Source organism: Cucurbita pepo, chromosome LG14 (genome assembly GCF_002806865.2).
Source record: "Cucurbita pepo subsp. pepo cultivar mu-cu-16 chromosome LG14, ASM280686v2, whole genome shotgun sequence".
NCBI lineage: Eukaryota > Viridiplantae > Streptophyta > Magnoliopsida > Cucurbitales > Cucurbitaceae > Cucurbita > Cucurbita pepo.
The window spans coordinates 7,426,384-7,677,999 of NC_036651.1; the positions used below are offsets into that span (position 1 = coordinate 7,426,384).

The 251,616-nt window shown below is 36.0% G+C and overlaps 23 protein-coding genes, 1 long non-coding RNA gene, 20 other non-coding genes and 1 pseudogene across 58 annotated transcripts; 25 read left to right on the top strand and 20 right to left on the bottom strand.

The window, feature by feature from the left end:
- Positions 1 to 2,625: 2,625 nt before the first annotated feature.
- LOC111810500 lies at positions 2,626 to 11,741 on the bottom strand (annotated as a pseudogene).
- A 19,139-nt stretch (positions 11,742 to 30,880) lies between these two features.
- Positions 30,881 to 35,566, top strand: LOC111810745 (protein NRT1/ PTR FAMILY 7.3-like). The gene is made up of 5 exons (XM_023697514.1): positions 30,881 to 30,971; positions 31,107 to 31,230; positions 32,554 to 32,771; positions 32,863 to 33,425; positions 34,422 to 35,566. The coding sequence occupies exons 1-5, from the start codon at positions 30,942 to 30,944 to the stop codon at positions 35,290 to 35,292; spliced, it is 1,806 nt and encodes a 601-aa protein (XP_023553282.1). The 5' UTR covers positions 30,881 to 30,941; the 3' UTR covers positions 35,293 to 35,566.
- A 1,403-nt stretch (positions 35,567 to 36,969) lies between these two features.
- LOC111810501 lies at positions 36,970 to 38,166 on the top strand. The gene has a single exon (XM_023697208.1). It carries the CDS (start codon positions 36,970 to 36,972, stop codon positions 38,164 to 38,166), a length of 1,197 nt encoding a protein of 398 aa, XP_023552976.1.
- Positions 38,167 to 41,223: 3,057 nt separating this feature from the next.
- Positions 41,224 to 46,365, top strand: LOC111810583 (ribose-phosphate pyrophosphokinase 1-like). The gene is made up of 8 exons (XM_023697312.1): positions 41,224 to 41,545; positions 41,813 to 41,986; positions 42,592 to 42,840; positions 43,150 to 43,293; positions 43,371 to 43,538; positions 43,909 to 43,978; positions 44,901 to 44,982; positions 45,959 to 46,365. Exons 1-8 carry the CDS (start codon positions 41,408 to 41,410, stop codon positions 46,137 to 46,139), a joined length of 1,206 nt encoding a protein of 401 aa, XP_023553080.1. The 5' UTR covers positions 41,224 to 41,407; the 3' UTR covers positions 46,140 to 46,365.
- Positions 46,366 to 47,494: 1,129 nt separating this feature from the next.
- LOC111810963 lies at positions 47,495 to 47,585 on the top strand. Its single transcript, XR_002817478.1, has one exon. It is a non-coding gene; the product is annotated as a small nucleolar RNA U61 (small nucleolar RNA).
- Positions 47,586 to 47,682: 97 nt separating this feature from the next.
- Positions 47,683 to 47,769, top strand: LOC111810964. The gene has a single exon (XR_002817479.1). It is a non-coding gene; the product is annotated as a small nucleolar RNA snoR14 (small nucleolar RNA).
- Positions 47,770 to 47,897: 128 nt separating this feature from the next.
- On the top strand, positions 47,898 to 47,991 carry LOC111810961. The gene has a single exon (XR_002817476.1). It is a non-coding gene; the product is annotated as a small nucleolar RNA Z101 (small nucleolar RNA).
- Positions 47,992 to 49,491: 1,500 nt separating this feature from the next.
- On the bottom strand, positions 49,492 to 55,024 carry LOC111810199 (type I inositol polyphosphate 5-phosphatase 2). 2 transcript variants are annotated; one of them, XM_023696811.1, is made up of 12 exons: positions 54,713 to 55,024; positions 54,509 to 54,596; positions 53,039 to 53,170; positions 52,843 to 52,948; positions 52,663 to 52,755; positions 52,081 to 52,165; positions 51,885 to 51,989; positions 50,966 to 51,800; positions 50,611 to 50,795; positions 50,256 to 50,364; positions 49,970 to 50,118; positions 49,492 to 49,891 (listed from the first exon to the last, which is right to left on the bottom strand). In XM_023696811.1, exons 3-12 carry the CDS (start codon positions 53,066 to 53,068, stop codon positions 49,669 to 49,671), a joined length of 1,920 nt encoding a protein of 639 aa, XP_023552579.1. In that variant the 5' UTR covers positions 53,069 to 53,170; positions 54,509 to 54,596; positions 54,713 to 55,024; the 3' UTR covers positions 49,492 to 49,668. The 2 variants fall into 2 exon arrangements, with proteins under 2 accessions (XP_023552579.1, XP_023552580.1); XM_023696812.1 differs by lacking the exons at positions 54,509 to 54,596; positions 54,713 to 55,024 and having other exon boundaries at positions 53,039 to 53,411.
- Positions 55,025 to 62,679: 7,655 nt separating this feature from the next.
- LOC111810552 (phenylalanine--tRNA ligase alpha subunit, cytoplasmic-like) lies at positions 62,680 to 72,994 on the top strand. The gene is made up of 18 exons (XM_023697269.1): positions 62,680 to 62,963; positions 63,486 to 63,608; positions 63,830 to 63,922; positions 64,146 to 64,202; positions 65,095 to 65,150; positions 65,722 to 65,814; positions 66,205 to 66,295; positions 66,894 to 66,931; positions 67,036 to 67,074; positions 67,753 to 67,829; positions 67,909 to 67,993; positions 68,101 to 68,197; positions 70,257 to 70,353; positions 71,345 to 71,416; positions 71,504 to 71,570; positions 71,655 to 71,780; positions 72,471 to 72,525; positions 72,631 to 72,994. The coding sequence occupies exons 1-18, from the start codon at positions 62,817 to 62,819 to the stop codon at positions 72,688 to 72,690; spliced, it is 1,473 nt and encodes a 490-aa protein (XP_023553037.1). The 5' UTR covers positions 62,680 to 62,816; the 3' UTR covers positions 72,691 to 72,994.
- Positions 72,995 to 81,846: 8,852 nt separating this feature from the next.
- On the top strand, positions 81,847 to 86,935 carry LOC111810523 (two-component response regulator-like APRR2). Of its 3 annotated transcripts, none has more exons than XR_002817403.1 (12): positions 81,847 to 82,068; positions 82,512 to 82,704; positions 83,474 to 83,553; positions 83,709 to 83,775; positions 83,877 to 83,923; positions 84,011 to 84,088; positions 84,175 to 84,720; positions 84,813 to 84,953; positions 85,386 to 85,658; positions 85,758 to 85,833; positions 85,928 to 86,008; positions 86,218 to 86,935. XR_002817403.1 is itself a non-coding variant. In XM_023697228.1 (12 exons), exons 2-12 carry the CDS (start codon positions 82,575 to 82,577, stop codon positions 86,383 to 86,385), a joined length of 1,683 nt encoding a protein of 560 aa, XP_023552996.1. In that variant the 5' UTR covers positions 81,849 to 82,068; positions 82,512 to 82,574; the 3' UTR covers positions 86,386 to 86,935. The 3 variants fall into 3 exon arrangements, 2 of the variants coding, with proteins under 2 accessions (XP_023552996.1, XP_023552997.1); XM_023697228.1 differs by having other exon boundaries at positions 81,849 to 82,068; positions 85,758 to 85,829; XM_023697229.1 differs by having other exon boundaries at positions 81,849 to 82,068; positions 85,758 to 85,829; positions 85,931 to 86,008.
- A 1,288-nt stretch (positions 86,936 to 88,223) lies between these two features.
- Positions 88,224 to 94,036, bottom strand: LOC111809982 (probable methyltransferase PMT14). 3 transcript variants are annotated; one of them, XM_023696491.1, is made up of 7 exons: positions 93,767 to 94,036; positions 91,984 to 92,649; positions 91,520 to 91,730; positions 90,964 to 91,249; positions 90,109 to 90,495; positions 89,933 to 90,010; positions 88,224 to 88,744 (listed from the first exon to the last, which is right to left on the bottom strand). In XM_023696491.1, exons 2-7 carry the CDS (start codon positions 92,620 to 92,622, stop codon positions 88,504 to 88,506), a joined length of 1,842 nt encoding a protein of 613 aa, XP_023552259.1. In that variant the 5' UTR covers positions 92,623 to 92,649; positions 93,767 to 94,036; the 3' UTR covers positions 88,224 to 88,503. The 3 variants fall into 3 exon arrangements, with proteins under 3 accessions (XP_023552259.1, XP_023552261.1, XP_023552262.1); XM_023696493.1 differs by having other exon boundaries at positions 93,754 to 94,010; XM_023696494.1 differs by lacking the exon at positions 93,767 to 94,036 and adding an exon at positions 93,314 to 93,380.
- A 2,067-nt stretch (positions 94,037 to 96,103) lies between these two features.
- LOC111810637 (vacuolar protein sorting-associated protein 55 homolog) lies at positions 96,104 to 99,164 on the top strand. 3 transcript variants are annotated; one of them, XM_023697373.1, is made up of 5 exons: positions 96,104 to 96,299; positions 97,345 to 97,473; positions 97,580 to 97,619; positions 98,370 to 98,454; positions 98,611 to 99,164. In XM_023697373.1, exons 2-5 carry the CDS (start codon positions 97,375 to 97,377, stop codon positions 98,801 to 98,803), a joined length of 417 nt encoding a protein of 138 aa, XP_023553141.1. In that variant the 5' UTR covers positions 96,104 to 96,299; positions 97,345 to 97,374; the 3' UTR covers positions 98,804 to 99,164. The 3 variants fall into 3 exon arrangements, with proteins under 3 accessions (XP_023553141.1, XP_023553142.1, XP_023553143.1); XM_023697374.1 differs by lacking the exon at positions 96,104 to 96,299 and adding an exon at positions 97,192 to 97,203; XM_023697375.1 differs by lacking the exon at positions 96,104 to 96,299 and adding an exon at positions 97,192 to 97,203 and having other exon boundaries at positions 97,362 to 97,473.
- A 594-nt stretch (positions 99,165 to 99,758) lies between these two features.
- Positions 99,759 to 103,178, top strand: LOC111810635 (haloacid dehalogenase-like hydrolase domain-containing protein Sgpp). Of its 2 annotated transcripts, XM_023697370.1 has the most exons (6): positions 99,759 to 99,977; positions 100,177 to 100,303; positions 101,459 to 101,573; positions 102,253 to 102,404; positions 102,483 to 102,744; positions 102,832 to 103,178. In XM_023697370.1, the coding sequence occupies exons 3-6, from the start codon at positions 101,475 to 101,477 to the stop codon at positions 103,018 to 103,020; spliced, it is 702 nt and encodes a 233-aa protein (XP_023553138.1). In that variant the 5' UTR covers positions 99,759 to 99,977; positions 100,177 to 100,303; positions 101,459 to 101,474; the 3' UTR covers positions 103,021 to 103,178. The 2 variants fall into 2 exon arrangements, with proteins under 2 accessions (XP_023553138.1, XP_023553137.1); XM_023697369.1 differs by lacking the exon at positions 100,177 to 100,303.
- Positions 103,179 to 104,582: 1,404 nt separating this feature from the next.
- LOC111810634 (regulator of nonsense transcripts 1 homolog) lies at positions 104,583 to 118,558 on the top strand. Its single transcript, XM_023697368.1, has 29 exons — positions 104,583 to 105,284; positions 107,891 to 108,142; positions 108,231 to 108,401; positions 108,509 to 108,559; positions 108,765 to 108,857; positions 108,945 to 109,040; positions 109,513 to 109,563; positions 109,644 to 109,762; positions 109,958 to 110,066; positions 110,781 to 110,903; positions 110,994 to 111,065; positions 111,246 to 111,317; positions 111,416 to 111,482; positions 112,358 to 112,500; positions 112,582 to 112,653; positions 112,733 to 112,861; positions 114,182 to 114,337; positions 114,763 to 114,876; positions 114,962 to 115,060; positions 115,133 to 115,210; positions 115,464 to 115,598; positions 115,818 to 115,892; positions 115,969 to 116,086; positions 116,262 to 116,632; positions 116,712 to 116,774; positions 116,859 to 116,930; positions 117,154 to 117,285; positions 117,364 to 117,483; positions 117,712 to 118,558. Exons 1-29 carry the CDS (start codon positions 104,766 to 104,768, stop codon positions 117,847 to 117,849), a joined length of 3,810 nt encoding a protein of 1,269 aa, XP_023553136.1. The 5' UTR covers positions 104,583 to 104,765; the 3' UTR covers positions 117,850 to 118,558.
- Positions 118,559 to 118,618: 60 nt separating this feature from the next.
- Positions 118,619 to 119,574, bottom strand: LOC111810636 (protein N-lysine methyltransferase METTL21A-like). Its single transcript, XM_023697372.1, has one exon. The coding sequence runs from the start codon at positions 119,419 to 119,421 to the stop codon at positions 118,678 to 118,680; it is 744 nt and encodes a 247-aa protein (XP_023553140.1). The 5' UTR covers positions 119,422 to 119,574; the 3' UTR covers positions 118,619 to 118,677.
- A 984-nt stretch (positions 119,575 to 120,558) lies between these two features.
- On the bottom strand, positions 120,559 to 130,214 carry LOC111809969 (lon protease homolog 2, peroxisomal-like). Of its 3 annotated transcripts, XR_002817342.1 has the most exons (18): positions 129,945 to 130,214; positions 129,257 to 129,369; positions 128,867 to 128,975; positions 128,467 to 128,636; positions 128,205 to 128,296; positions 127,103 to 127,282; positions 126,927 to 127,010; positions 126,099 to 126,223; positions 125,362 to 125,563; positions 125,064 to 125,270; positions 124,546 to 124,676; positions 123,774 to 123,987; positions 122,567 to 122,866; positions 121,984 to 122,178; positions 121,640 to 121,885; positions 121,230 to 121,331; positions 120,872 to 121,147; positions 120,559 to 120,698 (listed from the first exon to the last, which is right to left on the bottom strand). XR_002817342.1 is itself a non-coding variant. In XM_023696473.1 (17 exons), exons 1-17 carry the CDS (start codon positions 130,049 to 130,051, stop codon positions 121,064 to 121,066), a joined length of 2,661 nt encoding a protein of 886 aa, XP_023552241.1. In that variant the 5' UTR covers positions 130,052 to 130,214; the 3' UTR covers positions 120,559 to 121,063. The 3 variants fall into 3 exon arrangements, 2 of the variants coding, with proteins under 2 accessions (XP_023552241.1, XP_023552242.1); XM_023696473.1 differs by having other exon boundaries at positions 120,559 to 121,147; XM_023696474.1 differs by having other exon boundaries at positions 120,559 to 121,147; positions 129,257 to 129,422.
- Positions 130,215 to 136,309: 6,095 nt separating this feature from the next.
- Positions 136,310 to 136,416, bottom strand: LOC111810952. The gene has a single exon (XR_002817468.1). It is a non-coding gene; the product is annotated as a U6 spliceosomal RNA (small nuclear RNA).
- A 2,724-nt stretch (positions 136,417 to 139,140) lies between these two features.
- On the bottom strand, positions 139,141 to 139,247 carry LOC111810953. The gene has a single exon (XR_002817469.1). It is a non-coding gene; the product is annotated as a U6 spliceosomal RNA (small nuclear RNA).
- Positions 139,248 to 141,139: 1,892 nt separating this feature from the next.
- LOC111809642 lies at positions 141,140 to 150,735 on the top strand. 2 transcript variants are annotated; one of them, XM_023696017.1, is made up of 5 exons: positions 141,140 to 141,562; positions 144,782 to 144,843; positions 149,046 to 149,136; positions 149,695 to 149,797; positions 149,884 to 150,735. In XM_023696017.1, the coding sequence occupies exons 1-5, from the start codon at positions 141,375 to 141,377 to the stop codon at positions 150,589 to 150,591; spliced, it is 1,152 nt and encodes a 383-aa protein (XP_023551785.1). In that variant the 5' UTR covers positions 141,140 to 141,374; the 3' UTR covers positions 150,592 to 150,735. The 2 variants fall into 2 exon arrangements, with proteins under 2 accessions (XP_023551785.1, XP_023551784.1); XM_023696016.1 differs by lacking the exon at positions 141,140 to 141,562 and adding an exon at positions 144,034 to 144,456.
- LOC111810954 lies at positions 142,035 to 142,141 on the bottom strand. The gene has a single exon (XR_002817470.1). It is a non-coding gene; the product is annotated as a U6 spliceosomal RNA (small nuclear RNA).
- Positions 150,736 to 169,112: 18,377 nt separating the features above from the next.
- Positions 169,113 to 170,770, top strand: LOC111810299 (BOI-related E3 ubiquitin-protein ligase 1-like). 2 transcript variants are annotated; one of them, XM_023696992.1, is made up of 4 exons: positions 169,113 to 169,545; positions 169,628 to 169,749; positions 169,838 to 170,155; positions 170,242 to 170,770. In XM_023696992.1, the coding sequence occupies exons 1-4, from the start codon at positions 169,527 to 169,529 to the stop codon at positions 170,740 to 170,742; spliced, it is 960 nt and encodes a 319-aa protein (XP_023552760.1). In that variant the 5' UTR covers positions 169,113 to 169,526; the 3' UTR covers positions 170,743 to 170,770. The 2 variants fall into 2 exon arrangements, with proteins under 2 accessions (XP_023552760.1, XP_023552759.1); XM_023696991.1 differs by having other exon boundaries at positions 169,114 to 169,545; positions 169,842 to 170,155.
- Positions 170,771 to 180,029: 9,259 nt separating this feature from the next.
- LOC111810300 lies at positions 180,030 to 181,161 on the top strand. The gene is made up of 2 exons (XM_023696993.1): positions 180,030 to 180,411; positions 180,657 to 181,161. Exons 1-2 carry the CDS (start codon positions 180,143 to 180,145, stop codon positions 180,862 to 180,864), a joined length of 477 nt encoding a protein of 158 aa, XP_023552761.1. The 5' UTR covers positions 180,030 to 180,142; the 3' UTR covers positions 180,865 to 181,161.
- A 4,673-nt stretch (positions 181,162 to 185,834) lies between these two features.
- LOC111810557 (beta-amylase 3, chloroplastic-like) lies at positions 185,835 to 189,502 on the top strand. Its single transcript, XM_023697274.1, has 4 exons — positions 185,835 to 186,876; positions 186,954 to 187,164; positions 187,850 to 187,960; positions 188,096 to 189,502. Exons 1-4 carry the CDS (start codon positions 186,371 to 186,373, stop codon positions 188,879 to 188,881), a joined length of 1,614 nt encoding a protein of 537 aa, XP_023553042.1. The 5' UTR covers positions 185,835 to 186,370; the 3' UTR covers positions 188,882 to 189,502.
- On the bottom strand, positions 186,427 to 193,262 carry LOC111810558 (probable serine/threonine-protein kinase PBL19). 2 transcript variants are annotated; one of them, XM_023697276.1, is made up of 6 exons: positions 193,065 to 193,262; positions 192,391 to 192,741; positions 191,255 to 191,515; positions 190,192 to 190,314; positions 189,624 to 190,082; positions 186,427 to 186,514 (listed from the first exon to the last, which is right to left on the bottom strand). In XM_023697276.1, exons 1-6 carry the CDS (start codon positions 193,101 to 193,103, stop codon positions 186,485 to 186,487), a joined length of 1,263 nt encoding a protein of 420 aa, XP_023553044.1. In that variant the 5' UTR covers positions 193,104 to 193,262; the 3' UTR covers positions 186,427 to 186,484. The 2 variants fall into 2 exon arrangements, with proteins under 2 accessions (XP_023553044.1, XP_023553045.1); XM_023697277.1 differs by having other exon boundaries at positions 192,391 to 192,717; positions 193,065 to 193,261.
- Positions 193,263 to 196,234: 2,972 nt separating this feature from the next.
- Positions 196,235 to 201,722, bottom strand: LOC111810706 (novel plant SNARE 11-like). Its single transcript, XM_023697462.1, has 8 exons — positions 200,981 to 201,722; positions 200,795 to 200,887; positions 198,979 to 199,072; positions 198,844 to 198,881; positions 198,344 to 198,432; positions 197,995 to 198,074; positions 196,780 to 197,004; positions 196,235 to 196,700 (listed from the first exon to the last, which is right to left on the bottom strand). The coding sequence occupies exons 1-8, from the start codon at positions 201,055 to 201,057 to the stop codon at positions 196,611 to 196,613; spliced, it is 786 nt and encodes a 261-aa protein (XP_023553230.1). The 5' UTR covers positions 201,058 to 201,722; the 3' UTR covers positions 196,235 to 196,610.
- Positions 201,723 to 203,081: 1,359 nt separating this feature from the next.
- TRNAG-GCC lies at positions 203,082 to 203,152 on the top strand. The gene has a single exon. It is a non-coding gene; the product is annotated as a tRNA-Gly (tRNA).
- Positions 203,153 to 203,161: 9 nt separating this feature from the next.
- LOC111810965 lies at positions 203,162 to 203,248 on the top strand. The gene has a single exon (XR_002817480.1). It is a non-coding gene; the product is annotated as a small nucleolar RNA snoR114 (small nucleolar RNA).
- A 1,486-nt stretch (positions 203,249 to 204,734) lies between these two features.
- On the top strand, positions 204,735 to 204,805 carry TRNAG-GCC. The gene has a single exon. It is a non-coding gene; the product is annotated as a tRNA-Gly (tRNA).
- Positions 204,806 to 204,815: 10 nt separating this feature from the next.
- Positions 204,816 to 204,902, top strand: LOC111810967. Its single transcript, XR_002817482.1, has one exon. It is a non-coding gene; the product is annotated as a small nucleolar RNA snoR114 (small nucleolar RNA).
- Positions 204,903 to 205,564: 662 nt separating this feature from the next.
- TRNAG-GCC lies at positions 205,565 to 205,635 on the top strand. The gene has a single exon. It is a non-coding gene; the product is annotated as a tRNA-Gly (tRNA).
- Positions 205,636 to 207,001: 1,366 nt separating this feature from the next.
- On the top strand, positions 207,002 to 207,072 carry TRNAG-GCC. The gene has a single exon. It is a non-coding gene; the product is annotated as a tRNA-Gly (tRNA).
- An 11-nt stretch (positions 207,073 to 207,083) lies between these two features.
- LOC111810966 lies at positions 207,084 to 207,171 on the top strand. The gene has a single exon (XR_002817481.1). It is a non-coding gene; the product is annotated as a small nucleolar RNA snoR114 (small nucleolar RNA).
- Positions 207,172 to 207,607: 436 nt separating this feature from the next.
- LOC111810264 lies at positions 207,608 to 211,602 on the bottom strand. Its single transcript, XM_023696921.1, has 3 exons — positions 210,594 to 211,602; positions 209,029 to 209,287; positions 207,608 to 208,203 (listed from the first exon to the last, which is right to left on the bottom strand). The coding sequence occupies exons 1-3, from the start codon at positions 211,400 to 211,402 to the stop codon at positions 208,027 to 208,029; spliced, it is 1,245 nt and encodes a 414-aa protein (XP_023552689.1). The 5' UTR covers positions 211,403 to 211,602; the 3' UTR covers positions 207,608 to 208,026.
- Positions 211,603 to 218,114: 6,512 nt separating this feature from the next.
- LOC111809856 lies at positions 218,115 to 218,952 on the bottom strand. The gene is made up of 2 exons (XR_002817322.1): positions 218,556 to 218,952; positions 218,115 to 218,365 (listed from the first exon to the last, which is right to left on the bottom strand). It is a non-coding gene; the product is annotated as an uncharacterized LOC111809856 (long non-coding RNA).
- A 3,076-nt stretch (positions 218,953 to 222,028) lies between these two features.
- LOC111810845 (calcineurin B-like protein 1) lies at positions 222,029 to 225,437 on the bottom strand. Its single transcript, XM_023697645.1, has 9 exons — positions 225,159 to 225,437; positions 224,605 to 224,719; positions 224,448 to 224,530; positions 224,268 to 224,327; positions 223,384 to 223,492; positions 223,244 to 223,296; positions 222,837 to 222,917; positions 222,394 to 222,506; positions 222,029 to 222,299 (listed from the first exon to the last, which is right to left on the bottom strand). The coding sequence occupies exons 2-9, from the start codon at positions 224,681 to 224,683 to the stop codon at positions 222,236 to 222,238; spliced, it is 642 nt and encodes a 213-aa protein (XP_023553413.1). The 5' UTR covers positions 224,684 to 224,719; positions 225,159 to 225,437; the 3' UTR covers positions 222,029 to 222,235.
- A 10,160-nt stretch (positions 225,438 to 235,597) lies between these two features.
- On the top strand, positions 235,598 to 240,531 carry LOC111809630 (serine/threonine-protein kinase SAPK2-like). Of its 2 annotated transcripts, XM_023695996.1 has the most exons (9): positions 235,600 to 235,969; positions 236,430 to 236,504; positions 239,050 to 239,151; positions 239,251 to 239,304; positions 239,405 to 239,497; positions 239,582 to 239,674; positions 239,743 to 239,847; positions 239,917 to 240,015; positions 240,123 to 240,531. In XM_023695996.1, the coding sequence occupies exons 1-9, from the start codon at positions 235,847 to 235,849 to the stop codon at positions 240,399 to 240,401; spliced, it is 1,023 nt and encodes a 340-aa protein (XP_023551764.1). In that variant the 5' UTR covers positions 235,600 to 235,846; the 3' UTR covers positions 240,402 to 240,531. The 2 variants fall into 2 exon arrangements, with proteins under 2 accessions (XP_023551762.1, XP_023551764.1); XM_023695994.1 differs by having other exon boundaries at positions 235,598 to 235,969; positions 239,405 to 239,674.
- Positions 240,532 to 241,259: 728 nt separating this feature from the next.
- TRNAW-CCA lies at positions 241,260 to 241,331 on the bottom strand. The gene has a single exon. It is a non-coding gene; the product is annotated as a tRNA-Trp (tRNA).
- Positions 241,332 to 241,425: 94 nt separating this feature from the next.
- TRNAW-CCA lies at positions 241,426 to 241,497 on the bottom strand. The gene has a single exon. It is a non-coding gene; the product is annotated as a tRNA-Trp (tRNA).
- A 1,729-nt stretch (positions 241,498 to 243,226) lies between these two features.
- On the top strand, positions 243,227 to 244,307 carry LOC111810675. The gene is made up of 2 exons (XM_023697418.1): positions 243,227 to 243,754; positions 244,195 to 244,307. The coding sequence occupies exons 1-2, from the start codon at positions 243,430 to 243,432 to the stop codon at positions 244,209 to 244,211; spliced, it is 342 nt and encodes a 113-aa protein (XP_023553186.1). The 5' UTR covers positions 243,227 to 243,429; the 3' UTR covers positions 244,212 to 244,307.
- A 2,581-nt stretch (positions 244,308 to 246,888) lies between these two features.
- Positions 246,889 to 246,960, bottom strand: TRNAW-CCA. The gene has a single exon. It is a non-coding gene; the product is annotated as a tRNA-Trp (tRNA).
- Positions 246,961 to 247,058: 98 nt separating this feature from the next.
- TRNAW-CCA lies at positions 247,059 to 247,130 on the bottom strand. Its single transcript has one exon. It is a non-coding gene; the product is annotated as a tRNA-Trp (tRNA).
- Positions 247,131 to 247,228: 98 nt separating this feature from the next.
- TRNAW-CCA lies at positions 247,229 to 247,300 on the bottom strand. The gene has a single exon. It is a non-coding gene; the product is annotated as a tRNA-Trp (tRNA).
- Positions 247,301 to 247,398: 98 nt separating this feature from the next.
- TRNAW-CCA lies at positions 247,399 to 247,470 on the bottom strand. The gene has a single exon. It is a non-coding gene; the product is annotated as a tRNA-Trp (tRNA).
- Positions 247,471 to 248,934: 1,464 nt separating this feature from the next.
- TRNAW-CCA lies at positions 248,935 to 249,006 on the bottom strand. Its single transcript has one exon. It is a non-coding gene; the product is annotated as a tRNA-Trp (tRNA).
- Positions 249,007 to 250,693: 1,687 nt separating this feature from the next.
- LOC111810619 lies at positions 250,694 to 251,557 on the top strand. Its single transcript, XM_023697350.1, has 2 exons — positions 250,694 to 251,134; positions 251,469 to 251,557. The coding sequence occupies exons 1-2, from the start codon at positions 250,810 to 250,812 to the stop codon at positions 251,483 to 251,485; spliced, it is 342 nt and encodes a 113-aa protein (XP_023553118.1). The 5' UTR covers positions 250,694 to 250,809; the 3' UTR covers positions 251,486 to 251,557.
- The last annotated feature ends 59 nt before the right edge of the window (positions 251,558 to 251,616 follow it).

Consider the following 251,616-nt stretch of genomic DNA (forward strand, 5'->3'; position numbering starts at 1 on the left):
CTCGAAGAAAGAGTTGCTCCTACGAGCAGCTCAAGACCTTCTGGTAGCCTCGATAGCTCTGTCGCACACAAGGAGGGACTAATATTTCGAGTGGCCTCGCTCGAAGAAAGAGTTGCTCCTACGAGCAGCTCAAGACCTTCTGGTAGCCTCGATAGCTCTGTCGCACACAAGGAGGGACTAATATTTCGAGTGGCCTCGCTCGAAGAAAGAGTTGCTCCTACGAGCAGCTCAAGACCTTCTGGTAGCCTCGATAGCTCTGTCGCACACAAGGAGGGACGTGGCGAAGAGTTCGATGTGCTACAAAATACAATGATGAGTTTGTTCAATGGATTAGCTGACGAATTCAGAACAATGATCGATGCCATCCAAGAAAAGATGGTCGACGACACCCAAATTGGGGTGACAATGAAAGCCATGGAGAACGTCACGACTGGACAAACTAATACAGGATCCAACAAACTGAAGTTCCTAGACCCCAGACCTTTCAAAGGGAACTGGGACGGCAAAGAGTTGGAGAACTTCATCTTTGATGTCGAACAGTACTTCAAAGTCACAACGGCTTGTACCGACGGCATAAAAGTGACAGTAGCCTCAATGCATCTCATAGACGATGCAAAACTTTGGTGGCGTACAAAGGTGCAAGACATCGAGAATGAATTGTGTACCATCGACTCGTGGGAAGCCCTCAAGAGAGAGTTGAGGGACCAATTCTTCCCCGAGAACGTAGAACACATGGCAATGGAAAAACTAATAGCTCTGAAGCAAACTGGAAGCATAAGGGACTATGTTAGACAATTCTCGACCCTGATGCTAGATATTAGGGGCACATGAGAGAAAGATGAGGTATTTTTCTTTATAAATGGGTTACAACGTGGGCCAAAACAAAAATACATGAAAAAAAGGTTCAAGATCTAGCTACTGCAATTGCCAGCGCCGAGAAACTCCTAGACTTTGGGAACGAATCGAGTTTCCAAAGAAAAACGACACAGGCCCCAAACACCGAGGGCAAAACATATAGACCGCCAGGTCATCGAAATGAAGGCCCCAATAGACTAAATGGAAGTAATGACAGACCAAGTGGGTGGACAGATAGACCTCCTCAGAATAACCAAGCAAGGACGTCTCGAGGACCTTAGCCTCAAAAGAACTACCCGACGACACCTTTACAATGCATGTTGTGTAAAGGCCCCCATAGACTGTCCTACTGTCCTCATCGGGCCTCTCTCAGTGCACTCCAAGTGTCCATTCAAGAGAGCAATGACATAGGAGTCAAGACTAGCCAGACAGGAGGGAAGATCAGGACAACTCCCGAATGGGTGCGCTTCAATTCTTGTCAGCCCTCCAACAGAAAGTCGACCCAAAGGAGATAATAGAGAAAGGACTCATGTTCGTAGATGCAACAATAAACTCCCGACCAAGTAAGAGCACCTTGGTTGACTCAGGGGCGACCCACAACTTCATCGCCGACCAAGAAGCACAAAGATTGGGACTCACCAAAGAACCCCAGAAAAATGAAAGCTGTCAACTCCGAGGCCTTGCCTACTGTGGAGTTTCTAAAAGAGTCCCCTTCAAATTAGGGACTGGACAGGAGAAATAGACCTTATCGTGGTTCGCATGGATGACTTCGACGTGGTACTTGGGATGGACTTCCTCCTAGAACAAAAAGTTATCCCAATGCCACTGGCGAAATGCTTGGTGATCACCGACCACAACCCCACAGTAATACCTACAAGCATCAAGCAACCATGTAATCTTAGAATAATCTCGGTCATACAATTGAAAAGAGAACTCGCACGAGAGAAACCTACATTTATGGCTATACCCTTGATGGAAGAAATAACCACTGAGGAAACTGTTCAAAGCGAAATCAAGGATGTACTACACAGTTATGCTGATATAATGCCAGAGAGCTTACCACAAACACTACCACCCCATCGAGGCATTGATCACGAAATTGAACTACTCCTCGAGGTTAAACCCCCAGCAAAGAACGCATACCGAATAGATTGAAGTCTCGTGGGGAAGGATGTATCTCTTCATCCATGTAAAGCTCTCGAAGCCAAAGTAAAACTTTCCATCCTTTTTGGTATAAGTTTACCTAAAAATGAAAATGCAAGCTTATTACAAATCCTTAATATAAGCCCAAAATTTCACTTCTTTAGCACAAGGAGATTGAGATCAATCAAATTTGTAAACTGATCGTGTTGCAAGAAATGTTGAGGGCATCGAGTGTTGAATATGTATTTAAAATTCTAATATAAATTTTAGGCATGAGAAGTTATAGATGGTATTAGAGCGGAATCTCTCTCAATAGGATGTGATTTAGAAACCAACCATAAACATCATGACACTTAGAATGTTCAAAAGACATACAATATTAGTAGATGAAGCAAAAATAACTAATTCTTACCTTAAAAAATAACCACATCTACAAAAATAAAACATCGATAATATTACATATGATTTCATGATAATAATAATTATAATAAAGTATTAATTATTAAATTTTGATGAGTACATGAGTACACGTATACACACAAACATATACCATATTTTAAAAGCTTAATATAATCATAAAGTTCATTTGTTGGGCCAAACAAGATTGTGAAGCACTTGTACTCATTGTCATGCAGCTTTCAGCACTCTTGCCAAGCATTTGTCTTTGGGATGAGGAATTGGTAGATAAGTCAATTGGCATTGTGGATTACATCGCTCGATCCTACGTTCACCAAAAACATATATATTAATGATACATTGTGAAAAAATTAAGGTAGGTTCGATAATATTCCTATTTCTCGAATTTTGAACTCAGAATCATTTAGTTATTATTCATAGTTCTTGTTTTTTATTTTTGTTCAAAACACTTTTTTCTATTAAAAATGGAACGAGGAACATAAAAACGTCACCAAACAAGTCCTTAAAAGCTTATATTTAATTGTATTAGAAGTGTATAGAAGAAAAGTTGGAGCAAACTCACTTGTAATTGAGGAGAAAATGGTGAAGGAAAATTGAGATCTCGAGCTTGGCAAGATCACGTCCAGGGCACATCCTGACCCCTAATCCAAACGGGGTAAAAGCACCTGGATTGCCTATAAAATTCTGTTCAACATATATAATCAAATGGTAAGAATAACATTAATAATTAGAAATAACATTAATAATTATAAATAATCACTCACGGGTAAAACAACCTGCAACAAAAATGAGTTTTGAGTATAGTTTCCATTTAGTTTATACATTTCAAAATGTAACTTTTTTATCATTGAGTTTTGAGTTTAGTTTCAATTTCGTCTATCTTAAAAAATTTCAATCATGTTGAGAATTATGAAAAGTAGAGTCTCACAATAGTTAATTAAGAGGAATATCATGGGTTTATAAGCAATGAACACTATCTTTGTTGGTATGAGATTTTTTGGAGAATCTAAAAGCAAGACCACGAGAGTTTATACTCAAACTGGACAATATCATACCATTGTGGGGGTCATTGTACCTAACATGAAATCAGAGTCACGCCCTTAACTTAGTCATGCCAATAAAATCGTTAAATGTCAAACAAAAAAGTTGTGAGTCTCAAAAGTGTGGTCAAAGGTGACTCATATGTCAAACAAAAGATGTACTTTACTCGAGAGAATGATTCTTGAGAGTATTAGTCCACACTAGCTGATTAAGAAGGAGATCATGAGTTTATAAGAAACACTATTTCCATTGGTACGAGACCTTTTGGATAAACTAAAAGCAAAGTCGTAAAAACTTGTACTCAAAGTTGACAATATCATATTATTTTGCAGGTTCGTGATTCCTAACCTACGAAATGAAAACTAAAGTAAAAAATTAGAGTGAATGATATTCTTCCCCTTTTTTGTTTAGTCCATTTATATTTTATGTATTTATTGCATGTAGAATATGATTTTAAGTAGAACAAAATCAATAATAAAGGATAGCAAATATGGAAAATGATTGCATACATCCCATCTCGATGGATTGAAGTCTTGTGGGGAAGGATGTAGCTCTTCATCCATGTACAGCCCTCGTAACTAACCATTGATATTAATATCAGTTGTTGCCTCACGAAAAGTAGCAAATGCAAGACCACTAAGATGAAGCGTCTCATCTATTACCTGGATATTACAATTATACCGAATTTTGTTATTAACAATATCTTAGATATGTTGTTTATTTAAACATCTTAGCCAAAATCAAAAATAAAAATACATATCTGAGAAAGAAATTTCATTTTTTTAAACTCGGTGATATTTATTCCCTTTTGAGTTGAAGGTCTTCGTCTAATGATATCTTCTTGTTCTTCCTAAAACAAAAATCAACACCAATATGATAAAATGAATGATGTTATGTAATATCTTAAATTTCACTTTGCTTTTTGAAGGGTTTTAAGATTTATATGAACATAAATCCATGTACATGAACCAATTCTAGGTGCTAGGGGCGGGCTTGAGCTGTTACATTCTAGGTCAAACACGTTTAACGAAATTTTTATGATTTAGTCACAGAAAAGAAATGTGTCTTATTAGTATATGTAGTGAGTATCAATTGTGTTTTTAGCATTTATTAATCATTATATCCTTACGATTACTCTCATTTAGATATGGTCTCAGTTCATTCATATACCATTTTTTTACTCCAACATCACATGCATATCGTCATTAACCCCATAACTTTGGATAAACAAGTAGATTTCCTAACCTTAGACTACACAACTCTAACCTACGAGCTAAATATTCTCGTATCACAGAATTAAAGAAACCACGAACGCATTTGAGATAAAATTAATACGCAATAACTAAGAAAAATAAAGGCATCATAAGATTTAGACAAATGAATGCAATTAACAAGTTAGAAAATTAAAGAACTCTAACCTTGGCCTTTTGGAATATATGTGGATGATCAGTGAGAAACAAAACTGCCCACATTGTTGTGAAAGCTGAAGACTCATGGCCTGCAAATAACATACCAAAAATCAAATCTGTAATGGTCTCATTGTCCATCCCTTCACCATCTTCATCTTCCACTTCTATCATCAAATCCATCATATCTTTTGCTTCCCAACTTTCCCCTTTGCTTTTCTTCATCAACCTCTTCTCATTCACAGTAGATAGAAGTATTTTATACAATCTTTTTTGAGCCTGTATCATACATTTATGTTCGTTAATCGATCATATGCGAGATTGATAGAAAATTTATACATGAGATCCCACATCAGATGAAGAGAAGAACAAAACATTCCTTATAAGGGTGTGGAAACCTCTCCCTAGCTGACACGTTTTAAAATCATAAGGTTGACGATGATACGTAACAAGCTAAAGCAGGCAATATCTAGTCGTGGGCTTGAGATCTTACAAATGGTATCAAAGCCCAACAAGAACGTTGGCCTCCAAGGGAGTGGATTATGAGATTCCACCCTAGTTGGGAGAGGGGAACGAAACATTCCTTATAAAGGTGTGGAAACCTCTCCCTAGTAGACGTCGTGTTTTAAAACCGTGGGTTATATGTTGCCTGATAAAAAATTTGCTTAACAAATACTTAAATTTTTTCAAAAGTTGCCATTCATAGACGAAACACCTAAATATCATAGGTTAGAAGGTATTTTTTGGGTTAAGACCTGTACGATTGAGATTTGAATCTATAACCTTTTACTAGATAGTATAATGTTTTAGCTGATTGAACCGTGATTCGCTCGTCTAATGTACATATTTAGAAGGAAAAGAAGTGGTTACCTTGAGAGATTTATGGAAGTTGAAGCCAGGAAAGTTGATGGGGAAACAGAATAAGCCAAGTGCAACATCATCATACAAAGCCTCCATTTCTTTTGTGGTATAGTCTATGGAAGTTGAACCCATAAAAATGTTCCAAATAAGTTTGAAGGTAAGCTCTTTTATCTCTGTCAACAGCTTCAATGGCTTCTCCATGCTTGACCATTCCTCCAACCCACTGATCACTGTGTGTTCAATATGATCGATGTACATCTCCAGCGCAGCATGCCCGCTGATCGGCGACATTGTCATCCGTCGGAGCTTCCGGTGGTCCGCCCTCGAGACTCGGATCAGCGACCTTCTACCAAATAACCTTTTTATGCAGGCGGGATAACTAGGAACAAATATGGTTTCATCGCTTAGTACTTGGCGACAGATTTCAGGTTTGCAGACAAGTATGCTTGCTCTCCCAAATATGTGAGTCTTGTACATGTCAACTTTCCCATACCTACCTCAATAAAGATTAACAAAGTAGCGGTGATTACCCGTTTAGTCCTTAAACTTCGTATCAAGCATTTGTAGTTTTAAAATTATAATGATATCAACTAGACCTGGTTCAATTTTGTATTTTATAGATTTAATCTGTGAACTAATAAGCTTGACTTATAAAAAAAAAAAGTTATTAACCTTGAACGATAGGAGATTGATTATGCAATGTCCACCATAAGTACTCCTATGATTTATGTTATTTAAAAACAACACCAAAAAAAAGAATGAATAAAGCATAAGTGCTTAATGTTCCTCTCTTCAAAAGCTTCCTCCCCTCAAGTTGTTCTTCTGCTTCCGTTATTTGTTTCGACATACTTTGATCGTGAGCAGTTCTAAATATATATTATATGCTTCCATCAAAATAGCTAGAGTTTGATTTCGTTTTTATCGTACTTTAAGTGTATAGTTGGTTAATTTTACATGTTAAATTAAAAAGTTGAGGTCCAAATAATACAATAAAGAGTCTTATTCATTTGTAACTACGAAAGGAATACTCGTCTAGATTGGTTTCATTATTATTTCAATCATTGCTCCAATAAAAAAAAAAAAAAATTGAGTAGCACAATATTTAAAGTCAACTCTCTCGAACGTACCATTTTAAAAATTATGTTACTTCATTGGTAAAAAACAAACAAACATAATATGAGTAACATAATATTTTAAGTCAACTATCTACAATACCTATACGTAAGTACAAAATAAGACATGTTTGGATTGGTTCAACTCCTATCAAATTTATGTGTACGATTATTCTCCTAGGTTAAAATTAAAATATGTTCAAAACGCCTCACTTTAAAAATATAATAATAATAATGCTTGAAGTCAACCCTTTCCAACACTTTATTTGTTTATAACTAAGAAATCAATAATTTGCTTGAACTGACTTTTAAGTCTTTAAAAAATCTTTCTTAGACATTTAGAAAGTCATTCCAAAAGATCAACGGGAGACACTGTATCAACAATTTCCAGAAAGTTAGAGGCGGTAGAATGACAAAAAATTTCATTGAATTATGATCCAATAGACACGAACAAGAACATATATCTTATGGAAAAGATTTAAAAGAAGTTTTCAAATAATACGAGAGAGAGAGAGAGAGAAAGACCTGATGGTAAAGGCACGAAAAAAGCTTTCGGGTGGACCAACCGTGAAAGATTTGAGGAAGGATAAAGTAGAACCAAGAAGTGGCCAAGAGAGATCACCTTTGCTTTGGATATCTTGCCTTATGAACACACTTTTGTATTGCCCCGTGGTGTTGAATCTCTCATCCTAGTTGCATTAAATTAAGTAAGCTCTTCGTTTTCCTTAAAAATAAAGCCTAATCGATGATATTTTTTTGATTGCCAACCAATAATTCAAACTTGTTGGATGGTGATATGGGTTGAATTGTGAGTTATAATTGATTTTCCATAGAAAAAACACAGACCAAGGGTCGTTTTCTTCCTATATTTTTAGCATTCACCAACATATATATTCAATAAAATGACCTTGTACATGTTGGTAAATATTTATTTATTTATTTCCTAGAACTATTTGAGTCCGAACGGGACCTATCTCAACGTAGAGGGCCGGCTCTAGCCATTGATATAATTACCATGCTTACCAACTCTAATCATTGTTGAGACACGGTCAATTTGAAGTGTGAGACCTACCGAAGCAAAGGAGATAAGAAAAAGATGGGAAACTTTGACCCACTTTCTCTCTCGCCTCGATTCTAGTTCAAAAAGGAGCGAACCTATAAGAAAAGATAGACGGAGCAAAAGAAAAAAATTGTTTAGTTGAATTAAGATTTGTAACACGATTTCAATATATACTTTGAGAACGTTTACTTGCAATACTAAACACAGTGTATGACTCTAAGTATCATATTCCCTTCTCTTGCAACATCAAACACACTTATCTGATTATCAAATAAGTTATATTAATGTGATATAGATCTTAATATTAACCATTTATTTTTATGAGGTGCAAGGGTAAAGTCTCTTAGACTTCCCATTGATACCATTTAAAAAATAGGCTAATTGTCCATTCGCCTAGAGGAAGAGATAATAAAAAGTTTATACCGTCCCACAAACCTTATAAGGAATGTTTGTTTCCTTTCTAGATCTCACAATCCACTTTTTTGGGGGGTCCAACGCCCTCATTGGTACACTGTCCGGTGTCTGGTTTTGATACTATTTGTTCACAATCCACCCCTTTAAGAGGCCCAACGTTCTCACTGGCACACTCCCTAGTATTTGGCTCTTGTACCATTTGTAACAGCCTAAAGCCCACCTCTAGTAGATACTGTCGTCTTCGAACTTTCCCCTTGTAACAGCCCAAAGCCTACCTCTAGTAGATATTCTCGTCTTTAGACTTTCCTTTAAGTAACCAATTTGGAACTCCAACAATCCTCTCCTCGAACCAAACACACAATTCAGTCTCTCCTTAGACAGTTATTTATCCGTCTAAAACTATCTAGACGACTTTTTTTTTTTTTTTTTTTTTTTTTNAACTTTTACCTGTGGAGAAAATTGGAGCCCAAAACAATAAAGATCGAATTCCATTAATTGGCCCAATTTTTTCTCACTTGAGAGTCCATTTATAGGCATCGTGACGCTCCAAATAGTGTCTCGACGCTAGCCTCTTTAGAATTTAGATAGCAAATTATGCTTCTAATTCGTTGTATTTGGTCTTTATATGCACAAATATGGTTTGAAATAGCCTTAAACGTGTCAATGTAAATGCTAACATAAGCATATAATGTTCAAATTATAATGCTTCCTACGTAATAGGATATCGAATCTGGATTCGACATATGATAGCTCCGACATTTCTCTACATTCCTACAACATAGTCAGGTTATTTATTTATCTTAATTGTTTCTGAGAGTGAAAACTATTCTCACAAACCAACTCATGTTCTTTTAACATATTTTGTTCTCAATGACAGTTTTTCAAAAAATTCTCAGGAGGTAGTCTAATATAAAATTGTTTCAAGACAAAAACGTTTAAGTTTTGTGTTTTTATGTTTGAGTCACCAAAAAGAAATGCACACTTTATTAGTATAGGTAGTAACTATCAAGTTCATTTGGTAAGGTGATCGCGTTACAGGAAATGTTGAGGTCATCAAGTGTTGGTAAACGAACCCGCATTGGTAAAGTGATCGTGTTGTAGGAAATGTTGAGGTCATCAAGTGTTGAATATGGATTTCAAATCCTAGTATGAATCCTAGGCATGAGAAGTAATAGATAGTATCAGAGCCGAATCTTTCTCATTAAGATGCAATTTGGAGACGAACCAAGGTGGAAGCTATGGGCATGCGAAGCTCGAGCAAAGGAACGATAAATAAATAAACTGAAACCATATTCAAATTAGAAGAGTGATTCTACGAAACAATCAACCTATTGATATTGGAAGAGCCAAAAGATTCTTCGAATGTATCATTTCTGGGTCCAATAAAATTCATAGGTATAGGAAGAAACCCTGTCAAATAGAGATTTTTTCTTTCGATTGTTAATACGAGACCGCTACTACACCCTTGATCGTGAAATATCGATTGCATGATGAACCTTGTGAATTGATGTGATGAAGACAGAGCATCTGAAAAGAACTCATTTGATAATGTGATCATGTCGCAAGGGAATGTCGAAGTCATCGAATCCAAATTCTAAATCTCATTGTCAAACTTGAACGTGAGACATTTAATAAACATCATCCTTTGTCATATGATTTTCTCTCTTAATAATGTGACTTTGAAAGGACTAATGATGGTATAGGAGTATACAGGGCAAACACATTATCACATACACATGAGCTCTTACAACTTTAGAAACAAATTAAATATCATCTTTTGTGGGGATGACCCAACTCAACAGTTCATCCTCCTCCTATCACACCAAATATCAAGAATTTCTAAAACAATTATATAGAGGCTAAGGTCTAGAGAATATCACTATTGTGTTTTAATAATGCCTTCAAACTTTAAAAAAAAAATATTTGAATGTAAATTATGAATAATTTATTTCAAAAATATACTTATACTTTCAAAATTTTCATAAACACGGTTAAGTTTTAAAAAATAAATTCCAAAAAATTCAACGACCCAAAAAACCTGATCGATCGAACTCATCTCGAATGGTTTGAGTTGAATTATAAACTTATTTGAGTTGGGTTGAGTTCAAATAAATAAATAAATAATTTGTGTATTTGATTAGTTCATTCGTTGCCCTAAAGATCGTGTTTGTATTTATGGTTGGGTTCATTATTTAACCACGGTTGTTTGTATTGAAAATTTTACAACGAACAATTGATTTGGATTTAAAAAATGCCTCAATCCAACCCTATCCAATCCAAAAAAAAAAAAAAAACCTAAAAGTATACTTATCGCTGATGTTTGAAGAAAACTGATAGTACGTCACAAATACCCGAACATATATCGTTAATACCTCATTATATAATAAAAGAAAACTAGGTCCTTCTACTACTTTTGATGCATCATTCATAATTCAACTTAGAGCAAGCATCCGTCTTTTTCTATGTTTTTTAATCCAATGGTAAGGAATTTGTAACCAAATACCATTTATATTATGCTTTGAATGCTTTGTCACAATCATATAATAAAATTTTCTTCGATTAAAGATTTGACATTGATATATGGGTAGCCAATATTTCTTCTCGAAATTTCATATAATAATGTCAAAAACTATGGACAATTATAGGATTATAAACAATCATAGTAGTGTTAGTTTTGTAACCTAATTGAGAATAATGAGTATGTTGATTTCAATGAAGATTTTTTTCTTCTTGGATATCAAATTTCAATAGATGTTTTCGTAAGTGCAAGAGTTAAAAGAAAAAAAAAAACTCTTTCAAAATCAATATTAAGCTCTCGATTACATTTTCGATTTGATATAATATTTAGGTTGTTCTCAATGTTCATTTAAATTTAAAGATGATAAAAGATCGTGTGAAAATGTAGATAGAAATAGTAGATATTGTCCGCTTTGATCTGTTATGTATCGCCGTTAATCTAACAGCTTTAAACGCGTCTACTAGAGAGAGGATTCCACACCCTTATAAGGAATGTTTCGTTCCTTTCTCCAACCGATGTGGGATCTCATAATCTGCCCCCTTGGGAGCCCAATGTCACGGTCCTACATTTTAGACCGTGTGACATCGTGATCTTGACACGCTCACGACTAGCCTTAAGGGGAATTAAGCCCCATATATATTTTTCGCCCCGGCTTTGTGGTTTTGTCGGACCTTAGGCGAGGTTTGTCTTCGCCAATCGAGCATCGCTTGTGTGGAATCCAAGCTTGTTCAACCACACACGCCGCCTGTGCGTGCATGTTCAACCGTCTGCGACACATCCGACTTGCCGCTACACTAGGCCAAATCATTCGGTTCAACCTTGCCTCCACTCGGGCCAAGATCTCTCAATGCAACGCCGCATCTCATCTTGTCATCTCGATCCCCATCAACAGGGTCCATATGTCTTGACGCCATCCCGAGTCTCGGGATGTCGTCGGCCATCATAACTCGCTCGGTCATGCCATCGAGAATGGGCTCGCGTGTCGTTCATCTCATCGGGACTTCTCGAACATCCATCCATCCAGGTTCTATCAAGGCATTGGCCCTCCCATGCCCATTCTCGATGGCATGACCGAGCGAGTTATGATGGCCGACGACATCCCGAGACTCAGGATGGTGTCAAGACATATGGACCCCATCGATGGTTATCGAGATGACAAGATGAGATGCGACATTGCATTGAGAGATCTTGGCTCGAGCAAAGGCAAGGTCAAGCCGAATGACTTCGCCTAGTGTAGAGGCAAGTCGGATGTGCTGCAGACAATTGAACATGCACGTGCAGGCGGCTGTGTGGTTGAACAAGCTTGGATTCCGCACAAACGATGTTCGATTAACAAAGACAAACCTCGTCTAAGGTTCAACGAAGCCACAAAGCCGGGGTGAAAAATATATATGGGGCTTAATTCCCCTTAAGGTTAGTCGTGAGCGTGTCAAGATCACGACACTACACGGTCTAAAATGTAGGACCGTGACACCCAGCATCTTCACGGACACATTGCCTGATGTCTATCTCTGATATTATTTGTAACAGCTCAAGCCCACTGTTAGCAAATGTGGTCTGTTTTGGCTCATTACGTTTTGTCGTCAATCTCACAGTTTTAAAACGCGTCTAATAGGGAGAGGCTTCCACACTCTTATAAGGAATGCTTTGTTTCCCTCTCCAACTTTTGTAGGATATCACAAAAATAAAAACGATTTTCACCTTGCATATAATGTGTACACATATTTTTGTCGGTATAGTCTTAAAAATAGATGGTGAAGCATAGATTATGGAAAAAAGATATGAAGATAGAGAAAAGGCATATAGTCAAGAGTACCAATCATATGTTTGCAAACCAAGTAGGGTCATAAATTGTGGAATGACCTAATTGAAAAGAAATATATAACCCAATGGGGACAAGCATGTATGATGCTTGTTTCCTCCAACTAGGAGGAATAGAAAGGTCTATGTCTACCATAACAAAAGTTACATCATTCGTGATTGTACTTTTTATTTTTATTTTTTTTATAAGCTAACAATCAAGATCTTTATTTATTTATTTATTTATTTATATATAGTTAGTAGGGGATTGAATTTTCAATTTTATAACCAATAGTTTTATTTAGGTAATCACAATTTTTAAAATGAATTGATATATTACATATAAATTTGAAATTTTTGTATAATAAGTTTGAAGTTTTCAATTTTGTGTTTAATAAATTTATGCATTAAAAAATATTGACTCATTGATGGGGTATTTGTGGCTATATTGGGTCTGGTAAAGACATTTGGTAGAATAACGTTAATGGTTGGAGTTATAAATTTTTCAACACAAATAACTCTTATTAAATAATGAATTCCAACCTTACTCAACTATAAAAAAAATTTAGTTGAGTTGATTCTCGTTGTTAGGGTCATTTATTTAAATTTTTTTGTTTGAGTGTCCTAAAATGTTAGTTTGAAAAACATATGTATACTCATTTTCAAACATTTAATTAAAATTTACCACTCAATTTCAATATATATTTACCTTCCCATATATATATACTTATATGTATATATAATTGTTTCAGTTCAATTCAACCTAATATAGTTTTCGGAGAATAAGAAATCAGAGTCAGAAATGTCAAATGTCAAATGTGCACAATGCAAGTCCATAGGGATGGACGACATCATTGCAAGAGATGCAGTTAAGTTAAGTGGGGGAGAGCTCGAGAGAATGGGTTGCTCACTCCGAAGAAGTGCTCCAAGAAGCGAGCACACGTGTGTTCCTTAAGCCATCACCTAGTGTGTAATTGCCCAAGCCCACCACCGGCAGATATTGTCCTCTTTGAGCTTTCTCTTCCAGGCTTCCCCTCAAGGCTTTAAAACTCGTCTGATGGGGAAAGGTTTCCACAAAGGGTGTTTCATTCTCCTCCCCAACCAATGTGAGATATCACAATCCACCCCTCCCCCCCACCTTCAGAGCCCAGCGTCTTCGCTGGCCCTCGTTCCTTTCTCCAATCGATGTGGGACTCCCACCAAATCCACCCCCTTTGGAATCCAACATCCTTACTAGCACATCACCTCGTGTCTACCCCCTTTGAGGAACAGCCTCCTCATTGGCACATAGTCCGGTGTCTGGCTCTTATACCATTTGTAATGGCCCAGGCCCACCGCTAGCAAATATTGTCCTCTTTGGACTTCCCCTCAAGGATTTAAAACGCGTCCGTTTGGTAAAGGTTTCCACACCCTTATAAAGGGTGTTTCATTCTCCTCATCAACAAATGTGGGATATCACATATGCCTGAGGTGGATGACTTCACAAGAGCGTATAGACCAACATCCGTTTGAGAAGACAGCATAAGCTGGACTTGGGCGACATTTTGAACAAAACTGCAAGAAGACCAGAGAATTGTCAATGCAATGTTTGCACCATGATGGTGGATAGTTAAGAAATTGGATGAAGTGTAGTGCCAACACAGGTTGAGTTACAAGCTTCAAAACCATGCGTTTGAAAAGGGTTGTGGTCATGATGAGGGACAAAGGAATGTAGCCAGGATGAGAGAATGAAGTGATACACATCTATGTGCGACTCAGAGAATATGACTGTTTGGACCGTTTGGACCATGATGGCCACATTTGGGGTGCGCTCCCTTTAGTTGAAGAGAGGAATGTCGATGATAGCTGTTACCATGGTTTGTCTGGTGAATCCCAGCCCGAGTTCGAAAAGTAGCAAAGTTAGGTCTCTAAAGGGATAACCTACAACCATTGGGCAAGTTGTGTTCTTTCGTACTTATGCTATGAGTTTTGAAGACCGAAAGAAGGTCCGATTGTGAGATAGTCCGTAAGTAGTGCGCAAGTTTCTGTATTCATTCTGAAAACACGAATAAGTCAGTGGGTCAAGTGAGCAGCCAATATAATATTTGGATCGTCATCAGGATGATGTCGAGATTAAGTGGGGAAGATTGTCACAATCGACTATATGATTGTAACCTCGAAAAAATTATCGATGTTAAGTGGGGGAGAGTATCACAACCTCACTAAGAGAAAGTAGGTTGTGACTCCTGCATGTAAGATAGACAAGGGGAGACTCTCAAGTGGCGCCCATCAAGCCACATAAGGGCCAAGAAGCAGCATAATGCGACCAAAGAGAATGGTGTATCATCCAACACACCAAGAGTGTGCATTCAAGAAAAGATGAGGCATATCCAAGGTTCAAGAGAACGAAGTGACATGAGTATCGAAAACAAGCTTAAAGAGGGCCGAATAGGGCCTCGAGCCATAACCTCAGAAGTCGGGATTTCAGTATGATTTTTGACATGAGGGTCTAGAGTTAAGTCCGTCTATATGAAAGAGGAAAGCTCGCCGAATTTGGAGTCAATCGGATACTCAGTGGACGCTGCATGGGGCCATATGAGAGCTCACCAAAATGACGTCTACTCGAGAAAGATTGGCAATGCCTCAAAATGTACTGTAGATGGAGACATAGTGTCAACTCTCCACCACCCTTGGGTCCTGTGGCCTAAGTAGGTTACCTTGTGGCACATACGTGTATCGCAGTGAAGGAAAGTTTTGCAAGACTAGTGTCTCAAGTGTCTTCCTTTGAAATGAGCTTTTCAAGGACAATATTAGATGATACGAGTGTGTCGGTATTGCGCCCTAGCCCATGTGTCGAAGGTTGGATCATACACCCGCTATCTAGTACGGAGTCCATAAGTGACATCATGAACACAGGAGGATCCAGTGCCTTGACAGAACCTGGATGGATAGATGTTTGGGATGTCCCGATATTATGAACGATGTATGGACTCATTCTCAATAGCATGACTAAGTGAATTGTGATGGCCGACGACACCTCGCGACTTAGGATGGCGTCAAGATATGTTGGCTATGATAATTGGGAACCTAGATGATGCGGGATGCAACGTTGGACATGAGAGATCTGAGCCGAATGACTTGACTTAGTGTTGAGGTAAGTCGGTTGTATCACAAAGGATTGAACATGCATGCACAGACAGCGTGTGTATCTGAACAAGCTTGGATTCCACACAAGTTATGTTCGATGGACTAAAACAAACCTCGTCTTAGGTCCAACGAAGCTATAAAGCTAGACAAAAAAAAAATGAATATGTGGCTTGGATCTCCCTCAAAGTTGGTCAAGAGCGTGTCAAGATCACGACGTCGCGAGGTCAAAAAAATTACGATCGTGACAACCTATAACCAACCCAATTTATAAAATTTTCATTTCTTTTAACCCAACCTAATCAATATTAACGACACAATCAAATTGATACAAAATAAAAAGTTTAAAAATTTATTAAACATCTTTTTCAATTGTAAAGAGGCTTATTTTTACACAAAATAAAAATTTAGATACTTCACTTTTCAACATTTTCATAGATAAGATACAAATCTAAAAGAATCTTGTTTTAAATTTTGAGGCTCTAGCTATGCGTGTTGGAACTCAAATTCTTTACGTGCAAGGCTTTGTTTGACGTTCTTTTGACCATTAAAGTTTGATATAAAATAATGTACAAACAATGGTGACTCAAATTCATTAGGGATTGATATCAAAAGGTCCTTATGATGCAATTTGAAAGAGACCATTTTATAGGGTCAATTGCTAGTGGTGGCTATTTAAGGATCACAAGTGGACAAACTCTCCTACCTCTAATTCATTTCTTACCCATAAAAGGGTTTTCATAAGAATAAAAATAAAAATGAAACCGAATTTAAGGGTTATGCTTTCGAGTTGTTGATGGTTCGATATTCACTGGATCACCATCGACTAATCTCCAATCCCCTTTTTTTATGCTTGGACAGTTAGTGTCTTTGTCGTTATCTGAATGCTTGAGTCTTTTTGTTGGTTTGTTTTGGGATCCCTCGATTCGAGAAATCAAAATAAGAGGATCGAACCATTAATTTTGTATTTCCAAAATTTTCATTTTAATATTTGTATTTTGAAAAATTGACCCGTTTATCCCTATTTGGAAAAGCTTATCACTTCCAAAACGCCACTAGTAGAGGTGAACAATGCATATCATGATTGATTGAAACATTAGGCAACATTATTAGACTCTACTAGCTAGTTTCTACAACTTTTTCTATAATGAACTTAAAGCTTTTCTCATTTTAAATGTCACGTCGAGTCTTAGAAATTTATTTTAGATATATTAGCTTGACGTCTCACTTCAGCTACAATAACTTTAGTTTTTCTCAGTTTAAATGTCACACCGTTAATTTTGGAGGTCAATTTTAAAAGACTCGACGTTGGACAATAGTTATAGACCTACTATCTCGACCTTCTCAACTTTAGACACAACAAATTAAGTTAATTTTAGAGGTCAATCTTATAAATATCGACGCTGCTACCTCGACCCCTTCAACTTTAGTCCCAAAAATGAGTTTTTTATCATTTCAAATATTGCACCACCTCAAGAACTAAGATGTAAAGGACTTGGATAATCCATTATTTAGCATCATAATTTGTTCAAACACTTTATAATTTATTCGTGTTACGGTAACATTTCATTTCCAAGATTTAGATTAGGAATCGAAATTTGGATTCGACATCTGATAATCCTAATATTTCCCTACATCTCTTGCGACATGGTTACTTTATCTACTTGTCAGTTCTAAAATTGAAGACTATCCACACAAACCAACACGAGTTCTTTCAACATGTTTCATCCTCACTCACATGCTTCCCATAAAAATTTTCAAGGGATCATCCAACATTGAATTTCTCTAACATCCTGATTTCACACTGTGTTGTGGGCTAGGGTCGTTCTAGTGGCAAAGAAACCACATAGTGAAGGTGGGTAAGCATCACTTACACCGTTGCAACAACATGATATGTTTTCTCCCTCATTGCTAGTAGGTTGAGCCACCAAAAAAAATAAAAAATTCAATTCTTTTAAGTTTTTTTTAGTTATTTTATCCTCAGAATCGCTCTTATTCAGGTGAGACCCAGGTTAATTTATATATTCCTCTCATACTCGAATATCACACTTTCTTTCGAACATTCAACGCTCGTTCAAATAATGGGTCGAAAAAGGTAATTTTGTGAAAGGGTTTTTGGAATAACCTTTGAAAGAAGTGATAAGTGAGATAGAAGATGGAAAACAACATCTTTGTCTTCTTTTTTGCACATTATTCAAAAAAAACCCAATTGAAATTGAGCAAGTGTATATATGCTCAAAGGTTGAACAGAACAAATATGTCAATTCATTTTTATCTATAATGTAAAATTCTTATTCATGATGATTCTACTAAGTTCGGTCACGACACTGACATTTCTTCTTTTCTTTCCTTTTCAATTTTTTTGTTTTCTTTTGAATCCAAAAGAACTTAATGGAATCTGACTCGTATAACCAAACATATGCAATAATAGGTAAATGAGAAGGGAAAGAAAGCAAAGTGATTATTAACCTAAAATATGCATTAAAATATATATATATATATATATATATATATTATTCATTCACGGGATCAAATGCGTGTCAAATATCGTTGAGCTATACTTATTCGGCTTATTATTATTATTATCATTGCAACAACTCATGCCTAAGATTCGGATCAGGATTTAGAATCTATGTTTGGTATTTGATGCCCGAAAGGTAAAGCCTAAAAAGGGCAATATCTGTTAGTGGTGGGCTTGGACAGTTACAAATGGTATTAGAGTCATACATCGAGCAATGTACCAGCGAGGAGACTGTTCCCTGAAAGGGGTAGACACGAGGCGGTGTGCCAGTAAGGACGTTGGGTCCCAAATGGGGTGGATTTGGTGAGGGTTCTACATCGATTGGAGAAGGAATCGAGTGCCAGCTAAGATGCTAGGTCCTGAAAGGGGTGGATTGTGAGATCCCACATCGGTTGGGGAGGAGAACGAAACACTCTTTATAAGGGTATAGAAAGCTCTCCCTAGCAGACGCGTTTTAAAAACTTTAAGGGGAAACTCAAAAGACAATATCTACTAACGGTGGGTTTGGGCCGTTACACGTTCTCCTCTCTAATTGATGTGAGATCTCACACAGACGTTGTCTCGATTCATTAAGACGATATTCTTCCGTCACTCGACCATTACAATTATCATCATTATGAATATTATAAAGATTTTGTGGGAGAAAAAATTGGCCATGATGGTGCATGCATGCGTAATAAAATCCACAAATGCAATTGAGAGTGAGGTGGGTTGTGGGCTACACTGCGCTTTGATAAGGCAGTGTTTGGACAAGAAATACGTGCAATTACTTTTCACCATAAAACAAAAAGTTAGGTTTTTGTTTTCTTACTAACCCACAATAACTTAAAAGTAATCATTTTTCGAACGTCGGAATAAACGAGGGATACATAAGTGAATTGAGACCATATACGACTGAGAATAATCGTGAGACCATGATAGTTAAGAAATACTTAAAAGAACCAATAATTTATTGTCTATACCGACAAAAACTTCATAACTAAACATACTTTACGTGAAGTAATCTTACCTGACCGTCTAGAAATTTTTCATAGAAGCATGAGTGAAGAAAAACATGTTAAAATGACTCATAATGATCTGTGAGGATAATTGTGACACTCGAGTAAAGGAGTAGCACATGAATGAATTGTGACTACGTCTGAATGAAAGTGATCCTAAGGGTAGGATGACTAAGAAAGACTTACGAGAATTGAAAGTTACTACTTAAGTATGCTTTCCTTAGAGCAAATCTATATTGGTGACATGTTACGAATTTTCGTACGATGCATGTGAGTGAAAACAAAATATGCTGGAATGAGTCAGGTTGGTCTGTCACACCGGTGCTATTGACTCGATGACACACGTCTTTATCAATTGAATTATGTTTAGATTAATATCGTAAACAATTTTTTTAAATTTCTTATAAATTTTTCCATCTACAATATTGAATTGATTACTAATCTTATAAGGTTATAATTTTTTTTTTTTTTTTTATAATTAAAACAAAGTGTTGGTAAGGAAAAATTATTAATTAAGCTAAATAAGATTCTCAAGAATAAAGTAAAATACTTTAATGATTTGGTGTGAAAAGTTATTACACTTTAAATGAAAAAACAAAAAAAGTTTATTTTTATTGGTAAATAATAAATTAAAATATTGATTGGATTCTTTTCTTTATAATTATAATTATTATTATTATTATTTTGTTCTTTATTTTAGATAATTCTTTTGTTCATTCTTCTTCCTTTACATCGAGTTTCCTTTCACTCTAAAAAATATTTTGTTTTATTTGTTTTATTATTTAAATTTTAAAATTAAAAAAAAAACTTAGGTTAAAAGTAAAAAATAAATGTAAAAATTAGTTAAAAACCAAAGGTTTATCTGAAAATAATTGTGAAAAACAGTTATACGTAACGGACCAAAGTGGACAATATTTGCTAGAGGTGAGCTTTGGCTACTACAAATGACATCAAAGTCAGTCATCGAGCAGTGTGCTAGCGAAGACACTAGCCCTCAAGGGAGTGGATTGTGAGATCTCACATAGATTGGAGAGGGAAACGAATCATTTCTTATAAGGGTGTGAAAACTTCTTTCTCGTAGATGCGTTTTAAAAACCATGAGGCTGACAGTGATATGTAACGAGTCAAAGCAGACAATATTTGTTAACGGTCGAAGAATATGAGTACAAGTTGAGAGTGTCAAACTCAAACACCTAAAAAGCTATCGTGTTGAAGCAAATAGGCAAAATTCCATTGGGTTCTATTATATAAATGTGTGGAAGTAATGATTATGACACTATTGGATTAGACCAATTAGCATCCATATTATGATCTTAATATTGTTGATTTTGTTAGGTTTTTGTCAACTTTTTTGGATTAAATAATGTTAAACCTAATACATAGTTATATAAGACAAATCTAAGTGCCTTTTGGAAAATATGGGTAATGCCTCAACATGTCTTAATAATCCAAGATTGCTTACTCATAATGTGCACTTAAATAGTTTATAATGTATCATTTTGATCTCTTCGATAAAAGGGTCGGTAAATATTTGAATGTTTCGACCTTTTAGAACATTTTCTTCGATTTAAAATGTTCGAGTTGTGCTCAAGTTGGTTGAAAAGGAAATATGTACGTTGGTATTGTTTTCGAAGAAGAATTGTAATTGTAATCAAATTAAAGCTACCACGTAAACTTTGAATTATGTGACACTCGAGTAAATAAGGGAAAAATGAATAAAACGAAGACCAGGTTTGAATGAGAACGTTCTGAAGATAGGATGGATGATGCATGTGAGTGAGGACACAAGCATGCTAGAAGTAACATGACTGTGCGATAATTACTATTCATGTAACAGACTAAACCCATAGATAGTAGATATTGTCCTCTTTCGGACTTTCCCTTTCGAGCTTCCTTTCAAGCTCTTCGCTCTCCTCTCCAACCGATGTGGAATCTCACAATTCATCCCCCTTCAGGGCCCAGCGTCCTCGATGGCACTTATTCCCTTCTCCAATCAATGTGGGAGCCCTCAATCCACACAGCTTCCTCTCAAGAATTTTTTAATAAAATAGTTAAAAGTGAAAACTATACTATACTTCTACATAGGGGATGTACGGGAATGTTGAGACCATTAGGTGTCAAATCTAGATTTCAAATCCTAGGTGCGGGTTGTTACAAATAGTATTACAACGATACCTCTCTTAATAAGATATGGTTTGGAGACGAATCAAGGTGGAAGCTTGCAGGCACACCCAAATAAAGAAAGAGTACATGAATAAATCGAAAACCACATCCGAATAAGAATGATACTAAGGATAGGATAGCTAATAAATGTTTAAAAGAATTGAACGTTACTAACTTTACCAACAACAAGGTATATATTTCTCTTAAGTAACTCAATCTATAGGAATAGATTTCACTCTTAGAAACGAAGAGTAAGTAACATGGCATGTCTTATGGGATGCAGACGAATGTTTGGGCTATCAAGTACAAAATCCAAAATTTCGAATCCTAATTTGAATTCTCGACACATGTCATTAAATTCGAATTCTCGGGTTCCCTCACCCGCACCATCAACTCTCCCTCCCTCACTCTCCCTTTGATAGCTTTCTCTTATGAATTTGACTAGAAGGAGTCATTCTAACGACGAACATACCCCATCGATTGTGCCTTGTTGATCATCTCTACGCGATCATACGGTTGCAATGTTTGTTGCCAAAATTCCTATCATCCACTTGCAACATTGTATGTTTGATATTGTTCGTCTCATCGTGTTGTTGTCATGTTGCAATCCTCGTCGATACATTTTCAATGAGAAGTCGTTATCTTCTTATGCAACGAGTTGTGTGTAATAACCCAAAATTAAAAAAGAATAAATATAATAAAATTTGTCCAATATTTATTAAGTTGAAAAAGTGGGGGCTTGGAATTCATTACAAAAGGGAGGTGGTTCGGTTTACTAAATTACAACAATTATTCCCTTTCATCTTACTTGANTAATTCTTTTGTTCATTCTTCTTCCTTTACATCGAGTTTCCTTTCACTCTAAAAAATATTTTGTTTTATTTGTTTTATTATTTAAATTTTAAAATTAAAAAAAAAACTTAGGTTAAAAGTAAAAAATAAATGTAAAAATTAGTTAAAAACCAAAGGTTTATCTGAAAATAATTGTGAAAAACAGTTATACGTAACGGACCAAAGTGGACAATATTTGCTAGAGGTGAGCTTTGGCTACTACAAATGACATCAAAGTCAGTCATCGAGCAGTGTGCTAGCGAAGACACTAGCCCTCAAGGGAGTGGATTGTGAGATCTCACATAGATTGGAGAGGGAAACGAATCATTTCTTATAAGGGTGTGAAAACTTCTTTCTCGTAGATGCGTTTTAAAAACCATGAGGCTGACAGTGATATGTAACGAGTCAAAGCAGACAATATTTGTTAACGGTCGAAGAATATGAGTACAAGTTGAGAGTGTCAAACTCAAACACCTAAAAAGCTATCGTGTTGAAGCAAATAGGCAAAATTCCATTGGGTTCTATTATATAAATGTGTGGAAGTAATGATTATGACACTATTGGATTAGACCAATTAGCATCCATATTATGATCTTAATATTGTTGATTTTGTTAGGTTTTTGTCAACTTTTTTGGATTAAATAATGTTAAACCTAATACATAGTTATATAAGACAAATCTAAGTGCCTTTTGGAAAATATGGGTAATGCCTCAACATGTCTTAATAATCCAAGATTGCTTACTCATAATGTGCACTTAAATAGTTTATAATGTATCATTTTGATCTCTTCGATAAAAGGGTCGGTAAATATTTGAATGTTTCGACCTTTTAGAACATTTTCTTCGATTTAAAATGTTCGAGTTGTGCTCAAGTTGGTTGAAAAGGAAATATGTACGTTGGTATTGTTTTCGAAGAAGAATTGTAATTGTAATCAAATTAAAGCTACCACGTAAACTTTGAATTATGTGACACTCGAGTAAATAAGGGAAAAATGAATAAAACGAAGACCAGGTTTGAATGAGAACGTTCTGAAGATAGGATGGATGATGCATGTGAGTGAGGACACAAGCATGCTAGAAGTAACATGACTGTGCGATAATTACTATTCATGTAACAGACTAAACCCATAGATAGTAGATATTGTCCTCTTTCGGACTTTCCCTTTCGAGCTTCCTTTCAAGCTCTTCGCTCTCCTCTCCAACCGATGTGGAATCTCACAATTCATCCCCCTTCAGGGCCCAGCGTCCTCGATGGCACTTATTCCCTTCTCCAATCAATGTGGGAGCCCTCAATCCACACAGCTTCCTCTCAAGAATTTTTTAATAAAATAGTTAAAAGTGAAAACTATACTATACTTCTACATAGGGGATGTACGGGAATGTTGAGACCATTAGGTGTCAAATCTAGATTTCAAATCCTAGGTGCGGGTTGTTACAAATAGTATTACAACGATACCTCTCTTAATAAGATATGGTTTGGAGACGAATCAAGGTGGAAGCTTGCAGGCACACCCAAATAAAGAAAGAGTACATGAATAAATCGAAAACCACATCCGAATAAGAATGATACTAAGGATAGGATAGCTAATAAATGTTTAAAAGAATTGAACGTTACTAACTTTACCAACAACAAGGTATATATTTCTCTTAAGTAACTCAATCTATAGGAATAGATTTCACTCTTAGAAACGAAGAGTAAGTAACATGGCATGTCTTATGGGATGCAGACGAATGTTTGGGCTATCAAGTACAAAATCCAAAATTTCGAATCCTAATTTGAATTCTCGACACATGTCATTAAATTCGAATTCTCGGGTTCCCTCACCCGCACCATCAACTCTCCCTCCCTCACTCTCCCTTTGATAGCTTTCTCTTATGAATTTGACTAGAAGGAGTCATTCTAACGACGAACATACCCCATCGATTGTGCCTTGTTGATCATCTCTACGCGATCATACGGTTGCAATGTTTGTTGCCAAAATTCCTATCATCCACTTGCAACATTGTATGTTTGATATTGTTCGTCTCATCGTGTTGTTGTCATGTTGCAATCCTCGTCGATACATTTTCAATGAGAAGTCGTTATCTTCTTATGCAACGAGTTGTGTGTAATAACCCAAAATTAAAAAAGAATAAATATAATAAAATTTGTCCAATATTTATTAAGTTGAAAAAGTGGGGGCTTGGAATTCATTACAAAAGGGAGGTGGTTCGGTTTACTAAATTACAACAATTATTCCCTTTCATCTTACTTGAGTGGTACGTGACTAGTCAGAGAATATATTTTCTAATAGCTCCAAGTCGGCTTCTCGAATGATCTACCTCAAAACTGACACACTTGAATCCTTCCCAAAGTTGTTCATGTTATGTTATACTATGCCCTGTTGTGCTATATTATGTCATGTTGTGTCATGTTATGTCCGGTTGTGCAATGTTATACCATGTTGTGTCATGTCATACTATGATAAGTTATGCCATGTAATAAAGCTATACTATTTCGTGATCATGTTATAAAATTGTTCTAAAATCGATAATCTATGATACATAAACCTCCATAGACATCATGAAAGTTATGCTATGTATTACAAAATGTACAGGAAGTAAGCATAATTTGCAGATTTATTATGTTATAGTTAAATTGAGGTTTGTCTTGCATCATACATTATATCATGATTATAAGCTATGGGGACCTCATGCATATTTGTGTGTCATGTGTATCGAGATACTTTTTCAATATAATGAGTACGGACGCATACGTTACGACTTATGATTTTTTGACATTTATGTTCGTCATGATGTTAGTAGGCTCTTTCCCTTTGTGGTATTCAACAAAAGCTCGTTAGCAAGTGCTAGCCCGATGAACCAGGCCTAGAGAGTGTGTGAGCTTGCTTGGTGGGTCCATGCTCGCACGTATGGGGTCAGGTGTAGAAAACTACTACATATCCAACCTTCTTCGAACTAGAAAGCTGCCAAAGGCCATGCTATGATACATTAAAATGATAGATCCCACCATGTTGAATGTGTTTGCATTTTTCGACTCCAACAGTGGGGTTACTGCGTATTTCTTAAAATACTCATATCATGTGTTGTTACATTTGAGGTAAAGATAAGACACCCTTGTATCTTGTATGGATGATGGTGTCCGACCAAGACCATGAGACTAATGTTAGGTTAGGACATTATGTCTTTTATAGCCCTTACGTTAGATTAGGGTATTGTTTTATTCATTTCTTTATTTTATTTAAATTTCACGTTCTTTTTTCTCTCTCTATAGTGCAATCTCGTGCACCTCCGTCATCGAACGATGTCATTTTAAGTCATTGTCACGTCTTCATTCTCGATATGATGTTGATGGTGCAAGGAGAAACACACGACTCACAACGAGGGGTGAGATGATTTCTCCTTGGTGTCGGTAGTGTATGGCGGTGGCCGATTTACCTATAGATACTTGGAAAATTTGGAACATTGTAAGTTCTTTAATATCCATTTGATAAAACCATTATAAGTTCTTTAACATATTAAGAGGTAGGGTCTATCCGAGTAATGATTTTCATTTATTATTGTATTAACTTTGTAATTAGTTTTCATTCCTTATAGTGAGGCTTAGTCAAATTATTTTTGAACTAATGAAATATAAAGAATTTGCACCAATTTGAGATAAATAAATAAATAAATAAAGCTTAATTAAAGAAAGTTTTAGCCGATCTAAACAATGGTTCTAGGAGGGAACGAAACATTCTTATTAGGGTGTGGAAACCTCTCCCTAATAGACGTGTTTTAAAATCGTGAGGCTGACGGCAATACGTAACGAGTCAAAGCAGACAATGTCTACTAGCGGTGAGTTTTGCTTGTTACAAATGGTATTAGAGCCAAACACTGGACAATGCGCCAACGAGGACGATGGGCCACTTAGGGGAGTAGATTGTGAGGTCTCACATTGGTTGGAGAGGGAAACGAAGCATTCCTTATGAGGGTGTGGAAATCTCTCCCTAGTAAACGTGTTTTAAAATCGTGAGGCTGACGGCGATACGGAACAAGTCAAAAGGGACAATGTCTACTGGCTATGAGTTTTGCCTGTTACAAATGGTATCAGAGTCAAACACTGGATAATGTGCCAACAAGGATGCTAGGTCACTGAGGGAGTGGTTGTGAGATCTCACATTGGTTCGAGAGGGAAACAAAACATTCCTTATGAGGGTATGGAAATCTCTCCCTGGTAGACGTGTTTTAAAATCGTGAGGCTGACGGCGATACGTAACAAGTCAAAAGGGACAATGTCTACTGGCTGTGAGTTTCGCCTGTTATAAATGGTATCAGAGTCAAACACCGAACAATTTGCCAACAAGGATGCTGGGTCCCTGAGGGAGAGGTTGTGAGGTCTCACATTGGTTGGAGAGAGAAACGAAACATTCGTTACCAAGGTGTGGAAATCTCTCCCTAGTAGATGCGTTTTAAAACCGTGAGGCTGACGGTGATACGTAACCGGACATAACTAATAATATCTACTAGTGGTGGGTTTGGGTTGTTACAATTATGCACGTCGAATTATTGAAATTACAAGACGTTTTTTTTTTTTTTTTTTTTTTTTTTTTTTTTTTTTTTTTTTTNAAATCTTGATGCACGATCTTTTATTTATTTTATTGTTTTAAGTTCAGTGTGTAGGAAGGAAGATTCGAACTTCAAAATTCTTGATCAACGATATATCGATCTAACAATTCGTGCTTCGAATTTAGATCATAATTTGGAATTCAAGTTCAGCCACCTGATGGCACTAACCGTCATTCCTCTCTTTCTCACTCGTACGTCTCCTAAGAAAATTCTCAAGAGGTCGCCCAACATAAGATTGTTTCGGACAAAAAATGCTTAACTTTTTAGTTCCTATGATTGAGCCGAAAACGAATGTACATCTTATTAGTATATATAGTAATTTTCAGTTGTTTTAAATTTTTCTTAATCATCGTATCATCAAGATCACTCTCATTCGAATGTGATTACCATTCATTCATGGATTCCTCTTTTTACTCGGATGCCATAATTGAACTATATTTGAGTTGATTTTTGAGTCTTTTACTTAAACAAGTAACTAAACAACATTCAATGAATGACTATCGAAAGATAGATAGTATGACCGAACGAGCACGTTAATTCTTGACCTAAACATTGAAGCTTTATTAATGATCTATTAAATGTTTGACTTAGTTCTTATGTTTTTTTTATGTGGCTTTTAGATTTCATAGCTACAACTTTTAAGTGATTAATTAATTTCTTCGTATTTGTCAAGTTGGCTAGTTGATCTGATTTCACTTGAGTTTTTATCCTAGATTTTTTTTGTTCGTTACGTTAACTGATATTATCTGCTTTAGTTCATTATGTATCGTTATCGCTTCACGATTTTAAAACATGTCTACTAGAGAGAGGTTTCCACGTCTATATAATGAATGTTTTGTTCCTCTCACCAATCGATGTGAGATCTCACAAAAAAAAAATCTTTAACTCGTTCTCATTAATTGTAATAATTCTGTGTTGGTCCATAAGTAGGAGTCTGAAAGAATTTACCTCAACTTATAAAAATTGGCACCCAGTCTGGGAGGTCGAGTTTCACCAATCATAACGCCTCGTTATCACGATATAAAATAATTAATCATCACCATACTTATTATGATAATACATGCATGGAGATCCCATAATTAACTTTTATGTATACATAACGATACGTGCACTAACATCATATTCACTACATAACGAAATTTGTTTCATGATAAGCTACTCGGTCCACTTCTCTCTCTCTCTTGTCATTTTAACTGTTCGAGGAAGAATATGTCATTGCTCACATGTTGGTCATGTGTTTCATCGTGCAAGGGTATCGTCACCAATGGTTTGAGGAGTCGTCGATGTCGTGGTCAGGGTAGACAACCACAGTTGCATGTAAGATAGGGAGGAAGAGAGAAGAGAAAAGCTTGAGACTTAACGATCCAATGAATGCTTAAATTTTTAAATTATGAATTGGAAACGTAACCAAAAAATCTCGTAAAAGTTTATCTTCATAACAATATGCAGAGTGAGAGATTTGAATCTCGAACCTCTTGATCAATGGTATATACTATGTCAATTGAGTTATATTCGTATCACTAAATTCACTCAAACCTCTTAACCAAGGGTAAGATTTTATTTTAGTTGAGTTAGTCTCGTATCAGCAATATTCACTCGAACCTCTTAATCAATGGCATATATTTTATGTCAATTGAACTGTAATCATATCAGCTAATTCACTCGAACATCTTAACCAATGGAATAGATTGTATTTCAATTGGGCTAGACCCATATGAGCGAAATTCACTCGAACCTCTTAACAAATGGTACAAGTTTTTATTTTAATTGAACTGTACTCATATCAGCTAATTCACTCGAACATCTTAACCAATGGAATAGATTCTATTTCAATTGGGCTAGACCCATATGAACGAAATTCACTCGAACCTCTTAACAAAAGTTTTTATTTTAATTGAACTATACTCATATCAGCTAATTCACTCGAACATCTTAACCAACGGAATAGATTTTTTTTCAATTGGGCTTAGACCCATCTGAGCAAAATTACACTCGAACCTCTTAACCAATAGTACAAGTTTTATTTCAATTGAACGAGACTCATATCCATGAAATTCACTCGAACCACTTAATCAACGGTACACATTTTATATCAGTTAAACTATACTCATATATCAGTGAAATTCATATGAAAGGTTTAATCCGTTTAGAATTTTTACGATGGAAAATATCAACGAGTTAGGTATGGACTCATCCGTCAATATTTTAACAAAAAATATATATATAAATTAATTAATTATGACGTTAAAGACCACTTCAATATATTACCACTTTATAACTAAATTTAAAAAAATAAAATAAAAAGCAATAACCAATCACAATATTATAATTTTTTTTTTTTTCTTTTTTGCAATAATTTATGGATATTTTTTAATTTATAATTAGTGGATTATTTGCGTAGCTGGAATGGGAGGGATGGCCCTTTAGACTTCTTAATAGTGAACCCAACATTCTTTTTTTTTTTTTTTTTTTTTTTTTAAAGAATAGTAAACCCAACTTTATACGCCAAATAAAATACCTAATTAAATTTCATTAATATTATTTATAGATGGAATTAAAATTAATAAAGAGAGTGGAAAAAGTTTTCTCGAGTTTTAACTTTGTCTAACCTAATCATGTCATTAAAGCTCGTAACGAAAGTACAGACACTCTAATCTACTAAACGGATGTTAATTCAATTAAAATATGTACTTTCAATCGAGCCGTAACTAAAATCTATAATTTCGATTAAGAGGTCAGAGATTCAAATCTGCTAGAAATAAATATTAATCAGACTAAAATATGTAGTTTTAATCCAGAGGTGAAAGATTTAGATCATAATCGGACTAAAATCAGTATTTCGATTAAGAGGTCAGAGATTCGAATTTCTGATCTCGGCTGGGAAATTTTTTTAAAATATTTTTTTTGGTATATACTTAAAAATATTCAAAATTATTAATTTAATCATTTTAAATGTGGAAAATAACTTCTAAAATTAATGTTATTTACCCTCTAGTGGATTTTGAGGGACCCAATAGAAAATTTTGAATAGTAACCCAACTAAAAATGTAACGAGGACGGTGGGCTTGTGAAGGTTGTGATTATATTGTGGCAGTCTCTTCTAATAATTTCGAAGAATAAATTATTAAAAATATTATTATAATACTAACATAATTTCTTCACCACGGAGAGGGTTCCCGGAAGATCAAGTTGGTGAGAGGTGACAAGATTCCTATGGCCCTCGGCTCTTCCGGCTTTACAATATGCTTCAGTTAGGAAACCGCATGGATCAATCACGCGGTTCTGCAGGGTCCTCCAACTTGTTGCCCACTCCCCCCTTCACTTTATTTATTGTACACGAAAATGCGAATAACAAAGGTCTTCCTACCGAGCGAAGTTCAAACCTCACCGGAGAGAGAAGCAAATTGAAAATTGGTTTGAAATCCCTTCACAATCGAAGGTGAAAGTGGGAAAAAGACGACGAAACCCTTTTTCCTTGCTCGTCTCTAGTAACCGATCGAGTTTCCTCGTCCGTCTCCCACGTATTGATTAGGGAGAGGAATGAGTGCTAAAGGACTCAAGGGACGAAGAAACTCGATCGACTACTAGAAACGAGCAAGAGGTGAGCTACTCAAGATATATAGCAGAAGGCCGGAATAGAAAAACAACTTAGCTTATGGCACGAGGTGAGCAGCCCCTTTCCTTCCTGGGCTCACCGTGGTACAACAACTCTTTATTTTGGCTCGTTTTATAGTTAATCTTGATCTGTTTTCTTAAAGTCGAAAGGTTGATAGGAACCTCCGATAGGGGTTAATTTAAAATTTATTAAAAATAGAGGGACTAAACAGCAATTTTTATAGAAAGAGAGAGGGACAAATATTCATATAATTGTTTAATCCAAACATGTATTAGATGATGATTTAGGCCAAGTGGGTTGTCCCACCTTTTATTACCCACAAAATCTCCACCGTTGGATCAATCCTTCTTGTGCTTATTTATACTCTCTTCTCCCTCTCCTTCTCCTCTCAAACACTTCCTCCCCTCCACTTTTTTGGTGATTTCCAACATCATTTTGCATTATACTTCCATCCATGGCTTCCCTTCCATCGTTCGAGGATCAGGTGCGTTCGATCTCGTCCATCGTTACCCAAATCCCGTCTCTTCGTCCTCTTTCCTAAGCTTCCTTCTTGTTTTTTGTGAACGTGACGAACTTTCGTGAAACAAAATGAATAACAGTTTCGTTTTGTAATTGTTAGGGTAAGTTGAAGGAAGAGATTGCTGCAGTAGAAGAGTTCACTCTAGACGGAACGGTCGATTATCATGGTCGTCCTGCAGTTCGATCAAAATCCGGCTCGTGGGTTGCAGGAATTATAATTCTTCGTGAGTTACCTCTTATCATTTGATACTTTTTTTCGTTTAGTATAATGATAGTAGGAGGTGGGAATCGAGAATCAACGACTTTAGGAATGATTTTTTAAATTATACTTAAAAAGATGTGACAAGATACGAAGATATAACCAATAGAAAGAATCAATAATGTCCCGAACCTTAGGTTAGATCGATGTATTTAATTTACGTGTTTATGTTTACGTGTGAAAAAGGTCACGTAATGAAATTGAAGGCTGAAATTTGGCGACAAGATTGATTGAATATTTTTTAAATAAATAAATAAATAAATAAATAAATAAATAAAAAAAAAAAACATTTATGATATTGAAAAGAGACTCAACAAACAAAGTCTTGTCTTGAAAGTGTGTTTTTTTGAGAGTGATTCATTCTCTTTTGGACAAAGCCATAAATGCCAATTATTATATTAAATATTAAATATTTTTTATTTTTTAATTAAAAAATAAAATTTAAATTTTGGGCTAAATTTATTCTTTTTTTTTTTTTTTCATTTTTAATGCTATATAATATTTGAAAATATATTATTAAATAAGATAATTATATAAATAATTATAAGGTTTAAATTAAATAAATTTATTTTTGTCCTATTGTACGGACGGAGGGCGAAGGGCTAAATTTTTCTCTTGGTCCAAAACGCTGCCACGTGGCAGCATTGGATGGTGGGGAAAAGACTTGAGCCCTAAATTTTGGGCCTAAAGGGAAATGGGCCCCAGCCCACATTATTTGACGTTGAGTTTCGGATGAAAAGGGTATTTAGGTGGCAGCTTGTGAGTGGTGGGTGACGGCTTTTTAATGACAGCCTGATCAAGTTGTTAAATACAAGAAAAATTAAATAAAAATTTAAAAAAATATTGATAAACTGTACCATCCATTTTGAACCACAGTGCACTTGCCTGTCCTAGCTTGGAATCTCAACTTGGGCAATGGAAAATAGACTTTTCGATACGTTCACGTTCACGTTCACGTCTACATCCATGTTTTTTTTAAACCGAACACAGTTGTCTGGTGCTACGATAAGACGTTTCGTGTTTACGACGTCTTTGCTTTTCCTTTTTCTTGAGTGATCTAAGTATTCAGAGAACTGATAAAAGTCGTATAAAATTTAAGGCTTTCTTGTTGTTCGAATATCTGACTTTGTTTAAACCATTTGAAATACGTCCACGTTTTTTTTTTTATCTGGGTTGGGCTTAGTTGACTTTATCTCGTGGGCCAATGATACTTCAATTGTTTATCTTGTGCATAAATTACGATTATATGATTATATAAAGTTTTCTAACTATGGTTCGTTCATGCCAGTGAACCAAGGGTTGGCAACGTTGGCATTTTTTGGAGTCGGAGTAAACTTGGTACTATTTCTAACTAGGGTTTTGCAACAAAGTAACGTTGATGCGGCCAATAACGTCAGCAAATGGACTGGAACTGTTTATATCTTCTCTCTCGTTGGAGCATTCCTCAGTGATTCTTATTGGGGCAGATACAAAACCTGTGCCATCTTTCAAATCATTTTCGTCATCGTAAGTTTTTTTTAAAACCAATTTGAGCATAATTCAATCGACAATGTTCGTTTTTTCAAATTTTTGTGCTAACTTGGTCCGAAAATGGCAGGGCCTAGTGTCGTTATCGCTCTCCTCCTACCTCTTCTTGATCAGACCCAACGGCTGTGGCGATGAACATACGCCCTGTGGAAGTCATTCCAAGACCGAAATTTCCCTCTTCTACCTTTCCATATACCTCACAGCTCTTGGCAATGGCGGCTATCAGCCCAACATCGCCACTTTTGGCGCCGATCAGTTCGACGAAGAGGATCAGAAAGAGGGCCACTATAAGGTCGCTTTCTTCAGCTACTTCTACCTTGCTCTAAACCTTGGATCGCTCTTCTCCAACACAATTTTAGGGTTTTTTGAAGATGAGGGCATGTGGGCTCTTGGGTTCTGGGTCTCCGCCGGATCCGCCATTGCTGCTCTGCTCTTGTTTCTTGCCGGAACTCCACGGTACAGGCATTTCAAACCCTCTGGAAACCCTCTTACGAGGGTTTGTCAAGTCGTTGTCTCCGCCGCGAAGAAATGGCGGGTTAGGGTTCCGTCTGGAGGAGAGGGGTTGTTTGAGGATAATGAGAAGCAAAACCCTAACAATGGCTGCCGGAAGATTCTACACACTAATGGATTCAAGTAAGTGAGAGATTTTTCCATTGCTGAAGTGAAATTTGTGTTTCTGTCCAATTCATATCAGATTTTTAATAAGCATTCCATTAAAAATGTGAATATAATATGAAATCTATCTAAACATAGGTTGGGGATAGTATAGCTTAACTTGGCTTTAGCTGAACTTTGGATCCTGAGTTTTAAGCACTCTGTTTTGTGTTCTTGTTCTGTTGTTTTGCAAAAGCTTTTCTGAAGATAACAAAACAGAACAATCTCTTAAGAATTGTATTTCCTTAGTTTGTTGTCATAGCATTCTGGGGACGTAAATTGTAACCGTCTAAGCCACCGCTAGTAGATATTGTCCTCTTTAGGTTCTCCTTCAAGGTTGTAAAAACGCATATACGAGGGAGAGATTTTCATACCCTTATAAACAATGTTTCGTTCTCCCTCCCAACCAGATCCCACCCCCACTCGTTCCATTCTCGAATTAATGTGGGACACCCCAATCCACCCTCTTTTGGAGGTCAGTGTTTTTGCTGGCACACTGCCCCATGTCCACCCCCTTCAAGATTGAGCCTCCTCGCTGGCACATCGCTCGGTGTCTGGCTTTGATACCATTTGTAGCCGTCCAAGCCCACCGCTAGCAAATATTGTCACCCCCTTTGGGGCTAGTGTCCCCACTGGCACTCGTTCCTTTCTCCAACTAATGTGGGACACCCTAATCCACCCTCCGGAGACCAGTGTCCTTGCTGGCACACTACCCCATGTCCACCCCCTTCGAGATTGAGCCTCCTCGTTGGCACATCGAACCGGTGTCTGGCTTTGATACCATTTGTAACCGTCCAGGCCCACCGCTAGCAAATATTGTCCTCTTTGGGTTTCCCTTCAAAGTTTTTAAAACGCGTCTGCTAGGGAGAGGTTTCCACACCCTTATAAAGAATGTTTTGTTCTCCTACCCAACCGAGTTGGGATTTCACATAAATAGTTCTTTCTCCTTGTTCTTAACTACTGCAAAAATCACAGGTTCTTGGATAAAGCAGCCTACATTTCCTCAAGGGATTCAAGTGATAAAGAGCAAGGAATGATCAACCCATGGCGCCTCTGCCCAATCACACAAGTAGAAGAAGTAAAATGCATTCTAAAACTGATGCCAATCTGGCTCTGCACCATCATCTACTCAGTTGTCTTCACCCAAATGGCCTCTCTCTTCGTCGAGCAAGGAGCAGCCATGAAAACCACCATCTCGAACTTCCACATCCCACCTGCAAGCATGTCAAGCTTCGACATTCTCAGTGTCGCCCTCTTCATCTTCCTCTACCGTCGCGTCCTCGACCCATTTGTTGGAAAACTGAAAAAATCCAGCTCCAAAGGCCTGACCGAGCTGCAAAGAATGGGGGTCGGACTAATCATAGCTGTAATGGCAATGGTCTCAGCAGGCATCGTCGAGTGCTATAGACTCAAATATGCCCAAGCTGACTGCACACACTGTGAAGGATCAAGCTCCTTGAGCATCTTTTGGCAAGTTCCACAATATGCACTGATTGGAGCCTCTGAAGTTTTCATGTATGTGGGTCAGCTTGAATTCTTCAATGCACAAGCTCCTGATGGCCTCAAGAGCTTTGGGAGTGCGCTATGCATGACATCAATCTCTTTAGGGAACTATGTGAGCAGCTTGTTGGTAACAATGGTGATGAAGATTTCAACAGAGGATGACATGCCTGGTTGGATCCCTGGCAACCTCAACAAGGGTCATTTGGACAGGTTCTACTTTCTTCTTGCTGCCTTGACTGTCATTGATTTTGTGATTTACGTTGCCTGTGCTAAATGGTATAAATGCATCAAATTGGAAGACAAATATGAACAAAATGAAGAACTAGAAAGCTTCAAAGTCTGAATATGAACTTTTAAAGGGGGGGGGCTTCACTGCTTCCATTTTGGCTTGTTCTTCTGCTATAGCTCTGTTAAAATGCCTTGATGGAGAATTGATTGGCTTGTGAAAAGTGTTGGGGCTTTCCTTACTGTTCATTAACTAATTCTTGTATAGGGTTTCCTTCTTTTCTTGATTGAAAAGGCTATTTCTATACGATAATCTCATATGTTGTGCGATCTGAAGTGTATGGTGTTTATTTTGTTGTTATTGCTTATGAGAATATGTGAGATTGGCATTGTATGGGGTTTGAACGCCATGTCTTAATCTTTTTTTCTTTCGGTTCAACGAGAGATGCGAATCTTTGATTTCTTGGTCGATGATGTGTATGTGACACCCTGAATTTTAGAAAAGTATGTGTAACGCCCTCCTAGGGGTGAGATCCCACCGGTTAGAGAAGGGACCGAAGCATTGTTTATAAGGGTGTGGAAACTTCTTTTTAGTGAACGCGTTTTAAAAACTTTGAAGGGTAGCCCGAAAGGGAAAGTCCAAAGTGGACAATATCTGCTAGTAGTAGGCTTGGACTATTACAAATAGTATCAGAGCCAGACATCGGGTGGTGTGTCAGCAAGAACGTTGGGCCCTAAAGGGGGGTGGATTGTGAGATCCTACATCGATTAGAGAGGGGAACGAATGTCAGCGAGGACACTAGGCCCAGAAGGGAGATGGGTTGTGAGATCCCACATCGATTGGAGAGAAGAACACACATTCTTTATAAGGGTGTGGAAACTTCCCCCATACGCGTTTTAAAAACCATGAGGGGAAGCCCGAAAGGGAAAGCTCAAAAAAGATCATATCTACTATCAGTGAGCTTGAGCTGTTACGGTATGTCTTAACAATAAAGCTAGGCTCAAGTTGCTAGTGAATAGAACGAGCATGAATATTTGAAGACTACTTATAGCATTTAGATCTACTGTTCAAACATTAAAATTTTATCGTCATGCTTAGCTATGATAATTAAAATAAAGAAAAAAATGACGAAGAGTCTCACTTTCTCTACGTGCATTCTTCTCTCAAATTGATTTTTTTTCTCGTGAGAAATATATATTTAAGGTTCACGTTTGCGAAGTTTTAAGATCAAATCATCTTATTTTGATTAATAGTAAATAAAGATGTTCATTTAACCTGTGGAAACGCATCGTAAACAGAAACAGTATCAGTATCGAGAGAGGGGGGTGAGGGACCCATCTTAAACAAGGTGAGGAATCCTCATTTAAATGGGAACGAGTGAGTCAGTGAAAAATGATTTCTCTCTTCTAATTAAACGGGGATGAAGACAGATTATATCTCCGCCCCTCCCACCTTAAAATTTGAATTTTTAAAAATTATGTTTAATATTATATTATATTTTTGTTTTTGAATAAAAATGGAAATAAAAATTGAAATAAAACCCTAATAGTAAATGTGAAGGAAAAGGAATAGGCTTGCATTCAACGGTCCAATTGAAACGGATAAAGAAGGGGAAAAAATAAATATAAATAGCAGACAAAAAAAGCACTCACAAATTCTGCACCATTCCTTCACTTCCTTTCAATGGCTTCCCTATTTCTCAACACGAGCCCAGAAATTCATCATCCCCTTTGATCATATCTTCTTCAAATTCCCCGATTCTTCTTCATCTTCTTCCTTTTCTGGTCATCAATCATGAAATTCTCTCTGAAACTCCCCGATAATCAAGACCACAAATCCCCAATCGTGAAGGGGAAACTCCCCATCACCATGTTCAATCAACCCTTCACTTCCTCCTTCACTTCCGCCATTAATTCCTCTTCCGACCTCTCCTTTTCCCTTTCCACTAATTTCCCTTCCGGCCCTTGTTTCAAGCTCACTTACTCTCCTCTACCGCCCTCTCCTTCCGCCGCCGCCGCCTCCACGACTGCTCCGTTTACTCTCTCTCTCAAATCTGGGTTAGGGCTTTTTGGCTCACCGGAGGATTCTCCTCTTGTGTTTTCGTCTCGATTTTCTCTTTCCCTTACGAAACCCTTTGTTCCCACTTTCTCTCTTCTCTTCAAACCCCAATTTGGACATTTTTGTCTCAAGAAGAGTACTGTTTCGAGCGTTAATGATCGGTTTTCTGTGTTGCAACCCAACGATGGGGTTCGATTGGATTCTGGGTCGGATTCGAATCCGAAATTTGGTAATGGGTTTGCTGTAGATGAATCGATGGGATGGCAGGAGCTGAAGCTTGAGAGTAGTAGTAGTAGCCATGGTTCTCAGGAGGAGTTTGGAGGAATTCAGAAACGTTTGGCTGAGACGAAAAGCATTAGTGATAGTGTTTTGTCTGGTGTTGCTGTAATGGCAAGAACGGCCATTCCTGTTACTAACCGGATAGCTGTGAATTTCCGGTGGGGGATGAATTTTCCGACGAATCCGGTGCTGAAAATGCCATTTCTGACTGTGAATAAGATATCAGTGGAGAGAGTGGAGGAGGAGAAGGAAGAGAAGAAGAAGAAGAAAACAGGGGAGGACCAAGGGGGAGATGTGGAATTGTTGAAGGGTATGTTGTTTTGGATGAAAAATGATGTGGAAAGTTTGGAGAAAGAGAATAGAGAGATGAAGCAACTTCTAGAGGAGATAAAGCTTGGAAGTGTGGCTAATAGGGCTGCAACATCTTCTGGTTCGAGCTACGGCGAGGTCGTCGAGCCATGGAGGAGGGAAGAAAACAAGTCCAAGAACAGTAGGAATGGTGGACAGGAAAATGATTGGAGGAAAAAGAAGAGTTCTGAAGAAGAGAATGAGGGTAAGAACAGCAGGAAAGGCCATCGTTCCACGAATCGAGTGAACGAAGTTGAATCGGAATTGGAGAGAGCTATCAAGGCTGCTTCCCAAGCCAAGGCTTGAAGTAGTGTTTGCAGTATATGATGTTCTTGGAATGTATATAGTTCCATTTCTTTTAACGATGGACCCTCTGGTGTTCGAGGACGATAACACGGAAGGTTAGCAAGAATATTGCAGTTTCTTTACATTCTCCATTGTTTCTCGATGGTAAACTGTTTGAAAATGTGGATATGAATTGCTTTTTTACATGCTTAATATACCTATGCAGTTTTACTTTGAAGTATGAGTGTGCATTTGATTAGATATGCATTTGGATTCATGAACTGTACTAGAGTTTAGCGAATTGTAGAATACATACTTCGTCGAGTCTCGTGTATACGGGACTTTGCTGGATAGGAAACTATTTCATTGATGGTATGAAGTATATACGAGAAGGGAAGGAGAAGACGACCTCGTCTTCGACTAAGGATGTTACATAAGAGAACACTTTATCATTTCTCTTTAGGTGAAAGGGTAGAAGGAAAGCTACGGTAATTTAACTTAACGAGTCTTGTTCGGGAGAAGAATGGTTAGGGAGAAGCCAACGTCCTCTAGGTGTATACCATTGTTGTAACAGCCCAAGCCGCCCGCTAGCAGATATTGTCCTCTTTAGGTTTTCCCTCGAGATTGTAAAATGTGTAAGGGAGAGGTTTCCACACCCGTATAAAGAATGTTTCATTATCCTCTCCAACTGATCTGGGATCTCACAATCCACCCCCTTTAGGGCCCAGCGTCCTTGCTAGCACACCTGGCCGGTGTCTTGCTCTGATACCATTTGTAACAGCCCAAGCCCACCGCTTGCAAATATTGTCCTCTTTCGGCTTTCCCTCAAGGTTTTAAAACATGTATGATAGGGAGAGGTTTTCACACCCTTATAAAGAATACTTTGTTCTCCTCTCCAACCGATGTGGGATCTCACAATTCACCCCCCTTAGTGGCCCAGTGTCCTTGTTGACATACCACCCGGTGTCCACCCCCCTTCGGGCTCAGTGTCCTCGTTGGCACACCGCCCGGTGTCTTGCTCTGATACCATTTGTAACAACCCAAGTCCACCGCTTGCAGATATTGTCCTCTTTGGACTTTTCCTTCCAAGCTTCTCCTCAAGGTTTTAAAACGTGTATGCTAGGAAGAGGTTTCCACACTCTTATAAAGAATGTTTCGTTCTCCTCTCCAACCGATACGGGATCTCACAATTGTGTCTTATAGAAGTAGGGACCTAACCCGAGACGTATTTATTGGATTTGGCATACACCAATGCATGCCAAAAGAACAATGGAAAACTCATCCTGTCCCACTGTCCTTTGATTTTAGTTTATGAATACTTGGAATAGAAGTTTGTATTCAATTTGAAGCTACACTGCATCTGATAGACAAGTTCTCTAATATTATGCTGGTTTCCCATTATAAGCAGCAGAGGTTATTAAAAAATTTGTACTGAAGAACAACCTCGTAAATTTGGTTCGTATCACTTTTCTGAAATTGGAACGAGCTAGACCCTCCACCTCAACCGAGACATCCACCAATTATGATAAGGAAATGTCGTTGGTTAACTAGGTTCCCCTAACTTTCTCGGACCTGAAAGCAACTCCCCCAACGTACCGATGAGAAGGGGTAATATAAGTGGTGTCGAAAAAGATATCCAAAAGGCTAAAGGAAGAACCAGTCGCTTTATGGAGAAATAGGATAGGAAGATCTCGACATAAAGCTGGCACAATTCCGTGAAACTCGAGTAAGATAGATTCACTCTCACCATCCTTTTGTACTGGCTTGATTCTTCCGTTCGTCTAGTGTACGCCCGAGCTGTAGTAAAAGAGAGGCGTGATAAATGGAATTGTCGGAATGGATGTGGATTGGGTTCAGTATTTCCAAGGCTCTATGTTTTACAATTTGGCTCTCGGTTGTTATAAACATGGGTCGATATATGGCGACATTATATTAACTTTTCGCCATCTCCAAAACTGAGCCTCCCCTCACTATTATTAGCCTTTGGTTTTCGTCTTCCATTTGCCACGACTCGGCCAAACCAACCTTTAGGATTGCTTCAACGCCCCCTGTCATGACGCTAAGTCCAACCGTCACTCAGGCCAGCAACTTTGCTTTGCATCTTCTGTTTAGTGTCGACTTGTTTAGTTAACCTCGGAGAATTCCGAACACCGAGCATAGCATGTTTGTTCTTGTCGGAGTCGACAGGTCGACTCCATTGATTAAGAAGAAGCTTGTGACTGCATCAGTGAATTTGTGGTTCCTGCTTTTCTTGTTTTATCTTGTTCATGATTTCTGGAGTAACCTTGTATTGTTGGCGGCTGATTTTTGGTTCAAAGTAGAATGTATGATATCTGCAGTTCGATATTGTCAACGTCGAACGAGGAAAATATTTATTATGCTCGGTTACCTGTTTCCTCTCGGACCGAGCATAATTCATCTCCAATCGACCATCATAAAACACACGAATCGATTGTTAGCAGCGAGACGAATCCAAGGGGAGGTAATATACATCCAATGAACTACGACATTCAGGGTAATATACATCAAGTTAGATGGGGTCGGGTTTAGGTTAGTTGGATTGTCGGTTTATTTTTTTTAATGATTTAAAAAATTTTACCGGACATTTATATCAATAACTAGAATCTTATAGAACTCAAATATCAAATATTCACAAATCACAACGGATCTTTAATACATCAGTTACAAACTTCACATAAGGGTATAGTTGTCAACTCGATTTGAATTTTTTATTTTTTAAAAATTTAACCCGACCCAAACTGAGGAAAAAAAAATCTAACCGAACCCAACACTCGTAGTTTGGGTTGGATAAATCTAGATCGGTGAAATTCTCGAATCATATGAACACTCTTATTTTTCAAAACCTCTTAAAATCCGACCGCAAATTTAAATAGAATTTAATGAAAATTAAAATAAGAAATACAATGTTGTGCCCTAAGCACTGTCCTATCGAACCGACCTAAAATTAAAATTAAAATTATTATTCTTTTAAAGCTGCATTATTAAATATATATATATATATATATATATATAATTTATTTTTATTTTTATTTTTTTAATTTGGTAATATAGTCACCATTTTTACCCTCAAATATTTATCATCGACTTCGAACTCTCAATCAGAGGTGTGTTAATGGCGGAGGATCATCGCCATAGATAATCACCTCGAGCTCGATCTCAAACTCCATCAACTCCGTACTCACTCCCTTCTCTTCCATCTCATCTGCCAATTCCTTTGCCCTACCTCCCTTTGCCGGTGGACATGGCCGCCTACCTCGTTATTCCTTCCTGTCCCTCCTCTTCTTACTCCTCCATGTCCTCGCGCCGCACCTCCTTCCTCACCCGCAGAGATTCTTTCTCCGACTACTCTCGCTCTAGAAATTGCATTCGTTACAGCTTCGTACGTCTCTCTTTCTCTCTACCTCTCATTGCATTCATTTCTCACTGGGGTTTATTTCGAACTACAATTTGTGCAACGTTTTGATTCTGGATGTTTGAGAATTCCGACATGCGTGGTGGATGGATCGAATTTCTAATTTCTTCGATTAGCTGTTTTTTGCAATTAATTTGTGCTGCTTTTATCTGATTTTTTTTAATGAAATTCTGCTGCGACTTCCTTGTTGTGATTGGGCTAATTGTGTTTATGTGCGGTTTTCATGTTGTGTAGAAGAGTAGTCTGCCTGAACCGAGCAGATTTGGTAATGGGAAACCAATTGTTCCTATTCTTAATGAGCGCAGTCTGCCGGAGTTCTTGGAATCCGCTAGAATGGGGAAACCAGTCAACAGAAGCAGTAACCGTTTGAAGTTGTTTTCTGGGACGGCGAATCTTGCACTGTCTCAGGTAAGTAGAACTATATCCCGGCTCGCTTCTAAGTATTGTATTCAAACGATTTATGGTTTTATTTTTGGCTAGCATGCAGACATACGTTTATATCATCAATGATGCTCAAAATTCACACCTCTAAACTTCCTTTTGAAGAAAATCATGAGCACAAAGAACTTGTTCTAATTAACACATGTTATGCGCATGCCATGATCTTTTCACTCTCCTAGATTGCTTATGCTTTTGCTTGTATAGGATCCCATCTACCCGTTCATTGAATTTTGGCAGCCATTTTCTAAAGGAAGCCGTTCTATTGGAACAATAATCTATGGTGTACGAGTTTCGATTTCTATGGCACGTAAAAGAAATCCTCTTCAGAATTTCAATACATGATATAGGAAAATATATTTGTGGATAAATTACTTAGTCTTGATTTTCTGTCAACTTGTTTTGGATTGTTGGTCTTATTTTGTTGCACTTCGGTATTTGAAACTTGATTAATCCTCTTTGAAGTTTTCAATTTCCTCGATTATTTGTTTCTGTTCTTCCATTCCCCTATACTTCTCTTGGAAGTTTGAATTATGTATGCCTGTGCTTTCTAATCTCTTGGTTTTTATTTTTAGGAAATTTCTAGGTATATGGGCTTGGAACTTTCAAAGATTAACATCAAGCGATTTGCTGATGGAGAAATATATGTCCAGTTGAAAGAGAGTGTGAGAGGATGTGATGTTTACCTAATACAGCCCACTTGTCCCCCTGCAAATGAGAATCTCATGGAGCTTCTTGTTATGGTAGATGCATGTCGGAGAGCGTCTGCCAAAAATATCACTGCAGTTATCCCATATTTTGGATACGCCAGAGCCGATAGAAAGGCAAGTTCAATCTTCAGAATAGTTAGTTGAACCTATTAATTAAATTACATGGCTTGGATATGCCTACTAGAGAATTTTGATGATACAAAGTGACATGCTGAAATCTCAACATCGTCTAGTGATGTTCTTGATTGAATTTCAACTTAAATGCGAACCATGAAAATGTAGAGTACAATGTAAGATTTTATTGAATATTGAAACTGAACTTTTTTGTCTTTTTTTTTTTTATTCTGATCTGGGAGCATATAATTCAAGGTGTAGTTTATCTGGTTGTAAAATTATCTCTCTTGGAACTGTTTTGCCTTCCAGACTCAAGGTCGTGAGTCAATTGCAGCCAAACTTGTCGCTAATCTTATAACAGAGGCAGGTGCCAATCGTGTTCTTGCTTGTGACCTCCATTCTGGACAGTCAATGGGCTACTTTGATATACCAGTTGATCACGTGTACTGTGAGGTATTTAATACTTAACTCGCTTCTTCCATTCGTTACGCTGGGTTTTTAATAGCATTAATTTTGTATATGGACACCAGCCTGTGATTCTAGATTATCTTGCCAGCAAGACAATTTCTTACAATGATCTGGTTGTGGTCTCTCCTGATGTTGGTGGTGTGGCAAGAGCTCGTGCTTTTGCCAAAAAGTTATCTGATGCTCCTTTAGCAATCGTGGACAAAAGGCGCCAAGCTCACAACGTTGCTGAGGTAAACACCCACAGAATCCCTCTCCCGTCCTCATAATCTTGGTGGTCTATTCGAAATTTGGATAAGAATGTAGTTGTTTACATTTGAATCACTAATAATAATCTTAAGAAGCTTTAGAAGGCTGTCATTTTTTAGATGCTTATAATGCAGAACAGAAAATAATCAAGATATAGTTTTTAGATTGGCAAATCGGCACAATGGATTCTTTCTTCTAAAATTGGATGTGGCGGTTTTCGGGTCCTTGGTGATTGATATCCAGACCAAGTATTAAATATGCTTTCAAAGTTCTATAAGGGCATTCTCAGATTTAAAGACTCTGCGTATTACTTCTATGACATCCCAATACCAATGATTGTCATTTACCTTGCAGGTGATGAACCTTATTGGTGACGTTAAAGGAAAAGTTGCTGTCATGGTAGATGACATGATTGACACTGCCGGTAAGAAGTCATGGATACATTTGGATGTTATGTTGTTTAATAGTTTCTTTTAGTATGCAATGTTTGAAAATGTTTAAAACATAACTAGAAAGAACACAGATCGAAACTAGGCATTGAAGTTTCATGAAGAATGAAGTAAAAAAAAAAAAAAAAAAAAAGTTTTTCTTGACCCAGAATGAGAGTGGCCCAAATCCACCGCTAACAGATATTGTCCTTTTTGGGCTTTCCCTTCCGGGTTTCCCCTCAAGGTTTTAAAACGCGTCTACTAGAGAAAGGTTTCCACACCCTTATAAAGAATGTTTCCTTCTCCTCCCCAACCGATGTTGGATCTCACAATCCACCCCCCTTCGGGGCCCAGCGTCCTCGCTAGCACTCGTTCCTTTCTCTAATCGATGTGAGACCCCTCAATCCACCCCCTTTGAGGCTGAGCCCGAAGGGGGTGGACACGAGCCTCAAAAGGGGTGGACACGAGGCGGTGTGCCAGTAAGGATGCTGGACCTCCTAATCCACCCCCTTCGAGGTCCAACGTCCTTGCTGGCACATCGCCTCGAATCCCCCCTTCGGGGTCAACCTCCTCATTGGCACATCTTTCGATGTTTGGCTCTGATACCATTTGTAATGTCTCAAGCCTACCGTTAGCAGATATTGTCCTCTTTAGGCTTTTCCTTTCGGGCTTCCCCTCAAGGTTTTTAAAACGTGTCTACTAGGGAGAGGTTTCCACAGTTTTATAAAGAATGTTCCGTTCCTCCCCAACCGTCGTGGGATCTCACATAAAACTTCCATGTTCCATGAAAAATGCTTGGTCCCCATGAATCTTTCTATCTGGTTGAAGTTTGAAGTTCTCTCTTGTTTTACACTCTGATTCAGAAAAGTTGTGTATACCTTGTATATATCTTTTGCATTTTTGGTTTTCTGGGTGCAGGGACTATTTCAAAAGGTGCAGCTCTTCTACATCAAGAGGGTGCCAGAGAAGTTTATGCTTGCTGCACTCATGCTGTATTTAGGTAATAGTCTCTATGCTTTGGCTTTCTATAAAGTTTTGTGCTTCATATTTTTAATTATAACAACTTAGTCCTACTCTTAGAAATGTAATGGTTAAAGCTTGAGGAAAAATGTTAAAAACAATACAACCTAGGCATTAAATATGGGCAAGTCAATGAAGCTAACAGAAGTTAATACAGTCCAAAATTAAAGGTGGTTCAATTATTCGTCCATTCAAATGACTCGATTACAATAAATTTCTTAACATTGGGAACTTTAGGTTATCATTACATTTTTTCTAACACAGACTAAATCATTACAAAAAGCATGTACAAGTTCAAACATGTTACAGAAGCAAAAGTACAAAGATTAAAAATATGTTTTAACCTTAAAACTTCGATATAAAGTTCTTTTCTGTCTAGAATTTGGATGATCAGGATCATGGAAAACTTTCTTCTTAACCTAAGTCCACCGCTATCAGATATTGTCCTCTTTAGGTTTTTCTTTTTAGACTTTCCCTCAACGTTTTTAAAATGCATCTGCTAGGGAGAGCTTTTCACACCCTTATAAAGAATGTTATGTTCTCCTCCCCAACCGATGTGAGATCTCACAATCCACCCCCTTCGGGGCCCAGCATCCTCGCTGACACTCATTCCCTTCTCCAATCGATGTAGGACCACCCCATTCCACCCCCTTTGCGGCTCAGCCTCCTTGCTGGCACATCGCCCGGTGTTTGGCTTTGACCATTTGTAATAGTCCAAGCTCACCGCTAGTAGATATTGTGCTATTTGGGCTTTTCCTTTCAAGCTTCCCTTCAAAGTTTTTAAAACGCGTTTGCTAGGGAGAGGTTTCTACGCTTTTATAAAGAAGGATGCTACGTTTTTCTCCCCAACCGATGTGGGATCTCACATATAATTGGGTCATTTCACTTTTTTGAAATGTAAGTTAGTTTCGAAACTGTTTGATTTTTCCACTTCTTTTATGTTCATCACCCTGCAGCCCCCCGGCGATCGAGAGGTTATCGAGCGGCCTGTTTCAAGAGGTGATAGTTACAAACACGATCCCAGCAATAACAGAGAACTACTTCCCTCAGTTGACTGTTCTTTCAGTAGCAAATCTGTTGGGGGAAACCATTTGGCGAGTTCACGACGATTGCTCTGTAAGTAGCATTTTTAAATAACTCCAAATTGAAGTAATCCTTAGAACACAGCCTTCTGAAACAATTCTAAAGGATTCTTACTGCTTTTGTTTTGTTAGTTTGATATTCTTAGATCATCCATTCTTAATTATTCCTCCTAGTTCACTATTAGAATAATTTCTTTCGGTAATTCCCACTGGGAGTTTCACTCTGACTTTATAAAATTTTGTAATTTTACATTTATACAATCTCATATCTTCATAGAATATAGTATAATGTTTCATTGTTTTGGTACATCATATGTGATGTATTATTTTGGGTTCTTTCCAAAAAATTAAGGGAAAGCAGTAATACACCTGCTTCTATTGATCCTTGTGCACATAACTTGAATGATTTCATGTCATATAAATATGGCTGACACGACCTCTTTAATAACTCAATTCTAGGACGTATGGACCTTGTCAATCAAGACAATTCACTACTAGGAATTGGCTCTCTCGTAAACCCATATAATTATAATCACGTGGGTGCCGATGCCTGCTAACTATCTTCATATTGTGTGGACTCCTGTCCCTCGAAATATGTTTATTACTAGAGAATAACATGATGACACCAATAATGAAACAAACTATACTAATTAGGGAGCAACCTACAATACAATATAACACTTAGGGTTCAACCCAACAATACGATACAACAAGTAGGGTCACGACCCTATTATATGATATAATAATTAGGGCACGACCTTACAATACAACATAACAATTAGATTACAAACCTACAATTCGATATAACAACTAGGTTTCAATCTTACAATATGATATAACAATTAGGGCTCGGCCATACAATACGATATAACAGTTAGGCTGCAAACCTACAATTCGATATAACAATTAGGACTCGACCCCACAATATGATATAACAATTCGGGTACAAATCTACCCTTCGAAATAACAATTAGGCGCTACCCTATTAGAATCCGCAAATACCGGGAGTGACCCTATATTAAAAAAAAAAAAAATGTAGAATAAGAAAAGTGAGATTTGAAACATAAATAGAAACTAAATTCAAAATTAAAGAAATTTAGTAAAAATGTTTTTTTTTTTTTTTCCTAAATTAAACTATTTATTTGGAATTAAAAGGTGAAGGACCGAGATGCAATAAGTACAGAAGTTAGGGGCAAAAGAGTAATATTATTGAAATATTTTAAATTTCAAAACTAATTAGGGTTTTGTATTGGGAGTCTATAAAAACCCCTCTTTCTCTCATTCATTCATCGCTTCAAATTCCCCTTAGGGTTTCCGCTTTGCACTGCATCGTTCTTCTGCCGCGCATTATCAATTTGTTTTTCGTTTCAAGAAATTGTTTCTTCAATCGTCTTCTTTTCTTTGATACTGAAGCTGTGATGAAAATCTTCTGTGCTATAGCCGGCCTCTCACGAGTGGTCGTCGGTGATGGCTACACAACCCTCTAAGAAGTTCTGAGCTTTGTTTATTTTACATTTGATTTCGCTAATGAATGTTTCTTCTGCGATTTCTGTGGCTGTTTTTGTTTGAATTTGTTTTGGTTTTCTGATACGGGAAATGCGAGGTGACGATAGAAATTCATGTCTGTCAATCCACTGACTAATTACAGTGTGATGTTAATGTGAATCCCGACAGGTTCCGATCGCTTTTGAATCTTCTAATCTGTTTTCCTTTCTACATATTTTTCTTAACTCTTTTTCGTTGGATTTCTTATGAACTATGGTTTAGAAAACGATTACACTTGAATTGGTTTTTTGGATTGGGATGACTGATTTTTGGGCATATGATGAATCTCTTATAATCAAATGGGTAATTTGCGTCTGAAGCATTCATTGATGCTATATCACCTTGGAGAACTGATGCCTCTTTCATGTTTGTTCCGAATTTATGTAATTTCAAATGGGATTTTGACCATATTTGCTTTCATTGTTCTAAAATTCTATTCTTGAATTTGAATTGGAATTTTAGTATATTTAGCCTGAAAACCTTTTAAAAAATAATTTGGTGTTCATCTTTGATATTTATGTATTTTGATAGTTTGTTTTTTATCGAAACTTGTTAAATTTAAAATATAATGCAATGTTTGTAGTATAATTAAAAAGCTTGATATCAAATATCTTCTATTCAATGGTGTTCATAACATCTCCTATTCAAGTATTTAATGATACATTTGAAGCATTTAAAAGAACTTCGAATGAAATCGAAGTTGTTTTGGTAGGAAATGGAGCTGTTTTGGGTTGAAGAAATTCTATGCCAACTTAATGGATCTGTAATGAATATACACTTATCTGATATTGGTTTAGGTTTAGAGATTCATTCTCATGGATCATGATTTCAGAGTTTAATATATGATGATTACAAAGCATATTTAGAGCTTGTTTGGCTAAACATCTTTATAGAGCATTTTAGAACATTTAATCTTTTTTATCTTTTAGAGCATTTTATAACATTTAATCTTTGTAATCTCTACGAATATTTACACCTTTGTAGTCATTGTTATGTGATATGTGAACTTTGTACAAAACTCTTCTCCCTATCAATAGTTATATACTGAGTGGTGTTTGTACCTCTTGAGGTGTTGTTACTCTCTTGCTTTCAAATATAACGTTTCTTTTATAATCTCTTTTTAAAAAATCTCTCTATCCTCTTCTAAAACCTTAAATTGAGGTCCAAAATTTGAGAAGACGTTGTTTGGCTGTTGTAAGAATGTATTGGGAGGTACTCGGTTTCCAATAATAAATGAACTAAGTCAATTCGTTCTTACGTTGCCTATGGCCAATTCGTTCTTACGTTGCCTATGGCCAATTCGTTCTTACGTTGCCTATGGCCAATTCGTTCTTACGTTGCCTATGGCCAATTCGTTCTTACGTTGCCTATGGCCAATTCGTTCTTACGTTGCCTATGGCCAATTCGTTCTTACGTTGCCTATGGCCAATTCGTTCTTACGTTGCCTATGGCCAATTCGTTCTTACGTTGCCTATGGCCAATTCGTTCTTACGTTGCCTATGGCCAATTCGTTCTTACGTTGCCTATGGCCAATTCGTTCTTACGTTGCCTATGGCCAATTCGTTCTTACGTTGCCTATGGCCAATTCGTTCTTACGTTGCCTATGGCCAATTCGTTCTTACGTTGCCTATGGCCAATTCGTTCTTACGTCGCCTATGGCCAATTCGTTCTTACGTCGCCTATGGCCAATTCGTTCTTACGTCGCCTATGGCCAATTCGTTCTTACCTCGCCTATGGCCAATTCGTTCTTAATTCGTTCTTACCTCGCCTACGGCCAATTCGTTCTTACCTCGCCTACGGCCAATTCGTTCTTACCTCGCCTACGGCCAATTCGTTCTTATTTATATCTTAGTACAAAAGAGTTGAGATAAAATAGTTGGACTCTTATTATGTATGTAAATTTTGTTACAAAATGGTTAATAATTGTAGAAAAACACCACCAATGAAGTTTGAACAATATATATTACCTTGATGAGGACATTATTTCAAGGGAACAAACCAACCAGTGGAAATTTTGGTTGTTGTTGTTGTTGTTGCTGCTAGAAGTCTAAGTCATACTCCCCATTTTCATCAGCAAAAATCTCAGGATGAATAGCAGCAGTGTTGGTGTAATTCAGAGCTCTCTGCAGTTTCCTATGGTCCAAAACTTCAACTTCTACTTGGAACACAGAGCTCACAGGCCTATGATCCGACATCCTTATATCCGCGTTCTTATAACACATTTGCTTTATCCCTTTTCCCATCCATAATATCCGATCACACCTGTTCATGTTAATTCAGTCAATAACTCTACAATCTCCTTCTCTACACCTTAATGGTGGATTCTATCTAACAACTTACCATGCTGGAGACCTTTTCTTCTCTCCTTCTTTCGGGGTTTCGCCGATGTATCTATCCGAGTTGAATTCGTATTTATACGTTGGCGGGAAGTCTAATACCCCTTCTCTCCATCCATCAAATACGTGCCCCGTGTGCAGCTCTCTCGTAAGCTGTCACAATACATCCATCCATTCATTACTTGATCTTAAGTCATTCATTCATCTTAAAACATATAGAACTCGATATCTATCAGTTGTTCGTGTTCTAGACAGACGAGCTTTTTAAAAATTTTGGTCAAATTAGTCACCTGATCATAGTTGCTGAGTTCCTCCCACTTTTTTTGAGCTACAAGCCTCCTTACAACCGACTCCGACGTATTCAGACGATAATTCAAATCGCCAAACCAGAATACTTGACTGCTCGTAAAAACATTTCGTCACAATCATACTCCAAATGATATCAGACTAACAAAATTAAGACAGAGCGAGCAAAAATAGTCTCTTGATCCTTGAAATGCTCGGTTAGTATGAACAAAAATAGCAAACAGATTACTCGACAGCTCTCCGATTCGATATGAATTTTTTCCAGTTTCCAAAATCAATGGTTAAATGCACATGTTATGAATGGTCAAGCAAAGCATGTTTAAAGATCAGAGTGCTTACTCATGCGAAGGTATTGTCTGTGGCTGTCCTGAATCAAACACGGACGAAAAACGTGTTCGTCGTATGATTTCGTTCACGTCTGCATTGCGCTTGTGTTCTTTTCCATCCTTCTGACCCGAGGTCAAATGAGAACAAACGAAACATAACCGCGACTGATAAAGAGTCATGCTGACAGAAACAGACCCCTGCATTCAAATTGGTAAACAACATGAGCCTACTAACAGACCCCTGCATTCAAATTGGTAAACAACATGAGCCTACTAACAGCAACACTGTAAGCGTATGAACAAGAAAAGACTTCCAAAATCTGTTCATGGTTTGATATTCTGGTGTCCTAGATGTATAAAAGTATTACCTTGTTTCCCATGTAGCCCATAAGACCAACACCAACCGGAGACACTTTCAAATTGTTAACGTGTCTCCGTAATCTCTTACGAACCCAAATCGACACATATATTCCTACCATCTGCTTGCTGACAATTCTCACGTATTTCGGATAAGATTTCGTGCTCTCCATTGGATCCCCGTCGACTTCTTGTTCTATAAGTTCTTCTGGGAAACCATCTTCTTCTTCTTCTTCAACAGAAATGTCAGATACATCAGAAAGGTTGTCCAGGACTTCTGAAGTTTCCTGTGTCGCTTTCCAGGCCGAGATCAGATTCCCAGAACTACAGAATGTCCTCTTCAACCCGTTTCCGTTTATCGAAAAACTCTGCGGAGGGAATATTAGAGGATTCTCCAAGCACCGGAAGCCAATTCGAGCAGAACTGCTAACTACTCGACGCAACTTCGTATTAGAAGAAACAACTTGAGGAGTTGCATCCAATGAATGTTCAGGCCAGTCTAGTCTATGGTCACAGTCAATGCCATAGATTCTACTTAACTGAAAATTCGAGTTCACTCGGTTTAACTTGTTGAGGGGATGTTGATCCAATTCAAACCCGACATTCCCAGAAAATTCATTGTCTATCAGTTCTAACTGTTCATCATTAACCTCACTTGCAAGTACATCAGCTAAGGACGAAGTCCTCAATACTGGGGACGGCGGGGCGCTATAGCTTTTATGTTTGTTCTCGGGTTCGGAAGACTTGTTCAGCGTTCTTCGAATGATTGCCTCCCATTTCGGAATTGGTTTGTTATCCTCTGCTCCCAGCACATTCCCAGCATTCAAAGGGACTACTTCTTGGAAACTGCAAGGATCAAATTTGACAAGCTTTTATCAACATCACAAGATATGTACTAATGGAACTATGAGCATAAGGACCTTCACTCACCCTATAATATAGATATCTCCTGGGTCTTCTGTACATAGCCAGTCATCTATCTCAAGGCTTTCATCTGGAACTCTTCCCGCAACGTTCCATGTAGCTATCGTCACCCTACAGATATCATATTTCCAAAAATCAGTGTGAATGAAAGTAATGTCTCCGGGATCATGATTCAAATAGTCGTCGTAGTTCACAGCCGAACCTCAGATCTTTCGTGTTTATGTACTGAACTCTAAGAGTTTCCGATTTCCCTCGTCGGTGTCTTAACTGGTTGCTACTAGGAATGTCTGGATCATTAAAATAAGTAATCATAAACTTTTAACCAGCTCAACAGATAAATGCAGGTTGAAACAATTCCTTGAAAAACAAGCCCATATTCAGCATTCCATTCGTAAGGAACCTTTGGCCTATATAATCCTAGCTAAGATGTCCTCTAGAACAGAATGAGCATTGGCAATACTTGATCCACGGTCAAGAGTTCGGAACATTTTAGTCCAATTCCAGCTTAATTAGAACACGATCCTCCCGGCAAAACTTTAATAGTTCGGGTGAGATAGGATTATTATCAAATACTAAACTTGTAACAGCCTAAGCCCACCGCTAGCAGATATTGTTCTCTTTGGGTTTTCCCTTTCGAGCTTCCTCTCGAGGTTTTTAAAACGCATTTGCTAGGGAGAGGTTTCTACACCCTTATAAAGAATGTTTTGTTCTCCTCCCCAACTACTTATAGACGAGGAAGTGGGTGATTTCTAAAAACATCAGAATACTGACATGGAGGTAGTACCTGAAATTCGATTTGAACATGTCGATAAATTCCTTTGTGCTCTACTAGCACGATCCTCTTGTTTATGCGTTCTTTCGTTCTTGAGAGAGCAAACTGAAAGGAAATCGTATAAAAAAAAGGTGAAATCGAAGAAAACGAAATGAAAATAGACAATTTTAGCAGTAACCCAATGACACATACCATCATCTTCACTCTCAGTTTCAGTATCAACTTCATCCTCACTAAAATCATACACCTTTGGCTTGATATTCAACCATTTCTTCATCACAATGGAAGGCCAAAAAGCCTGGAAAGAATTGCAAGATTAAGTTGGAATCCATCCTTGATGAACACAACAAGCTGTTCAAAAACTGTACACGAATTCGTTAAAACATACCTCGGAGCGTTTTTCTCTCCTTGTCCGCATAGCCTTTGCTTGAAACTATTCAACAGAAGATTGATGAGTTCAACGTCGATTTCTGGGAGGCGGGCAATTGTTTAATATGTGGCTTGTCAGAAATCAGGAGAACTACAAAACCAGGTTTGTGTTAGAAATCTATGTCGCCATTTATATGGAAGAAGAGCCAAATTGGGACCAAATAGGAAAGGACAGAATGTGTAGAAGCCATCCACAAACCCAACTTGTACAAAGAATGATCAATGGTCCATCTCCACACGTTCATATTGTTCAATATATTTTTATATTGGAAAAGTAAACAAGCTGAAAGCGAGATCCATTAAAATAAAATACAATCATTTTCATCATAAGAAATTTGCAGCACTATGAAGTAATTTATGCTACACTTAAAGATAAACCACCGTCGAAGCCCGTCTATTAGAGGTTTTCACACCCTTATAAGGAATGTTTCGTTTCCCTCTCTAACCGATGTGGGAGGGGGTAGACCCAGCATCCTCGCTGACACACCGTCCGGTGTCTGCCTTTGATACCATTTGTAACAGCCCAAGCCCACCGCTAGCAAATATTATCCTCTTTGGGCTTTCCCTTTCGAGCTTCCCCTCAAGATTTTTAAACTACGTCTACTAGGAAAGGTTTCCATACCCTTATAAGGAATATTTTGTTCTCCTCTCCAACCGATGTGGGATCTCACAATCCACCCCCCCTTGGAGACCCATCGTCCTGACTGACCCACTGACCCATCGCTAGCAAATATTATCCTCTTTGAGCTTTCCCCTTTGAGCTTCCCCTCAAGATTTTTAAACTACGTCTACTAGGAAAGCTTTCCACACCCTTGAAAGGAATATTTCATTCTCCTCTCCAACCGATGTGGGATCTCACAATCCACCTTCCCTGGAGACCCAGCGTCCTCGCTGACCCACCGCTCGGTGTCTACCTCTAATACCATCTGTAAGAGCTCAAGCCCACCACTAGCAAATACCTCTACCTCTTTGGGCTTTCCCTCAAGATCTTTAAAACGAGAATGTTTCGTTCCCCTCTCTAACCGATGTGGGATCTAACCCTTCAAAAAATTACAAAATCACCACAACAAAGTGATCAGATCCAAATCAAACTGTTCATATCACAAAAAAACAAATCAACTCAGTTAATCATGAAGAATGTTGAACAGGGTATTCTTTCACTAATCAAAATCTTCCAAAATTTCATCCATAAAAGAAGAATCAAGAACACTGAACTGGGAATGCCCTGTAAACCAAATTCCCCCACCAGCCTGCATTTTCTTTTTCCTCAAATCCAAAGCTCCATATGATAGAAACCCAACAATAGCAGACTTACCCCACCACAAACCAAACACCCAAATAGATCAGATCACATTAACCCAAACTCCAGACGCAAACACAGATTAAGACCTAGCCATTACCATATAAAGAATAAATTAAATTAGCATACCCATCAACGCCAAGATTTCCAGTGAGCCCACCTCAGGCAAAGTCGGCAGTGACATGAAAACAGACAAATCGTCAAAGGATGCTCCAGCCTAGAGTTGACATCATAATATAAAATCAAGTCAAACAAAGCGAACTAATCGGTTAAGTTAATATCCTTTTACAGCCAAATCCAAGACTCCCAGATCAAGTTCGAAGCATCGCTTACCGTAATCAAATAGTTAGGCGGATATGTAGGGCTACGAAGAACATCAATGGCGGATAAGAAATTGAAGGCCCCACGGCAATGGGACTCAGATCGCACTATGTGTGACTGTGAGAACCCCAAAACTTTCTCCGATTTTGGGCGTTGAATTCAAGAGGAGAGAATCTTGGCCATGCAATTAAAATAAACGAAATTAATTAAGAACAATAAAAGAGATGGATTAGATACAGTAATGACCATGATCGTCGTCATTGGAAGTGGGCCAATTTGCGAGGGTCGGTGGATTGGGGCATCGTTCACCACTGGAGAAACCCCATTTTTGTTCTAGTGGTCCGTGGAGGACAATCTTTTTAACTGATGGTTGACTCGAGCTCCGAAAATTTGAATTTAGTTTCTATTGACGTAATTGCTTATGGTTTGAATTAATTATCGAACTCAAATATAATTTAGTGGATAAGATAACAATTAAAGTAAAAAAAAAATAGGGATGACTTACGAGAATTGGAGCTCCTCCGAGTCAAAGAGATGGACAATTTCGTCCTTGTTCCACGTTTAATGTCACTCCTGATTTTAGCATACAGATATCTATTTTATCTGCACGGTTAGGACCAACCCTCGAACTAGGAGGAGATTTTCTGTTTAAACGGAGAATGAGGGAGGGAGTGGAAAACATTTTTTCTTTTTAGATAAATGAGGTCGGGGACCGAGACAATGAATATTATCCTCATCCTTTGTCCCATTTTATATAATATGGAGAAATCTCTCTCCGATCGAGGATAGAGACTGAGAATATAATTCTCATCCCCTGTCTCATTTTATCTATTAGGGAGAAATCTCTGTCTACTCACGAATAGACATAAGGACTGTCCCGTTTTATCTATTATGGGAAAATCTCTCTCTGCTTGGGGATAGACAGGGAATATAATCTTTCATCCCCTGTCCCGTTTTATCTACTAGGGAAAAATCTCTCTCCGCTTGGGGACAGTCAGGGAATATAATCTTCATCCCCTGTCCCGTTTTATCTACTGGAAAATCTCTCTCCACTTGGGGACAGACAGGGAATATAATCCTCATCCCCTGTCCCGTTTTATCTATTAGGAAAAATCTCTCTCCGCTTGGGGACAGACAGGGGATATAATCTTTATCCCTGTCCCGTTTTATCTATTAGGGAAAAATCTCTCTCTACTTGGGAACAGACAGGGAATATAATCCTCATCCCATGTCTCGTTTTATCTATTAGGAAATAATCTCTCTGCTCCCTCGTTCATTGTTTAAACAGAGGTTTCTTCCCCATTTGATGTGGGTCATCATGGACCTCGACTCTATGGAGTAAACAGATATCTCCACATGCACAATTGAGAGAAACGAACCATTAATATCTTGATCGAGTATACAAGCCTTGCCCATTTAATATATACATAGATCGACTGTTAAACCCGACTTTCCACGTTATTTCATATCGATCAAAACCCTAAACCTTAAGAGCACGATTGAAATTACGGTTCGGTGCATTGACCCCATGCATCATAGCAAGTCAAAGGGGTGAATGATTCTAAATACAAAAGGAGGATTAGGGTTTGGCTTGTGTTCCAAGATGGATGAAATATCCCAATGTTTTCCTATGATTCATCATGATTTTTTTTTTTTTGGTGACATTATTTAAATTTTTTTAATGCACAATAATGTCACATATTCCTTTTTTTAATCATATGTTAAAATTTAATATTCTTTGAAGCAATAATTGTGCATGTCATATTAATTGATTTAATATATTTCCCTAAAAAATTAAATATTTAACAAATAAAGAATTCTTATTTATTTAATATTGCCTGTTAAAAAAAATTATTTTTCCAATATATAATTTAATTTTTAATTCTTATGCTTACAGCTAATTAAATTTAAATTAATCATAAGATTATAATTAATCACTATCATATAAGACAAATTTGTATCAATTACTATCATTAATCAAAATTGATTTATTTACTGAGGTTAAACTTATAATTTAACCTCTTTTAACCCAAAGAAGCTTTTTTTGCTCTAATTTAAGTGGTCCTCTTATCTTGAAAGCACGCCGCATATTTGACAAATCTCGACCATATATTACATTATAATGAACCTCGACCACTCTCTTTCTGTTATTATTCTTTATTATTATAGTTATGGTCTTTCTAGCTCTTAATTGACGTGAGATTCTCGATTGAAACCCTAACGATCGTTTTGAAAAGACCCAATTGGCTATGATAAAGAAACTACGTGAAAATTGGTGAAAACGTCCCAATTTAGGTGAGGCCAACTAGTACTCGAGCTTGAGTATTAGCATATGGATTTAATGGAATAAGATAGAATATAATCTTTCTAATGACAAGTTGCAGAAAAATGTTCGGGGCTATCAAATCAATTCTCTCATTTTCTGCTTTTTTTTTTTTCTTTTTTTCATCTTTATGTTATCGAGCGTGTAACGTAATTCGATACTTGATGACATCGACATTTTCTTGCATTTTCTGCAACACGATCACATTACCCACTTGTCTAGAAGTGACACTAAGAGTGAGACTATTTTCATAGATCAACACAGATCTTTTCAGTATGTTTTGTCCTCACTCACATGTTTTTTTAGGAAACTTCTCGTGAGGTCACCTAGCATAACATTGTTCAAACCTAAGCAAAGACACCCGGGTTAGTATATGCATGAAAATTATTGATACCACGTTTTGAAAAAATCTTTAAAGGTTCAAAAATTACATTAATACCCTTAATATTAGCTTATAAACCCGAACAATATATCTACCGCTCATAGATCTACCAGTTCTTTGATTTCATCGATACCCTTTTTATTTTTGGGTAAGTAAAAAAATAAATAAATAAATTGAGGAGCATTAAAAAGAGAGTGGTGCTTACGTGGCCATTCATGCATTTGGAAAAACCATATATTATTTGTACGCACAATCTTTAATTTTCTCAAACTATATTCGAAATAACTTTTTCTAATAATAGTGTCACAACCACTTTTGCATAAAAATATTAATTAAATATTTTTTTTCACAAATTTCAAAACAAAATTATATAATTAAAGTTAATACCTTCAAATTTAAATAAAATAAAATAAAAATTTGAAGATGACCTAACAATTTCGTAGACAATTATCATCCATATATTCTGTACAATTAAATTTTTATAGATAATTTTTTAAATAAAATTATTTTCTTTCAAAATTATCGTTAAGGGTATTTTTATTTTTTAATTTAAGGAGGTTATAGAATTTTTTTAAAATCTTAGAGTATTTTTTAGATAAAGTACCAAATTTATAACTATATTTACTCATTTAGTATATAATTACTCGAAAAATAGTATTTTTCATTATGAAGGTTTTCTTTTATTTATCTCCAACACCACTTTTATATAAAGCGGTATGGTCGAGAATAGAATTAAATTAATACTATTATTATAATTCTTACTTTAAAAAATAATAAATATTTTTACTTAGCTTAGTTAGCTAAGTCAAATTTAGGTGGAAAAAATTAATATTTTTCATTAATTAAGTTACTATGTTTCCTTTTTATTTTAAAAAATGAAAATGGATTAATTTATTAGTTGACTTGTTAATTGAAACTTTATAATTCAATTGGATTAGCTTAATATTTAAATATTAAAATAAATAAATAAATAAAAGCTAGAAAAGTTTAAGCACTTTCTATAAAAATAGTATATAAAAATATATAGTGGTAAAGATTCTTTTTTTTTTTTCTTTTTTGGTGGGAAAATAATGGAAAAATATTCAATATCTACAAAATTAGGATTTAGATGTGACATTTATTATTCTAATTTAGTGGAGAAAAAAAAGTCACTTTTTTTTTTATAAATATATAAAAATAAATAATAAAAAAAAAAAGCGAAAAAATTAGGGTAAAATAGTCTAACAAAACCAAATTTAATTTCATTTTTAAAATTTGTATAAAATTTGTATTTTAGAGATTTTAACGAAATAAATGACCCATTATAATTTAGACGTTATATTTTATTTATTATTTATTTATTTATTTTTAGGTTATATATATATATATAATTATAATTATAATGTGGGTTAATATGATATTTATTAGGTTGAAAATATCTCAAACCATTTTCACTCCAAAATATCTAAATAAGAATCATTTATCCAAAATGTTTTTTAAAAAAAAGAATAATGTTTCCAAAAGAGAATGGCCAAATCATTTCTTAAATCTACTTTTTTTTTAAAAGAATAATAAGGAAATAATAATTAAATAAATCAAAACGTTTATTAATTATTTTTCTTGTAAAGTAAAATCTCTACCTACCTTATTTAACTATTAAATATTAAAAAAAATAGTATAAATATAATTTAATTATAATACATTTTCGAATGATTTATATATTTTTTCGAATATATAAAAATTAAATCTTTCCATATTTATTATATCTTTTTAAATTTTGTTTCCTTTTTATTTGTTTTAGTGTATTCTTTAATGTTACATATTTTTAAAAAATATTTTAGCTTAATTTTATAAATAAGAAGAAATAAAAAAAAAAATAGGGAGAAGGGGAAAAATAAAATGAATATTTGAAATTGGAAGCATAATATAAAATGATATTATATAGAAAAAGAAAAAAGAAATAAAAAAAAGGCATAGTACAGAAAGGAGGACAGTGTGACAACAGCTGTGAGTCACCAACAAAAGTTGACTTTTTGTGAGGACATAAAATAAGTCCCTCTTCCCCCATTGGACTGTTCTTTCTTTAAATGAACCGCCATAGACTGCATGCCAATTCCTTACCCATCACCCAGTCATTCTCTCTCTCCTCCCACTCTAAAGTTATTGCCAAAAAATTATGTCCACCACTTTAATTTAGGGTTTTTTTTATAAAAAAACTAAAATAGAATTGTAAGGAATATTTTGTTCACCTCTACAACTAACTAACGTGAGATCTCACAATTCTGGAGAGCTCCCACACTATTATAAGAAATATTTCGTTCCCTCTCCGACCGATGTGGGACCGTTGTAAGAAATATTTCATTTCTCTCTCTCTCTAACTGACGTGAGATCTCAAAATCTACCCTTATCCTTTATGGGTTTACCCTTCTGAACACCCCTTCCACACTATTATAATAAATGTTTCGTTCCCCTCTCAAATTGACATAGGATCTCATAATCCACCTCTCGATATTGTCTTCTATGGGCTTTCCCTTAAAGTTTTACAACGCACCCACTAGAGATTTCTACACTCTTGTAAAAAATGTTTGTTCATCTTTCCAACCGATATGAGATTTCACAATCCACCTCCTCAGGGACCCAATGTTCTCTCTGACACATCATTGACACACAACCCGATGTTTGGTTATGATACTATTTGTAATAGCATAAGCCCACCGCTAACAACTATTATCTTTCTTGGGATTTTACTTCCGAGTTTCCTCTTAAGATTTTAAAATACGTTCACTAAGAGACGTGGGATCCGCCATTAGAATTTTTTTAAAATAATAAATCTAGTAATGCATAAGTTGATGACGTTTTAAGACCCAAATAAGGGAGAAAAAAAAAAAAAATTAGTTGGTGGGTGGAATGGAAGTGACGTAGCTTCTGTCACGGCGGTTTGGCCTTTTTGCCAAAATCTTATACAAAATAATATCCACAAATCTCTATTATTAAATTAATCGGAAATTAGTGGACGTGTTGACATTTATAAACTAATTAAATTAACTTTATACTTAATTAAATTAATTTTCTATTTCATATAAAAATGTCTGTGAAAAATGACACGGGAATGCCTTCTATTTATTTTTCACCGATCGGGTTCCACCGAGGAAATATATAATCTATATTAAAAAATGTAAGACATTATAATAATTTAATAACATGTAATAACCTAAGTCCACTACTAGTCGATATTGTCTTTTTGGACTTCCCCTCATGGTTTTAAAAACATGTCTGTTATAGAGAGACTTTTACATTCTTATAAATAATGTTTCTGTAACAGCCCAGATTCATCTATTGTCCTATTTGGGCTTTCCCTTTCGAGCTTCCCCTCAAGGCTTTAAAGCGCGTCTGCTAGGGGAAGGGTTCCACACCCTTATTGTTTTGTTCTCCTCCCCAACCAAGGTGGGATATCACAGTTTCTTTCTTCTCTCCAACCGACGTGGGATCCACAATCCGCCCCTTTCGAGTCCACTCGTTGACACTCGTTCCTCTCTTCAATTGACGTGGGATCTTGCAATATAATTTTCAACATACTTACTCAAACAAAGGGAAGCAAGTGAGACGGAAATCCCGTCCTTGATCACGTTTAGCCTCCCTCGTTCCTCATCTAGCTAAAAAAGTAAATCTTTTATCGAGAAGAGAGATCACCCTTTTCAATCAACCGAGAATAGCTAGTGGGACCTGCACGAACATATCGGAGTAAGAAAACACGATGAGCATAAGCAAACGAGTGGGGGCAAGTTGTCGAGAAGAAAATACATAAATTACGAACAAATGGAAACAACGCTAAACAAACCCTAAAATTAAATTAATGTGAAAACATAATCTTTGAAATAAAATAAAAATGAAGAACAAATGAAGAGAGACAGGCAGCTCAATAATACAATTAGCAACAACATAAATAATATTGATTTGTCCTTATCAACGAATAATTTCAAATAGTTTAAATACCCAAACCATATGTTAAAATTAATATATGAAATTAAATTAAAATGAAAAGTTTAATAAATGAATAAAATAATATTAATTTTGTTTTTTTTTTAGGGTTTATTGGACTGTCGTGACTGTGGAGGCCAGCTTAGAACATTGAAAACGAGATGCACTCTATTTTTGTAGCTCTTTTATTATTAATTTTGGGGTGACAGGTCACTGCTGTACTGTCATCGTCTTGTCCAATAGCTGTTCGACACGTTTCGCATGTTCTGCAATTTGGAATTGGACGTGGTTTCAGATATTATCTTTTATATAAGATATTATAAGATATTATTCAACTTTGTACTTCATTATTACTAGTGGAAAAATGTTTATATGTTATAATTTTGAATGGAAATTAGAAGTCGGAATAGGTGTCGTGATGACCTGAAATGATGTTGTAATGTTCGGGTTCTAATTTTTTTTTTTAATATATCTTTAGTAAACGTGTGGTGACGACCTGAAATTTTGTTTGGACTAACTCAATTTTCAGTTAATTGGATTGATGATCCGACCCAATTAGAGCTCACAAACGAATCCAACTATTTTTGGGTTCGGTTGACGTGTTTGAGTTTTTTTTTTTTTTTTTTTTTTTTTGTTTAAAAAAATTATACTCATTTACGATATATGTTACATTAATAACTAAAATTTCGTAAAGTTCAAATATCGAATATTTACAAGTTAAATATTCTTAATTTTTTTAAAAAACGTAGGGTATCATTGATTGGGTTGTAACCCTATTCTGATGTTGGTGGGGTTGACCCGAACAAAAAAATTTTAACTCGTTAATCGAATCCAAAGTGGGTTTAGATAGTTCTAATTTGATCGAGTAATATGAACCTCCCTAATTTTTAATAATTTATTTAAATGTTTTTTTAATCACGTGTTTGATTTATTTATTTAATTTAATTTTTATATATTCCTTAATTCCACCATTTTGTTATACTCTATTATTGAGCTGTCTTATTTGTTTTTAGTGGAAAATTTAATTTTAAAATTATTGTTATTTTTATAAATTAATTAGATATTTCATAATTTTTATTTCCAATAATGCCCTAATCCATGGGGTATTTTAGTAATTTACTAAATTAAATTCAATATTAAAATATTATATTTTTTTTTCAATTTTCAATAACAAATATGTTGGGCCATGTTAACCCAAATTTATAAAAAAGGCCCATTTTTACGGTCATGAAAGCCCAACGACTTTAGGCCCAATAAGCGAGTCGTCCAACAAGGTTAGGCCCAAGAAGCGAGTCGCCTCATTTCTCAATTTCTCAGTCAAGCTATCTGCCTCCACTGATTTTGCCGTCAAACCAAATTCAGGGCTTCTGTGAGCATATTCGGCGTAGAGAAGAGATAGACGAACTGCAGCTGCTCGTGAGCGTTGAAGAAGTGGCCGCGAAGCCATCGAGAAGATGGCGGAGGAAGCAATTCTCGGTTACCTTGAGAAGAACGTCGAAATCTCCGATTCTGGACGGTTCGCCGATGAGTTTGGACTTGATCATAACGAGGTCGTCAACGTCATCAAGAGTCTCAATGGCTTCAGATATGTCGATGCTGAAGTACAATTGCTAATCATCATTTTTTTTTTAATCATTTATGTTTCTTTCTGCTTGGATGAATTTCTAGCATAGTAAGGTGATAACTAGCTTTAGATTGTTTGAGCTGGAAATGACTACTTGCCTGCCTGCCTTTGTACTTGTCATTGATTGCAGAATCGTTGACATTTGCTTGGTCCTCAACTCTCTGCGTCAATTCGAACGTGTCTGAACTTATTTTTGTAACTTCAAGCCTTGTCGTTGGTTTTGTATTTGTTTTGGTGTGTAGTAGATTAAAACTAGAATTCTTGAGGACTCGTGAGCCGGTCAACTTACCGAAACAATTATTTTGTTTGATTTTAATTGTATCTGATTGTTGCTGTAACATTTGATTGGTTTGCAGACGGTTGTTTGCTTTGAGTGGGCTTCCCTGTGTTTAATTTGTGGTCTTTGGTTGCTTCATATACTAATAGCTTCACATTTTCACGAATAGTTAAACTGCGAATTCATTTATTGATCACATCTCTCTTTTGGAGAGTTTTTCAGGACATTAAGAAGGAGAAATGGATTCTAACTGATGAGGGCGAGACATATACTGCTACAGGATCACCTGAGCTGCAGCTATTCTTGGCAATTCCACCCGAGGGAATTCCAAAGGAAGAACTACAGGTGATATTGCCGTCATGGATATTCATTTTGTTTTGACGTAGAGGATGAGGATTATTCCAATTTAAAACTTTTCATTCGAGGTTGATGATTTGAGAGTGTCAAGGATGGAAATTAGGCATTTTCCTTATTAGTTTTTGCCTTCATTTTCATATTTGTGGATATGAGTCTATATTAGTACTGAAGCTGTTTGTTGCCCATGTCCAACTGGTCTGGTTTTGCAGAAAAAGCTTGGTCCATCTATTTTCAAAATTGGCTGTGCTCAGGCAGCAAAGAACAAATGGGTTGAAATGGGGAAGCAATCGATATCCCGAAAGGTTAGAACTATTTTTTATTTTATTTTATTTTTTTTGTGGGAGTTCATTATTAAGATATTGATAAAAATGATCTCAATAGGCGTTAATTGTATGAATTGTTATACTACTGCAACCAGGATATGACATGGATTAACTTCACACCAGTTTTATTTTATAGCTTAGATATTATAATTAAAGCACCTTTATATTCTGTATGATTATTTACAAGTTTGTTTGGCTGTAGGTTCAACATGTTGAGGACAAGGTGAAAAATTCACTTCTGCAGATAAAAGATGGAAAGGTGATTATTGGTTTGCATGATTCATTTGTTTTGTATAACACAGGTTCTTGGATATTGAAGCTTCAATAATGAGTTTCATCCATTTCTGGTTCATGGTCATATTGTATCTCTAGGAAGCCGGTTGAAAAGTGGAAAGTGGCATCGGAATATTTAGTTACTATTAAATTATGGGAGTTTGCGAATAATGACTAATATGTTGTTAAGAACTAAATTGTCATTTCTCATTATGTTCACTATGCATCTTTGTTTTTCCAAGTTTAGCCTATTTATATGCATTGTTTCAAAATTTAGGTGACCAAATTGATAACATACTATATTGAACTCCACGTACATTTTAGAATATTTTCTCATGTTGCAAAGAAGTTTTGAGAGCACCATCAAAATGTTTCAAGATGTTATACTGTTTCTAGAAATTTTTGTATTTTCTCCGTTACACAAGTCAATTAGAGAGAGAAAAAGAAACTTGCCTGTCTCGTAGGGAGGTTATTTCTTCCTCCTATTTTGTAATCATGTTTTGAACTAATGCTACTATTTCTTTTAGGAAGACCCCCAAATTGACTCCAGTGTACTACCAAAGAGATTTGGATTATCGATCCTGATAATTTTTCATAGATAAGCAATTGTTAATGTACTACCAAACATGAGCATAACTCAACTGACATATAACATGTACTCTTAGTAAGCGGACACAGGGATTACCCAGAATATATTGTTAAAAATCAGTTAGGGTCAATGTAAAGAAAAAAAAAAAAAAATCTGTTGCTAATGTTTGGAGGGTTGGCTATCTACATCATTCCATTGTCTCCTGTCTGTTTGTTTTTTTCTTTAATAATTTTTTTTAATATCTTGGTGTCGATCATCATCAGCTAATTATTTTGAATCTTGAGTCCAGGAAGTTCATGATGATGACGTGAAGGCACTCAAAGCAAGAAAGCTGATTGTATCACAGTAATTCTCGTACCTCGCTTTCACTACTTATTAATTGGACATTTAAATATATATTTAAAAAAATTTGTGTTCCTCTTGTTTGGTGTGTTAGGCATGTGGACCTCTGTATTTGGTTTTCACCAGAGATGGGATGATATAATATTTCTTTGGATTGGTCAATATATCTTCTCTGTTTCTTTTATTCAAAAAAACAAAAAAAAACAAAAAACAAAAAACAAAAACAAAAAAACAAAAGTACCCACAAGNTGACGTTTTCATACTCTTTTGGATGAGGCTCAATTTCTATTCTGCTTTTGGTAAGAAATTGAGCATTCATTGAGTAAACAGAAGAATATACAGTATACGTGCATACAAAAAAAAAAAAAAGCTCACAACAGGAGTTCACAACAAACTACAAGAATGGACTCCAGTCTAAAAAAATTACACGAAGCTGAAAATTACAAATTACAAATTACAAAAAGCTGAGTTGTTTTATATTTTAAGAAGCTTTTATGACTCTATATGCTTTTAACACTTGATACGGGTTCAGTCTGTTTGTTATCTTAAAAATGTTTAATTTGACCTTCTCTAGAACATGGAAAGGCTATTCAGTGAAGAAGGGTCCTAGTTATGCTCCAAGAAGGAAAAAGGCTGCGACAGATTTGACACGAGAAAATCTTCAGAGGTTTCCTATTTGCCTATTCTTGTTTCGTGCGTGGATTTTATTTTATGACAGTGTGCATTTGGTAACACAATTGCTCTCCATTCAGCTGTTAAAAGTGTTTCTATTTTTGTATTTATATATTTTTTAAAAAAACTGTGTATGCATCCGAGGTCAGTTCTTGAGATGGTATACAGTTTGGCATTAAAACTCTCATTTTCTACTTTCATCAATCGTTTTCTGTTTATTGTGAGTTATTGTAGGCTAAAATATGTGTGTTGTTGTTGGAGGAATGGCATTGCAACTGAAACGTCAATTATCGTGTCTAGTTTGCTCATTTGTTTCTAGTTCGTGTATCTTGTATCAAACAGCCTTGGAAACTTATAGATTTATCTCATATTTTGCACTATCTAGGGGAGACTGGAGAGAACTAGAATTCAAGGAGTATAACTTTAATGCCAAAGGTCAGCCCCTTGAGGGTGGTCATCTTCATCCATTGCTGAAGGTAATAATACGTATATTTTGAAAAAAATGAAAACCCTTCATTTAAATAGAAAATTATTAGTTAACATTAAACACCTTTAAGTAAGGACATGCCTGAATGCTTATGGGTTAATAATTATGCCAGTATTGATGATCAAATTACCCAGAGCAAAAATTGCAATTATTTGTAGAATATGGAAAATGAATTCCTTAGTAGGAACTTGAATCTAGGGAATGTAGCACCTTTGATATTTTTTTGTTAGGCTCTTTTTAGTTCCTGTTTCATTCTCTCCCTTTGGGGAAGTGTATTTTTGAACAATTTTCTTCCTTCTGATTAATCAATGAAAAAGTTTATTTCTTGTTTTAAGAAACAGAACTTTGTGACCATTGGGCTTTGAAATTAGATATAGGCAGATTGATGGTTGACACTGCCTGATTCTACATCGATCATGTTTCTTACCTTCCAATGATCTTTAAACTAGTTAGAGTAGGTTGTAAATTTTTATTTCAGCACATATCGCGTTCAATTTTTTGATGCTTTCCCCCTTCTGTCTATGAATGCCTTATGTATCTGTTTATGTACTGAAATGGATTGCCTTTTGCTCTTAAAAAACTTTTAGGTCCGACAGCAATTAAAAAATATTTTTCGTCAAATGGGGTAAGTGATTTATCTTATTATACTTACGCTTATCTTCTGTATTACTTTGTTGTTTTAAATAAAAATTTACAGTTATAGGCCTGTGTTTTGGTTTCTGATTTCAGATTTGAAGAGATGCCTACCAATAACTTTGTCGAGAGCAGGTAGGAGTTCTCCCCTGCTCCCTTTTTCTTGAATGATACGTTTTACATGCATAGTTCTTTTTTAAAATTACTGAATATATGTCAGTACTATACAAAGTTCAATACATTTTTTTGTTTTTTCCACCTTGGTATAGCGTTATAATGGTCTTATTGTGATGTAAATCAAGAGGCTCCCCACAAACATTTTTAAGAGGCGGCACACTTGACTCAACCTCACTTGGCATGCACCATAGTGAGATAAATCTTTTACAAACGCTCTTCTTTTAGCTTTTCTATTCTTTAGGCTTTATTATTTTGATTATTATTTAAATTATTATTATCGGAGAACTGATAGCATATTCTTCTTTCTTTTTCTCTTTTCTTTTGTTTATATTTATATGGCCTCTCTTCATACATGATTATAACCTAACTCATCTTCACCAGTTGGACTTCTTTTTTGTAACCCTTGGATGAATGTGTGGGGGTATCTAATCTCTCCTTTTTTTTAAAAAAAAAAAATCTCTTGATAATGAAAGTTCTGTTTCTTATATTTTAAAAAGTTAACTGTATATGCATGTGCATTAACTTCGGAGCTTGCTCCTAGAACCCAAGGAGGGGTTCGATTGGGAAAAGAAATGTGGCTTGCCTAAATATCTTTTCAAAACCTTATTAGCTTTTCTTTCTCTTCTGTACCAACAGCTTCTGGAACTTTGATGCATTATTCCAACCACAACAACACCCTGCCCGTGATGCGCACGATACTTTCTTCTTGCAAGGTTTCTTCCGTGATTGCTGAACATCAAAAGTTTTTTTTTTAATTTTTTTCTGAATAGTTATTTGGTTTTACCTCTGTAGCTCCTGCCAGCACAAGGGAACTTCCTGAAGATTATGTGGAGCGGGTGAAACAGGTCCATGAGATTGGTGGTTTTGGATCCAAAGGGTGTGATATTCTGTTCTTCAAACTGTCACCTTTCTTTCTTTGCCTAGTATTTCCGAGATTTAATTTTTTCTTGTGAGTGATTATTTGTATTATTCTGCCTCTTTCAGATATGGATATGATTGGAAACGAGAGGAAGCAAATAAGAACCTACTGCGAACTCATACTACTGCTGTGTCCTCCAGGATGTTATATTTGCTTGCACAGGTTAGTCATTGTTTGGTTTATGTTCTATGTAGGCTTTGATAAATAATTTAATCAGTTCTGGTCAGCGTTCATGATTAAATACTGAAACAATGGGAGAACTGTTATGCATTCAAACATTCACAATTATTGGCTTTTGTTTTCAATCATATTTTCAAATTAAAACGTCCAAAAGCATTTGGATAAAATCATTGGAAAATAAGATTGAACTTGTCAAATTTTGAACTAAAGTTCAAGAGAATGTTAAATTCTCAAAATTTATTGATTTGAAACCGAAATAAAAATTATTAACTAAAAAAATTTGAGGGAGGTATGGCCTATATTCGACGAAGGAGAAAAACGAAACACTCCTCACCTAATGGAATTAGAGGTTTTACCATGAAGACACCACCTTGTTGAGGAATCTTATAAAGAATCGGTCGCCCACCTTCTCCTTAGGGGCCATGGAAGTTTGTGAAAAAGCACCATAACCTCATCACCAACGACATTCGCCATAGGATCAGTGAGGGAGGAAACACATCTTTATGGACCGACCCTTCTAACCCTTGGATTGTCAACACCATGCTAGCTATGATGTATCCTCTTTTCTATGGACTATCACAATGTAAGACAATCAAAGAAACATGGAAAGATGACAACAAATTTTAGGACTTGCAGCTCGATAGGAACCTGAAAGATAACAAGATACCGAATGAGCCAGATTAATTCACCTAAAAGATAGCAAAGATACAGAATGAGCCGATTTAACTCAATAGTGCTGTCTCAAGTAGCAAACTCATTGGAATAGCTTCCTAATGCTGACAAGGCCTTCTCATCCTTAATGATGGATATGGGAGAAAAGACAAAAGCCATAAAGCCCACACTAACCAAGACAGTATGGAAAATAAATCACCCAAAAAATCAGAAAATCGTGCACAAAATCATTAGCACAAAGGGAATCCTACGGAAAAAAAAAAAAAAGAAAGGGAAGAATGCCCTTCATGACCCAATTTCCCAATTGGTGCCCTTTATGCAATAGAGACAACAAATCACAAAACCACATATTTATGTAGTAACTTATGCTTATAACTTACGGATAAAGATTCTAGTACTTTCAGATGACACCTCACTTTCATGGAGAGGTGGATTTATTGGACTTGGTCTTAACATACCACTCCTTCAAAAGTGCAGAAGTTTTGTTATGTCCCAACCTCATTAGGGCTCTCTTTTGGAATCTCTAGAAAAAGCGAGATAAAAAGGTTCACGGAAAAGAAACAAACTTATATTGGATCTTCGACAATATTGTTTACCGTGACATTTCATGGTGTAAATTGTTTAATACTTTTGCTTCCTATTGTCATACCTCATTCATTGTTAATTGGGAAGGTCTTTTATAAGCTTCACGGATAGCACATCCCTTTTGTAAATTTCAAACGCCAATGAAATAATTCTCTCATTAAAAAAATTAAGAATATAATTATCTTAATTTAACCATGAATGTAATTTACCCAAATTAGATTTCAAGAAGTAATGTCAATTAAACCAAATTAAATCCATATTGACCTCCAAGATAAACGTAGTTTTACCTGATATGCATTACACTTATCCATTTTTCCTGATCCTCAATGTAACCACAACCGGGGGGGCTGTGTTCTTCCAGACGTTGGAGATTTAATAGTTTCTGGAAGCTAGTGGAAGAAAAAATATTCAGAATGAGGAAGGACCCTATGATTTATCTAATTTGCTGACGTATTTCCTACCTGAGTTAGAATTCCTATTAAGACGGACATTATGTCGCAAAAAATGGTGGATTATTTTGGGGTGATTCCTTGGGTGGCGAAACTAATCGTCTAAGTTGTCTGGTCAATTAAATTAAAAGAAAGGGATGGAGATTCGTATTGTCTATTTGTTAAGCCACTCAATTCTACTTCTATCGCAGATGATTTTTCCGATGCTTGTACTAACTCTTGGTCTTTTATCAGTTTCCAATTTCATTTCTTCTTTTTATTTTTTCGTTTCCCCCCAAATTATCTGGCGAGGTTGTTTCCTTGAAATATCTCTTTCTTTTCAATATTTGTCACAGAAACCATTTGCCCCCAAAAAGTACTTCTCGATAGACCGCGTTTTCAGAAATGAAGCAGTAGATCGAACCCATCTTGCTGAATTTCACCAGATAGAAGGTATTTATGATTAATACATTTGAACTTTTTGACAATTCTCATTTCTTAAATCTATCTATATTAAATTAAATACAATAAAATATATAAAAGTGTTAAGAAAGGAGAAGCTTTCTTTTCTATCTCCTCTTTCATCCACTGTCTTTAATTATTTTTAAAAACATTTTTTTCAATCTAATTTAGTATGTTGTCTTCATTTATTTTGTTTATTCAATTAAATAAATATCAATAAAAAAGATTTAATATGATAATGTAGACGATAAAACTTATGTTTTCATTTTTTTCATTTTCCTATATTCTTGTATTTTGTCTTTTATTTTTACATAAACGTAAGAACATTTATTTTAAGATTTATAAATGAAAGTAATATATAATTCAATATTTTAATTTTTTTTTCTTATGATCTTGACTCTTGAATGAATTTGTTTCGGGTTTCCAATAAAATCTTCAATAATTATAATGGTAGAAATAAGTTATATATATATATATATATATATTTTTAAATGTGATATGTCCATTTATCCTTGTTAAGTTAAGAATCTTATAACACCTATGTTTGGGATTTTGTTTTGAATTTGTTTTGTGACTATCAGTAAGTGTTGATCCTTTTGGATTGGAGTCCCATTTTCGTTCGATTGTCTTTTTGTATGCATTTTTCCATCCATCCTTCTCATTGAAAACTCAGTTTTTCATTTAAACAAAAAGACTGTTCGTTCAAATAATTTATAATGTTATTCTAATAAATCAATTACAAATGTGATAAAAACCGTGTCAAAACAATGAAGAGACTATTTGTTTATTAGTGTCCATTTAACACGTAATGTTCAATTATATACTGATTTATATAGATATTTTAATTGGAAAATTTTATTGAACTCATCAAACTTTATTTTTTCATATAAGCTAAATAGACTTTTACGGACCAGTATACTGAATTTCTCAGTTATATTTCAATAATCAATCGGAAATGTAAATATTTGCCTCTGGTTTTTAGGGTTGATATGTGATCGAGGACTTACTCTTGGAGACTTGATTGGAGTATTGTATGACTTCTTCTCTCGTCTAGGTAACCAATTAATAGTAGCACATTGTATGCCTAAATAATGTTTGAAAGAAAACAATTGGATTATTCATGTGCATATTCCATTTTCAGGCATGTCCAAGCTACGCTTCAAGCCTGCTTATAACCCATATACCGAACCCAGCATGGAAATTTTCAGGTGACTGAATAACTGAATCACTTTGAAATTGCTGTTGTTATGCTAGATTTGCTCTCCATGTGTTTGATGCATTATATTTTTCAGTTATCATGAAGGCTTTAAGAAATGGGTGGAAGTTGGAAATTCAGGAATGTTCAGACCCGAAATGCTGCTACCTATGGGGCTTCCAGAGGATGTCCGTGTTATTGCATGGGGTCTTTCACTCGAGAGGTAAGATTCTCATGTCTCATTAAATGCCAAATGCATTTGTTTTTTACTTGGTCCCAGAAGTGTGTTGGCCTCGTTCCTAACTTTTATGAGGTTTGCGCTCTGACATTAACGTTTAAATATAGTTTTGGTCATATTAAGTTTCCATGAATTTCCTAAGGTCTTGCACTTTTGAAATTGCGGTTTTTAAATGTATGGCCTTGTTTGCACATTTTGTTTTTTGAAAATTCTGCTTGTTTTTTGCTATTTGTTTACAGTAGTTTTCATCCTTTCTAAGGAACCATTTGATTTCATATAGTTAAATTTCAAATACGAAAAAAGGCTTTTTGAAAACTGGCTTGGATTTTGAAAACATCTCTAAAAGTGGATAACAAAATAGAGAAGCAAAAGGGGTGTTTATAAGCTTAATTTTCAAAAACCAAAAATAAAGTCAAATGATTATCAAACAATATCCAAATTATTTGTTTTTGTTATAGGAACTCTTCATGTTTTTAAACGATATACGATATAACACCATTGATTTTCAAAAGGTCAAATAAAGTTACATCTTTTTTTACTTAAAAGGATTAGTTTAGGTGTTTCAAAAGTTCGAAGGAGCAGAATTGAAAATGTATAGAATATTTAGAATCCAATTACTCTTTAGATGAATAATAAATTGATGATTATTTTCTCTTGCATCTGTCCATGAACCAGACCAACCATGATCTTGTACGGTGTTGATAACATTCGCGATCTCTTTGGCCACAAGGTATCCCTTATAACTCCGTCTTTACCACAACCTTGGAAAATCCATCATTATAATGTATCTGAACGAATCTCTGTTTGGTTGGCCCATATTCTTATATTTCTCCAGGTCGATCTTGGTCTAATGAAGAAAAATCCGATATGCCGCCTCGGCATCAATGCAAGTTGAGTGAATCAAGCCCAAGAAACACCCATTTGATCTTTCATTTTGGTTTGTGTTGACCAGCAGAAGGCTAAATTGATCGTTCAAATTCTCCTTCTTGCTTAAATTGGTAAGTACTCATTCATTTACTTGAAAAGCCTATTGCATCGACACCTCGTTTAATGAATTATTGAGCCAATGGTAATTCAATTGACAAAAACATGACCTGCTTGAATTGAGGTTCCATATTCTCTTTATATGTAAGTTTTGACTTTGATTAATTTATAATTGAGACGTAGATTGTTAATTGGGTGCAGCTTTTTCTAGCCTACTCTTCTCTTGAGATTGGATTTAATTATCGATGTTTATCGCTTAACTGCCGTAATAGAGGACAACTACTTGTGAACCCTTTTTCTTTGTGTTGACGTAGCCTTTTCGACTTTTTTTTTTTCCTATGTTTCCTTGGATTGATTGATAATACCTAATTTGAATGCGTTAAATGCCCTCTCTCAAAAACATGTGGTCGAGGTGTTGCACGAGGAAAATCGTGGTTGAATGGAACTGATATCTTTAGATGTTGAAGGGTGAAATCGAACTATTCATCAACGTGGATTGATTTAGTTTTGAGTTCTACTTATGTGGCTAATAAAATTTTCTTGCGCCACTAATATCATTATTGTTCATGTTAAATTAGAGTCTTGATTCGTATCTAATAGATTTGAATATCATTATTGTTCATGTTAAATTAGAGTCTTGATTCGTATCTTCTAATAGATTTGATTTTTGTAATAAATTGTTGAACTTTTATTACATTTTTAAAATTCAATGACCGTAATAGACTCGAATATGAAAGTATAAAGATAAAAGTTCACGGACTAACATTGATTTTGAAATATTTTATAAACTACCCTACATTTATTGTGGCCCCTAAGCTGAACTGGACAAACAGAAATGGTACGATCTGATGTATAGTGCAGAAGAATGACTTTTTCCCTCTTATCCAGACAGGAAAAAAACTAAAGTAAGTATTGGGTTCTGTTTGATAATAGCTAAAAGACATGTTTGGTTTCCTTGTGATACTAAAAGGAAAAGAATAAGTACCAAAAATTTGGCTGTCATGTGTGTGGTAAAGGGAGGCCCTCTCTCTATATGACCTTGACTTCTCAATAATTGTCCTTTCCTACAGGATATTTGTCAGAGATCTCGCTAGGATGGAGAACAGAACTATCTTTTCATATAGGGTATTTGTGAGAGATCTCACGTTGATTAGAGAGAAGAACGAAATACCCTTTATAAGATTGAAACCTTCATAGTATACGCGTTTTAAAAATTTTAAGGGGAAGTCCGCAAGGGAAAGCCCAAAAAGGACAATATTTGCTAACGGTGGGCTTGGGTCGTTACAAATGGTATCAAAGCCAGACATCGTGTGATGTGCTAGTGAGGAAACTGTCCCCCGAAGGGGTGGATTTGGCGGGGGTAGGGTCCCACATCAATTGGAGAAAGGAACGAGTGACGAGGATGTTGGGCCGTGAAGGGGGGTGGATTGTGAGAGATCCCACATCGGTTGAAGAGGAGAACGAAACACCTTTTATAAGGGTGTGGAAACTTCTCTCTAGCATACGTGTTTTAAAAACCTTGAGGGGAAATCCGTAAGAAAAAACCCAAAAATGACAATATCCGGACGGGCTTGTGTTGGGACAATATTGGACTTAGAGAGCGTAGACGTATAAAGTCTGAAGTCTGCAGAGTTGCTTAGTTTAGGTTAAGGAAATCTTTGTTGGGGTGTAGACTTTAGAGCTCCTTCGAGTGGAATAGACAAATTAGGGTAAAAAAAACTCGACTAACCAAATGTAGAATCGGGTTAAAAATTCAACTCTACCCGGCTGAACTTAGTGGTCCGAGCACCCTAAACGTTTTGAGTTATTATCGTTGTACTCTTCAAACCTTCCAACTCTTCCTTCCTTTCTTATGTTAACATTTGGAGATGGGGAGACGAGGGAGGATTTTGCAATGAGATAACTATGAATTTCATTTTTTTTTTTTTAATTCTGTTTCTAAGAATAATAATTAAATGTCTTTGTATTTTTCAAAATTTGTAAAATTGTAGTAATTTAGTGCTTACTTACACCCCATATCCATATATTAAGAAGCTAATAGAATGGTAAGGCTCGTAGGCTTCGCTAAAAATATATATTTTTTAAAATCATTTTAAGAGTTTATGTACAAATAAGGTTGAATAGCAAACAAAAAGAAAAAAAAAAATAATAATACGTTAAAATTTGAGGTGATTGATTGGACTTAGAACGAGTACGAATGACCCGAAACTATGTGGTGATGTTTGTTTCTCCATTTCCATTTTAGGTCGGTACAACTTTTTTAAATGTAGAGTCGTCTTGTGATTTAGCCTTTAAAATAATTGACGGTGGGACGAGGACCTAGTTTGAATCAAGTCAGAAATTCTCACCTTGTGTATTGTGCGTATCGACCTGACCTGAAAATTTGAGGAAATTTTTTTTTGTAGCTCTAGTTAAATTGTATGTGTCAGCTATAAAAAAATCCAAATATTCGAATATCTTATTTTTCATATATTTACATAATTTTAAGAAATTAAGTTAAGACGAGGATATGGTTTGAATAGGCTTTGAAACATGATTTTAAAATCAACTTTTATCTATAAACTTATTAATCAACGTTCGCTATGCACTTTCAACTTTTAAAAAAATCTCATACGGTACAAAGTTCATCAGATTTTATTAAGTCAATATTTTCGTTGAAATTTATTATTCGGTAATAATCTTAATTTTGTCCAAACTTATTTTATTGAAATTAGTAAATTTACAAAGCTCTTAGGATAAAAATTTCCACATTTATTTAACTTTATAGTCACGAAATTAAAACTTTATAATAAAATTTTAATAAAGTAATAAATTTAGGTATCTGTCACCTCCATAGGGTGGGCATCCATAGACCCTATATGGTAGAAAATTTATTTCACACGTGGCAATCATTTATTTTTTTCTAATTGTTTTTTTTTTCAAATAATCTATTAAATAAATATAAAGTTTTAATATTTTTTTCATATTTTTCTAGTTTTAGATAAGGAATAAATAGACAATTTTAGACAAAATTGTAAGCCTCACATTTGAAAATGATTGAAGCTTTTGAAAATTGTAATGTTTTTTTTTTTTTTTTTTATTTCNGAGACAAATATATGAAGATAATGATCTTGGTAATCTTGTGGGTCTTCAATAAAGTAATTTTAGGGGACATGAAACTATTCCTATACCTATTTACAAATTATTTTCAAATTAAAATAGATTATTTTACGTGTCGGGTCGTGTAATCATTTCTTATTATGTGTAGACATGTCAAAAGTATAATCTCTTTAATTCATGTTCTATTTTTAAGTTAGTTGAATAATTATTATCGGTATGGGAAAATATGTCAAGCTACATGATGACTCTAGTGCTCTCTTGCATTTTTACGATGTGGTTTGATTACAGTCCTACTGTGAAATCCCACATCGATTGGAGAGAGGAATAAGTGACAGCGAGGATGTTGAGCTTTGAAGGGGGTAGATTGTGAGATCCTACATCAATTGAAAAGGGGAACGACATCGATTGAAGAGGGGAATAGGTGCTAGTGAAGATGCTGGACCCTGAAGAAAGAGTGTGTTGTGAGATCCCACATTGGTTGGGGAGTAGAGCTTTTACGACCCAGATCCACCACCCCACATTAGGAGTATCTAAGTCGATTTCGTATGTGTCAGGTTTCTTGCTGTTCCCCGAAGGGAGGTAGACACGAGGCAGTGTGCCAATAAGAACGCTGGGCCTCGAAGGAGGGTAGATTTGGAGGGGTCCCACATCGATTGGAGGAAGGAAAGAGTGCTAGCGAGGATGCTGAGCTCCGAAGGGGGTGGATTGTGAGAGCCTACATCAATTGAAGAGGGGAATCACATCGATTGGAGAGAGGAACCGTTGCCAGCAAAGACGTTGGGCCCTGAAGGGGGAGTGGGTTATGAGATCCCACATTGGTTGGGTAGGAGAATGAAGCATTTAAGGGTGTTGAAATCTCTCCCTAACAGATGCGTTTTAAAAACTTTAAGGGGAAACCCGAAAGGAAAAGTCTAAAGAGAACGATATCTGCTAGTGGTGGGTTGGGTAGGAGAACCAATCATTTAAGGGTGTTGAAATCTCTCCCTAGCATACACGTTTTAAAAACTTTAAGGGAAAACCCGAAAGGAAAAGTCCAAAGAGAACAATATCTGCTAGTGGTGGGTTGGAGAGGAGAACGAAACATTTAAGGGCATGAAAATCTCTCCCTAGCATACACGTTTTAAAAACTTTAAGGGAAAACCCGAAAGAAAAAATCCAAAGAGAACAATATTTGCTAGTGGTGGGTTGGAGAGGAGAACGAAACATTTAAGGGCATGAAAATCTCTCCCTAGCATACACGTTTTAAAAACTTTAAGGGAAAACCCGAAAGAAAAAATCCAAAGAGAACAACATCTGCTAGTGGTGGGTTGGGGAGGAGAACGAAGCATTTAAGGGCATGAAAATCTCGTCCTACCATACGTGTTTTAAAAACTTTAACGGGAACCCAAAAGGGAAAAGTTCAAAAAGGACAATATCTATTAACGGTGGGTTTACGCTCTTACAATTAGGTCATGTCCTCACTCACATGCTTACTCGAAAAGCTTTCAAGAGGTCACTCAGTATAGGGTTACTTCAAGTAAAGCACGTTTAACTTTGGAGTTCCTACGATTGAGTTACCAATAAGTCTTTTTTAGTTATCATATCTTTATGATCGCTCTCATTCAGATGTGGTATCGACTTATGTCTGTACTCCTCTCTTGTTCGGGTGTCACACCGAACGAAAAAAATAATAATACCGAAAAAGCAAGTAGATCATATTCCTATCTTTATTGTTCATATTATTTTAAAAATGTTGGCCTTAGAAGAGTCTTGAATGCATTGTTGGCCACATGTTAGATACGTAGTCTAATCAAATTTGGAATGAGAGGAATTTACCATTATCCAAAGATTTTTATTTTTATTTTTATTTTATTATTTTATTATTTTATTATTTTATTATTATTATGTCCTTTTGCCTCAAAAATTTTAATTATTGCTATATGCATTTATTAATTTTGGTGTAAAAATAAAAATAAATCAAATAAATCATAATTTATTAATTCACAAATAGATTAAATACAAAATTGAAAGGGTAAAATCCATAATTTCGTAAATTTTAATGTAAATATTAAATAAGTTAAATATTTATTAAATAAAACTTATTAATTTTTTTTTTAAATTTAGTAATATTCAACATAATCGAGTAAATTTATTATTTCATTTGAAATATAAAATAAAATTGGAGAATAAAAATTATGAAAAATTTTAATATTTTGTTTCAACTTTTTCACCGAAAGTAAAAATCATGAGGTAAATTTTGTTAGGCTGTCAAAAAAATAAAATTACTCCAACTTTCAACTCAGTCATTTCCCATTTTACCCTTTTATTATCATGATTATTCATCATGGAATCTTAGAGATTAAAAAACTTTATATTTAACCTTTTCTTTTTGTTTTTTAAATATTAAAATATCATTTTAATTTATATCCTAATTTTAATATCTTTATTCCAATATTTCTTACCATTTAGTTTAAATTAATTTTTTTTTTTTATCTAATTCCACTAAAAAAAATAGAACGTATGACGTGACTGATATCAATTTATCGAGTTCGATATTTCTATAAAGATGCTGCAGCTCAAGATCAATCTGACCTACTTGTATATCAAGATGTTGCAGATCAGTATGAAGTCAATGATGAAGCTTTAAAAATTCCGACCAAGCCTCGTGCACCAAACGATTTACTCTTGATATCGACTTCATAACGAGGAGAGTCAATCGTCAGATACTCGAGATCATAGACAAAATGTGAGATCCCACATTGATTCGAGAGGGAAACGAAACAATTCTTTATAAGGGTGTGGAGACCTCTTGATATGAACTAAGAGACATCAATCATACAATATACTTCAATGAAGATGTGAAGAAAATATTGTTGAAATTATCAAGAGATATTTCAATTCATGCCACGTTGAAGAAGAATGAAGTTTCGTGTTATAAATTTTGGGTGGATTACAATTTAGAGTAATTTAGAAGTTTCTTTGTGCCCAATGGTTGCCTGTAGAATCATTCAAACTTGACATGATCAATCTAGCTTGTAGAGTGATTCGAATTTCAAACAAGTGTTCTTGCATTGAGATATTTGATCAACAAGAATCATTCAAGCTAGACATGATCGATCTTGCTTGTGGAGTGATTCGAGAATCTCAAACAATGTTCTTGCCTTAAGATATTCAATCAACAAGGTAATCTGAATCTTACTTCCCTTGTAGTGATTTCCACCTATCACCTCTTCTTAACGGACACATTTTTAGACTATGAAGTTGATGGTGATACGTAATGGGTCAAAGCGGATAATGTTTGCTATAACGGTAGGGACACTAAGCAGTGTGTCAGTTAGGACGTTAGTCTCCAAGCAGGGTAGATATTAAATGAGTCTCTCGTTATTATTATTATTATTATTATTTGGGTTGAAGTATTTATTTACAATATTATTAAATGTTCATGGAACATGTCGGTTGAAATAATAAATGATGATTAAACACCCGACTTTAAAAATGAAAAAAATAAATAATTAATAATTAAAATTTATACAATACATTTGAGTTTAGTGTCAAATCCCAATGTAATATGTCGGCCTTTCAATCGGATATTAATTATACGAACAGAAATTAGATTTTTAATTTAAGGTTTGAATTTTTCGACTAATGTTCGATTATTGACGTGTTACATTTATAAATATGAATTTTTTATTTTATTTTATTTTTTCATTTTCACGTCGTTTCTTTCTTTTTTGTCGGTCTGTTGTCATCGAGGACGAACGAGGCACGAGAGGAGAGATAAAAAGAGAGAAATAATTAAAATTTTAATATTACTTTTTTTTATTTAAAAATAATAATTACTTAAAAATAATAAACATTTTACTCAATGGATAAAGGTCACAAAAGGCACGTGAATATCACGTGAGTGAAACTTTTTTTCCACGTGATGCATCCTTCGGCGCTAATTACTTTCTTTTTATTTTTTATTTTATTTTATTTTATTTTTTTAAATTTTGTCTATTTGGTTTTTCAAATTTCAAAAAAATTAATATAATAATAAATTTTTAATTTTATGTTTAAATTTTGAATTTTGAATTTTTACTTGTTTAAGTTCACCCATTTATTAAAATAATTAAAAATGATATATATTTATTAAATATTGAAAGTTAAAAACTTTATTAGATATTTGTAAAATTTTAAAGATTTATTTAAGAAAAAACAAAATTGTTGAATTTATACGGCATATTTTCGAGAATTGTCGTGAACATGGGCAGGTCTTTTACTCCTATTATCTCATAAATATGGGCAGGTTAGCTCGACCGAGCTTCATATCAAATCGGAATGACCTGAGTATTTGTCTTTTCCCTTAGTTCGACATAATATAGACTCGTACCCTGACACGTGTTCTGCGGTAGTTAGGTCAGATAGAAAGTCGTAATTCGACTCATAATATAATACAAAAACAATGATTTAATATGAAATTTATCTCTGAAATGTCTAAAATAATATTAATAAAAATAAAAATAAAAGCTTTTTTTTTAAGTAAATGATTAAATTGGATCATAAAGGATGAGGCTAAAAAAGGAAACTAATATTTTATGAGTTATTAAAAAAAAATAAAATAATAAAAAACTGAGCAATAAACAAATATTTTAATTTTGTTTTGATAAAAACTAATAAATTAATTTTTTTTATTTGTTATTTTATCCATTTCCTTATTGGCCACTGAGGTAGGGTGTATCATAAGGAGATGGAGCTTCACACACCTGATAATTACGTTTAAAATACTTAAAATACAATTAACGAACTAACTACCAACTCAAGCTTGATTAACTTCCCAAACAATGAATTTACGAAAATACCCTCCATACATGAAATAACTCAAATACTTTATATTGTCTATTTATTAATTTTTAAAAAGCGTAATTAAATTACAATTAAGAAATCAAATATTTTATTTTCGAGAAAAAGAATATTATTAATTTGGAATAATTAAAACAATCATTGGATATTCATTTTATTATAGTATTTTCTTGTATATGTCTACAAAACATAATGATTTTTTTTATTTTTTAAAATAAAAAAATAGCATCCAACAAAATAAATAGAGCCCATAGTTTATTCATTTCTTTCTTTTTTATAATTCCAAAATGAGTTAAAATTTCACAATCATAAGAAAAATATAGACATCATGAACGACTCATTTATTCTTGTTTGTCTCGTGGAAATAGTTGAAAAATGTACGCCTTCTCACCAACTATTAAACTACATGTGGAGGAAAACTAAATATTTTTTATAACAATGTAGAAACCTAGGAAACACCTGAAAAGTCCAAAAAAGGACAGTATCAGTACGAGGACGCTAAGCCCTGAAGAGGGATGAATTGTGAGATCGCACGTTAGTTGAAGGGAAAACAAAACATCCTTTTATAAGAGTGTGGAAATCTCTCCCAGTAGACGAGTTTTTTTTTTTTTTTTTTTTAGAGAATAAGAAATGGAGTGAAGTTATTTCTAGAAAAGAAATAGGAAATTTTTTTCTAACAGGGACGTTCAATGAAAAGAAAATAAGAATAAAAAAATGATAGTGATCGAGATTTATCACAACTATAGAAAATTTCAATATTTGATTCAACTCAAAGGTTGAGATTGTATGTACCTGATCTTATAACGGGGAAAAACACAACGTGAAAACTCAAAAAGACAATATCTGCTAGCACGGCCGTGAAGAGGGGTGAATTATGAGATTCTACATCGGTTGGAGAGGATAACAAAACATGTTTTATGACGGGAAATTCTCTCCCTAGCACACCCGTTTTAAAAAGCAGACATTTTTATGTAGAGAAACATTGTATTAGTTGTTGGGGTTGACTATTGAGAGGAGAAATGGGGAAAAAATGGATGGTCTAAAAGGAAATGAAGATGGGAAAAGTTTGATGCTTTAAATGGAAGAGAGGAATTACGGTTTTTTCTTAAAAAATTTGCGTATTTGGAGATGTTTATCTATAGGGAAGGCCACTAAGCCGGTGCCCTGAAAAAGCAATATTGATCTCTTGCATATTCCCTGGTCCGTGACGTTATATGTGAGCTGCTGGGGCTGCACCTGCTCTTCATATCCTTCGATCTCTCTCTCTCTCTCTCTCTCTCTCCCTCTCTCACTCCTCTCTAGTCAGGACCGGGAAGAACAAGGGCTCTGTTTCACAAGACCAGACCCATTGCCTCTCTCTGCAAACCTTGTAATGTTGTTTTCATAGCCTTATTTGTCTGTGTTTTTTGTGGGGTTTTTGTTCTTGTTGTTTGCATGAACGAGTTGGGATTATAGTGTTTTGCTCTGTTTTTTCCCCTTTGTTTGCCTTGGATTCACCCAAATGAGTGAAGAATCATAAACCCTTTTGTTTTTTTTTCTGTTTAATCGATGATTTTCTTGCATGTTCTTCCCTGTTTTGTGGAGATCTTCTCCATTCTTATGGAAAATCCTTTCCTCACCTCTAAAAAATGAATGGTTTCAATGTTAGATCTCAGCTGCTCAACCAGTCATGTCTGTTTAGCTTAGATCAATGGCTGATGACATGATCCTGACAGTTCCAATGGACAACATGTTTTCCCTGTCGGATCTTCGTGTTCTTTATACTTGTTGAGATAGAACAAGCAATGATTTGAAGTGTTTTGGGTTATGCAGAAGTTGCAGAGAGTTCATTTGGAGCTGAAAAGCGGCGATTCGAGAAACGATGCGCTACGAGCTATGGTTTGCACTGCTAGTGATTTACAGGGGTGGAAGGATTTTCCTAAGGGCCTTAGAGTTCTTCTCCTTGATGGAGATAGCAGTTCTTCAGCTGAGATAAGAACAAAGCTTGAGGAAATGGAGTATGTTGGTGAGACATTGCTTGCCTTCATCCTTGTTCTTCGCTAAAAAATCTTTCCCCATTTGGAATTTTTGCCTAATTTAACAATTGACTTGCTTGATTTAGTGTTTTTATGTCTTGGTCCCCATTTCCACTAAGCTTTCTTCCTCCTTTTTTTCGCTTTTTCTCCCTTTTCGCTCTTTCGGGTTCGGTGAACTCGGTTGTTTTCGATGTTGCTTGGTGTATAATGGTAGAAAACATTCATAGATCAATCTTGGTTTTAGAAGCGAAACGTTACCAATCGAGTAATTCATGTCGAAACTATTGTGTTAAGTAGTAATGTAACCCGCCCGAGCCCACCGTTAGCAAGTATTGTCATCTTTGAGCTTACTCTTTTGGGTTTCCCTCAAGGTTTTTAAAATGCGTCTACTAGAGAGAGGTTTCCACAGCCTTATAAAGAATGTTTCGTTCTTCTCCCCAACTGATGTGGGATCTCACAATCCACCCATCTTCAGGGCTCAGCGTCCTCACTCGCATTCGTTCCCCTCTCGAACCTATTTTGAGATCTCACATCGGTTGGGGAGAAGAACGAAACATTCTTTATAAGTGTGTGGAAACCTCTCCCTAGTAGACGCATTTTGAAAACCTTGATAAGGAAACCCGGAAACCCGAAAAGGAAAATCCAAAGAAGACAATATCTGCTAATCGCACGGCCATTTTTTGAGCTGTGAAGAGAGGTCTTCTCATTTAGATGTTTTTCTGCATATATCTGAAGCCTTTTAACACATATTCATTACAGTTGTGACTTACTGCAATGAGAATGATGCATTGTCAGCCATTTCGAGCAAACCCGATACCTTTCATGTCGCCATTGTGGAGGTAATGGTCGACAACTGATCTAAATACCTTAAGTTCATTCTATTTTCGCTGGAAGATGTGTCGAGCGGGTGGATCACCGTGGCATATTTATGAAACTTCTTTAGTTGATCAGGTCGTAGATTCTTTTCTAATGGCACGATGTTGCATTTGGTTAGGTAACGACGAGCAGTCACGATGGGAATTTTAAGTTTCTTGAAGCTGCTAAGGACTTGCCTACCATTAGTATGTTCGGGAGACCCAATCTTGTTATTTTTATTAGGACTAAACTATGTTCGTTGCGTACGACTTCGTGGCTTCTAATGTGAAAGTTTCGTTTTGAACAGTGATTTCGAATATCCATTGCCTAAGCACGATGATGAAGTGCATAGCGGTAGTTTTACTCGAACTTTTAAGTGTTTCTGGCTTTTTACTTCAATTTAAACTTGATGTCCGAATGTTTGTGATGGACTGTTTTCAGCTCGGTGCAATCGAGTTCCTTCAGAAACCGCTCTCGGAGGACAAACTGAGGAATATTTGGCAACATGTTGTTCATAAGGTCAGTTTAAACTATTTTCGAAACCATTATCAGTAGTGATGAATGCTTTAAGCTTCGAGTTTTTCTGATCCGTTAATCCTAAGCAGGCGTTCAATGCAGGCGGTAGCGCCATCCCCAGTTCTTTAAAACCTATCAAAGAATCTGTTGCCTCCATTCTGCATCTAGAATCAGAAAACAGTGAAAACGATAATCCAGTCCCGAAAGAGTTGGAAATATCGAACGTTGATGATGACAATGATCGTGAACTACTAGAAGGAAGTGATAAGTATCCAGCTCCTTCAACTCCTCAGCAGAAGCACGGAATGCGGCTGGTGGACGATGGCGACTGCCAGGATCAATTGAACTGTTTGCTCGAAAAAGAGTGCGGGGAGCAAGACGGGGAATCCAAATCTGTCGAAACTACTTGTATCAATTCGCTTGGTGAAGGCATTTCCCAAGTGGAGAACACTCAGTTACTTGACAAAGAAGGAATAAAAGAGGAAGAGAACTCTGCTGATGGCTGTGGGGCTGCGAGTAACGACGATCACGAGATACATGATCAAGACATCATTAGCAGTTCCGAAGAAAACAAGAGCAAAGCATGTGGTCTCGGTAATTCGAGTGGGACGAAAGTTAGTAGGAAGAAGCTGAAGGTATTTACCCTCGAACTTCGATGGATATATCCTTTATTTCAATGTCTCCTTGGAAAGTTCTTTGGACTTCATGTTGTTTGTCTTGCGATCAGGTAGACTGGACGCCCGAACTGCACCGAAAGTTCGTACAGGCAGTGGAACAACTCGGAGTGAATCAAGCAATTCCTTCTCGAATTCTCGAGCTGATGAAAGTTGAAGGCTTGACAAGGCATAATGTAGCAAGTCATCTTCAGGTTAGCATCAAACTTGCTCTCGCAGTTTCCGTTTATACTCTTGGTTTACGTCTCCCTTTGTGCAAAGATCTCTTTACTACTTGTGTAACAACCCAAACCCACCGCTAGCAAATACTGTCCACTTTGGCCTGTTATGTATCACCGTCAGCCTCACAATTTTAAAACACGCATCTGTCAGAGAGAGGTTTCCATACTCTTATAAGGAATGCTCTGTTCCCCTCTCCAGCCGATGTGGGATCTCACAATCCACACCTCCCTTGGGGGCCCAGCGTCCTCGCTGGCACACCGTTCGGTGTCTGGCTCTGATATCATTTGTAACGGGTCAAAGCGGACAATACCTGCTAGTGATGACCTTGAGTTGTTACTGCTTAAAGTTTAAGTTTTTTTGCAGTAGAACTTGGCTCCCAATATTTATTGTTTGTTCTCAAGCAGAAGTATCGGATGCACAAGAGACATATCTTGCCAAAACAAGACGACTCGAGTTGGTCTCATTCAAAGGATCCAATGAGGAAGAATTCCTATTCACAGAGACCTGTGATGGCCTTCCCTCCTCCTTATCATTCAAATCATGTAATGCCAGTGGCTCCGATCTACCCGCCGTGGGGTCATATGGCATGCCCCTCGCCCAGTGTCCAAATGTGGGTGTCGCCCGGTTATCCGTCCTGGCAACCACAAGAAATTTGGCCATGGAAGTCATATCCTGGGGTAATATTCCTACTACAAAAAACTAGCACATGATCAGAAGTACTTTTGTAGGAATTTAAGCAATTTTTAGGTTCTAAACATGTGATCATATGCTTTTAGATGTATGCTGATGCATGGGGTTGCCCTGTGACACCACCTACTCATAGCCCTCTCCCTTCTCATCTTCCTCAAGTGGGTATACATTTATTTTCATATCCAACAAACATGTGCCTGTTGATTATTAGATTCATCTGATAAGCTCATGTTTTCCACATTCTTCCTGGAATCAGCAGCCTATTTTCAGATTTGAAAATGCCGACGCACACGATAAAAGCTATGGCATTGCGTTCAATCCAATCGAACTTCAACTGGTAATACAACATTGTTCTTATTCATCTCTTTGCACTTTTTTTTTTCCAAGACTTTTGTCTCTACTGTTCTCTCGTGAATCATTTGTCACGATTACATTTATGTGAACACGATTCAACGAGAGGTCGATTCCCAAGAATCCTGTAAAAAAGACATCAATACGAGAGTCGAAAACGAAATATCAGAGATAACTTTGTTTTTGTTGATATAGGCTGATGAAGAAATTGACAAAGTGGTGAGAGAGGCAATCAGTAAGCCATGGTTACCATTGCCTTTGGGGCTAAAGCCACCTTCAACAGAAAGTGTACTGTCTGAGCTCTCAAGACAAGGCATCTCAACCGTCCCTTCTCAAATCAACGGCTCTAAACTACTCCAATAACAGTCCATCAAAAGCTCATTTGGGCCCTTCCACTGTCTGAGCTGATTTGGACCATCTGATTTTCATCATCTGCAATAAAAAAAAAAAAAGAAAAAAAAAAAGAAAAAAGAGAGGGAAGGGACAAGTGGAGCCCAAAATCAAGATTGGCACGTGCAGGGTCGTGTGGGGGTGTCCTTAAAAAGTGGGGCTGTGATCCACTGTTTCATCAGTCCATTGTGCAATGGACGACTGAGGAAGAGCCACGAAGGTGAGTTTGAGAACACAAGTTTGAGGTGTGGCTGTGAGGATAGCAGAAAAAGGAGGGGGGGTGGTGGGTTGGTGAGTGTTGGAGTAGTGGAGGATGAAATAATTGAATTCATTAGATTTTTTTAGAGAGAGAGAGAGAGAGGGAGAGAAGATCAGATGATGATGGTGATGTGTTCTTTTCTGATGGGACCATAATTTGAGACTTTCTTCAATAATGTAAAATGACTATGAACTTTTGGTGCCATACTGTTTGTTTCCTTTAGGATAATAAAGTTTTGATAGGAACTGTTTTGTTTTGTTTGTCCAAATTTTTTGTTGGCCACAAAGAAAAAGTTGAACATCAACTGTCATCAACTGAATGATTCAGGAATGGGATGAAGATGATAGAGAGGAGGATTCAACTCGTTTTAGACATGTTTTTTCTTACTAAAATGTTAGAAATTTAAAATTTGCAATTCACTGCTCGTGTTCAAATTCAACCAAACCTCAAGCAATTATTCAACTCTTTAGCTTGATTTGTCTTGTTTTTGTTTGAGTTTCTTGTTTTAATTGATCGGTTAAACTTTTCTCTTTCGTTGTAGGTCAGAATTGACATATTTTCTACCAGAGATATTATTTTTGTTAAACCTATTGTGAGATCCCATATCGGTTGGAGACATGAACGAAAACCTTTATAAAGGTGTGAAAACCTTTCCCTAGCAAACACGTTTGAAAATCTTGAGGGAAAGTCCAAAGAGGACAATATCTGCTAACGATGGGCTTGAGCTATACTCTAAGTGGTGTGCCAGCAGGATGCTGAGCCTCGAAAGAGAGTGGACTCCGAGCCGTGTGTCAACGAGGATGCTGATCCCCAAAGGGGGGTGGATTGTGAGATCTCACATTGGTTGGAGAGGGGAACGAAACATTTTTTATAAGGGTGTGAAAACTTCTCCCTAGCAAACACATTTTAAAACCTTAAGGAAAAGCCCAAAGAGGACAATATCTGCTAGTAGTGGGCTTGAGGTATTACAAATAGTATCAGAGGCAGACACCAAACAGTGTGCCAACAAGGACACTGAGCTCCGAAAGGTGGTGGACACCAAGCCATGTGCTAACGAGGATGCTAAGCCCCAAAGGGGGTGGATTGTGAGATCTCACATCGGTTGGAGAGGGGAACTGAGCATTCTTTATAAGAGTGTGAAAATCTCTCCCTAGCAGACGCATTTTACAACCTTAAGGAAAAGTCCAAAAGGAAAAGTCTAAAAAAAGATAATATCTGCTACCAATAAATTTGGACTATTACACACGCAAGTAATAAATTGGAACTTAGCCATTGCATTAGGCACATGAAAACGACCAATCAAATGACAAACTCTGTGTTTGAACTAATGGTAATAAAGGCTCCAAAACTGTACTTGATGGAAAATGTTTATAACAGAGCATTTATGAAACGTTAACATGATTGTCCCACTTTGTTAAGAGAAACTCCAACTCTAATATGAAAGAGTCCTTCTAACTCAAGTAACTCTAGGTAGGTAGAAGAACAAAAGGATGTAAACAAGATGCAAAGAATACAACATCAGAGAAGCTTTAAAGCACCACAACAGGGGAAGTAAATGTGAACAAAATTTAGAGCCCTTTTGGTAATAACTTATGAATCATCAATATGCATCTCAGTTTCTTACATGTACTTTGATCACTTCAACATTCTTGACTAATTACTTGAGCAGATGAAACTAAATATCTTCCCTACCATCCCTGTGATCGATCTCAGTTTTTCTAGCTTGAACATAATTTTACAAGCTCTCTATTTTACCAACAACACTAGCTTACACGTGGATAGAATTCTAAAAACAAAAAGTACCTTTTGAGAAGCTGCTAAATATCTAGCATTTATTCATCACTGGAAGTGCTGTTGTGTGGGCTGCTTACAACCCAGTACTGTTTAACAGCAACCATTATCTTCTCTGGCACAAGAGGCCCATCCTCGTGATCCATCAATTTCACATCCCATCTCATACCGGCAGCTATTTTCTTCACCTTATTCAGGACATCGACCCCGTCTCGGAGGATGACGATTCCCTCTGGCCTCAAAATACGGTCCATCTCTAAAAGGATGTCCTCGAGGTTGCACCTATTTTTAGTTTCAGAGGTGAAAGACAGCCAATAAGAGGGTGTTGTATAAGATGGATTAAGATATACTTAACCACTTTAGTTTAATATCAATACTCTTCTTCACTTGTGGGCTCAGAAAATTAACGTGAGATCCAACAAATCAATAAACAGTATCGATTGAGAAGGAATGGCACCATAGTGGTTTGAACACAAGACTTTATACTCCATGGTTATCATGGTTGGTTCTAAAAGCTAAAACTTATAGATCTCTCTAAGTGGCTCGGGAGTGGAGGATAGAGATTAGTATTTATAATGGCTCAAGCTCACCGCTAGCAGGTATTGTTCTCTTTGGGCTTTCCCTTTCGGGTTTCCCCTCAAGGTTTTTAAAACGTGTCTGCTAGGGAGGGTTTCCACATGTTTCGTTTCCCCTCCCCAACCGATGTGAGATCTCACAATTCACTCCATTTCGGGGCCCAATGTCCTCACTAGCCCTCGTTCCTCTCTCCAATCGATGTGGGATCTCACAATCCACCCTCCTTCCGGGCTCAGTGTCCTTGCTGGCAAACCGCTTGGTGTCTGGCTCTAATACCATTTGTGGGGTGATGTGCCAGCGAGGAGGCTGAGCCCCGAAAGGGGTGGATACGAAGCGGTGTGCCAGCAAGAACGCTGAGCCTTGAAAGGGGGCGAATTGGGGGTCTCACATCAATTGGAGAAGGGAACGAGTGCCAACGAGGACACTGGGCCCCGAAAGAGGGTGAACTGTGAGATCCCACATCGGTTGAGAAGGAGAACGAAGCATTCTTCGTAAGGGTATGGAAACTTCTCCCTAGCAGACGCGTTTTAAAAACCTTGAGGGGAAGCCCAAAGAGGACAATATGTGCTAACAGTGGATTTGGGCCGTTACAATATGCCCCTCCTAAGGTACGTTTTAAGGCATTTCTTCCTGAGCAATAGAGATATAAGGCATTTCTTCCCAAGCAATAGAGATATAAGGCATTTCTTCCCAAGCAATAGAGATATAAGGAAGAAGAACTTTTAGTGCCTAATGGTTTTTCATTATAAAGAGGAAGCCTTTCTTTGTACATGAATCATTTTGATAGTAGAGCCTGTTCTGTTTATTGACTACACTCTACTCTAATAAGCCTGTTCTTTTTCTCAACAAAGTTGAAGTGTAATTGTTGATGAAGAAGAAGATTAAAATACTTACGTGTTCTCATACAGGTTGAATACATCATTCCCATGAATGAAGTCGTACGTCCTCGGGTAAGTAGAGAAGCCCTCACACCTTGACAAAAGAAAAGCTCAAATTGAGACTAAAATGACAGAAATTTAAATTCAATCAAATGGCTTTAACTACATAAGGAAAGAGACAGAGGAACGTACCAATCATGATACATGCCAACAAGGCCTCTCTCGTAAATGGCTCCGAGAGTGTTCTTGGCAATTGTAGGCACAACATTCATCACCCAAGAATTTTTCGAGTGAACCGCAGCTGCAAATCCCCCGAGGTTTGCATTCATATCCATCACATTCCTATATCTTGGGCTGCCAATCAATTTATTTATTTTCTTGTAAACATTAACATGCTTTCGCCAAATTTTGTTGTCCTCTTCAAAAGATTCAACTGTAACCTCTGGAATTAGACCGTTCGATACTCGGGGAGGTACAGCAAAAAGCCTTGCTGGGAACTTTTTCAATTTCCCTCCTGCTACTTCTCCATCACTTGTTACCTCAGGAAAAGGGGTGATGCATGTTTCCATTTTCTGGTACCTGGACATAGAACACAAAAAGAGGAGAGATGTAAAAATGAGGGTCACAATTAGGAAATTATACATACCCAAGTATAGAAATAAAAATACATAATTAGATCGAGTTGGACTCGATGCCGAACGTAGCTATTTCCCAAATATTGTCAATCTCCAATCAAAGTGATCATTTCTAAACATAAAAAGACACTGTTCTTCAAAAGGAGATAGTCATAACTTTTCAAATTGAACATCAAATAAGATGACTTTTGTGACCATCCCCTATGCCATCCACAGATCAGATAGTATTTGGCGATCCTGGCTCACCTCGAAGTTATTATACTAACTCGATATGCCAAAGTTGAAGCTTAGATGCCAAATAATGAAAAAAACCACAATACTTTGCTTGCTTCCTAAGTGATTTATTTAGCCTTTAGCAGTAAGATATATCGAACAATATGTATAAGATCAGAGTGTTTCCGACGCAACTCACCAGACATCTTCTACATCATTTGCTTCACATATTTTTGCAGTCTTCTTCCTTTTGCAGGATTTGTCATTGTCCTTTTTCCTCCAGATCGCAATATCTCCCTTCTCGTATTTTTTCTCCCAACAAAGCTGCTCGGCTAACTCTTCGATTTTCTTCTGCTCTGCATTTAGATCCTTTTTAGAACGCTTCCATGTCTGATAATAGGTCTTCCAGTTGATTGGAGGGCCAGATAGGATCCAATAGCCACCAGGTCTGAGGACTCTGTCGACTTCCATCAGATACATACCATCTGTGTGCACAAGTTCATGGCTTAGAGACGAATCGATACTTCGATCAATGTAAAATAAAAAAATATCAGTAAAAATGGTGTTGGAAATTAGAATCTTGGAATCAAAATACAATTATAGCCACATGAAGCTCTCTTAATTTGACGTTAGGTACCATTTGATGTCATCCAAATGAGGCTTAAAACTTTGAGTTCAAATTAGTGAAACAGATAGGAAACTGTATAAAATTTTAAACAAGATATCATGAAATTTTATCGATCTGAGAGACTAACCATTTGCAGTCCATGGTATAAGGCATCTTGAACACTGCGCCATATCGAAGGCTCTAGATGGATATGGAAGGCGTATACTACCCAACACGCCAATAATAGCAGGTACACCACGCTCCAGTGCAAACTGTATCTGTGCTTCGTGATTGTCTCTTGGTGCAAACGACATGGCCAATACATTTCTCTTGAACAAATATGCACCCCAGCTAGCAACCTGTGTCAAATTTGGTGTAATTAGGGTGACATTAGATTATTTAATAACTATGATCTGGAAAATTCAGCAGCAGGTCAAAGATTAAAAAAATGGAATGCTATGGAACAATGTAAAGAAGTCATTAGACATTTATCGAATATTGCACAAGTATTCAAATGTAGCGAAGGAAGTCAGTAAAATCCCCTTGTACTCAATCATGCTAATGACACTTTCATGAAGGAAGATAGTTCGTTAGTTTTCGTCCAAAACATACCCCACAACCAGTATCCAGAGCTGTTCTAATGGAACCATCTGCAATTGGAATAACTGATGCTAGTTCATCGATATATGCATCGGCTCCTTGAGGAAACATCGTCCCACCACCAGGAAATTTAAATACATTGCCCTGAAACTCTACCCAATGCTGATTTGCCTTCTCAACTGTCAGGCTCTTATATGGAACATTAGCGTAATGAACATAATCACGGCCTTTGGGCCACGGAAATGGAGTCATATAACCTTTGGGAGCTGGAATGAGGCAGTGCAACTTTTCATCTACTGGAGGGCAATGCCTTTCCCTGTATATCATATTTTCCCTAGGGAATGTCATAGCTCGGTCTTGTTCCTGGCAAGGTGTATAATCTTTGTACTTTATGTCGCATGGTTTGAACACCTTTTTTTTTGGTTCAGAAGATTCGATAATCTCGATACTGTGATGAGTCTCAAAGTTCAAGTCTTTAACAACGTTGCAATTTGATAGCCTCGTAATTTCCATTGCTATGCTATCTCCTTTCCCAAATCCACTTCTCTGCCATGCTCCCAAAATGTAAAAGAAAAGGCATAGACCAATCACGGCAAATAGAGATATCGGACCTCGGTTTTTGTTCCCCGGAAAATTATGCTTCGATCCCATTATCTAAATGTGGCAAATCTTTTGAATCTGCAACAATTTGTCAAACGGTTAGAAGCATGGACTTGGACTAGATGCCATGATCAAGCAATCAACAATCATAATTCAAATGTAAAATTTTCACTTCATTAATGCAACCGCCTAAGCCCACCGCTAGCGGATATTGTCCGGTTTGACCCGTTATATATCACCTTCAGCCTCACGATTCTAAAACGCTTCTGCTAGGGAGAGGTTTCCACACCCTTATAAGGAATGCTTCATTTACCTCACCAACCGATGTGGGATCTCACAATCCACACCCCTCGGGGGCCCCGCGTCCTTCCTGGCATAACACCTAGTGTCTAGCTTTGATACCATTTGTAACAGCCCAAGCCCACCGCTAGTAGATATTGTCTGCTTTGACCCGTTACGTATCGCCGTCAGTCTCACGGTTTTAAAACGCGTCTACTAGGGAGAGGTTTCCACACCCTTATAAGGAATGCTTTGTTCTCCACTCCAACGGATGTGGGATCTCACAACTAGACATTCCAAGGTTATAACATACACTTATCAGATCATAACTCAAGAATCATCAAAAATCCAGAAATGAGAGGTGGAAGGAATTACGAAACTACAACACATAAACAGAATGCCATCGTCTACAAGTTGGACACTGAAATAAGTAAAACTGAAAACCACCATTGAAGCTACCAACCATGACTGCATTCATTTACATATTCATTCATACAGATTCACTTTTCCCTTCGACTTCTTTTTACTTCTGTCATAATCTCAAGGAAGAAAAAGATTCAAGAAAACTCAAACCCACTTTAAAAAAATCAGATCGAACAAGATTTTGTTCAACAGTACAAATCTGACAGCATCGGTCGAAATTTATACTCCCATCACTTTCATCACAGTACAATGGCTACGTAGAATCAAATCCATTTAACCAAAGATCATCAGAATGGGGAAAAATACAAATCCAGTAAGAAATCTGTAAAATGAAGCAGAAAATACGATGCTCAAACGAACGCATCGGGAAGAATTAAAGAAATACAAGGCAGTAACTAGCATCTAATCGATCGATGAACTTGAACTTGAACTTGCCAAAGTGCTAAGGATCTAGAAACTTCACAACCAAATGAAAATTACTTCAAAAAGGTACCTCCGGCAACGCTCCGGCGAGATTTCAGATTTGCTCCCACTGAGCTGAAGAGAGAGAGTTTGCGCTCGACAGTGGGATTGTAGGATCAGTGAGAGCGATGCATTAAAATATGAAACGAAAATGAAACTTTACAGCTACGAAGAAATGGTGGATTGAAATCTGAATCGAAAAATATCAATCTCAATCCACCGACAGGAATTTCTTGTCGAGATCTATTGATTAGGCGAGAACTGAAAAATTAAAACTCGTGTTATTAATTTTAATTACAAAATAGGTATTTAATCAATTTGTTATATGTTCTATAAATTTTATTTACTTAGCTTGTTCCAATTTTTTTCTTTATAATGATTTAAAAAATATTGAATTGTAAATTTAGGTTTTAGAAAAATTGCTCCTCCAATTTATTTGCATAAAAATGTCTATTTAATTTTCAGGGTTGGAAATCTCCATTTAAACCGGGAGTGGGAAGAAAATTCTCCCAATTAGCTAAACGGGGATCCCCCATCTCGACCCCACCCAAATTCCAGCCTTCGTCCCACCAAGCCACTGTCTATGTGTCTGTCTATGAATCCCCGACTCATTCTTCAATAGGCACACAATCAGAATCTTGGTCTCCTCCCACTGTTTGGAAACTTACGATTTCATGTTCTATTTCACTTTTCGATGGGGTTTTTTCACCTTTCTCGCATCCCACCTAGCCAATATCTATGAGTCCCTTAACCAAGTCACTGTTTATGAGTCCCCGACTCATTATTCAACGGGCACACAATCAGAGTCTTGGTCTCCTCCCACGGTTTAGAAACTTACAATTTCATGTTCTATTTCACTTTCCAACGGGGTTTTTTCACCTTTCCCTCACGGTACTACTTCACTATCGGTCACCCAGGAGTATTTAGCCTTACAAGATGGTCCCTGCTATTTCACATGGGATTCCACGTGCCTCATGCTACACAGGTCATAACATAAGCTAGTGATGCTTTTGGCTACTAGACTCTCACCATCTAGGTGCAGCACTCCACCGCTTTTCCCAGTAGCAAAGCTAAGATGGAAAAAAACTTATAGTCTGACCGTGCAAAAATAAATGAGAAGTTTCGCAGATATAAGAATTGAAATTGGAGGCGAGTACCGGGATGGTGAAGACTTTCCTATCCCCTCCCCACCTATGAATACACATATCTATGTCATACTATGTTGAATATTTACACCCGATTTATTATCGAGCTAAATAAATAAATAAATGTCGGGCTATATTTAAGAATATGTAATTATTTATACCATTTATTGGGTCATAAATAAATTGAATTTGAATTTAGAACGTGTATTTATTTATTTTATTATTTGCTAATTATTTTTTAAAAAATTGTAGAATTTAATTATTAGAAGAAAAAAATAGTTAATGAACATATAAGGAATCCGACATATCAGAGTGGCTTTCTATTGGCCTATTGTAGCCAGCATTTATTACGTCATAAATATGGTCACATGCTTATTTTCAAATAAATAATTATGTGTGAATAGAAATCTTTATTATTATTATTATTAATAGTAATAATAATGACGACGACCACAATTATCTATTACTATAAAATAATTGGTGGAAAATTAATTTGTATGATTCCGGGTTAAGTTAGGAGTATGAATGATTCAAATAACTGATCAACCCAACGTAATTTAATTCGTATGATATGAGTTGGCTAATCAACTGTCTTTTTCGTGTTGTAAAAGTTGAGCAATGAAAATAGATGGCGAGTGCCTAATCGAATTGATCGAGTCATATAGGCACAAGGTTCAAGTCTACCGGTCGGTTAGGACGTCACAGCTGCATACGTCACTACACTTACACTTGACACCTATCGTGATGATAAATGACTCATCTCGCCGTGACATTCCCTTGAATTGTAAAAATTTCAGTCGCTCCAATCTCTCAAGAGTAGAGAACCCACCGCTGTCTCGACTATGCTAGGAAGTCAGAATACGAGAGCACTCATATTGTGATGGACTTACTACTTAGATGCTTTCAGTAGTTATGCCGCTTCGCACTTGCCTGCCCACGTTTACTGTGGGCATGATAACTGATACATCGAAGGTGCGTCCTTCTTGCGAATTGAGTTTAATACGGGTTTAAATTTTAGGATTTTAAGCTCTAATCCTGTAATTTAAGACGGATTTAATTTTCGTTTTTACCCTAAAGTTAATTATTATTGAAATTATTTGCATAACAATAATAATATTTATAAAAAGAAATATTTTCAAATTTTAATGACCAAATTTAAGATTTTTTTTTTTCAAAAAATATATAAACTAAAACTGCTAAAATGATATTAGGGAATCTGCTGATATTTTTCCCAGAAAAAAAAAAAAAAAAAAAAATATATTCATGTTCATCCCAATCCACATCCTTCGACGTCCTGCAATCGGCTTATTTTCGTGTTCGATAAACAAAATCGTGGGCTGAGACGCCGTTCCGGTGATCGGAATCGAACTGCGAGTCGGGGAAACGAGGAATTTTCTTCGCGAATCCCCCCATCAAAAGGTACCTGATCATCGGAATTTCTTTGCTTCGTAATCTACTTTTCTGAGAGAATTCGGTAATGTATCCGTCTGCCAACGCGCTTGATTTTACTGTTACGGAACGTTGGTGCTGAAATTTGGATAGTTTATCCGCCACTGCATGAAATTACTTGCGTTTGTGAGAAAAGAGGGTTGAGATTGAGAATCTTTCACTCCTTGCGATTGAGAAGTATCGGGAATTGTTCTGGTGGGAGGAGTTATTTCGATTTTTCTTTGTTCACGAAGCACATTTGATTTCTAAGAATATTAGTCTCTTCTTTACTTTATTTTTATTTAAGAAGGCTAGCAATTCAGTTATGAATGTTCATAGATCACATTTATATTCACCATTTTGATTTGGTGATTGGCATTCAATCTGAAGTTGGAAAATGGGGAAAATTATCCCATTATTGACTCAAATCTGCTTATGGGTGTTTGAGTAACAACATAACTCAATGAAGAATCCTACAGGAGCTCTTTTGTATAAGATAGAGGAGTTCTTTAATTGAATTCTTTTGGGAGGAGTTCTTTCAATTTTCATTGTTCACGAATCATTTTAGATTTCTAAGAATATTGATATGTTCTTTCATTTATTGTTATTTAAGAAAAGGCAAGTTATTCAGTTGCAAATGTTCATAAACCATATTTATATTCACTAGATTGGTTTGGTGATTTTGGCATTCGATTTGAAGCTGGGGAATTTTGCCTTGTTGGTTGTCAATGTCATAATTTTCCCATCGTCGAATCCCTTCTGCTAGTTTTACTATGTCCTTGTGACTTCGGGTACCTTTTGATGGGGGCCGATTTTCGAATGCTACATTTCGAAAATGCTAAAGTCACAAGGTACCCAAAATTCCAAAATCTTCATGGGGTACCCCCATCAAAAGGTACCCAAATTTGCCCCCCCCCCCCAGAAGAATTACTCGAAAGTACGAATTTAAATGTAAAACTAATTCGTCTATCATGATCAACTTGTTCGTTCTCACTTATCCTCCTGTGGATTTCTCATGTGGAGTTCTATTCTGTAGCTTTTTTCCTCGATCAGGTGAATCCAACCAATGGCAGACTTGCCAGGTTCTTTGCAAGCCTGTTTGAGTATGGGGAAGGTGGCATTCTTAGCAATTTTGGTTTCCGGAGGAATTGTGTTGCAGATATTGGTAAGTAAAATTCTCTTTGGAAACTTTTGATTCATTGAACAATATCTTTAAAATTCTTGGGTTTAGAACTCATTTTTGATATCTCGTTTATTATCTGCTATGGCAGGCATGTGCCTTGTACAATAATTGGTGGCCAATGCTAAGTGGTATATGACTAAAATTTCTCCTGGGCCCTCTTTTAGTGCTTTTTACAACATGAAATCTCTCTGCAGCTAAGTTTTTTTTTTTTTCATATCTTATTTGCTGGACTTACTATACTGATTTCTTTTCCACGAATATGTTTTTCCATCCACTAAACTTCTGTTTAAATACAGAATCTCTTAGTAATGGCTAGATAGAAGTGTTTTTCATCTCCACCATGCTCCACTCGAAACTTTATTTCTAGCATTTTTACTCGACATGACTCATATAATGAAAGAGTAAGGATTTTCAGTTCTTCATGTACGACCAGCCCCTCATCGAGAGATGTCGGTTGGAGGGTTGTGTGATGACCAAAGGACAACTCATTTTATATCCCGTCTCTCTTTTTTATCACAGACCGATTTCCTATTTTTCTTCTAAAATGTTGGCGGGGCCAAAAGTTACAATCAAAATTATTATAGCTTTTGATTGCTGCTTGTCACCACAATCTTTGTAGTGGTCGTATCGATGTCGGGCGTCTCTGTTTGATGAGGTTTACAATTTTTGCGTGCATTTTATATGGGACTTATTGTTCGATATTTGAATAAAGCTTGCAGAGCTTGTAGCTGTTCATGTAGTGTATAATGACCGTGGCTTAGAATCTGACATCCCCCTGTTCTTACCAGTTGATTTCTTTCTTCAGTATAAATGTAGATTTATCTTTTTGTACTAATATATATTTTTCTTGACTAATTTCATGGCACTATTCTTTGCAGTGATAATGTATGTACTTCTCCCCATGCCTTTACTATTCTTTGCGGGATCAGATAGCTCTTCATTATATACTGATTCGAGCGATAGGTTTGACTTTTGACTTTGTAACCCATTTGATAAGCGTTTTTAATCAGTCGAAACGTTACTTTTAAGATATTAAAAGATTATCCAAAACAAACTCTTGTATTCATAAAATTCACGTACTCTTCCTTTTCTCCCCACATATCATTATCATTGAGACAGCTGGATCAATGCGACGAAATTCTTGACCGGAGCCTCGACAATAGGAAGCATTGCCATCCCCATCATTCTGAAGCATGCCGGGATCATCGGCTGGGGGGCAATGGCAATGGACCTCTCGTCGTTCGTAGTGTTCGTGATTGCCATTTTGTGTTTTATGGGGATGAGCGAGGACGACGGCTACACCATGTTCTGAGATACTGCATCTCCATGGCAATGAAGCTGAAGCTGTGTGCTATCTCCATCTGGTGAGGCTTCTGGTTTTGTTCATTCTTGTCTGAGATTCTCCTACTACATCTGCACATGTTTAATGAAGATCATATATTTCTTCGTTGGTTTGTTGTTATCTTTGAAGATTTGTTGTTATACCAAAATTGAGATGAGTAAGAAGGGGGTTGACAGTGTGAATCCCAGGTTGTTGAGTGTACATGTATATTTGAAAAGGAATGGGCATTGAACCAGATGTGAATTGTGACTGTTCTTGCCCCATGCTTGAAATGGGATGTATGTGTCTATTTGGTTTATAAATTTTGTGTATGAAACTCTCAATTTTTTATCAAGTAGATACGTGAATCTTAAAAAGTATCGAAGATCGAGAAGAAATTTGTAGTTTTGAAAGTTTAAAGACTAAAAAGACGTAAATCTCAAAGCTTGTAAATTAAATTTGTAGTATAATTATTGTATTTTGGCAGTTCTTTTATTTATATCTTTTATATTCTTCCATTTAGAGACCATCTGTCGGTATATATCTCAGCTAAGTTAGAGTTGAACATAATCAAACAACGTAAAAAGAGACACATGTCGATGATGAATTAATACATAAGAGAGATGCGTTGAGAAAATGATGAGAACCCACGTTATTTGTTGTAGTTAATTTAGAAGGTTTTCCAATTCTCGAAGAAAATATCTGTTTCGAAACGTTGTCGACCTAAAATTTGTGGGAAGATTTACTTGTATCTCTTTATTGGGAGTATTGTGAGTATGTGTTTTTAGATACGCATAATTTGATTTGCATGAACACGAACATATAGGCCAACAGGATTCGTCTAAAACGTGTTCATCACTAGTGATCAATGTTCGAATTTCCTTACCAAAAAGGGAACAATATATGCACAAATTACAGAATAGATAGCAATAAAAGACAATGAGTAGTCGCATATTCCCCATGCCGGATTCTCATTCTCTAGCTCCCCACGTCTCTATAAACCTGCATTTGCTCTGTTCTCCCAAAACCCATCTCCATTTTCGCTGCTTCTCAATACCCATTGCAAACAACACATACATTCCCACACACGGACACAAGCTTTTGCATCTTTTCATCGATCTCTGCCGGCGATGACGGCTTCAGAAGATGAACATTCCGTCGACAGGTAAATTCGCAGCCCGCAGATGTTTTCCTTTGTTGATTTCATGCTTTACTGTTTTCAATCTGAAACTTGTTCGTGATCGCAAACTATGACCTAATTTTCTGATGCATTTTGAAATGTGTCTCTGTATTCTTGTGATTCTTCTTGATCGTGCTCTTGATTTCTCGCGTTCTTTCTAATACTATATCTTAATTGAAATTAGGGTTCTTCTTTCTGCATTTGTGAAATTTTTAAGAGATTTGTTTGGTGGAGAAAAAGTGAAGTCATTGATCTTGACGCTTGAAGAAGTTGGTATTTGATTTAGATCATCATAGAGCCATCAATCTCTGGTAATTAGGTTCGATCAAATTTTGATGGCGTATGCCATGCATTTTGAGTTTGTGCTTTATTTCAATTTGGTGCCTGTAGTTTTGTAAGTTTTAGTTTGGTTTCATTGCATTACCAGTCTCCCTTTACCTGGAAACGCGCCCGACCCTCCGTTTCTCATATCGTCAACCAACTTCTAGATATATCTCGTACTATGAACGGTTTGTAATGACTTTTTAAGTGCTTAACAAAGTGATTCCAATCTGATCTTAAATGTCAGCTCATTGCCTCTTTTTGCCACGTCAAAAGAAAACATACATAGTAAATGTAACAGCTCAAGTTCACTGCTAACTAGCAGCTATGGTTCTCTTTGGGCTTTCCATTTCGGACTTCTTCTTAAAGTTTTTAAAACGTTTCTGCTAGGGAGAAGTCTCCACACCCTTATAAAGAATGTTTCGTTCTCTTCCCCAACTGATGTGGGATCTCACAGTAAAAGAGTATACAAAAATTGATATCGGGACAACAAACTTGAGAGACTTAACTAAAACCACTTTAGCTATATAACGGCTCAATCCCACTGCTAGCAGATATTGTTCTCTATGGGCTTTCCCTTCCGAGATTCCCCTCAAAGTTTTAAAACGCGTCACCTAGGGAGAGGTTTCCACACTCTTATAAAGAATGCTTTGTTCTCCTCCCCAATCGACGTGGTATCTCACAATTCACCCCCTTTTGGGGCCTAGCGTCTTTGCTGGCACATCGCCTCATGTCCACCCTCATTTGGGGCTCAACCTCCTCGCTGACACATTGTTCAGTGTCTGGCTCTGATATCATTTGTAATGGCCCAAGCCCACTGTTAGCAAATATTGTCCTCGTCCTCTTTGGGCTTTCTCTTTCGAGCTTCCCCTCAAGGTTTTTAAAATTTTAAAACGATGAGAACCAACTTGAAACAAAACGCAAACTATGGAGACTAAAGTGGAAATTAACCTAATAAATGTCGTAAAAGAAAGAAGTACGAGCACGAGATCGAAACATTTGTTTGTCACGACTCTAGTCAAACGTAAGACTAACAAAGTCCACCAAAGTCCTTTTTAGTTTTCCCTTCAGCTCTTACTGCTTTAAATGATTTGGTTTGCCTGTGCTATTCTGGCTTCCTTATTGCTTGTATTTTGTGGAGCCAGCAAAAGCTCTCTTGTCATGCTTGCTCCTGTGGAAGCAGTTCTTTTCGATGTAGATGGAACATTGTGTGATTCGGATCCCCTTCATTACTATGCCTTCCGTGAAATGCTTCAAGAGGTTAGATTCATTTTGTTTTGTTTAGAAGGAAAAGATCAACATCCCAAATTAGTTGGAGAGGGGAACGAAGCATTCCTTGTAAGGGTGTGGAAACCGCTCCCTAGTAGATGCATTTTAAAACCGTGAGGCTGACGGTGATACGTAACGGGCTAAAGTAGACAATATCTGCTAGCGGCGAGCTTGGGCTGTTACAAATGGTATAAGAGCCAAACGGACGGTGTGCTAGCGAGAACGCTGGATCCCAAGAGGATGGATTGTGAGATCCCACATTGGTTGGAGTGTTTGGAGAGGGGAACGAAGCATTCATCATAAGGTTGTGGAAACCTCTCCCTAGTAAACGCGTTTTAAAATCTTGAGGCTGACGGTGATACGTAACGGACTAAAACGGACAATATCTGCTAGCGGTGGGCATAGACTGTTATAAATGGTATCAGAGCCAGACACCGGGCGGCAGTGTGCCAACGAGGACATTGGGCCCCTAAGGGGGGTTGGAGTGTGAAATCCCACATTGGATGGAGAGGGGAACGAAGCATGCCTTATAAGGGTGTGGAAACCTCTCCTTAGTAGACGCATTTTAAAAGCGTGAGGCTGATGGTGATACATAACGGGCTAAAGTGGACAATATCTTCTAGCGGTGGGCTTGAGCTGTTACAGTATCATATGCTGATATGATTTGCAGATTGGTTTCAATGGTGGGGTTCCTATTGATGAGGAGTTTTTCATTAAAAATGTTGCTGGCAAGCATAACGATGATGTTGCCCGAGCAATATTCCCAGATGATTTCGAACGAGGTTTGAAATTTTGCGACGAGAAGGAGGCTATGTTTCGAAGGTAAATCTTTCTCTTCATACCTTAGAATGTCTTTATAGGTCTGATTAGACAATATAATCAAATAACTTGATGCAACAGATTGGTTACCGAACAATTAAAACCCGTGAACGGTTTGTATAAAGTGAAGAAATGGATAGAAGATCGCGGACTGAAACGTGCTGCAGTTACGAACGCCCCTCGACCGAACGCCGAGCTCATGATCTCCATGCTTGGTCTTACCGATTTCTTCGAGGCTGTTATTATAGGTGGTGAATGTGAGCATGCCAAACCACATCCAGAACCATATCTAAAGGCTCTGCAAGTACTCAAAGTGACAAAGGATCACACTTTCATCTTTGAGGTCTGCCTTCTTTGGAAGAACAATTTTTCTTTTCCATGAACGTTCAATGATGGAACTTGACACATCTTGACTGCTTTGCATTGCTAGGATTCTGTATCGGGGATCAAAGCCGGAGTGGCAGCCGAGATGCCTGTCGTCGGTATAGCTACGAGAAATCCCGAGCACTTATTGATGCAAGCAAAGCCTGCCCTCGTCGTAAAGGACTACGACGATCCGAGATTGTGGGCAGCTTTGGACGAACTCGATAAGAGAGGTGGTTCCGTTAAGAACGCATGAATGATCGTCAATGGACGGTATTGATGAAATGGTCTCTCAATTCATTGGTACTCTCTATCTTGTTCTTAAATAACTTAGCTGTAGAAATAAAGTTGCTTTGGCTCTCAATGCCAATCCTAATACAATCAATATACTACTTGTTGCCTTTCTTTCTTGTATTTGTTGGCAAAAATTTATCGGTAGATGAAAATGACCAAAATGCCCTCACACGCCAACCTCTCTAAACTGAAATACGATACACTTTCACTTCACACCACGGAAAAAAAGAAAGAGTGAAGCTCGGTGGGCCTTCCTACAATGATGCCTCTTTTCTCTTCTTTCAGTCTATAACAAACAAGTGGGAAAGGTAGGATTCGAACCTATATAGAAAAACTTCAACATATTTACCGTTGTCGCTTTTGACTGCTCGACCACTCTCCCCTTTTTGGGTCGAGGCCCCTCTCAATGGGTTCTAAGAAGGAGGACCGTGCCCTGAATCAATCAACTACCTTCACTTTTCCATGAACGTTTAGCTTGACGACCATCATTTATTATAAGTTTCGTTTTTAAAATTATAGATATATTTTTTTTATCGAGGGGAAATGGTTGAGAGATTGAAGAGAGATTTTTTTTCATCAACTAAGCAAAGTCATCTCGTCCTCTACTCTACCCTAACCCCGCCAAATTCCCACCCCACCCCTTTTCCATTCACCCTATTTAGTAAATAAATAAATAATATTTATTGATTTATGTTAAAATACTATTTTATAATATTGAAATTTGAGTTTTTATAAATTATTTTTTAATTTATTAGATATTTTTCATATTTTTTTAATAAAAAATAGGTTGAAAACGGATATTATCCATTAATTTTTTTAAAAAATTAATATTTTCTTAAAAATAGATATAAAAATTGAAAAAAAATTATGCACAAAGAATATGATCCTCCAAGTTCTACAAGTTCTACGTGGAAAGTCCCGACTTTGATTTCCACTAAAATAATTTAAAAATTTTGTCGGGATAAAGATTGAAATAGGAGGCAAGGACAGAGAAGCCTTCCCTATCTCTATTCCACTCACTATTCCACTCAGTAAATATCTCTAAATTATAACATATATTAAAACCTATATATACGTATACACAGTTGAATTGAATCAATACTAAGCTTAATCAATTGGGTGACTAGCTGAATCAAATATTATCCAAATTTCGATCTTCAAAATGGTGATTTCATATCGAATTCAATCAAATGATATATATGGTCAAAATTTAAAATTGGGCTGAACTTAAATAGAACATGGGCCGACAAATGGGCTTTGAGCCCATTGACGAGGCTGAAATTCCACGTGTGAAATTCATAAATAAAAATTGATTTTATTAAAAAAAAAAAAAAGATCTCCGTAGCCAAACACCGAGGGCACGCGCCACACGTGCGCTTTAACAGCGTACAGTATTTTCTTGACACGTCACGGTCGGATTCACGCGACTTTAACCAACCACTTCGGCGCGTGAACTACAAACACTCCAATTTTTAATTATTTATTTATTTATTATTATTTTGAAAAAAAAAAAACTCTCTTTTTACCTTTCCCAGTTTCCTGTTCCTGTTCCATTTTTGTGTCTCTCTCTTGTAATGCCAGGCCAAACCCTAACCCTAATTTTATTTCCATTTCTTCCGAACCTTGAACTCCAACCACCTAAATCCTGATTCTTCATCTTCTATTTCTAATTGGGATTGATATCATTGTTATTGGTCTTTGATTTCCATGGATTCGCAGCAGAACAATTTGTTTGAAACGGCATCTCAACCTGATACGGGGAACGACGCCTACACATTTCTTGAGTTCAACACACAGGGAGAAGACTTCGATTATCCTGAATTTCGCGACCCTATTAGGTCCCCTGTAGCGTGGCCGACTCCTTCCGATTCGTTAGCGGATCATACGGACCGTGGTGGTGGGTCGGATCATCAGTCTGATGCATCTCCGGTTTCGGCTGCACCGGGAAGTGCCACGAAGGGCCGGACTGGTGGAGGTTCAGGGAATAGCGGCGGTAATAATCAAATGGTTGACGCATTGGCTGCCGGGATGAGTGGGTTGACGTTTGAGGATACGGGGGATGATGATAATTATGAGTTTGGGAAGGGAAATTTCACGGAGCATGCTTGTAGGTATTGTGGGATTTCGAATCCGGCTTGCGTTGTGAGGTGTAACGTGCCGTCATGCCGTAAGTGGTTCTGCAATTCGCGAGGGAACACGTCTGGGTCCCATATTGTGAATCACCTGGTACGCTATTCTGTCTTTGTTATTTGTTTCCGCGTGTTCTTCCCGAGATTTTTCAGTGTGTGGAAATTTTATAATTTTAAAACTTTATTTTTCCTTCGTATGGCGGAAATTCGATGATGATCAATTGCCGATGAATGTTGAATAACATGTGACAGTGTTGCGCAATAGGCGTTTATTATGATACTCTCTTATCAGGATTTGTTTTGCCTCGTATGGAAATTGTGGACGTACTATGCCGTTTAGCCTAGGTGAAATTGACATGAGAAAGGGCTGTTATATTTCTCTGTTTGTCGGTCGATTTTTCAGTTGCACGAATGGGGAATGCTATTTGTACCACGTTGTATCTTTACGTTATTATGCTGTGTTCTGTATTTTTCTCATCCAAAATTCTTTGACGTGTAATGTCTTTTTGGATAGAATCACAGTTTTCTTGTGCAATGTCCATATTAGTTTACTTGTTGGTCAGGTTTTAATGGGACTTTAAAAGTTGATTAAATGTAGCCTTATTCTTATACAACTCTAGTAGTTAAATATTGGAAGTAACATGTAACGACCCGATTTTTGATACCTCGAATTACAGGTTGTCACTACACTCAAGGGTAAAAGGGGCTGTAAAATTTTCTTTTGTAAAATAGGAGACTCAAAGAAATTTAAAAGTTGCATTCAAAACCAACATAAAAATAGTTTAAAGGTAATATCTGTAGAGTCAAATCAAAACCGTTTACAAAATACACAAGTTTCAAGAATAGCTTTAAAATAATAGTAAAATGACAAGGAAGAAGACTCGATCTAAAAGGCACCCCTTGCAGCTACATGTCTCTGCATGCTCCCGCCTTCAACAATATAAAAATACTCTATAAGCAACCTACTTGTAGGCTCTTGTCTGACTTAATCCTATAAACAGAAACTTAGGCTATGTGCTCATAACTGTTTTTAACGATCGCCCAAACTATGGCTAAACGGCTATACCAAGCTTGGTAGGTCACTGTACAACTACCCTCAGAATACCTCCTTTATGGGGCACTCAATCCCTCTCAGGTTCACAACCTAGGGGTTTTCTGTTTTCTTGGCTTTAGGTTTCACGTATGTCTAGGTCCTTCATCGGTCTTACGCTAGGAGCGCCTCGAGTCACTGTGGCCCATGAAAAAAAGGCCTTACGGTAATACTCGTCGGTATAGAGGAGCCCTTTTCGCTCTTAACGGTGACCGCACGCCATACCTATCTACTTACCGATCTCTAATTAGTGGATTTTCCCTAATGGTGTCGGACAACATCTACCTGTTCCTAAGATAGTAAACTATTTGTCACTACGCCCATTCCATGTTAGAATAGTAACTACCTGCTCATGTACTCTTAGTGGGTTAGAATAGAAAAACTACCTGTCACTATGCCTTTTTTAAACTTTGTTAGACTGGGACAGTAAACTACCTGCTCATGTTCCCTTATTGGTTTAGAATAGTAAAACTACCTATCTTAGGAATAGTAATTACCTGTTACTTTACCTTTTTCAGGTTAGAACAGTAAACTACCTGTCATTACGCCCTTCCAGGCTAGAACAGTAAAACTACCTATCACTATGCCACTTGAGCTGGATCACTTAAAAGGCCATGACTCTCCCCATTAGGCACCACCGACATAAGCTGCAGTAGTATACTCTCCATGGCTACTGATTTCCTCTATGGGTGACAACTAAGTCATGTGTAACAAGTAGACCTTAACCTCTGTTGATTAGTTCACGAATAGGGGTTGCGCCTTATCCGTCCCTACAAGGTACTTGGTCAACCCAAGGAGGCTATGAAACTCATGACTAGGTGCTATGACCAAAATACGTGAAAGAGTAACTCATAGTCTATAGAACCATAATTAACACTCTATGACACATAACAATTAGTCCAACTCATAACTAGGCAATTACGGGCTATCCAAACCCTAAATCAATGCATAACAATGAATAAAGACATACAACATGCTTATCATGCTTATTAAGTGATAATAATCCAACCTCAGCACACTAGGAAGCATATAAGTCCAATTATCTATCAGAGTTCACAAGATCATGCATCCGAAAGCTATATGACGGTGCATATAATTAAGTTGTGAATTATTCACATCATCTAAGCGCAATTCTCATGGTACTGGGTTACTTACTTGATTGTAGACTTCTTGAGCTTATTTTGGGTCTTCGAGAATATTCCAAATTTCTCCGAAATTCCTCAATATACCCTACATTAAGTCAAAAGAATAAAATTGGTGAAAATGGCTAGCTTCAAATTTGTTAAGAAGAAGGTTGAGAAACTAACCGTTGACTATACGGTCATCTTCTCCAACTTGCGTGCGTGCTATTCTGCTTTCCCCTTTTTTTTTGAAAAAATATCTTTTATTTATTTTCATAAAATTCTAGACAGAACATGAATTTGGTTTTTTATGCATGTTGAAAATAAAGCGTATTTACTTTTTTTGATGGGCTATTACCTTATTAATTTTCTTACTAGAGAACTGTGATTTGTACATAATGAAATCAAATTGTTTCTTTTATTTATATATATAAAAAATATCTTATTGGAGAACTTACATTAGTTATTTATTGAATGATACTATGATTTTAGGTCCGGGCAAAACATAAAGAAGTTTGTCTTCACAAAGACAGTCCTCTGGGAGAAACAATTCTCGAGTGTTACAATTGTGGGTGCCGAAATGTATTCCTCCTTGGATTTATTTCTGCAAAGACAGAAAGTGTGGTTGTTCTACTCTGTAGGGAACCTTGCTTGAGTGTAAATGCTCTTAAGGATATGAATTGGGACTTGAGTCAGTGGTGCCCTCTAATCGACGATAGGTGCTTTTTGCAGTGGCTGGTTAAGGTTTGTGTATCTTGCTGTAGAATCTATATCTCTGATATGTGGTAATATGTATGCATTGTCACTGTCCTAGGAACATTTTGGTTTGTAGATTCCTTCTGAGCAAGAGCAGTTGAGGGCACGGCAAATTAGTGCCCAACAAATAAATAAAATTGAGGAACTTTGGAAGACAAACCCAGATGCATCTCTTGAAGATCTTGAAAAACCTGGTGTGGATGATGAACCACAGCCCGTAGCATTAAAATATGAAGATGCTTATCAGGTGTGCTTGTTGTATCTAACCTTTAGTTAGTAGCAATCCTGGTGAAGTTTCATTTTTCTTTGATGCATGTATATTGACAAGGTGGCATTTTGTCTTTCCTATTGCAGTATCAAAATGTATTTGCACCTCTTATCAAGCTTGAAGCCGACTACGATAAAGTATTGTACCAAGACTCCTTATCTCATTTGCCTTTCTCTTTTTCTTCTTATTTTTTAAAGGAAAATACTTCCAGTAGGTCTGGCAATATCTAACTTCATGACCCCATAATGGTAGATTTTCCTGTTTTTTTTCCTTAAATGAATGATGTAATATTAGTTTTTCATTTAAAGACCTGTATAATATGATTCTCCATTTTTGTATTAGATGATGAAAGAATCTCAAAGCAAGGATAATGTGACTGTACGTTGGGACATTGGTCTTAACAAGAAGAGAATAGCTTATTTTGTCTTTCCAAAGGTACTGATGGTATTTATTATTTGCTAAATGGATGCTTTATTTTGCTTTTTTTTCTTGATTTTTAAGCTGCTTGATTTGTTGGTATAGGAGGACAATGAATTGCGTCTTGTACCCGGAGATGAGTTGAGGTTACGCTATTCTGGTGATGCAGCTCATCCAGCTTGGCATTCTGTTGGACATGTGGTATGTCTCTTTATTTTTATTTTTTAATTTTATGAGAAAATGAAAGAATTGATAATGGTGTACAAAAATTTAGCCCAACGAAAAGATTCCCTCAAGTAGGTGTGGGTTTGAAATCTTTGATTGGGGGGGGGGGGNCATTTTTCTTAATTTTCTAATGGACAATTCGTATTTTTCAAAATAGTGAACAGTGAGGTGCTGATTGTTTTTTTAATGCAATTTAGTCAGGAGTAGAAAATATGTGTATGGTTAATTTGTCGATAAATTCACCTCCAATGTGCTTGATGTTTTTGCAGCTGAAGTTATTTCGGTTCTTTCTATCAGAATTTTTATTTTATTTTTTATTTTTTTATTTTTTTATTTTTTGTGAATAACATGTCTTACATTTTAGTGATTATTATGCTTTAAAAAACTAAATTGTCTCACTTGAGTTGGTAATTAATTGTATTGACATAAACTTGTTCTGCTGTGTTAGATCAAGCTAACTGCACAGGAAGAGGTTGCACTCGAGCTACGTGCTAGCCAGGTAGCACTCAGTTTTGATGGTTATATTTATTTGCTGGGTTAAGTCGTTTGTTAGTGACTATTTTATATTATGGTACATAGGGGGTTCCAGTTGATGTGGTCCATGGTTTTAGTGTTGATTTTGTGTGGAAGAGTACTAGTTTCGACCGAATGCAGGGAGCTATGAAGACATTTGCTGTTGATGAGACCAGTGTTAGTGGGTAAGAACTGTCTGCACTGTATGGATCAAGAAGTTAATTTCTATCAGGATCAATGAGCCTTCTTTATGATCCAACATTCTTGAATAACCTGTCCCCACTTTAATAAATGTGCTACAGAGATTGTATTTATAATAAGAAATGCTGCTTGATATATGTATTTCAACTAGCTATGACAATGCATGTTCTTATGTGCAGTTATATCTACCATCACTTATTAGGACACGAAGTGGAGGTTCAGATGGTTCGCAATACACTTCCACGTCGTTTTGGTGCTCCTGGTCTCCCAGAACTCAATGCATCTCAAGTATGCAACTAGTCTTAGAAATAAAATGCATCATGTTTATTTGTTTGGATTTGAAATTTCGATGTCATATTGAGTTTGTTGAAATATACGTGTATTGATTATCAAGGAACAATATAATTTGGTTCTTGTTTTAATGCTGTAGGAGTTTACCTTGGGGGGGGGNTATGGAATGATTTGTAATGAGTTCTGGTTTTCTCTTCAATATGTTAATATCCTTTTGATGATGGAATGTACTCTATTTTTTGTTTATAGAAAAAATCGATTGCTTTACACGGGGTTTGCAAAGTATAGAGGCCTTTCTTTTGCTTTTGAGATCTGCACACTTCTTAAGAGCAGTGAATGAGCTTGTCAATTTGATTAGTTTTATGACTATTTTTTTAATTTCGTGCATTCTGATTTTTAACTTCAAGCCTTAATGCTCTTTTGTCGAACTAAGCTTTTATTAAAGAGAACAATGTCTTAAGATCTCTTGTCCTTTTACAACATTTCATAGTTATAGTGACTATTATTGTTTCCGCTAATGAAAGTTGGATCTATTCCAGGTTTGAGTCATGTTAATGATATAGCGGGAACTCTTACAGCCATAGTGTTTACATGTGTTTTTATGATTCTATTTGGTATTTGTTTTTATCCTTTAGGCAAGCTTAGAACAATGTCTCAAGTTCATGATTTTGGCCACATTTTTTTGATTGGAAGTTTTCTCTTTATTGGTAGGTTTTTGCTGTTAAAAGTGTTCTTCAGAAGCCAATAAGCTTGATTCAGGGCCCCCCGGGTACTGGGAAAACTGTAACTTCTGCTGCCATAGTGTATCATATGGCCAAACAAGGCCAAGGGCAGGTCTACATTTTGAATACACTCTTCTAGTTGCCTTGTTTATTTTAATATTCAGTTATCAGATTATGAACGTAAGGTGTTCTCACTCGGCAGGTGCTGGTCTGTGCCCCTAGTAATGTGGCTGTGGACCAACTGGCAGAGAAGATAAGTGCAACTGGGTTAAAGGTAAAATTAGCAGTTGCTCCTCCTTGGAAACCACTTTTCCTATTATGTTTGTCAGATGTAATAGTTTATCGTTTTATATGTCTTGTGTGACCTTGTGTTGTGACTGCTTGGTTTTATTTGAGGCTATTGCAATAAAAATTGAATACCACTCACAATTTCTCACCTGCTTTTTGAATCAAGGTTGTTAGGCTATGTGCAAAATCAAGAGAAGCTGTAAGTTCTCCTGTGGAACACTTGACCCTTCACTATCAGGTATTTGATCATTGTGGATTCGAGCCTCAGCTGCAATGTGACTAAGTTCTCATTTTCATGTTTTACCGCAAAGTTTGATAGATTAAAACTCTTAATAGGTTCGACATCTTGACACATCGGAAAGAAGTGAACTTCATAAGTTGCAACAATTGAAAGATGAACAAGGTATGGGTTTCTTTGTATTTTAAATGAGAAATCATTTTTGTAACTAATATTCTTATTAGGAGATTTTGCATCCTCTGATTTCTCTGAAATGCTTTTGTCCGTGAAATATCAAATAGTTGCATCTCTTTTTAAGCTTCAGTTCCTTCTTGGCTGCTTTTCCATCTCATGAAACAGAGTGCGTAGTTTTGAATCCTTTTGTGATAAGTTGATATTCTTGGGACTGGGCTTGTAAGCGCGCAGTTTGATGTATACAACACCATGTCCTTTTGGAAAGTGCTCCTTTTCCCTCTTTTTATTCTCTTTTTAACTAATGGTCCAAACAGTGTGAAGGCTACTAAAAGTGTGCTCGTTAGTCCAATTACATTTCACTTGAGGCGGGTGATTATTATTTTTGTTGTAGTACATATCTACCAAAATTATCTTTCAGCGAGTTGTTAAAAAATACTTGGTTTTTTAATTATTTATTCCCAAATACCCAGACCTACGAACTGGATATATAAAATAGTGACAGTTAAACATCCTAATTGGTGTCTGATGGACCCAACTGTTAGATTTCATAACATCGATGAAAAATCTGTTTCTTATGGAAAAAATGATGGGCCAAAATGTTTGCACTGTTCTCTATCTAACTTGACAGTTAACGAAGGGAGTCTGAAAATTACATGTCGTTGAAAGCCTGAAAGAGGCTTCAAAAGGAATGGTACATTAAATACCATCGTCGCCTGTCTAATTATTGCAATGGCTATATTTTATTCTAAGCGTATTTCTTGGTGAGTAGTTGTATTAGCTAGTGTTAGCACTATTTCTCTTGCTCCATTTAAGATTTAGGTGCTAGTTTGTTGTTTAATAGCAGTCTCATTGTTTAATCATCACAGGGGAGCTGTCTAGCAGTGATGAGAAAAAATATAAAGCCCTTAAGAGAGCAACAGAGAGGGAAATTTCCCAGAGTGCAGATGTTATTTGTTGCACATGTGTCGGTGCTGGAGATCCTCGCCTGTCAAATTTTAGATTTCGCCAGGTTAGAGCAGTCGTCTCTGTTGTTATACTAATGTGAAATTGAAAATAACTTAAAAACTTAAAAGATTTTACCTTGGTTTAGGTTCTTATTGATGAGTCTACTCAGGCAACAGAACCTGAATGTCTTATTCCTCTTGTTCTTGGAGCAAAGCAGGCATGTCGAGTTTTCAATTCACGGATGTCATCTATTTAAATTGTGCTTCCTTTCTCCTACTGACTTTTTCTTGTTTTAGGCTGTTCTTGTTGGTGACCATTGCCAACTGGGACCTGTCATTATGTGCAAAAAAGCAGCACGTGCAGGGCTGGCTCAATCCCTTTTTGAACGTCTTGTTCTTCTTGGTGTGAAGCCAATTAGATTGCAGGTATTTGGTTTTTTTTACTTGCATATGATTCAAGGGACGTATGAAATTTTATTTCTATTTTGACATCAATCGAGAAAAGTTTCCTATCTTAGAATGTTACTACTCACTCTTTTCAGTTTCAGTGCTGGATAATTAGAATAGTCTTTTCTTATATTATATATAGCATATTTCCCCCTGTTGGAAACATCTTTTGTTGGTTGAATAACACTTCAGCGCTTGCTATATTTAGAAAAAGTGACCACTGTGATCAGGCTCCAATTGGAACTTCCTTTTAGCTAAATTTATTTTTCAGATAGATGTGTATTCTGAGGTGATCGCCTTTTTGCGATTCTTTGGAATATATAAGTACCGAGAGTCCTTATGATAAAGTTTGGGATGTGGATCACTTTAATCTTCAGTATGGACCATGGTCCACACGACAATATTTCTGTAATCATTTTTTTTTAATTCTAGTTCTTGGAGCCTTTTGTTCTTAGTGCCCCTAGGTAGTGGTTTTGGTTTGCGTTTCTGTAGGACCTCGTTTGGTTTCTCTTGCATTGTTCTTAATGAAAGCCGTTTATTAGGCTAAAAGAACGGATTCCACGATTCAGGCCTTGTGGATGATGGAGTTGGTTTAGTAAAAGTAAAAAAGAAATAATTTGCGGTGGAAGGAACTTTGTCTTTCGATTTTCTAGATTTGTTTTCTTTTTTTGGGGTTAATGACCACCCTCCAATATTCAGCAAACGTGCTGATCCTTCCCTCCAAAACCACCCCCCCTTCAAAGAAAATTTCCAAGAATATTACTTCTCAATCTTGCTATCTTATGCACTTTGAATCTTACTAACCATTGTTTACAACCAAACACCATGCGTTGGCCTGAACACACAAAAAGGACCACTTTAAGAAGGGGATTCCTAAGGCTACTATTATTGTGCACCATGATATTCGTATGACAGGTTCTAAGCTAGAATTTGAAGAAAGAGAAGAAGTATGTGGTGGTTTTAGAAGGAATTAAATGAAGCCAGATCATTCCTTTTTTTTTTTTTTTTTTTTTTTTTTTTTTTNATTTTGATAACTTCTTAAAAGTTCTCTCATTTTGGGGTTCCATAATTTGAAGGAATAGGGAGTCTCCTGATGAATTCTTTGAGTTGCTTTATTTTATTTCTTGGCCTGTAATTTACGTACGTACTAGAATCCAAGAAGTTTTCATTTTTTTTAACTCTGCTTCTGGTATTTTACCTTTATTTTATATCTAGTCTTATTTTTACTATTAAAATAGTAAAGCACATCTAATTGTATCAGAATGTTGATGATATGTTCTCCTTTCTCTTTTATTGTAGGTCCAATATCGTATGCACCCATCCCTTTCTGAATTTCCTTCCAACAGCTTCTATGAGGGCACACTACAAAATGGAGTTACAATCAATGAAAGGCAATCGGCAGGCATCGACTTTCCATGGCCAGTTCCCAACCGTCCAATGTTCTTCTATGTTCAGGTATTAATGGATTCACGTATCTTTTAGAATTTGAATAGCAGAATAAAGAAAAAGGATCCTCCAGGGATGGTGGGGTTGTCCTAGTTTTGAAGCTACAAACCAATCTCTAATTATAAAGGAGATACTAGTCTTAGCACTCTTGACAGGAGGAGCCCATGCTCTGAGTTTTGAGATGTACACGTTCAAAGAAAACTTGAATTGTATGCAACGTATATTCAGTTTCAAAGCTTTTAAATGTATCTTCTTTGGAATAATCATCAATTGGACATTTTGAATGTATATTCTTTCGTGGAAAAAAAAAGAGTGAATTTCAGTTTTGACATAGCTTATGTTATGCTAACTTGCCCCATGTGTATGGTGTTTCTAAGTAGTCTTCAGTTTTGCTTGCATTCATGTTCTCAATTTTAACATCGAACATTTTTTAGATGGGACAAGAGGAGATAAGTGCCAGTGGAACTTCCTACCTAAATAGGACCGAGGCAGCAAATGTAGAAAAAATTGTGACCACTTTCTTAAGAAGTGGTGTAGTCCCTAGTCAGGTACAATTTAGTTGTCATCTTCGGTTGTCAGGATGATATTTCCTTCTTTTTTTTTTAATATATGTTATTATCCTGTTTGCTACAGATTGGAGTTATTACACCATATGAGGGTCAACGAGCTTACATTGTGAACTATATGTCAAGAAATGGTGCTCTCAGACAGCAACTTTACAAGGAAATTGAGGTAATGCTTATAAAGAGTTTGTGGATGTCCTCGTTACTAGCTGCTGCAATTCTGCACTCTTTCTGTTGACAGGTTGCAAGTGTGGATTCATTTCAAGGAAGGGAAAAAGATTACATCATATTGTCATGTGTAAGGAGTAACGAACATCAGGTGGGTTACATTTTCAGGTGTAGTTACTGTCTTTTTCAAGCTTTTTTTAACTATCTATCACCGATTCACTTGAAAATTTAAAAGTGTACCCTTTCTGATGCTGTACATATATCCTAGAAAGCAAAGGCTAGAGTTTAAGGTGTTGGACATTTTAATTGCCTTGTGCATTAACTATTTTGTTTGTTAACCTTTTCATTTCCTTTTCAAATAAGGTTATCATTTTGGAGTAACTGATAAAACCTGTTCCTTTTAGGGCATTGGATTCCTTAACGATCCTCGCAGGCTCAATGTGGCTTTAACACGAGCTCGATATGGTATTGTCATTCTTGGAAACCCAAAGGTTTTGAGTAAACAACCTCTGTGGAATAGCTTGTTGACACATTACAAGGTATTTTGTGCTCAAGTAGAATATTTATATGGATTTTCAGTGAGTTGTGACCTTCTGATACAATATATTTGAAGCTAAGATCCCTGATTTATTATGATATATTTTTATTTCCCGATGAAAGTTCATTCTTATAAAATAAAATTGTGATATTTTTTCATCTTTCATCTAAGCTAAGTATTTGCTGTATTTCTGGCTTACTTCACTATCAATGTCCGGCAGGAACATGAATGCTTGGTTGAGGGTCCCTTGAATAACTTGAAACAAAGCATGATACAGTTTCAGAAGCCTAAAAAGGTAGACCACTGGATCAACAGGGGGGTGGGAGGACTTTTAAATTGATTGTTCTTCGCTGATTATTTTTATGCTTCAGATATACAATGATCGGCGTCTTTTCTTTGCTGGTGGGCCTGGAGTTGTCCCCAATGATAATTTTGGGCCTGTTGCCCCATCTGGTCCTAATGCCGATAGAAGAAGTAGTCGTGGTAGAGGTATGTTTTTTCCCCGGATGTTCTACAATTTTCATAAGTTCCCAACTCCGTTTTGCGGAAGTTGTTCTTAAGGATGCATATGCTACTTATGGCTCATTTCATGACCACGTAGATTGATCGTGCCCTTCCTTTTTTTTTTTTTTTTTTAATTGACAACTCAAATCTCCTAATTCAGGTTCGTACTTTCCTCCTCACCTGCCGAATGGTGCGCAAAAGCCTGGAGTGCATGCATCTGGTTATCCCATGCCACGAGTTCCTCTTCCCTCGTTTCATGGTGGTCCCCCGCATCCATATGGAATTCCAACTCGTGGAGCTGTACATGGACCAGTTGGTGCTGTTCCTCATGTTCCTCAACCAGGAAGTAGAGGTTTTGGGGCAGGGCGGGGAAATGTTGGTGCTCCTATTGGTAGTCAGCTTCCAAATCAGCAAGGCTCTCAACAAAATATTGGAAATCTTGGCTCCACTTTTAACTTTCCTGGTTTGGAGAGTCCCAATAGCCAACCATCCGTGGGTGGTCCGTTGTCTCAACTTGGGTTTGTTAACAATGTGTGTATTCTCTCTCCCTTCTCAGTATCCGTCTTGAGGGTTACCTTACTAAAAGTATCTTCGTTTGTTCAACCAATAGATGCCTGTTCAGCCGCCTACTCAAACATTTCGTGATGGATACTCCATGGGAGGAATTTCTCAGGTACTTAATTGGTGTATAATATGCTTAGTTTTTGCTATATTTGTCCTTAATCCACTTTTCTGAAGTAATTTGATGATTAATCAGGACTTCTTGGGCGATGACTTTAAAAGCCAGGGATCACATGTTCCATACAATGTTACTGATTTCTCCACTCAGGTACTTTTCTGCGAGAATGTAATTCGTGATTGCTAGCACTAGGGCCCAAGTTTAATTTTAAGGATATAAGTCAGATGCTTAAGTAGAAGATATAGAGCAATTGATACTAGAAATTATTTGCTCTATTTTTCTGAAGTAACAAGATTGAACATTCTTATGTTTCAAGGCACGTTAGGCATATCTTATTTTCATTGTGTGATACTCTCTTTTGGTTTATTTGTAGGCCTCTCAAACTGGATATCCCATTGATTATGTTAGTCAAGGAGCACAGGGTGGCTTTCCAGGGAGCTTCCTGAACCAGAATTCTCAATCTGGATATAACCGTTTCGGAACAGGAAATGATTTCATGTCGCAGGTTTTCTACTACTCTTTTGCTTTCCTTGACTTGATTTCTGAAGTATCTATTGGCATTTAACCTCCATCTGTCTCACAGGACTACATGAACCATGGTTCACAAGGTTTATTTACTCAAGTTGGTTTCAGCGATCCCTCACTAGATGAAGCCTCCCAAAGTCACTATAACGTGACAAATACAAACTCACTACAGTCTCAGGTTTCTCTTAATGCTCAGTATATTTGATAGTTTATTGTCAAGTTTTACTGAATGATAGGGTGTGGGAACAATTGGCTTGTTATATCTTCTCACATATATTACCATCAAGTGGGGGGTGGGGGGTCAATTCGATACGACTAACGCCAACTGTTGCATTTTAATCCTTCGGTTATATTTTCTCTGTTTTTTTTTTTTTTTTTTTTTTTTTTTTTNATAATTTTACATCAGGGCATGATGAATTCTCTCTACTCCCAGCCCTTTGCACATTACAATACACAGCCTTCGACCCAGCAGGCCCCACCACAGCAGCAGCAGCCTCAGCAGGGCCAGAGCTCTCAAAATCAGAAAATTCACTTTAGTGGTTGAAAGAGTGTAGGATTCACGGCGGTGATGGGTAGTCTTTGCATCCGGCAACTTGGTGTGCTATCTGTATGCAACTGTCTGCCTCTTGACTGCAAGCTTGCCATTTTTTGGTCAATATGATTGTTCTATCCTCAACCATTGTTGGTAACATGGGATTTGGCAATCTACTAATACTCAAGAGTGGACAGAAGACGGAAGTGCTGTCTTTCAGCAAAACAAGGGCGGCACATCCAGGGCTGAGAAAGAAAAGATAACCCATATTCCTGCTTGAGGTTTTGTGTTAATGAATAAAACTACCAATGTTATTTTGTGCAATGGAGCACTGCATGGCACGGTTTCGGCAAAAGGGTTCCATAATACGTAGGATCGGCTATACATTTTGTGTGATATAACCCTGGCAACTGATTCATTTGAAAAAAAAAAAAAAAAAAACAGAAGCAGCAGTCAAATGGACATTTTTGTACAGCAGCAGCTGGTGAAAGTTGCCTTATCTCATCCCTTCACCTCCCCGTGACATGTACCTGTACTCTGCTTTATCATTTCATCAAGTAGAGGATGGCTATAGACTATAGGAAGTATTAATATAATTTTCTTTTGCTTAGTGAGTGCTGCTACTACCCCATACAGGAATGAATGTATTTTGATATGGTATATATCTTTTGGTCTTGTTAGGATATATAATATCAGACTCAGCTCTATTGTGAAGTTGCCATATTTAATGCCATTTTGTTTGCCTTATCTTCATTGAGGGATGGTAATATGGAAAGAATTATTAAAGGCAATTGAACAGTTTATCTCATATCAAGCATGCCAATTAACATTCTTTTTTTATTAGGAGTTCCTTTCTTCATCAGGTGGTTGGAGATGGAAAATAGAAAACGAGTCTAAAATGGTGTGGTCGTCGTCTTCCTCACGAGGTTCATCTAGTTGAACTTGTGACTCTTCGACCTTGAATCCTTCATTCGTGAACTCTGTAAGGCACTCGACTGTCCATGGTCGAATCTCAGAAGCTGCCCAGATTTTGCTATGTTTCCCAGAGATGATCTTTAGGATGTGTGCTAGAGGGGCCATGTCCTCTGAGTCATAGAACAAATCCGACATCAAAATCAGGTCGAACTCACCGAACTCGTTTGCTCGACTCACCGATTCATCTAAGCCCCAGACGAGTTCCCTTACTTCAACTCGATCCTCGAGTCCATTGGCATCTACATTCCTCAACAACCCAGGAAGCAATGGTTCTACATCAGTAAGTACAACACGACGAGCACCAAGTAAAGCTGCCATCAAACCAGGGAGTCCAGCCCCAGCTCCGAGCTCAATCACGGTCTTGTCCCGGAAGTCGAAGTCGAATAACTTGCACTGAGTTGCCATCCATTCGGCTAGGACGAAGGCCGAGTTCCAGACCCAGGAACCGGTGAGAACTCTACCGGTTGTGGAATCATAGAGGTCGTCAAGCTCATGGATTACAACGTTTCTATCACTGATTTGGAATTCTCTAACGCCCATAGTAATCTCCTTGCCCTTTTCCTTTGCTGCTTCAATTTTCTTTGTGCCTTCTTTTATAGCAAAAACCATCCCCCCTTTTTTTCTTTTGTCATTTTTGAAGAATCCTATACCGTTCTCTCTCTCTCCCTCTTTTTCGAGAGTATCATTTAGGGATAAGATACCTCGAAGTTGAAGGAAAAAAAAGAGGGCAAGGATTATGAACGTATAATTTACTTTGAAAGGGGAATGCAATTCTCACTCCATCACATCTTACTTTGAGAACGGAATCGCTAAATCTTTCGTTTCAAGACTTTTGTTTTTCCAAATTCTTGAGATTCTTCGATGAGAGTTATTGGTAGGAAGTTTTAGGCATGGGAATTATTATAGATGGAGGATTTTTTTTTTTTTTTTAATAATCAAGAGCATCTTTTGTCATGTCAATTTATTACTTTGAAGGTAAGATGACTCTTAATAGCACTTTGAGTGGTGCTTTCTAAAGTGATTACTCAAAACAGTAATTTTAGTAGAGATAAAAGGCAATAACAAAGTTTCATTGGACCCATGGGTTTAGGGTTTAGGGTTTTTTAGTTCTCTTGAAATTTATAATTCTAATATTATGTTTTGTTGGTGCAGAGGTCAAAAATCTATTGTTTTGTTGGTGTGGAGGTCAAAAATCTATTGTTGATCATCAAATAATTTTCCAACACTTGCCCTAAAGGGATTTGAATCATTTATGGGCGAAACCAACCCTATATAAGAATATGCCCAAATAAATTCTATATATATTTGAGACCGAGTATCATCTCAGTCAAAACTCTATTGCCTTGTATTTCTTGTAAAAGTGATTCGATTGATATTCCAATCTTTCTTTTTCGAACTTATTGATTTGACCCATAAGCAAGACCGCCACACCATAACATATTGCCACTAGAAATTTTTGCAACTCAATTATGTAGGATGGAATTATCAAAGAACTCACTATAGGCTCAAGAAACAAACAGAAGATGGTTACGACAAGAAGAAGGAAAATGATTGAATAGCGAAACTCCTAAACATTTGGTGATCTCAGATGTGTCGACATCGATTGTGCCTCATTATCTCAATGAATCATTTTTTCAGACAGAAGAGGATTATGTAAACACTTACTCGAAATCTCAGTTATCAGGGAATTCCTTCCTAAATGATCCAATAAAGCGATAATGACAAAGTAGAGAAATAGAGCGATAATGACAAAGAAGTAGAGAAATTAGTGAAGTAAAAAGTTGATTACATATGAAATAAAATAGGTGAAAAGAACAAGCAGTATTCAGTTAGACTAGTGTTTATACATCAGTATACCCTTCCTTTCTTTCAGAACAGCCCCAAACCTGTGATAGTTAAAAACAGTTACACTTAAAAAGACTAAATATGTTTTGTTTATATATAAATACAGAATTATTTTCATAATTACAGGGAAAATAATCACGAGAAGGAAGAACCGCAGTTGACGATGATGAGCGTAGACTCGATGAAAGATGAAAGATGAAAGAACATCACATACCATTTTTATGCATACCAATTGAAACTTTCTGCAGCAAATTGGGTGACTTCCTTCTTGCACAAGAATAATGAGCAGAACTTGATTAGGCAGAGCCAGCTCCGACCAAATCGATAGCGTTTTTATCCGATGGACACAGCAATGTGCTAATATTCGATGACGGGTTCTAGACGATAATCATGCCATGTGTGCTTGTCATAACTTGGGGTGTAGCCTCCATGGACACCCACCTTCAAAAGCCTGTTCCAGGACGTCTTCCATCCGCTTAGCTAGTAATATCTAAATTGTGAAGAAAACAAGTCAAAAACATTGCAAATCTTGATACTAATCAGATCAGAGAAAGCATCTTTAATCTTCTTACCTCCAAACTAGCAAGCACGGCTGAAGGAACTTCCGCTAAATCTTTCAAATTTCTCTCTGGGAGAATAACCCTCTTTATCCCATAACGATGTGCAGCTAATATCTGCAAAATATCTCGCTTGCGTTAACATGAATGCTTCCTATTATATAAACACGGTTAAATTACATGTTTAGACCCTGAACTTTGAAGTTTGTGTCTATTTGATTCTTCGGTTTTCAAAAGTATATAATAAGATTCTAAACTCTCAATTATGCGTCTAATAGGACCGTAAAAAATTTGAACGTTCTAAACATCATAAATTTTGATTTTATGTCTAACGAAGAACTTTTAATTGAAGCTAAACTTTTAATTTTGTATCCAGATTTCAAAGACTAAATCTATAATAAAATATGAGATATGAGATGATATACCTTGTCCTTGATGCCACCAACAGGTAGAACAAGACCCCTCAGAGTCATCTCTCCTGTCATTGCAGTATCAGCCCTAACTCTTTTCTTACCAAACAGTGAGACCAGAGCTGTTACAAGAGTCACACCAGCTGAAGGCCCATCCTTAGGCACCGCACCAGCGGGAAAATGTATATGAATATCACGACCCTCCAAAAGATTAGATTCACAAGCTGCTGCCAGTTTCAGATCTGTTGCCCTCGCTCGTACCTGTAATTATGCAATGGCGAAGAGAGGTTTCATTCATTTGAAGCGATAAAATTATATTTATGAAAGCACGCAAGTATCAAGATGAATAAGATACCCACCCAGGTAAGGGCTATCTGAGCTGATTCTTTAATGACGTCACCGAGCTGGCCAGTGAGATGTAATTCTCCCTTTCCAGACATTACTGTAGCCTCCACGAACTGAACCTCTCCCCCAAAGGCAGTCCAAACCAATCCAACCGATATCCCAGGTGATATAACCCGCTCGGCTGCTTCTCTGTCGTCAAACCTAGGAGGCTGCAGTACAGTAACAAGAATTAACAATATGTGGAAGATGCTTTCTGGAAATTCCAACTGAGAAGAAGAAAGAATTAGAAAAGCTTTCTATTTCGGTAGCTCAATTATATGCCAACAAACCGATAAAGATATGCTCACCCACATATAGGACATCGGTCACATAGTCGCTCAAAGATCAAGAACTATTCATTTAGCTCGGCAGCAATAGACTTTGAATTGAATATCTAACTTAGGGTAGAAAGATTCATTAACTAATTGATAATAAACTAGCATGTATATTAGTGAAGCAGAAAAAAACTGTACACAGCACAATTACAAACTCCAGTAACAGTTTCAAGTAATTGGCACACATTAACAACATTAGCAAGAAGGGCACAGGAACTATTACCCCAAGCACTTTTTCAAGCATAGCCTCATCAACAACCAATGGAGAGGCCATCCTCAATGGGTTTGGCATCTCATGATCCGCTCCGATTGGGATGACCTCCATATCTACTTCAGCTCCATCAGAAAGTCTGTTTTCCAACAGAGGAGAAGAAACCTGATGCACATCTTTATTCAACGGGGCAGTTTGATCTCTTTCCACAACTCTAACAGCAGCAGCACGAGCCAAGGCAGCCAAATTTCTTTCAAGGTTTCGTACACCAGCCTCTCTAGTGTATCTTTGAATAACAAGTTTAACCATAGCCTTTCACAAATAACAGGTACGTATAAATTGTTTTCATATATAATAAGAGTAACTAAATTATATAACAGCTATGAAACAACACGGCCTTGATGATGCATTTCCATAGATAAAAAGAAACCCACTTTTGAGATGAAGACACAGACAGTTACACATTAAATGCTGTAGGATCACGTGAAACAAACAAGCCTAGGAGAATTATTATTATTTAATATTTATTGATTTTTAAAGGAAAACAGATATTTTCATTGATGAAGAAAATAGTGCAGGAGAGAATCCAAACAGCCCGGCTGAAGAGAGAAAAACCAAAAAATAAGAAAATAAAAAACAGAAATTACCCAAATAAAATAAGAGCAGATAAGACATAAAGCTACAAAAATGCCCCCCAATTGTTACAAATATCTTGGAAATCTCCAAACGATCGGACCATGAATGGTAAAAATCATGAATTTCTCATAATCATACGGCATCACATGCAGACCTAGCCTTGAGATGAAGAGAAAGAAATCCTGTAAAGCAGTAAAATTGGAACTGGAAATACACCCAGAAACAGGAATTATGAGACAGCAAAGACAACGGTTCTGTAGAATGTTTTTAGTTGCAGTAAATAGGTGCTTAAAGAATTCATACTATTGCAACAGGCCCCTGATCATAAATATGAACTTGTGCAAGAAGAAGGAAAGGGTAAATATTGAATAATGGGCATGGTAATTACACAAGGCTATTATGTGGGAGGGCAGAAACTCGATTCAGGATGTATGTAGGAACCAGAGTAAGGAGAATTACAGTACAAGGTAGGAATAACAAGAAAAGAGCGAGCAGAAGATGATCAATAGACTCTTGAAACTTCTTCAGGTTTGTAAAGATAGAACAATTAATTGTAATCATCATTATATTAAGAGTTAACTACCTCTGGAATTTGAAGAAATTCAGCGCTTAGTCCATGTTGTTCCAAAACTCGAGGAATCAAATGGTGCATTGCAATCTTAAGTTTTTCCTCTGGTGTGTATCCAGGCAGCTCAATGACTTCCATCCTATCTAAAAGAGGAGGAGGTATGGGCTGCATTCTGTTAGCAGTGGCCACAAATACGACATTTGAAAGGTCAAATGGGACATTCAAATAACTATTGATCATTAGTTAAGGAATCACTTCGAGTACCTTAAGGATAAAAAAGCAGTTTTAGAATTTCAACAACACTAAGCATTAAATATGTAGAAAATTTAGAGGCAACTCATGTATGGAAACAGTATACACACCAATTACGCTTAACCAGCAAAACCCCTACCTCAAAACAGCAAAAAGAAAAAAAGCTAAACCTACAGAGGCATCATTACCGCAGCTCACTCGTCCTTTCCAACCTCATCCTCAGTAAGTATCATATTTCTTTCCAACCATGAAACCTAGACATTCAAACATTATTTGGTTCCTTAAGCACCTTCTATTTCTTTCTATTCATTTACAAAAACAAATTTCACAAACAGAAGAGCAAAACTTAATGCCTCGAGAGAGACATTTCCAAGGACACTAATGTTTTGATCTGTTTAAAACCTTTTAAATAATCTTCCTCACCTTCATTCTTGCCTTCATAAAAACATACAGAATCTAAACATCATAGCACGCTCTATAACCAATACGAGTGCAGTGTACAAATAAGTTAATAAAAACCATTAGATTAGGATACTGATCATTGAACTTCTTGTTCTGTTCAGGGTCAAGAACCTCCAGTAGAGCTGAAGCTGGATCGCCTCGCACATCAGAGCCTGTCTTGTCAATCTCATCTAATAGCATGACTGGGTTGCAAACAGCTACTCTCTGTAAAATGTTAAAGAAGAAATTTCAAGGGTAGATAAAGCATCAAACCAAGTCACCCATAATCTGCATTTAGATGAGAGCAATAACAAGAACAAGTTTTCCTATTCCTTCCTAACCGCAACTCTCAAAGGATTCTTACCATTGATAAGCACCTTAACCTTCTTGAAAGGAAAAACACCCAAGTCTAAAGTTTCATAAGGTGAAAAGGAAAAATGATAATAAATAAAAATGGATTGGATAAGAAGCATCAAACACTAAAGACAATTATCAACAAAACAATAGTTTAATCTACCAAGAACCTGCTGCAAACAAACGCTGAAGCTTTAGATAATAGTATTCTGAAAGAGCAATTAAATTTGGACCAATAGGAGGCGAGGGGAAGGCTACCTTCAGTCCATCAATAAGACGCCCTGGCATGCTTCCAATGTAGGTCCTCCTATGTCCTCTAATGTCAGCCTCATCTTTAACACCACCCAGGGATATGCGTACAAATTTTCTGCCCAGAGCAGCAGCAATAGATGATGCCAAAGATGTCTTTCCCACACCTGGTGGCCCAACAAAGCACAGCACAGGCCCTCTTGCATCTGGCTTAAGCTGATCATGTTGGATGGAGTCAAATAATACCGAGTTTAAACTCAAATGTGAAAATACTGAGCGTTGAAAAAAATATTTGATGATAAGTTACCTTCCGAACAGCAAGATATTCAATAATTCGTTGCTTGACCTTGACCAAACCATAGTGGTCACTATCAAGACGTTCCTTGGCAGCTTTCAAGTCTAATTCATGTTCTTCAGTAGCCTTTTTCCATGGAAGGTCAGCAAGAAGCTCAAGGTAAACTCGCAAGCTGTTATATCCCGGTTGTTGAGGTTGCATCTTTTTAAGGCTCCTGTGAAGATTATACAAATAGAGGTGTAAAATTAGCTAATATATAAAAATCTCATCTGATCAGAGATTCACAATGTAGCTAGGATAATTAGCCAGCCATGATACGGTACATCCAAATAAAAAATGTGCTAATGTCATCAATAATTTCCTGTAAACCATTAATGCTTCTAGCAAGCTATTAAGATTGGTTGTGCATGTTTGATAGTGTATAGCAACACAAATCTACTTCCTAAAGTACATGTCAATATAATCTTTAGGACAACACGTATCATATCAGATAACAATATTCAAAGCTGTAATTTCAGAAAAAGTTCGTTAATCATCTGTGCTTATGGGGCTGTAAAACCAAGCATCATACTACATTTCCCACCACAAGATTAGATATAACCACCATATCAACAATAAAAACAAACACAAAGAAGAATTATTTCACTATCTTTTTTCCCTGTGTTTTGCAGGTGCTAACTATGAGAACAAATCAAAACTTTAGCTGCACGAAAACAAAACCTATACTATGTCTTTTCAGAAAGTCATACCTCAGCTCCCTCTGGGCATGCTTCCAGATATTGGCAGGCATTTCAGCACTTTGCATCTTTCTTTCCAGGGCAACCAAATCATCTTCATCGTGATCATCACCAAGCTCCTCCTTTATGGCCCTCATCTGCACATCATACAATAAATGACAAGGGTCGGGTGGTCTAAAATGATAGTCACGATGAACCAGCAAAACCAGTCACCAGATTAAACAACCTACATGGTGAAAGTGGAAACCTGACCTCTGTCAGAGGCACTTTTCTATAACATTAGATATCTCACAATTTTGAAATTATTCTCAACAATAACCGCAGTAATTAGCTCACTTGAGAATGACATAATATTGGATCAAACACGCAATCAGTACCACAATCAATTTATATTTAAGTTGAACATAGCAATTTCAATAAAGTAATAAAATCAGCTAAAATTGTTAAGGGTACCCAATTATTAGAAAGATTGTGAGTTGTTCCTTACGTAAAAGCGATATGCATCAAATATTTGAATCACACAATAGAACTCAACATATTTGGTTGTAAATAACGTAAAACTATATGCATTAATAGCTAAAATAGCAGGTTAACAGCCAAAATGGAATTCACCATATGTATGGATTTTCACAATTACGTAAAATCACATGCCATTAGGCATGACACCATTGATTAAGCATCCAAGCATCCAAACCGATGCCCATGCTTTCATCATTTAGTGATAATGAATACAAACTCAGTCACACCATAAAATAACAAAAATCTTGGACATAAGTGATGTTCCTACTGTCTGACTACAGGGTGAAAAAAAACTATTATAATTGCTGTGTGAAAGCTAACCTGCTGGCGCAAAAGGAATTCTTTCTGTGATTTTGACAACTGTCCTTCTACTTTTTGCGTAATCTTCTCAGCTACACGTATTGACTGTTGCAAGTAATAACAACATGACTTTACAATAAGAAAAGGGAATATTGAAGTGACGTTCACTATTATTGACTCTTTGATAAAAGACTTGCCTGCAAATGCCTGTCAACTAACTCCATTGCTTTTGAAAGCCTTACTCTTAAGTCAACTGAATCCAGCATAGATAATTGCTCTTCAAAACTCATCTCAAAGCTGGCGACAAATATATCAGCCAGTTTATGAACTGGAACTGTCTCCAAAAGAACCTTAATCCTTCCTCCAGTTTTTTGTTTCTAGAAGCGGAAAAAGGTGTGAATTACTGTTCCAAAGGTTGACTTAGATGTACATAGTAATAACAGAAGTGGTGAAAAATTGAATGGACTTGATTTTAAAAGAGAAAAGAATTAATGTAGTCTAGAAAAGTAAAATCTCCGTTGATAAAGAAACGAAATTTTCCATTATCATTGAGGACCAGCAACAAATATCTTCCTTCAAGTGAAGTTATAAGAATTCCCCAACAGAAAACAGATTTAAACCCACATTACAAAAAGTACCCCCCCAAAGTAACTGAAACTAAAACTGTTACCCATTAACCGTTTATTGAAAACCCAAGAAACACTAAGGATCCTGAAAGTGTGGGCCCAACATTTGCTGCTGTAAGAACACTAAAATTCTCGACTTTACTACGCCATAAAACAAAATGACAGAATGAAAGGTAGACTTATGGGATGGCATTTCTTTTATAACCTATTTGCAATATATAAACCACCCAGCGTACCAACCAAACTAAAACATAAGCTTTCCCTGGACATCTTGATTTACAAAAAGCATTTAACCACACCTTGTTAACTTTGGAGAAAATAGAATTTACATTCACTAAAGAGTTAAAAAAGAAAAACAACCCCTGAAACTGCCTTCCATTTATTGTTTTGAGAAGAGAAAGAAACACCTTCCAATAAGTTCATCACCTCTAACAAAAGCAAATCGTTTGCCGAACCAATTCTAGGAATAATAACCAATTGGATTTTTCCAACAAAAAATTTAGCAGTAGTCTTGTTGGAAAGAACTCTAGCATTAATCTTGTCTCCATGCACTTGAATTGGCCACAAAGTTAATGATTTTATCTTGCTTTCATGAAACACATGCCATCTTTCAACACCCTGAATAAAGGTAATAACCATGTAATAAAATAAAAGAGATAGCATCACTGGATACCTGTTCAAGAACCGATATAAGCTCCATTGCAGTAGCTTTGAATTGTCGAGATAATGAAACAAATTCAGGGTCTTGCTCCACTTGCTCCATCTCTAAGTAAGATGATAAATAAAGAAGCAACTAACAAGGTCAGCAGATGAGTTGAAAAGGCAACCTATTTGTTTAATCAACGAACTCAAAAAGTCTGTACAGAAAACCACTTCCAAAAAAATCATATCCTTTCACCAATTTATGAAATATAAGAACGCAATCAACCACCAACCTTCCTTTGTCATTTCTGAATGTGATATTCGTGCAGTATAATATGTTCCCCTGGTGCTAAGTTCCTGGACAGTAAATCTACATAAACCTTCTAGCACAACTGTATATGTCACTCTTCCACTCGGTTTCTCCACTCCTCTAGAAAGTTGCAAGGCACGAGCGGCAACACCCCTGACAAAAAGGATTCCAGACAACCAGCCTCTCAACTATTACCCCATCTTGCATTTTGTAACATTATACAAACATAACGAAAAAATTGTATGTTGAGTTATATGGAGAAAGATATCGATTACAATGAGAAAAGGTCGAGAAAAAACTTCATAGGTACTTCTGCTATCTTATGGTTGGATAAACAGAAACGACTAGATTATGGAATGACAAAATACAAATAGACATCATACCTTGAATGCCATTGAATAACTTCCTGATGATTTTTCCCATCTACCCTTTGCGAGTCAGAGGTACCAGATTGAACCCTCGAGCTACGATCTCCAGAATCACTTCCCACACCTAACCANCTCGACTCCCGGGAAAGAGTAGAAGAATGGGACCATGCTAATGCTAGTCAAACACTTACCCGTGCTTCCTTAAAACAAACAGAAAAAATAGATTAAAATTGTGAATATAATTAAAAGAAAGACGGAGGGAAAAAGATTAAGAAAAANTCGTCCCATAACCAACATTACAAACATACATCACACCAACAAAACTTCTTCGTACAATAAAACATCCAATCAAAATGCAGCTGCTTAACCCTTAATTGATTATAAAATAAGCAGCAAGCTAACTACCTTGAGATAACACAGGACCTATCGCTGAGGCGTCAGCATCATCTCGAACTGGAAGAATACCAATCAATCCCTTCTCTTCTCGCTGCCACAACTCTTGCTCCACCAGTTTCACACTGCGTCCATAGTAAAACATTTTACACGTCAACCTTTTGTCAACGTCCATAAACTGTGCACAATCTCACAACAAATGCAAATTGCAATTAGGAACAAGAATATTAGATTTTCGTGTGAAAAAACATTTCAAAAATCCGAAAAGTTTGAAATGAGTTCCAACATGAACTGAAAACTGATTATCAAAACATAAAGACAGAAGTCAAACACAACCAAAAATCTCCCACAAGACGCCGTACAGACGAAAAAGCTAAAAAAAAATTGGCCTCCCTCTATCGCCAAAAAAAAGAACAAAATTCAAGTTACACACAAATTCAGCTATATAATTTCAACAACAACAAAAAAAAAAGTCCGAATACCACGATCAGGCGAGTTAAGTGATGATCCAAAGCTACAAGCTCCAAATTACCGAAGAAAAAAAAAAAAGTCAAAATCACTCAGAACAAAATCAAGTTAATCAGAATTTCCTTGACGCTCAAGAAAAACAGCATGATTTTGCATTAAAGTCAAATTACCGGTGAACAGGAAGAAGAAGAAGAAAACAGAGCTGTAATCACTAGTATTTCTTGACACGTACCTGCTGGAAGAAGTGCATCGAATCCGAATAATGGCGCCTGGTAACAGAACCTTGTTTCTGAAGGGAAGAATTCCGAGTCGACTCGGTAACTCCACCGATTCCACCATGATTGCAGTCGATGAAGAAGAGAGAGAGAGAGAGAGAGAGAGAGAGAGAGAGAGAGACGTCTGTGGCAGAGGTGGGGAAGACGAGAGTGGGTTTTAACAGACCAAAACGACGACGTTGAATCTTCGCATCAACAGCAACAAACCTTCTGAATCTCTTACTTCTCCTTTCCTTCTGGTGGAGTATTTAAAACAAAAACATTTTTGTGAAAAAGCCCCTTGAATTTTCATAATTAGATTTTCGCCTCGGTTGTTTTGAAAATTTGCTTTATGGACCCCACAAAATGCAATTATCTTGATAAGTCGGTTGAAGAGTTCGGATAGAAATTGAATGCTGCCTCACCTAATTTCTTTTCTATTATTATTATTTTATTAAAAAAAAAAAACAAAACTTTATTTTATTTTCCTATAAATAAATTTAAATCGTGGAATAAAATAAAAATTTAAACTAAATATATCCCGTCCGTTGTAACTAGAGATGTCCACAAGACGACGACGGAAAAGTTTCTCCATACCTATTTCCCCGTCTATTTCATTCACTGTTCCCATCTGTGTCATTTAAAAAAAAAACATTTTTATTTTATGTATACTTTTCATTTTTTTCGAATAAAAACTATTAATATAATACGCTTAAATTATTAAAAAACATTTTTATAATTATTATTGGTTAATTTTAAAATTTAAGAAGAGTATTAGTTTTTTCAATCCATAATTTAATAATTAATTCTAAAATTGGAATAAATTTAAAAAATTTCTAAAATTGAATTATTAAAAAATTGAATAGTAAAAACTAGCATTGGTATTGAGACTCGAACTCATAGGGAAGAAAATTTATGGATGTAATCAAATCAAATATGCAGTCCGTTATAGGAGAAAAATCAATGTACTTTTAATGTCGGATCGGGATCAACTAGGACAAAAATAAAGCATTGGGTCGAACTCTTCTTTGGTGTCAAGGTAATAGCTATGAATAGTCCTCGACTCCCGGGAAAGAGTAGAAGAATGGGACCATGCTAATGCTAGTCAAACACTTACCCGTGCTTCCTTAAAACAAACAGAAAAAATAGATTAAAATTGTGAATATAATTAAAAGAAAGACGGAGGGAAAAAGATTAAGAAAAAACAAGAAAAGACAGAGAGGGAAGATTGTGAATGAGAATGAGATATGGAAGATTATAAATATAATTAAAAGGAAGATTTAACGGTAAGAGACCCGAAGATTATGAATATAATTAAAATGAAGAAAAAAAAATGGAAACATTATAAACTAAAAGAAAATATCTCAGAAATGTTAAAGGATATTAAACATCAAAACAGAATATATGAAAAAATGCTGAAGGGTATTAAATGGTTCGTATAAAAATAATACTATAACNCTAAGAAGATGTTTCTACACCCTTATAAGAAATGCTCGTTTCCCTCTCTAACCGATGTGAGATCTCACAATCCACCTCTTTCGAGGTCCAGAGTCCTTGTCGGCACTTGTTTCTCTCTCTAATCAATATGGGATCTCATAATCCACCCCCTTCAGTGTCCAACGTCCTCACTGGCACACCCCGCCCGGTGTCCACCCCCTTCGAAGTCCAACGGTCTCGCTAGCACATATAAATACTATTCAAACAATTATTTTAAAATTTCAAATTTACCCACCATCTAAATTTGAAGCAGATATTGTTCGCTTTGGCTCGTTACGTATCGTCGTCAGCCTCACGGTTTTAAAACGCGTTTGCTAAGAAGATGTTTCTACACCCTTATAAGAAATGCTCGTTTCCCTCTCTAACCGATGTGAGATCTCACAATCCACCTCTTTCGAGGTCCAGAGTCCTTGTCGGCACTTGTTTCTCTCTCTAATCAATATGGGATCTCATAATCCACCCCCTTCAGTGTCCAACGTCCTCANCGAATGTAAATTAAAGAAACATGTCACTGGCTCACATAGGTTGACTTGGATTTCAATGGACAGAATCAAACTTTCATTACGGATAATTTCGTGACATCCGTCTAAGCTAATCAGATAAGTGACCTTACTATCAGCATAATTTATTTGATGTTGACACGTGTCCCGTGGTTTTGCATGTGTCATATATATTGATATGTGTGAATTGTTTATGGATCGATATGCTTGTGATATGTATATGTTATAATATGTGAAGTGTATGATAATACTTACGGTATGATGTGTTCAATGATATGTTTGAGATAGGATACGAGAAGGATGCACTAAACGTTATGTAATGATAAGTGTAAGATATGTTTATGAAATGTTAAAGTTAGGTTACGTAATGAAGTACTATGGATATGAGAGATTGATAAAAACGATAGGGTCACTATCGATTGATAAAAGAATATGGTTAGGTTATGGGTAGAAAGAAATAAGATTATGATAGATTGATAGAACAATAGCGTCAGGACACGTTCCTATAACAATATAACTATGATAGATATAAGAAGGTTAAGACTATGATAAGTTAGGGAACGATATGACCACGAAGTGTTTACGGTATGATATGATTATGATACGACATGTGAATGACGTATAATATATATATATATATATATATATATATATATATACTATTTATTTATTTATTGTGATATGATATGAAAATGATATGAAATATGTTATGGTACGAGACATATGATAATTGACATGTTTACGATATGTTATGGTATGATATGTATACGATGAAAATTGTTATGTCTGGAAGCATAGAATGTTATGATATGATATATTTATGTAATTTGAATGATATGATGCGATTGACATGCAAAACGACGAACTAGCATGAACTACAACCCCGGAGTATGCATGAAAGATATGATAAACGATATGAAAAATGATATGATATGTACGGAACACTAGCGGCGTTATATTAAATAATAATGAAAATGGAAAGATGTTGGGACCTTATGCATTATTGTGTGCTCATGCATTGGGGGATACCCCTTACATTTCATGATAGTACGGACGCGTACGTTACGAGGCAAGAAAACAATCATTATGGTTAACCTAATGTTGTCATGACAGTTACTAGTTCTAACGGGTGTCCAGCCTAAGGAGCTTCTAGAGTATGCTCGCCCGACAAGAAAAGTGACCCAACAGTGTGGGAACTGACTGGTGAGTCTATACTCGCACGCATGGGTTGTGTGTAGAGTATATGATATACATCCAAGTTACTTGTTAGGATAGTACTGTAGGAAAATAGACGGTTATGATAGGTCCCATCATTGCATCTGCATTTTCTTGCATTTAACCCCAATAGTGGGGTCACTTACTGATTATTTCTTTAAATACTCAAGTTACGTGTCACTTCTATTTCAGGTTAAGGTAAAACATTCATGTACAGCTGACGACGACTTTGCAACTCGAGACCATGACACATGCATATGATAATCGTATTTATTTTCTTAAACTTAGACCAGAGTATAAAGTTTTTAATTTAAACGTTTATTTATTTTATTTAGTCTTTCGTTGTGTCGTTTTTAAAGGTGTTTTCAAAACACGCAAGTCTGTGACTATGTTTAAAGATGAAAGTGACGTTTTATGAAAATTATTTCCGCATTCAATGTTCATGATATGTATACAGTGACAACCTTAAGCCACTTAAATTTTTTTTTTATAAAGTCATGGACAATTCTAAATAAATAACCTAAAACATCAATTAATTTTATATTTAATAATCTTTTATTAACTTTAAAAATAAATTTTAATTTTTTTTGGTACATTATTAAAAAAAATTAAAAATTATTTTGTGGGTCCTCAATTTTCAATTTTTTTTTCTTGGTATAATTTAAACTTTTTAATATGTCAAAATAAAAAAAATATATATTTATCTATACAAAATAAATTAAAAAGTTCAAATTTTTATTTAAAAATAATACGGAAAAAGTTCCAACCTTTATTAAATATTTTTTTATTTTTTATTACTAAATTAATTTTAGAATTTTATTATTATTATTATTATATTTCTAGATAATTGATATGGGAAATTTCTTAGACATTTTTTTGAGATTTAAATTTTAAATAACGTGAAACAGGCGACAATCGCCGCCATGTTCACACCTGACCTCCGTATAATATGGTCGGAGAATCTGACATGATTACGTGGCATTACCAGAGTCGATGACGTAGCAATTACCACGTCATTGTAGGACCCATAAACTATATTCCCTTCCCTTGTGAGACAAATTTAAATCGTTTTTAATAATTAGTTAAACATTTAAATTATATGCTTGGTCGAGTGAATTGCTTGATGTATCGGGATACTATTATTGTACGAATGCTAGCTATGATTTTAAGTCGAGCATATATGTTAGCTATGCGATTGATATTGTAACAGCTTAAACCTACCGCTAGTAGATATTGTTCGCTTTGACTCGTTACGTATCGTTGTCCGTCTCACGGTTTTAAAATGTGTTTGCTAAGGAGATGTTTCTACACCNCTATGAAGATATCAGGAAGATAATCCCAACATAGAAATATGAAAAACGAATAAAAGGAGGAAGATTACGGGAAAGAAAATCAATNCCCTTCTAAGAAATGTTTTGTTTCCCTCTCTAACGGATGTGAGATCTCACAATCCATTCCTTTCAAGGTCAAACGTCCTTGTCGGCACTTGTTTCTCTCTCTAATCGATGTGGGATCTCATAATCCACCTTATTAAGTGTCCAACGTCCTCATTGGCACACCCCACCCGATGTCCACCCCCTTCGAAGTCCAATGGTCCCGCTAGCACATATAAATACAATTCATACAATTATTTTAAAATTTCAAATTTACCCACCATCTAAATTTGAAGCAGATATTGTTCGCTTTGGCTCGTTACGTATCGTCGTCAGCCTCACGGTTTTAAAACGCGTTTGCTAAGAAGATGTTTCTACACCCTTATAAGAAATGCTCGTTTCCCTCTCTAACCGATGTGAGATCTCACAATCCACCTCTTTCGAGGTCCAGAGTCCTTGTCGGCACTTGTTTCTCTCTCTAATCAATATGGGATCTCATAATCCACCCCCTTCAGTGTCCAACGTCCTCACTGGCACACCCCGCCCGGTGTCCACCCCCTTCGAAGTCCAACGGTCTCGCTAGCACATATAAATACTATTCAAACAATTATTTTAAAATTTCAAATTTACCCACCATCTAAATTTGAAGCAGATATTGTTCGCTTTGGCTCGTTACGTATCGTCGTCAGTCTCACGATTTTAAAACGCGTTTGCTAAGAAGAGGTTTCCACACCCTTATGAGAAATGTTTCGTCCCCTTCTCTAACCGATGTGAGATCTCACAATCCATCCCTTTCAAGGTCCAACATCCTTGTTGGCACTCGTTTCTCTCTCTAATCGATGTGGGATCTCATAATCCACCCCTTTTAGTGTCCAACGTCCTCGCTGGCACACCGCCCGGTGTCCACCCCCTTCGAAGTCCAACGGTCTCGCTAGCACCTATAAATATTATTCAAACAATTATTTTAAAATTTCAAATTTACCCACCACCTAAATTTAATAATTTTGTAACACATTTTTCAAACCTACTTTAGAAAAATATATTTTATTTGTTTCTTTTTCACTAAGTATCTCCTAGAAATTAGTGAATGTACACATGGAAAAATACAACCTAACTTCAATGGTCAATTATTTGGTTCTATAAAAAATTATTTGTAACATAATTATTTTAATGATCAATCAAATAAATTAATATTTTAAATTATAATCTTTTTAAAATAATTATCTTAAAATTAAATATTCATATAATATTAGATCAAGTACCAAATATTAATTTATTTCATATTATTATTATTTAAAAAATAATAATATTAACACGACCACGTCTTAAGTCTTAATTAAAGAAGATATTTGAGACATAAGTCAATATTTCATCCATAAATAAGTTCAATTTCCCATTCATTCACATCTATTGTTGTACTATTGTTGTACTATTTGTAACGGCCCAGACCCGTTGAGAGCAGATATTGTCCTATTTGAGTTTTCCCTAGTTTCCAGGCTTTAAAACACGTCTACTAAGAGAAGGTTTCTACACTCTTATATAAATGACGTTTTGTTCTCGTCCCTAACCAATGTGGGACATCACAATCCAACTCTCTTCAGGGCTTAGCATCCTCGCTGGCAGTCTTTCCTTCCTCTAATCGATGTGGGCCCCTTCCCAAATTCACTCCCCTTTGAGGCCCAGCGTTCTTATTGACACATTGACTCGTGTCTACCCCCTTCGGGGAATAGCAAAAAGGCTAACACATCGTCCGGTGTCTGGCTCTGATACCATTTCTCGATTTGTGCGTGTCATCCTTGCGCAGGGGCCATGCTAATCTTCTCTTATCGGATGTCCCATTTTAAAAACGATAAAAATAAAAATAAAAACTTGGAATATTTTATGTCGTGGGTTAGGTAGGGTCGGGTTTGGACATTTTTAAGACTCAACTCAATTGTTCGGATTGTAAAATTTTCAACTTAAACCATCTTTATTAAATAATGAACTGAACCCTCATTTTTTTAAGTTGGGTTGGTTCGAGTTGTTTGGATCATTTATTTAAATTTTTATTTTAATTAAGAGTAAAAGGTTATTTTGTTTCATTAATTTATTTCTTTTAAAAAATTTAATTAAATTTTGAATATTTTCAAATATTACCTTCTAAATAGTAAAATATTATTTTTGAGAATAAATAATAAAAAATTAATTATGAAATTAAATAAAAATAAAATAAATATACGAAGATATAAATGTATGGTACTGAAATTACAATACAGTAGGATTGTTTCGGTTCAACTCAATCTATTTTAACGGGAATTCATGAACCAACCTAATTCCCTAACTTAAATGGTACGAATTAAATTGGATTAATTGAATTTTTTTAATGTAAATATATAAGTTTTTTTTTTTTTTTGTTTATTTTATGGGATTAATTTTAACTCTTAATTCTTAAATGAATTGATTATGAAAAATATAATTCACTTAATTTGGTAGGTAATCCAATCATATATAATAAAGTAATATTTAATTATAATTATTCTACCATAAAAGTTTAAATTCAATTATTTCAACTCATTAACCATATTAAATATTAGGAATTAAGTTTGACACGTGTCAATTACAATTAGGGTTAAAATCCTAACATGAGTTTGAACCACAGTTTCAATGCCCAGATCATTTGAGCCAAGGTTTGTGATCGAATCTCACCCGGCTTGGATGCCTACTAGTCCGTGTTAAAGGATGAAAGTCCCACATCAGCTAATTTATGGCCTAAAACAAAGTCATGAAAGCTTATGCTCAAATTCGACAATATCATACCATTATGGAGAGTCGTGTTCGTTTAGCAGTCCGCGACTTAGATTTGGGTTATTGTCAAAAAAACTCTAGTGAAATAAATTGTTGTACTATTTGGGCTTTCCGTCAAGGTTTTAAAACAGTCCAAGCTAGCCGATATTTTCCTATTTGGGCTTTTTTTATGGGCTTTCCTCAAAGTTTTAAACCGTGTCTACTGGTAAAAGGTTTACACATCCTTAAGAAATGCTTTGTTCCCCCTCTCCAATCGATGTAGGATCTCATATATATCGTCGTTTATTTTTTCTGTACCTCTTATCATCATGAATGCAATTAGGACGTGTTCAACAATAAAACAATTAACGAAGAAAGAAAAACCAAAATAATGGGAGAACATTCTATGAAGATATCAGGAAGATAATCCCAACATAGAAATATGAAAAACGAATAAAAGGAGGAAGATTACGGGAAAGAAAATCAATGGAGGTGCGTGTAGGGGTAGAAGTGGAATATAATTAAAAAAAAAAGATCGATCGTGTCGACTTTAGGTCATTAGGAGACTTCCCTCCTCTATATTTAAATGCATGGAACGTCAAAATTTCCATTTACAATCTTTATATAAATTTTCAGCGACCGACTCCAAAGATCACCTCTACCTTTATTGACGACCATTAAAGCACAATTGAGAGCGAAACCCGTCAACGTCAACCGAGGAGATTCAAGGTTTTTTTTTTTTTTTTTTTTTTTTTTNTCTCACGATTTTAAAACGCGTTTGCTAAGAAGAGGTTTCCACACCCTTATGAGAAATGTTTCGTCCCCTTCTCTAACCGATGTGAGATCTCACAATCCATCCCTTTCAAGGTCCAACATCCTTGTTGGCACTCGTTTCTCTCTCTAATCGATGTGGGATCTCATAATCCACCCCTTTTAGTGTCCAACGTCCTCGCTGGCACACCGCCCGGTGTCCACCCCCTTCGAAGTCCAACGGTCTCGCTAGCACCTATAAATATTATTCAAACAATTATTTTAAAATTTCAAATTTACCCACCACCTAAATTTAATAATTTTGTAACACATTTTTCAAACCTACTTTAGAAAAATATATTTTATTTGTTTCTTTTTCACTAAGTATCTCCTAGAAATTAGTGAATGTACACATGGAAAAATACAACCTAACTTCAATGGTCAATTATTTGGTTCTATAAAAAATTATTTGTAACATAATTATTTTAATGATCAATCAAATAAATTAATATTTTAAATTATAATCTTTTTAAAATAATTATCTTAAAATTAAATATTCATATAATATTAGATCAAGTACCAAATATTAATTTATTTCATATTATTATTATTTAAAAAATAATAATATTAACACGACCACGTCTTAAGTCTTAATTAAAGAAGATATTTGAGACATAAGTCAATATTTCATCCATAAATAAGTTCAATTTCCCATTCATTCACATCTATTGTTGTACTATTGTTGTACTATTTGTAACGGCCCAGACCCGTTGAGAGCAGATATTGTCCTATTTGAGTTTTCCCTAGTTTCCAGGCTTTAAAACACGTCTACTAAGAGAAGGTTTCTACACTCTTATATAAATGACGTTTTGTTCTCGTCCCTAACCAATGTGGGACATCACAATCCAACTCTCTTCAGGGCTTAGCATCCTCGCTGGCAGTCTTTCCTTCCTCTAATCGATGTGGGCCCCTTCCCAAATTCACTCCCCTTTGAGGCCCAGCGTTCTTATTGACACATTGACTCGTGTCTACCCCCTTCGGGGAATAGCAAAAAGGCTAACACATCGTCCGGTGTCTGGCTCTGATACCATTTCTCGATTTGTGCGTGTCATCCTTGCGCAGGGGCCATGCTAATCTTCTCTTATCGGATGTCCCATTTTAAAAACGATAAAAATAAAAATAAAAACTTGGAATATTTTATGTCGTGGGTTAGGTAGGGTCGGGTTTGGACATTTTTAAGACTCAACTCAATTGTTCGGATTGTAAAATTTTCAACTTAAACCATCTTTATTAAATAATGAACTGAACCCTCATTTTTTTAAGTTGGGTTGGTTCGAGTTGTTTGGATCATTTATTTAAATTTTTATTTTAATTAAGAGTAAAAGGTTATTTTGTTTCATTAATTTATTTCTTTTAAAAAATTTAATTAAATTTTGAATATTTTCAAATATTACCTTCTAAATAGTAAAATATTATTTTTGAGAATAAATAATAAAAAATTAATTATGAAATTAAATAAAAATAAAATAAATATACGAAGATATAAATGTATGGTACTGAAATTACAATACAGTAGGATTGTTTCGGTTCAACTCAATCTATTTTAACGGGAATTCATGAACCAACCTAATTCCCTAACTTAAATGGTACGAATTAAATTGGATTAATTGAATTTTTTTAATGTAAATATATAAGTTTTTTTTTTTTTTTGTTTATTTTATGGGATTAATTTTAACTCTTAATTCTTAAATGAATTGATTATGAAAAATATAATTCACTTAATTTGGTAGGTAATCCAATCATATATAATAAAGTAATATTTAATTATAATTATTCTACCATAAAAGTTTAAATTCAATTATTTCAACTCATTAACCATATTAAATATTAGGAATTAAGTTTGACACGTGTCAATTACAATTAGGGTTAAAATCCTAACATGAGTTTGAACCACAGTTTCAATGCCCAGATCATTTGAGCCAAGGTTTGTGATCGAATCTCACCCGGCTTGGATGCCTACTAGTCCGTGTTAAAGGATGAAAGTCCCACATCAGCTAATTTATGGCCTAAAACAAAGTCATGAAAGCTTATGCTCAAATTCGACAATATCATACCATTATGGAGAGTCGTGTTCGTTTAGCAGTCCGCGACTTAGATTTGGGTTATTGTCAAAAAAACTCTAGTGAAATAAATTGTTGTACTATTTGGGCTTTCCGTCAAGGTTTTAAAACAGTCCAAGCTAGCCGATATTTTCCTATTTGGGCTTTTTTTATGGGCTTTCCTCAAAGTTTTAAACCGTGTCTACTGGTAAAAGGTTTACACATCCTTAAGAAATGCTTTGTTCCCCCTCTCCAATCGATGTAGGATCTCATATATATCGTCGTTTATTTTTTCTGTACCTCTTATCATCATGAATGCAATTAGGACGTGTTCAACAATAAAACAATTAACGAAGAAAGAAAAACCAAAATAATGGGAGAACATTCTATGAAGATATCAGGAAGATAATCCCAACATAGAAATATGAAAAACGAATAAAAGGAGGAAGATTACGGGAAAGAAAATCAATGGAGGTGCGTGTAGGGGTAGAAGTGGAATATAATTAAAAAAAAAAGATCGATCGTGTCGACTTTAGGTCATTAGGAGACTTCCCTCCTCTATATTTAAATGCATGGAACGTCAAAATTTCCATTTACAATCTTTATATAAATTTTCAGCGACCGACTCCAAAGATCACCTCTACCTTTATTGACGACCATTAAAGCACAATTGAGAGCGAAACCCGTCAACGTCAACCGAGGAGATTCAAGGTTTTTTTTTTTTTTTTTAGTGGTTAAGTTAATAGCCAAATATATATAAAGATTTTGCATAAATATTTTGTGGAAAAATTAAATATTAATTAAACCATGGAGGAAGGGAATAAATAAATAAATAAATAAATAAATAAATAAATGAAAATAAAATAAAAGAAAAAGCCCAGCCCAAAGGCCCAATTGAGGAAGCCCAAAAGGTAAGGGTTGGGCCAGTTTACCATATATTTATTTTTCATTTATTCAGAAATGCCACGGAAACCCGTTTAGGGAAGGGGACTGGTGGATGCTCGCCGTATCTCTTTCTTTACAGCTTTCGCCGTCGCCGTCGCCGATTTCCCGATCTGTTGCCGCCAAACTAAAACACAAATACTCAATTTCCCGCCCTTCAACAATTTTTCAAAAATTCTTCGCCAATTTCCCAATTCTCTTACTCCTTCCCACCTTTTTCCTCTCGGATTTTACACTTCCGCCTCCAATTTTTCGCCTCGTTTCCTTGCATGGCGGCTCCGTCGCCAACCGTTAGCAACAATAGCTCCGACACCGCCACCACCACTGCCAGCGCAGTCACGGTTAACGCCGCTGTTTCCTCCAACCATTTGGCCAACCGTACCGCAACGCCGCCGAAGACCCTTCGCGGACTCAACAAACCCAAGTGTAGGGTTTGTGGCAATGTTGCTCGTTCCAGGTTTAATAATCTCTTCTCCTGCTGCTTCCTCTCCTTTTGACTTGAATTTTTTNAAGAAGATATTTGAGACATAAGTCAATATTTCATCCATAAATAAGTTCAATTTCCCATTCATTCACATCTATTGTTGTACTATTGTTGTACTATTTGTAACGGCCCAGACCCGTTGAGAGCAGATATTGTCCTATTTGAGTTTTCCCTAGTTTCCAGGCTTTAAAACACGTCTACTAAGAGAAGGTTTCTACACTCTTATATAAATGACGTTTTGTTCTCGTCCCTAACCAATGTGGGACATCACAATCCAACTCTCTTCAGGGCTTAGCATCCTCGCTGGCAGTCTTTCCTTCCTCTAATCGATGTGGGCCCCTTCCCAAATTCACTCCCCTTTGAGGCCCAGCGTTCTTATTGACACATTGACTCGTGTCTACCCCCTTCGGGGAATAGCAAAAAGGCTAACACATCGTCCGGTGTCTGGCTCTGATACCATTTCTCGATTTGTGCGTGTCATCCTTGCGCAGGGGCCATGCTAATCTTCTCTTATCGGATGTCCCATTTTAAAAACGATAAAAATAAAAATAAAAACTTGGAATATTTTATGTCGTGGGTTAGGTAGGGTCGGGTTTGGACATTTTTAAGACTCAACTCAATTGTTCGGATTGTAAAATTTTCAACTTAAACCATCTTTATTAAATAATGAACTGAACCCTCATTTTTTTAAGTTGGGTTGGTTCGAGTTGTTTGGATCATTTATTTAAATTTTTATTTTAATTAAGAGTAAAAGGTTATTTTGTTTCATTAATTTATTTCTTTTAAAAAATTTAATTAAATTTTGAATATTTTCAAATATTACCTTCTAAATAGTAAAATATTATTTTTGAGAATAAATAATAAAAAATTAATTATGAAATTAAATAAAAATAAAATAAATATACGAAGATATAAATGTATGGTACTGAAATTACAATACAGTAGGATTGTTTCGGTTCAACTCAATCTATTTTAACGGGAATTCATGAACCAACCTAATTCCCTAACTTAAATGGTACGAATTAAATTGGATTAATTGAATTTTTTTAATGTAAATATATAAGTTTTTTTTTTTTTTTGTTTATTTTATGGGATTAATTTTAACTCTTAATTCTTAAATGAATTGATTATGAAAAATATAATTCACTTAATTTGGTAGGTAATCCAATCATATATAATAAAGTAATATTTAATTATAATTATTCTACCATAAAAGTTTAAATTCAATTATTTCAACTCATTAACCATATTAAATATTAGGAATTAAGTTTGACACGTGTCAATTACAATTAGGGTTAAAATCCTAACATGAGTTTGAACCACAGTTTCAATGCCCAGATCATTTGAGCCAAGGTTTGTGATCGAATCTCACCCGGCTTGGATGCCTACTAGTCCGTGTTAAAGGATGAAAGTCCCACATCAGCTAATTTATGGCCTAAAACAAAGTCATGAAAGCTTATGCTCAAATTCGACAATATCATACCATTATGGAGAGTCGTGTTCGTTTAGCAGTCCGCGACTTAGATTTGGGTTATTGTCAAAAAAACTCTAGTGAAATAAATTGTTGTACTATTTGGGCTTTCCGTCAAGGTTTTAAAACAGTCCAAGCTAGCCGATATTTTCCTATTTGGGCTTTTTTTATGGGCTTTCCTCAAAGTTTTAAACCGTGTCTACTGGTAAAAGGTTTACACATCCTTAAGAAATGCTTTGTTCCCCCTCTCCAATCGATGTAGGATCTCATATATATCGTCGTTTATTTTTTCTGTACCTCTTATCATCATGAATGCAATTAGGACGTGTTCAACAATAAAACAATTAACGAAGAAAGAAAAACCAAAATAATGGGAGAACATTCTATGAAGATATCAGGAAGATAATCCCAACATAGAAATATGAAAAACGAATAAAAGGAGGAAGATTACGGGAAAGAAAATCAATGGAGGTGCGTGTAGGGGTAGAAGTGGAATATAATTAAAAAAAAAAGATCGATCGTGTCGACTTTAGGTCATTAGGAGACTTCCCTCCTCTATATTTAAATGCATGGAACGTCAAAATTTCCATTTACAATCTTTATATAAATTTTCAGCGACCGACTCCAAAGATCACCTCTACCTTTATTGACGACCATTAAAGCACAATTGAGAGCGAAACCCGTCAACGTCAACCGAGGAGATTCAAGGTTTTTTTTTTTTTTTTTTGTGGTTAAGTTAATAGCCAAATATATATAAAGATTTTGCATAAATATTTTGTGGAAAAATTAAATATTAATTAAACCATGGAGGAAGGGAATAAATAAATAAATAAATAAATAAATAAATAAATGAAAATAAAATAAAAGAAAAAGCCCAGCCCAAAGGCCCAATTGAGGAAGCCCAAAAGGTAAGGGTTGGGCCAGTTTACCATATATTTATTTTTCATTTATTCAGAAATGCCACGGAAACCCGTTTAGGGAAGGGGACTGGTGGATGCTCGCCGTATCTCTTTCTTTACAGCTTTCGCCGTCGCCGTCGCCGATTTCCCGATCTGTTGCCGCCAAACTAAAACACAAATACTCAATTTCCCGCCCTTCAACAATTTTTCAAAAATTCTTCGCCAATTTCCCAATTCTCTTACTCCTTCCCACCTTTTTCCTCTCGGATTTTACACTTCCGCCTCCAATTTTTCGCCTCGTTTCCTTGCATGGCGGCTCCGTCGCCAACCGTTAGCAACAATAGCTCCGACACCGCCACCACCACTGCCAGCGCAGTCACGGTTAACGCCGCTGTTTCCTCCAACCATTTGGCCAACCGTACCGCAACGCCGCCGAAGACCCTTCGCGGACTCAACAAACCCAAGTGTAGGGTTTGTGGCAATGTTGCTCGTTCCAGGTTTAATAATCTCTTCTCCTGCTGCTTCCTCTCCTTTTGACTTGAATTTTTTTTTTTTTTTTAGTGCGCTTGAAACCCTAGATTTGTTTTGTTTGTGGTGAAGGTAGCGTTCTTCTGTCAAATATTGTTTTTTGTAGATTGATTTTTTGCTAATATGTATAATATGGCACTTGGAAAGTGTTTTTTTTGCTACTTATCTTCATAATTAGATCAGATATATTATTTGGTCCCGGTTTAAGCTGATTAGCTGATTTTGATATTTTCTTTGCAAGCCATTGTTTAGAATCTTCGACAATCTTATCCTAAACTGAAACATTGCGCGCAGGTGTCCTTATGAATCATGCAAGAGCTGTTGTGCGAGAAATCAAAACCCGTGCCATATCCACGGTATGAAAGTGATATCTCTATTGGCTGTACTATTATAGTTAATTTTTATTTGCCATGGCATGTCCATTATCCAACCCTTGTAGCCTCATACAATACAATTATGGCCTGTTGCCCTCCTTGGGTACACCGGAGCTGAAAAAGGAACTAGTGATTCTCAGAAAACAACCCTTGTAGCCTATGATTCTTTTCTTAAAATTCTTTTTATTTTATTTTATTATTACTATTATTTTAAGAAACAAGAGTAAATGTGTTGCTAGCAAGAAGATCATACAAAAAAGGGGGATATGAGATATCCCCAAAAGGCTAAAGAGTTAAAAGAAGACTCTCAGGGTAGTAATTACAAAATAAAGTTAGTAAGAGAATGCCAGATGGAGGCAAAGAATTTAATAGACTCCCGCAGATCATCAATACTAGTTCTTTTTTCTATGAAGACCCTCTGGTTCCTCTCAAGCCAAAGTTTCCACAATGTTGCTGAAATAGCATTAAATCACAAAATACGACCTTTGTCCTCGAAGGAAGATCCAAAAATAAGTTGGAAAAGAGCCTCATAGTTTATTGTAGGGAAGCACCAACTAATACCAAATTGTCCATAAGGAACAATCCCAAAAGCACAAAAAGAAGAGGTCACTCTGACTTTCTTCATTCGATCTAGTCATATCGAAAAAGGCGCTGGGAGTAGAGAAAACAGAAACAATTCATGTTGCATAGTTTATTTATTTATTTATTTTTATTGAAAACAGAAACAATTCATTGATATGATGAGATAGATTGAACATAGAAACAATTCATTGGTATGATGAGAAGGATACAAAATAAGATCCTATTGATAAATAAATTACAAAAAGAAAAAAAGAAACCTCTATCGATAACCAAGGGTAGATAAACTATTATACAGAAAGAGGAGACAATTTGCTTCATAAGATAGCCAAAAGAGACGTGTATTCAATAGACCAATTGATGTAGCGATTCTTGTCTTAGAAAATCCAAGTGCTCGGTTCCAATCTTAAGTTCCAAAAAGACTGGACATGACTAAATTGAACGGTCTTTAATCTTTTTATACTTCTTAAGAAGCCCTCAATATTGCATTTAGCCACTAAAAACATGGAGTACATTGTAAGATGACTATAATTTTTAGAGGGGTTGAGAGTCCTGGAGAGAATGTTTGGTTCCTTGTCTCTCTTTGACTTTGGTGTACAGGGATTTTTGTAAATTCTCTTTAGGTCGTATTTTGATAGATTAAAGCCATTTTTGTTTTAGTTTTGACTTCTTTTGCTGGACTATTTTTTGAAAGTGTGATTTCTTATAAAAAGAAACTGAAACTTTTTGCATGCTTAGAGGCAATACTTGCTTGATGTAAAATTGGAGAAGTATAATTATATGTTTTAACTAGGAAATAAGAATCCGTGATAAATAAATTTTTTATATTTCTATTCCATAGATTTACTTTTGTGCACTTTTGTATCTTCAAGCGATGAACTGAGAAAAAGAGTGGATATTATAGTCCAAAGTACTAAAAAATGAGTAAAATCTCCTTTTTCTTCTTTATTGCCAAATCCTGAAGTGCAACAGGTGACCAAAGAGAGACCAAGTCAATTGTAGGAGTGATGGTGCTGGCCATTTTTTCTTTTCAAGTTTTTGTTGTTGCCACCTTTGGCTTGACATTTTTTGTACTGTCATTTCTTAGTGATGACAGGTTTCGCATTTAAGACCCAAGTGCACCTAGTGCTTCCTGTTTTGCTTGTCTTCGTAGACAGTTACCTAAGCTTGCCTTGAAAACATTTAAAGCAACCTAATGATATAATCAATTGGGTGGAGATATAGGCGTGCTCTCTTTCTCTCTCGTGAAAAGAAAAATATCAATGTGCGCTACCCAAAAAAAATAAAAGATAGAGAGAACTCTACAAAGACAACTAATGAAACTAAATTACCAAGAAGGGCTCCAATTGTTTAGAATTGGTGATAATGCATAACCCATGAACTCCTTAGTTATTGACACCTGAAGAGAGGTGTCAAACTTAGCCAAGACCTGCCACTCTTCCATGGACTTCGAACCCCTTGAATTCTCATATCTCAAATTGAACTTGCAAATTGATATCTTTATATGGTTTGCAGTCTTTGAGTAACACCTACTCAAAGGTTCCATGTTTAGATTTTCGAGTGAGTTCTGTAAGAAAAATCTCTTGATGTCAGAGCACCCTTACATTACATTAGAGGCACTAGTGAGGTCCTAGAAACAAAATAAGGCCTAAAGAAAAATTACAAATGTCTTACCAACCTAAACCCAAAGAGAAGTATGAAATCTAATAAGGAACCACAACTCCCCTACAAGTTTTTTCCCTTCTAAAATTCTATTGCTCTTTTCCCCCAAAGCCCCCACAGAATAGCACAAAGATAAGCAAACCAAAGCCTGTTGCCTTTATCATTAAAAGGGGAGAAGGAAGACACTCATCAAGTAAATCTCTACTGCTCTTAGGCTACACCAAACCAAAGAAATAACTCCATCAATCTAGTGAACTGACAAGAGCAACGGAGATGGTCCAAGTCCTTGACTGCTTCCCTGCAAATTATACAATATTGGGTCCAAATCAACTTGGGTGAGAAACTTTGAACGCGATCCAAAATATTCATCCCATCGAGAAGAACCTGCCACACATAAAATTTGACCTTTGGAATTTTAACCTTTCAAAGCTAAGAAAACATGGGAGAACTCCAAGTAGAAGAGGAGAGCTAAGAAAACATGTTTTGACGATCCAAAACATGGGAGAACTCCAAGACACCAAAAGAATGACTGATAGGAGAACCTGTTCAAAGGACTAGGACTCAAGACCTGGTAGTCGTCTCTCCACCCGAGAGGAAAATCACCGATTAAAGCGGGGGGGGGGGGGGNCTGTCAGTAAGGGGTCGACTGAGACCAAGAGAAATAAAGTAAGAGTTTCAAAAAGAGGGAAGTATGGAGGCCACAAGGGAGGATGTTGAGTTGGATAAATGGTAAAGGCAAGGAAACAAGGTGCAAAGAGGGCTATCCCCCAATCAAATATCTTCCCAGAAATAAGTACTTATCTGGTTGCCTCCAAAACAAAAAAATTGGGAAATGAAATGGACTCCATGCGAGATACCCTTCCAAGGATGTTTGGTAGTACCTCCTCACACCCTTTTAAAGACCAACCAAATGGGTGAGGGCCATATACTCTCAGTAACGTTATGCCACAAACGGTTAGACTCGCAAGAAAAATGCACAGCCACTTAGCCAACAAGGCATCGTTACACATCCTAGATTCCCTATACCCAGTTCCCCAAGCTCCACTAGATTATCCACAACCTCCTAACTAACCAAGTGCATGCTCTTCCCTTCCTCCACCCCTTCCCATAAAAAATTACACAAGTTCTCCAGGTTACTGCAAGCGTTCACCCATCATAAACTGAGATAAGCAGTAACCTGGAGTACCACTGAGGATTGGCTGAATCAGAGCGAGTCTCCCTCCCTCCCTTGGTCTTGGGATTATGACCAAGGAGTAGACCCAAGTAAGAGGAAGGGAATGATCCCACCCAACGCCCATCTTGTTAGCTAGGGTCGCACTGGACATTGATTATTGAACATTTGTTTTTGTTGATATATAACTGTTTCAATTTTATCAATTTAAACTCCATATTTAGACAATGTTTCAATTTGTATCAAATTCAATTTTCACCAGACTCACCCACTAATTTAAAAAAAAAAAAAAAACCAGTACAAAAATATCAACAAAAATCAAACATCATACTACTATGCTCAATTGATGTACAAGATTGACCGTTGAACAAATCTCCCAAAACTCTCAAATTTCAACAAAAATCCAATTTTTATGTTGTTTTCTTTAAAAGTCTACACAATTTTGTGCCTGATTATGTTTTATAATTCAGTAAATGCACATTCAAATATGTTTTAAATTTTTTAAAAAGAAAGTCAACTAGAAGGTAACAATTGCAACATTCGTTACAGTTTAAGGTACAATTTAAAGAAATTGAATGTTTAGGGTAAAAATTGGTATAACACGTCTAGAGGTAAAAAAAATTTCTCCGTAGATTTTATCTTATGTTTATATTTGTCGTTGACCTGTCTGCACTTTTTCCCGGTAGCTTGCTGTGAGGTTGTGAAGGACTTCTGATTTTGTCAGTTTGAAGGTTTGGTTTGTGATTTTGATATTGTTGATTTTATCTTGCAGTGTTAAAAGCAAATGCGACTTTTACGGACAAGACGCCTACTTCGAGCTCTCCTCTATTTGACAAGCAATCGGCAGATCCATCATCATCTGGGTAAGTATGTGAGTTCTAGACTCCATATGATTTTACTTTACACCTATATTTATTTTGTTCCGACTACCAATAGATAATTATATTCAGGATATTGGTTTCCCTGCACCAATCTTGCGTCTCTTATATTATTTATATACGTGAAATCTGTCGGTCATATTCTTCAATGGTATATTTGTTAATGTTTTTGGTTGAAGGTTGGAAGTTATTAATTTTAGCCTCAAGTATTCTCATCTGAAATTGAACATTAGGCTCTTCAATGAATCAATACATCATTGGTTTAAGATTAAGGAAATTTCCGTTACTCTTTCTAACGTTTTGTGAACTCCTTTAAAGTTAATTTGATACTTTTCTTCCCCTGAAGATGATCAGATTATTTCTCTGGGATCCATCCCCCGCTACAGCCAACAGTTCAACATGTACTAATCCATCATAATAATGCTTAATTAGGCTACTGTTACTGGAGTCTGAATGTTCCAAGTTTCGCAGTTCAAAGCTATATTTAGGCTTTTCTTTGGGCTGTGTGTTGAGATTTTCATTTTTGTTGGTTGTGTGCTTCAGGGCTTCCCATAGAGTAGCTTCACTTCGACAACTTTCTAGCAACTTTTCCCAGTTCAACAATGTGCAAATCCCTCTCCGTTCACGGAAGCCACTGACTAGAAAGGTGTTCATAATTAGTCAATTTATCTTCTGCTTTGTAGTTTTTGAACACAAGTACACTGCCCTGTTCTAATTCGAGATGGTTTTTAGGATGCCGCTGCAATTAATGAATGGAGATTTTCCAAGTTGAGGGAATTTCGGGAGAGACATATTGAAGCAGAAAATGAAGCTTTTGATCGATACATGAAGAATGTTAATCTATTGGAGGAGGTATTTTCCATGAAATCTATGGTTGATGGGTCTCTCAAGGACGGACCCTCAAACTTTGCTACAGAAGGCACTGAGGAAGTGATACCTGGATTGAAGTTATCTTTAGGATCAGGATCAGACGACTCTAGAAAGAGGATACGGGAAATTGTTGAAGATGGACTAATGAAGCTTCAAAAAGTCGAGGCAACTGATAACGTCGATGAGGTTACTGACCAGGTTGAATCTGGTAAGGTTGCTGACCAGACAAATCGTAACGATGGATGCACAACAGTAAAAGGTTGGCATGCCAAAAGAGCTCGAGCTTTAGGTGACCTCATTGACAAGCTAAACAAAGCCCGGAATGAGGAGGATTTAAAATCTTGCTTGGCAATGAAACACCAGCTATTTAACCAGCACATAACATCCAGTCTAACAGAATCTGCAGAGACTGACATGCCCAAGGAGCAAGTTATAAAGAAAGATTTAGACTCAAGGAAAGAATTGGGTTATTCATTGCCAAAGTTGATTAATAAAACTATTATTGATCAAGAAACTCTTAACCGAATCGATGCTCACTTTTCTTCCCTTAAGCAGATAGACAATCTATGATTTGATGCAGATTTTTTTTCCTCTATTGACTTTAGGTCAAGGTCTCCAAACATGATGCTGTTATGTCCTTGTGTAATTTGTTCGCTCAACAGCCATTGATGTTCATATGGCAACAGCATTAAATGTGCATTATCTTTCCACAGATTCCTCACCTCATTTGTCTGTTCCTTCTTATCTGTGATGAAATGATCAGTTAAATCATGAACCTTGAACTGAGATTAGGATTGGGCATTGGGGTGTCATCTTTTTAGCAGCAAGTGTGATTGAAAATTTTCAGGGAAAGATCTGGTAGATGCTTGTGAAATGCATGCATGTTGAAAAGGAAAAGTTTCCAACATGGGCTGTCTTTTATTCATTCTTTGTTCTTTATTTTTATCTTGGGCCAGATGATTGCAATAAATGGGCCTAAAATAGGTTAATCATTGAGCTTTCTTTTCAAAAGCTATAATTGCTGGAAAAAATCAAGCTGCAACATGTGGTCTTCTTCTTCTTCTGCAGGATGGTGGGCAGGAGAATGAAGCATTTAAGGGTGTGAAAACCTCTCCTCAACAGATGCGTTTTAACAACTTTGTTAGTGGTAGACTTGGGTCATTACAAATGGTATTAGAGTCACATTCCAAGCCGATGTGCGCGCTCCGAAAGGGGGTGGACATGAGGCAGTGTGCCAGCAAGGATGCTGGGCTCCGAAGGGAGAAAGAGGAAAGAAAAGGGAATTGGTCGGGTTTCTTTTTTCCGTTCCCACTAATGGGTGCGTAATGTTTTGCTTCATTCCAATGGCTAAAGACAAAGAATTGAAATGAGGAAGTGTACATAATGGGGACTGCCAAACCCAACCATACATCTCATTCATTATTTATGTTTGAATCAAAGTGATTTGCTTGAGATGGGTTATTTGCACATTCCCACCACTCAACAACCAACGCCAAAAAGAAAAGAAAAGAAAAGGAGAAAACCAAATGGGTTCCATTGGGAACATTGATCTAATTATGACAAAGAATCCCATCTTAAACCTTTTCCTCTCCTATTATGTGCATCGAGAACATTCCTTTATTCTTCGCTCTCGAATGTAACAGCTCAAGTCTACCGCTAGCAAATATTATCCATTTTGATTCGTTATGTATTGCCGTTAACCTCACGCTTTTAAAATAATTTGATAGGGAGAGGTTTCCACACGTTTATAAGAAATACTTCGCTCCCCTCTTCAACCGATGTGAGATCTCACACTTAAACTTTAAAACATGTTTAATAAGCTTTTAAACTTTCAATTTTTGTGTCGATAGATTTAATTGTGTTCGTAAGTCTCAGAGATTAAATAGATAAATTTCAAATTGCATATTATATTGTATACATAATTACAGGTCTCGTCTACTCATCTCAACCCCATTATGATGGCATTATATGATTCTATATTTATGAGTCATGATTTAGATTCATTACCCAATAAATAAATGAATAAATAAAACCCTTTGAAGAACAAATACATAATTATGTTTGGATTATAGCCTACAATAGATTTTCTTTTAATAATATTGTAACACTTATTATTAATATATAATACTTTTTGAAGAAATATTATCGTACGTGTCTTCGTCCCTCGAACATGTTTTCATTTGGGACGAGAATACTTTAGATATTTTTTAATTTTTTTTTTTTGCGTCAAGTTCACTGTAGCAAATATAGTCTGCTATCAGTCTCACAATTTTAAAATGTGTCTCTTAGGAAGACGTTTCCACACTCTTATAAAGAATATTTCGTTCTCAAATCGATGGTCATAAGACATTTCTAAACTAGAAGTTCTTCGTTTCTTCAAAGAGAATTTTAACGAAGAATTTAAGATTTCTTTCTTTTCAGACCGATGGTCATAATTTTTCTTAATAAAAATTTCAATGATCCTCCTCTCATCGGATCTTCCTGTGTCGTCTTTTTATTATTTAATACATTCTCATCCCTTTAGTAAAAAACTATTCATCGACTCGAGAACGCTCGTATAGATTAAAAATTACAATATTTCAATAATAAGTTTCAAAAACTACAATATTATTAATGAAAAAAGAGCCAACAAGTAATGCATAAACAATCCCACATTAAATATATGTTTGTATATTACCTAAAATTCAAATTTTTTTATTGGGAAAGTAGCTTTTTTGAAATTTGTAAATATAATATAGTTTGTGTATGATTGTGTGATTGTATTATTAGGGTTTCTTATACTTAATTCATTCCATTCATAGCCCACAAATGGGTTACAATTCCAAGAAACCCATTATTGTTTATGTTGACATTGTTCAAAATTTCATGAAAAAAAGCCTTAGCTTGGATGGAAAGGCTACTTTGATGCCTCGTATTAGCTATAAATGACATAATTTGTGTAACAATCTGAGTCCACCGTTAGCAGATATTGTTCTTTTTGGATTTTTACGGGTTTTCCTTTTTGGACTTCCCTTCAAAAAGTTTAAAACGTGTCTGCTAGTGAAAGATTTACACACACTTATAAACAGTGTTTCGTTATCCTCTCCAATCAATATGTGATATCACAATTTTGGTGCTAAGCTTATTGGGAAAATGGATATCAATATCCATTTCTAAAGAGTATCTATTTCAAATCATTTTTCGGCAAGACAACTAATTTAACTATAGTTCTACTCGTTTCAATATATATATCTTTGAAGAGATTATAGGTTTGAATTCTTAGTCCCCTAAAATGCGTTGATTCTTGTAATAATAATAGGTGAGATCTCACATTTGTTGGAGAGGGAAACGAAACATTCCTTATTAGAGTGTAAAAACCTCTTCTTAGCAGGCACGTTTTAAAATCGTAAAACTAACAGTGATACGTAACGGGTCAAAACGGACAATATCTGCTAGTGATGGGCTTGAATTGTTACAAATGGTATCAGAGTCAGTCACTTGGTGATGTGCTAGCGAGGATGTTGGGCCTCAAAGGGTGGATTGTGAGTCCCACGTCGGTTGGAGAGAAGAACAAAACATTCCTTGTAAGGGTGTGGAAACCTCTCCCTAGTAGACGCATTTTAAAACTGTGAGGCTGATGATGATACGTAACGGGTCAAAGCGGACAATATTTGTTAGTGGTGGGCTTAAAGCTCTTACAAACCCAATTTTTTTTACAACGATCTTACAAGAAAAAAAGGTTAAAATATAGTTTTAGTTGTACTTGAGAGTTTCGTTTTATTTTAGTCCTTATACTTTCAATTGTCTAGTTTTAGTCTATATAGTTTTAGTTCTGTATAAATGGCACTACGTTTTAGTTCTAAATCATAGACATGAAACATCACGATTCAACAGTGAATATATGTTTAAACGAACCGTCACGTCCTTTGCTCCATTACAATAGATCAAAATAGATATACATGATGAAATGGTATATCAGTTCGTGTATAAGTGTGATCTAAATCATAGATATCAAATTTGTTTAAACGAAGAATCACGTCGTTTTCTATAATTTTTTATAGTTGAACGAACACATTAGCAACTCAAGGGTATGGTCCCTACATGAAATGAATCAAAATTTGGCCTAAAAAAAATGCAAAATTTGGTCTCCATACAAGTGTGTGTGTGAGAGAGAGTGTGTGTGTATGTCATTAATAGTTCTTATCCTTAGAAGATTGAAGACAATGTATTAAGCTTCGTTCACAAGGCATTTGTGATATCTATTAATTAATTCAAGGATTAGGTTAAAAGAGACATTTGTGATATCTTCAAACGGCTAAATTAATAAGAACAGTTACTCGAAACTTTTAAAAGTTTCAATAATACTAATCTTTGTTCGATATTTGAGAATTCTATTTGTCATGGCTAAGTTTAGGGCATGACTCTGATACTATGTATGGAGCTCTCGAACAGCCTCCCCTTGATCGAGGCTCATAATCTTTGTTCAATATTTGAGGATTCTATTGTCATGGCTAAGTTTAGGGCATGACTCTGATACCATGTTAGGAATCACGACTCTCCATAATGGTATGATATTGTCCACTTTAAGCATAAGCTCTCGTGACTTTGTTTTAGGGATTTTTTTTTTTTTTTTAAAAATTAAAAGTATTATTGAAACATTTGAAGATTAGGTTAATATTATAATTTTTAAAATATAATGGCAATTTTGTAACGTCAAATATCTCGGATTTGTAATTTGGATTCAACATTTGATGGCCCAAACATTCTCACGAATTCGAATGAAGGCTATCTCTACAAACTAACACGTGTTGGGATGTCATGTACTCACTCACATGATTTCTCATACAACTTCTAAAACGTCGCCCAAAAAGGAAGGTGCACCTTGTTGATATAAACAGTAACTTTCAATTTGTAAAGTCTTTCTTAGCTATTCTTTCACCAGGGTTGTTCTCATTCAGATATGATCTCGGCTCATTCATATACACCTTTACTCGGTGTCATATTAATGATTTATTAAACCCAAAATTCACCTCCAATAATTTTTTTTAATTGACATTCAAACAAATATGGAACCATAAAAAATCTTCCTCTCTAATTTGTCATTAGCTCAAATTGGTTATTTTTATGATATGGAAAACTAAAATTAAATATATTTCAAAAAAATTATTAATCATAATAAGCTTATTCATTTATTGGGTTGGGTCGAGTTGGATCCTGTTTATACCCAACCAAATTGTTCGGATTATAAATTTTTTCAACCAAAACAACTCTTATTTCAACAATGAACCGAACAGTGAGATCCCACATTAATTCAAATGGACACGAATTTTAGAGAACTTAAACGACCAAATCGAGCTGATTTAAAAGATGAATCTTGAATTAGATTCTCCCGACCTCATTTTTCTCGTTTTGTAGCTCATGATTTAAAAGTTGTAGGGGGCCATGTGTAGCACATGATGTGCTTGATATCACAAATCTTCTCCTCTTAAAATGGTCCATTGGATTGGTAAGTGAGAATTTGAAAATCCTTTAATTTCACCTCCCATAGAGTGGGTGTGACAAGGACAATTTATATCTAATTTAATGGAATAATAATAATAATAATAAATAAATAAATAAATAATTAATTAATTAAATAATTAAAATGGGATTTTGTTGTTTGTTTGCTAAAAAATAATAATACCCCTAGTGGACCAAAACCCTCTTATAATTTTGTCCCTTTTTTCAAAATTTCAAAAAAAATTTAAAACAACCAAATCCACAAATGGGTCATATTAAAATTCAATTTCATTTTGATTTTTCTTCTATTTATATTAAATAACCGACTAAATTAATAAAAATATCATTGAACGTGCTGGAACCAGAACCAGAAACGCTACTAAATTTTTACGTGCTCACGTGTAACTTGTAAAGTTTTTAAAAAAATCTAACTTAAAAAAATACCCTTACCATTAATTTTGAAGGTAAATTTTAATACCGTACTATTTAATCTTACTTTCTTTTTTAAAATCACGTTTAAAAAAATATTTATGATTTTAAAAGAGATAATTTTAGGGGTTGGTAGACAGTTTCCGTCCTTTTTTAAAACGTTTTCTCACAAATTAATGGTAAAAATATTTTTATGTTAAATATGTTAAAGGCCAAATATTAGGTATTAAAGTGATTTTGAGAATATTTTTAAAAGTGGAAATTAATATAATAATAAAATTATTGATTTATTGACAAGATAGATGAATAAATTTAGTAAAATATTTGAAAAGTAGGGTACTTATAATGTTGCATTCATTTGGATGATAGAAAATTAAATGAATAAATTGATTTTTTTTTTCATTTTTTAAATTCAAAAATTGAATTTCAAAATCTTTGATTTGATATATCAAACAAAGATTTTTTTTTTTTTGGAGATATTTTAGATATAAATTAGTTTAAATGGAATTTTAATTTAGGTTTTGTATCTTTAATTGATGTGACATTTTGATTTTATAAGAAATGTTTAATTTAGGTTTAAAACGCGTCTATTAGAGAGAGGTTTCCATACTCTTATAAGAAATGTTTCGTTATCCTCTCTAATCGATGTGAGATTTCACAATCCACCCTCTTTAGGGACAAGTGACCTAACTGGTGTCTAGTGACACAATCGCGCTTTCGAAGGCAGCGGACTAGCGATTGTGCGGCACTCACTTTCCAGCGACAAGTGAGCTTAAGCCAATTTGTTCTTGCGTCGCCTACGGCCAAGCGACGTACGATCGAGCCTCTAGCCTCGGTTTTAAAAGAAGGTTTTAGAAAACGAGGAGAGAGAGAGATTTTAGAAAGAGAGATTTTGGAAAGAGACGTTATATAAGCAAGCAAGAGAAAGATAACAACGGCTTAGCATATATAACCTTGGGTAGGGAGAAGTTGACAACTAGTCATATCCCCCTATAGTACATTCTGAGCCATTTTAAGTCTGGGCCTAGACATGATATTTTTTAGGCGTCATACGCCCTAGAATTACAAAAGGAAAAACACTAGAATGAAAAGACATGACAAGGGTTGGCTTGTCATGGGCATGCGGCCATGGGCAACATGCCCTGGACGAGCATGACCGTGACATCTAGCTCTTATGTCATTTGTAACCGTTCAAACTCACTGCTTGCAAATATTGTCCGTTTTAACTCGTTATATAACGTTGTTAGCCTTACAGTTTTAAAACGTGTCTACTAAGGAGAGATTTTTACATCCTTATGAGTCTAATCGATGTGAGATCTCACAATTGTCAATGCATAATTTTTATATGGTATAAGATTTCTTTAAATGTATCATTAATGTAACGAATCTACTTTTTTTTTTCTTTCTTTAAAAGTAACAATTTGGGTAGATTCAAAGAAAGGAGAAAATTATGCATCGACAATTGTGAGATCTCATATCGATTGGACTCATAAGGGTGTAAAAATTTCTCTCTAGTAGACATGTTTTAAAACTGTAAGGCTAACGACGTTATATAACGAGCCAAAACGGACAATATCTGCAAGCAGTGAGTTTGAACCGTTACAAATGACATCAGAGTTAGACACTAGTGAGGTCACTAGTCCCTAAGGAGGGTGGATTGTGAGATCTCACATCGGTTGAAGAGGGGAACGAAACATTTCTTATAAGGGTGTGGAAACCTCTCATTGATAGACGTATTTCAAAATCGTGAAGATACAAAACCTAAATTAAACATTTCTTATAAAATCAAAATGTCATATCAATTTAAGATACAAAACCTAAATTAAAATTCCATTTAAACTAATTTATATTTAAAATATCCCAAAAAAAAATCTTTGTTTGATATATCAAATCAAATATTTTGAAATGAAACCACGGTTCGAATTGAGACCATTCGAATGAGGGTGATCATGAAGATAGTATGACTAAGAATATTTAAAAGAATCGAAAGTCGCTACTTATACCTTTCTTCCTTTTCACCGACTCAATTATAGAAATTTCATGGTTAAACGTGAAGGGCTCGTGTTGATTGTAGGGATTTGTAACGGCACAAGCTCACCACTAGTAGATATTGTTCTCTTTGGGCTTATCCTCAAGGTTTTTATAAAGGGTGTTTCGTTCTCCTCCCCAACCGATGTGGGATCTCACAATCTACCCCCTTCAGGGACCAGCGTGCTCACTGACACTCATTCCTTTCTCCAAACGATGTGGGATCCTCACCAAATCCACTCCCCTTCGGGGCCCAGCGTCCTTACTGGTACAATGCCTCATGTCTACCCCCCTTCGGTGAACAACCTCCTCGCTAGCACATCGCCTAGTGTCTGGCTCTGATACCATTTATAACGATACAAACCCATTGTTAATAGATATTGTCTTCTTTGGACTTTCCCTAGCTTACCCTACGGTTTTTAAAACACATCTGCTATTTTAATAATAGTATTGTGAGATCCCACATCGGTTAAAGAGGAGAAACCTCTCCCTAGTAGACGCGTTTTAAAACTGTGAGACTGACCGTAATACGTAACGAGCTAAAATAAACAATATCTACTAGTCATAGACTTAAACAGTTTCAAATATGATAAGACTAACATACGAAAACGAGGGGTAAAGAAGCGAGAAAACAACTTCGAGGGGGAAGGAAAGAAAATTATTGACAAAATTTATTGCTTTGAAATGGGTGTGAGAAAAGGGGATGATGTTGGGAAGGTTTCAAAGGCAAAGACTTTGTTTTATTACCAAAATATGAATGTTAATAAGGATGGTTGAGATTTATGTGTTCAAAATTAAAGGAAAATTGGCCAAACCAATCCATTCATATGCCTTCGCCTCTCTTCTTTCCCTAAAATATCATATCATTCAATAAAATTGTACCAAGTTCCATGTATCCACAACTAAAAAAAATTATTGTGGGACCTATAGAGAAAGAAAATCGAGTTTATAGATGCCATATATTTATTTTTTTTACCTATATCATATTAAAATTAATTGAAAACGGTAAGATCCGAGATTGGTCGGAGAGGTGAACGAAACATTCCTTGTAAGGGTGTGAAAACCTCTCCTTAGTAGACGTGTTTAAAAACTGTGAAGCTGACAATGATCCGTGCACTGGGTAGGGGAACAAAACATTCGTGGAAATCTCTCTATAGTTTTAAAATCGTGAGTTGATAGTCATACGTAATGGGTTAAAGCAGACAATATCTACTAATGGTGGGCTTGGACTATTACATTAAAACTTTTATTTCTTTCGTCCCCTGAACTTTAGGCTAAATTTGCATCTGTATTTCAGTAGTCGTTGGGATCGAACCATCATTATTTTATATATTGAACTACGTGCCGACCGACCCAAAAAAATCGGTCTTAGATTAAATAGAAAAACGGAGCGTTTTTATAGTTTTTTTGTTTAAAAAAATAAATGTCTCTCTCAAGAATAGAGAAATTGATTAGGAAGGTTTTAATTTAATAGAATTTTTGGGAATTAATTTACACATTACATATGGAATGACAAGTTGTGACATAGAATACACATAAAAAAAAAAAATGGAAAATGCATTTTTTTTTTCATTTAATTATATCAATCTAAGTTGGCATTGAATAAAATGTTTATGAATATTAATTTTTCAAATTCCTTTGTTTCCTACATTAATTAATTCATAATTGAGTTAAAAGAAAAAAAAAAATCAATCCTTTTAATTTATTTAACATTTTGAAATATCGAGATATTGACTTTTTTTTCGTTTGTGTCGTTTGTTGACTTTTTAGTTCGAAATATTGAAATATTATTAACATTTGAGATAATAACGAGTGTTTTTTGTTTACTGAGTTATGTTCGAATTGGTCATCTTTGGATGTAAAATTATATATAAATCATACCGGTTACTCTCGAGTTATTAGTGTTCCTCTCTACAAACACATGGCATTCCTATGCGACGTTGGATTCAGAATCCAATATGGGTCAACATGCTTTGTCCTCATTGGTCGTCTTTAGATGTAAAATTATATATAAATCTTACCCGTTACTCTCAAACACATGACATTCCCCTGCGATGTGGATTCGATATCCAGCAGGAGTTTTTCCAACATGTTTTGTACTCACTCACATGCATCTTAGGAATCGTGCTTTGTCCTCATTGATCTTCTTTAGATGTAAAATTATATATAAATCTTACCCATTGCTCTCGAACGCATGACATTCCCCTCTAACGTGGATTCGAAATCCAACATGTTTTGTCCTCACTCACATGCATCCTAGAAAATTTTCTATACAATTGCTTCAAGCAAAACACACTCCACTATAAAGTTTCTATAACTGAGCTACCGAAAAGAAAGATACGCTTCTTTCGTACAAGTAGTAACTTTCATTTTCTCTAAGAATCGCTTTCATTCAGATGTGGTCTCGGTTCATTCATATATCGCTCATTTACTCAATGTCGAGAGAGTATGAAAGTGACAATTGCTTCACTCAACGTGAAAAAGATAGATTAAAATAAAGCTAAGAATGTGAAATATTGAATTATGAAATTAATGGGTGTGTTGGCATACATCTTTGTAAGATGGGAAAGAGAGGACTTATCATTTATTATGATTTGTATATTCAAAACTTTATAATATAAATATGAACATAATGTATACAAAGTCAATTGGGTTTGGCAATCAACATTACCACTCAATTCATTTCAAAAACATAATGCCAACCCTTCTTGTCTTTGATTCCCTTTCCATATGGTCCCCAATGACGTCCAAAACTCCTTTTTCCAAAACGAAATCTATAGCCATCGAGCTCGGCCTAAAATTTTTGACCTTTTAAAACGATTGATAGTGAATGGAATTGGTGTAACGACTACTGCCCAGGATTTTAAATTTGAATACGATACTTGATTGTCCCGACATTCACTTGCATAGATCCTTTTTGTGAGATCCCACACTGGTTGGAGAGGGGAACAAAACATTTCTTATAAGCGTGTGGAAACTTCTCCCTAGTTGACGCGTTTTAAAATTGTGAGACTAACAGCGATACATAACGGGCCAAAGTGGACTGCCCATAATTTTAAATTTGAATACGATACTTGATTGTCTCGACATTCACTTGCATAGATCCTTTTTGTGAGATCCCACACTGGTTGGAGAGGGGAACAAAACATTTCTTATAAGCGTGTGGAAACTTCTCCCTAGTTGACGCGTTTTAAAATTGTGAGACTAACAGCGATACATAACGGGCCAAAGTGGACTGCCCATAATTTTAAATTTGAATACGATACTTGATTGTCTCGACATTCACTTGCATAGATCCTTTTTGTGAGATCCCACACTGGTTGGAGAGGGGAACAAAACATTTCTTATAAGCGTGTGGAAACTTCTCCCTAGTTGACGCGTTTTAAAATTGTGAGACTAACAGCGATACATAACGGGCCAAAGTGGACTGCCCATAATTTTAAATTTGAATACGATACTTGATTGTCTCGACATTCACTTGCATAGATCATTTTTGTGAGATCCCACACTGGTTGGAGAGGGGAACAAAACATTTCTTATAAGCGTGTGGAAACTTCTCCCTAGTTGACGCGTTTTAAAATTGTGAGACTAACAGCGATACATAACGGGCCAAAGTGGACTGCCCATAATTTTAAATTTGAATATGATACTTGATTGTCTCGACATTCACTTGCATAGATCCTTTTTGTGAGATCCCACGTTGGTTGGAGAGGGGAACAAAACATTTCTTATAAGCGTATGGAAACTTCTCCCTAGTTGACGCGTTTTAAAATTGTGAGACTAACAACGATACGTAACGGGCCAAAGTGGACAATATTTGTTAGCAGTGACCTTGGGTGAGTGTTACACTTTTAGCCATCAATACTCAATGGAATTGGTGTAACGTTCACTGTTTAGGATTTGAAATTTGAATCCACCACTTTATTGTCTCGACATTTCCTTACATTCCTTGCAACATGATAATATTTTCTACTTACCTTGAAGTGTTTTTAAGAGTAAAAACTATTCCCACATATCAACACACGTCTTTTTAGTATGTTTTTTTTCCCACACATATTTTTTCGGAAAATTCTTAGGAGATTGCTCAAAAAAATAGCTCCAATCTAAGCACACATAATTCTAGAGTTCTTCATGTTCGAATCACAAAAAATGAATGTTCATCTTGTTGGTATAGATAATAACTCCAAAGTTAAGTGTGTTTAGCTTCGAGCAATACTATGTTCAATGACCTCCTGCATGCAACAGCTCAAATCCACCACTAACAAATATTGTTCTCTCACGGTTTTAAAACGCATTTACTAGGGAGAGGTTTCCACACCCTTATAAGAAACGTTTCGTTCCTCTCTCCAACCAATGTGGGATCTCACAGAACAAGTAGGTAGCGTGATCATTGCCGAGACAATACCTATATGGAAAGTAAGTAAAATATTTTGGGAATTTAATAAAATAAAATAGAGTAAAGGCCATATTCAAACCTAAATTATATTAAATATATTTATATCTCCTTCATATTAGCTCATTTTCATGGACAAGTAGGCTTAAAGAAAAACACCTCAAATACTATATAATATATAATAAATAACATTTGTTTTTGTTGGAGAAAATAAATGCGTATGATGTGATGGGGGCAGTACCATCATAAATGCCATGAGACCTATGCTGTGATCCGTTTGATCAATAGGGTCCACTCTTTTCGTGCAATTATGACCCTTCATTTATACTCTCTTAAACTGTGATGAGAATTAAAATTTGATCCTTTTTTTTGGAGTTTTCTGATTGATGACTTCAACGGTGGTGATCTTTTCGTCAGATGGCTCCTCATGTGGTGGTGGACCATAGAAACAATCCCATTTTAATCCACATTCGCATCATTATTTCCTTCTAAATAATTTTTAGGTTAAAATATAAAAACACGTAACCGCTCGATGTCGGGCTCGAATATCATTTGTAAGAGCTCAAGTCCACCACTAGTAGATATTATCCGCTTTGATCCGTTACATATCCCCATCAGCCTCACGGTTCTAAAACGCATACATTACAGAGAGGTTTCCATACCAACGTGGGATCTCTCAATGAGCGAGGATCAAAATAAAATTATTAAAAGTTTAGAGGTAGGAATTACGTCAAAGTTATTTGAATTGGGTAACCAAAACATGAATAATTTAACGGGTTTTAGTGGTTGAACTCAAAAAAAATTAAAATCTATTTCTTTTTAATTAATTAAGTTTCATAGTAGAACTCGGGTAGAATTAGATTTCAAGGGGCAGTTTTAAGCTAATATCAAAGGACTATAGTGACTTCAGCTTACGCCAACCAAATAAGTTTTTCAACTATTGACTTGATTGAATGAATTATATTCTGTAGCCCTTCCACGCACCGTACTCTGTAGCCCCTCCAACTTAGGTCAACTATATTTTACTGATTGCACTATTTACGGTTTGAACATTTTCGTATGAATCAAACCTGTTTTTGTTCTTTATCGTTTAGTAGCGATCCATTGATTAGGTATAAGTCGTTAAGTCTTTTAAGTGGCTAATCAATCGTTAAACTTCGTACCTTTCGGGTGATGGCTCAGTAGCTAATACACGAACTAGATAAGATAATTTGTTTGGTAGTGTGGTTAGGCTTAAGAGTTTGTAATTAGGACCAAATCTTGCTAGAGGGTGGTGGTGGAGGACAGGGATGAGTGAGCATCTAGGCTACACAAAGTCAAATATTTCAAGTGAAGCCAAAATTAATAATTTATGGTTACCGGTTTGTCCGCTTTAGCTTGTTATATATCGTCATCTCTCTCATGTTATGTTTCGTTCTCCTCTCCAACTGATGTAGGATTTCACAATTCAACCCCATTGATGGCCCAACGTCCTCGTTGGCACGCTGCCTGATGGCTAACAGATATTGTCTACTTTAGACCGTTACGTATAGTCGTCAACCTCATGTTATGCTTCATTCCCTTCCTCGATCGATGTGAGATTTCACTATCCACCCCCTTAGGAGCCAGCGTCTTCGTTGGCACACTGCCCAATATCGGGCTCTGACACCAAAATCTAAGATTTATGGAAAGTACGCTAAAGTATGGAGACCAGAATGATATTTTAACATTTAATGAAACTTCTTGCACGTGTAGATCTATAAACTGATCGATGATCAAATTTGTTTATGAACTATAGAGACTAAAACGTTATGTATTAAGAATTGAAACTTAATTTTGGTGACATTTTTCACGATCACCAATTGCTAGTCACCAAAATGGTTGCGGGTCATTAGTTCTTGGATTTGGTCGTAATCCCCAATCTTAATCGTCAAGGATGATGGCCAACAAGAAAGATGAGAGAGCGGTGATTAGTGAACAACAGTCGAGACCCGAAGACTACAACCATTGACCGTGGTAGTCACTGGTGGGTAGTGGTCTCGATTATTGATTCTCAGTCTCGTTCACTACTCACAATCTCCGGTCACCAATTGCATTTGTTGAAGTGGTTGGTGGTTACCTGTCTGTAACTCGATCATCAGCACTAATCCTCGACCATCAAATGCTAGTACTAGTCCCCATTCAGCAATCACATTCGTTGAAGTGGTTGGTGGCTATCGAACCCTGACTCAATCATTGGCTCTAGTCATCAACCTCTAGATGTTGGTCTCGATCCTCATTCATCGATTGCATTCATCGAAGTGGTCGGTGGTTATCCGTCTCCGACTCAATCATTGGCCCTAGTTATTGGCCACCAAATGTTGCTCCCAATTCCTAGTCCTCGATCCTCAATCTTGGCATCAACAACGACTAGTGGTTAGCAACTAGAGTTGAAGACTAGTAACCAACGACCACTTCGACGATCCATCGCTGAAGTTATTATAAACGATTACATTACACATCTCGTTAAACGAATTCTTTTTCAAAACTAAACAATTGAAAAGTCAATTCAAACACACCCGACCATGCCATTTCTCGTATCATAGATAACTTCAAAATATGGCTCAATATTCTTATTCGTTGTTCAAATTTCTCATTCACATTCAACCTCATTTTTCTCGTCGATTCCTTTTGATTTGATGATGATTCATGAGGATTTGTCCTTTTTTGTTTTTCAATTTGTTTCTTTATGGACGGAATATGGGATAATCTATCACTTATCAACCATATATTCTAATAGATCACGAGAATCAATCTTTATTTTTAGAATGATTAAACGTTTGTTTGCGTTCATGATAATCATGATTATTAAACTCACTCAGACATCTAATCTCGATTAAATTAGAGGTTTAACGTTCGAATTCTCATTTCCCCGTCTTTTTTTATTTAAAAATAAATAAATAATTTCAATAATTAGGTTATTTTCAAAGGTTTTAATTAAACCAAAAGAAAACCACCACTACCCTTTTATTGAATTTGGTACATCTACACATCCTTCATATATATCAATTTTTAAAAGGTCAACCAATTCGTCAGGTTCATCCAAAACTTAATTAATAATTAATTCTATCAAATAAATTTATAATTATGAATTTATTGCATTTTCCATCCATTATTATTATCTCGAGGTTTTGGTATGACCTAATAGCCCGATCAACTCAGACAACCCAACTGGAATTTTTAGAAAATAAAAAATTCGAGTCGGTATGCGGGTTGACATTGTCTTGGTTTGGTCAACCCGACCGACCTGAAAAAATAGGGTTACAATCGAACCTAACGTTGTAACCGATGTTAGTGATATATTGTGTCTTGTGAATGTTTGATATTTCAGTTTTATGAGATTTTAGTTATTAATATAACATGTTTTTCGGGTCAATCCTCCCAGCTCTAAAATAGAGGGTTCGGTTGTGAACTCTATTCAGGTTGTTCGAGCCACCAACCTAACCAACCTGAAATTTCGAGTTGGTTGAAAAGATTTCTCTGACTCAACCCATATACACCCGAGAAAATAGCTTACAGTATAGGTAGAGAGAACAAAAAAAAGGGTTTTTATGATTTATTTAAAATTAATAATGAATAAATATTTCAATGCTACTAATAATACCTACCTCAATTTTTGTCCTACTTACCTAAATTTATTTATTTATTGTATATTATAGCAAAAGAAAATAGAGTTTTCAAAAAAAAAAAAAAAAAAAAATAGGATTACATCGAGGCTAGATGAGAATAAGTAAGCCTTCTTCATCCCGACCCTACACGGAATTTCATTATTTGTCCTCGAAAAGAAAATTCTAGTATTCTACATCTTTTTCAATTATTTTATCATTTTTTAATATATCGAGATAGCTGATCTTTAAAATTATTTATTATTTATGAATTTCACTAAAAAAAAAAAAAAATTCAAACATGGGTCAGATAGACATCTTGTGATATCCGAGTTGGGAGGAGAACGAAATACCCTTTATAAGGGAAAGTCCAAAGATGACAATATCGGCTAGCGGTGGGTCTGGGCTGTTACACATCTACAATTTTTGAAATAGACGCTTCAAAAGAAAGATAGAAACGTTCTCCTCCGTCCTAGCTGTTCGTAGTTATAGGCAGAATTTGTCATGTCTATATGAAAGTAACTAGGCGTGGGGAGAAAGTTAAGAGGTCGTTTCTTAGCCCTTTAAAACTTTGATAGGGAAAAAAAAAGGGGTAGAAAGCATTAAAGAGAAAAGGCAAAAGAGAGGATGCATAAGAGGAGAAAATGAAAGGTTGTCTTGTGGTGTGAAAGAGAATGGAAGAAGAAAACAAAAGGGTTAATAGAGAAAGAAAGAGAGAGGGTTTGCTTTTGTGGGGTTTAAGCAAAAGACCAAATGAGAGATGCTATTCCAAGCACTTCTCTCTTTCATTAGTTGATATCAATTCTTATCTCGATCTATACGAACTTCGTAGATTTGATATCAAGTTGATTGTTCGATAGCCATTTGATATCAAATTGATTGTTCGATAGTTATCTGGTTTTTAGTTTTAACCTAGTTAATTTTTTCATTGTTTCTACACTGAGTTTACTTTTCTTCTTATTCTTAAGAAAATATTTGAATGGTCCGTCAAATTCTAAATATAATTTTTTTTTTTTTTTTTTTTAGNATGAGAATAAGTAAGCCTTCTTCATCCCGACCCTACACGGAATTTCATTATTTGTCCTCGAAAAGAAAATTCTAGTATTCTACATCTTTTTCAATTATTTTATCATTTTTTAATATATCGAGATAGCTGATCTTTAAAATTATTTATTATTTATGAATTTCACTAAAAAAAAAAAAAAATTCAAACATGGGTCAGATAGACATCTTGTGATATCCGAGTTGGGAGGAGAACGAAATACCCTTTATAAGGGAAAGTCCAAAGATGACAATATCGGCTAGCGGTGGGTCTGGGCTGTTACACATCTACAATTTTTGAAATAGACGCTTCAAAAGAAAGATAGAAACGTTCTCCTCCGTCCTAGCTGTTCGTAGTTATAGGCAGAATTTGTCATGTCTATATGAAAGTAACTAGGCGTGGGGAGAAAGTTAAGAGGTCGTTTCTTAGCCCTTTAAAACTTTGATAGGGAAAAAAAAAGGGGTAGAAAGCATTAAAGAGAAAAGGCAAAAGAGAGGATGCATAAGAGGAGAAAATGAAAGGTTGTCTTGTGGTGTGAAAGAGAATGGAAGAAGAAAACAAAAGGGTTAATAGAGAAAGAAAGAGAGAGGGTTTGCTTTTGTGGGGTTTAAGCAAAAGACCAAATGAGAGATGCTATTCCAAGCACTTCTCTCTTTCATTAGTTGATATCAATTCTTATCTCGATCTATACGAACTTCGTAGATTTGATATCAAGTTGATTGTTCGATAGCCATTTGATATCAAATTGATTGTTCGATAGTTATCTGGTTTTTAGTTTTAACCTAGTTAATTTTTTCATTGTTTCTACACTGAGTTTACTTTTCTTCTTATTCTTAAGAAAATATTTGAATGGTCCGTCAAATTCTAAATATAATTTTTTTTTTTTTTTTTTTGTTTTCAAAACTTGAATTGATTTTTTAAGACATTTATCAAAAGTAGATAACAAATAGGAAAAAGGAGCATAGGTTCGAGGCTTGACGAAATGGAAAGTATTAGCATGTTGAAACTTTGTAGGGTTGGCAAGCCTAGAACTGGATCGCTCTGCTTGAATCACACTGCTGACAGATATTGTCTACTTTGGTCTTATATGTATCGTCGTTAGTCTCACGGTTTTAAAACGCGTCTATTATAGAGAGAGTTTAGCCCTACTCCGATTAGTGTCTCGTACTGGTCGGTGACTGGCTCTGATCCGATTAATTTCTTCATTGCTAGAAGATATTGTCCACTTTGGCTCGTTATGTATCGTCATCAGCCTCATGGTTTTTAAAACAAATCTGTTAGAGAAAGGTTTCTAGACAGTTATAAGGAATGTTTCGTTCTTCTCTCCAATCGATGTGGGATTTCACAATAGATTATAAAGGAGGTTATGTTTGAATTTTGGTCCAAGCGGGAGTTGGAGGCCATAAGAGAAGATTCTCGAGAAGAAAAAGGCGGTGTTATCGAGATTGACCTATTTTCTAAGTCATTAGAAATCCAGATCGATGATACGACGAACATCTTAGTATCGAATAAGGAGAATGCATGCTATTTCTATTTCTTTACATTCCACCCGACCCAGCTATGTTCTCCAATAACAACCAACGCTCTCAATGGCTAGGTGTCACTCTCTTTTTGAGTTATTCCAGCTCCTTTACGTAGAAGATTATAATTTTGAGTCTACACTCTCATTCATTTTAGATATCAAAACAATTTTTAGACAATAAGTCTCAATCTTTCTTACGTTGGACGAAAGTCCCATCAGGGAATGATCATGAGTTTATAATCAAATAATACTATCTTCATTGGTACGAGGCCTTCTAGGGAAGCCCAAAGCAAAGTCATGAGAACTTATGCTCAAAGTCGACAATATCATACCATTGTGGAGAGTCATGTTCATCTAACATGGTATCAGAGCCATGCCCTTAAACTTAGCCATGACAATAGAATCCGAGTACGACCAACCTATTGTAACCATTTACGAGACGAATTAAATAATATAAATAATAAAAGATGAAAATAGTAAGATATATAATTAATAGTATTTATACATAAATACACTTAATTATATATATAGGATTATAATTAAAGTAATTGATTTTCTTTAAATAAAATATTATATTGGGAGAGAGAGAGAGAGACGCATATAAGTGCTTCTCTCCCAATTTTCTTTCTCTTTACTTTCATTCCTCTCAACCACCGATGACGGTGGCTCAGTCGCCGGAAACCACCCTTCACGGTGGCGATACAAATTCATTATAAATGTTGTCCTATTGTTTTTATTTATTATTTTTTTTTTTTTTTGAAGTCTGTCATTGAAGAGTCCGCCTTGTGTCTTTGTTTCATGCTTCTTCTGTGGTAGACTTTATTGTTCTTGCCTCCCTCTCTCCTTCTATTTCTCTCTCTAGAAAGCCTCTCCCTTTATATCTTTTTCCCTTATACGTTTCATTATTGCTTCCATAAATCCTTCTCTGAAACTCTCTCTCTCTCTCTCATTGATTCATTTCAATGGCTGTTCAAGCTCAATACCCTTCCAATGTTCTTCTCCATAACAGGTTCCTTAAATTTCCCTCTCTGTTTTCCTCTGTTCTGTTTCTTAATCCGCTTTTTCTCAAGCTTGTTCTCTGGAATTTGCAGAAACATTCAAGATTCCGGCCATGATTATTCATTGCAGCCTCAGCCGGGCGGAGGCGGCGGCGGAGGAGGAGGAGGAGGAGGAGGAGATCTTGAACACTCTCATGCTCTGTTCAACAATGGAGGTTGGTTTGAATTTCAGTTTGTATGAGTTTTTTTGTATTGACCCATTGAAATTGAAGCGATTTTGATGATGGGTTTTGAATTTGGAAGTCAGATGGGAATTATTTGAGTAATTTAAGGAAACGAGGAAGAGATGTCTCTGTTTCAGCTCCGATCATCAATCCCCTCTGTTTTCAACCTCAGATTATTGATCTTTCTCAGCTTCATAACCACCACCATCCTTCCAATGTCGTATCCACCGGACTCCGGTTGTCTTCCGGCGACCAAGGACTTAATCCCCACCACCACCCGCCGCCGCGGAATGATGATAATCTTGTTTCTCTCTCTTCCTCTGTTTTCATCTCCAATGACTTTTCGTCTCAAATCAAAGGGCAACGTGATGAAATTGACCAATTCCTTCAAGCCCAGGTATGGATTTGGAAAATCCAGATGGAATTTGTTGAGATAAAGAAGAAAGTTTTGATTTTTTTTTTTTTTTTATTTTATTTTATTAGGAGGAAGAGCTCCGGCGGGCGTTGGCGGAGAAACGGCATAGGCACTACCGGGAATTGTTGGGGGCGGTGGAGGCAACGGCGGTGAGGAGGTTAAGGGAGAAGGAAGTGGAAGTGGAGAAGGCTACGCGTCGCCACGCGGAGTTGGAAGCACGCGCCGCCAGGCTGAGTATGGAGGCGCAGGCGTGGCAAGAAAAGGCGAGAGCGGAGGAGGCAGCGGCAGCAACGCTTCAGGCTCAGCTGCAGCAGGCGATAATGAAGGGCGCCGGAATCGGCGGAGGAGGAGACTGCACGGCGGAGGATGCGGAGTCGGGTTACGTTGACCCGGACCGAGTCATCGCCGAGTCTGGACCGAGTTGTAAAGCGTGTCGGAAGCGAGTCGCGTCGGTGGTTTTGTTGCCGTGTCGACACTTCTGCATCTGTACGGTTTGCGATCACGTGGTTCGCACGTGTCCGCTTTGTCGGGCCTTGAGGAATTCCAGTGTTGAAGTTTATCTCTCTTGAGGCCCATTGGTTCAAGGCCCAATTCTAACTCCCCCAGGCCCAATGGTAAAACCCAACAAAGAATTACCAAAAAATATATATATATAAATATTTATTAAAAATTAAAAAAAAACAAAAAAAACAAAAACACCACATTTTGTTTTTTCTCTTTATTTTTCTTGGAATATATTTTGAAATATAAATTCTTTTATTTTATAAATAATTTCTCGTCCCATTTATTTTATTGTCAAAATTCTAAAAATTTCTAATGCGTCCTTAAACTTTCAAATTAACTTTTAGTCTATACTCGAACCCGATTAAAAAAATGGGTTACTTTAAAAACTCGTTAAAAATAATTTTGATATAGTTCATGGCTTATTAGAACTAGAAAACGCTCTATTGGGATTCTCACGAATCGAAAACGATTACAGACAATTTGATAATGATCGAGTGACATTATTTCTTTAGCTCGAACCCATCCCGACCCACGAGGATGATTTATTCATAGATCTAGAAAACTTTAATTAATCTATTAATTTTATAATTTAACCTAATTTTTAAATGAGTTATTTAAAATAATAATGGGTGGAGAGAGATGAATTAAGAAGTAGGTTGAAAGAGCATGATGCATGTGCAATGCACATGCCACTGTCTTTTTTATATTTCCAATACAAAATTAATTTTTTAAAATAATAATAAAAATTTTAAAAAGTATATATAAATTGTGATTGGTTTTGGTGTTTTTTTGGGATTTTGTGTTGGAAACATTGAAGTACCAAACATGGGATAAATACATATAATGTAATGTCCTATCATATTGTTTTGTTTTATGTCCCACATTTCTTCATTTTAATATAATGTTTCATTTATTTTTTTCGTGTCAATCTAAGCATAGGTTAGTGTTAATTGATGTGTATTTTAAGTAAACGAGAAGTACATGAATGAACTAAAATGTGAGACTGACGGCGATACGTAACGGGTCAAAGTGAACAATATTCGAAACATTATTTTTAAAGGTGTAGAAACAATTCAAGGTGTTTTGAATATTTTGTAGCGGTGGTGTCGGTGGTCGAGATGGTCGACCAGAAACTAAATCCAAGAGCTTTTTGAGAAGGAAAGGAAAACAAAGATTATAGGTCAAATTTCACACTATGGAAACTAGCCATTGGTTACAAAATCTATGTACTATGGTGGAATCTTAGTATATTTTAATGTACTAAAAACATTAATAAATTATATTTTGTTCGTATGATCGGATGACCTGATCAATCTATACCCAACTCAAATTATAAAAGTTAAGTTGGTTAGAAAATTCGGATCGACTTGCACGTTTACAATTTTTTTTTTTTTTTGGATCAACCTAATAATATTAAATATTATGAAAATTAAGAATATTTGACGGTTGTTAATGATGTTAGTAATGCATTATGACTAGTGATTATTTGATATTTGAGGTTTATAAGATTTTAGTTTTTAATGTGACATATATAGTATTGTGAATAAGTATTATTTCTTTGAATAATTAAAAAAAAAAACTCTGACAACCTAACTCGAAAATAGAGGGTTACGTTGGATTGGGTTGGGTTGAGTTATGATCTATTGGAGTTACTCAAATGGTGCCATGAATCTAGGAACTTTTGCTCGCATTGTATCATTTGGTCTACCTACCGGAACTGATAACATTCGAGATTATGAAGGATTATACACAAAAGATCCTCTCGGCTCTCTCTTTAGCCCTATGTCTCTTATCCTTACGAGGTCTTCCTCCACTAGCATGTTTTTTCGGAAAACTTCGTGTGGATGGCAGGCAGGCCTATATTTCTTGGTTTCAATAGGACTCCTTACGAGCGTTGTTTCTATCTACTATTATCTCAAAATAATCAAGTTATTAATGACTGGACGAAACCAAGAAATAACCCCTCACGTGCGAAATTATAGAAGATCTCCTTTAAGATCAAACAATTCCATCGAATTGAGTATGATTGTATGTGTGATAGCATCTACTATACCAGGAATATCAATGAACCCGATTATTGAAATTGCTCAGGATACCCTTTTTTAGTTTAGCTTCTAGAATCTATTTCTTAGTTCAAGATCCCTCTTACTAACTGGAATCAAAGAATTAGTAGATCTGTTCCGCCCAAAATGGGAATGGGCTAGGGTTATGAACTTATAATCTATAATCTGATGATCGAGTCGATTCCATGATTATAAGTTCATTCCATACCGGGCCAGACCGGAATAGGGCTAGGTTATATACATTCTAATTATGAGAAGGGGTCATCCGAGCGTATTTANGTGATTGTATTTGTGATAGCATCTACTATACAATGAATATCAATGAACCCGATTATTGAAATTGCTCGGGATACCCTTTTTTTAGTTTAGCTTCTAGAATCTGATGACGGACTCAACCGACCCAAACTTTTGGATTGGTCCAAACGAATTTTCCTACAAAACCCACGTACACCTCTAAGACTGATGTTTGTTAAGTTATTAATAAAATTCTATTAAAAAAAAAAATAAACATTACTGCATGTTAATGTTCGTATGACCTGATAATTCAATCAACTTAGACTACCCAACTCAAATAAAGATTTAGTTGGGTTAGGTTTTTTTTCGATTTGGGTTAGGTTGAATTTTTAGAAAATCGAAAGCTCGGTCCACATTTTTTTGGTCGGGTCTTTTCCCTAATTTTTGGGTCTCAATCCACGTGGGCTTAATGGAAAAGATTGGGCCTGCTGGGCTCCACTCTGGGCTTCAATCCTAAATTAATTGATTTATTCGTATTAAAAAATATATTTAAATATTTTTTTCAATAATAATTACACTTAAAATAATCAACCAATAGGCTATTTTCTTATTTGTTTTTAATTGTAAAAACATTTCCTTTTATTTAAAACTAATTTATTACCACGTAGGATGTCCACGTGGTAGGTTTTTGATTTTATTTACTATTATATATTAAAAAAGTTAATTTTCTTTTGCTTTAATTTTATTAAAATAAAGTAACGAGTATTTGACCGAACTCGACATTTTGAGTTGGTTGGGTTGGTGACCCGAACAACTCGAATAGAACTCACAACCCAACCAACCCTCCATTTTCGAGTTGGGTTGGATTGTTTTTTAATTATTTTTTAAAAAAATCATACTTATTTATCATATATGTTATATTAATAACTAAAATCTTATCCAACTTATCACTAATAATGGTTATAAATATTAATTAAAAAATATATTTATAATTTTGATATTTTATTTTGCCAAATTTGGAACTATTTATCTTTTAATTAATTTTTGTTTATTTAAAAAAAAAGATGGATTAAAAAAATTAAAAGAGAATAAAGCTCCAAATAAATAAATAAATAATATATATTTATTTAAGTTAAAAAGCTGCAACTTTGTTGTACAGAGACTGCTCCACATTAGAAGGACATGCTACTCCGTGGGAAACACACGTGGGAAGCACATGGTGTATCACGTGATCGTTGCCACGTAGGTCATAAATTTGGGTTAATTTTTAGTTTTTATTTTCTAAGAGTATAATCTAATTTAAATAATTACTAATGTTGAGTAATAAAATAATAATTATAACTGTCCCAGCGTGCAGACATTGTCTTCTTTAGACTTTCTCTTCTAAACTTCTGCTCAAGGTTTTAAAAGACGACCACTAAGGAGAGGTTTCCACCTCTCCAACCGACGTGGGATCTCACAATCCACCCATTCTTGGGTTGGGTTCGAATTGGGTCGTCGGGTTCATGTACACCTTTAGTACTAACCTTTTACCTATAACTACGGAGTATTTTGTAAAATAAAGTTAAATATTCGGGAATATTTTTTATAATTTAATAATTTATTTATTTTTAATAGTAATAGTTGGTATCTTAGGTAACCTAATAAAGAAAATTGTAGTCGTTAGCCCACTTGCATTATACAAAGACTCCAAAGTCATTGGACTATTTCAATGATGTTCCCATCAAAATAAATGCATTATATTATATAAATAAATCCAAATTTTAAAAAATAAACTATACGAAAATACGATTATTCACTCGAGATTCGTTTCTAATTAATTAATTATTGAATTTGTTCTTCTAATTTAATTATTTAATTTTTTTTTAAATCTGGTCGTGTTAATAATTTTCTGGTCGTGTTATTAGAGTTTGAAAATGCTAATATATTATTTATTTAAATTTTTTTATTAAAAAATATAATTATGAAAGTTTACTTTGACTTTATTTCCATCCATCTTTTTCATGAATCTAATAATTCTAATAATTATTTTAGATACCTTTAACTTATTAACTACTTATTTCTTTATTAATTTTTATTTTATTTAAAAAAATATTAATATTTTATATACCCTTTTATCAGTCATTTTTTACCATACTTTCGAGGCTCACAACTTCTCTGTTTGATATTTGAAGATTCTATTGACATGACTAAGTTAAGGGCATGACTCAGATACCATGTTAGGAACCATGACCCTCGACAGTGGCTTTGCTTTTGGTTTCCTGAAAACGTCTCATATCAATGAAGATGTATTCCTTACGTATAAACCCACGATCATTCCCGTAAAAATCGATCGATTAGAAAAGTAAAACGGAGACCCGAGAAAGTTCTCGAGATTTCGAATGTGTTGTTTTTATGCGATGATAATTGAATGGAAAGTGAAAGGGAAATGCAATTATTAGATTTTGCTATTTGGTCCTTTGTTTTTTATGTATTTACTTTTGTTAATTATGTGACAAAGATATGTGGGCCAAATCTTCCACTCCCACTCTTCTTTCTCTAGTCAATTATGTGTCTCTTTCCAAACAGCTAAGCCATGGTTATTCCCAAGTAAACACTAAACAAAAAATAAAATAAAATACCCAAAATAATAGTATCGACGAATAGAGACGAAAGTCGGTGAGAGACTTAATCGAGGCTTTATGCAACCGTCCTTCAACTATACCTACCTTCTGAAATACGTAGGGTATTAAACCCGTGCACTCATTCTCTTCTTTTAGCTTTTCTCGACCCATACTTTCTTGGTCTTAGGGCTTACGTTGCTTACTATGAAGAGTGGAACACGTGTCACTGAGGACGTTGAGCCCCAAAAGAGAGTGGGATCGTGAGATCCCATATCAATTGGGAGGGAAATGAAACATTATTTATAAAGATACTGAAACCTCTTCCTAACAGACGCGTTTTAAAAATCTTAAGCTACTAGTGGTGGGATTGAGTCGTTCTTCTCAATAGTTGCCTATCATCTCTCTTACCATCGGCCTTTAGATTGACTTATAAATTTTCATCGTCGTCCTGTTTTTCTTTCTACTTTGTTCTTTGGACGCTTTCATGTCTTTTAGATTCGGTTGTTATTGTTAGCCTTATAGATAGTTCTTGTTAGAGAGTCATAGTTTGTCTCAATTGAGAGTCTTGTGTTACGTTAGCTAACCGTCGTAACAAGAGCCACTGTAATATTGGAGATAATTTTTTGAAATATGGTCATAATTATATATTAATGGGTTTAAATATAAAATTTATATTATAATTTTTCAATAAGAATTAAAGTCGACTCTTATGTACACTATAAAGAGTTTTTACTTTACTTTCTCGTAAATAGGTTCATGCTCTTCTCCTTATTTACCGAGTTCAAGAAGGTTCAAGAGAGTCACGCTGCTCATTTTATGGGCATATAACAAAATAAATGAACTATGTCTCGAGAGCGTTTTTGTTACAAATAGTATTAGAGTTAGACATCGAACAGTGTGTCAACGAGGACGATGGGCCCTTAAAGAGAGTGGATTGTGAGATTCCATATCGGTTAGAGAGAAAAACGAAACATTCTTTATAGGGTGTAAAACCTCTCTCTAACAAATGGGTTTTAAAATCGGAAGAGAACCCTGAAAAAAAGGGCAGAAGAGAATGATATCTACTGGCTGTGCGTTTGAGTTGTTGCATGAATTATGAGCATGGAGCGTTGGGGACAACGAACCAAAATAGAAGTCGTAGAAAAACAACCGACCATCGAGTATCGAACCTAGATTTCAAATTCCGAGGCTAATGCATCGGTAATTTAAGATTTTAAAGCACCAAAATTATGTTGGCTCGAACAACAAACGTTCAACGAATGTGGACACTAATCAAGACTTAACCAGGAGAGGTAATGGAGTTGGCAGGTTAGATGACGTGGCTCTGGTAAGGACCCTATACACACACGCGTGGCATGAAATTTTGTGCCACGTGGTTAAGAAGGGTAGCGGGCAACGGGTAGGAGAGAGGGAGAGAAGAGAGTAGCGTCCGACAAATCGTCCGGGAAAAGAATGGGAGTGCGCGACGTGTCGTATGACAAAGAGGAACACGACAAAAGAATCTGACAATCGTTAAACCGTGGGGTTAGTACATATTACCATTTTCTCCTTCATTTTTCTAATTCTTTAAAAAAATTTAATTTAATTTAATTTAATTTAAACTTTATATGGCGATTCTCCCGTTCTCCTCACTTTGCACTTTCTAGCGCGTGTGCTCCAATTTCCCCCCACCAAATTGTATAATTCTCGGGTTCGGCTCGACTCACTTCAATTGTTCGAGTTATAAATTTATTAAAAAATAACCAACCCAATTATAAAATTTTTTAGTTCGGTTTGTTCGTGTCGTTTATATAATTATTTTATTTTTTAAAAAAAGAAGATTAATATGGAAATAGAAATTTAAAATTGGATAAAATTGATATATTATTATTAATAATGCAAGTTCCCAACATTTGCTATAATTAAAGACCCTATTAAATAATAAATAAAAAAAACAAAAATAATTAAAAGTAAAAACATTTTAAAAAATAATAAAAATTATTAAAAATAATAGTAATAAATATTAAGAGCATTAAATGCCACCTGTTAACAAAAACCAATATTTTGTTGAACTGATCAAAGTCTACTCTTTAGCTTCCTTCCACACTAAGTCAATTTATTTTAAATTAATATTAAATTAATAAAAATATATTTAAATTTTGTATTTTTGTCTAAAAAAACATCCTCGTCTCGAATTCTGATGCCATGTTAGGAATCACGAGTCTCCATATTGGTATGATATTGTCCACTTTGAGTATAAGCTCACATGACTTTGTTTGAGCGTTTTGAGCTTCCCCAAAGGTCTCATGATCATTCCCTAAATCAGCCAATGTTCCTCTCAAACCGAGAGAAACACTGTCGTTATATTTTAGTTTCGATTCATTCATATATCTTTCTTTTACTCGAGTGCCATGTGAAAGTTCAAATTTAAAGTATGATTTTCCACGGTGCTCAAACGTCAAAGTTGGTTGAAAATAGGTGAAACCACTTTTAAGCATCGTAAAAAAAGGACCATAATTACAAGGAATTGTAGATGAAATAGGTACACATTTATGAGGTCAAGAACAAGCATAGCCCCTTTTGATGAACAACAACGTTATTTCGTAACCTCGTAAGCCTAATTCACGGTGGAGTGGGAGTTTTTCGATTTCAAATTTGATCTGTGACGATTAGTCGTTCGTGAAGTTTGACCATTCCTGAAGTTCCACATCTGTGTCTACTACGTCTTTAAACTTTAAAAAGTTTATAATAGGTCACTGAACAATCAATTTTGTGTTTTTGTCTCACGAACAGATCGTTGGATTTTAAAACGAGTCGGATTTCTAATAATTCACTGATATTAAGGGTATACACGGGCTAAATTGGATTAAAAAAATCTTTTAGATCAACCTAAAATATATAGTTGGTTGAATTGGTAAATCCAGTTGTTTTTTTAAATTATTTACAAAAATCTTATTTATGTTAATAATTAAAATCTCATAAATTTCAAATATCAAACATTTAGAGTTATAACTCGTCATTAACATGTAAAAACAAAATTAATTTTCACAATAATCTAAAAATAGAACCGGGTTTGATTAGGTTGGATTGTAACTCAGCTTTCGAGTTGGTCGGGTTGACTCAAAAAAAAAAAAAAAAACATCAACCGGCGAACGGTCTCGAATGTCTCATTTTTTTTTTTTATATAAATTCAACCCAATTCAAACGGAATTTTTTTAAACCAACCTAACGCTTAATGGTTTAAGTTGGAAAGCTCGGGTAGGTTAAAGAATTAAATTAAATTAAATTTTGTTATAGCATAGAAAAACATAATTAATTAAATTTATTGTTATTTTATTTTAGAGAAAATTGAAAGAAATAAAAAAAAAAAAAGTTTTTACATAAAAGGGCACAAAAAAAGGTTCGAAATTTGGAAATATTAGAGTTGGCGGTGTGTGCACGTCAAGTTCACGCGTGACCAGAGAGCGTGGGACCTCCCTTTTATGTATTTGCTTTTGTCGTACAAATAATGACGTCACTACCTCTTGTACCAAAGGAAAATGCCTAGCGTGGGGCCCACCTTGCTCAATGAAAGATATTTTGAGTATAAAAAAATGAGAAATCTTTTCTTTCTGCCCTTTCTTTTCATCTTATTTACATGAATACCATAGTAGGTGAAGTCATGTTTTCCCATTTTTTAAAAACTATATTTTTTTTTCTTTTATAAAAATTCTTTAAATACATAAATTTAAAAAATTATTTATTATTAAAATCAAAATCCTCACAAAAAAAAAAAAAAAAAAAAAAAAAAAAAAAAAAAAAAAAAAAAAANTTTAATTATTTGGAACATTCAAAATAACCACATTTTTGCCATTTAAAAATATTATTTATTTTTTTTAATTAAAAAATATTAGTGATTTTTTTTTAGAAAATTAGTTAAATAATAAGATTTGTGGTGTGGAAGATTTTAAATTTTTAATTAAAAATATAAAAGGTCAATATCATATTAATATATTTTAATTTTTTTTATAAAAAAAAAATCAATTATACAAAATATAATTCAATTTTGTATTTTGTTTAATTAACAAACTTTTTCAATACAAAATAAACAAAAACAGTTAATTAAATCTACGACACACAAATATGTTCGGTAATATATTTCTAATTAATTACAGTTACCAACTAAATATTCAGTTAAATTTCAACTACAATAATTTAGTTTGGTCGGTTGGGCAGTCCCGAACAACCAGAATAAAATTCACAATTAATAATTATTTAATTATTCATATTAAATTATATTAGTAACTAAAATTTCATAAAAGTTAAATATTAAATAATATTTAAAATAGGGTTAAATTGGTAATTTCACACACTTTTAGAGTGAGAGAATATAAGGAGGAGAGAGAAAATGTTATTAGTTCCAGAAAGTTGCAAGGGACCAGGGAAAGGGCTTGGAAGTAATTTCACATTGAATTTCCTCAACTTGTAGTTCGAGCCAACGGATTCAGTCTCCAAACCTCGCAGTGGTTTCCATTTCCTCTCTCTCTCTCTTCTTTAAAACCTAACCTTCATCTTCTCCGTTTCTCTGCAACTCGAATCTCTCTTCCATGGATTCCTCAAATCTCACCACCACGAGAAATCCGTGCTTCCTCCATGACGACGACGACGACGATGTCGTCGGACTCTCTCCATTGCCGGCCGATATGGAACCTGTAATCGCCGCACATCCTTTCTTCTCCAGAAGCTTCCGCTCTCTCTACCTCGCTTCTGCCGGTTCTAGATCTTCCCGCTTTGACGATCCTCAACCTCATTTCTTGGATTCCTGTTTCCTTTGCCGGAAACGTCTCGGGAATAACACCGATATCTTCATGTACAGGTTCGTTCGTCTTCTCTCTCTTGATCTTTCGTTTCTAGGGTTTTGATTTTGAATTTCGAGTTAGGTTATGGAGTTTGAGATTTTTAGGGTTTGAGATTGGGATTTTCTTTGCGCTTCTTTTGATTTTCTCGGTATCCAAACAGGAATTTAGATGGAAAATTTCTTCTAATTTCTTGAATCAGTGGGGTTTGGTATGAAATTGGGGGCGATGGAATATTGTTTCTGAACTGTGATGATTTTTGCAGAGGAGATACGCCATTCTGTAGCGAAGAATGCAGACAAGAACAAATAGAAATAGACGAAGCAAAAGAGAAGAAATGGAGAAGATCGTCATCATCTGCCATGAAAGCTCTGAGAAAAAAGGATCAACAAAGAAGAAGATCCACTTCACCCAACAAGTCCTCTCCTCCGTCGGACTACCCTCTCTACACCGGCACCGTCGCCGCCGCCTAGATTTAACACACACACAAAACTCAAAAACTTAAAACCAACAGAAGGGGAAGAGATTGAGATTAACCCTTTTTTTTTTGGTTCCCTTTTCTTGGGGATTTTATATTTTTTTCACTCTCTGCATATAATATACATATGGAGTTAGGGAAGAAAGCGGTTGAATCTGTAACTAAGCTATGGATTCTGCTCTTCTTGTTCTTGTTGTTCTTGTTGTTCTTGAGTCCGGCTGTTCCTGCCCAGATCTTCTGGGCTTTTAATTTTGAGAAATATTGGAGAAATAACAATCTGAATTTACTGTAATTGTTCTTCTCCCTCCTTCCTGGGTAATCTACATCATTGGTTCTGAGCTATGGAAGCCATTGATGGAGCTGTTGAAGGTATTAATTATGGTATTGGCCCACAAATAATTGGGAATTGACATGTGAGAGGACTCGCTTTTCTTCCCAAGACTTTGGCCATTTTCTTTTTAATTTCATGTATTTTTTTTATAATTTTGAAATTATATTAATATTAATAAAATATATTTAATATTAATTAATTATATTGGTCTTAAATTAATAAAAAAAATTCAAACTATTTATAGTCTCGTAATTACTTTAAAATTAATTATTGTAGTTATTTAGTGTTAATACTAATTTAAATTTTTTTGTGTATTTTTCATAATATGATACTAAAAATATTTTAAAATATTTTTAAAAAAATTCGAACCAGTTAAATATTTTAATAAAACTTCTGAAATTTGTGGATATTATTTATTTATTTTTTTTTTAAAATTCAAGTGAAACAAACTAATATTAAAGGTATTTTTATATATTTTTTATAAAGTTGGTATTTTAATTTTATTTTTAAATTTAGGTATCATTTAAACTTTTAAAAATTTAAATTATATATTGGTATATAATTATTGAAAGCATATTATTAATTAAAATAAAATAAAATAAAATAAAAAGTCTTGGTTGAAGTAAACAAAATCTGTTGACTATGGGAACAAGTAGGAGGCCTTTTGTCACCTCATAGGTCTTCGGGCTAATCGGGTTGACCTAAAAAAAAATGTCAACTTGCAAATCGACTCGAATTTTCGATTTTCAAAAAATTTAACCAACCCCTCTAAAAAATTTAGTTTGCGTTTGGTAGTCTGAATTGGAAGATGTGAAATTTTGCATCAATTGGAGAAGGGAACAAAACATTCTAAAAATGGTGTCGAAACCTCTTCCTAGCAAACACATTTTAAAAACAGTGACGGGAAGTTCAAAGAAATAATATCTGGTAGTGGTAGGCTTAGGTCGTTGTAGAAGAGTTATTGTGTCATATGAATAGTCCTATCAACTACGAGCACATTTTCAGTCAAGGTAGAAAGAACGACTATCTATACTATCCTTACCAATTATATTACCTTTTTGGTTGTCACCAAAGATTACTAAGCCTCCATCATTTTTGGAGAGAGACAAACCTCGATTAGTCTCCTAACATAGGCTTTGAACGACTACTGTCCGAGTATCTTATTCATTGATATGCTTGAATTCACTGAATCGAAGATGTAACAGTTCAAGCCCACTGCAAGCAAATATTGTTTTCTTTGGGCTTTCCCTTTCGGGCTTCCCCTCAAGGTTTTAAAGCGCGTACCTAGAGCGAAGTTTCCACACCCTTACAAAAAAATACTTCGTTCCCCTCTCTAACTGATGTGAAATCTCACAATCTACCACCCCCTTCGAGCCCTAGCGTCCTAATTAGCACTCATTCCCCTCTCCAATTGATGTGGGATCACCCAATCCACCCCCTTCAGGGTCACCATCCTCACTGGCACACCGCCTCTTGTCCACCCCCTTCCGGACTTAGCCTCCTCGCTGGCACATCGCCCAGTGTCTGACTCTGATACCATTTGTAATAGCTCATTCCCACCGCTGCCGATATTGTCCTCTTTGGGATTTCCCTCATGATTTTAGGACACGTCTGCTAGGAAGAGGTTTCCACACTCTTACAAACAATGTTTCATTCCGACTCACAAAGGATAGAAATGAATAGTTTCATGCTTTCAAATTTACATGGATAATCATTTAGATTAGGTCCCCAGCAGCAGCCACCACTAGGGTTGCAATAACAACACCCACAAAACATCGAGTTGGTTATCTCATAGTAGTGTGACATCTCAGTTTGAATATTTGAAAATTTTAATGATATCGGGTTAGGTTCGGTTTTAAATTCAAACATCGAGTAAGAACGAAACTTTCAAGTGTAAAAAAAATCCATTTGATACAAAATTTAAAGCTTAGAAATCTGTTCGGTCCAAGGAACATAGTCTACCAAATGTGCTTCTTGGAAATTATTTGTTGAACACTATAAATTAATTTGGTTTGAACCGATTTGAGGATTTTGGACCGATTTGGTTAATTCATTTTTGATGATTTATGGTTACAATGAGATTGTTGTACTGACCCGAATGACCCGACCCAAATTATAGGAGTAGGGTTGGGTTGGGCTAACATTTCAAGCTGGGTTAGATTAATTTTCTGAAATGGAATAGATTTGGCTCGGGATTTCGAGTTCATTGGACAAATTGAAAATTTAAAAATCATTAGGGAACAAATTTGAAAGTTTAAAGATCCATCGAACCCTTTTTAAAGTTAGATTTAGTGGACTTGAAAACTCGGAGACCAATTAGACACTTTTTAAAATGTATAAAGAACATAAAAAGAAACTCGACCTTCAAATTGATCGTCATTTTTTTTTGGATTGTTAAACATCTTACAGGCGTTTTAATACAAAATATTATAGGATGAATTTGTTAGAAATTGCTAATTTTTCGAGATGCTCTTATAAATTCTAACCATGAGGCTGACTGCGATACGTAACAGACCAAAACGGATAATATCTACTAGCGGTGGGCTTAAGGTGTTACAAATGATATCAGGACTAGACACCGGGCAGTGTGCCAACAAGGACGCTAAGCCCCGACGATGGTAGATTGTGTGATCCCACATCGGTCGAAGAGGGAAACGAAGCATTCTTTATAAGAGTATGGAAACCTCTTTCTAACCGACGCGTTTCGTTATCGTCCTCGTTTTCCTTTTTGATTTAATAAAGGGTTGGAAGAGATAAGAACTAATGGCCTCCACACAAAAATCTAATGGTTGGCCTAACAATTACATGGCTACACCTCAGCTTTGTAGCCTCTTCTTCAATGAAGACTAAACTCTCACAATCAAAGTTTGGATCTTTCCCCATCCAACTTTCTCCTTTCCTTACAATCCAATTGGCCTACACAATTAGAATCTTTCCGTCTCCGTCTTTCGTGCCAATCTGAGTATAGTTTAGTGGATAAAGTCACCAATTATCATCCTAAAAGTTGATGGTTCAATCCTCCGTCACCCTACAATTGTTGAGCTATAATGTTTCTGCAATGGGTGTGGTATATACTAAGAATAGCGTGTAGTGGTGTTCGAGAACGCTGGCCCCGCAAGCGAGGTGAATTTCATTGTGCACATTGCTCAATATTTTACCGGTACCTTAGAGGTTTCTACACTCTTATAAGAAATGTTTCGTTCCCTTTTCCAACCGCTGTGAGATCTCACAATCCACCCCCTTTGGGTCCCAATGTCCTCGCTAGCACACCGTCCTTGTGTCTAGCTTTGATACCATTTGTCAACTTTGGCCCGTTACGCATCGCCATCAACCTCACGATTTTAAAACGTGTCTACTAGGGAGAGGTTTCCACACTCTTATATGGAATGTTTCGTTCTCCTCTCTAACTGATATGGGATCTCACAATCTACTCCCCTTTGGAGACCAGTGTCCTCGCTGGTACACCATTCGATGTCGAACTCTAGTATCATTTGTAACAGCCCAAGCCCACCACTAGCAGATATTGTCCGTTTTGACCCATTACGTATCGCCATTAGCCTCACGTTTTAAACCGCCTCTACTAGGGAGAAACTTCCACACTCTTATAAGGAATGTTTCGTTCTCTTCTCCAACCGATGTGGGATCTCAAAATCCACCCCCTTTGGAGCCCAGGATCCTCGCTAGCACATCATCCAGTGTCTAGCTCCAATACCATTTGTAACAGCTCAAACCCACCGCTAGAATATTGTCCACTTCAGCCTGTTATCAGCCTCACGGTTTTAAAACGCATCTACTAGGGAGAGGTTTCCACACCCTTATAAGGAATGTTTCGTTCTCTTCTCCAACCGATGTGGGATCTCAAAATCCACCCCCTTTGGAGCCCAGGATCCTCGCTAGCACATCATCCAGTGTCTAGCTCCAATACCATTTGTAACAGCTCAAACCCACCGCTAGAATATTGTCCACTTCAGCCTGTTATCAGCCTCACGGTTTTAAAACGCATCTACTAGGGAGAGGTTTCCACACCCTTATAAGGAATGTTTCGTTCTCTTCTCCAACCGATGTGGGATCTCAAAATCCACCCCCTTTGGAGCCCAGGATCCTCGCTAGCACATCATCCAGTGTCTAGCTCCAATACCATTTGTAACAGCTCAAACCCACCGCTAGAATATTGTCCACTTCAGCCTGTTATCAGCCTCACGGTTTTAAAACGCATCTACTAGGGAGAGGTTTCCACACCCTTATAAGGAATGTTTCGTTCTCTTCTCCAACCGATGTGGGATCTCAAAATCCACCCCCTTTGGAGCCCAGGATCCTCGCTAGCACATCATCCAGTGTCTAGCTCCAATACCATTTGTAACAGCTCAAACCCACCGCTAGAATATTGTCCACTTCAGCCTGTTATCAGCCTCACGGTTTTAAAACGCATCTACTAGGGAGAGGTTTCCACACCCTTATAAGGAATGTTTCATTCCCCTCTCCAACCAACGTGGAATCTCACAATTTCTCCGGCTTATAACCAAGAAATGAAAGAGAACTCTTAGTTTCAGCCACATGAGTACACAGCTAAATGATGCATTCTTTTAGCCTTCCTTATCCTAATGCAATCAACACCAATGAAAATTCAATATTCTCAAAGCTTTTATGTCATCCACATAAATAGAATGTTAAGAACATAAACATAGTCCACAAATCACTTTCTTTGTGGGGTTTCATACAGTTTTGGCCAAGCAAATTGCTTTACAGAGGAAGAGATATGGTTCAGCTCTAGAGAGAGGAAAAGTAGCAGAAAAGGGAATAAAAAAGGGAAGATATTTTCATCATTTCAGCCATTGAACACTTTCTATAGCTACAAGAATCACTTGAAAATATTAAAGCTGGTACCCGAACATTTCGGGATGGATTGGTTAAACATTCTATTGGGAAGCCTGGTCTTAGTGAACATTTCGGGATATTGAGCTTTATAATTCCAAGAACATGAAAGTAAAAAGTGCGTAATATCGAAAACGACTTTGAAATGGTAAAGCCAACAAGTTTTGATTTTACGTACCTTTTTCGTTTGAACACGAGCCCACCGGCTTTGCTGTCAGCTTCAAAGTGTAAAAACTTTTTGAGAGACTTTTGTTCATAAATATGCCTTCTCTGATACCTTCTCTGATATTCGAAAAAAATGACTTTAACATTACGATCTTCGACTTCTTTCATCAACCCGAAAGACACCAAGATCATAAAGGCTCATCTTCATGAGGATCTCTATGGCGTAATCTCGTTCAAGCAAGCAAAATCACCGACCCGTCTTCGAATAAGAAGCTCCCTACAAGAGATTAAGATGGAAAGGAGTGACAAATTGGAGAAACTTCATTCGTTATCTATGAATCATCACACGAATGACTTGAGAGTTCCTGTGTTTGTTATGTTGCCGCTTGACACGGTTACGCTTGGAGGGAATCTGAACAAGCCTCGAGCGATGAACGCGAGTTTAATGGCTTTGAAGAGTGCGGGTGTGGAAGGAGTTATGGTGGATGCTTGGTGGGGATTGGTGGAGAAAGATGGACCTATGAAATACAATTGGGAAGGCTATGCTGAGCTTGTGCAGATGCTTCAAAAGCATGGCTTGAAGCTCCAAGTAGTCATGTCTTTTCATCAGTGTGGAGGGAATGTTGGAGATTCTTGCAGGTATGAATCCGAGAAAGTTTTCTTAACCATTTTCGACTTTTCGATATTCGGTTAACCTTCTCTCTATGATCTTTCAGCATTCCTTTACCGCCATGGGTGCTCGAAGAAATAAGCAAGAACCCAGATCTCGTTTATACCGACAGATCAGGCAGGAGGAATCCGGAATACATCTCTTTGGGATGTGATTCCTTACCTGTGCTTAGAGGAAGAACACCAATCCAAGTCTATGCTGATTACATGAGGAGCTTTCGGGATCGATTTAGAGACTACTTGGGAGAAGTTATCATGGTATGCATCGACAATTTGTTCAATTCTCTTAATCCTTCTTCTTCTTAACCATCTCCGAACACCTTTAATCCTCCCACAAGATGATAGCTTAGAATGAACATGACTCGATCACTGTGAGATCTCACATCGGTTGGGGAGGAGAACAAAACACCCTTTATAAGGGTGTGGAAACCTCTCCCTAGCAGACGGGTTTTAAAAACCTTGAGGGAAAGCCCGAAAGGGAAAGTCCAAAAGAACAATATCTGCTAGTGATGGGCCTTGGCTGTTACAAATGGTATCAGAGCCAGACATCGGGTGATGTGCCAGCGAGGAGGCTGTTCCGTGAAGGGGGTAGACACGAGGCGGTATGCGAGCGAGGACGCTAGATCTCAAAGGGGGTGGATTTGGTGCAGGTCCCACATTGATTGGAGAAAGGAACGAATGCCAGCGAGGACACTGGGCCCTGAAGGGGGGTGAATTGTGAGATCCCACATTGGTTGGGGAGGAGAACGAAACATCCTTTATAAGGGTGTGGAAACCTCTCTCTACCAGACGCGTTTTAAAAATCTTGAGGGGAAGCCCGAAAGGGAAAGCTTAAAGAGAACAATATCAGATAACGGTGGGCTTTAGCCGTTACAATCATGTAGATAGAATTCAAGTAAATAGCTTCGAGAGTTAGATATTCAATGTTCATTTGCAATGGCAGGAAGTTCAAGTCGGGGCTGGTCCATGTGGGGAACTCAGATATCCGTCTTATCCAGAGAGCAATGGGACATGGAGATTTCCCGGAATCGGGGAATTCCAATGTTACGACAAGGTACTCGACTCGATATACTTCTTTTTACGTATTGATCTAACCGTAACAGGATCCTTCTACAGCAATATCAAACTAGGGGCTGTTTAGAGAAAATGGTTTTTGAGAACGATTTTTTATGTCTTCTGTGGTGAACAGTACATGAGAGCTTCCCTTGAAGCAGCAGCAGAGAGCATTGGAAAAAGAGACTGGGGAAGCAAAGGAGGGCCACATGATTCTGGTCAATACAACCAGTTCCCTGAAGACACAGGCTTCTTCAAAAAGGAAGGAACATGGAACACAGAATACGGCAAGTTCTTCCTCGAATGGTACTCGGGCAAGCTATTACAGCACGGGGATAGAATCTTAGCAGCTTCAAAGGGAATTTTCCATGGAACGGGTGCAAAACTATCAGCAAAAGTAGCTGGAATTCACTGGCATTACGGTACTCGAGCCCATGCTGCCGAGTTAACCGCAGGGTACTACAACACTCGACACCGAAATGGTTACTCGCCTATTGCGAAGATGCTAGCTAAACATGGGGTTGTGTTTAACTTCACTTGCATGGAAATGAAGGACGGACAGCAGCCCGGCTATGCAAACTGCTCACCGGAAGGATTGGTTAGACAAGTGAAGATGGCTACAAGGGATGCTAAGGCTGAACTTGCAGGTGAAAATGCATTGGAAAGGTATGATGGAGGAGCTTATGAGCAAATTTTAGCCACGAGTAGGTCCGAATCTGGAAATGGCTTGACTGCATTCACTTACTTGAGAATGAACAAGAACCTTTTCGAACCCAACAATTGGAGAAACTTGGTCGAGTTTGTAAAGACCATGTCGGAAGGCGGTCGGAACCGGAGACTTCCGGAATTGGACTGCAGTGGCAGTGATCTTCACGTTGGATTCATTAAGGAGAAAAAGATCAAGGAAGTTGCTGTGGTGTAGAAATGAAACCAGCACATATCAGTCCTAAATCTACAGCCAAAACTCTCATAATCCTCATACTTCTATGTGTAAAGATGTAGTTTTTTATACTTTCAGAACTGTAATTATTGAGTCCTTCAGTAAAAAAGTTGGACCAAGAAGGGATCTAGCATAAATATAGGTAAGAAGATGAGTGAAACAGCCATCTACAATGCAGAATGGATACACATAATGGTAAATAATATGGTACTCAGATCAGATTTATTATACTTTCAGATATCACAACGTGCTTAAAAGACGAACATGAGTAAGAACATGAGTGAAACAGCCATCTACAATGCAGAATGGATACACATAATGGTAAATAATATGGTACTCAGATCAGATTTATTATACTTTCAGATATCACAACGTGCTTAAAAGACGAACATGAGTAAGAACATGAGTGAAACAGCCATCTACAATGCAGAATGGATACACATAATGGTAAATAATATGGTACTCAGATCAGATTTATTATACTTTCAGATATCACGACGTGCTTAAAAGACGAACATGAGTAAGAACATGAGTGAAACAGCCATCTACAATGCAGAATGGATACACATAATGGTATATAATATGGTACTCAGATCAGATTTATTATACTTTCAGATATCACGACGTGCTTAAAAGACGAATTTTCGGGAGTTTCAGGTCAAAACTTTTCATACTTCATCCTAAAGAATGTAAGTAACAAAGTGTAGATATCAGAAGATCAAACCTTTCCTTGTCTTCCAATCATGGCATGCTTTTTATCAAGAAATCTTGGAGAAAACAGGCCGCTATGAGACTGTTTCTGATTACTATTGGAGCTTGTTTTCTCTTCCGACATTACGAGCGCTTTCTGTAAACCTTCAACTACTTCTGTCATTGTTGGCCGACTCATTGGTGTTTTGTTCAAGCACCGATCGGCTAACTTTGCAACTTCCCGGGTGGAAGATAAGGAGTACTGGTTTCTGAGACGAGGATCGATTAACATGGTGAACATACTACTGTCAACTGGAAACTGCCTCACCCATTGTAGAAGTTTCTGTTCTCCGACCGGGCGGGTAGTATTCAATGCTCGTCTGCCTGTGAGGAGTTCATATAGAACCACACCAAAACTCCATACATCGCATTGGCTCTTGAGACGGCCTGTTTCAAGATATTCGGGAGCAGCATATCCATGCGTTCCGACCACCTGACAAATGAAAAAACAGCCATTTGGGTTTTGAGTACAGCCTAAGCATTATCTTTTTATATGAGATGCATAATGTAAAATCCAACACAAGGAAAGCTATTGTACGTACGTTTGTAGAGACGTGTGTGTCATCACCTCTTGGTCCTTCTCTAGCAAGGCCAAAGTCTGAGAGTTTCGGCTTGAAGTTCTCGTCTAGTAGAATATTCGCTGATTTAAAATCTCGATATATAACCTACACAAATGCACGTGCAAAAAATGATCTCAACAAATTGAAGTGGCGATATGGATTGATTTTTGTATATGCAACAATTACAATAGACTTTATCCCCACACTCCCGCATATTTGTATATGGAATAGCCTAAGCCCACCGCTAGTAGATATTGTCCTCTTTGGACTTTTCCTTTTCGAGCTTTCCCTCAAGATTTTTAAAATGCGTCTGTTAGGGAGAGGTTTTCACACCCTTATAAAGAATGTTTTGTTCCATTCTCCAGCCGATGTGGGATCTCACAATCCACCCCCCTTCGAAACCCAACATCCTCGCTAGCACTCGTTCCTCTCTCCAATCGATGTGTGATCTCACCGAGCAGTGTGCAAGCAAGGACACTAAGCCCCGAAGGGGGTGGACACCGGGCAGTGTGCCTGCGAGGACACTCAGCCCCGAAGGGGAGTGGATTGTGAGATCCCACATCGATTGGAGAGAGGACATTGGGCCCTGAAGGGGGGTGGGATTGTGAGATCCCACATCGGTTGGAGAGGGGAATGAAACATTCTTTATAAGAGTATGGAAACCTCTCCCTAGCATACGCGTTTTAAAAACCTTGAGGGAAAGCCCTAAGGGAAAACTCAAAGAGGACAATATCTACTAGCGATAGACTTGGGCCGTTACGATATAGCTGCCCATGAATCCCAAAACCACTCATACATAAGTTGTCATTATGCCACCAGATCTTGGAAAGACTTGATTATTGTTTTTAAATGGTATCTTGTCTTAGCAAGAGATATCAATAGCCTGCTAATCTATACTCTTAATGGCCATCCACTTCACAGATGGGAAAAGAATCCTTTGGATGCATCATATTTAGGCCTTTTTGATCAATGAAAATTATTTTTATAGGAATCTCCTCTCTAAAAGAGTAAGCAACTGACAAAAACCAATGCACCTAAATTGTACCTGAGCTTCTAACCCTCCATGTAGATAAGCCAAGCCCTGCGCTGCACCAATGATAATCTCTAATCGTTTCTTCCATGGCAGTGTCGACGACATTCGTTGGAAAAGATGGTGTTCCAAGCTCCTGTTCGGTAGGTACTCGTAGACTAAAAGCCTCTGAATCCCTTTCGTACCGTTTTCAGCCGCGTAACCAAGAAGTTTAACTAGATTTGGATGACTAACTACACTGAGAAATTGAACTTCTGCAAGCCATTCTTTATGACCCTACACAATAGAAGAACTCAACCTTAATGTTTTCGAATGTTTTCACAATGGTCGTGCAAATATTCTAAAGAATAACATTAAGAACAAGAAAACCGCCCATAAGCCATACGCATAAATCAAGAGACAGTAAAATGACAACCAAACAAATAAAGACTAGCAGAAAACAAGGAATGTATTTGACATGGGATGAAAGGGAAAGTCAGCTGTCCTTCATTATTTAGAGTCATATGTTGCTTAGAGAATATCCTATACAGGCAAATGATTACAAATTTTGAATAATGCTAAGTATTTATATGTGATTGATGACATTGCTTATAAAATATTGAATCCTCAGGTCCACTCCAAAGCATCCAGACAAAAAACAACGAATCAATGTAACGGTCAGGCTCACCACTAGCAGATATCGTCCTCTTTGGACTTTCCCTTTCCGGCTTCCCCTTAAAGTTTTTAAAACGCGTTTGCTAGAGAGAGGTTTCCACATCCTTATAAAGGGTGTTTAGTTCTCCTCCCCAACCCATGTGGGATCTCACAATCCACCCCCTTCAGAGCCCAACGTCCTCGCTGGCACTCGTTCCTTTCTCCAATCAATGTGGGTCCACCCCTTTGGGGCCCAGTGTCCTTATTGGCACACCGTCTCGTGTCTACCCCCCTCCGAGGAACAGCTTCCTCGCTGGCACATCGTCCGGTGTCTGGCTCTGATACCATTTGTATCGGTTCAGGCCCACCGCTAGTAGATATTGTCCTCTTTGGACTTTTCCTTTCGGGCTTCCCCTCAACGTTTTTAAAACGCATATGCTAGGGACTAGGGAGAGGTTTTGTTCTCCTCCCCAACCGACGTGGGATCTCACAGAAAAAACTGAGAAGGAAGGCAATACCTGCAAGCTATGCTGGTTGAGTTCTTTAATGGCGACCACAAGAGGTTCACCATTGGGAGTTGTGGGCTTAATAATTCCTTTGTACACAGACCCAAAACCACCCTCCCCAATCTTCAACAGCCTGCTGAAGCCATTTGTTGCATCAACAAGCTCTTGCAGAGAGAAAACCCTCAAATTTTGCTCCTTCTCTTTGTACAATTCAGGAATACTCCTTGAACACAATGAATTCGATGGTCTCAAACCCTTTTTCTTGGCTGATATGTCGGATTTTTCTCCTTGTTTCAACTCTGTAGCTGATTTTGATATCCCTTTGGACTTGGATTTTCCCTTGGGATTAAAGAAACACTTCATCTTTTAAACCCAGAAGAAAGAACAAGAAGTAAAAGAGCTAGAACATGTGAAAAAACCACAAACCCAGAAGCCAAAATAGAGAAAAGAAGGCAACTATAAAGAACACAAGGAAAAACAGAGCAACCCAATAGAAGTTTCAGCAACAGGATATGAACAAACAAAGAGAACCCAAGAAATTAAACGTGAAGGGATTGCTGCAAAAAGCGAAATCCTCGTACGAGTAAGTGGAATACATAAGAAACATCCGATTAAATACAAGATTAAGAGCAAGAACCGTGTATGAAAACAGGAAAAGGGGGAAGAAAGGGACAGAAGTTAAATACCTGAGTTTCCACAGCGGCGATGACCGAAGAGTAGACCATTCAAATGTGGCATCATCATCAATGAGCTATACGAACATTATAACGTCATATTTACGCGATGGGTTTGTTCATATGTGCCGAATTGAGCGACAGGAATTTGAAAGAGCCCATTCTTTTCTTCTATCCGTCAAACAGTAAATTGAAGAAGGGGTGCTCATGCTGAAGAATTGACTCAAAATCCTGCTTAATTTCTTGTATTCATACAAGCGCGGTGATTCGGGGGTTTTGTTTGTTTGATTCTACTTCAAATCAGTGGCTGACCTAATGTTTTAGGATTCGGCACCAGTGTGTCCCGATGTTCCCATGCACCTCGACATTTCCTTGTATCCTCTGTAACATGGTGATGTTAATTACTTTTCGCTTCTGAAGGTGAAAATTATCTCCATATACTAATACAAGTCGTTCTAGCATTTTTTTTTTCCTCGGTCACGGTCACGAGCGTCTTATAAAAACACGTTTAACCATGAAGTTCCTATGATTAAGCCCCTGAAAAAGAAGGTGCACATTATTGGTATAGGCAGTAACTTACCATTTTTTAAGTCTTTCTTAGTCATCTTATCCTCATAATCGCTCTCATTCGAATGTGATATTGATTCATTCATATACCCTTCCTCTACTGGGATTTGATGACTAAGAAAGACTTAAAATAATTGAAAGTTAATATATATATATATATATACCTGAAATGAAAAGAGAATATCATAGAAATTTCGAAATTAAGCGTGTTTTGTTTGGAGTAATTCTATGTTGGGTGACCTCTTGAGAATTTTTTTAGGATACATATGAGTAATGACAAAATATCCTAGAAGGATTCGTGTTTCTACCTAGCTTAGGCTTCTGGTAAGAGATCCACATGCAACCCAGCACATAAAAGTACACATCTCTAACATTTAAGTGTTCCTTCTCCTTTTCAGGCCTACCCGAAAAAGAATCCAATGTTTCTTGGTCGTGAATGTCTGAATAGGACAAACTGCCCCTATGGTTTGCTTTGAAACAAAACCGTGATCTACTTTGTTTAACAAACTAAGCTAAACTCTTTTTTTTTTTTTTTTCCTATACACTGCTATTATTCGCCATGCTTAGTAGCTTTCAAAATTGAGCGAGAGTTACTGAGCTGGAATCAAAAGTCGCGCTCGAGCAAGTTGAGGGATGAATGGCACGCATGCTGCACGTAGAAGGGTGCAGCTAGGCCCTCGGGTGATAAGTTGGCACGGGTTTCTCGTTACTTGCTTGTGATCGTGGAGTAGGGCGCGAGTGCACGTAGGCAGGGAGGTGCTAGACACAGGCACAGGAATTAAAGAGAAAAAACGCGTGGTTAGTTAAGGAATATTATCTCCATTGATATGAGGCCTTTTCGGGAGCCCAAAGCAAAACCATGAGACCATTGTGGAGAGTCGTGATTCCTAACATGATATCAGAGTCATGCCCTAAACTTAGCTATGACAATAGAATTCTCAAATATGGAATAAAGGGTTTTCTTTGTTCGAGGGCTCTAAAGAAAGGAGTCGTGTTGATATGTGGGGATAGTCTTCACTTTTAGAAGCCAGGAGTAATCAACGTGACCATGTCGCAGAGGAATGTTTAGGCACATAGGTGCCGAATTCATATTTTAATTTTTATCTGAATTCTAGACATGGGTTGTTACCCCAAATGACCTAAATCACATACGAGGTACACGATTTTTATAAAGAGAGTGAAGAGCACGAGGGCAGCAGGAGCAACACGACAGATGTGGTGTTCAATGGAGGCACGTGTCTGACTTTAATTAATTAAATAATTTCTAAAAAAATTTGTCCAGCGTAGCGTGTCAGGAACAGTAGACTACTATTATGGTCAATTAAATTATTTTGAATTCTAATATAATACCCATTCAATTACGATTGTCATCTTCGTTTGAATTAATTGAAATCAACTCGATTATACATCCAACTCGAGAAATTTGCTCGTTCTTTTGAATTTACATGACAGTATTAAATGAGACAACCAATCTCGATCCAAAATCAAAGTCTTTCCAGTGTTCTCGAACTAATTTCACAAGCGTTCTCGAACTAATTTCACAACAATTTCTAAAAATTAGTTCGAGAACGCATCATTTATAAGCAATTAATTTGATATCGTACAAGTATGGGGTGATATTGGCCCCATGCTAGAAGACTTTTGAAATAAACTAGAGGAGAAAAACTTTATGGACTCCATTTTCTACAATTATTTTCTTTTTTAAAAAATTCAAGCTAATAATAAATGTGAAGGGTTTAATATATTTTTAAGTCTTTGAAAAAAAAAAAACTTCAAATTAAACGTAGTTTAATACTCTTACGGTTAGTTTTGAATGGAAACCGTCAATATTTTGTTTCAAAAATACTATTGAATTTTTAAAAAAAGTAGTTTAAAAAATACTCCTTCCGTTTCAAAAGTACTTCGTTTTCGGTCTCTATGAACCAACAGAAACCAATCGGTCGTTTTTGGTGTCTCTATGAACTTATAGATACCAATCGGTCGTTTTCGTTGTCTCTATGAACTTACAGAAATCAATCGGTCGTTTTCGGTGTCTCTATGAACTAACAGAAACCGACCAGCCATTTTCGGTGTCTCTATGAACTAACAGAAACCAATCGGTCGTGTTCAATGTCTCTATGAACTTACAGAAACCAATCGGTTGTTTTCGGTGTCTCTATGAACTTACAGAAACCATTTTCAGCATCTCTATGAACTTACAGAAACCAATCGGTCGTTTTCAGCATCTCTAAACTAACAAAAACCAATCGGATGTTTTCAGTGTCTTTGAACTAACAAACCCAATCAATCGTTTTCGGTCTTTGAACTAACATAAACCAATCGGTCGTTTTCGATATCTCTATGAACTTAGAGAAACCAATCGGTCATTTTTAATGTCTCTATGAACTTACAGAAACCAATTGGTCGTTTTCGGTGTCTCTATGAACTAATAGAAACTGACCGGCCATTTTCGGTCTCTCTATGAACTAACAAAAACCGATCAGTCATTTTCGGTGTCTCTATGAACTAACAAAAATCGATACGGTCGTTTTTTGTGTCTATGAACTAACAAAAACCAATAGGTCATTTTCAATGATAGTTTGTGCCCGAGAATTATCTAATATACATTATCAGCGTGACAATAACATAAATAATAATTATGAATCCCCAAACATGAATGTAAAATGATAGAATATAGAGTGATTAAGATTTATACAGACAAAACCAAACATAAAAATCAATAAAATCTCAAGAACAGAACAGGACAGGACAGGACAAGAGACAATGAGAATGAATGTCAGTTGTAGGCATAGGAAAGAACCTGGCTTGGCTGTCCCCCCCATGCTGCTTTGCCTATCCTTCCTTCATTCATTCAGCCCCTACAGCTTATTATCTCACAAGCTACAAAAGGCTAGAACAAATTCACGTAGCTACCTAATTGTGCACAGCATTCCCAGAAGATCGGGTACGTTTCGGGATATGGACGATGATTCTTCTTTGTAACTCGGGGTTTTAACCGGAATTCCATAGCAGTTTTCGGCTCTGGGCGGGCGGTGCCAGCCCCGGGATGTCCTGAATGTCCTTGTTATTTGGATTCACCAGCTGAGGAGAAGTATAGAACCAGAATTGTTGAGCTAAATACAGAAAGAACGAATGAATGAATGAGAGAATGGTAGGGTACCTTGACTATGATAATGGCAATGACACCAAGGACAATGATGAAGAGGAGGGCCATTATACACTTATCAGTTGCAATTTGTCTCCCTAATTCTTTCACCAGTTTTGAGGCTTTCTTAAGTGAGAAATGTATTGAGTCGAGCTCGTTCACTATCCTGCTCATTTGCTCCGTCTGCGCCTTCAGAGCTGCTGCTGTCTCTGTTCCTACGTTCACCGTCTCTTGAACTACCTATCACATTCATACAACAACCACCACATATCAGTCTATGTAACAGCTCAAGCCCACCATTAGCAGATATTGTCCTCTTTGGGATTTTCCTCACGGGCTTTCCCTCAAAGTTTTTAACATGCATCTATTAGGGAGAGGTTTCCACACCCTTATAAAGAATTTTTCGTTCTCCTCCCCAACCGATGTGGGATCTCACAATTCACCCCCCCCNCTGACACTCGTTTCCCTCTCCAATCGCTGTGGGATCTCACAATCTACCCCCTTCGAGACCAGCGTCTTTGCTGGCACTCATTCCCCTCTCCAATCGATGTAGGATCTCACAATCTATCCCCCTTCGAGGCCCAGCGTCCTAACTGGCACACCGTTTGGTGACTAACTCTAATACCATTTGTAACTGCTCAAGCCCACTGCTAGCAGATATTATCCTCTTTGGGCTTTCCTTTTCAAAAGTAATTAAAACGTGTCTCCTAGGGAGAGGTTTCCACACCCTTATAAAGAATGCTTCGTTCTCCTCCCCAACCGATGTGGGATCTCACAATTCACCCCTCTTCAGGGTCCTGCGTCCTCGCTAGCACTCGTTCCCCTTTCCAATTGATGTGGGATCTCACAAAGCGTCCTCGCTGGCACTCGCTTCTCTCTTGATGTGGGATCTCACAATCCACCCCCCTTCAAAGCCCAGCGTCTTTACTGGCACACCACCCAATGACTGATTCTGATACCATTTGTAATAACTCAAGCCCATCGCTAGCATATATTATCCTCTTTGGGCTCACTCTCAGACTTTCCCTCAAGGTTTTTAAAACGTGTCTACTAAGGAGAGGTTTCCACACCCTTATGAAGAATAATTCATTCTCCTCCCCAACCGATATGAGATCTCACAGTCTATTTCAAAGCGTTAACAAGCGGACAGTTTTGTTCATTTGAAATTTCCTCCCATTCAAAATCCAATAGAAAGAAAGCAGACATTTGATCTTTCAATGAAAAACTAACCTTTTTAGACCTCTCAATTGCTTCATCAGTCTCATCCATCATTTTGTTTCCCCTATCAACCAATTGTTGATTTGTCATATCTGCAATAACATATATAGCCTAATACATTAGTAGATTCAGCAGACATAATATAGATCATAGGCAAGCCCGGATTTGGTCGAACCCACCGATCGGTTTAGAAAACATTCAGAACCTATGCTGAAACCAACCAACATTTAGACCAAAACATTCAGGTTTTTGCCCATTTTAGTATCTCAGGCCTCAGCTCATATTCACAGTTCTCAGTACAACAACAATATTCAAAGTGGTTTAACTCATGAACTAAATAACAAAAGCAAAGTACGCATACTTGAGGCTAGCAACACATTTTCTTCCCCATAATTTTCACCAGGTCCATCAAAGAGATCGATAAGCTTGTTATCGAGAGTGCTTGCATGTCTGCATCAACAAACAAGCATTATGAACTGTTTCATATGTAAGCAGAGATGTACAATTCAACCGTTATAAGTGGAGTAAGGAGAGGAACCATGTAACGGCCCAAGTCCACCGCTAGCAGATATTGTCCTCTTTGGGCTTTCCCTTTCGGGATTCCCCTCAAGGTTTTTAAAACGCGTCTGCTAGGAAAAGGTTTCCACACCCTTATAAAGAGTGTTTCGTTCTCCTCCCTACCCGATGTGGGATCTCACAAACCCGAGTCAAATGAAGAAAATAAGCTCGTAGAAGCAACCAAAAACATTTGTTTTATCTCACTCGAGATGAACAAAAGAAACGATTAGACAGGAAGAAGAGAGATATTCAGAACGTCGAACGAAAACAAAAAGATTATCGATGGTAGATATTGAATCTTACTGCTTTTTAAGGGCAACATATGAGTTCAACTCTTTGATCTGCATAAAAATACAGAATAGTTAATAACAATGCACTACCAGCAAATAAGAAGGAAAAGAAGATTTCTTTACAAAGAATTCAAAGTTTACATCTCACCATAGCCTGCTTCCTCTCACTAAGCATTTTATTAGTGTTCGAGTCATTCCCGCCTTCCAAATCCTTGACTTCTCGATCGAAATCTTTAATAAGCCTGTAAAGGAAACAAACAGAAAGTGTTCACCAAAAGAAACAGGAACACGACAAAGGAACTATATCTTTAATGATAAGCATCCATCATCAAGATTAAAAAGAGTTTTAATTAAAGATTAATGAAAGATACAGGTGAAATGTTTAATAGCATATTGTTGACTAAGTCCAGAAACTTCAAGATACATGAATAAAATGTACAGACTGCACAATGTGGTCTATCCATGAACTACAAAGGATTGTTAACAGGAAAAGATTAACATCAATTCTTATAGTTACATTTATTCGTTACCATCTATGCTGAGGGGTAGAGTAGAACATAAAAGAGAACAGTGATTTCAGGTACAAATTCAATGGGCTCCTCTCAAACAAGCAAGGCGTAAGACTTGAGATAGAATGTGTAACAGCCTAAGCTCAACGCTAGCAGATATTGTTCCCTTTGGGCTTTTCCTCAAGATTTTAAAACGCGTCTACTAGAAAGAGGTTTTCACACCCTTATAAACAATGTTTCCTACTCCTCCCCAACTGATGTGGGATCTCACAATCCACATCCTTCGGGAACCAACGTCCTTGCTAGCACTCGTTTCTCTCTCCAATCGATGTGGGATCTCACAATCCACCCCCCTTCGAGGCCCAACATCCTCGCTGGCACTCGTTCCTCTCTCCAATCGATGTGGGATCTCACAATCCACCCCACTTCGAGGCCTAGCGTCCTCGCTGGCACTCGTTCCTCTCTCCAATCGATATAGGATCTCACAATCCACCCCCCTTCAAGGCCCAGCGTCCTTGATGGCACACCATCCGGTGTCCACCACCCTTCGGAGCTCAGCTTCCTCGTTGGCACACCGCTCCGTGTCTAGCTCTGGTACCATTTGTAACAACCCAAGCCCACCGTTGTTCTCTTTGAACTTTTCCTTTCGGGCTTCCCCTCAAGGTTTTAAAACGCGTCTACTAGGGAGAGGTTTCCACACCCTTATAAAGAATGTTTTGTTCTCCTCCTCAACCGATGTGGGATCTCACAGAATGAGACCTTACTTTGTATATCATTTAAATTATAATCAAGAATTACTAAGCATAATGATGTATGAAAGTACAAAAAGTATATATACATATAAAGACATCTATCCATGGTCACCTTCTTAAATAAAGATTATAAAAGTTCATTCTCAACATCATCACTTTATCACTAATAGGGTCCACATACTTTTAAAAAAATTTGTCATCCACGTTAATCAAAACCTAGGCAGTGAAAGTAAAAGCTTGAAGGTGGAATATTACACAAACAAGGAAGCTTTACATCTTTTAATAAACTAAGGATTCATATTATTCTTCTAGTGATCATTGAGCTTCAATGTGTTCATGGAGAAACAAGCATTTTCTGTAAGAGACATGACGCTCTCGCTCTCATGATCCAAAGAGGGCATTCGTTACGAAACGGATAGTTTGAACCTTGCCTCGAGGCGAGCCTAGAGGGGTGTTCTAAGACATTTGCTTCAACCAATCAGAGCACATGTAACACACAATCGGGTTGATCACGCAACGGATCTCTATCTCTCTCCGGAGAGAGATGTGAAGCCCAACAGAGGTGGAGAGATTAAAACTCATAAACACCATCTGATAGAACTTGAATTATTGGAAGAACTTCCAAAGTTTGAAAACAAAACGAAGAGAATATATGCAGACACCATGGAAATTACAGAACAAAGAAAGAATCAGATGCTTATACCTCTTACATTCTCGCATCTTATCAGTCAACTCTTCCAATTGTCTACTCCGCCTATTTGTATCCTTAATCTTCTCCAACTTCTGAAATCCATTTCTGTAGATATAACAAAAACAGAGCCAAACAAGAGATTTAAGCTCATAAAACAATCTCAGTTTCTAGAACAGAACGAAATCGAAGAATCCTTACGACAAAGCTCGGAGGATATCATTGATTTGCCCCTCGATATCTGCAAGCTCTTCGCTGATCGAAGCTAAGGAATCCATCTTCAAATTCAAACCTCAATGAAACAAAATACACCGATTCTTGTCCTCCTCAGAGATTAAGGCACATTACAAGCATTGCAACAGCTAAAATCTGCAAAGTTTCCTCGAGATCTTAAGCACCCACCTCCCAAAATTCTAAGAATCCGATTAATCGATGTCAATGGCGAAAAACCCAACAAAAGAATACAATCAGATCATCACCATTTCACGCATTCCTCATCTCTCGCGAACACCGAATTGAAAAAACAAATCAAAAACTTAAAAACCTCAGCCAACAGATCCAAAAAAAGAATCAGCTACAAATAAACCCAGATTCAATGAAACCCGAATTCAGATAGATCTGAACAATGCAGGCCGAGATAGCGATCAAAACAAACCCCAACAACCAAATCCTTTCAGATTCTTCCCCTTAAATGGAACACGGAAGAACAAAAAACAGCTCCACCTCGTGATTTACACAAAAACCTCCATGTATTGTACAGAAATAACATGAATTTGATTGGTTTTTTTAGTTTTCTAAGATTTACAATTGAATGGTACAAAATCAGGGGGTTGTTGGGTATATGTTTTTTTCCTGGAATTCGAAGGTCTTTGCGTTCACAGAGGGGAAGAAGGGGAAGGAGGGGGCGAAGGGGAGGGGGGGTTTTGGCTCTCAAAAACCAGAGGCGACGAAGTTTTTATTTTTTATTTTTATTTTTTTTCAAGAAAAATAAAATTTTGAATCTTTTCTTTTTCGGTCCCGTAATTTTTGGCCAATAAATAATTAGAATGGTTGTTTTTATTTTTTGGGTCAGAATTCAAAACCAATCGCACAAAACAACACGTAGCTCCACGCGCCAAACTAAATTAATTCAAAAAATATAAATATCCCAATTTTTTTAAAAAAAATTAAAAATACCTTTTTTTAATTATTATTATTATATTTTAATATAAAATTCCATAAATTTTTAAAAGTAGCATTAATATCCTTAATTTATATATATATAAAGTTTTTAACGTTAATATATGGACAGAAACTATCTATTTATCCATCGGGGGTATTTTTGACCTTCCACTAAAAATTTAAAGATATTAATGAAATTTTTTAAAGTTAAAATGATATTTTTAAGACATTGTTGTAAAAAAACACGTGTATTGTTGGTAAAATTACTTAATTGTTAATTTCTACTTTAATCAAACAAAGATTTAGTACGAAGATTTTTGCATTACTTTTCATTAAAATTAGTTGATGAATTAATGAAGTTAAACAGTGGTAGTATTGATCGAGCATGCGAGATAACGTTGTTGAGCATGTAAAGAAGTGTCTAGGACGAAAGATATAATTTTGTTAGCCGGAAGTGATAAGATAAGGAATCACTACAAGGGGAGTAAGATTCGGATTACCTTGTTGATCGAATATCTCAAGGCAATAACATTGTTTGAGATTCGAATCACTCCACAAGCAAGATCGATCATGTCTAGCTTGAATGATTCTTGTTGATCAAATATCTCAACGCAAGAACACTTGTTTGAAATTCGAATAACTTCACAAGCTAGATTGATCATGTTAAGTTTGAATGATTCTACAGGCAACCTAAACTACGTACCATTGCAAAGAAACTTAACCATTGGGCACAAATACTTCTTTTACTATATTTTACAAGTCTGCTTACAAATACAACATACATGGCTTTATATAACCTCAAAATGAAACTACTAAAGGCATTCCAAGAGTGGTAACATTCATACTTAATGGCCCTAATTAACCATTATGTAATTGTAACCTAAAGTAAATTAAAAGTCTTAAAATACAATAACTCTAAATTACTCTAAATTGTAATCCACTCTTCAATGTGGCATGAATTGCAACATCTATTGATAATTTTAACAACATTTTCTTTACATCTTCATTGAAGTATATTGTATGATTGATGTCTCTTAGCTCATATCAGTAGGAATAGAAACACTAAAAAATTGAACAAAGGAATTTGAAAATTATTATTAACATTAAACATTAATATAAAATATATTATAATGATCAAAAAGCACCAGTGGTCTAGTGGTAGAATAGTACCCTGCCACGGTACAGACCCGGGTTCGATTCCCGGCTGGTGCATCCATGTACTTGCAGTGAAGAATTAGCGCTAATTGTGATCTGGGTCGATCACAACCGTCTGATATTCTGACGAGGCTAATTAGCGCATCAGAGCAGGACTTTTTATTTTTGCTTTTTTATTTTATAATGAGAAAATTTTACATATTTTAATGGAATTTTATTTATATTTTTCTAAAAATATCAATCTCATCCGCATTTTATTCATATCTTTATGAGTTTGTCTACATTGCATCCTAGCCCATGTGTCGGAGGTTCATATATGCACCCGCTATCTAGTACAATATCCGTAAATGATTTAAAATTGACACGAGATGATCCATGGTTCAATAAAACTTGGATGGATGGATGTTCAGGATGTCTCATTGATATGATCGACTCAAAGGTCAGTTCTTGGTAGATATATTCGAGTGAGCTATGAAGACCAATGACATCTCGAGATTTGGGATGACATGATGATATGTAAGTCGTGTTGTTGAGAACAAGATGACAAAACGAGATGTAACATTACACATGAGAGACGTTGGCCTAAAGTAGATGCAAGGTTGAGTTAGATGATTTGGCTTAATATAGAGACAAGTCGATTAGAGTCCAACTAATTGAACATGCATGCATGGGCAATGTGTGTGGCCAAACAAATTTAGATTCTGCATGAGTCGTGTTCGGTTGGCAAAGATAAACCTTGCCTAATATCCGATGAAGCTACGAAGTCAAGTGAAAAATGAAAATGAGGGTTGGGGTTCACCTCTAGGTTTGTCATGGGCGTGCGAAGATCATGACATCACACCATTAAAAGTGTACGACCGTGAAAAAATTACTCATGCACCGGTCACTTTGACGTGCAATCAATATTTGAAATGCTCTAATTCCATCCATTATTAATTTTTACTACAAACTTTCAATTTTATTAAATTTTAATAAAATATCTAGAAAAGATATTATTAAAATAAGATAATAATTGAAAATATATAATATATTTAAAAGCAATTAAACATAATAGATATAAAATGTTTAAAAAATATATTGTTAAAATTTGACACTAATGGAAAAATACAAAAGTATTTAAATATTAATGGAACTTATATGAATGTTGATGAATAATTGAAGAAGAATCTATGGTCTAGTGGTAGAATAACACCCTGTCACGGTATAAACTTGGGTTTGATTCCCAGTTGATTGATATAAATTATTTAGAGAATATATTAAAATTAGATATTATTTGAAAATATATAAAATATTAAGAATTTTATCGGAAATAATTAGAAAGTTTACAAAAATGAAGATCATTTAATCAAGAAGCATTAGTGGTCTAGTGGTAGAATAGTACCCTGTGATGGTGTAAATAAAAAGATTAAATAAATTTGCTTTTAAAAAAATAGAAAAATATTAAGAAGTTGTAATTATGTCTATAAAAATAAAATAAAATAAACAATTTGTGACATACAATTATACATAGTATATATAAAATATTTAGAAAATTTACTTTTAAAATTAGGCATTAATTGAAAAATACAAAACTATTAAAAAAAAATTATCAGGAAATATAGCTATTTAAAATATCATATGATGTTGAATAAATCAAGAAGCACCAGTGGTCTAGTGGTAGAATAGTACCCTGCCACGGTACAGACCCGGGTTCGATTCCCGGCTGGTGCATCCTGTTTCTTTGCAATGAAGAATATTACGCTAATTGTAATCTGGGTCGATCACAACCGTCCGATGTTCAGACGAATCTATTAGCGCATCAGAGCAATATTTCTATTTTTATTTTTTATTAAAAAATCTAGAAATCTTGTTTCTTTATTAATTTTACATATTTTTATGGGATTTTATTTATATTTAGTTAGAATAATATATAAAATATTTAAAAAATTTATTATTAAAATTAGTCATTAATTGAAAATATATAAAATAGTTTTTAAATAATGTTTATAATTTGTTCCAAAGGCACCAATGATTTAGTGGTAGAATAGTACCTCGTCATGGTATAGACTTGGGTTTGATTCTCGGTTAGTTCATCCGTTTGCTTGCCATGAAGAAATAAACATACCTACAACCGTTCTTATTTCTTTTTTAAGTAAAAATTCTCTCATAAACACTAAAATCATAGGTTTACATTTGGTATAATTCTTATTCGTTTAACCAACTTTTCTCTTCTGAAGATTTTTGCATTGATTTTTATTCAAATTAATTTATAAATTAGTGAAATTGAATGACGGTACAACGACCCGTTATACAAAACAGTATATTAACCAAATAAAATAAAGGAAATTGGATAACATATTTAATAAAACGAATACATTTAATTTAGAAAATATATTATTAAAATTAGACCGTAGTGGAAAATATGTAATATGTTTAAACATTTAGAAATATTTTAACAAAATAGGTAAATGACGATGAAAAATTCAAGAAGCACCAGTGGTCTAGTGGTAGAATAGTACCCTGCCACGGTACAGACCCGGGTTCGATTCCCGGCTGGTGCATCCGTCTGTCCTGCGATGATGGATTTAGCGCTGATTGTGATCTGGGTCGATCACAACCGTCTGATCATTCTGACGAAGCTATCAGCGCAACTGAGCTTGACTTTTTTTTATTTTATTTTTTAATAATAAAAAATATTTTTTAAAACTTTTTTGCATTTTAATTACAAAATCAGCACTGTTATTAGTGTTTTATTTTTATTTCCAAGATTTTTTGTTTTTTTTTTGGTAAAATTTGATGTTTTTTAATAAAATTTAATCCTGGTAAGTTTAGAATTTTAAAATATAGGTTACAAATGATTTTTAATCTCGACCGTCCATATTTTGATCCACATTGTTATACCGATAAGATGCTGATTTTAATCCCTAAAGTCCTTTTTTTTTTTTTTGGCTAAGTTGCAATGAAATGGACGGGCTTGGGTTGGAAAATGCAGCTTTCTAAACTCGGATCAAATCGTACAATAACTTAAAAATATGATTGGTTTATTTCAAAAGTTGAAAAGATATTTTAAAAGCATCAAAATCCTTTTCGTCATTTCCATGGATTAGGGTCGTCTAATTCAACCCTAATTGGTACACAGAGCTCGAACATCTGTGATCAACTTTAAAAATAGTGGACTACACTATGTGGTAAAAATCAAAATTTTGATCTTATCCAGAACTATGAAATAAGATATATTTCCACTCTATGACTTTGATCACCCTTTCCAGAAAAGTCGATGTTGACTTAAATTTTATAACTGAGTAGGTCAAAAGATAGGGTTCTTGATTAGATACCTCGTCCTGGCGCTTTTTGAGCGACCCTTTCTTTCAGTTGAGCCTCTACAATTGCCCTAATGCGGGCTGGATATCTTTCCCTATACACATCCATATCGAGTTCGAGAGCCTCCTTATCGACCTTCTAGAGAGAATACTGATGGACTCGAGCCAGTATAATTCTTCACCATTTATCTAGTCAAATTCTCTCATTCTTACACGAAGATCCCAGAAGTAAAATGATGAAATGACGAGTGTTATTGTTAAAGTAAGGAAGATTTCGTAAAGAGAGTTATATAATTGAAATTAGTGAATTTACAAGTTTTTGTTTTTTTATTTATTTATTAAATGGTTTGAAAGGCGGTAGATAATATAATACCGATCTAATTTAATGATTAAATTTGATTTTAGGGTAAAAACTAATATAAGTTGATAAGTGTAGGAATAAAAATAAAGATTAAAATTTACCCTAAAAACAATTATATTATTAAAAAGTAAAATGAAATAAATAAACAATTTGTGACATACAATTATTCACAGTAGATATAAAATATTTAGAAAATATATTATTAAATTTTAACAATTTTATAAGGAATGATAAATAAATCAAAAAGCACCAGTGGTCTAGTGGTAGAATAGTACCCTGCCACGGTACAGACCCGGGTTCGATTCCCGGCTGGTGCATCTGGTTTGTCTTGCAATGAAGAATGAAGTGCCTACAGTGATCTGGGTCGATCACAACCGTCCGATCGTTCTGACGAAGTTTAGAGCGCATCTGAGCTTGACCTTTTTTTTTTTTTTTTTTTTTTTTTTTTTTTTTTTTTTTTTTTTTTTTTTTTTTTTTTTTTTTTTTTTTTTTTTTTTTTTTCNTTTTTGTAAAATTTAAAGCAACAATCCTTGTAAGTTTAGAATTTTAAAATAATAGATTAAAAATAATTTTTATTCCTTAAATATGTTGGAAGTAATAATTCATAGCATTAAAAGTCTAAGTCGTTGTATAATAACTCTCATCACCAGAGCTATAACCGTGTTCGTTTCACTTCTTTTTCAGGTTTGAAGGAAAATCAAAACAGAGAAGGATCGTTTTCCTTTATAAGAATTCACTTGCACGTACTTCAACTATTCTCATGAAACAATCGGATGACTATTATATTTGATCGTGTCAAGAAAACTTTGGGAGGATGAACTCGAAAGGGAGTCGAAACGAAACACAAGGAAGTGGAGAAGGCATAGAGCCCAGAGCTCAGGCTGATTTTCACTATACAACAACAACATAATATTGTCAGCAGCATAGTTCCATCCTTCATCTCTACTGCTATACATATAATTACTTACAAAAAGCTCAACTCTAGCAGTCTTCTCGTTTTCGGTTCAACTCATTCTATGTACAATAAGAGAGAGAGAGAGAGAGAGAGAGAGCGAGATGGGAATAAACCTATCGGCTCCTCGATCGGTCGTTCGTCCTGCACCGCGGTGCAAGTGATCCAGGCAGGTACCTTTCAATTGTAAGAGCCTAATAGGAGGGTAAAGAATTTAGAACAAAAATGAACATCCATTTACCAGCGTTTCCCGTGGCTTCTACCCTTTTGGAAAAGCATCGTGCTGGAAAGGTCGTCACTGCATACAGGACGTTTAAGATCAGACCAGTAAGATTGGTGGGTTGGTGTAGGTTTCTTGATCCATTTGTTTCTGGACAGCCTTCACAGCTGCAACTCTTGCTGCGTTTGCTGCTTTATTAGCAGCAGCTACAGCTTTGTTAACTCTTTCGTCCACCCTTCCTGCATCAAATGCTTTCTCTGCAGCTCTCCTTGCTTCCTGCTCCAGTGACGATACTCGGTTAACATAATTGTTACGTATACATTCGTTACTATCGAGTTTGAAACGAATGAACAGTATCGTGCTTTCTCTTTTACCCATAGGCTATATCTAATCATGAAGTATCATCAGAATATAAAATGATGAATCATGTTAGAGGCTTGAGTGTGTTTAAAAGAGTAGCATACACTTTGAATCTACGCCAACACTTGAGACTTACTACTTCTTAAGTCTACATGGATTTCAGATTAGTTTCCATAGCTATCAGCAATGAACTAAAATCAAAAGTTCAACTAACAAAAAGGTCGATTTATAGGTCAGGCTCTTACACGCATGGAAGAGCGAACATGTAACAGTCCAAGCCCACCGCTAAGGAATGTTTCGTTCCCCTCTCCAACCGATGTAGGATCTCACAATCCACCCCTCTTGGAGGGCCCAGCGTCCTTGCGAGCACACCGTCCGGTGTCTGGCTCTGATACCATTTGCAATAGTCTAGGCTCACCACTAACAATTGTTCGCTTTGACCCGTTACATATCGCCATCAGCCTCACGATTTTAAAACACGTCTGCTAGGGAGAGGTTTCCACACCCTTATTAGGAATGCTTCGTTCCGTTCTCCAACCAATGTGGGATCTCACAAAACAAGACACACGAGTTATGCCCCCCATGTTAGTTACTATGTGGACTTATTTTGAGATATTGAGTGTGATATATATAGGGGAGCACATTAGAGACAAAGGGGGTATCCTTAAACAATAGAAGTGAGTTCTATCAGAATCTTTAGGTTCCAATATTCTTCACTAAAACAAACAATAAAGACTTTACCTGGACTGCAGCGAGAACCTTAGCATGGCTGACAGCATAAGAAGACCCTGGATGGCTACTTTCAAGACTGGGCACATCAAGAACACCATTTTGCCAATGACCAGACTGTGTCTCTCCATTCCTAAAAGTGTACATACCAAGCCCTTGCCTATTTCCTTCGTGCCAAGCTCCCTCGTAACGATGTCCATTGCCAAACCGATAAACTCCAAAGCCGTGCATCTTGTCTGCAAAATACTCTCCTGCGTACGTATCTCCGTTTCTGCATTGTGAGATATTATAACAGTCATCAACCTCTAGTAAGTTCAAAGTTCTAGGAAATCAGATGCATAAACCACTGGAGGTATCTCAAATAGAATCTGTTATTACTTTTCGACTAAACCTGATAGGTGTTTTTTTAGATCTGACTTCAATAGCACAGAGTAACTGAGAAGTTTGGTAAGAAACAGGCAGCAGTTTGTTCCCTCCTTTTGGGATAAATCTAATGATTCACATTGACATTAGAAAACAATGTACAAGACAACACCAAATAATAAATCTCCTTACGAATAAAAATAGTATAAGTTCATCTATTCAAGAGACAGATTCACAATCCATACAAGAACAGTATTATTGAACTCTTCTCTCGAGTAAAAAATCAAGAGATGAGTACCCAACTACTTTGGCTATTAGCCGAAGCCCGACTGTTAGCAAATATTGTTTTCTTTGGGCTTTCCCTCAACGTTTTTAAAATGCATCTGCTAGGGAGAGGTTTCCACACCCATATAAAGAATGCTTTGTTCTCCTCCCTAACCGATGTGGGATCTAACAATCCACCCCTCTTCGGGGCCCAGCGTCCACGCTAGCACTCGTTCCCCCCTCTCCAATCGATGTGGAGTCTCACAATATCTGTTAGCGGTGGGCTTGGGCTATTACATATGGTATCATAGCTAGACACCGGGCGGTGTGCCAACGAGGACGTTGAGCCCAAGAGGGGCATAGATTGTGAGATCCCACATTGGTTTGGGAGGAGAACGAAACATTTTTTATAAGAGTGTGGAAACCTCTCCCTAGCCGACGCGTTTTAAAAACCTTGAAGGGAAGCCCGAAAGAAAAAGCCCAAAGAGGACAATATCTATTAGATTGATGATTCCATAAACTATTTTCAAGCTAGAGAAGAGAGATAACTCACGAGGAAAATAATAATATAACATGATCTTCCCTTTCCAAGAGATGAAATCACAATTCACAATTAGACAAGTGAATGTGGACAATCAAAGGAGAAGTTCTTACTTCATAGATGGAAAAGATCTACCACAGTTTCCTAATAAGTTCTGCTTTGAATGCATCTGAATAATTAAGCTACAAAGGAAGACAAAACAAAACAAAACCAAGACATAAACTCATAAACAACAAGCTAGAAACACTTTGATAAATGATAACAAACACTAGCCACTCCCACACCCCATCAACAAATAGGAGGAACAGAGATAACCATCTCCAAATGAGCAAAATGCAGATATCCAACAAGAACACAGATAAAATAAACACAGAATGATTCTCAAGATCCAAAACTTCAAGGAAATTACCTATAATGGTAGTGACCCAATCCATGTTTGACACCCCACTTGAACTCCCCAACATAGCGGCTCCCATCTTGACAAGTATGAACTCCAGAACCATGGCACTGGCCATTAGACCACTCCCCAGCATAGACATCCCCTGTGTAGAATCTGTAAATCCCAATTCCATTCCTCAAGCCTTGTCTGTACTGACCACGGTACCTACTCCCTTTCGCCCATGTCTCTACGCCATACCCATCATACTTCTCATCAATCCAATCGCCTTCGTACCTTCCGCTCATATGGTAGTGATAAACCCCACTACCCGAGCACCTCCCTTGATGAAATTCCCCCTCGTAAACGTCGCCATTACTGTAAACTTTCACCCAAGAACCCGACATCAACCGTTTCTCCGATTTGGGGTTCGACCCGATCGACCAACGAACATTGGAAACAGCCTTCGTCGCAGCAGAAGATGAGAACGACGCGTTAATTGGAGACGATCGAACAAGAAACAAGCGAATCAAAGAAGGGAAACGAGGGACTGCAAGATTGAGAAAAATCAGAGCCGCAATGGAGAAGAAAAGTACGACAAACAACTTGAGAGCAACAGAACGACGAGGATTCGAAAGAAAAAAGTAAATGAACGGCAAAGAGAGGAGGAGGATTAATCGCGAGTGAACTCGAAGCAACTCGCGACAACGAAAATGGCGGAAGATTTGAGAAGCCAGTGATTTCGTAACGAAAGGGAAAAACGGAAATCGCAATAGCAGAGAAGTGGTTTGGGTCATGGAAAATCCTTCGTAGAACTCAGGGAAAAGCTTTGAAAACGCCATAGACGGGCAAACCGAAGTGGATTCTTCATGAACGGATTCTTCTCAAAGCCGAATTCAGAAACGGATGCTGGTTTGTTCAATGATTGAAGAAGGGTATAATATTTCCGGAATCAAAGCCCTCTTCTTACCTCCGTCGATTCTGTGGGAATGAGATCGATCCAAATAACTGCAAAAGTTTCTGCAAATTTTGTATGAAATGGTATCGCTGGTTTTGTATCTGCAAAAGAACAAGAAGACGAAACCAGATGATGCAAGAACAGTGACCTTTTTTGTAATTACTGAAAATGCCATTTCCCTTTATGGTTTTTCTTTTTTCATTAAATTACAACTTTAATACTTTCAAATTTTTATAAAAATTTTAATTTCGCATTCAATAGATATTAAATATTAATTTACATTAAAAAAGTCTGATTTTTTTTTTTTGTTCCGTTGGGTTGAATTTTTTAAAAATCGAAAAATTCGGATCAGTTCGTAAGTTGACATTTGGCAGTTTTGTCAACCAACGCAACGTCCGGCAGTTAGTCAACTCGACCAACTCCAAAATAGAGTTACAACTCAATCTTACCCTACCTACTGTACTTTTTAAGAATATTTGATGTTTGGAATCAATATTAATGTCGTGACTTCTGAATGTTTGATATTTTAATTTTATGATATTTTAGTTATTAATGTAACGTGTATTATTGTGGATAATTATGATTTTTAAAAAATATTTAAAAAAAGTTGAATTGGGTTGAGCGGGGTTGCATACTCTATTTGAATTGCTAAGCTCATCCACCCGACCAACCGAAAACTTTTAAAAACACGTGACTATGAACCTGTGTCGGATTAAAATGAAAATTTAACAGTTACAATTTGTCAACGAAAAATTTACATTAAAAAATATGTTGGGTTGGATCCTTTTTTTTTTTTTTTTTTTGANTGAAACATCGAAAAATTCGAATCAGTTCGTAAGTTGACATTTGGTAGTTTAGTCAACGAACGCAATGTCGAGCAACTAGTTAATCCGACCAACTCAAAAATAGAGTTACAACCCAATTATACCCGACCTTACTTTTTAAGATTATTATGAATATTAAGAATATTTTACGTTTGAAACCAATGGTAGTATCGTGTGACTTGTGAATGTTTGATATTTGAATTTCACGACATTTTAGGGTTGGAGTTGCAAACTCTGTTTGAATTGATAAGCTCATCAACCCGACCAACCAGAAACTTTTAGAAACACGTGACTATGAGCTCGTGTCGAAAACCTTTCGTGGGGACTAAAATGAAAATTTAACAGTTAAAATTTGTCAACGAAAAATTATTGTATAATTAAATTATTATTTTAGTAATATAAATATATTAATACATGCATAATGCTACCTAGACATTAGCCCACTAGAAATAAATAAAGTTTATTATTAATTAACCATTTTGAATTTTGGTGATGGAGAAATTAAATTTTTTTATAATAATAAATATTATTTACGAAAAATATTTTAATTTTAATTATTTCCAGTGGAAGAAACTAAATTGAGAATTTAAAAAATATACAATTCTTTTATTTTTATTTAATTTCATAATCCAAATTTAAGCCATATAATTATTTTATTTTTATTATTTATTTCCAACCACTCTTAAATAATATATTTTTTAAAAAAATAAATTTTCAAAATACAAATTTACAATTTACATTTTTATTTTTAATAAATGACTCTGAACAACTCGAACCAACCTAATAAAAAAAATTATTGTTTGGGTTGAAAAATTTTACAACTCGAGCAACCTCAACCCAACTCACGAACACCTGTGCTCAGCATGAAGTGAGGAAATCGAGCTCTAAACCCGAACATCGATAGTTTCACCAGTAGAGCTGTGCTCACATTGGTGTATAGAAGACATCTATTACCATCCCGAACATCGACAGTTTCATCCTCCAAACTTACAAACGCTATATTTTAAAAAACAAAACCTAAATTTAAATAATTTAAATTAATTTTTTATTATTATTTTAAATTGGTAATAATACTAAATTTGTTAGGTTTTATACGTCCCTTTATATGGAAAATCGAAAAAGATTGATTTAACTTTATTATTATTATTATTATTATTTTCTCCTTTTTCTTTTTTCTTTTTCTTTTTTATATTTTAATTAAAAGGTTTATAAAGATATTTAAAAATAAAAAAATTAAAAGCCTAATTCTTATCCAATTTTGTTCCATACTATTGTCCTTGTCATCTCCTTATCTTATTATCCAATCATTTAATTTTATTAATTTTACTATTTTTTATTATTTTTATTAAAATAAAAATATATTATTTTTTATTTAGTTCTTCTAGTTCTATTATTGAGAATATTCTAGTTCATCAGTCTAATTTATTTGTTTTTTTTTATTATTATTATTTTGATTTGACACATTACATTATAATATATTAATAATAATGTTGATGACTTGCTTAAACATTAATTTTTTTATTGGTATTGAATTATTGAATTATTGAATTATTGAATTGATTTATATATATATATAAAAACTCAAATTAAAAATTGAAGAATGTTTTGTGATACTCGTGTAATGAAAGTGTGATATCCCACATTGGTTGGGGAGGAGAACGAAATACCCTTTATAAGGGTGTGAAAATCTTTTCCTAATAGATGCGTTTTAAAGCTTTAAGGGGAAGCCTGAAATGGAAAACCCGAAGAGAACATTATCGATTAGCGGTGGGCTTTGGGTTTTACAGAAAGAGTACCCGAAGAGAACATTATCGATTAGCGGTGGGCTTTGGGTTTTACAGAAAGAGTACAGGGATGAGTCGAAACTATATTCGGGGATAGAAGAAACGAAGAGTAACATGAGTTGGGGAGGAGAACAAAGCACCATTTATAAGGGTGTGGAAACCTTCCCCTAGTAGACGCGTTTTAAAGCCCGAAAGAGAAAGTCCAAAGAGGATAATATCTACTAGTGGTGGATTTGGGTCGTTACAAATGGTATTAGAGTCCAAAGAGAACAATATCTACTAGCGGTGGATCTGGGCCGTTACAAATGGTATAAGAGTCCAAAGAAGACAATATCTACTAGCAGTGGATTTAGGCCGTTACAAATGGTATCAAAGTCCAAAGAGGATAATATCTACTAGCGTTGGATTTGGGCCGTTACAAATGGTATCAGAGTCCAAAGAGGACAATATCTACTAGCGGTGGATCTATGCCGTTACAAATGGTATAAGAGCCAGACACTGGACAATGTGTCAGCCTTCTCGCTGTACCTCGAACGAGGGTAGACATGAGGTGATGTGCCAGTAAGGACGCTGGGCCTCGAAGGGGAGTGGATTTGGTGACTCCCACATCGATTGGAAGAAGGAAAGAGTGCCAACGAGGACACTGGGCCCTGAAGAGGGGTGGACTATGATGTCTCACATTGGTTGGGGAGGAGAATAAAACACCATTTATAAGGGTGTGGAAACCTTCCACTAACAGACGCATTTTAAAGTCTTGAGGGGAAGCCCGAAAGGGAAAACCCAAAGACGACAATATGGGGAAGCACGAAAGGGAAAACTCAAAGAGGACAATATCTGCTAGCAGGGATCTGGGTCGTTACATTTTAAAACTGTGAGGCTAATGGTAATACGTAACTAATGCCTTTGACAATCCTCGAGACATGATCACTTTATCTCCCCAAAAGGCAGAAACCAACAACGAGTCTTTTTAGCATGTTTTGTCTTCACTTGCGTGTTTCATAGGATTTCTCCAAACTAAGACATGTTTAGCTACTGAAAAAGACCGTACATATCGTTGGTATAAGCAATATCTCTCCGTTCTTTTGAGCCTTTCTTCATTCCTCGAGCATCCACTAACAAATCTTAATCTTATCGACAAAATCAAAGCTCCCTAAAGTCAAAATTGGAGTGATTTTTGTTACATTTACATCAAAAATAGTGAGAATTCATTAATTTATGGTTGTACAACATTGCTTCAATTTTACACTTCTATTGTCTTTTATTATGCCTTTCCGTTTATGAGTCATTTCTTTAAGACTGCACATGATTTCAAATCATTTTTCTTTTGGACAAAACTCGGTTGAGGAGATTTGGACACCCTAAATCGAGCGAGTTTGGTGAGAGATTCAAGTGATAACTAAGTTTATCCTACGAGAACACGTGTCAAATAGGTTAGAAATTTCGTGTTTCAAGTGGAAATGATTAAGGTGTTTAAAATATTCGAGGGTCGGAAAAACTCGATCAACCCAATCCAATTCGTATGGTTTGAGTTGGGTTTTCGAGCTTACTTTGGCTGGGTTGGATTTAGTTGAGTTCAAATAAATGAAAATTTTATGAATCGAGTTTTCATGTATTCTCCTAAACTAGATTGGGTTGAAATTAGGGGTGCGCATTCAACTCGGCAACCTGGACCAACCCAACCCGAACTATAAGGATTGGGTAGGGTTGGGTTCATTTTTCTGAACCCGAACTGAATCGGTTCGATTTTGGGTTCGTGGATAAAACCTTCGAATTGACCCAAGTCAAATAAAATTATATAAATTTTAAGATTAAGAATCTTTCCTTATTAATAGGTTTGCAGAGTGGTACCTTGGCTTTGCTAAGGACACTCATGCCCGAGTTTGACGCCATCGCTACTGGAGATATACATTTTTTTTATTATTATTTTGAGCTGTCTGTCATTGTTTTTTTATTGATTTTTTTTTAATGTGAATAATTATAGATCGATTTGTGTTTGTTTGTGAACTTTTAATATATTTTATCTAAGATTCTACCCGAATAATTATAAACGAAAAATAAAACTTAAAAAAAAATTGACAACTCGACAACCGTTAATATGTTACAATTTTCGCTTGTTGTTTTTTATTGATTTTTTTTTATGTGAATAATTATAGATCGATTTGTGTTTGTTTCTGAACTTTTAATATATTTTATATAAGATTTTACCTGAATAATTATAAATCGTGTAAAAATAAAACTTATTAAAAAAAATTTTTGACAAGACAACCCAACGAGGGTTGGGTTGGGTAGGATTGGGTAGGGTTGGGAAATTTTTTAGATTGGGTTGGGACACCAATCCAACCAACCCGAACTTATGGATTGGGTCAAAAAAATCCTTCAACCAACCCAACCCGAACCAAATAAACCTAAAATTATTGTTAATTTTAAAACATATATCTTTTTTACTTAAGTACACTTATATATATACATATGTTTATTTTATTAAGTACGTGAGCATTTTTCTACATCCATATTGGTCATTTTATCATATTTTGTTTCTACTTACATGTTTTTTTTTTAAAAAATTCAGGAGGTCACCGAACATATGATTACTCTAAGCTAAGCATACTTAATTTTGAAGTTCTTATGATTGAGCCACAAAGAAAAAAGTACACCGAGTTGGATTAGGTAGTAACTTCAATTCTTCTGAGTCTTTCTCAATATTACTTTCATTTGCGTATGCGTTTTTTTTTTTTTTTTTTTTTTTTTTTTTTTTTTTTTTTTTTTTTTTTTTNCATCACAATTATTAAGTAGTGTGTGGCCAACTTTTGTATCAATAGTCAAATGCGAGAGAGACAACTTTGTTGTTTAATACAATGGAGACCAAACCATGGTTAACAATAGGATAGCGAGCGTTGAAAAACAAGACGTTTATAGTTGCCACTAGTGGTCTCTTTCCAAAGGATAGACCTTAACCTTTGTGGGTAAGTCAAAAAGGGACGGTAGCATCTAGGGAGGTCGGAAAGTGTGGCTTGAACAACAGATATGGTCCATTTGTTACGTTTTTTCAAAAGTGTTTTTATACTAAAGTTTGTTTTGTTTACTCTCTACTCAAATAGTGACTAGTTGCGAGTTGCCACGATGATGAGGTGGCAATGATTTGATGCTGATAGTGGATGGTAGTGGTCGTTGAAGGAGGGTGGCGGTGATCCCGAAAGTGGAGAGTAGTATTTGGTCCCTAGGATCTAAGTTCAAGACCTTTAACGAAGCTTTGGGTAATATTCAGTCCCGAAGATCTAACTTCAAAAGATCTCTCATGAAGTTTTGGCTAATATTCGGTCTTAAGGATCTAACTTTAGGACCTTTCATGAAGCTTTGTGACTTTTCATCCGCTCGTCTTCTACATATTTAAAAAGAATTACGTGATAATTTTTCTCACTACTTTGACGTAACTTTAGAAGAATAATAAATTTATTTAGCTTATTTTGAATCGAATCAAGACGTGTCGAGATTCCCGCACATAATTTGCGAGAATCAAATCTCCCGTAGATAATTTTTTTCATTTATTATTCTTTTATAAAAATAGTTATTTTAAAGTTTTCATTTTTTCAATATAATTTTTATTAAAAAAAATTCAAATAAATCAATATATTTCATATTCAAACATATATATACTTCAAAATTTTCATTTTTTCAATTTAATTTTTATTAAAAAAATATTTTAAAAATTCAAATAAATCAATATATTTCATATTCAAACGTATATATACGTGATTTTTAAAAATTAAAATGTTAATATTAATTCATAATCTTCCACCATTAAAAAAAATCTACCCCATTAAAAAAAATCTACACGATAGACTTAATTTAAATATTATAATTAGAATCTTAAAATTAACTCATTTATTTTTTTAAAAAAAAAAACCGTTGGCCATTCGCGGTCTAAAGGGAAAATTTCTTCCCGGCCCGGCAAGTAAAATGAACATTTCTAGTAAAAATAGCTATACAATGATGTCAACTTGCATTTTTTTCGGACTTCGAAGTCAGACGTTCAAATCTCCTTACTTCTACCGCTCAATATTCACACATTCAGAAACTAAGTTCAAAAACGGAAAAATATTCATGAGACAGAAAGAACACGAGTAGAACTTACAAGGTTTCAGTTGAGGCAGATGCCAATACCAGGAACCCAATTTCCTTTCCTGAACCGCTATTCCCTGACGAGAACCTAGTTAGAAACTCAGAGTTTACTGGATTTCCCTGTGTCAAAGTGAAAGACTCCTTTTATTTCAGTAACTTCTTTTCTTCTCTGAGAAACAAAAGCTAAAGGAACTGCAAAAAGCTAATACCAAACTCATGGGGTGTGGCACACAATTATATCCCCATACTCCTCGAAGAAACTCTACCCTTCCCATTAAAAGTTAGCACAGAGATCATTTTTTAATCTTACCAGGATTACGACATCGTTCAGCCGAGTCTTTTAATTGCATTCATCGTCTCATCACGGATCATCATCAGCTCGCTCGCACTTACATCATCTCGTCTTTTTCCAGTTTCGTGATCTGAATAAGAGCTGAGAGTTTGTAATAAGAATGAAACAAAAGGTAGCATGTGGTGAAAAAACATTAAGCAATTGAAAGAATCATCTTATTATGCTAACAAAATTTCCCAATATTTAGTATTTGGCATCATAGATGAGAACCATTAATAGAAACTAGAAAGTGTATTACTCAGCTTGTCTTTCTCTTCCCCGTGAGGGTGTGGCCGGACCTATAAATTCTATTTTTGTAACAGTCCAAGCCCACCGCTAGCAAATATTGTCCTCCTTGAGCTTTTCCTCAAGGTTTTTAAGACGTGTTTGCTAGGGAGAGGTTTCCACACCCTTATAAAGAATGTTTTGTTCCTCTTTCCAACCGATATGGGATCTCACAATCCACCCTCTTTCGCCGGGCGACGTGCCAGCAAAGACACTGAGCCCCGAAAGGGGTGGACACCAGACGGTGTGCCAGCAAGGACGTTAGGTGCCGAAGGGAGGTGGATTGTGAGATCACACATCAATTGGAGAGAAGAACGAGTGCCAGCGAGGACACTAGACCTCAAAGGGGGGTGGATTGTGAGATCACACATCAATTGGAGAGAAGAACGAGTGCCAACGAGGACACTAGACCTCAAAGGGGGGTGGATTGTGAGATCTCACATCGGTGGAAGAGGAGAACAAAGCATTTTTTATAAGGGTGTGGAAACCTCTCCCTAGCAGACCCACCTCGGCAACTTGACTATTGTCAGTTCAACCCTGGTTACCTACAAATGAAAGAGTCAAATATCATTACCTATCAATGGAATGAGCTCCATTAGCAAGCTTATTTACCTCGGCTTGTTACGTATCGTCGTCAGCTTCACGATTTTTAAAACGTGTCTACTAGGGAGAGGTTTCCACACCCTTATAAAGAATGTTTTGTTCCCATCTCCAACCGATATGGGATCTCACAATCCACCCTCCACCGGGTGGCGTGCTGGCAAAGACGCTGAGCCCCGAAGGGGGTGGACACCAGGCGGTGTGCCAGCAAGGATGCTAGACCTCGAACGGGGGTGGATTGTGAGATCTCACATTGGTGGAAGAGGAGAACAAAACATTCTTCATAAAGGTGTGGAAACCTCTCCCTAGCAAACCCACGCTCGACAGCTTGACTATTGTCTGTTCATCCATGGCCTTGGTTACCTACAAATGAAAGAGTCAAATATCATTACCTATCAATGGAATGAGCTCCATTAGCAAGCTTATTTACCTCGGCTCGTTACGTATCGTCGTTAGCTTCACGATTTAAAACGTGTCTACTAGGGAGAGGTTTCCACACCCGTATAAGGAATTCATCGTTCCCCTCTCCAACCGACGTGGGATCTCGCACCTACATTGCTCTACTATGATCTTAGCAACCAACATTGCTTCCTCTGATCTCCTCATCATCGCTCCCCTGGTCTTGCCATTCCTCTCCCACTTGGATCCTGAAACTTCCCTAAGTATTCATGGTGCAAAAAAGGCTCTCTCCCCCTCATTGCATCCTCCAAGATGTACATGCCATCACATATCAGTTTATTCAGATATGCAAATCTCCTATTCTTCACAATAACTGGCCTAAAGTGAAGTTCATCTAATGTGCCCAATTCATCTCATAATCATCCTTCAGAGCACCAAACTCATGGAGCTCAATGGATATCAACTATGATCCATAACGCTCTACATCAATCAGAGTTGGAGGAGCAACAAACATTAGAATATTTAAATGAACAGAACAAGGCAGCATCCAAGGATAAAAATCAAAATAATTACCAAAGAAAAGAAACTCATGGAATGGATGGAAGTAGCGTTTATGAACTTAATTTCCAAAAGCTAAATGATTATGAAACAGAACCATAGGGCACAGCATTCAGATAATTTCCATTAAATCTCCCCACTATATCAAAACTACTCATTCAAATCCCTCAATTTTTTCTCCTTCGAATTCGATAAATTAATCTAAGGCTCTTTTAACTTTGGGGGAAATAATCAACATACAACAGTAATCCATGCCAGAAGTTGCAAAAATCCAGAGTTATAGAGAGAGGGAGAGAGGCGAAGAAACACGGCGACATCGCGAGAACGAAGGTCGAGCAGAATGGCCTTGCGTTGAGACGGATTCATGGCAGTAAAGATTTTACCTGCAACGAAAGCCTTTCCGACAAGCAATCCATGGCTTCGCAATTCAATCCAGTGGCCGCTTTCTTCGTCGTCTCCATCGTCGCCGTTTCCATCCTCTTTCCTCGCCGCCGTGATTCGATGGTGATTTTTTTTACTCTTTTGAACGGTGAAATTATTATTATTATTATTATTATTAGTACAATTGTATTAAATAATTTATGGGAGAATAACTATTATTATTGATTGCTAAAATTTAAAGCAAAAATTAAATTAAAATTTAATTGGTTAAAATTATTTTAATAATTTGATAAACTAACCACAACTAATTATCTTCGATGATGAAAGTCCCGACGATCATGAGTTTATAATCAAATAATACTATCTCTGGCACAATGCCTTTTGGGGAGAGCCCAAAGAATGATCATGAGTTTATAATCAAATAATACTATTTCTTGGCACAATGCCTTTTGGGGAGAGCCCAAAGCAAAGCCATGAGAGCATAATATTCGTACTCCTTTTGGGAAGAGCCCAAAGCAAAGCCATGAGAGCATAATACTCGTACTCTCTCCATTAGCACGAGCCCAAAGCAAAGCCATGAGAGCATAATACTCGTACTCTCTCCATTAGCACGAGGTCTTTTGGGGGAAACCCAAAACAAAGCATGAGAGCTTCCACTCAAAGGGGACAATATCATACCATTGTGGAGAGTCGGGTTCATCTAACAAATATAACTCATTTAATAAAATTGTTAAAAATAATTGCGAGAATCAAACATTTTAATCCTAAACACTCGGCTATGAGATGATTCTAACTCTCCAATCAATCTTTTGTATCTCTTTGGTTATAAGGAATACAATAAAACAATGTATGAACGATGGAAATGGTTATTGGAGAGAAAACTTTGTAGATAATTAGATTGTCATCCTCCACCTTACATTGGCTCGAAAGTTGGTCAACTAAAAGAAATGTCTTAAAAAAAAAACATAATTGAGTCTTCGAACATATATATTACAACTAAGACCTAGAGTTTTCTGATTTCATTTTTTTGTTAGACACAGAGATATCCATTTTCCTTGTTCCTCGTTTAGACAGATAATGAAGGATGGGAAAGAGAACATTTTTCCCCATTAGACAAATGAAACAGGGGACATTCTCTGTCCCCGTCCTCTTTCTCACTTAATATAAATTATATTTTCAATACATATATACAAAGTAGCAAGATCGAAATGAGACTTATAAAGCTCTCGTTTTTTTTGTACAAACTTTCATAGCCAAATGAAAAGCCACAAAAATTCTCAATGAAGATTTACAATTCAATAGTGTAAAGAGACCAATATTGCTCAAACTACACTTATGTGGTGAAGGGAAGAGCAAAAACTCATTTTTCCTTCCATCAAAACGTCCATTTCTTCCCAAGAACACAACAATGGCTTCTTCATATGGCTATCTCATTCTCATGTGGCTATCTCATCCACCTCAGAATTGAACACAAAACTTGGGAAGGTGGTGGTTATGTCTCTGCCCAAACCAAAGCCAAAAAACAAGCGCCGGTGGTCAAGAACACTTGGAAAGCTACTATCTATCTATTCATGTTCATATGCTTATTCCTTACCTCAAGTATGGAAGGGTCATCACTTTCAATAACGATGGATTCTTAGAAACAAAATTTTGCCATTCAATCTTGTCTATCTTCCCATCTTGGTTCACATCAGCCTCCAAGAAAGTCTATCCACATATATCGAAAACAAAAACAAAAAGATATTCCATGAGATTTAAAGGTGACTGCGACACGATACTCGGTATCGTGTTCTTGATTGTCACTCTACTGGCTTGAAACCAATTCTAAAACATGGTGGGGTGTGATTTGAAAATAGAAACATCTTAGGGGTGTAGTTTGCAATTATTATTCCTCACAATTGAGCATTAGAACCAGTCAAAACTATTTCAGATCATTCCCTAACTCTATTTTTCTTTCGCAGATTGACCCCACAATTGTTTGATAATATGTTTCAAGTCCCTAAAAACTAGTAATCCAAAAGTTTTAAGGTAGCTCACCTTATCAAGTATTATCTCTATTGTTTCATCAGCTAACTTCATCTCAGATTCACAGAGAAGAGCAATTAGCATTTGCTTCACCTGCCATAGTCAATAAATCAGAAAGCTCTTAGCAGCCAACAGACGAAACTAAATGAACGGGAAGAGCAGTGGAACACGCCCTGAATGAGCATGACCGTGACACCACACACACATATCTTCATTTTTTGGTTGAAGATGGGGTTGGATGATTCGAACCTATGACCTCCAATGATATATATTTTAACCAGTTAAGTTATTTTCAAGTGACTTTAAAACATTGAAAACGTTTTCTGAACGGATCTAATTCAAATGGAGGAAAATTTGTCTACGTTTTTAGTGTTACTTGCAATATTGATGTGATTCGAGCTGAACCATTGAAAACATACCTCTTGTCGCTCGATGAATCCGGTGTTATCCAAATCGTAAAGCTTAAACGAAACTGTAAATTAAATAAACAACAAGCATCAGACACATGTAAATCAATAATAAAAGAAGTCATGTATTATGTCATATGCTGCACACTTACACTCAATCTTGACTTCCTGTGGAGCATTAGGATGAAAGACATTCAATGATCTTACAAAGTCACCAAAATCAATGAACCCTTTCTGCTGAACATCAAATAGATCAAAGAGCTGCAAGCAAAAAGGATCCAACCTTAAAATATGCTAATAAGACAGGTTGATTTAAACAAATGGGAATGTATATCAATAAAATGGAACCATAAGTCATTTAAGGACACAAGAAGTTCTTTGATTCATTACCAAAAATTGTGAGATCTCACATCGGTTAGAGTGAGAAACAAAACATTCGTTATAAGAGTGTAAAAACCTTTCCCTAGCAGACGGGTTTTAAAACTATGAAGGGAAGCCGGGAAGAGAAAGCCCAAAGAAAACAATGTCTGCTAGCGGTGGACTTTGGCTGTTACAAATGGTATCAGAGCCAGATACCAGACACCGGGCGGTGTGTCAACGAGGACGTAGGGCCCCAAGGGGGGTGGATTGTGAGATCCCACATTAGTTAGAGTGGGGAACGAAACATTCCTTATAAAGGTGTGGAAACTTCCCTAGCAGAGTGGCTGTCACAAATGGTACCGGAGCCAGACACTGGGCGGTGTGCCAGCAAGGATGCTGGACCCCCAAGGGGGGTGGATTGTGAGAACCCACATCGGTTAGAGTAGGGAACAGAACATTCGTTATAAGGGTGTGGAAACCTCTCCCTAGCAGACACGTTTTAAAACCTTGATGGGAAGCTCGGAAGGGAAAGCCCAAAGAGGACAACATTCGCTAGCGGTGAGTTTGAACTGTTACAAAAATATTACTAAAAACCGTATTGCAATGTTCAAATTCAATCCAATGGAGATGACTAGCTGACACTTTTGATCAGGGATTTCGAGAGTATATATTTTACCCGATTCGCAAACAGATTCTCCTTCTTTCTGTTCTTGAAAATGGCCAACTGAAATTCTTCCTGCATAACAATTACCCAAACAATGTGCATTCAAATACCTTTCATGATCGAAATGTACAAAAAACACACACAGCAACCAAGGGATAACCCCGTTCGGTTCATCGTGACTGAAACAAATACCTTGTTTATCAAACCATCATCTATGACAGAACTGCTAATGCTCTTATACAGCTCAAACAATGCTTCAACTTCACTAACACTAACTGTTGAATCAAGAAGCATTATGAATAACATATGAGAGTCAAAACTCAGAGACCATAAACAAAGCACAACTTACACGCAGTTTGTGAAGCAAGGTATATAGGATCTTCATATCCAGGAAATTGTTTGCTTCCTTTAGACTGAATACAACCCATTCACAAAAGCAATGGCAGAGCAGCTCCTTGGCTTCACTACAATATTTTATCAAAACCATCTTAACCTTCACTACAAATACAGATCCAGATACAAGAACACCACGCAAATCCATGAGCAAATCAGCATAAAAGAAAGTAAAAAAGAACAACATAATGAACAGCAATACCAAATTGTTTGATTTCAATTCTCAGAGCTAGGAAATGACTTGATTTCTTAACAAAAACAGAGTTTAAACTAAAGGTTCTACGAATAATTCCACCAAAAGCTATCCAAATCTCAATAACCAATAGAATGTGCATGAAAGATAATCAAAACCAGTAAGAAATCCATAGTACGCTACATCCATTCCATTCCATGAGAATCAGAAAATCATGTCAAACCGCATAAAGAAACCAAATCCAATCATCAAAAACACACCAATCCACGTAGAAAACCCCAAAAAACAAGAACAACCCAGAAGAAAACACAACTTACCGGCAAAGTATTGACCGAAAATCCCAAAAAACTCGAGAAAATCAATACGTAGCGATCGAATCGAGATTTAGAGATTATGAGAGGGTTTTAGAAATCGATCAAAGAGCGGAAAATTGGAGGAGGAACAACAAACTTGGCTACAAACTTCCCGTCGATTTTTCCAACGGAGCAAATGGAAGTGGCATTTGGATTAAAGTGAGTGGAAGATAGAGCGCCAAATCAAAAACACGATTATAAAGAGAATTGAAAGAACAGTGGGAGAGGAAGAAAGTGGAAATCATGAGCGAGTTAAAAAGGAAACTGAAAGGGACCCCATGGCCCGTGACCGTGGCCTTCGCCGAATATTCCTTTCTTCACTCTTAATTATGTGATTAAGCTAATTATTTTAATTAATTATGCTTCAAAATTAACGTTAATAATGCTCAATTTAATACATTATATACCCATCTTTACCATATAAATATTAATTTTAAATAAAAACCTTTTCTTCCCATTTTGCCCTCCATTTGTTTCTATAATTCCTCCTTTGCCCTTCCTTTTCATTAATAAAATATGTCAAATTTATTTTACTCTGAACTATGCTTAAATTATATATTATATAATATTTTAGTATTTTTTAACTCTTAATATTTTAATAAATCTTTAAAATAATTTTTAAATTTTGTATAAAGACCCGATGGAATCGAACCCAACGTACAAGGACAAAAATGGTATTTTTAAATTTATTTTAAAAATTTTAATTTAGTTCGGTATATTTTAATATTTTTCGACTTTATCCATTATTTTCTTCATATTTTTTAATTATTCGTTAACCAATTCTAACATTTACGAACAAAAAAAGGTACAATAATAAATGATAAATTAAAGAGAATAAATGGTAGATTTAAGAAAAACCACCCAAAATTACCAAACCATGGACCAAATTTTGTGGGCGTTTTCGGGCGATAAATTAAGTTATGAAGCAAGGGTTAATAAGTCGGTAGAGTTAATAAGTCGGTAGAGTTAATAAGTCGGTGTTCTGGGTACCAAGTCGGGTGAAGTTTTACCTTCTATAGTTTGTTTTTTTTTTATATTAATCTCTTAACAGAAAACTAAATTTAGCGGGATGGTTTAACTTTTCACCTATAGCATACTAACCTCGAGCACGTGACAATCTAAACATAGCATAACTGGTTAATGCACGTGTGTGCTTGACTAAAAGACGAGCGGTTCAAATTTCTTTATCTCACTTATTATTTATTTTGTGGTTGCGGGCTTTCGCTCAACAGCGTTGATCGATATTTATAATTGTGTAGCTTTCAAAAAAAAAACTATTTTAAAAAAATTAATACAAAAAGTAACAACAAAATCAAAGAAACCAATAAATAAATAAATTTAAATAAATAATTAATTAATTATGTATTTCTTGTATCTTAAGTTTAAAGAATTTATAGCCCTCACCAACTTTTTTTTCCCTTTTCAAAATATGTAATTTATTTCTCAAAATAATTTTGGTATAAATTAGGTAATTTTTTTTAATGTTATTTATTTATTTTTATTTTTTTAAGAAAATGTCAAATTACGACCATAATTTTTTTAATTCTACCGTATGAAACGAATATTCAGAGATAAACATCTAACTTTAAGAACAGATATCAAATGACTTCCCTCATTCGAGACACGGGTTAACTATTTATCTTCAGTCATCGTCGTTAACCTAATTAAAAAAAACGTATTAATCATAAAAATAAAAACCCAGTTGGAGATTGCAAATTAGGATGGGTTACCATTCCGACCTTGACTTTATAGATTAGTCGAGGTCGTCAAAACATCGAAATTTTGTATTTTCACCATTATTTTTAGGTAACGTGTATGATCGGAGATTCATTTCTCGTAATTCTTGATTTAATTTAGGTGAATTATTCGTCAACCGAATAAAATTGAATCTCGAAAAATGTTTGACCAAGACAAAATGCTCAATATCTTGACTAAAAATAATATAAATATATTAAAATTTATGTTTTTTTTTTTTTTTTGGTAAAACTATAGAAAAAGTCATATGTCATTTTAATGAATATATTATAATATTTAATTTTAGACTTATATTATTAATTTTAATTAATTTGGTTCGGTTTGGTTCAATTATGTTTGATTTAGCGAGACAATTAGGGTCGGATTTTGTTCGGTCATAATTTAATTTTTATCAATTCTAATAAAAAAAATAATTTATTATTACGAGTTTAGAAGAAAAATAATGAGGTCATAATTTAATTTTTGAAAAAAAAAATCAATTTATATGTGGATGAATATTAATTAAAATTTTAAATTAATTATTAAATCGATTTAAACTATTGTGAATTAATTTAGGCCTTATTTTCCATAAAATTTACATATTTATAAGACTTTTAAAATATAAATGAGAGAAAAATGTAGAAAATTAAATAAATAAATCTGTATTTCTATATTTTTCTCGGCTTATATAGAATGAGTTTCATACGATTTTGTTTTCTAAATTTGTTCGATATTTATATACGTATATGATTATGTGATTTGTATGATTGTGTTGTCTCATAAAGCACGTTTTTAATGTATTATATGCTTAGGTGTCTCATAAAGTACGTTTTAAATATGTTACGTGCTTGGTGATTGGTTACCAAGATAACCGATAGGGAGTTATCCAAGTCACCCTACGGGATGACCTCATTATTATTATTTGGTTTCCTATAAGGAATCAACGCTATTTTAGGTCATTATGGATCGTCCATAGAATCACTTTGGTATGGGTTGAGTGGTTAATATCTATGTGTATCGATTGAAGTCTAGCTAGATGATCTCGATCTAGGGGTAAGTAACGAGCGAGTGACTTCCACTTTTAAAATAAATGTACCCCTTATAGGTCCAACGTACTCACTGGCACATCGCCTGGTGTCTGACTTTGTTACCACTTGTAACAATCTGAGGTCATCGCTTATATTGTCTGTTTTGACCCATTACGTATCGTCATGAGCCTCACAATTTTAAAACGTGTCTGGAGAGATTTCTACACTCTTATAAGAAATGTTTCATTTCTCTCTCCAATCGATATGGAATCTCACAATAAAATCGATCACTTAATTTTTTATTTATTTTTTTGTTATATTTTTGTATGCATATCTTATCTCAATATAGAAGTGTGATATCCCACATTGGTTGTGAAGGAGAACGAAACACCCTTTATAAGGGTGTGGAAACTTTTCACTAACAAATGAGTTTTAAAGCCTTAAGAGGAAACTCGAAAGGGAAGTGCTAGTAAGGACGCTGGGCTCCGAAGGGGGTAGACACGAGGCGGTGTGCCAGTAAGAACGCTGAGCCCCAAAAGGAGGTAGACACGAGGCGGTGTGCCAGTAAGGACGCTGAGCCCCGAAAGGGAGTAGACACGAGGTGGTGTGCAAGTAATAACGCTGAGCCCCGAAAGGGAGTAGATACGAGGCGGTAAGGACCCTGAGACCCGAAAGGGGGTAGATACGAGGCGGTGTGCCAGTAAGGACGCTGAGCCCCAAAAGGAGGTAGACACGAGGCGGTGTGCCAGTAAGGACGCTGAGCCCCAAAAGGAGGTAGACACAAGGCGGTGTGCAAGTAAGGACGCTGAGCCCTGAAAGGGAGTAGACACGAGGCGGTGTGCAAGTAAGGACGCTGAGCCCTGAAAGGGAGTAGACACGAGGCGGTGTGCAAGTAAGGACGCTGAGCCCTGAAAGGGAGTAGACACGAGGCGGTGTGCAAGTAAGGACGCTGAGCCCTGAAAGGGAGTAGACACGAGGCGGTGTGCAAGTAAGAACGCTGAGCCCTGAAAGGGAGTAGACACGAGGCGGTGTGCAAGTAAGAACGCTGAGCCCCAAAAGAGAGTAGACACGAGGCGGTGTGCAAGTAAGGACGCTGAGCCCTGAAAGGGAGTAGACACGAGGCGGTGTGCAAGTAAGAACGCTGAGCCCTGAAAGGGAGTAGACACGAGGCGGTGTGCAAGTAAGAACGCTGAGCCCCAAAAGAGAGTAGACACGAGGCGGTGTGCAAGTAAGGACGCTGAGCCCTGAAAGGGAGTAGACACGAGGCGGTGTGCAAGTAAGAACGCTGAGCCCTGAAAGGGAGTAGACACGAGGCGGTGTGCAAGTAAGAACGCTGAGCCCTAAAAGGGAGTAGACACGAGGCGGTGTGCAAGTAAGAACGCTGAGCCCTGAAAGGGAGTAGACACGAGGCGGTGTGCAAGTAAGAACACTGAGCCCCAAAAGGGAGTAGATACGAGGTGGTGTGCTAGTAAGGACATTGAAACCCGAAAGGAGGTAGATACGAGGTGGTGTGCCAGTAAGGACGCTAAATCGGGTGGTGTTTTAGTGAATATTTGTAATATTCACTATTTTTTTTCTTCAAAATAATTCGTCTTTTAAAATATGTTTAAAGATGTACTCGAGAAAGTTCAACTTTTTTTTAGAGTCTTGTTTTTAAGTAACCGATCCGTACTTTAAGACTCGGAGTTATAAATTGAAATTAATATAAATTTTATTAAAATATAATTAAAAAAATTCTAAAATACAAACAAATTTAAGTTGAAAGCATTTTTTTTAATAAAAAATAAATAAAATAAAATGAAATTTATTGGTAGAACCAATAATGGCGTTTGGAATATCGTCCAACATTTCACATGTCCTTGCTTGTCCATGTGTGTGGTTGGACCTTATGCCATTTTATATTATTTTGTCACAATTCACCCAAAATAAATAAATAATAATAATAATAAAATCATTGGACGACTTAGATTTCAATTTAGTCCCTATACTTTTAAATTATTCATTTTTATCTCTGTATTTTTTAAGAATTAAAAAAAAATTAAAAAAAATACTATTATGATTAATTTTGGATGGAAATTGGATACCCTGTTTCAAAAATATTCTTAAAATTATAAGAGTATTATTCGATAATTATTTTCATCATAATGATATTTTAAATTTTAAAAAAAAAGTTTTAAGGCTATTTTTCAATGTTTTTTATAATTAAAAAATAATATTATTAAAAGTTTATATATTTTTAGAAAAGTATAGTGAATAAAGAAATAAAGAAATATTATTTTCCAATAAGTTTTGTCACATCAATAGATCCATTTCACAATCAAAAATCTTATCCTATTTTCAATATTTAAAAATTTTATTTACGTAGTTGTATTATTTTATTTTATTTCCCTAAAAAAGTCATCCTTTTTATGTATTATTTAACATTAAATTTTAATATTGACCTTCAACATTTCTTTGAAAAAATTCATATCACGTTGACTTTTTAAATTATTTTTAATTCGATGAAAATAATCGAAACAGTTTCTAAATAAATTATCAAAATTCAAATTCATCTTAAAATTAAAAAAATTAAAAAAAATATATGTATAATCTTTTTTCTTTTTTATTAATTTGGTTTATAACAATCGTCCCGAGAAGCTACCTGTCTTGAAGATACGTCACATACTGTTAGAAGAAACCTCCTCTTCTCGTTTTTTAGAGTTTGCAGTACCGCTCTCATAAGCNGAAAATACGTGAATTTGTTGTAGTGTGGAGAATAGAACGGTCCCTTTTGAACTATAATAATGCATATGGATTTCGAAGAAACCCACTAAAATTTTTAATGTCTCAAATGTGAAGTAAGAAGAACGGAGATAGAGAACCTAAAAAAGCTTAGAGACTAATGAAAAAAAGACGATAGCTACTCAGATATGAACGATCGAGAAAAAAAAAAGAAGAGGGAAACGAGAAAATTCTTATTATTTGTAGGACCCAATTCATAATAAACACAGATTTTATACGACAATCATAGGAATAATCGAGAAGGAAAATCATTCTCGTTCTCGTTTTCGCAACCATTCATTCAAAATCGAGACTCAATCAGATTGTTTGACTGGTTTTTATAAGGGTGTATAAACCTCTTTCTAGTAGACGTGTTTTAAAATCGTCAGGTTGACGACGATATGTAACAGGTCAAAGCGGACAATATCTACTAACAATGGGTTTGGACAGGAACACTACTATTACGAAAAAAAAAATGGTTTATAACAATCGTCCCAAGAAGCTACCTCTCTTGAAGATACGTCACATACCGTCAGAAGAAACCTCCTCTTCCCATTTTTTAGAGTTTGCAGTACCGCTCTCATGACCTGTTTTTTTTTTTTTTTACTTTTTAGTATTGAAAATACGTGAATTGTTGTAGTGTGGAGAATAGAACGGTTGCTTTTGAACTATAATAATGCATATGGATCTCGAAGGAAAGCCACTAAAACTCTTAATGTCTCAAATGTGAAGTAAGAAGAACAGAGATACAGAACCTACAAAAGCGTAGAGACGAATGAAAAAAAGACGATAGCTACTCAGATTTGAACGATCGAGAAAAAAAAAGAAGAGGGAAACGAGAAAATTCTTATTATTTGCGGGACCCACTTCATAATAAACACAGATTTTACACGACAATCATAGAAATAATCGGGAAGGAAAATCATTCTCATTCTCGTTCTCGCACCCATTCATTCTAAATCGAGACTCAATCAGATTGTTTGACCGATTCTAGTAAACGCGTTTCAAAATCGTGAGGTTGACATCGATACGTAACAGGTGAAAGCGGACAATATCTACTAGCGATGAGTTTAGACGGTTACGAAAAAAAAATTGAAATTATAAAGAATTAGAAATAGAAGCGTTCAAAAACATTATCCATAAGAAATGAAGAAATAACGGCTGTTCCTTCATCGAGGGGACAAGATCATTAAAGACCACAAACAAAGTGCTGACGTGTTGCCGTTACTCAATTATTGGATTATTTTAATTATAATTTTTTTTATATTTTAATCAGAAAGTTGACTATTTTAATCCAACATTAATTATTAATTACGGAAATTAATGGACAAAACATTTTATGACCGACCACCGAAAGCCATAACTCCTTACGTTTAAGGTAATCAATCCAATGAATAAATTAAATTTTTGTTTGGTATATTTGTATGTAATTATTTTTATATAACAATAATTAAATATTCACCCAATATTACACTTTTTCTTTTCTCACGTCTTTTCAAATTATAATTAAATTAAATTAGGACAGTGGAATGTAACAGTGGAAGTCTCTCTCTAGTAGACACACTTCAAAACCGTGAAGCTGATGGTAATATGTAATAGGTCAGGGGCTTGAACTATTACAAATTGTATCAGAGGCAGATACCGAGCGGTGTGGCAGCGAGAATGCTGGCTCCCAAGTGGGTGCATTGTGAGATCCCATATTGATTAGAGAGGGGACGAAACATTCCTTACAACTACGTAGAAACCTCTCCCTAGTAGACGCATTTTAAAATTGCAAAGCTGACAACGATACGTAACGGGCCAAAGTGGACAATATTTGCTAGCGATGGGCTTGGGCCAGTAATTGGGCCTGCAATTTGAGCTTTCATGGGCTTGTAACCCATCAAATGGACTAAAAGTAATAGATCCATTTTTTTTAAATCAACTAAAATTTTAATTGTAAATATAATAATTTTTTTTTTTGGTAAAGAGATATTTTAATTTGATAAATTAAAAAAAAAACAAATATTATTATATAAATTATTTTAGACGTGCTACTGGATAATCGAGAAATCTCTCGACGTCTGAAAATATAGATGTATGGTGTCATAGTCATGCTTATTCAAGAAGTGTTGCTCGTGACTGCATTTATATGCTATTTTTTTTTTCATTTTTTTTATATTAATTTATTTTTCTAGTCGTTAACGACGTCTGACAACCTTAGATTAACACATTTGGTTTGTTTGTGAGGATGATTTAGATAGTCGAGATTTTTACCTGGGAATATTTTTAAATAATTTATTATTCTAATAATACCCGTTTGATAATATATATTAAATTAATATAATTTAAATTTAAAATATAAAAATAATATCGAGTTTATAAGAATGAATTGATGGCTACTATTAGAATGTTATTTATTATTATAATAATTATCTTATTTTTTATTTGGAGTTTAATTAGATTGTTGTTGGATAATATTGTTTTATGCAAATTGATGTGATTGTTTGTTTGGAGGTAAGATGGGATCCACGATACTTGAGGCGCGTGGGCCATTGAAGAGTAAGAACACGTGGCGTCCAGCTGTTGGATTAGTAACTCAACTACCAGTCGTTACATCGGTTCATTCAACCCTTTTATCCATATTTGTCCCCACGTGCACCGTGGCGCGTGATCATACGCATTCAAGGACAATCAAAATAAGTTAAATTAATAAAAATATATAAATTTTGTATTTCGTCTAAAAATAAATACTTCTAAAGTTTTAAAATTTTCAATATAATTCTTAATTTTACAAATATATATATATATATATATATATATATATATATATATATATATATATTTGTCAATATATGTGGAAGAAAATTATCTATAGACATCTCATAAAGTGTTTTACCTTTGGTCGATTGTTTTGCTGACCTATTCAAGAATCTCTGGATCTACGCTTATTTTTAACTTCCCGAAGCATTTCATCGCTTACTATGATCTTCCTTGTCTCTGGATGCCTAGGTATTCGCGTTAAGCCTTTCTTCGTTTGAACCTTGGGCGCATAATGTATTGAGAGGCTCACTCTTTGCGTTCGACTGAAAATAGTCATAGTTTGACGTTCTTACTCGGACTCGAACTGTTACCATCATAACTTGCAAAATTAATAAAAACATTCACGGCAACAATTTCCTTAAGCTCGACATTAAGTTTCTGATTTTCGAAATTGAAAAGAAAATTTGGTAGAATTTATTCTAAATCCTCTAATAAGGGTGTACACGAGGTGGGTGGGAGAAATCGTTTGAACAAACCCGAAATTATAGAGTTCACAACCCAATCTAACTCAACCCTCTATTTTTGAATTGGGTTGGACGGCAATTATTTGAAAAATATTATACTTATTCACAATACATGCATTAATCACTAAAATCTCATAAACTCTAAATATCGAACATTCACGAGTCACAATGCATAACTAACATCGATTACAAATGTTAAATAGTCTGAATATAATTTAAAATAGGGTAGGACAGCAGTGGAATATACCAACATTTTTGGGTTGGTCGGGTCAGATAAAAAAAAACGTCAACCCATAAACTAACCCGAATTTTCGATTTTTCAAGAATTCAACTCAACCAAAATTGAAAAAAAAAACTACAAAAAAAAAAAAAAAAAAAAAAAAAAAAAAAAAAAAAAAAAAAAAAAAAAAAAAAAAAAAAAAAAAAANGATAAATATTCTCGTAGCCGACAGCTACAGAAGTGGGTCCCACTAAACGGTGCATTTTAGACCCAAAGACCCGTTTCTAAATGGTCCGCTTCACGCTATCGTGCACCGGGTTCACGTTATTCGCACGCGTTTAGAACACAGACGCCACGTGGCTAATTATCAATGGACAGTCACGTACTGTCGTGGTCAATGATTTTGCTGGAAGCGGCTCGTTTTAGCTTACGTGTTATTTAATTCTAATTTATTTTAAATAATTTTGTTATTTATAGCTTTGATTTATTCAATTTTTCATTTTTTTGTATATATTATTCAATTATTGAGTTCAACACAATATTTTTCTCTCAATTTTAAATGCCTTTTAAATATAAATTATTATTAATATTCTTTAATTTATTTTTTTATTAATATACTTTATCGAGCTAAGTACTAAATCATTAATCATCCCAAAAGTAGTGATCAATATTAATTAAAGAAAAAATAATATCAATTTTTTTTAATTAATTATCTCGGATTAAATTATCTATGAACTTAAAAGCTCGAGTTATTAAGTTAAGGTGAATTTAATCTCGTACTAATATTATATCAGGTCTCGTTATTGAAAAAAAGACAGTTTATTTAGTCTCTAAACTTTATAAAGCGTATATTAAACTCCTAACTATTAGATTCGTTAACTGTTTTTATCCAAAACTAAGGGTAAAAATATTTTTGAAACTTTCTTAAAAGAGTATTTTTATTATTTTAGCTTTCATTTTGTAACGATCAAAGTGTACTGCTAGCAGATATTATTTTCTTTGGGTTTTACCTTTCGGATTTTCGGTCGAGGTTTTTAAAACGCATCCAAGAGAGAGGTTTTCATGCCCTTATAAACAATGTTTCGTTCTCCTCCCAATCGGGATCTCAGATGAATTAAATACTTTTTAATTTTTGAAGATCAAATGAAGGACCTAAAAAGTTTATAGATTAAACTCATAAAATCCCGTATATACTCGTGGGTATAGCTACGAACTAGTATAAAAATTTGAAGGGTATTTTTTTTTTTTTTTTTTTGGNAGTGATTTCATGAGTAAATCTCCATGAACTAAAAATTGGATTGTTACCCACTTTTGGAAATCATTCATCCACCAATTACAACATAGTGTTGTTTTTGAACGTAAATGATGGGTTTCTCGTGTAAAAGGAATTTTGGGTCGTTGAAAAGTAGTCCCATTTGGAGGAACTTCATCTTCAAAAGGGTGCGTTGCTCTGCAGCCGCCTCTTTCCTGAGCCATTATCTTTCTTCTACGACCCCACTTTCTCCGCCATTAAAACCCTGCTTCACGTTTAACAATACCCTTTGCTTTTCCCTTCATTTCTTGACAAACCCCATTTCTTTTCCCCCAAGTTTCCTAGTGTTCTTATTTCCCTTTTGGGGGTTTTTTCTTTTGAATTGAGTTCTAATGGAGGATCGGTTCGAGCCATTGAAGGACCTTGGCTCTGGAAATTTTGGAGTTGCTAGGCTCGTTCGAGACAAGAAGACGAACGAGCTTGTTGCTGTTAAGTACATTGAGAGAGGGAAGAAGGTAAATAGCTTGTTAATTGGATTTAATGCTGTAATGGGTCTGATTAGCGCTCTAATGCTTTAGAATTTGCTTAAACAATGGTGGGATTTGAAGAACTTGGTCTGATTATTGTTTTGCTAATGGGGTTTGGCTGTTTTCTTGTTTCTTATTACCTTTTGGCTTGGTGCTTTAATGGCTTCCCACTGTTTGTTCCATTGTTCTCTGTTGACTTGTGAAGAAATTTATGAAGCTTTTTGATTGATCATGGTGTTTGTTCAATGTGTTCATAGAACAAGGCCTAATAATGATTCATATGCATCAATTCCAGACGAATGCAAGATGGGTTTTGTTCATTATAGATTGTTAATGACTTTGTTTAGGCCTTTTCCATTTATATTTGAATGTGGATTGTTCATAAACATGTTTGTTAATGGTTGATTTGAAGGCTTAAATCATTCTTTTTCATGGTTCTGTTCTTTAGATTGATGAGAAAGTTCAAAGGGAAATCATTAATCATCGATCGTTGCAGCATCCGAACATTATCAGATTCAAGGAGGTAAGGATAGTTTATAATGAAATCAAATTGAGTTTTGTTATCTCCCTTGGCTTGCTTATGTTGTTGATTGGCTTGCTTTGAGATCCTGCGTCGGTTAGAGAGGGAAACGAAGCATACATTTTAAGAGTTTGGAAACTTCTTTCTAATAGATGTGTTTTAAAACCGTGAGGCTAATGGTGATATGTAACGGGCCAAGGTGGACAATATCTGTTAGCGGTGAGCTTTTGTTGTTATAAATGGTATTAGAGTTAGTCACTGGGCGGTGTGCCAGTGAGGATGCTGGGCCTCAAGGGGGGTGGATTGTGAGATCCCACATTGGTTGGAGGGAGGAACGAAGCATAACTTATGAAAGTGTGAAAACCTCTTTTTAATAGACGTGTTTTAAAACTGTGAGGCTGATGGTGAGACGTAATGGGCCAAAGCAGACAATATCTACTAGTGGTGAGCTTGGGTTGTTACAAATGATATTAGAGTCAGTTATTGAGCGGTGTGTTAACGAGAACGCTGGACCTCAAAGGAGGTGGATTGTGAGATCCACGTCGGTTGGAGGGGGGAACGAAGCATACCTTATAAGAGTGTGGAAACCTCTCTCTAGCAGACGTGTTTTAGAATCGTGAGGTTGACGGTGATATGTAATGGGCCAAAGTGAACAATATCTACTAGCAGTGAGCTTGGGCTGTTACAAATGTTATCAGATTTGGTCATTGGGCGGTGTGTCAGCGAGGACACTTGACCTCAAGGGGGTGGATTGTGAGATCCCACATCGGTTGGAGTGGGGAACGAAGCATAACTTATAAAAGTGTGAAAACCTCTCTCTAACAGACGTGTTTTAAAACTGTGAGGCTGATGGTGAGATGTAATGGGCCAAAGCAGAAAATACCTACTAGTGGTGAGCTTGAGTTGTTACAAATGGAATTAGAGTCAATCACTATGCGATGTGCTAACTAGGACGCTGGGCCTCAAGGGAGGTGGATTGTGAGATCCACATCGGTTGGAGGGGGGAACGAAGCATATCTTATAAGAGTTTANCCTCTCTCTAGCATACGTGTTTTAGAATCGTGAGGCTGATAGTGAGACGTAATGAGCCAAAGTGAACAATATCTACTAGCGATGAGCTTGGGCTGTTACAAATGGTATCAGAGTCGGTCATTGGGCGGTGTGCCAGCGAGGATGTTGGGCCTCAAGGGGGTGGATTGTGAGATCCCACATCGGTTGGAGGGGGGAACGAAGCATATCTTATAAGAGTTTAGAAACCTTTTCCTAATAGATGTGTTTTAAAACCATGAGGCTGATGGTGATACGTAACAGGTCAAAGCAGACAATATCTATTAGCGGTGAGCTTGAGTTGTTAAAAATGGTATCAGAATCAATCACCGGATGATGTGTTAGTGAGGATGCTAGGCCTCAAGGGGGGTGGATTGTGAGATCTCACATCGGTTGGAAAAGTAACGAAGCATACCTTATAAGAGTGGAAACTTCTTCCTAACAGACGTGTTTTGAAATCGCGAAGCTGATGGTGATATGTAATGGGCCAAATGGACAATATCTACTAGCGGTAGGCTTGGGCTGTTACAAATGGTGTCAGAGCCAGTCATCGGACGGTGTGCTAGCGAGAACGCTGGGCCTCAAGGGGGGTGGATTGTGAGATCCCACGTCGGTTGGAGAGGGGAATGAAGCATATCTTATAAGAGTTTGGAAACCTCTTCCTAACAGACGTCTTTTAAAACCGTGAGGCTGATGGTGATACATAACGGGCAAAAACGGACAATATCTATTAGCGGTGTGCTTGGGCGGTTACAAATGGTACCAGAGCCAGTCACTGGACGGTGTGCCAACGAGGACGCTGGGCCTCAAGGGGGGTGGATTGTGAGATCCCACATCAGTTGGAGAGGGAAACAAAGTATACCTTATAAGAGTTTGGAAACCTCTTCCTAACCGACGTGTTAACTGTTGGAAAGAGGAATAGTGAAAGAGATAAGAATAGATGAGAATAGATAGAAGCTGCGGTGCTTTATTAATGTCTACTAACTTGATGCTTAGAGGGTTACACAATTCTAGTATTTAGAGCTAATACACTGGACCAGAAATAGTAAATCATGCCGATCTAGATAAATTCAAATCTACTAACAATCTCCTAAAATCTTCGTAGTTTGAATATTTGAATCATATCTCAACTACTTCAAATCATATCTTCATTTTGAATACTTTGAATCATATCTCAACATTAACTGCGAGGCTGATAGTGATACGTAACGTGCCAAAGCGGACAATATCTATTAGTAGTGAGTTTGAGTTGTTACAAATGGTATCAGAGCCAATCACTGAGCGGCGTGCTAGCGAGGACCTTTGGCCTCAAGGGAGGTGGATTGTGAGATCCCACGTCGGGAGGGAGAACGAAGCATACCTTATAAGAATATGGAAAACGAGGGTAACTCTTAAAAACATGATCGTTATCACACGAAATCCTTATCTTCTAACCGTTATCTTGGACATTGTAAAGATTCCACATGGATGGAGCACCTGAATGAGTGATGTTTGTCTGCAGGTCTTCTTAACCCCAACTCATTTGGCCATTGTCATGGAATATGCAGCTGGTGGTGAACTTTTCGGAAGAATATGCAGCGCTGGTCGATTTAGTGAAGACGAGGTCGACGTTTTACCTTTTCTTGCTTTTCTATATCTCTTTATCTTTTCCATTTCTCAACCCGTCTTTTGTTCGGTTTCTCGGAATCGTTCTGCACATCAGGCAAGATTTTTCTTCCAGCAGCTAATATCCGGAGTCAGCTACTGCCATTCCATGGTATAACAATCAAATTTCCTTTTCGTCGTCGAAAACATGTTCGTTTTCTTATACGTTTTAGTTCGGTTTGCTCGGTTTAATCGTTCTATGTCGTTCACAGCAAATTTGTCACAGGGATCTGAAACTCGAAAACACACTCTTGGATGGAAGTCCTACACCACAACTTAAGATATGTGACTTTGGTTACTCAAAGGTTGATAATCTATCATCCAACAAGCTCGAATCTGTTTCGTTCTGTCATATATTCAGTCTTTTTTGCTTGTTCGATCCGTTGCAGTCTGGCTTGTTACACTCGCAACCGAAATCGACCGTTGGGACGCCTGCATATATCGCTCCGGAGGTTCTATCACGGAAGGAGTACGATGGCAAGGTATTTTCCATGTGGTATACTCTTCTGCAGGCTGCAGCTGTTCTTGATGATTTTGTTACTCCTTGTAGATATCAGATGTTTGGTCATGTGGAGTTACATTGTATGTGATGTTGGTCGGAGCGTATCCGTTCGAAGATCCCGAAGATCCAAGAAATTTTCGTAAGACGATAGCGGTAAGTGTCTCTCAAACAAAACATTTACAATGTATGTGATGTCTCTCATGACTGTAATCTTAAAAACAGAGAATATTGAGTGTTCAATACTCCATACCCGATTACGTACGTGTATCCGTGGAGTGTCGCAACCTACTCTCTCGCATATTCGTTGCCAACCCCGCAAAGGTAACAAGCAGCTCGGACTCTATGTCGATATAGGATCATATTAATCTAAGTTTGAATTCCGTTCGATCTAGTTTTGGTCATAAATCTTGTTCATTTCTTGTTTGAAGAGGATCACTATCCAAGAGATAAAGCAGCTGCCATGGTTTTTCAAGAACTTGCCAAAGGAACTGATTGAGATTGAGAAAACGAACTTCAAACGACAAGAACACAACCAGCTGTCGCAGAGCGTCGAGGAAATCATGCAGATTGTTCGGGAAGCAATGACGCCTGGGGAAGGATCCAAGGTTGGGGACCAAGCGTTGGCCGGAGGGTCGGGGCTCGACGATCTCGACGCCGATATCGATTCTGAAATCGATGTCAGTGGTGACTATGTAACTGCTGTTTGAGAATGGTATGATTATGAAAAAACAAGCATAAAATGGTGTCAAAATCACATTGTAAAGAGAGAATAGAAAGCCATGGAACATTGTGCAAAATGTTCATTGTATCAACAATAACATAGTCCATTTTTTGTTGATCGAAGTTCTTGATAAGTCGGGCATTCTTGACCCACCTGTCAAACCTACGATGACAAGGTTTTCACAGGGTATAACCTCGTTATCGTGAGGCTAATCTTGAGGTTGGATTGCTAGTAATCGCTAATCAACGTGCCACATTGAGTATGTATTCCAGCTTGCCACACTTTGGAAATGAGTTTTAACGATTACTTAATGCAAGACAAGAATGTATCCTGGGGAAAGGCTAGAAACTCCACCAACACGAACCCTATCATCAACCAATAGGCTAAGAGAAGATTTCGACTTGAAAGTTTTCACCCGATTTAAAAATATTTAACTCTTTTATTTTTTTTATTTTTTTTATTTTTATTTAGTAGGTCTATTCTTTTTTTTTTTTTAAATGTCAATAGGTCAAGATTATATATATGTATATATAAAAGGATTTACTAAAATTTTATGAGTCAATTAAATATTTAAAAAATAAGAACATGTTACCAAAAATAAAAATTATCCTTAAATAGTTAATAAAAATAATAATTTAACCAAAAAACAAACAAAATTGTAACGCTAATTGGAGGTGGAGACTCAACGGAAAAAAGGTTCAACGTTAAAATTCACGGAGGAAAGAGACGCCGTGAACTTTTGGTGAATATTAGAATTAACAAAAGGCATAAAAGTAATTTCACAAGATATTATATTAACATAAAAATAAGAAAATAAAAAATCATCCAAAAATATTCGGAAAATTGAACCCGACGTGAATCGAACACGCAACCTTCTGATCTGGAGTCAGACGCGCTACCATTGCGCCACGGATCCTTTGGTGTCGCTAAGATCATATTCATTTTAATTTGTTATTTTTTTTAACATCAAATTAATATAAAAATAAGAAAATAAAAAATAATCCAAAAAATGAACGCGACGTGAATCGAACACGCAACCTTCTGATCTGGAGTCAGACGCGCTACCATTGCGCCACGGATCCTTTAGTGCATGTTTTTATCTTTTAATATATATATATAAAGTCATATTCTCTATTTTCCTCAACTTCTTTATTTTTTTAAAAAAATATTATCATCAAAGATCCATAATTTTTTTTTTAATTAAGAATATTCAATTTAATGAAAGGAATAAATGGACAAGTTGGGCAATATCAACCCACATCATTACATGTTAATTTCATGATTGAATAATTTTTTAAACTTTAAAAATATCTTAATAATATTAAACGTATGCGCTTAACAAGTCTCTAAATTTTTAAATTTTATTAGTATAAAACTCGAGAGAAGTGTATTCTGCCACCCGTCACAACTTGTGAATAGATTTTGCTTGAAGCATCGAACCAATGATTACTTATTGATATGTAAGACAAAAATGCAACCGAAGCCAAGACTAGAAACTCGACCAACAAAAACTTTATCATCAACCAATACGTTAAGAGCATATATTGACTTGAATATTTCTGCTGTGTTTATCAACACATGTATTGTCCATATTGCTTGATGTCACGATCATGTTTGTCCAAGGTGTGTTGCCTGTAGCAGCATTTGGAGTTAACTTTGAAACTAGACCACGACGAGTATAATCAAACGAACATCGACTCAGAAAATTTAGAGACGTTGGCTTAGGTCAACTAGGTAAGTGACTTTAGTGTTCGTTTGATTGGACGGATTGTATGATGTATGATAATACAACATCATTTTGTTAATTAATTCAACTACGTATATCATATACGTGAGCCTCTAGGTTAATTCTCGGTTGGAAATCTCCATTGCAATAGAAAATTCTTACCCTTAACCACGTCTTTAAAGATTCATGGATTGAAGTTGTAATTAGCTAAAAATTTCAATATCAAAGGAGATATCACGTGATTTAAATTTTCATGTTTATGGTCGAACACAATGAATTAATCAGCCAGAGAGCATATTACGCACCCGAACATGAATAATTCAAGATTTATCCGATATAATTTAATAATTTAATAACCTATAAAGCATTGTTCTAAGTTTAAGGATCTATGAGAGACTTATTAAACGAGCAACGATATCAATAAAAATAAAATTGTGTAACTTAGTCAATAACATTAGACAACGAGTGAAAATAAAGCAAGTCGTACCGCCGCAAAATGCGAAAAAAATGGCCTAGTAGGCCCGAAAAATTGAGGAGTCAGTGTCCTAGAGAGGACCACAATCATCAAAAAAAATGGAAAGAAAGTTGGTGTCCGTACATCACTAATGTGGAATCTAATTCCAAGTGGGTATACTCCTAACCCATAAAATTCCTAATTTCAAACCAAATCGATCCGTACACAGTTAGTAAATATTATCCGTTTTGGTCCGTTATGTATCACTATAAGTCTCACGATTTTAAAACGCGTTTACTAGAAAGTAATTTCTACAATTTTATAAGGAATGCTTTATTTTTCTCTCAAATTGACGTGGAATCTCACAATCCACCCTCTTAGGGACCTACCATCCTCGCACCCTCTTAGGGACCTACCATCCTCGCTAACATACCACCTAATGTCTAATTTTGATATCATTTATAACCGCTTAAGTCCACTACGAGCAAATATTGTTCGCTTTAGTCCATTACATATCGCCATTTTAAAACGCGTCTACTAAGGAGAGATTCAGTGGTCAATGCCCTAATAAAACTAACTCTTCCTTGAGGTAGAAAGTTCGAATCAAGCTCGAAAATAATCTTCAAAGCTTAAACAATAAAACGAGGGATTAAAATGTAAACATACCTTATTTATTTAAATCCCTTGACTGGACTTGGGGATGAGGCAATCCCAAGTCAATGCCGCGCCAATAAAGAATTGCAACACCCCACGCACGCAGCGCCTATTTAATTAACCACGCGGAGGGCTAAGGCCAAAGGGGCGTTTGTTTGAGTCAGGACTTTTATCAAACAGATGGTGGGCATGGGCATTGGCATGAGGCGTTGGGGCTTGGTGCTGGCAGTGGTGGCGGTGGTGATGGCGGTGGCAGTAGGGGAGGTGGCGGCGCTGACGCCGGCGCAGTGTAAGGCCGAGAGAGATATGGCGGTGAAAGAGTGCCTGGCGGTGGTGTTCGGGAGTAACCCGTCGCCGGCGTGCTGCCAGAGGGCGAGAGTTAGCCATACCGAGTGTATTTGCCCGGCGGTTACGCCTAAGCTGATGACATACGTGGACCCTAATCGCGCCATTCGCCTCATCGAAAGCTGCGGCCGTAAAGTCCCCCGCCACTTCAAATGTGGAAGTAATTAAGCTCTCTCTCTCTATATATATACATATACATATACATACATATATACATACATACATACATATATATATATATATATATATATATATATATATATATAATCATTTAATTTTCCAAAAATTAATATATTTATTTTTTTCATTATTCATTTTTCAATATTTCAAAATATTCCAAAAAAAATTAAAAAATAAATATCTCGAAATCATTCGAATTATTTCAAATTTTATAATATTATTTTTTAGTATAGAAATTTTTAAAATTTCGGACTAAAATTGAAACCAGAGTTACTGTAACATTATTTCATTATAGAATTGAATAATCGCCCGTAAAATAATTTTATTATATTACAAATATAAATTTATAACTTGGTGATTATGTTATATATATATAATTAATTAATTAATTAAATAATTAAATTAATGTTTTTAATGCAGGTCTTACGACTCCATGAAGAAGGAAACATGAAGATTAAAGAAGGGGATGATTGTTTTTTCTTTTTTAATATTAAGTTAATTATGTACTATTTTTAATTATGTCCTTAGTTTAAAATAATAATAATTATTATTATTATTAAAAAAATGTTAGTAAATTTTTCTTTATTTATTTATTATCGTTTTAATTATATGAAGTTGATATAATTCTAAAAATTGAAACAAAATAATTATCAAGTAAATTGTATTTTTAAACATATTTTTGTTCTTAGAACCATAAATAATAATAAATAAAATAAGAATAAAAAAACGAGCGTTTAAGAAGGGTTGAGTGCTCCCACCTCTTTCCTCTTTAGAGCTCTTGTTATTGTTCGGTTCTTGTTATTCATCTGATTACTATAAAGATGAACTCAATCTATAATATGAACTGAAAAACGAAAAGACCTATTGAACTGATCACATGAATACCCAATAGTATTGACTATCTATGATATGAACCATGACCAAGGAATTTCTATACCTCAAGGTTCAATTATAAGGACGAGAGCCAAGAAGGTACAACAAACCTTATACACTTATATTTAAGTTATGGTGAGCTCATCAAAGAAAATTCTAGAAGACGTTGGAGATCTCCCTTATATGTTGTGAAAAAGTTGAGCTTCAAGTAAGAGATGCATTAAATGCAACTTTAATGAACTCAGCTAAATTTATGGAACTAGTCTATGATTAATAAGCACATTTTATTTATTGTACTATTTAATTATAATTTAAATATTTGTTGTGATAAGCTAGTTTTTAATATAGGAATTAAGGTTAGATTGTAACCTACGTTACCATATTCCACCGTTAACTAGCCATATTAATAGGGAGGTTAGGAGTATTTCTCATTTACTAACCCATTTAATTTGAGAGTTACGTGTCACATAGTTTTAAGGTTGTAAAGGCTATATAAAACCTTCTTTTCTTTGATCAGAGACGTCACATTTTGAAATTAAAAATAATAGAATTTCTATTTTTTTTTTTAGCTTTGTTGAGAGCTAAGATTTTCTTTGCAAATTCTTGTGTTTAGAACTTGTATGCTAGAATCATTCAAGTGGTATTGATCAAATCTCTTATAGAGTTATTCGAATCACGAGTTTAGAAATGAGTTTTCTTTACTCTTGATCTTGATCATAAAGGTAATCCGTTCCATACTTTTCCTCGGGTTTATTTCATTTCATTAAATAGTCGTATTAGAGACAGTAACTGTCATAGAGAATTTTACATGACATTAAGATATATAAAAAAAATTATGAGTCAAATTTGAAAATGCAGTCTATTCTAAAAGTATATTTACGGATTTTGAGTTTGACTTTTAAAACGTTTCGAAAGCGACACTTTATTTTTTGAAATGAATTTTTTTAATAATTGTTAATAATTAATTTTTATTAATAATTTAATTTTAAATCAACAAGAATAGCCATTTAAAATTTATATTTTATTCTATGCTATGATTCTTAAGATGACTTTTTAGGTTAAATATATAATTTTGTCTCATAATTTATTTTTTAATTTCATTTTTTTGAAAATTTGTCAAGATTTTATTTTTATAATATTAGAAGAATAATGACATGGAAATATAAAAATTATATATTATTATAATGAGATACAATCTTTGACTAAGTAATGGTCTTATGAATTAAATTTCTATATGGTGACAAAATAATAATAATAATAATAGTAGAATTTGAAATTTGGGAGGAAATTATGTTAATGAATTAGATTTAAAGTGAACAATACGAACCCATCAAGCAAAATCGGTACGTAATTTCATGGTCATGATTGGTATTTAACTAAAGTTCTATTAAAGAGCGTTTCTATAGGATAAAACCTCGTTAGAGAATATAAGGGTTTCGTGAGACTAATCTTAAAGATGAAATTGCTACTAATTGCAAATTAACATGTTACGGTGGATATGTATTTGAGACCTGTGTACACCGTCTACCACACATTGAGAATGAGTTTAGCTAGAAGAAGGCTAAAAACAAGCCTAATAAGAACTTTGCACACTCTGACTCAGTAGTTTCATCGCTCGTATAGGGGTTGAGCCCTTGAATTTGACAACGGACTTAAAACGCTACCCATGAATCCTTTAAACCCAATCAAATTTATAATTACGCATCTTTGGTAAAATATGAGTAAAATCAAACACTTGTAAACCCTAAATCTTTTTTTCTCCCACCTATTATCCTCGCTTGGTATCCCTCTAAGATCCCTAATCAACTCGGGTAAGATCCCTAATGAACTCGGGTAAGATCCTTAATGAACTCGGTTTCGGTGAGTCTCTTCCTTTATTTCTTTGAAGACTACAAAGTCAACTTTTCATATATATATATAAAAAAAAAAAAAAAAAAAAAAAAGGCTTTTAATTCAACAAAAATGAGGCAACTTCAATTATGATTTCTTATCTACTTATTAATTATATTTTAAAATTAAAAAACAAAATAAAAAAAATTGAAAATTTTCAGGGTTAAATTTGTAATTTAACCCAAACAACAAACAAAATCCAAACGGAAGCACGTATAGCGTGGGAGTTCACGGAGGAAAGAGACGGCGTGGGCTTTTTGTGAATATTAAATATCACAAAAGGCATTATAGTAATTTCGCAAGACATCAGACTAATATAAAAATAAGAAAATAATCCAAAAATCGAAAAAATGAACCCGACGTGAATCGAACACGCAACCTTCTGATCTGGAGTCAGACGCGCTACCATTGCGCCACGGATCCTTTTATGTGGACATTAAAAATCACAAAACATATTACAGTAATTTTGCAAGACATCAGACTAATATAAAAATAAGAAAATAATCCAAAAATCGAAAAAATGAACCCGACGTGAATCGAACACGCAACCTTCTGATCTGGAGTCAGACGCGCTACCATTGCGCCACGGATCCCTTTTTGTGGACATTAAAAATCACAAAACATATTACAGTAATTTTGCAAGACATCAGACTAATATAAAAATAAGAAAATAATCCAAAAATCGAAAAAATGAACCCGACGTGAATCGAACACGCAACCTTCTGATCTGGAGTCAGACGCGCTACCATTGCGCCACGGATCCCTTTATGTGGACATTAAAAATCACAAAACATATTACAGTAATTTTGCAAGACATCAGACTAATATAAAAATAAGAAAATAATCCAAAAATCGAAAAAATGAACCCGACGTGAATCGAACACGCAACCTTCTGATCTGGAGTCAGACGCGCTACCATTGCGCCACGGATCCTTTTATGCAAATTTGTCATCTATTTATTTTTGATATAAAATCCTTTATTTTCAATTATTTTTTTAAAATATTATTATTATATGAAAAATGAAAAACTTATATTTTTAATGTTTTAGTTAAATTTAGTTTTTTTTTTTGTTTTTTTTTTATTTATTATTTATATATGTATATGTTTATTTTATGGAATTAAAATATAAACTATTTTTAACCCAATCAATAAATTTGTATTTTGATAACATATCATTTTGTTATATAAACGAGACTTTCGTAAACAATTTTTTAGTTAGTAATATATAGATTGGTGTCACGGTCGTACAACTCATTGTTTATCTTGATTGGTGTCACGGTCGTACATTTTCAATTGTGTGGCGTCATGATTTTGACACGCTCATGACAAGTTTTAAGGAACTTTAGACGATATTCTCCTTCGCCAACCGAACACAACTCATGTAGAATCTAAGCTTGTTTCGCTACATTTGTTGCTCGTGTGTGCATGTTCAATCGTCTGCAACTTTAGTCGGCTTTTATCATCTCTAGGTCAAGTCCTTCTGTTCGACCTTGCCTCTTCTCTAGGCCAAGATCTTTCGATTACGACATTGCATCTCGGGCATCATCTTTGTCATCTAGGTTCCCATCTTTATACCCATGCATTATCATGTCATTCCAAGCCCGAGAGGGCTTTGGCCATCATGGATTGCTCGGACGTGTCTATCGAGAACTGACCTATGAGTTAATCATACTATCGAGACATCCCAAACAATCATCAATCTGAGTTCTATCAAGGAATGAACCCTACATTGTCCGTGTCAAGTCATTTACAGATACCGTATTGGATAGCAAGTGCATATATCAACCTCCAACATATAGGTTGAGGCGAATGTTGGCACACCCGTGTCATCCCACACTATTCTAAAAAATCCATTTTCGAAGGAAAACACCCAAGATACTTGTCTTGCAATACTCACACACGTTATGACACATGTATGTGTCACAGGGCAGCTCACTTAGGTCGCAAGGCCTAGGGTGGTGTAGAGTTGACGTCACACCTACCGCTATTGTACATTTTGAAGTATTTTTGGTATGATAAGAGTAGACATGATTTTTGCAAGCAGTCATACGGTCTCGTGTAACGTATGTTCAGTATCCTATTACTATTTTTAAAAGTCTAGAACATGTAAGACATAGGATGAAAAGTTTAATAATTTTATTAATTATATTTTAAAATTAAGAAACAAAAGTAAGAAAAAGATTTAAAATCTCGAGGACGAAATTGTAATTTTAAATCCAAACAACAAACAAAATCCAGACGGAAAGAAGGTTTAGCGTTGAAGTTGACGGAGGAAAGAGACGCCGTGAACTTCTGGTGAATATTAAAATTAACAAAAGGCATAAAAGTAATTTTCATAAGACACCAGATTAATATAAAAATAAGAAAATAAAAAAAATCCAAAAAATTCGGGGAATTGAACCCGACGTGAATCGAACACGCAACCTTCTGATCTGGAGTCAGACGCGCTACCATTGCGCCACGGATCCTTTGATGTTGAATTTAATATTTTAGTAATTTATTCTATTTTAAATTCTTTATTCCCAATCACATTTTTGAATATTATTATTAAAACTTACACATTTTTGAATATTATTATTAAAACTTACACATTTTTGAATATTATTATTAAAACTTACATTTTTTTTAATGTTTTATTCAAATTTAGTTCGTCCATGATTCTTCCGGTTGGATCAATCACTAAATATTTTTTAAAAAATAACGATATATAAATTATAAAATATTAATTTTTATGAATTTAGCAATAATAAATCAGTGTTCTTTAATTATTTTAGTAAGAGTTTTAAATTTTATAATTGTATATTAGAATGTATTAACTCTATTTTATTGAATTAAAATATAAACTACTTTTTAACCCATTTAATAAATTACATTTTAATAATACAATATTTTAGGTCAGTATACTCGCTCGCACACTACTTCACTGTCGAGCGCTATACCATTTGAAACAATCGAACTCTACCACTAACAAATATTGTATGTTTTGACCTGTTACGTTCACACCTTTACGAGGAATGTTTCGTTCCCCTCTTCAACCAATGTGAGATCTCACAACACATCAATAGAAAACATAAATTATATACCTTAGATGACGATAGATAAATCAGTTTAAAATATTTGATGATCAATAACATTAGACGACGATAGAGAAAATAAAGTACTCGAGGACCCAACACCACTAATTGTCGTGAAAATGTGGAATTCAATTCCAAATTGATATACTCCTAACCCATTAAATTTCTATTTTCAAAACCAATCAATGGATAAAGAAAATCTGCCATACAATCCATAATTTCAGTATTGCCCACCAAATAATATATATATATATATATATATATATATATATATATTTTATAATTTGTCGAATTTCGTTAGCCAACATGAACATAATACAATAGTTGATGTTCGTGTTAAATTTTTAAGCTAAGAAGGCGAATTCTCACATCATCAGCCAACATGAACATAGTACAATGGTTAATGTTCGTGCTTCATTCTTATGTTAGAAAGATCGAATTCTCACGTCATCAGCCTATTAGACGAACACGACTCTCCACAATGGTATGATATTGTCCACTTTGAGCATAAGTGCTCATGGTTTTGGGACACTTTCATTCAACACCTCCCCTCGAACAATATATGCCTCCCCCTTAAGTGAGGCTCAATTCCTTTGGAGTTTTCTCTAGTCACTTTTTGACTATGCCTTTGATGCTTACAATACTTTGTTCGACATTTGAGGATTTACCCATCTATTGGCATGGTTAAGTTTAGGGCATAGGTCTGATACCATGTTAGACGAACACGACTCTCCACAATGGTATAAGTTTAGGGCATGACTCTGATACCATGTTAGACGAACACGACTCTCCACAATGGTATAATATTGTCCACTTTGAGTATAAACTCTCATAGTTTTGCTTTGGGCTCCCCAAAAAGTCTCATACCAATGGAGAGTGTATTCTTTGATTATAAACTCATGACCATTCCCTGAATTAACCAATGTGGGACACTTTCATCCAACAACATAAACATAGTACAATAGTTAATGTTCTAGCTTAATTCTTATGCTAAGGAGTATAGTTGAATCGAGACTAAAATGTAAATATACCTTTATTTTTAAATCCCTTGACTGGGCTTGAGGAAGAGGCACTCCCAAGTCAATGCCGCACTAATAAAGAATTGCAACACCCCACGCACGCAGCGCCTATATAATTAACCACGCGGAGGGCTAAGGGCAAAGGGCGTTTGTTTGAGTCAGGACTTTTATCAAACAGATGGTGGGCATGGGCATTGGCATGAGGCGTTGGGGCTTGGTGCTGGCAGTGGTGGTGGTGGTGATGGCGGTGGCAGTAGGGGAGGTGGCGGCGCTGACGGCGGCGCAGTGTAAGGCGGAGAGAAATATGGCGGTGAAAGAGTGCCTGGCGGTGGTGTTCGGGAGGAACCCGTCACCGGCGTGCTGCCAGAGGGCGAGAGTGAGCCATACGGAGTGTATTTGCCCGGCGGTTACGCCTAAGCTGATGACATACGTGGACCCTAATCGCGCCATTCGCCTCATCGAAAGCTGCGGCCGTAAAGTCCCTCGCCATTTCAAATGTGGAAGTAATTAACCTCTCTCTCTCTCTCTCTCTCTCTCTCTCTAAATTCGACAGATTAATTTTTAAAAAATTAAATTACAAATTATTAAACAAATAATAATAATAATAATAATAATAAAATAGTTGTTAAATATTTTAAAAATAGCCTAAATATAAATTTTGTAAATTGCCCATGAAATAATTTCAGTATATTACAATTACAAATTTATTAATATATTATTTATATACTTAAAATAAAAATATTATTATTATTGGCCGATTTTATATAATTTTTAATAAGATGGTTATATATATATATATATATATATATATATATATATATAATGCTTGTAATGCAGGCTATACTACGCCATGAAAGCTATCATTGGGAATATCCAAGCAAGCCTGAAGATTAAAGAAGAAGATGATACAGAGAGTGAACTAAGTGATTTTTTTTTTTTTTTTTTTTTTTTTTTTTTTTTTTTTTTTTTTTTTTTTTTTTTTTTT

Coding starts and splice junctions, on each gene's coding strand:
- LOC111810745 (XM_023697514.1), top strand. CDS start 30,942: ATGGCTTCCCTTCCATCGTTCGAGGATCAG. Junction 32,772..32,862: donor TTCAAATCATTTTCGTCATC/GTAAGTTTTTTT, acceptor CGAAAATGGCAG/GGCCTAGTGTCGTTATCGCT. Junction 33,426..34,421: donor CTACACACTAATGGATTCAA/GTAAGTGAGAGA, acceptor CAAAAATCACAG/GTTCTTGGATAAAGCAGCCT.
- LOC111810501 (XM_023697208.1), top strand. CDS start 36,970: ATGAAATTCTCTCTGAAACTCCCCGATAATCAAGACCACAAATCCCCA.
- LOC111810583 (XM_023697312.1), top strand. CDS start 41,408: ATGGCCGCCTACCTCGTTATTCCTTCCTGTCCCTCCTCTTCTTACTCC. Junction 43,294..43,370: donor TTGATCACGTGTACTGTGAG/GTATTTAATACT, acceptor TATGGACACCAG/CCTGTGATTCTAGATTATCT. Junction 43,979..44,900: donor TGACATGATTGACACTGCCG/GTAAGAAGTCAT, acceptor TTCTGGGTGCAG/GGACTATTTCAAAAGGTGCA.
- LOC111810199 (XM_023696811.1), bottom strand. CDS start 53,068: ATGCGGACAAGGAGAGAAAAACGCTCCGAG. Junction 52,949..53,038: donor GGAGAGAAAAACGCTCCGAG/GTATGTTTTAAC, acceptor AATTCTTTCCAG/GCTTTTTGGCCTTCCATTGT. Junction 52,756..52,842: donor AACTGAGAGTGAAGATGATG/GTATGTGTCATT, acceptor ATTTCCTTTCAG/TTTGCTCTCTCAAGAACGAA.
- LOC111810552 (XM_023697269.1), top strand. CDS start 62,817: ATGGCGGAGGAAGCAATTCTCGGTTACCTTGAGAAGAACGTCGAAATC. Junction 66,932..67,035: donor AATATTTTTCGTCAAATGGG/GTAAGTGATTTA, acceptor TTCTGATTTCAG/ATTTGAAGAGATGCCTACCA. Junction 67,994..68,100: donor GGTGGTTTTGGATCCAAAGG/GTGTGATATTCT, acceptor TGCCTCTTTCAG/ATATGGATATGATTGGAAAC.
- LOC111810523 (XM_023697228.1), top strand. CDS start 82,575: ATGGTTTGCACTGCTAGTGATTTACAGGGGTGGAAGGATTTTCCTAAG. Junction 82,705..83,473: donor TGAGGAAATGGAGTATGTTG/GTGAGACATTGC, acceptor TATTCATTACAG/TTGTGACTTACTGCAATGAG. Junction 85,659..85,757: donor CATGGAAGTCATATCCTGGG/GTAATATTCCTA, acceptor ATATGCTTTTAG/ATGTATGCTGATGCATGGGG.
- LOC111809982 (XM_023696491.1), bottom strand. CDS start 92,622: ATGGGATCGAAGCATAATTTTCCGGGGAACAAAAACCGAGGTCCGATA. Junction 91,250..91,519: donor TATACCATGGACTGCAAATG/GTTAGTCTCTCA, acceptor TTGTGCACACAG/ATGGTATGTATCTGATGGAA. Junction 90,496..90,963: donor AATGATGTAGAAGATGTCTG/GTGAGTTGCGTC, acceptor TTCTATGTCCAG/GTACCAGAAAATGGAAACAT.
- LOC111810637 (XM_023697373.1), top strand. CDS start 97,375: ATGGCAGACTTGCCAGGTTCTTTGCAAGCCTGTTTGAGTATGGGGAAG. Junction 97,620..98,369: donor TTGGTGGCCAATGCTAAGTG/GTATATGACTAA, acceptor TATTCTTTGCAG/TGATAATGTATGTACTTCTC. Junction 98,455..98,610: donor TATACTGATTCGAGCGATAG/GTTTGACTTTTG, acceptor TCATTGAGACAG/CTGGATCAATGCGACGAAAT.
- LOC111810635 (XM_023697369.1), top strand. CDS start 99,943: ATGACGGCTTCAGAAGATGAACATTCCGTCGACAG. Junction 102,405..102,482: donor AAGGAGGCTATGTTTCGAAG/GTAAATCTTTCT, acceptor TTGATGCAACAG/ATTGGTTACCGAACAATTAA. Junction 102,745..102,831: donor ATCACACTTTCATCTTTGAG/GTCTGCCTTCTT, acceptor TTGCATTGCTAG/GATTCTGTATCGGGGATCAA.
- LOC111810634 (XM_023697368.1), top strand. CDS start 104,766: ATGGATTCGCAGCAGAACAATTTGTTTGAAACGGCATCTCAACCTGAT. Junction 109,564..109,643: donor TCGAGCTACGTGCTAGCCAG/GTAGCACTCAGT, acceptor TATGGTACATAG/GGGGTTCCAGTTGATGTGGT. Junction 117,484..117,711: donor CAAACTCACTACAGTCTCAG/GTTTCTCTTAAT, acceptor ATTTTACATCAG/GGCATGATGAATTCTCTCTA.
- LOC111810636 (XM_023697372.1), bottom strand. CDS start 119,421: ATGGTTTTTGCTATAAAAGAAGGCACAAAGAAAATTGAAGCAGCAAAG.
- LOC111809969 (XM_023696473.1), bottom strand. CDS start 130,051: ATGGTGGAATCGGTGGAGTTACCGAGTCGACTCGGAATTCTTCCCTTC. Junction 128,637..128,866: donor GTTATTCAATGGCATTCAAG/GTATGATGTCTA, acceptor CCTTTTTGTCAG/GGGTGTTGCCGCTCGTGCCT. Junction 125,271..125,361: donor AATATCTTGCTGTTCGGAAG/GTAACTTATCAT, acceptor CAACATGATCAG/CTTAAGCCAGATGCAAGAGG.
- LOC111809642 (XM_023696017.1), top strand. CDS start 141,375: ATGGCGGCTCCGTCGCCAACCGTTAGCAACAATAGCTCCGACACCGCC. Junction 141,563..144,781: donor GGCAATGTTGCTCGTTCCAG/GTTTAATAATCT, acceptor CATTGCGCGCAG/GTGTCCTTATGAATCATGCA. Junction 149,798..149,883: donor GGAAGCCACTGACTAGAAAG/GTGTTCATAATT, acceptor GATGGTTTTTAG/GATGCCGCTGCAATTAATGA.
- LOC111810299 (XM_023696991.1), top strand. CDS start 169,499: ATGGCTGTTCAAGCTCAATACCCTTCCAATGTTCTTCTCCATAACAG. Junction 169,546..169,627: donor AATGTTCTTCTCCATAACAG/GTTCCTTAAATT, acceptor TGGAATTTGCAG/AAACATTCAAGATTCCGGCC. Junction 170,156..170,241: donor ACCAATTCCTTCAAGCCCAG/GTATGGATTTGG, acceptor TTATTTTATTAG/GAGGAAGAGCTCCGGCGGGC.
- LOC111810300 (XM_023696993.1), top strand. CDS start 180,143: ATGGATTCCTCAAATCTCACCACCACGAGAAATCCGTGCTTCCTCCAT. Junction 180,412..180,656: donor ACCGATATCTTCATGTACAG/GTTCGTTCGTCT, acceptor TGATTTTTGCAG/AGGAGATACGCCATTCTGTA.
- LOC111810557 (XM_023697274.1), top strand. CDS start 186,371: ATGACTTTAACATTACGATCTTCGACTTCTTTCATCAACCCGAAAGAC. Junction 186,877..186,953: donor AATGTTGGAGATTCTTGCAG/GTATGAATCCGA, acceptor ATGATCTTTCAG/CATTCCTTTACCGCCATGGG. Junction 187,165..187,849: donor ACTTGGGAGAAGTTATCATG/GTATGCATCGAC, acceptor TTGCAATGGCAG/GAAGTTCAAGTCGGGGCTGG.
- LOC111810558 (XM_023697276.1), bottom strand. CDS start 193,103: ATGGTCTACTCTTCGGTCATCGCCGCTGTGGAAACTCAG. Junction 191,516..192,390: donor TCAACCAGCATAGCTTGCAG/GTATTGCCTTCC, acceptor TCTATTGTGTAG/GGTCATAAAGAATGGCTTGC. Junction 190,083..190,191: donor ACACACACGTCTCTACAAAC/GTACGTACAATA, acceptor TTCATTTGTCAG/GTGGTCGGAACGCATGGATA.
- LOC111810706 (XM_023697462.1), bottom strand. CDS start 201,057: ATGGATTCCTTAGCTTCGATCAGCGAAGAGCTTGCAGATATCGAGGGG. Junction 200,888..200,980: donor GATATCCTCCGAGCTTTGTC/GTAAGGATTCTT, acceptor TTATATCTACAG/AAATGGATTTCAGAAGTTGG. Junction 196,701..196,779: donor TTGCCATTATCATAGTCAAG/GTACCCTACCAT, acceptor ACTTCTCCTCAG/CTGGTGAATCCAAATAACAA.
- LOC111810264 (XM_023696921.1), bottom strand. CDS start 211,402: ATGGCGTTTTCAAAGCTTTTCCCTGAGTTCTACGAAGGATTTTCCATG. Junction 209,288..210,593: donor TTGGGTCACTACCATTATAG/GTAATTTCCTTG, acceptor CTCACAATGCAG/AAACGGAGATACGTACGCAG. Junction 208,204..209,028: donor AGGTTCTCGCTGCAGTCCAG/GTAAAGTCTTTA, acceptor TCACTGGAGCAG/GAAGCAAGGAGAGCTGCAGA.
- LOC111810845 (XM_023697645.1), bottom strand. CDS start 224,683: ATGGGTTGTATTCAGTCTAAAGGAAGCAAACAATTTCCTGGATATGAA. Junction 224,531..224,604: donor CCTTGCTTCACAAACTGCGT/GTAAGTTGTGCT, acceptor TTGATTCAACAG/TTAGTGTTAGTGAAGTTGAA. Junction 224,328..224,447: donor ATGATGGTTTGATAAACAAG/GTATTTGTTTCA, acceptor ATTGTTATGCAG/GAAGAATTTCAGTTGGCCAT.
- LOC111809630 (XM_023695994.1), top strand. CDS start 235,847: ATGGAGGATCGGTTCGAGCCATTGAAGGACCTTGGCTCTGGAAATTTT. Junction 239,305..239,404: donor TCAGCTACTGCCATTCCATG/GTATAACAATCA, acceptor TGTCGTTCACAG/CAAATTTGTCACAGGGATCT. Junction 240,016..240,122: donor TCGTTGCCAACCCCGCAAAG/GTAACAAGCAGC, acceptor TCTTGTTTGAAG/AGGATCACTATCCAAGAGAT.
- LOC111810675 (XM_023697418.1), top strand. CDS start 243,430: ATGGTGGGCATGGGCATTGGCATGAGGCGTTGGGGCTTGGTGCTGGCA.
- LOC111810619 (XM_023697350.1), top strand. CDS start 250,810: ATGGTGGGCATGGGCATTGGCATGAGGCGTTGGGGCTTGGTGCTGGCA.